General features: G+C 42.1%; 3 protein-coding genes and 1 long non-coding RNA gene across 10 annotated transcripts; 3 read left to right on the top strand and 1 right to left on the bottom strand.

The window, feature by feature from the left end:
* The first annotated feature begins 57,328 nt into the window (after window positions 1-57,328).
* Window positions 57,329-105,863, top strand: Ifrd1 (interferon-related developmental regulator 1). Of its 4 annotated transcripts, XM_087552423.1 has the most exons (13): window positions 57,329-57,460; window positions 57,584-57,648; window positions 91,807-91,911; window positions 92,045-92,129; window positions 92,934-93,058; window positions 95,016-95,173; window positions 96,033-96,083; window positions 96,176-96,354; window positions 96,873-96,981; window positions 101,839-101,973; window positions 104,525-104,653; window positions 105,017-105,112; window positions 105,543-105,863. In XM_087552423.1, the coding sequence occupies exons 3-13, from the start codon at window positions 91,863-91,865 to the stop codon at window positions 105,630-105,632; spliced, it is 1,206 nt and encodes a 401-aa protein (XP_087408549.1). In that variant the 5' UTR covers window positions 57,329-57,460; window positions 57,584-57,648; window positions 91,807-91,862; the 3' UTR covers window positions 105,633-105,863.
* A 7,814-nt stretch (window positions 105,864-113,677) lies between these two features.
* On the top strand, window positions 113,678-123,532 carry Lsmem1 (leucine-rich single-pass membrane protein 1). Its single transcript, NM_001398683.1, has 4 exons — window positions 113,678-113,979; window positions 117,307-117,438; window positions 119,016-119,144; window positions 122,741-123,532. Exons 2-4 carry the CDS (start codon window positions 117,312-117,314, stop codon window positions 122,869-122,871), a joined length of 387 nt encoding a protein of 128 aa, NP_001385612.1. The 5' UTR covers window positions 113,678-113,979; window positions 117,307-117,311; the 3' UTR covers window positions 122,872-123,532.
* A 19,779-nt stretch (window positions 123,533-143,311) lies between these two features.
* On the bottom strand, window positions 143,312-173,551 carry LOC148005213 (uncharacterized). 4 transcript variants are annotated; one of them, XR_015622384.1, is made up of 5 exons: window positions 173,470-173,551; window positions 171,086-171,215; window positions 163,329-163,443; window positions 162,066-162,122; window positions 143,312-144,171 (listed from the first exon to the last, which is right to left on the bottom strand). It is a non-coding gene; the product is annotated as an uncharacterized LOC148005213 (long non-coding RNA). The 4 variants fall into 4 exon arrangements; XR_015622386.1 differs by lacking the exon at window positions 163,329-163,443 and having other exon boundaries at window positions 143,351-144,171; XR_015622383.1 differs by lacking the exons at window positions 143,312-144,171; window positions 162,066-162,122; window positions 163,329-163,443 and adding exons at window positions 167,463-168,439; window positions 168,947-169,020.
* Window positions 173,552-173,629: 78 nt separating this feature from the next.
* Scin (scinderin) lies at window positions 173,630-274,780 on the top strand. Its single transcript, NM_198748.2, is given in 16 exon segments — window positions 173,630-173,892; window positions 179,695-179,849; window positions 182,672-182,833; window positions 220,309-220,458; window positions 240,938-241,030; window positions 250,272-250,404; window positions 250,886-250,974; window positions 251,868-252,083; window positions 254,615-254,736; window positions 255,170-255,260; window positions 261,534-261,704; window positions 265,588-265,765; window positions 265,997-266,118; window positions 271,459-271,536; window positions 273,442-273,502; window positions 274,025-274,780. Coding segments are annotated over 16 exon segments (2,148 nt in total). The 5' UTR covers window positions 173,630-173,693; the 3' UTR covers window positions 274,153-274,780.
* Window positions 274,781-288,358: the final 13,578 nt, after the last annotated feature.

Genomic DNA, 288,358 nt, shown 5'->3' with positions numbered 1-288,358 from the left:
CAACCACCACAGTCACGCAGGGCTGGCACCAGTGGAATGGAACAGAGAACCGGAAATACCAGCTCACAGCCTATAGACAGCACTTCCCGAGTATGCCATTCCTACAGCCGTCGTCGGTTTCATCTTTAGCTCTAGTTATAATCAACCAAGCTTTCTTTCCTCCCAATTCTATATACATTGTATATTGATCAGATTTATTTCAGGTTCATTTCTTTGCTTCATAAACCCAAGTTTGCCAAGAGTGTTGACTGGGTATTCAGAGAAATGCAATTTAAGGAGGTTTTAAGTGAGGAAAAACAGGCTCCAAATTGATTTGACATAAGGACCTCAGAACCTGTTCTACCTTGCAAGGATTTAAATAGAAATGAGGGCAGTCTAGGCCACATAGCCAAGACCTTGTCAAAGAAAGGAAGCTGGAGAGGGGAAGAAAAATGGAAAGGAGAAGTGAAAGGAAAGAAAAGAGACAAAAATAAAAGAGAGGGAAGAAGGGAGGGGAGGAACAAGGAGATAGGAATTTAAAGGATATACCCTAAACCCACCTTTGGAAATTAGCCACAGAAACTCGTGATCAGCAAATCTCTGGACAAAGCTTGCTTAGCCCAACTGTGGATGCCTCCAACTACTCTTAGTAACTTCATGCAGCAGCTTCAGAATGTGACAGCCCTGTCAGGGTTTGTCCTTGTGGATGCTAACCACATTTTTATGTCTGACTGCTTAGCCAGGGTGGTCTTATTTGTGCCAGCAGACCTGAGGTTAGGAACAGAATGCTGAGCTGAGAACACAAGCTAAGATACCAAGGCATACACTCTCTCTGCCCCTCAGCTACAACAGCTTCTAGAGTTTCTGAAAGGCTCATCAAAAGCCATGAAAAGTTTCTGGGTGCTTACTGGAAATACTACCAGAATGCTGTGCGGGCATTCTCTGAAAACAACCTTACTTGATGTCCCAGGTGGAAGCTGTTTACCTCTCTCTTCTGTGAAATAATAGCTACCATTTAAATATAGGAAGTGGTAATGGCCAGAATTGAGTGTAATTTTAATTCTTGAAGTGCTGGGCCCAGTTTATTTCTCTTGTGACGCCGTATCTTTGCCACATGGTTTTATTTAAAGGCCTACATCTGGAAAATAGTGTTTCCAGTCCTGTTTGTTTGTTTGTCTGTCTGTCTTTAGAATTTATTTCTAATTACAAGTATTTGTGTAGGTATGTGCCCTTGAGTGCAGGTACCTGTAGAGGCCAAAAGAGAACATTGCATCCTTGAAGCTAAGGTTGCTGTGGGCTGCCTCACCTGGGTGCTAGAAACTCAGCTCAGTTGCTCGGCGAGCTCTAAATGGCTCTGCTATCCTACTTTCTATCAAGAGGCAATTGTAAGTCAATCAACCTACAATGATGTGTGATCCATATAAGGACAGTCCAGTAGGGATGCCAGAGCCAATGGATGCTGTTAGAGTCACTCTTCTTGACTGCTTCTACCCTGTCCGAGGGGATTGGTCACTGCTTCCAGAGGTGTGAGAAGAAACTGACACTTTGAGGATAATGTTCTGTCCCACAGGGAATTTGGTCATGACTTGGGCCACTGTGGACACCTAGACACTTGTATGGGTCCCCTCACTATGTCCAGGTGAGTCCTGGGATGTTGTGCCTTGGGGTCAATAAATAGGCATCCGTTTTTGCTAGAAACAATTCAACTTCAGTGAACATTAACCCTGAATGCCTTTGAAACTGCTTGACAAACAAGGGACAGGGTCTATGCTCCAGTATCAAGTAGGGGTTTTATTTGGGTCTCTGGACTCCCTCTCAAGGGTCCTGCATGAATTACTGTGATCATGAAAAGCTTCAGGGAGAACTTTCCCTCGGGATGGAGACCCTCCAACTCCAAAGACCAGACGGAGACACCACAGGATGCAATCAGCAAGAGGATTTGGTTTATTGTCAGGATACACAGGCACAGGCACCTGCGGGCGCTTCAGTCACTCGGGGGACTGGCGCGCCCCACGGAACCAAGGATGGGCTTTTATAGGATTTTGGGGAGCAGAAGCAAGCATACAGAAGCAGATGCATGGTTACAGGGATATAATTGGTGGATTCTAATATGGCAAGGGTTTAGCCCGGGGGCAAGTTTCCTAGCTACCTTCCAGAAACATAACGGCTGACTCGGCCCCCCAAGGGTTCAGCCCGGGGGCAAGTTTCTTAGCTACCTTCTTGGAACATAAGGACTGACTCGGCCCCCCACCAGGGTGTGGGACCTCTCCTGGGGCTTTTTTTCATTGTCAGGTGCTCAACCGAAGTCGTCCTGTTGCCAGGCCTTCAACCAAACATATCTTGCTTGGCAGCCGCTGTGTACTCAGTGTTCTAACCTTTCCCTGAACCAGTCATCTTAAGTACAGCCTTGCAAAATGGCGTTACTGCTGCTAAGCTGGGGTCTTTCAATCAATGTACTAGAAAACAATAGAAAGGAGAAAGGGTTTATTTTCTTTTGCTGTTTAAGGATTCAGTTGATCCTTATAGCTATGATAGCTATAGGAATGTGAGGCAACAGGCTATGTTGTCTCCACAATCAGGAAACACAGAGAGATGAATGCTGATGCCACCACACTAGGGTGGGTCTTCCTATCACAATTAAGTTAATCAGTCTCTCACGGGCATGCTTAGAGGCTAGCCTAATCGAGGTAATCCTTCTCAGGTGTGCCTGGAGGCTTGTCTCCTTCTGGTTCCAGATACTGTTGAGTTGACAACTGATACTAACAACACAGTGCCCAAGAGTCTGTAAATGCAAACAGGGGGAAAATTTGTATCTTTATTTTCACAGACTAAAATTTAGCATTTCCTTCTTCTACCATGAATATAGTGATTTGACGATAGAATTAGCAGTGCCCTTGATGACAAGGACCATGGTGGATATATTCATATCACAGTCAGCTGTTCCAGGCCTCTCAAAATATCATTGCAGTTATTACCACTTCAAAATTCGCTACATACCACCAGACTTTGACGAATGCATTATAGAGTCTCGTGTGTATTACTGCAATTGCAGTGTTTTCTAAAGTTTTATGCCTGCACTTGTATTTACTTTTATTTTATTTTATCCTTTAAAATATTATTCTGCAAAGATATGATGGAGTCTTAGGGTTTTACTGCTGTGAAGAGACACCATGACCAAGGCAACTCTTATAAGGGCAAACTTTTCATTGGGGCTGGCTTACAGGTTCAGAGGCTCAGTCCATTATCATCAAGGTGGGAAGCACGGTAGCATCTTTGGGCCTGTGTACCAGAGGCTTTCTACAGAGATGCCTGGCCTGGCCAGGTGCGAGGGTTCAGGCAAAGGGGAGAGAACTCCAGCAGGGAGGGGAATTGTCTCTGCTGCCTTCGCTGCCTCACTTCCATCTCCACTGCCAGGGGTTCGAGGTAGCTTCTGGCAGAGTTTTCAGGAGAGCAAATCTCTTCCCCAAGCAGCAGTGTTACAGATTTTATGATAGAAACTGTCGGACAACAGAATAATTCTCACACCCCTTTATTCCTTCTGGATAGGATCCTTATACACGGTTTTGGGGTGAGTCAGGGTCTGACAGTAGGTACTTCCTATTGGCTTGGTCTGAGATCTTGGGAAGACCTTATCTACATGTAAAAGGGCTTGGGGTGCTGTTCCTACATGATTGATGGGCACAAACCCCTCTACAGTGGGCTCTGGGGGGCTGTAGCTATGTGACAGGGGCCTGGAGCCCAGGAATAGGCAAAACACCTACCGTCTTTTTCAGTGTTACCGCAGTTTCAAGCCTTAGCTCAACCAGGAACCAGGATACCTTTTACAGTCCACTGCCCCACAGTATCCAGGTAGACAGGGTGCTGGAGAGGGACATGAGAGTTCTACATCTTATTCTGAAGGCAAACAGGAAAAGCCTGGCTCCCACATGGCTAGGAGGAGTCTCAAAGCCCACCCCTACAATGATACACTTCTACTCCTAAAGGCTACACCTCATAATAGTGCCATTCCCTCAGCTAACCATATTCAAACCACTACAGATGGGTCCCATCCTTTCCTATTATTTATTTTTAGGTTTGTCTACAAGTCGAGGGTGTCATCATGCTGTCTCCATACACGTGCACTTTGTTCTCAGTCATCCTCCTGCCCACACGGCTTGAATCTTACTTGTTCTTGATAGGATGTGAGTGACAGGCTTGACCACAAGCTGATGATGTTATTGGTGGTGGTGGGAACTTTAGGAGATGGGGGCTCAAGGGAATTAGATCACCCAAATCAGACTCTGGAGGGGAGATTGGGATCCTAACCCATTTTCAGTCTCTCTTTGAATCCTGACCCCCAGGGGTGGGTAGTTTTACTTCATTATGTGTTCCTTGTAGTGATGGTCCACTTGTCTGTGTGCCCAAGGCAGCAGAGCCAGTCAGTCATGGAGCAAACTCTCTGAAATGTCAGTCTACTTTAGGTTGTTTCCAGTATTTTGTCAGAGTGATAGAAAAATGATTAGCTCGGGTGTCCATGATCCTCACCAGAAGACAAACAGCAAACAAAACGTCTTCCAAATGTCACATAACTTGGTCTAGAGGAAAGAGTTCATCTTTGTTCTAATGCTGGAAATCCTCTGACACACTAGCTAGAGTGACATAACTTTAAACCTTCCTCGACATAGTCCATCAGGCAGCCAAGCAATCAACTGGAATTGCTCTCAGATGAAACTCATTTACCATCTCTGGTCAGTTTCCAAGGAACTTACATAATGATGAATCATTTCCCTGATGCCACTTGGTTCAGGTAGGCCCTTGGAGGTTAGGACAGGTCTGGGTGAGATCTGACCTGAGATGCTTCGAGCTTAAACTGTGTGTTTGCAGCAAGTCCCTGGGGATCCAGAAAGAGAGAATCTGGCCCCCTGCAGAGGGATCTAAAACTCAAGAGACTTTTCTAGTCACAGCGTTGTGCAAATTTGTCCTGGCGTTCTTCGGGAAGCTGTCATGCATCAATTCGTCACAACCAAGGCTGCTGCAAGTTCAGCCTCAAACATTAGCAAAATTATTAAGATCATACATGCTCCCTAAATACCTGGTTTGCCTCCATACATTTTGCCCAGGGTACCCTGGTAAGGAAAGGAAGGAGCTGGCCCAGGAACTGGCTAAGTTTCTTGTAAATTCTGCTTCTTTTTTTTTTCTCTTAAAATATAGCTTTTTTATTGGATATTTTAAGTATTTACATTGGATATTTTAAGTATTCCCTTTTACTCCTGTCCCATCCTCTCTTCCCCTGCTTCTATGAAGATGCTCCTCCCACCTACACACTCCCACCTCAACACCCTGGCATTCCCCTACACTGGGGAAAGGAGCCTTCACAAGACCAAGGACTTCTCCTCCCATTGATGCCAGACAATGCCATCCTCTGCTACATATGCAGCTGGAGCCATGGGTCCCTCCATGTGTACTCTTTGGTTGGTGGTTTAGTCCCCGGAAGCTCTGGGGGGTCTGGTTGGTTGATATTGTTGTTCTTCTATGGGGTTGCAAATCCCTTCAGCTTCCTCAGTCCTTTCTCTAACTCCTCCATTGGGGTCCCTGTGCTCAGTCCAATGGTTACCTGCAAGCACAAGCAACCTCAACGGTAATCAGTAAGGCTCTGGCAGAGCCTCTCAGGAGAGGCATCCACATCGGGCTCCTGTCAGCAAGTACTTCTTAGCATCAGCAATAGTGTCTGGGTTTGGTGTCTGCATATTGGATGGATCCTCAAGTGAGGCAGTCTCTGGATGGCCTTTCCTCAGTCTCTGCTCCACTCTTTGTTCCTGTATTTCCTCCTGTGAGTATTTTGTTCCCCCTTCTAAGAAGGAATGAAACATCTACATTTTGGTCGTCCTTCTTCTTGAGCTTCATGTGGTCTGTGAATTGTATCTTTGGTATTCCGAGCTTTTGGGCTAATATCCACTTATCAGTGAGTGCATACCATGTGTGTTCTTTTGTGACTGGGTTACCTCACTCAGGGTGATATTTTCTAATTCCATCAATTTGCCTAAGAATTTCACGAAGTCATTGCTTTTAATAGCTGAGTAGTACTCCATTGTGCAAATGTACTACATTTTCTGTATCCATTCCTCTGTTGAAGGACATCTGGGTTGTTTCCAACTTCTGGCTATTGTAAATAAGGCTGCTATGAACATAGTGGAGCACGTGTCCTTGTTATATGTTGGAGCATCTTTGGGGTATATGCCCAAGAGTGGTATATCTGGGTCCTCAGGTAGTACTATGTCCAATAGTCTGAGGAAGTGCCACACTAATTTCCAGAGTGATTGTACCACCTTGCAACAATCCCACAACAATGGAGGAGTGTTCCTCTTTCTCCCCATCTTCACCAGCATCTGTTGTCACCTGAGGTCTTTTTTTTTTTTTTTATCTTAGCCATTCTGACTGGTGTGAGGTGGAATCTCAGAGTTGTTTTGATTTGCATTTCCCTGATCACTAAGGATGTTGAACATTTCTTTAGGTGCTTCTCAGCCATTCGGTATTCTTCAGTTGAGAATTCTTTATTTAGTTCTGCACCCCATTTTTTAATAGGATTATTTGGTTCTCTGGAGTCTAACTTCTTGTGTTCTTTATATATATATTAGATATTAGCCATCTGAAGGATGTAGGATTTGTAAAAATCTTTTCTCAATCTGTTGGTTGCCGTTTTGTCCTATTGATAATGTCCTTTGCCTTAAAGAAGCTTTGAATTTTATGAGGTGCCATCTGTTGACTCTTGATCTTAGAACAAAAGTCATTGATGTTCTCTTCAGGAAATTTTCCCCTGTAGCCACATGTTCAAGGCTCTTCCCCACTTTCTGTTCTATTAGCTTCAGTGTATCTGGTTTATGTGGAGGTCCTTGATCCACTTGGACTTGAGCTTTGTACAAGGAGATAAGAATAGGTCAGTTTGCATTCTTTTCCATGCTGACCTCCAGTTGAACCAGCACCATTTGTTGAAAATGCTGTCTTTTTCAATTGGATGGGTTTAGCTCCTTTGTCAAAGATCAAGTGACCATGGGTATGTGGATTCACTTCTTCATTTCTGGGTCTTCAATTCTAATCCATTGATCTACCTGCCTGTCTCTGTACCAATACCATACAGTTTGTATCACTATTATTCTGTATCATAGCTTGAGGTTAGAGATGGTGATTAAATCCTGTTTCTTTGCTTACTTCCACCATCTACACCTTCACTGTTGCCAGAGCAGTCTCAGACACTTCTACTTCTGAGAGGTCATCTTATAGGACAGTATGCTCAGTACTGTAATCACCTGGCCAGCTCAAGACAAAGATACCTAAGACATTCTTTAAACAACTATAAAATCCACAGCGGTGGACTGTTGAGAGATGGCTTAGTGGTTAAGAGCACTTGCTGCTCTTGGAGAAGACTCAGATCTAATTCCTACCTCCCAGCTGAGGGCTCACAATGCTCTGTAACTATCATTTTAGGGGTTCAACACTTACTTCTGGCCTCTGTGGAAATCAGGCATGCATGCATATTTTACACATATGTGCATGCAGGCATACATATATATATAAGAGTTTTTTTTAAATCCACAATGGACTATATTGATTGAAATATAATAAAAATCTTAATAGTTACACTCTATCTTGTGTGTGTGTGTGTGTGTGTGTGTGTGTGTGTGTGTGTGTGTGTGTGTGTGTAGATTTGGTTGTGTGAGGGACAGTAATGTAGTTTCTGCACATGTTTCTCAGAATGTTAGCACAGATGAATTGGAATTCACCTATAAGGACAAAGGGGAGACAACTTATAGGTGCCTGGTTCATCATTCTCTGACCCTTCATGGGGTCCAGTCTTGTGATAAACTTAAGCAGCAGTGCTGCATACATCCTATACATTCTCTCCAAGTGCATATCCTGCTGTGCATGTGTTTGCATGGAAGGCCAGAAGACTACCTCAAAAATTGTTCCTCAGGAACTATCTAAGATGGTTTACATATACTTGGCCCAGAGAGTGGCACTATTAGAAGGTGTGGCCTTGTTGGAGTAGGGGTGTCACTGTGGAGATGGGCTTGGAGACTCTCTTCCTAGCTGCCTGAGGATGTCCAGTCTGTTCCTGGCTTCCTTCGGATAAAGATGTAGAACTCTCAGCTCCTCCTGCACCATGTCTGCCTGGATGCTGCCATGCTCCTGCCTTTATGATAATGGATTGAACCTCTGAACCTGTAAGCCAGCCCCAATTAAATGTTGTCCTTTATAAAACTTGCATTGATCATGGTGTCTGTTCACAACAATAAAACCCTAACCAAGACACTGTCCCACTTGTTTTTGATACAGTGTCTCTCTGGCCTAGAGCAGGACTCTGTAGGTAGGCTAGGCTGACTGGCCAGCAAGCCCCGGGGAGTCTCTGGTCTCTGCCTGTCAAACTCGGAAATGTCAAGCACATGTTCTTGTAACTGGCATTCTTCTGGAGGTCAAACTCTGGTCCCCATGCTTGCCTCGTAGGCATGTTACCACCTGAGCTGTTTCCACTAATTCCAAGCACACATCTTTAAACAACTGCTAGTCACTGAGATCCAGTTAACCTGAAGTCCCCACTGTTCCACATGATATGCCTGTCCACACGAGGAGTGCCGTTTTCACAGCACTCACAACACATAAATGGTTTCATTATTATTTTAAAACTTGAGTAAGAAAATGAAGGTAAAATTTAGAAATTTCCCTTTTGATCCAAAATGTCTCACCCAAACAGTTCCTTCAGCATTGGTGTATTTATTCTTCCAGGTCCCAAAGGAACGAGGACTTTGAGCACTACCCTACTGTGACACTCATATTGATAACTGTGGCATGCTGGTGAGTCTGTGGCAGCCTGGAGTTCTGTGCCAGCTGGTGGCAGCTTGTCTTCCCTTCCTGTGGGCTGGACACTTGGAACCAAAATAGCTGAGTGGATTTTCTCCCTCTGCCATTTCCAAAGTGCACACCCTGCACAGAGCCACTTCAGCTCCAAGCCTTCAGCTATTTATCTAAAACTAAGTTGCTGTGGGGTTTCGGGCCGGGTAGAAGGCCCAACCCCATGAGTGGCATTAGCTGAGACTCAGTCATTTGTTACTTTGGTTTTTTTGCACTTGCATATATGAGGAACTCAAGCGCGGGAGTGGGGGCTAGCGGGTGGGGGAGGGGGGTGGTGCATCCAGGCAAAGTGATGAGGGGAGGGACTAGTATGAGCTTGGAATGGAAATGCGAAGGCTCAATCAATTTTATTGTCTGGCAAGGCAGTGAAGTTCTGTTAGAGCAGCATGATTTTAAGATAAATTCCTCTTTTAATTTTTGAAATGTTGACAGTTTCCTACCCATGAACAGTGTCTTAGGCTGCTACTTGCTCTCATTCATTGCTACCCACTCCCCTTCCCACTCCTGCTGACCCCTCCCCTTCCCACTCCTGCTGACCTCTCCCCTTCCTACTTCTGCTGACCCCTCCCCTTCCCACTCTGCTGAGTCCCTCACCTCCCCCTCTCCCTTCTTTCTATTTGTACCTGAAGCAAATGGTGTACAGGTAGCTGCAGGTACCCACAGCTGTGCTCATGACTGCAGTGGCGGTCCCAGGAGACAGTGTTTGCCTGCATTCCTCCCTAACCTCCAGCTCTTTCAATCTCCCCACACTCCACTCTTGTATAATGTTCACTGGGTCTTGGAGAGGTGAACACAGGCATTTATTAGATTAGCTGCTTTTAAAAACATAGATACTTCTATAACCCTTTTCACCTGAGCCATTTTTTTCTGGCCCATGGTATCTAGGTGTATGAAGTGGGTAAATGAACTTAGTTAGGGTTTTACTGATACGAACAGTGAACAGACACCATGACCAAGGCAACTCTTATAAGGATAACATTTAATTGGGGCTGGCTTACAGGTTCAGAGGTTCAGTCCATTATCATCAAGGTGGGAACATGGCAGCATCCAGGCAGACATGGTGCAGGAGGAGCTGAGAGTTCTACATCTTCCTCTGAAGGCTACTAGAAGCCTGGATTCCAGACAGCTAGGACAAGCCTATGCCCATAGTGACACACCTACTCCAACAAGACCACACCTCCTAATAGTGCCACTCCCTGGGGAAGCATATACAAACCATTACACAAACCAAACTAATAAGTCATAAAGAAGTAGTTATATATGTAATTTTGCCATCTATCAAAGATAAATTTGTATATCAATGATGTCAAGTTGACTACGTCTGGAATCAGCTAAACCGCAGGTGACTAGGTACACCTGTGAAGAAATTTTCTTAATTAAGTCATTCAAAGTGGGAAGACCTAACTGTAATCCAGATCCAGTATATCATGGCAGAAAGCAGAACTGCACACAGCTCTGAGGGCAAAAACAGTCATGTACAGTGTTGTTTTGTGATGTGAATATGGACCATTTCTGACCCCTCCCCTCCCTATTTCTTGAATATGACAGCAAATGAATGACCACATACTGTGTGGCTGAAATTACAGGCTTTCTTTAGTAAGATACCATATCCTGCCCGATAGAACTGGGGCAATTGCATGGTATCATGTACTAGTCTCTAAGGACTGGCAAACTCAAGTCTGAAGACACCGTCACTTCCCTATCTGCTTGTATAACAAAGATCTATTGGGACATAGCCACACTTATGCATGATGTATGAATACTCTTTGTTAGTTGCTTTTCTCGTTGTGAGAAGTGCAGGTGTTGCTAAAATCCCTTCCCGGGGGAGACATAAGCAATGTCTACCCCCTTTTTAGGGCCCCAATGACTCAGGTCCTCATGCTTAAGAAGCAAGCACTTTCCCAGTTGTGATAGTTCATATTGTCAACTTGCAATTACCTAAAATAACCAAGGAGACAAGCCCCTGGACATGTCTGTGAGGAATTCTCTTAATTGCTAATTGATATGGGAAAGCTCAGCCTACTATGAACAGCACCATCCCTAGGCAGATGGATCTGGATTGTTAAGAAAGGTAGCGGGGTTGGGGATTTAGCTCAGTGGTAGAGCGCTTGCCTAGGAAGCGCAAGGCCCTGGGTTCGGTCCCCAGCTCCGAAAAAAAAAGATCCAAAAAAAAAAAAAAAAAAAAAAAAAGAAAGGTAGCTGAGTAAGCCAGATGAGAAATCCCTATGTTGCCTTCTGTTTACAGTTCCTGTCTTGAGCTGCTGCCCTGGCTCCCTCTGTGGTGGACTGTAACCTATAAGGTAAATAACCCCTATTCTCCCCCAAGTTATTTTTGGTCATAGTTGTTTATCATGGCAACAGAGAGCAAAACACGAAGACCCACCTCAACCTCTAGACTAAATGAAGAGGAGAAATGAACTGGGCAGGAAGATCGTTGGTTGCTCACTGCTTTCTGACTACAGAAAGCAGTGACCAGCAGCCTTTGGTTTCTGCTGCCGTGATGTCCCCACCATGATGGAATTCCTCTCAAATAGTGACACAAATTAAACCCCTCCTTTCTCCAGCTGCTCTGGTTATGCATTTTTTGTCACAACACAAGAAAAGTACAGAAAATTGGAAGCAGGTAAAGGCAGGGCTGATGCTAACTAAGGCTTAGGAATGACTCACAAGAGAAGAGTTTGAAAACCCTAAGAATGCTATAACTAGGTCTTACTGGGTCCTTCTGGTGGGCATTTGGAAGACCAGAATAGAATGCCAGAGAGACAGGGCAGGTCCTTCTTGGGTGGTTTCAAGGAACAAGGACTCTATTAGAAATGGTGCTAAACAACCAGAGCTTCCAGGGACTAAGCCACTACCTAAAGACTGTACATGGACTGACCCTGGACTCTGACCTCATAGGTAGCAATGAATATCCTAGTAAGAGCACCAGTGGAAGGGGAAGCCCTGGGTCCTGCTAAGACTGAACCCCAAGTGAACGTGATTGTTGGGGGGAGGGCGACAATGGGGGGAGGGGAACACCCATAAAGAAGGGGAGGGGTACGGGTTAGGGGGATGTTGGCCCGGAAACCGGGAAAGGGAATAACACTCAAAATGTAAATAAGAAATACTTAAGTTAATAAAAAAAGTAATAAAAAAAAAGAAATGGTACTAAAGGACATTATTGCCACATTATGGCAAAGACTCTGCCTGCAGTCTGTCTACTCATGTACGGAGGACCTGTGTGGCTAAGTTGAAAAGTATTGGGTTGATTTGTTTGTCAGAGAAAATTTCAAGACAGCATAGCAGTCAGGTTCTGTTCTGGCTGCTGCCCAGGCAGTGCTAGTATTGCTATCTACAGAGGGTGGGGTAGATGCATTTTATGAAGGGAACAAGATCAAATATCTTTAAATTTCAATCAGAATGTTAGAAAAGAGGCTGCACTGTTAGAGTGGGGCTTCTTGCCCTACAAGACATAGAACAGTTGCCCCAGGATAAGACATAGCCAAACAAGCTCCAACTTGTGAAAATGCAAATATTTTGAAGGGGAGAATCTAAACCTCTCTTTTCTAGGAAAGTGTGTCCCCAAGGCCAGTACATAGCGGAGGCTTCGGCAATGGTGGTCCAAGCCTGATAGACTCCATCTTGAGCAGACACTAGGACTTGACGGTGTCATCCTCCTGTGATCTTGTTTTGCAGGTGTAAAGAAGTAAGATTAAGGAGGCCATGGACTCTCCCTCTGTGGTTTCCAGAGACCCCCTGGCATGCAGCAGTGTAAGAGTCTCTGCAGGGAAGGCCTGTGAGGGTGAAACCCAAGTTGCAATGGAGACCCCGGGATGTTGGAGATGCTATCCACCAAGACAAGGGGCAGTCATGAAGTAGAAGGTCCCTAGAAGAAAGGATATGAGTGATGCAGGTGGCAGAGTGGCAAAGTTGGTGCTCACTGTGGCCTTTGGAGTCCAGATCATTTCATTGTGAACTCCAGATGCCTAACAAGGAGCTGCAGGATTCATTGTTTTCTCTGCTTCCTTTCACCTTTGCTCTGGTCTGATCGTTCCTTGCTGTTACTCCATCCTCCTCCTTGAGAAGGAGAATGTTTAGCCCGAGTGCCTATGCTGCAGGTACACAACTTGTTCTTTCCTTGTACATAAAGCTCCCAGTTAAGCAACGGGGCTTTTGGGCTTTGGACTTTTCAACGGTGTTGGGACTGTTAAAGTCTAAGGGGAATTTTAGAGACGACTAAGTGCTTTGTGAGTTATGAGATGGCCATGAGCTTTGGGGAATGATGAAATGTTATAGCATTAAAGTGATATGTTTGCATTTCAAGATGACAGAGGGTAGATTTGTGACACATCATACTGATTGCAAGTTTGGCAGGGTTTATAATCACCAAGGAGACACATCCTCGGAACGTCTGAGAGGTGTTTGTTTTCTGGATTGGCTTGGTTCCAGTGGGAAAATGCACGTTAACCTGTAGACTGAATGAAAAGGATAAGTGAGCGTCCATCGCTCTCTCTGTCCTGAGCAGCAGCCTTTTCTATTCCTGAATGACAGCTTCCCCAACAGAGTGGACTGCATCCACTCAGTCTACAAACCAAAATTAACCCTCTCTTCCTTGAGCTGCTCTGATCAAGTCTGTTACTACAGCAACTCTTTCCACAATCCCCAAATTGTAGTGTGAACATGGTATGTAAATCTTAGGGTTTCTTTCCAATCTAACTGTTGCTTTGAGAAATCAACGGCAATTCTAGTTGTTTTTGCCTTGGCAGAACAATTTCTTCTGATTGAAACTAAGAAAAGAATCCTAAAATTTTAATTACTCAAGAAGTATTATCTAATATAAAATTACTATTGGTAGAACTCAATTATGTGGAAAAATTATTATAAGATGGTGATGTGATGTGAAGGCAAGAAAAGGTACTGTTTGGGATAAATGTAAAACTTCACAAATGGCATGTCTCTGTGGTATTCTCATCACTGTACATCAAGAAACCACCCCCTCCAACACAGTTCTGTCAGGTGTGATGGTCTACCAGTTTTCACATTTTTTAGTTTTCTATTTTGTTATTAGGAAACTCGATCAGTTGGGTGATGGTAGTGCCTCTTTTAATCCCAGCACCAGAGGGAGAGGTAGGTGGCCTCTGACTTGAGGCCAGCCTGGTCTACAGAGTGAGTGCCCAGACAGCCAGGGCTACACAGAGAAACCCTGTCTTGAAACACCACAAGAAAGAAAGAAAGAAAGAAAGAAAGAAAGAAAGAAAGAAAGAAAGAAAGAGAGAGAGAGAGAGAGAGAGGGAGGGAGGGAGGGAGGGAAGGAGGGAGGGAGGGAGAGAGAGAGAGAGGGAAGGAAGGAAGGAAGGAAGGAAGGAAAGAAGGAAGGAAGGAAAGAAGGAAGGAAGGAAGGAAACTTAGCAAAATAAGAGAAAAAAAGAGTTCACTGTCTTGATTTACAACTTTTAAATGTTTAGTCCTGGTGTGTGATTTTCGTTTTGTATTATTTGTATCAGTTTGGCCTCAGATTCTACAACTGTGTGATGGAGGCCTACTTCAGTGCCACAGGCATTTCTTTGTCGTGTATTACAGGACCATATTCGCATGACTGTCTTTAAACATATAGAAAAAGCCAGAAGATGACAAGTTAACTGCTACAGTAACTCTTTCCACTGCATTCTGATTCTTGTCTCAAAACTGTTCTCTACATAATCATGTTTATTAAATAATTTAACTATCATTATCGCCCTTGTTTTTTTTATAGAAATGTTAGCATTCTTAGTATACTGATCTTTTTTCATTAAGATATTATGGTAATTTTTTTCCACATTAGGACATGAGTGGATATACTATAAATAAATATTTTAACTAGCCCAGGTTAAGAAGACTACTTGGATTATTTTTATTCTGTTACTATCACAAAGTTGAGTTGGGGGTTAGAGAGATGACTTAGTGGTTAAGAGTATGAATGGTTCTTCCAGAGATCCCGAGTTCCCAGGATTCATATCAAGGGTCTCACAACAGTCTGTGGCTCCACCTCCAGATAATCCAATGCAGCCTGCCTCTAGGAGAGAGCAAGGAACTGATACAAGAATGCTCTTGCTCAAAGCATCGCCTTTCCACTCAGTCCAGGTACTAGCCCATGAAATGCTACCAGTCACAGTCAGGGTGGCCTTCCCACTCAATCAGCCTATTGAAAAACCTAGGAAAATCGCAGGCCAGTAAGGTATCTTTGTGGAAAGATGCTTGCCACCAATCCTGATGGCCTGAGTTCAATCTGTGGGGCTCACAAGGAGAGAAATCCCTTTTGCAAGTGCGTGCACGCGCGCACACACACTAAACAAACAAACAAATAAATCTAAGAAAAGTTCCTCATTGGCAGTCCCACAGAGCAGAGCAACCCAATCAAGACAATTTCTCATTGAGACTCCTTTCCCAGGCGACTCTACATTGTGCAAAATCAATAATCAAAACCAACCATTACAACGTGTTAACATCACAGGGTTTACCTTCCAATGCCATTTTGAGGCATTTCTTGACTTCAGAAAAAGATCATGCTCTACTGTCAATGAAGTCTTGCCCTAGACACCTGTAAGGGACTCAACCAGGTTTGCATCTTTTTCTTTTCATATTTTTTCCACCTCTGAAAACTACCATTTATAGTGTGCGCAAGCATACACAGGGACACTTAGCATAACATACACCCTTGCCCAAGGGCCCTGGTACACAGTACATGAGATTACTGCTACTGAGGGAACAATATTTTGGGGACACATTTATCAGGCCTTTATAGGTGTGTGTTTGTCACTTAAAAGACAATTCCCTCGGATAACATTCCAAGGGAAGGATTGCTAACATTTTGCCAACCCTGTTCATTTTATGTGTGTAAAAAGAGGGAAGGGTCTACAAATTCCAGGCACTAATGAAAATGAAGAGAAAGGTAGCAACAGTAGTAACTGGGTGTTAACGTTAGCATGAGCTGTAAGCCATATCTGGGAGGAAGGACATTTTTTTTTTTTTTTAACTTGAGTATTTCTTATATACATTTCGAGTGTTATTCCCTTTCCCGGTTTCCGGGCAAACATCCCCCTCCCCCCTCCCCTTCCTTATGGGTGTTCCCCTCCCAACCCTCCCCCCATTGCCGCCCTCCCCCCATAGACTAGTTCACTGGGGGTTCAGTCTTAGCAGGACCCAGAGCTTCCCCTTCCACTGGTGCTTTTACTAGGATATTCATTGCTACCTATGGGGTCAGAGTCCAGGGTCAGTCCATGTATAGTCTTTAGGTAGTGGCTTAGTCCCTGGAAGCTCTGGTTGCTTGGCATTGTTGTACTTTTGGGGTCTCGAGTCCCTTCAAGCTCTTCCAGTTCTTTCTCTGATTCCTTCAATAGGGGACCTATTCTCAGTTCAGTGGTTTGCTGCTGGCATTCGCCTCTGTATTTGCTGTATTCTGGCTGTGTCTCTCAGGAGCGATCTACATCCGGCTCCTGTCGGTCTGCACTTCTTTGCTTCATCCATCTTGTCTAATTGGGTGGCTGTATATGTATGGGCCACATGTGGGGCAGGCTCTGAATGGGTGTTCCTTCAGTCTCTGTTTTAATCTTTGCCTCTCCCTTCCCTGCCAAGGGTATTCTTTTTCCTCATTTAAAGAAGGAGTGAAGCATTCACATTTTGATCATCCGTCTTGAGTTTCGTTTGTTCTAGGGATCTAGGGTAATTCAAGCATTTGGGCTAATAGCCACTTATCAATGAGTGCATACCATGTATGTCTTTCTGTGATTGGGTTAGCTCACTCAGGATGATATTTTCCAGTTCCAACCATTTGCCTACGAATTTCATAAACTCGTTGTTTTTGATAGCTGAGTAATATTCCATTGTGTAGATGTACCACATTTTCTGTATCCATTCCTCTGTTGAAGGGCATCTGGGTTCTTTCCATTTTCTGGCTATTATAAATAAGGCTGCGATGAACATAGTGGAGCACGTGTCTCTTTTATATGTTGAGGCATCTTTTGGGTATATGCCCAAGAGAGGTATAGCTGGATCCTCAGGCAGTTCAATGTCCAATTTTCTGAGGAACCTCCAGACTGATTTCCAGAATGGTTTTACCAGTCTGCAATCCCACCAACAATGGAGGAGTGTTCCTCTTTCTCCACATCCTCGCCAGCATCTGCTGTCACCTGAGTTTTTGATCTTAGCCAATCGCACTGGTGTGAGGTGAAATCTCAGGGTTGTTTTGATTTGCATTTCCCTTATGACTAAAGATGTTGAACATTTCTTTAGGTGTTTCTCCGCCATTCGGCATTCCTCAGCTGTGAATTCTTTGTTTAGCTCTGAACCCCATTTTTTAATAGGGTTATTTGTTTCCCTGCGGTCTAACTTCTTGAGTTCTTTGTATATTTTGGATATAAGGCCTCTATCTGTTGTAGGATTGGTAAAGATCTTTTCCCAATCTGTTGGTTGCCGTTTTGTTCTAACCACAGTGTCCTTTGCCTTACAGAAGCTTTGCAGTTTTATGAGATCCCATTTGTCGATTCTTGATCTTAGAGCATAAGCCATTGGTGTTTTGTTCAGGAAATTTTTTCCAGTGCCCATGTGTTCCAGATGCTTCCCTAGTTTTTCTTCTATTAGTTTGAGTGTGTCTGGTTTGATGTGGAGGTCCTTGATCCACTTGGACTTAAGCTTTGTACAGGGTGATAAGCATGGATCGATCTGCATTCTTCTACATGTTGCCCTCCAGTTGAACCAGCACCATTTGCTGAAAATGCTATCTTTTTTCCATTGGATGGTTTTGGCTCCTTTGTCAAAAATCAAGTGACCATAGGTGTGTGGGTTCATTTCTGGGTCTTCAATTCTATTCCATTGGTCTATCTGTCTGTCTCTGTACCAATACCATGCAGTTTTTATCACTATTGCTCTGTAATACTGCTTGAGTTCAGGGATAGTGATTCCCCCTGAAGTCCTTTTATTGTTGAGGATTGCTTTAGCTATCCTGGGTTTTTTGTTATTCCAGATGAATTTGCAAATTGTTCTGTCTAACTCTTTGAAGAATTGGATTGGTATTTTGATGGGGATTGCATTGAATCTGTAGATTGCTTTTGGTAAAATGGCCATTTTTACTATATTAATCCTGCCAATCCATGAGCATGGGAGATCTTTCCATCTTCTGAGGTCTTCTTCAATTTCTTTCCTCAGTGTCTTGAAGTTCTTATTGTACAGATCTTTTACTTGCTTGGTTAAAGTCACACCGAGGTACTTTATATTATTTGGGTCTATTATGAAGGGTGTCGTTTCCCTAATTTCTTTCTCGGCTTGTTTCTCTTTTGTATAGAGGAAGGCAACTGATTTATTTGAGTTAATTTTATACCCAGCCACTTTGCTGAAGTTGTTTATCAGCTTTAGTAGTTCTCTGGTGGAACTTTTGGGATCACTTAAATATACTATCATGTCATCTGCAAATAGTGATATTTTGACCTCTTCTTTTCCGATCTGTATCCCTTTGATCTCCTTTTGTTGTCTGATTGCTCTGGCTAGAACTTCAAGAACTATATTGAATAAGTAGGGAGAGAGTGGGCAGCCTTGTCTAGTCCCTGATTTTAGTGGGATTGCTTCAAGTTTCTCTCCATTTAGTTTAATGTTAGCAACTGGTTTGCTGTATATGGCTTTTACTATGTTTAGGTATGGGCCTTGAATTCCTATTCTTTCTAGGACTTTTATCATGAAGGGGTGTTGAATTTTGTCAAATGCTTTCTCAGCATCTAATGAAATGATCATGTGGTTCTGTTCTTTCAGTTTGTTTATATAATGGATCACGTTGATGGTTTTCCGTATATTAAACCATCCCTGCATGCCTGGGATGAAGCCTACTTGATCATGATGGATGATTGTTTTGATGTGCTCTTGAATTCGGTTTGCCAGAATTTTATTGAGTATTTTTGCGTCGATATTCATAAGGGAAATTGGTCTGAAGTTCTCTTTCTTTGTTGTGTCTTTGTGTGGTTTAGGTATAAGAGTAATTGTGGCTTCGTAGAAGGAATTCGGTAGGGCTCCATCTGTTTCAATTTTGTGGAATAGTTTGGATAATATTGGTATGAGGTCTTCTATGAAGGTTTGATAGAATTCTGCACTAAACCCGTCTGGACCTGGGCTCTTTTTGGTTGGGAGACCTTTAATGACTGCTTCTATTTCCTTAGGAGTTATGGGGTTGTTTAACTGGTTTATCTGTTCCTGATTTAACTTCGATACCTGGTATCTGTCTAGGAAATTGTCCATTTCCTGAAGATTTTCAAATTTTGTTGAATATAGGTTTTTATAGTAAGATCTGATGATTTTTTGAATTTCCTCCGAATCTGTAGTTATGTCTCCCTTTTCATTTCTGATTTTGTTAATTTGGACACACTCTCTGTGTCCTCTCGTTAGTCTGGCTAAGGGTTTATCTATCTTGTTGATTTTCTCAAAGAACCAACTTTTGGTTCTGTTGATTCTTTCTATGGTCCTTTTTGTTTCTACTTGGTTGATTTCAGCTCTGAGTTTGATTATTTCCTGCCTTCTACTCCTCCTGGGTGTATTTGCTTCTTTTTGTTCTAGAGCTTTTAGGTGTGCTGTCAAGCTGCTGACATATGCTCTTTCCTGTTTCTTTCTGCAGGCACTCAGCGCTATGAGTTTTCCTCTTAGCACAGCTTTCATTGTGTCCCATAAGTTTGAGTATGTTGTATCTTCATTTTCATTAAATTCTAAAAAGTTTTTAATTTCTTTCTTTATTTCTTCCTTGACCAGGTTATCATTGAGTAGAGCATTGTTCAATTTCCACGTATATGTGGGCATTCTTCCCTTATTAATATTGAAGACCAGTTTTAGGCCGTGGTGGTCCGATAGCACGCATGGGATTATTTCTATCTTTCTGTACCTGTTGAGGCCCGTTTTTTGACCAATTATATGGTCAATTTTGGAGAAAGTACCATGAGGAGCTGAGAAGAAGGTATATCCTTTTGCTTTAGGATAGAATGTTCTATAAATATCCGTTAAGTCCATTTGGCTCATGACTTCTCTTAGTCTGTCTACATCACTGTTTAATTTCTGTTTCCATGATCTGTCCATTGATGAGAGTGGGGTGTTGAAATCTCCCACTATTATTGTGTGAGGTGCAATGTGTGTTTTGAGCTTTAGTAAGGTTTCTTTTACGTATGTAGGTGCCCTTGTATTTGGGGCATAGATATTTAGGATTGAGAGTTCATCATGGTTGATTTTTCCTTTGATGAATATGAAGTGTCCTTCCTTATCTTTTTTGATGACTTTTAGTTGGAAATTGATTTTATTTGATATTAGAATGGCTACTCCAGCTTGCTTCTTCTGACCATTTGCTTGGAAAGTTGTTTTCCAGCCTTTCACTCTGAGGTAGTGTCTGTCTTTGTCTCTGAGGTGTGTTTCCTGTAGGCAGCAGAATGCAGGGTCCTCGTTGCGTATCCAGTTTGTTAATCTATGTCTTTTTATTGGGGAGTTGAGGCCATTGATATTGAGAGATATTAAGGAATAGTGATTATTGCTTCCCGTTATATTCATATTTGGATGTGAGGTTATGTTTGTGTGCTTTCATTCTCTTTGTTTTGTTGCCAAGACGATTAGTTTCTTGCTTCTTCTAGGGTATAGCTTGCCTCCTTATGTTGGGCTTTACCATTTATTATCCTTTGTAGTGCTGGATTTGTAGAAAGATATTGTGTAAATTTGGTTTTGTCATGGAATATCTTGGTTTCTCCATCAATGTTAATTGAGAGTTTTGCTGGATACAGTAACCTGGGCTGGCATTTGTGTTCTCTTAGTGTCTGTATGACATCAGTCCAGGATCTTCTGGCCTTCATAGTTTCTGGCGAGAAGTCTGGTGTGATTCTGATAGGTCTCCCTTTATATGTTACTTGACCTTTTTCCCTTACTGCTTTTAATATTCTTTCTTTATTTTGTGCGTTTGGTGTTTTGACAATTATGTGACGGGAGGTGTTTCTTTTCTGGTCCAATCTATTTGGAGTTCTGTAGGCTTCTTGTATGTCTATGGGTATCTCTTTTTTTAGGTTAGGGAAGTTTTCTTCTATGATTTTGTTGAAGATATTTACTGGTCCTTTGAGCTGGGAGTCTTCACTCTCTTCTATACCTATTATCCTTAGGTTTGATCTTCTCATTGAGTCCTGGATTTCCTGTATGTTTTGGACCAGTAGCTTTTTCCGCTTTACATTATCTTTGACAGTTGAGTCAATGATTTCTATGGAATCTTCTGCTCCTGAGATTCTCTCTTCCATCTCTTGTATTCTGTTGGTGAAGCTTGTATCTACAGCTCCTTGTCTCTTCTTTTGGTTTTCTATATCCAGGGTTGTTTCCATGTGTTCTTTCTTGATTGCTTCTATTTCCATTTTTAATTCCTTCAACTGTTTGATTGTGTTTTCCTGGAATTCTTTCAGGGATTTTTGTGATTCCTCTCTGTAGGCTTTTACTTGTTTATTAATGTTTTCCTGTGCTTCCCTAAGTGTGTTCATGTCTTTCTTGAAGTCCTCCAGCATCATGATCAAATATGATTTTGAAACTAGATCTTGCTTTTCTGGTGTGTTTGGATATTCCATGTTTGTTTTGGTGGGAGAATTGGGCTCCGATGATGGCATGTAGTCTTGGTTTCTGTTGCTTGGGTTCCTGCGCTTGCCTCTCGCCATCAGATTATCTCTAGTGTTACTTTGTTCTGCTGTTTCTGACAGTGGCTAGACTGTCCTATAAGCCTGTGTGTCAGGAGTGCTGTAGACCTGTTTTCCTTTCTTTCAGTCAGTTATGGGGACAGAGTGTTCTGCTTTCGGGCGTGTAGTTTTTCCTCTCTACAGGTCTTCAGCTGTTCCTGTGGGCCTGTGTCTTGAGTTCACCAGGCAGCTTTCTTGCAGCAGAAAATTTGGTCTTACCTGTGGTCCCGAGGCTCAGGTTTGCTCGTGGGGTGCTGCCCAGGGGCTCTCTGCAGGGGCAGCAACCAGGAAGACCTGTGCCGCCCCTTCCGGGAGCTTCAGTGCACCAGGGTTCCAGATGGTCTTTGGCTTTTTCCTCTGGCGTCCGAGATGTGTGTGCAGGGAGCAGTCTCTTCTGGTTTCCCAGGCTTGTCCGCCTCTCTGAAGGTTTAGCTCTCCCTCCCACGGGATTTGGGTGCAGAGAACTGTTTATCCGGTCTGTTTCCTTCAGGGTCCGGCGGGGTCCTGCCGCTCCTGGGCCCTCCCCCACGGGAGCCCAGAGGCCTTATACAGTTTCCTCTTGGGCCAGGGATGTGGGCAGGGGTGAGCAGTGTTGGTGGTCTCTTCCGCTCTGCAGCCTCAGGAGTGCCCACCTGACCAGGCGGTTGGGTTTCTCTCTCACCGGGTCTGGGAGCAGAGAGCTGCTGCCAGGAAGGACATTTTAATATCCTTGAGTCCCAGAACTAGATTCCTAGAGTTTTGTCCTTCTGATTTTCTCTCTTTGGTGTTATTCTCTAGCTCCTTGACTTTTGACTTTCTGAGTATTTCTCTTTCATAGAAGTTGGTGTGCGTGTGTTGATTTTTGCCAATCGACAGTACATTGCTAACTTTATCAATGAAACTGGTTTATGTTCTAGTATTTGACTATTATCTATTAGTATAAATTCATTCGAACACATATTGCCATAATACTTTATAGAGCATTCTTAGACTGTGATGTACACTCATTTCCTAAATCGAGCTATGACTTCTTAAAATTACTGTAGATACTGTAGACTCAATTCAGTAGCACATTGCTGTAGAAAATGTAATCCAGATTATAATTAGACAGCAGATTGGGGCTAGAGGAATGGCTCAGTTGTTAAGAGAACTAATTGCTCTTCCAGGGGACCCATGCTCATATCCCAGCACCCACATGGCTGCTCACAACTGTCTATAGCTCCAGGGAACCCAACTGAACAGTGGGGGGTGAATGTTTCATGAAATATATAGCATAAAAATTTCACATGTAGATACTATTAACTATAATTAGACAGAATTAACTCTTTAAATCATTCGTATTGATTTAGTTTAAAAGAAAGCATGTTCTGAGGCTTTTGGCTTCTTGCCTAGGCATTTTGGAGTGGATGATAAAATGATGCCAAACCGGGAAGTACAATGTAAGCATATGTATATATGCACACATATTTAGGTCCTTTTGACGGACTCCCTCCCTATGCAAAGCAAATGTTCTACCTTATCAATTAAGAGTTGTAAGTGAAACTGCTCATTTGAGTAGAAATCATGAAGTACACGGAATGCCCTGAGGTTTAATAAGCAGGTTCTGAGATCTTGCTGGAGTGTTGTAGTTCAACTGTTACTACAAAGTTGTGATTATTTGATTAGCCTGCTACAGAAATCTTCCAAGATTTCGCCATGGATTGCTGTCTGTGCTTAACTGTTTCCTTCCTTCCTGGAAGAAGTAAAGTAGCAGGTGTTCTGGAGTGAGCCATCCTGGGCTCTCAGGAAACACCCTAGAGTGAATAACAACCATTTCCACTAGTCCAGAGTGAGTTTCCTAGCCTAACCGTGGAAAAGAAAGTATTCACTTGTTTTCTTACTTAATGATCTCAAAAACAACTCTTGTCTGTGTAGAAGTATAATGAATTGCTTGGATGGCTTAAGCCTTGGTATAAAAGTTGCTTTTGTCATTTCAATTCTGTCTTTACATGCAACCTCTTTCAAGTTCTCTTTTGCCTCTGACCCAGCCACAGATGCACTTGCAGTGCAAAGCGGCTGGGCGGGAAGAAGCCACTGGATGATTAAGGAAAGATCAGTGAAGAAGATAAAAGCTGCATCTTCCAGAGGTTTGTTGTTTTTGTTTGTTTGCTTGTTTGTTTTGCTTGTGTTTTTGTTTTAAGAAATAAATTTCCAGGCAAGAGATGATTAAGAAGGTAACTAAAACCATCCAATGAAAGAAAGATAGCATTTTCAACAAATGGTGCTGGTTCAACTGGAGGTCAGCATGTAGAAGAATGCAAATCGATCCATTCTTATCACCATGTACAAAGCTTAAGTTCAAGTGGATCAAGGACCTCCACCTTAAACCAGATACACTCAAACTAATAGAAGAAAAGTGAGGAAGAGTCTCGAACACATGGGCATTGGGGAAATTTTCCTGAACAAAACACCAATGGCTTATGCTCTAAGATCAAGAATCAACAAATGGGATCTCATAAAACTGCAAAGTTTCTATAAGGTAAAAGGCATTGTCATTAGGACAAAACGGCAACCAACAGATTGGGAAAAGATCTTTACCAATCCTACAACTGATAGAGGGCTAATATCCAAAATATACAAAGAACTCAAGAAGTTAGACTTCAAAGAGCCAAATCACCCTATTAAAAATGGGGTACAGAGCTAAACAAAACATTCTCAGCTGAGGATTATAGGATGGCCAAAAAGCACCTAAAGAAATGTTCAACATCCTTAGTCACCAGGGAAATGCAAATCAAAACAACTCTGAGATTCCACCTCACACCAGTCAGAATGGCTAAGATAAAAAACTCAGGTGACAGCAGAACCTGGTGAGGATGTGGAGAAAGAGGAACACTCCTCCATTGTTGGTGGGATTGCAAACTGGTACAACCACTCTGGAAATCAGTCTGGAGGTTCCTCAGAAAATTGGACATTCTACTACCTGAGGACTCAGCTATACCTCTCCTGGGCATATACCCAAAAGATGCTCCAACATACAACAAGGACACATGCTCCACTATGTTCATAGCAGCCTTATTTATAATAGTCAGAAGCTGGAAAGAACCCAGATGCCCTTCAACAGAGGAATGGATACAGAAAATGTGGTACATCTACACAATGGAATATTACTCAGCTATCAAAAACAATGACTTCATGAAATTCATAGGCAAATGGAATGAACTAGAAAATATCATCCTGAGTGAGGTAACCCAGTCACAGAAAAACACACTTGGTATGCACTCATTGATAAGTGGCTATTAGCCCAAAAGCTTGAACTACCCAAGATGCAATCCACAGACCACAGGAAGCTCAAGAAGAAGGATGACCAAAATGTGGATGCTCCTACTCCTTCTTAAAAGGGAGAAAAATATCTATAGGAGGGGATATGGAAGCAAAGTTTAGAGCAGCGACATGTGGCCCATATATATACAGCCACCAAAACTAGATAAGATTGATGAAGCTAGAAAATGCATGCTGAAAGGAACTGGGTATAGATCTCTCCTGAGAGACACATCTAGAGCATGTCCAATACAGAGGTCAATGCTAACAGCAAACCACTGAACTGAGAAAGGACCCCCTTGGGAGGAATTAGAGGAAGTATTGAAAGAGTTGAAGGTGCTTGCAACCCCATAAAAACAACAATGCCAACCAACCAAAGCTTCCAGGGACTAAACCACTCCGGAAAGACTATACATGGATTGACCCAGGGCTCCAACTGCATACATAGCAGAGAATAGCCTTGTTGGGGCACTAGTGGAAGGGAAAGTCCTTGGTCCTGCCAAGGTTGGACCCTCAGTCCAAGGGAATATGGGGGTGGGGCAGTAAGGGGGATGGATGGGGAAATATCCGTATGGGGGAGGGGAATGGGGGCTTATGGACAGAAAACCAGGAAAGGGAATAGCATTTGAAATGTAAGTAAAGAAATATATCTAATAATAAAAAAGAAGGTAAAATTCCTGTTGCTCAGCAAACATGAAGACCTGAGCTCAGATACTTATAACTAATATAAAAGCAAAACGCAGTAGATTGTTTCTGTAACTTCAGCACTGGCGGGGGAGGGTGGGAGGTATGTCAGGGAGTCAAAGGGATCCTGGAGACTTATTGGTCAACTCCAAGTTCATTGGAATCCTATCTCAAAAGTAAAATCAACCTTTGGCCTCCTGGGCACCAAAACAAACAAAAACATGTGCAGCTGCACATATATGCATACAGCACACACACACACACCATATACGTTAACAACAACAGAAAAAAGGTCTTTCTTCTGCCATCATTGTGACAGTCACCTGACTAAGCTTCTTACCAAGTCTTCTCTTAAGATTGTCAGAATCAAATGATTCCTGGTCAAGAAACAGAAGCAAAATTGTCCTATTATCCCCCAGTGGGTTCAGATGAAAATTAGTAACAAAATCAGGAACAACTCCAACAGAAGATGCTGAAGAAGAATCCAGCTGGGTCTTTAAGGATTTAGACCCAATGGTGTGACAGAGGGTTTATGCCAAATCATATTTGGTGGATTTTGGAGCATAGAGTAAAAAGACAAAAGTCAGGAAAGCAAGCAGAGTCTGACCTCCACACATGACTGCATTTATTAGCACACACAGCAAGAGGCAGCATTTCTCCCACGGGAATGGTGGAGGGAAAGCTAGGTGTGATATATAGTACAGGGAGGTTTGCTAATGAGAAAGTAGGAACTACAGTGGAGAGTGTATGCGGATTGCAGTGTTCTCCTCTTCCTAGAGCTATTGTACTTAACCAGCACAGACTATCTTGCTAAGACTGTTACTGGATTGTGGCTGACTGGTAATGGTTGAGCATGGTCAGTGATAATGTCACCACAATCCTGTTTGTACAACTCTATCAATGGTCATCCATTAGCCCTATGGGAAGGAGCTGAGTGGTTTTCACCTCTGGAGATTTGATCTTGTTTAAATTGGGGATCTGATTTGCTCTTATCTGTTACACAGGAGATAAATGTTTGACCCGTGACAAAATGTGTAAAACCTTTAAAATGAATAAACAATATGGGTTTGGCGAGATCATTCAGTGATTAAGAGCTCCTAGTGTTCTTGCAGGGACTCAAGTTTAGTTCCCAGCACCCACCTGAGGAGGATCAGAACCAGCTGTAACTTCAGCTTCAGGGGATCTGGTTCTCTCTCTTCTGTCCTCTATGGGCACTGTATTCACATGCACAAACCCATGGAATTTAAAAGTAATCTTTTTAAAATTGGAATAATATTCATTGTGAATTGTTTTAGTACATTAATGAACATCCAGAGGTTATTTGGAAAGTGTAAAAGGAGCAAAGAGCTCAAGCATTTAGTCATTAATAAAATAAATATGGGATGGAGAGTAGCTCAGAGATTAAGAGGACTGGCTACTTTTCCAGAGGTCCTGAGTTCAACTCCCAGCAACCATATGGTGTCTCACAATCAGCTATAATGGGATCTGATGCCCTCTTCTGCTGTGTCTGAAGACAGCTACGGAGTGCTCATACACATAAAATAAATAAAGAAATCTTTAAAACAACAACAATAACAATAGTAGTAGTACATTAAAAAATAATACTGTGGGGGTGTTATATTGTTGTTAGTGGCTAATCTTATGAAGATTTATAATGAAAAGGAGCACACTGGGAAAGAAAAAAATGCAAAATATACAATTTGAGGAGAAAAAAAGACTATCAGGAAGTGGAATAGAGTTAAATTCTTTATTCAAGGAGAGAAACAGACTAAAGAATGTCCTGATGTTAGACGGAATCAAGGAGTGGTGACCTCAGGTCCTACTCAGCTAAGCTCCCAGCTTGTGAAAAGGGATTAAGGAAAAACTTAGGGCCTCATGTAGTGAGGCACACTTTTATTCCTAACACTGAGGAGGCAAAGGGTGACAGATCTCTGAGTTCAAGGCCAATCTGGTCTACAAAGCAAGTTTCAGGACAGCCAGGCTTAGGCAGTGAAACTATCGAAACAGAAAGCTGGTGAAGATGTAATTGAATGAAGGGGCCATGTTCCAGCTCCAACAAGAAGCAGAACTTGGCAGCTTCAGCCATGTGATTCTGGCTTTAGAGTCAAGGATACAAGAAAGGGATTATGGAAGCTCCCTCCATGACTAATGAATGTCACTGAGGCCAGGCATGTCAGGGGTATCTCTTCATGGAGGCCTAGAGAAGCCATTATGTGAAGCTGTAAAGATGAAGCCTAGATTGCCTTGGAGAATCCAAAATGTTGGAGATGCCAGAGTCATGGGGTATCTTCTGAGAAGAGCTGCTAACAAGGAGTGAAGTCAACCCAAGAGAAAGGCATGTGTTGCTGTCAGCCAGGCTGAAAGGAGTTAGTGATTTGAAGAATGCTTTCACATCAGAAATGTAGATGCAGAGATTGGAGTTTGCCCAGCAGGTTTGCCCGGCAGGTTTTCAGTCTTACTTTTGTCCAGTATTTTTAACTGTGCTCTCTTTTGGAATTGTAATGTATATTCAGTGCCATTATATGTGTCATAGTTAGGGTTTTATTGCTGTGAACAGGCACCATGACCAAGGCAAGTCTTATAAGAACAACATTTAATTGGGACTGACTTGCAGGTTCAGAGGTTCCGTTCATCATCATCAAGGCCGGAACGTGGCAACGTCTGGGCAGGCACGGTGCAGGAGAAGCTGAAAGCTCTTCATCTGCATCTGAAGGCTGCTAGCAGAATACTGGCTTCTAGGCAGCTAGGATGAGGGTTTTATAACCTGTGCCCACAGTGACTTCAACAAGGCCACACCTCCCAACAGTGCCATTCCCTGGGCCAAGCATATACAAACCATCATAGTATGTTAGATTTATGTGATCTGCTTTATAATTTTTTTTATTTTTACATGGAATTACAGTTAAGAGATTGTGTGAATCTCAGAAGTGACTTTGGATTCTGGGCTTTTAAACAAGTTTGAGACTGTTAGAGACTATGGGAATTTTTTTTCTTTTTTTCGGAGCTGGGGACCGAACCCAGGGCCTTGCGCTTGCTAGGCAAGCGCTCTACCACTGAACTAAATCCCCAACCCGGGAATTTTTAAAGTTGGACAGAATGCATTTTTTTGCATTATAACTGTAAGTCTATGTGACGTGGTAGTTGGAATGGAAATGGTCCCTGGACTCATAGAGAGTGGCACTATTAGGAGGCATGACCTTGTTATGTGTCCAGCTGCCTGCCAATCCAGATGCAGAACTTACAGCTTCTTCTCTGGTACCATGTTTGCCTGCACACCGTCAAGATTCCTACCGTAATGAAATGGACTAAGACAATAATGGACTAAATCTCTGAAACTGTAAGCCAGTCCCAGAAAAATGCTTTCCTTTATGAGAGCTGCCATAAGTATGGTGTTTCTTCACAGGAATAGAAACCGTAAGTAAGTCACAAGTCTACTTAAAAAAGAAGAAGGAAGAGGAAGAGGAGGAGGAGAAGAAAGAGAAGAAGAAGAAGAAGAAGAAGAAGAAGAAGAAGAAGAAGAAGAAGAAGAAGAAGAAGAAGAAGAAGAAGAAGAAGAAGAACTAAAGACAAGAAGTGTTGGCAAGACCCTCCAGCATTAACAATGAGAATGTAAGATGGTACTGTCCTTCTGAGAAACATTTGAATGGCCCCTCACAAACTTAAACTTATAGTTTGCACACAACTTTCCATGTCTTTTCCTAGAACTATACCCAAGGGAACTAAGAATTTAAAGCACAAGTCCAAAGGGAAGCCTGCACTGGTAATATCATAAGCTCTCCATAAGAGCTACTGGAAAACTATTGTTACTTGCCTGTACTCTAGGACTCAGGAGGCAGTGACAGGAGGATTGCTTTAAGTTTGAGGTCTTCCTGATCTACATAGCAATGCTAGCATTGTTAAATTAAAACACTACCAAAAGGGAAAAAAATAAAATAAAAACAAAAGAACCATCCCAAAAGCCAAATGGAACCAACAGAACGCTTTTGACACTAGGAAAAGTAGAGTCATATAGTACATAATGAATCTTGAAATAAATAATGCTAGATGAAATAAGTTTGTCACAAAGGCCACATGTGGTTGGTTTCTTTCATCACCAATAAGGACAAGGCGAGAAGGACATCAAGAAAATTATCAGGACCGGAAATGTCCCAAATAGGCAGCTCATCAGAAACAGAAACTGTCTTAGTGGTTGCCAGGGGAGGGAGGGAGGGAAACTAGGGAGTGGTTGCTAGTAGGAACGGGATTTCTTTTTTGGAATGACAGAAATGTTCTGGATTTAGATGGTGGTTATAGTTGCAGGACTCTATGGCCATACCGATAGCTACTGAAGTAATTATATACTTAAATATCTCTACTCACAAAAATGAAAACACGGCCATGCACAGACATGCATGTGCCCGTTTATAGCAGTGCTGTTCATAATAGCTTCCAGGCAGTTACAAAATGTCCATCTAGGAATGAGGGGATTAACAGCTTATATACACTGTGAAATTCTGTTCAGCAATAAAAAGAAGTACACATATATATATTACAACATGAATGAAGTCCAAAGTATGAGAGCAGAGTTAAGAAGCTATATACTGTATGAATCCATTCACATAAGATGTCTAAAAATGACAACTTTATAGGGCTAGAAATACATCAGAAGTTGCCAGAGCACAGGATAGGAGTGGGGGAAACTATAAATGGGCACCAGTGAGCATTGTGGGTGAGAAAAGCATCTCCCAACTGGGTTTTGGCATGTCTTAGCCAGGGTTCTCTGGAGTCATAGAACTTACGGACTGTCTCTATATATTAAACGAAATCATTGGGATGACTCACACTCTGCAGTCCAACTAACTCAACAGTGGGCAGCTATGAAGGGGAAGTCCAAGAGTCTGGTAGATGCTCAGTCCCACAAGGCTGGGTGTTTCAGCTGGCCTTCCATAGAAGCTGAAATCCTGAAGAAGTGGGTTCCAACAGATGTGCTGGCAAGTAAGTGCAAGCAGGTGAAGAAGAAGAAACATGCCTTCTTCCATTGTCCTTCTGTAGGCTTCAGTCAGAAGGTATGGTCCAGATTAGACTTGGGTACTACCACGCCTGAGAAGGCATAAATTTTTTGCAACCTACTTTTAATAAAGGTTCAACTTCTCCTCTAGCCCAGTACCCAACAGAGGTGGTGGAAGAGAAGAGTTACTACAGTATGGGGGAAGTGGACCTGTTCAGCAATAGTTCTTTGGCGGCGAGCTTGATCTTCTTTGGCAGCAGTTCAATCCCGTAGCAAACACCAAATATGACTCAGCAGCTACAGACCATTCCTATCCATCAGCATGAACCAGCAGCTGTAGTTCAGTTTTGAAGAAACCTCAAAGCTCACCAACTGGCCTGAGGTGAGGACTCAGAAGCACCAAGCTGCTACGGAAACCTCACAAGTAGTTCTTGGGTGAGTTTCTTTCAAAGTCTGCATTTCCACATGTTGAGTTCAACAACACTATGTAAGGCAAACCAATAAACCTGTGCCATTAGTGAAGAATAGCTAGGCAGAGCAGACCAAGCCACTGCTCAGTGTTTGACTTCCTCTGTCTATGGGCTCATATTTATACTCCTTCATCATGGGTATTTTCATTTGTTTGCTATATCAAAACATCCTTTCACCTATGTCTGCCTTAACAAGACATCATTTGACATAATTAACTTTTCAAAGAAACTAGAAGTTTCTACTTCATGCCTGTACCTAAACTGTTCTTCACTTGAAACTTGCTCTGCCCTAGGCTGGTCTTGAACTCAGAGATCTCCTTGCTTCTATCTCCTGGGATTAAAGGCCGTACTATCTTGCCTGGGCCTAAGCTTTTCATGGGCACTATGCTTCAAAATCCAGATCAAAATTGTGTATCGTCCCATGTCAAGATCTGGATCACAGGAGTGCCCTCCATTTCTGGATTGTAGTTCCTTCCAGATATGGTCAAGTTGACAACAAGGAATAGCCATCACAGCGTGCAACCCAAAATTTCATCAGAAATTATTGAGAGTACATTTAAATATGTAAACTAGACCTAAAAAGTTTATCAGCATTCCTGGCTTATACATGGGTGCTTAAGACATTCTCAGAAATCCTTGCTGGAAGGAAGAGTTCTTTCCATATGCCACAAGGTCTAACAGTTACAAGATTATCTGAGTGATGGACAGAACCTCAGTGAATGAATTGATTTGAAGAAAACAGCCTTGCTGGGGTTTCTCAGTACTGGTAGGTTTCTGATCCAGTCAGATCCCTGCTTCCTAATGTCTGGTATTTGGTTCTTTTCTGTACATACCATGAAAGCTCTTGAAAGCCTTGGGGTATTAAAGAACAACACAAACAAAGGAATGATACATTTCCTGAGCCACAGAAATGGCTATGTCTTCCATTTCATAAGAAAGTTTCTCCAAATTAGACATGATTGTACAACACAGGCTTCCACTGAGTATCCTAATGTAAATAATGTGCTTCTGCAATGCCAGGAAAGAACAAGTCCCACTGCACACGCACATGCACGCTCATATGCATGCGCACACACAACCTCTTTGTATCTCTGAAGTTCATGTAACCACATAAAACATAGAGAACGATGGTCTGCTGCACTACCTGGGTGGGAAACTGTGGGGCAGCGGGCTGTGAAAAGTACCCTGACTCCTGGTCAAGATAGGTCGAATCCCTGGAAACCCTAACAGGGATGGCAGGTGAATTCCCAGTCTCCTAGATCAAGGCCTCACTAGCTGCAGCATTCCACAGACCCTGGTAGAGAGGTTTGAGACAGACCTGTCACATAAGGCAATGCCTCAAGCCCCTCCTCCACAGGTGAGGATGTGACCATAGGTTACATAGGCTCAAGACATCAATCACAGAGGACAACGTCCCAAACCCCTCCTCCATAGGTGAGGTTGTGACCATAGGTCATGTAGGCTCAAGACAGATCAGACTTAGAAACAAGATCACGCCCCCAAATATGTAGATGAGGTCTTCCCAAGCTCTCAGGCCAAACCAATAGGAAGTACCTATTGTCAGACACTGACCCATCCAAAAAAACTGTATTTAAGTGTCATGTTCAGAATGAAAGGTGTGCAGGAATTATCCCATCATCTGAGAGCTTCTGTCCTAAGAGCTGTACCACCACCGCTTGGGGAAGAGATCTGTTCTCCCGAAAAACACCCACCGGAAGCTCCCCTGCACCCCTAGCTAGTCTGTCTCCTACTGGCTCAGCCCACACACCTAGCCAGGTGAGAGATTTCTGTGGAGAGCCCCAGGCGCCAGAGCCCTACAGGAAACCTTATCTCACTACATGCCTGCTGCACAAACTTGAGCAAGGTTACCCCTCCCTGTGCATCAGTTTCCTCATCCGTAAAATATGGATGACATAGGACTCGGTCTGGTTAACTGCACAAATGTGAATATGAGTGTCTGAGATAGGACCAGGCACAATAAGTTCTTTGTATGTTTCACCACTAACATCTTGATTCCAACAGGTCCTCTTTATTTTATTGTATTTTTAGTTAGCATACAAGGTATTAGATACTAGTAGCGCTTTGAAAGAAAATGGCTCCTATGGGCTCATATACTTGCATGCTAAGTAGCCCCCAGTTGAACTGTTTGGAACAGTTGAAAAGATTAGAAGGTGTGACCTTGTTGAAAGTATGTCACTTCATGTAGGCTTTGAGTTTTCAAAAGCCCTTACCAGGTTCTCTCTCTCTCTCTCTCTCTCTCTCTCTCTCTCTCTCTCTCTCTCTCTCTCTCTCTCTCTGTCTCTCTCTTTCTCTCTCTCTCTCCCTCTCTCTCTCTCTCTGTCTCTCTCTCTTCCTCTCTCTCTCTCTTCCTCTCTCTCTCTCTTCCTCTCTCTCTCTCTCTCTGTGTGTGTGTGTGTGTGTGTGTGTGTGTGTGTGTGTGTGTGTGCGTGCATGTGTCTGTCTGTCTGTCTCTGTTGTTCTGGCTCTTGTGAAGATCCACAGTTTGTCTGCAGACTTCTCCAGTGGCATGTTCTTGGTTTTCATTTTATTAGTCCCAGAAGCAGCATTTGACAGTTGACTATTCATTCCCTCTTCTTCACTGAATAGTTAACTATTCTTTACTAGCATTTCACTGGGCTTCCAGGATGTTGAGTCCCCTTGGGCCTCCAGACTTTCCTTGTCCCATTCAGGTTAGTGTCATTTGCTTCTTGATTCTTCCCTTGTCACCAAACACCTCAGAGCTGTTCTCAGCTCGTCCCTGAGACCCCAGGCTCTCGGCAGCCACTCTTCCTACCTTATTTTTCTCACTTGCACATTTCCTTGGAGGTCTGATCCATTCTCAAGGCTGTAGTCACCACCTGCATACACCATGCCCAGCTCAACCTCTCACCTGAACTGCAGGCTAGAAGAGCTCACCGTCCATTGAACATAACCACTCCTATGATGATGCTACTTAGCTCACCCTTGAACTGTCTGTAACGTAATTAACTTATTCAATCCATTATTGAACTCATGTATTCGATGCTCAAACATGTTTTTGTATTTCCATTGTCCTTTCACTTCATCGCTCAGTTCTGTACTGTTCCTAAAACACACTACCTCAGACCCTTCACTAGCTCCTTTTCCTTTTCCTTCAGGAACACTAGTCTATCTCCACGTGGCCTGCTTCCTCATCTCCCTCAGAAGCTCACTCAAATAATCCATTTTCAGTCAGCTTCTCCTGAGTGCCTTTCAAAAGAGCAGCAAGCCTCCCCATCCTTGTCTATCCTCCGCAGCACATCCTACCTCTTCACACACTTTTATGTGTGTCTTATCCATCTCTACCCACTAGCTTCGAAGAGGCAGGTTTTTTTTTAAAATCCCTTTTATTGACTGTTTATTCCTTGACGCATGCCAGATAGTCTGTAAACATGGTTTGAGTGTACAGATCACAGAGTATTTGATATCAGTAAGATTCCTGGGTAATTTGTTCTCAATATCTAGCTGGTCTTTCTTCTCTCCAGCGCATGCAGCTGGACTCCCCGAGCTCTCCCTCAGTCCTCTCCTGTGGGCACTATCATTGGTTTCATCACAGTGAAGTCTAATGCACTTCTGCACATATCTGCTTCCCTCCGCCACTGAAGGCTTTGTGTTGGGTAATTTTTGTCAACTTGACAAAAGCTATTCATTGGAGAGGATGGAGCCTAAACTGAGATAATGCCTCCAGACACCCAGGCTGTTGGCAGGACTGTAGGACATTTTCTTAATTAGTGATTCATTCGGTGGGGGGAGACCATTTTAGGTGGTGCCATCTTTGGACTGGTGGTCCTGGGTTCTATAAGAAAGCAGACAGTGCTAGCCATGAGGAGCAAGGCAGTAAGCTGCATTCCTCCATGGCATCTATATCAGCTTCTGCCTCCAGATTCCTGCTCTGTTTGAGTTCCAGTGGTAAACAGCAATGCGGAAGTATAAGTCAAATAAACCCTTTCCTCCCCAACTTGCTATTGATCATGATGTATCATCACAGTAATAATAACCCCAAGACAGACTCCTTAGGGAAGAGACTGTCTCATCTCTTTCTAAACCTCACTATAAGGAACAGCTTCTAGAAATAGTTAGAAAGTATTGAAATGTCAGCTAGACCGACCTGCAGAGTGTGGGATGTCAGTGAGTGGTTTAATCTGTTGTGTTGTGTTGTGCTGTGTTGTGTTGTGTTGTGTGTGGCTAATGCCCTCAGCCTGCTCACCTCCCAGGACCAGAGGATGCCCACAGACGAGTGAACTGCAGGTGTTGTGCATCTCCACCTCTTCCCCTACAGATTTCTAGTAGCCACCTCAGCAGGGGAAGAGCTCTCAGTAGTTCCTCACCCTTCCTCTTGGCCTCCCCTTCTGCAGCTCCCTCAACCCAAGGCAGGTCCCCTCTTCACTTCTCCAAGCCTCTTGCCCTTTTTTTTTTTTTTGAAGGTCTCACCTTTTCCTTCCATTCTACTTTGAAAATCAAACAAAGTTATCATTTTAAAGAAATCATAGACTATTGGGAATGAACACACACACACACATACACACACACACACATACACACACACACACACACACACACTCTTTTCTTTCTTTCTCTCTTTCTCTCTTTCTTTCTTTCCTTCTTTCTTTCTTTCTTTCTCTCTTTCTTTCTTTCTGTTTTATTTTTTGGATAGGATTTCTTTGTGTAGGCCTAACTATTCCAGAACTAGCTCTGTAGACCAGATCGGCCTTGGATTTACAGAGATCTGCCTGCTTTGGCCTTGCAAGTGCTGGAATTAAAGGTGTGTGCCACCACTGCCCAGTGAGTGAAGCAGTGCTACTATCAACATTTCCAAACTTTCTTCTCACATTTCACTACATCACTACTGCCTGTGTTACTTCCTTAACACACACACACACACACACACACACACACACACAATTTAAATAAGTTTGCTTTTTCTATTAACAACAACAAAATACTATCAATGTAACCAAGAGGTTGCTGTGCAGTATTTTTATCTAAAATACATTAAAACTTAGGGGTTTGCAGAACTGGCAAAAAAGGAGAAGTGCTTGCCACACAAACAGGATAGCTTGAGTTTGATCCCCTGAATCCACAGTGGAAGAAGAAAACCAACTCCTGAAAGTTGTCCTCTACACCACCCAAATAAAGAAATAAACAAATAAAAATTTTTAAGTTAAAATTTAGGGACTGGAGAGATGGCTCCGCTTGTAACGTGCTTGCCATGAAGCACAAGGACCTGAACTGGGATCTCCAGTATCCGTGTGAAAAGCCAAGCTGGCAGCACCCAGTGCCCAGCAGATTCCTGAGAGACAGCAGGATTCCTGGGATTTGCCAACCGTGCAATATATCTGAATGAGTAATCTCCAGGCTCCGTGAGAAACCTTGTCTCAAAAAATACCATAGCATTTGAAAAAAAAAACACCTTGTTGAACCCTGGACTCGATTAGCACATGCGCACATGTGAATGTATGCATATACATGCGAATGTGTACCTGTTCGAATGTGGCTATGTGCCTGCACCCAAATGAACACACATAAAAATATTTACATTAACAGAATCCACCAAAATCTAATTTTCCCACCAAAAATCATTTCGCAGACTAGTTGGAACCTGTGAACTTGACCTGGTGTCTTCACTTGGCAGATTAGGAAGCTGAGACCAGGAGAGGCTGACGATCTCATTTCCCGTTGAGAGCCGAGCTTCTACACTGGCTCACAGGCCAAAGGGGACCTTCTGCCCAGCGCCCTCTACACAGCCTAAGACCAGCTTTCTAAACACTTGCTCCCACTCCTCCGAAGATTTCCTGGCAACACAGCAGGCTCAGTAAGTACTACATGGAGCTCTCGAGAGCTGTTCCTCCTCTTAGCTTCCTCTTCCTGCTGCTGCCAAGGCTCCCAGCACTGCTGATCTTCGGACTTCCACCTTCAGTTGTTGCAGAGTTTGCTTCATTCCCTAATGAGCTGAGCCATCAGAGGCAAGGTTGCTCTGTTGAAACCAAGTGGCAGTCCCTATACCACCTTGAAGCACTCTTAGTGTCTTTTATGCTCATGTTTGAGGTAATCTTGCTTACTGTGTCTCTCTCCTCTCTGTTTTTTGTTCTTTGTTTTTTTTTCTCTACCTGATTTGTAAACCTCTTTTTTAAAAGAATTACTTTTATTTTATATATTTTGCCACATATAACCACAGGCTGCTCTATCCCTTATCCAGTCAGAAGAGGGCGCGTGTGACTGCCGAGAACTATATTCACGGATGGTTGTAGCTGCTGTGTGGGTGCTAGGAACCAAACCCCGGTCCTCTGCAAGAGCAGTCCGTGCTCTCTTAACCGCTGAGCAATCTCTCCAGCTCCAATTTCTTTTTTAAGAAAAGGTATTTCAGTAAACTGGACCCTACACCGCCTGCCTTCCAGCCATGGCATGGGATGCCTCTGTAACTGACTGAATGAGGAAACAAACCAACCATGAGTTATCAGTGATTGGGGCAGCATAGGATTTGTGGTTTTTAAAGGGCCTTGTTAATATTTATGCTGCAATTAAAACAATGTAATGTAAATTTCCTTCCTGTTTCAGGTCTCAAAGGTAACAGTACTCCAGAATCAGATGAACAGCACTCCAGTTGTGCACATAAGACAATCTCGATCCACAACAGCTGTGGAAATCCAGCTGTGTTTATTATTGGTCATAGATTGCATATAACGGAGGCATAATTTGTTAATGAAACAGCCTGTCTGAAGGAGAAACAAGAGGGTAATAACCCCACCAATTATTCTTCCAGGCCACTGACTCTGCCACGTTCAGTTTTTAACTCCTGTATGTCTACTCTTAAGGCGGCAAAAGTGTAAATCTATAATGTTGATATTTTGGTACATTGTTTACAACTGGTAAGGTTAGAGTCTTGGGATCCTGTCTTGAGTGCTTTTAATTTATACAGGCTTGGAATGTCTGTCTCCTCGCACAGTTAATGCGTTAGACTATTCAAGGTCAAGTCTTAATCTTCCTCGGTTGTTTTCCTGGGTTCTGGGATGAGGTGGGGATTGATCCAGATATCTTCTTGTCACAGATACCTCAGGCGACTTGAATGTAGGTGGCCATAGACTACCTGGAGTACCCACACACAGTAAGATGGTTCAAGGATGAAAGGTACCTTTCTCTTGTTTGCATGCCTGAGACATGTGTTAGTGGATACTTAACACATGTTCATTGAATAATGACATTGGCTACTATGTGACTGTGAGTGTGAGTGGGTATGAATAGGTAATGTATGCAATCCCTTTGTATTGTTCTCTGCCACGACTCTGCAGTTTCCCATTTTTGCTGTTTTGGTATATGATGTGAGACCTTCCTTACTGTTATTTTAGCATTAATACATGGTTTATTAAACTTAATTTAAAGATAGCGTCTACTTACTTTGCAAAATCTAGTTACAAGAGTGATGTGCACTCACTCACACAATTTAAAAACTTGAGACCAAAGTCTCAAAGATGGAAGAAAGTGACCTTTAAGCCGTCCCCGAGAGACTCGCTGTCAACATTGGCATTTGATTCCATTCAGTCACATGTAGCAGCCTTGCATGTTTCAATTAATAGTATTACCTCTCATTGCTCAATCTTTGATAGTTTCCATAGGTTGTGAAGGGGGAATGGCATGTTTAAGGAGCAAAAGTACATATCAAACCAGCTTTCTAGTTGACATTTTATTTTTCTCATTAAGGCTCTTTGATAAGCAGCAAAACTAACTCACACTAACTGAGCAAAGGGAGGCTTTCCAGCCAGGAGCTAGGAGGCAATGCTCACAGGACTGGGAGGGTGCTGTATAAGATCAGAGACCTCCAGTAGCCAGTGGACACTGTAAGGAGGTCATCCAGAACCACTGCCTGCCCTCAGTGGCCCTCTCAGCTCAAGAATTCAAACTCTGGGAGACAGTGGTTACAATCTTCGTGTTCCCTAACTTGACTACACAGTCTCTGTGTTGCAGTTGATGCAGGTGGAGTGAAGCAGACCGTCCAGGAATCCCTCCTATGCTTCTCTCATTTTGTATAAGCCAATTGGTAAATGGGACACTTCCTAAGATTGGGTACAATAGAAGGGATCAGTCTGGCTAAGTCTGGAGACTAGTTAGACGAATGGTCTACTAAGAGATATGCTGAGTTTGAAATGTCACAGTGCTTCAAAATGTGTTTGATAGGCTTCTGGGTACCCAGGTCCTAGGGACACTCTCTGTCTCAGCCTACAGACTCTCTCTTCCCCCTTCCCTCCCCACCAGAGAGGAAGTATGGTGAGCATCCATTTCCCTGGTTTCCTCTCTACAGGGTTGATGAGGGCTGCTGAATCCCTCAGTCAGCTCAGAATATTTTTTTTCTCTGTGTGTCCCCCTTCCTCCCCTCTCTCCCTCTTAAATTCTGACTAGGCTCTTGTTCTAGAATTCTAACCAAACCCATGTAATTTCCCTATGCTCTGTCCACACACACATACCCCTAGTGGAATCCAAGTGTATCATCAGTTCCTACCAGGGTCCTGAAAAACCACTGCATTCAGAGCAGAAGGACTCAGGACCTACGGTTGCTGGGCCATCTGCTTACAGGTTTAGCATATACTAAAAGAGATGTCGAGTTTCTTCATGAGAATACCACAAGAAGAGGGGATTGAAACTGTTAGATAACTCACTTGCCTTCCACTGGAACAGAGATGGGCAAAAAGGATTCAGTGAAAGGAAACTCCAAGAAACCAGGCCTGGTAGCACATGACTTCAATCCCAGGCTTGGGAGGCAGAGACAGACAGATCTCTGAGTTCAAGGCTAGCCTGGTCTACAAAGTGAGTTCTAAAATAGAGATGACCACATAGAGAAAATCTATCTTGAGAAACCAAGAGAAAGAGAGAGGGAGAGGGAAAGGGAGAGGGGGAGGGGGAGGGGAGGGGGAGAGAGGGAAACCCTATTATTCCATTAGAAAGAAATTGTAGCACTTGAACTGCCCATCTAAGGACATTAGATCGTCAGTGAGATAGCCAACGCCTTACATGAAAACTGGTGAGTGAAGACAGGCCAGTGGCTTGTCTCATTGTATGCAAGTAACCTACCACAGCTGTATGATGTTATTAAAGTCGAATGAACATAGAGTCTTTGTTTATGATGAAACTTCAAAAGAATGGTGATCTAGAAGAGCAGTCTGCTCCATTGTTATGTGAATGAAGCTTGGGGACAATTCAGCTCTATCCCCCGTGGTATATGGAACCAACTGGGCTGTAGGTGGCTCGAGCACAGGAAGCTAGCTGTACTGAGCACACAGTCTTCATCTGAGGTGGTTACTTGTGCTCCAACCCTCTTATCTGCATCTGGTTCCACAGGACTCTTCTCTTGTCCAGAACTTAGATGTGGGACCAGAAAAAACACCTTTGTGTCTGGTGATTATATGCCCGTGTTAAATATCAAAAGTTGAAGTATGAAGAAAATTCAGGAAGATGGAAATCTTGTCACCTCTGCCAACGCATGTCTTTTTGTAACCTGTTTTCCTTTCCTATCCGTGCAAGTATTTTCTTTAAAAAAGATGCTGTATGTGTGTGTGTGTGTGTGTGTGTGTGTACACATGTACACATGTGTAGAGGACTGAAGAGCCCACTAGATCCCTTAGAGTTAGAGTCACAGGTCTTTCTGGGATACCTGGCATGTTTGTCAGACGTTTGATGCTGAAATCCGAACTCTGATCCTCATGATTTTACAGCAAGTGCTCTTAACTGCTGTGCCATCTCTCCAGCCCCCCTCAAGTATTTCCTTTCTAAAGGAAAGGAGTTTTTATGATTCATCGAAGGTCATGGGTTCCCTCTAACAGTCTTTGGGTCTTCTAATCCAAAGCACCAGCAAACAATACTAAATGATTCCAATAATCCAACCCCAGATTGACACAGTTTGGGAGATCTCCAAACCAAGTCAGGTAGGCCACAAATCTCACAGCCAGAAGCACCTGCAAAACCTAGGAAAGGGAAGCAGTGACAGGTAGGGCCGTGTATCTGAGCGAAGCCGGAAACAGGCCTCTTACAGCAGGTCCTGACTTTAGTGACTTTGAACCACCAGATCGTGTTTGATTCATGAGCGCACTTAATAACTTGCTTCAGCGCACGCACACCAACTGGCTACATATCAATTTCCAGATAGAACTAAACTATGGGCTGTTTCTCCCTCTGGGAGCTTGTCTGTGCTGTGGTGAGGGGGCCACACATTTCTGTGGGAGGTGAACTTTCCACAGCAGGCCCTCATCACCACGTCATCAAAGTGCTTTGTCATCGCAACAAATACGGTCAATTTTGTTTCCGGGCTAGTAGGAAAGGTAACCTTTCTCTCAGAGAATGTGGCTCATGAAGCAAGACTCAAACAACCAAAAGAAAATGTCTCCAGAATATGAAATAGAAAGCATTTTGAAGTCCAGCCAAGGGTCGGTTGGGAAAGGAGATGAATAGGATTTTCCTCATTGGAGATAGGTCCTGCGTATGCGGAACACTGCCATGAACAGGAGCAACTGCTACTCTTTCAGGGAAATTGCTCTTGAATTCTGGAGTCATCAACATCCTTTTCTGGATTCTCAGCAAAAGAAGGGAACATGGTGAAAGGGTTATAATAAAAATAGCACCTAGAACATAAGATGCTCAGTAAGAAACAAATGCGACTGTGAATGACAGACAATGTACTGCATTTTAAAGTGTCCTGCCCATGTTATTTAAGTCAGTATCTCCTCTGTCTCATAGCCCTGGCACAGATGTAATTATTTAGCCAGCAGGAGTTATATGTATTCTTCTGTTATAATTATTAGGTCCCAGAGAACCCTGGGTTATTAGTCGCAGAGGTGCTAGCTTAGCCAGATGGCCTAAGAGTTGCGCGCAGCTCTGCTGAGTGGGAGAGTGAGTGAGTCACCGTGTGAGTCTACCCATTTGTGTGGGTAGAAAATTGCTTAACTTGAACCTAACACGGGGAATTAAAGAGACCACTCTGGAAACTTGCAGAACCGAGAGTTCTCTATGACTGTAAAATGGTTCTAAGAGTTGGATTATGGAAGTGTTCATTCGGCTCTTAGTAAACTCTGTCCTCTGGATTGGACCACTCACTGGTGACGATGGTTGAATAATTCAGGGTGATACATTTTGAATGTAGGAGGCTGCAGGAAACAGCACACTTCTTGGATGCTTTTCCCTCTAGAAAGAATTCTGAGGGATGGTTATAATAGTAACTTTCTGTTTTATAAAAAAAGAAAATCTAATGAGATTTGGTAAGTTTTAAATAGTAAGTAAAAATCAACTTTTGTTTATAATGTTGGATGTTGACGAATATTGAAAATTTTGATAATCATTCTATAACATGGATGGCCTTTGAGAATATCATTCTCAGTAAAATAAGCCAGTCACAAAAAAGCCAAACAAATATGACACTATGGTATTGATTGCTTAAAGTACGCATCATGCACATGCCACGATACCTGTATAGCGATCAGAGGACAACTTTTGGCGGTGAGTAACTCCCCTCACTTCCTTCATGGTTCCAGAGAGTGAACTTGGGTCCTTGAACAACAGCCTTATCCGCTGATCCATCTCACCAACTACCTTCCATTTGTGTAATGGCTGTGAGGTGACTGAGAGGGTGAGTAGAGGTGTTGCCAGAGGTCCAGTGGCGCAGGGGAATGAACCCAGAGTTCCAGCTCTGGATCCTGAAAGAGTTCCTAGGAGCTTATTACATAGCAAGGCACACGGTTAACACCACTTCACCACATTCTTCAAAAGGTTCGAGACTGTAAGTCTTATGCTACCATAATACATTTTTATAATCATAGCTTTTTTCCATTTCATTTTAATAGAAATACATTAAAACAATCCCCAGCACTGAAAAGAAGAAAGAAAAATAAAGAATTTTTGTTTTCTTCTGATATGGAAAACATCAGGGGCTCCATGGCCTCTGGTCTTTCTCAGCAGTGTTCAGATGCTAGCACTTACAATCTGTCCTGCTTTGGAATAGATGCCTAGTCTCTCTAGGTGAAGAGTTCCCTATTTTTGGCAAGAGATGGGGAGATGCAAGTTCTTTTTTTTTTTAATTTTTTAAAATCTTAAAAAAAAACATTTATCATGTGTAAGTACATTGTTGCAATCTTCAGACACACCAGAAGAGGGCATCAGATCCCATTACAGATGGTCGTGAGCCACCATGTGGATGCTGGGAATTGAATTCAGGACCGTTTGGAAGAGCAGTCAGTGCTCTTAACCACTGAGCCATTGCTCCAGCCCGAGATGCAAGTTCTTATTTCAATAAATTTCCCTGGTAATAAGATGCAATTATGTATGTATATAACTAGTGCAGAGCATGTCATGTACCAGAATTAAACAGATCTTATTTTTGGGAGGATTATTGTTTGTTTTTTGAGACAGGGTTTCTCTGTGTAAGCCTTGCTATCCTGGAGCTCACTCTGTTGACCAGGCTGGCTTCAAACTTAGAGATTTACCTGCCTCTGTCTCCTGAGTGCTGGATTAAAGGTGTGAGCCACCACTACCCAGACCGTGATCCTTTCTTTATCCATATGAATTTAATCTCTTCTGGAGTTTATTATCCTTCTAAGCGTAGCTGGATGCCTTGCCAAATGTGCTCATTATGAATGTGTTCGTGGATTTCTTTAAATTTATCACGGATGCCAATGAAAAATAAACCAGTAGCAAGTCACCTTTGCCCCTTTGGGGTGGACAGTGTGCTTTGTGTTGAGGTTATACATCTCCCATACGGGTTTTGAAATGATTCTTCTAAAGGGCATGAATGAAGTTTATTCTTCATGCCTGCTCTTGAAATAAGTTACAGATGCTCTGAGAAAATAAGAACGAGAAGGTGGGAGGCGATGTTCTTAGATGAATGTGACATTTATGATATTACTTCACAGAGACATCACCAGAGTTTGGTGCTTGTGTTCTCACATTTTCAAATCTCGTGCCATGGGTCTTAGTGCTAATGCTTTGAAGATCATACCATCCACTGATGAAAACAAGAAAGTGTTTCTTGTTTGATCCTCCAAGCCCCCTGCATTGTTATTCTTGATATTATTTGCCTATGAAGGTCAAGAAGACACGAGACCAGAAGTCCTCATACCCCTTTGGAGTTGCAAGTTGACGTTATCATCAGGGTTACCTGAGAAAATTAACTTAAGGGATTAGAATCTGGGTTGGGGATGGTCAGTGACAGAGTGCTTGCCTGAAGCCCTGGGTTCAACCACCAGGGTCCAGGAGGAGTTGGCTCGGGATTTTAGATATCTTGAGTCTACGGTGGAACAGTATATCAGGGTAAGGGTGTGCCATCTTTGAGTTCTAATTTCATAACTGAGAAACCATTCATTTCCTGGCACTGGACATTTCTGGAGAGGGGGTGCTTCTCTAGGGGAAAGAGGTTTCCCCCCACTAAACCATCTGGAAATCATTTCCACTGAAAGATAACTCGAAATCCTTTAGAAACAAAGGAACCCCATGCAAAGTCCTCTAAAGCTCATAGGGTGGCAGGTGTGCCCCTGGATTCGTGCACCTACACTGCTACCAACAGGTCACAACTCTCAAAACAGACCTGGAAGCCTCTTGCAGACTCAGCGCCCTCCCCCACAACGTGTTCTTTCTCAGGGCTCCAAATCTTTCCCTATTTGCAAGTGTTGTGTTATTTTGGGGCCATGGCTGTTGAAGGTGCTGTCCCTAGAAAGAAAGTCAAGTATGACGTGACACAGCTGGGAAAGAAGTGATGGTTAATGAGGCAGACAATCCTACCCAAGGTGCTTCTGGAGAGAACCTGGATGATACGCAACACTCCACCATCTTACAATGATTAGGATGCCCAAGCTGTCATTTTAATCTTTCTAGCTTTGAAGTTTCAGGGAGAGCGTGATAGCACCCTGTTATAACCCTATGATTTTAATTTAAAAGCTTGTCTGTCTCACCCAAACTCCTACTCAAGGATCAGAATGTTCCCAGGCTAGAGATTGACTTTGTGATAGCCAGTAGACTTCTTTGCACAGGCTGTGTATCTTCAAAATGATGTAGCTGCTTATGAAATGAGCCACTTCAACTACATCATATCGGGTTTCCTTTGCTTGCCCTTTGGCCGTCCTTAACACATAACATGGCTTTCTAGTCTCTCTCTGCTATTACAGCTAATGCCACCTCTGCCTTTGCACCTGACTCAAGCCTGAGCTCCTGTTACCAGACCAGCAGCAGAGAGGGAAGTTGTGATGATTTATATGGATTGTCAGCTTGATACGCTGTAGAATCACCTTGGAAACAAATAGCTGCACCTAGCTAATTCCAGTAGAAAAAACCTGCTCTAAACATGGATGGCACCACTCTAAAGTGCGGGGTCCCAGACTGCATGAAAGGAAGAAAGTTTGCTGAGTTTCAGAGATCACCTCTCTCTGCTTCCCAAAATTGGGTGCAGTTTGATAATCTGCTTCCAGCTTCTGTCTCTGGGCTATCCCTGCAATGATAGATTGTTGTGTATCTTAAACTGTGAGCTAAAATAGGCCCTTCCTCCATTACGTTTCTGGTCAGATAGTTTGTCTCAGCCGTGAGGGAAAGGAGCATCCAGAAAACTGACTAACAAGAAGACCATTGCTCTGATCAACCATACAGAGCAATGACCATATGGTTATTAGAGCTTTGGATCTTGTGTGTGGGAGGACTATGGGAGAGTTTGGAAGAGGGGCTAGAAAAACCCTTGCACACTGTATGCCCAGCTAGCGGACCATTCCCATGGGAACCTGGAAGGTTAAAAAAAGCTGAAAGAAATGCATACAGTGGAGAACTGACACAACAAGGACTCCAGTTGTTTTTCTCACTTTCCCAGAAATGGAGAGAGGGCATCAGAATCTTTGGAATGCCAGTGGAGCTGGCAAAACGATGCTCTCTGCTTCAACCTCTATTAAGAAGAGAACTTCAAAAGAATCAACCTGCTTTGTGCTCTTTATTTGTCTTCTTCAGTCCCTTTTTGCACATAATCTCCTCTGTTCTGCTCTTTGAAACATTATAGTTTACAGACTAGGCAAGCATCCATAGTCACAGGTACTCCAGGGACATGTGTCAGCTGTCTCACTTGGTCATTTAGCATTGCCTTTGTGGCATCTTGCCATCTAGGGCATTGTGTTGTCTCTTAGTGAAGTCCTCTTTGACTGATCTGTTTGACAGTGTTTCTTCATTGAGTTATACTCCAGTGTACTCTCTTTGTGTGTGTGTGTGCATACATGTGTGCACTTGTGTGTCTCTAGACCGTAAGTTGACCTCAGGGGTCTTCCTGGATTACTCTCTACCATACTTGTTGACGCAGCATCTCTTGGTCAATCTGGAACTCACTAATTTGGCTAGACTTGGCTAGCCAGGAAATGCCAGGGCTCTTCCTGTCTTTTTCCCAGCCGTGGGATTACAGGTCACCTCCAGCTTTTTACCAGGGTGTTTGGGGATCCAAATGGAGATCTTTCCCAATGGAGCCACACACTCAGCCTCTAATGTTCTTGCACTTCTCTGTATGTATGCTAAACTCCAATAAAGAAGCTCACCTAAACCTCTTCAAATTAATCTTGCATGGACAGTACCACTTTAAGTTAAGACGAACCAGCTATAAGTTGCTTTACCATAGCTCATCAGTTGAGGAGCACACACAGAGGAGGGAGCTTCTTTTTCCACCCATAATGGAACACGGAGAACAGGAAGTGACTGGTTCTGCATGCGCTGGGGAGCTGAACTGGAACAGGCCCTTCTCAAGGGCTCCCAGCTGCACAGAAAGGACATTCATTGGCTGTGAGCCTTGAGATTTGACAGTGTGCCTCATTTATTTCTGTTTTTTAAATTTAGATTTGTTTAACAAGTTTCTAGGGTTAGAGCAGATATGGAATCTTCTGGAAATCAAGAGAAGAACACTAAATGATGGATACCACACTCTGATAGCCCGTGGAGAGCTTTTGCATTTCCTGAATCCTTAAATACTGTTTAGGGCGGTCACAGGTGCCTCACCCTAAACTAATGCTCATCCTCTCAGAATGTGTCTTAGCTCAATAGAAACAAAACTTCAAAAAGAAATTATTTCTAAGTTTCCTACTGGTCCCTTAGGAATGGATTTAGAAACCTGAAACCCCTGTCCCCATAAGTCTAGGTTACCTATGCTTCCTTGACTGAAAAACCTCTGCCTAACCTGGGGAAACTTTTTTTTTTTTTGGTCTTATTTTTTCTCTCGCCCTCTCGCCGTGTTTCCTGGGTATATATTTCTATACTGAGAAGACTGCGAAAGGCCATCTTCAGATGCCTCTCCTCACATCACATGAGGCATAACAGCTGTGTTCTGTGAAAGAAGCAATTTTTCCAAACAACTGCCCTTGCTCATCATTAAGATTTTCACAGGGAGGTGAAAACATCAACAACAAAAATCCCAAACCCCTCCCTTTATAGTTAAAAATGGGTTAACGGAATCTGCAGACCATCCATTTTGGCGTATGGTATTATTATGTAATCCAAAGGTAGGAAGGCACAGCCTAGTGATTTACGGAGGACATTATAAGAATTTCCTTACAGGCTCAAGCTTTTCTAATGAGTTACAAAATGAATTTTGATCATAGCGGCAAGCCTGTCTCCTAATCCTGAAGGCATTGTTTAAAAAGTTATTTTTTTAAAGCCCAGTTACTTCATGCACAATAGTTTTGACGTTTTATCGGCATGCAATTAAAGATCCTTTGTCTAAAGTTCTACTCTAAATTCTTGAGCAGAAAGAACCTCAGAAAGAACCGAGTTAGGTTTTTAAAGTGAATTCCTTTGACAACTGCGGCAGCCCACACAGGAGGAGCGAGCAGTGCTGTGCTGCCCTCTGTTGGGCTACTGCTGAAACGCATGCGTGCAGAGCCGGTTTAGGGACCTCTCCAGTGTCAGTCCTAGGAATAATCTGGTAGTCTGTTAAAACAGAGTTCTTTTTTCACAGAAGAGCAAGCCAAACGTAACAAGCTAAGCAATGAGGGGGAAATGTGGAGATTAAATTTGCGGAGACCCATTTGGTAGGTGCCATAGACTAAATAAATGTTTGCCCAAAACGTGCTTTTTAAATGAGAGATCATTTGGAAGACCAGACGGGCTGAAAATAAAGACTTCCCTTCGTTTCCCTAACAGCAGTGTGAGGATACCTGTGCAGCACCTGGTTTGGAGCCACGACTGAGCTAAGCCAGAAGAGAGAGTCTTGGTGAAGGTGCACAGCCTTCACCAAGTTCTAGCCTGTAAGATTTAATAACAAGTAAGTTCAAGTTTGTTGGGCCAAGACTTTTCTCCCACTTGTGCGTAAGAGCTATGCGAGAAGGAAGTTCCGTATGCCCACTCATGTTTTTCCGCTTATGCGTGGCTGCCTGCTCAACCCTTTCTGCTTTCTCGAGGCAGTCACTCTACAGTCAAGTGTTCTTTTTTTCAGAAATTATTTTATTTATTTACATTCCAGTCCTTCCCCTCCCCTACTTTCCCCCCTCCCACAGTTCCTCACCCCATTCCTCTTCCCCTTTGCCTCCAGGAGGGTGCACTTCCCCCCTCCCCGCCAGACCTCTCCCTTCCCTGGGCCTTCAAGTCTCTCAGAGGGTAAAGTGCATCTTCTCCCATTGAGGCCAGACCAGGATAGGGTCCAGTCTGTATATGCTTCTGGTTGGTGGCTCTGTCTCTGGGAGCTAACTCCTGGGGTCTGGGATCACTAAGGCTGCTGTGCTGGTCTTCCTACAGGGTCGCTCTCCCTTTCATCTTCCTCAATCCTTCCTCTAATTCAACCATAGAGGTTCCCAGAAGGTGAGGTCCAATGACCAGCCCAACTTGGGATCCATCTCAGGGCGGGAGCGGGGAGGCACCAACTCCTGACTCTAAAATGCTATGGGGTGCGTACAGATGAGAGCCTGGCATGGCTGTCCTCTGAGAGGCTCTGCCAGCAGCTGACTGAGACAGGAACAGATATTTAGTTAAGTGCTCTTAATTCTGCCAGGCACGACTGCTGGGCCACAGCCGGTTCTGGAACGGCCTGGTTCTAAATATCTTGCTCCTTCAAGTGGAAGTCTCTGTGACTGAACATTTACTTCATTTCAGCTGCTGCAGACAGTCTTAACATCTGGTAGCAGGTAACGGCCTCTCCTGAAGAAATATTAGAACTTGGTCATCCTGTCTTTTCTTGAGAAGCCCCAAGGAATAAGACTGTATACAAGCAATATGCATTCCAGGTTGAAGCGTGCACGAACTCATCCACATAAAAAATAAATAAAAGAAAATTCATTTCCTTGTGTTTTCAAATCAGAAGTTATTACTGGAAAGATCTATTAGACTCATATAGAAGTCCTTTCCTAAATTACCTGGTTTATTTTTTGTTTTGTTTCGTTTTATTTTGTTTTTGAGAAAAACTAGCATCCTATTTTTTATGAGCTCATGTGTTAACTGAGATGGGGAACGTTAATATGGGGACAACAGAAATGTAATTATTGAGGTTCTAAGTAGGAAGGAACCTTGGGGACCCCCTAGTGGCAAATTGTCATTTAACACTTGAAAGTGTGGACTGGAGGTGTAGCTCAGGGCTTCAGTACACGCCTAGCACACACAAGGCTCTAGGTACATGCCTAGCACAACAAACAAAACAAAAACTAAAAAACAAAATCAAACAGAGGCAGAAGACTTCATCCAGATCATGGTTATGGTAGAACCAGAACCCCAGGCCTCCTGCTCAGCTGATTTCCCACTCTGTTGCTACCTCAAGATTACTACACTAGTAACCCTCTTTCCAGTGTTCCAGGTACCACACCCATGTCCCCATGCATGCTATGCCATGCAAGGGCCCCACCACCCAAGCAGCTCGTTTTCAACCCTGGGAGGACATGTGCCACACTCCTACAGCCGGGCCTATAGTCTGTGGGCTTGAAGTCCCATCAGAACAGCAAGTACACTTCTGACGAACGTTAGACAGAGCAGAGACTTAGCCACTGACATCAGGGGTTCTCTGAGGTCTAATCCTATGCTTGTCCTCTGCCTACGAGAGGACCTTTCCTCTCTCCTTCCTACCTACCTTTGGTACATGTTTATTTACAACATCAGGTTCCTCGGTGAATGTTATTGCATGCTTCACATGCTTTATGGAAACTTATTTTTGAGATTTATATAATAAATCACTGACACAGAGGTTTATTAAGGTTTTAGGGAATTGTTTCTATAGGATCTTGAAATAAATGTGTTCCTCAAAATTATCAGCTTACATTATTTGAAATAGTCCCATATTTTTGCCGAGCATCTAAGGATCTATAATGAAATATATGCACCATTTAGAAAAGTTCTTTTTTTTAAGTAAAGATTATCTGCTGCAATGCCAATGGGGACTCATTTCTGATTTTGAAATATAGTTTCTAGATACATTTTTTTCCAGAGCACACGTTCATATTAGTTATATAACCTGTTTTTGCAGAGACACCTCCACAGCCCTGTTGCAAACATGGTCAAGGCCACAGTTCTTGGACTGGTAAATATTCTCTTGCCCTCTGCTGGAAAAACTGGAAGCTCTCCAAGGACATGCCGACTAGACATCCACGTGGACCTCAAATATATACTCTTTACCCTGATTGTTTCAGCAAATGCCACCTTGACAACGTACATACCAGAAATGGAAATCTCTCTGTAGTGTCCCGCTTCTTATCAAGACATCAATAAGTCAGGAGTTCTGTGTCATTAAGAAAGTTGTCACCCAGTGTGCTGGAGAGTGTTGTTCTGCACTAGTTATTAATTGACTTGCGTTGTGGTCTCTTTAGTCTCACTCACGTTCAGCACCATCAGCTGAATACAAATGAGACCACAGCCAGAAGAACTAGGGTCTCACAGCTCCCAGGGCTTCCGTGTGTGAGAAGATCCCCCTGAACTTGCTCTGCATTGCCAGGCTTCCCTAGCCCATTCACAGGGGTCAAGGCAGAGCACACCCACTTAGGTAAGGCCAGTAAGGCCACCCCTTTCTCTGTGGGGCAAGTTGGAGGACTGAGCTTTACACAGACCCGACTCATCCCTCAGGGCTGGTGGGGATCCCATGTCGGGGATGGAAGCTTGGCTCATAGATACCCTCTCCTCTTGAGTGATACCGGAAGTCTAGTGTCTGGAGGAAGTTCTGCAGCAACTGCTTCTCTTCGATTTCGATTTCTCCATTTAAAGCTCAAGTAAACTTTGCACAGTCGGCCCTCTGGGTCCAGAGGTTCTAGATCCTCAGATTGAGCCAAGTGTGGAAGGAAGGGTTTTGAGAACGACTACATGCATGCTGACATGTGCAGACGTTTTGCTTGTCGGAATACACTATTTACAATGCATTAGGAATTACAGATAAAGTACAGGTGGTTCAAATTAGATGAGAGAACATGTGCAGGTGGTCTATGAATTTTACCACTTGCCACCATTTTACACAAGGGAGTTGAGCATTCAAAAATGGTGATGTTCTCTGAGGTTCTGGAATCAATCCCTATGGATACTTAAGCATGATTATATTATTCTATCTCCTACTTATGCTAATGATACATGTTTTATCTATTTGCTTGCTTGCTTGCTTGCTTATTTATTTATTTATTTATTTATTTATTTATTTATTTATTTTAGTTCTTGCCCCTGGCGTCATTTTGTACTTTTTCCAGAGCTGGGGTCTGTTGGAGAGGTTTCAGGTTATGTGGTTGTAGTTCTGCTTGTATGTTCAGCAGATGCTCTGTTGGTTTACCGGTCTCTTTGTTCTGTCAATAGGACAGGAGAAGAGCGAGGGCAAGTCTGGGGGAGCCAGAGACAATGGATGAGGCAGTGTATTACCCAGTGACACTGAGGTAACGAGGTTTGTGGGACTAAGATTAAAGTAAGACGAGTCACCGTGATGGCGAGCTTTCCTCTGGATGCGTCCAGCTGCTTCCTGCTATAGTTCTGTTAAGTGAGTACAGAAAAAACATGCAAAACAGATACAGAGGAGTCTGATTCCACCGGTGACTCAGAGTAGCCTGTGTGACTGGACAAGGGGTTGCTGTGCATATAGATCTAATTATCACATAAGAGTATTCAGGAACTCTCAAAAGCAGGGTAGTGGACCAGAGATGTGAACTTGTTGTTCAGAGAAGAACAACATAATTTAAAAGGTGGCCCTAACTAAGCACGGTGTTGCACGTCTTTAATCCCAGCACCCTGGAAGCAGTAACAGGCATATGTCGGAGTTCAAGGCTAACCTGGTCTGTAGACCGGGTTCCAGGATAGCCAGGGCTACACAGAGAAACCCTCAGTCCATCCAAAAAAAAAATGACCCTCACATATGTGAAAAGCTATTCAACATTGATTATGTTTGTAGAAACATAAATTAAAAACAAGTATAAAGATTCTTTTTTTTTTTTTTTCGGAGCTGGGGACTGAACCCAGGGCCTTGCGCTTCCTAAGCAAGCGCTCTACCACTGAGCTAAATCCCCAACCCCAAGTATAAACATTCTTATAGGCAGAACTCAAACTGTTTGTCGATGCTCTGTGTTGGTAAGACTGTGGACAGTGTGCCACCATCACTGCTGGTGCCTGGGAGGACAACCAGGAACGCAGTAGTGAAACGTTGCATGGGCCTATTGACTCAGTACTTCTGCTGCTGCCCAGCTTTATAGCTCAGCGATCTGAGCTGGAAGGGTTCATCGTGTCTCCTGAGTGCTGGGATTTAAGGCATGTACCATTGTGCTTCGTTGCTTTTCTGTCGATGTGAGAAAACACCATGAGCCGTGCTATTTATAAAAGAAAAAGTGTTTATTTTGATTCATGGATCCAGAAAGAAAAGATTCCACTATGGCAAGAAAGCAGCAGGCACCACGGCAGGCATGAAGTAGAGAGCTGAGAGCTTACATCTTGAACTGTAAACATGAAGCAGACAGAGGGAACTGGACGTGGCATGAACCTTTAAACTAGCAAAGTCTACCTCCAGCAACACACTTCCTCCAAAAAGACCCTACCTCCAAAGCCTTTAGATGTTCAGGTGCCGGAGGCTGTTCTCATTCAAACCTCTAACACTAACACCATGCCTGGCGGAGAGCCCAGAGGATAAGCTCACCTAGTTATCCATCAGAAGAGCACATGTTAAGTAAGCTGTGTGGTACTCACAAATGAGATGGTGGGGCAGCTGTGAAAAAGAAGAAAGATATTCTCAGGACACCAAGATTCAGGGTAAGCGATTAGATGGATATTTGGACAGAGATGTATATAGACAGAGTTATGTATAGATACAGAGGTATGTATCCATATAGAGGTATGTAGAGACATATGTATAGAGGGCTAATTCTTTCCTATCAGAAAAGGGGAAGAAATAAGAATAATGTGAAAGACCCCAGCTTAGCAGCAGTAACGCCATTTTACAAGGCTGTACTTAAGATGACTGGTTCAGAGAAAGGTTAAAACACTGAGTACAAAACAGCTGCCAAGCAGGATGTGTTTGGTTGAAGGCCTGGCAACAGGACGACTGCAGTTGAGCACCTGACAATGAGAAAAGCCCCGGGAGAGGTCCCACACCCTGGTGGGGGGCCGAGTCAGCCTTATGTTCCAGAAAGGTAGCTAGGAAACTTGCCCCCAGGCTGAACCCTTGGGGGGGCCGAGTCAGTCGTTATGTTTCAGGAAGGTAGCTAGGAAACTTGCCCCCGGGCTAAACCCTTGCCATATTAGAATCCACCAATTATATCCCTGTAACCATGCATCTGCTTCTGTATGCTTGCTTCTGCTCCCCAAAATCCTATAAAAGCCCATCCTTGGTTCTGTGGGGCGTGCCAGTCCCCCGAGTGACTGAAGCGCCCGCAGGTGCCTGTGCCTGTGTATCCCGACAATAAACCAAATCCTCTTGCTGATTGCATCCTGTGGTGTCTCGGTCTGGTCTTTGGAGTTGGAGGGTCTCCATCCCGAGGGAAAGTTCTCCCTGAGAGCTTTTCAATGATTATCGAAATCCCTGGAAGAATAAATTTTAACTGTTTGCTTTTAAATTTTAAAATGTTTAAATTTAAATGAAAAAATAAAAATATTTTTAAAATAATGTAAAAAAAATTATTAAAAGTGATTTTCCAGAGGGGACAGAGAAAAAGAAGATGAAGAGACAGATCTGGAAGTGACATTTCTTAAGCTCTATCGATCAGTGTTGGTGCTCTGTAATTTTGGAGACTAATAATAAAGTGAACTGGAGACTAATAATAAAGTGAAGGCCAGCACTGACATTGGAGACATACATTATTTATAATAACACCGAACGGCAGTATTCGTATTAGCAGTGCCTCCAGCTGTTGGTCCTCTTCCCTGAGTTTCCACTGCAGTCAGCCATGGGAGGGTATGGAATCTGTGTGACTCACTTCAATTATACTTCCTGTTTCTCCTGTACCTTCTCTCACTAACCGGTCAGCTCCACACAGGGTGATTCTTTGTGTTGCTCATGGAGTTAACCATACAGCCTACACAGTGTCTGGTACATAGGTGCTCGAAAACGGCAGGCTGAGTGAACCAAACTCCCACAAGCCAACAATCTATCCTTTTATGTATTTATTTCAATGGCTAAAGCTGGCGTCAGATGGACACGACACAGCCTGATAGATTTTTATCTGAGCCCAGATGTTTTTAGTAGAACTACACCGGCATCCCTGCCCTTACTGACATTTATTCATGTCTGGACAACAGCCCTGGCCCCTGTTGATGTGGCTTGAGCTGCAGCTGGCTGTCCCCAGTGGCCTAGACATTACCCAGGCTCATGCTGTGTTGAAAGTGACCAAAAGGGCCAAAGATTTACTCTCCTCTCTTGTTGGTAGACTTCCAACCAGGCTGCTTTGGGGCGTTCCCTCCTTGCTTTCTAGTCAGATTCTGTATTTTGAATGCCTGGAGAAATAAATCTCTTTTCAAAAATGTATCTGTACACAGACAGAAAACTTTTTTTCTGTAGCTTTAAAGACAACCTGCGGAGATCTGAGTCACTAAAACCAGCATCCATTTTCCAAACCACTCTCTCAGCTCTTCATATCTCGGCATGAAACTTCTAGGAAAGCTGAACTCTGGGAATGAGACAGGGTGGGGTTTAGGTCTCACTTGGATGAGTGACAGAACTCACCTTCCAGGTACTCAGTTTATATATTGAGAATGTGCATTCTCTAAATCAAAAAAATTTACATTTATTTACTGTGGACACACTCATGTGTGGATGAATGCCTGTGTTGTTTTTGTGGTTGTATGTATGTGTGTGTGTATGTATGGAGTTCAGTGAACAATGTTTACAGGTCTGTTCTCTCCTTTCACCATGTGGGTGGCTCCCGGGGACCAAACTCAGGTCATCAGGAGTGAGAATCACCTTCACCTGCTGAGACGTTTTACTGGTCCAGAACACTTAGCTTTCTATGTTGGAAATACTAGTAACTGTGTATTCTATAGCCCTAATACATAGTACTAAATGGAGCTTTTAATTTTTTTAAAAAAGGCTATTTCTTTACTAATTAAAGAGAAATAAGACCAGTGGGAACGTGTGGACAATTACGACTCTTTTTTTTTTTTTTTTCATTTCATCCATTTAATGTATATGAGTAACTGTTACTGTCTCCAGACACACCAGAAGAGGGCATTGGATCCCATCCCAGATGGGTTGTGAGCCACCATGTGGTTGCTGGGAGTTGAACTCAGGACCTTCGGAAGAGTAGTCAGTGCTCTTAACCATTGAGCCATCTCCAGCCCCAATTACTACTCTTGAATAGTGAGGTTTTTGTGCTTTTTATGGTTGATGATTAAACTTTTTTGAATTTTTATATCTTTAAGATGGCTTTATAGTAGCTTTGTAATCAGAATTGTTAATAAAAATGGTTTGGGTTGGGGATTTAGCTCAGCGGTAGAGCGCTTGCCTAGCAAGCGCAAGGCCCTGGGTTCAGTCCCCAGCTCCGGAAAAAAAAAAAAAAAAAAAATAAAAATGGTTTATAACTTTTACAATTAAAAATCCCCAATTCTTCTTACACAATTCTGTCTGGATTCTCAATAACAACAACAAAAAAAATTAAACCAAGTCAAGGAAATAGTATCTGTTCATTTCATTGACAAGCAGAACTAAGGCACGGCAGCCTACAGACAAGATCTTAAAATGAGGAGCGAATCTTAGCACAAAGGTCAAAGTTCAAACTTAGAAGACCTGGTAGGCAAGCCTTTGAAAGTATGGGTCAGTAAAAGAAATCTCACTGTCAGAGAATGAGGTTCTCTGGAAACCATAGCTCCCCATTCTGTGCTGGGAAAGGGCTCCCTTCAAAGGAGTGGGACTGATAGGCTTAGAGTAGGAAAACACCCAGCAGCATGGTAGCACCCTCTGAGACCAGCCTGGAGAAGTGTGGCGCTGGGGGTTTCCTATCTCGTCTGCATCACCACTGGAGCGACTGGAAGCTCCCTCTGATTCAAAAGTCCAATCTCAGAGGAAAGGAAGTGGCTGAGGTGGTGGTTGCTGTTTTTCACAATCACTAAGCCCCTCCTGTGTTCTGTCATTTCACAGGCTTGCGGCCAAGGTTGCAAGAAAAGTGGTGACAGAAGGCATTTCTGACAGCTTGGTCTTGACACGCCAGACCTCTAACCACTCTGTATTTCACAAAGGAGGAAACAGGAAGGAGAGTTAAAAGAAAACAGGGGGCTGGGTGTGGTTAATCTAAGACCTGGAGAAGGCAGGCTTCTTTACAAATGCATCTCCTGCTACTTTGGATGCTAAAAAGTCATTTCATTGTCTTTTCTGATAGCATCAATCAGATCTACTGATGACATCTGAGTCTGCTAGAGAGCTGGGCAACGTGCAAACCAGAACGAGCTACTTCACAGTTGCAAGTGTATGGGGCAAGGACCAATTGACAAGTATAATTAGTTCTTATTATAGAGGCAGCCTGGAGCAGGTGAGAGGTGGCAAGATATCTTTAAACCCTGGTACCATCCAGAGGGACAGACAGGTGGTGGGATTGATAAGGGGTTCTGTCCTCTAGAGCAGGCTTCTCATTTTCCCGTAGCTCTGCTATCGTCCATTCCTACTTCCTACATGCAGGTCTTGGACTTGTCCCTTGTCAGTCACATTTAGCACTTCTGAGAAGTTGGCACGAGGGCCTCCTGTCCTGTGAAGATGGAAATTCCCAAGTGTCTGTAAGGGCACCTGCCTGTTAAGTTCAGCCTCAGAAACTGAGCTAAAAGGTTGTGTTCTGAGTAGGAAAACAACCAGTCTGGTGAGAGACTGGAGCGTAAACAGGGCTGAGACAAAGAGAAGGTCAGCTTAAGTGGGTCAAGAGACCAGAGTGGATGGAGTGGGGCTGGATAGCTCTCTGGGAGGCCTATCCTGGCCCCACCTTCTCCAGAGGCAGGGTGACTCAGCACTTCCTATTATTACGAAGGCCAAACCCAAAAGGCCCTATCAAGGCTGACTGCTGTAAAACTACACTGTTCTCCTGGCTCCTGGTACATTCTCTGTCTGTATTGTAAAAGGTTGTTCCAGAGGCAGTGTGTGCAGCTCATCTCAGCGTTTGATGGTACTTTATGACTTTTTTTTAAAAACTTGAACCAACATCTGGGATTGGCTAAGCTTTTGGCTAATGCTAGCTTCTTTTGTCAGTATTGTCCCCTAATAACTTCCATTTATGGGTGACCCCTAGGTGCCAATGTAACGTGAACAGCTTTACAAGGACATTTTGTGTACCTCTCAGAAGCTGACTAAAAGGTAAGAATTACCATGTCTGTTTGCAAATGAGAAATTGGAGGCTTGGTGATGTTATGTGACACTAGAAGAGGAAACCCCCATGAAAGGCCTGAATAAGTTAAGTGGGGTCTTTAGTAACAGCTGGTGGGACTGTCCCAAGCGGATTGGCAGGAAGCAGCCCTGACCTCCAGTTGTTCCCCCCCCCCCCCAGAGCTGAAGAACGAACCCAAGCGCTCTACCACTGAGCTAAATCCCCAACCCCCAGTTGGTTATTCTTAAGGGCAAACAAACAGACAGACAGGCACCTGCAGTTGTGCCCTATACACCTGCAACAAGCCAGCATTGTTTGCAGAAGCCAGCAATGGCAGTTGAATGGTCAGGCAATTAACCTTTAGCTCAGGGGCACATTGTGTAGGAATTTGGGGCTGGTCCAGAGACCAGTTTTACCCAAGATAGTTTTAGCACTTAGACTGTCTTTAGGGATACTTCTATGAGATCGCACGATAGTTCAGTGCCCACTACAGTTACAATGTTCAAGGACTAAGAGAACTGACTATAGGCGTATAATAGCTCTTCAAGATGAACATGTTTTGTTCGTTACCTCCATTTTCCAAGTATGGATTCTGTAGATTTATTATCTAGGTCTAGATTCTTCCAGTCACTTAAGACAAGACGGTGTTCACTGTGACTAGAGAGAGAAGCTTAGAGCACACTGTGTGCCCCCTCTCTTACTCTCTGAAATTAGACTTTCACAGTAACTGGGCTGCAGTGGCAGAGGCAGGGCACTGCCTTCCAAAAGTTAGCAGCTGTACACATTGCCGTCAGAGTGAAACTCACGAAGGGCAAAGGTTTGGAATTGCTTCTTTCCTTATCCTTAGCTGTCAGTGTGTAGAAAGTGACCTTTATGTACTGCATTGGGAATGTGTAAGTACAGAGGTGAGGGTGATTGAGGCAGAGTCTCCCTTGAAGACTGAGGCTCCTTCTTATATAATTGATGTCTTTCACTTTGCCAATAGGAATGGCTCATACATGATGACGTGGGCTGGGGCTGTAGTCAGGTCAAGGTGGAAAACCAGTGCTTGCGAAGCTCGTGGCTGGCTCAGTGGTTAAGAGCACTGACTGCTCTTCTGAAGGTCCTGAGTTCAATTCCCAGCAACCACATGGTGGCTCACAACCATCTGTGATGAGATCTGATGCCCTCTTCTGGTGTGTCTGAAGATAGCTACCGTGTAGTCATGTAAATGAAATAAATACATCTTAAAAAATAAACAAACAAGCAAAGCTTTACACTTCTCAGCCTGATTTCTTTCTCTTCAGTGTCTCTAAATTGCCTTTTTCCTTTCTTCAAAGTGTATAAGGAGATTTATCCTGGATTTAAGACTAATATTTGGAGGATGTAAAAGAATCTCTTTCTCGGTTGCTGGTGTTGCCAAACAAATTAGCTATTCTTTCCGGAAGAACAAAGGGGAGCAAAACATTCTGCAGTTCTAAACTTCATGCTTTCTACTCTAATCCTGTAGCTATCACTTTTTATCTTTTTAAATAAGATCCTTATCATGAAGCTATATACCAGCCCTAAATTACTATTAAACTTGATGATTACTTGATAAATTATTGTTAATTTTCATTGGTTTGTCCTCCAGTAACTTTCATGAAACCTGTTTTCTGATTCTAATTCTGCTTACTACTATCCCCCCCCCCCCCTTTTACATTAATTCTTCTCTGGTTGTTGAGAGGAAAAGTATTGGCTCAGGACCCCCAAGACCAAGTTCTCAGCACTAAGATTTATTTGCCCCAGTGAGACAAAGGCAGGAGACAGAGGATGTGTGAGAAAGAGAAGAGAACAGGGAAGAGAGAGAAGGGGTATTTGTCCCATGGGGACAAAAGACTGCCTCTGAATAGAGAGGGTACGAACGTGGCCCATAGGCAAATGGAGGTTTATAAAGGTAAAGGGGAAACCCTGTGGTAGGATGACGTGTTTAATTTTAATTGGGTGTGTTAATTAGGTGAGCAAAGGGGACTCTTGATTGCTGGACTTCAATACTTTGATAGCTGGACCTTGGTAATCAGCCTCAGGAGGAGGAAGTGGCCAAATGAGGGACTAGACCTTGGCAACCCGCTTTAGGAATGTAATCTAATGATTCCTAGCAAGGCAGAGGGAGTAGGGGAGAAGGACAAGGCTGGCAGGAGCCATGCTCACCACAGGAGCCAGTCAGAGTCCCTGCAGTTGTGCTTTCTTCCTTTTATGGCTAAAACTCTTCCAAGCTTTCCTTGGCTATGAGAAACACAAGTAGAGGCATCATCATTCTCTTGAGGAAGGTGTGTCTGGGAGTTTAGGTACCTCTGGCTTCCCTAAAGCTAGCTGCTTCTTCCTTCTTCCTGCTTTCACTGCTGTTTGAAGTCAGTGCTGAACACTGGTGGCAAGACGGCAGGCCTGGCAATGTGGAAGAGAGTGGGGGCGGCCACTGTTCAACTGGTGGGACCCCCTTCATCACACCAGCTCAGCAAGGGTCCTAAGGGCCTCCGTTCTAATAGCAATTTGTGTGCATTCCAGAAACTTAACTTGCAGATAAAACCAAAGACCACAATTCTTGTGAATCCTCTTACTTTTCTGCCAATCATTCTCAGCATCCTGCATTCATTTTCATTCATTCATTTACCTTCTTTTCTCCCATCTCCCTATATACTTGGGTACACCCCAGGACTAAATTCTCTGCTTTTTGTCCCCCTCTTTTGTTTTGTCACAGAGGATGGCTTATGTGTGACTGGCTCAGTCATTCATTCGTTTATTCATTCGAAGTGATCTGGTGAGGACCTACATTCTGCTAAGTTCTGGAGATATAAAAATGAATGAGACGTGGCTCTCAGGTGCAGGGAATCCTTGGGTGAAATGGGAGAAGGAAAAGCGACTATAGACAAGGACTTTTAATGTGGTACTGAGTGCCTCCGTGGAGGATTGTGTGTGTGGTTACAGAGGAAGACCTGGCTTGAGAGTAGAGAGGTTGATAGAGAAGGCATTCATGTCATGGGTCCAGGGTCATTCAGAGATTCAGAGCATTAATAAACACTGACAAAGGAGATGCTTTTATTAAGATATTGGTGCCAAGTCCTTATCTGGACTTGGGATTCCCAATGCCAGGCCCTTCCACCTCATTAGGGATTTATGAAGGCAAAGAATACAAAGTTACAAGCTTTTGTTTACAAAGCAGAAAACAGCGGTAAAAACAAACAAACAAACCCTTAACACTTAGAGGTCTAATTTTGCTTCACAGCTGTCATAAGCATAGATATTTTAAACTTTTAAATATAAAGTTACCCATCAGCATGACATTACCTAGCACACCTGAACAGGCTATTATGAAGGGAGCTGTGGAAGAGAGGGTTTTGGTGAAAGGATTAAAGTCAGGAACCAGAATCTTAAATGTGAGAACTTTCAAAGAATTAACAAAGGTTTCTGGGCAGTGTACAAAGGCTAAAACCAGGACCCGAGAACTACAGGTTTAAGGTACAAAGGCTCGAGATCATAGAGGCTTTTTGTTTGAGGGCCCTAAGGTTGTTTCTGGACAGGAAGTGTCTGTCATAGAGTCATACCCGCAGAGGGAGTATTCTGAGCCTTGGAATGAAGAACATGATTCAAAAAAAACGTGGGGAATGCAGCAGTTTGGAGGGTTTTAGAAATGGAGCAATTACAAGGCCGAGACAGTCAGATCTCAGGTTCCAACTGTAAGAATGAAGAAAGGGAATGAGTCTGAGAAACGCTTAGGAAATAAAAAGACCTGGTGGCTAGAGAGAACATACGATCAAGGCCCAGCACAGTTCTGAGGAAGAATGCACTGTGTTACAAAAGCAGAGTCACTCCTGGGGCTCTGGCCAGGGGCCAGCCTGTGAGGACAGCAGCCTTGGAGGTTTTGTTGTTACTGCTGTGTCACTAGTCTTGGTTGTCAAATCAACTGGCTTTGAAATCAAGGAGACACACCTCTAGCTGAGTCTAATCTCGCCTAGATCAACTGATTTACTGGATGAGGGAAGGCTCATGCTGAAAGTAGGCTGCACCACTGGTGAGCTGGGTGAGTGGACTGAAAGTTAATAAACAAGGACATGTACCAAGTGAACTGAGCGCCACCTACTCTGTGAGTCCTGAAGGCTGACGTAATGGATTGCTTTCTCATCCCCCCACCCCCATCCCCACCCCATTCTGGCTTCCTTCTTAACTCATGAGAAAAATCTTCCTTAGGTGGCTTTTGTCCAGCATGTTGTCACAGTAATGAGAAGAGTCAGGTGACTGACCCAAGAGGTGGTTTGCTGGGAGGGTTGAGACTTAATGCCGAGCCTCCTGCACCGGCCTTTTCAGAGGCTCTGAAGGAGATGCGGCCCTGAAAATTCTGTCTTCTAAAAATCTGTATTCTGTCTCTGAAAGAGGTCCCAACCCTGTTTCAGCTGATATTAGCTGCAGATACAAAACCTGAATCTACTTCAGCCAAATCCACTCCCGGCTTGTCCACTATTAGCATCCGATCATCTCCCCCAAACAGCTGCAATTGTGTCAGCCTGGAGCTCAACGCCTTTGTCCCCCTACCAGTGGCTTTTATCAACTTGACAGTCGAACCTTTGCCTCCTTTATCTGAAATTAATTTCCCAGCAGGTGCCTATTGCTTCAGAAAAATAACCTTGACCTGTTGCTTAAAGCCCTTTGAGACCTATCTGCAGTAGAGTGCTTTTGTGTGACTGTTTCGAACTCTCTTGATTGCTGGTCATTTTCCGTGGAACCTCCAGCCGTCAATCAGCAGTGACCGGTCTCACTGGTCTCTTACCTACAGAATCCATCTGACGCTAGCGAGCATCACCCTGAACCGTGGCATGTGACCACACTTCCGAATTCTGTTTATTGATGCCGAATCAAAGGCAACTTACATTTTATAATACAAACCTTTGGAAATTCATTATTCAGTAGTCCCAGTATCTGGAATATAGGCCACCGTCACCTGCAGTGACAGGGCTGGTCTGACCCATTCATTCGCTCATCGTTGTTAGCGACTTTATTACTGGATAAATTACTTCTGAGGGTACTTCTCTTATCTGAGCAGCTGCTCTGCCGTGTATGAAAAAACTAATTTCACTTTCTAAGCTTTTTCTCCTCATCGGGCCCCATCTGCTTTGATAGAGCCTCATTCAGACACAGTAAGACGGAACTCTTCGTATCAATTTATTATCTCAGGAATCTCAATAAACAAGACGCTCTCACTGTGTTCTTCTTTAGGGCTGAGGCAGGCCTAGCATCGTTCTGGGGAAGAACATCCCGTTCAGCCTTGTGTTACAGAAGCTGGAGCCCTCTTAAGCTGTTTGTTGATAGTCCTTCAGTTTTATACTGAGTGGGTTACTATGGTGGGGAAAGTTCTAGAGAAGTAAAATAAAGTTAGGATGTGTCTCCCTCAGAGGACACCTCTGAGTGCCCTGGGGCTCTTCTTCACACTTCCATGCCTATACCATGAGGTGGGTAGAGAGACCAGAGGTAAAGTGAGACTGTGACCCCAGCCAACCCCCAAGGGGATAACCATCACCATTCCTCATGAAAGAAGAAGTCATTGCCAACCAGATGTGGTGTCGAATGTCACCCGTATGACACCAGCAGTTGGCAACTGGAGGCAGGAGGATCAAGCATTCGGTGACATCCTCAACTGTGCAAACAGCTCAAGGCCAGCTTAAGCTACATGAGACCCAATCTCAGTCATACCCAAAAGGAAAGCAAAATGATTTTTGTCCTTAGCAGTGCTGAACAGTTGCAGCAGAGGGTGGCGCGCGCGCGCGTATGTGTGTGTGTGTGTGTGTGAATCCATTTCTTTTTTGAGAAAATAGTTTTCTCTAGCTTTAATCCCTTCTCTATGCCAGGTCTTTTGGTGTCTGTGTTGCTTTGGGATTGTAGGGCTGCTGTGTGTTAGTGGCTAGAGTAAGGGACAAAGAAAAGCCTAGCAGATCCTGGGGAAGGTGGAGAGGGGATGGTGCGGGTGCCTGCTAAGGCCCGAGCAGGCATGGCTCCATGCTACGGGGAGATGTGAAACACCTATTCAGTCCTTATTTTCAGAAGCATGCAGGAAGGAGAACAGTGGGATACCAAACTTCCTTGCAGTCACACATAGCATGAAGTCTGACCCTTGCTCCCTTAAGAGAACTACAGAGAGTAGAAAAATTATATACTGTTAACATCATCAATTATAAATCTAAATTACATTCTGGTCAGTCCAGAATCTGCACTAATGAGCCCCAGGCACAAACAAGGCCAAAGCATTCATGCTTAGCCACATTTCATCCTTTGTATGTGTGTGTGTGTGTGTGTGTGTGTGCCTGCCTGTTCTATTGGTGGTTAGCTAGGTGGAAGGGACAAAGGAGAAGGCACTTTACATAAAGGAAACTAGAAAGATTTCGAAGACCCACAAACCTTTTTGCAGGGGATTTTACCTCTTACCTCCCCTCCCACCAGAAACCCTAGCTGCTTACACAGCACGATGCCTGAATAAGGTTTCCCCAGCTTCTGATCTAGGCAAAGAGCTATGACAGTCAATGGCTGCTGAGGGGAAATCAGTTTCCTCCAGTGATGTACCCACAGGTAGGTTTCCCAACCTCAAGCAGTCAGCCATAAACACACGTGCATATTGGTCATAACAACTGGACTCAGTAGGTTGTACTCGCAGGTGCGTGCGTGCGTGCGTGCGTGCATGCGTGTCTAGGTCCAAAGGAAACTCCAGTTCCTCAAACTCCAAAGGGCAGTCCAGTGAGTTCATCCTGGACTATTTCTGGTTGGTTCTGAGGAAAGCCACCGTTAAACTAGATTTTCATTTAACCGAAGGAATCATTTCCCTATCTCTGGCAGAAAGGACATACAGCTACCTGTGGTGCCTATTGTTGTACCAGAGCTCCTGCTGACCTCCAGGCTCCCTCAGTATCACAAGTTCCTGTTGCACATTGGAAGTCCAGGCTGGCACCCTGCCCTTCTCCCCTCTCCCCTACCTTATGTTCCTTCTAGTTCACAGAATTTCCTTCCCAACACTACTCATTGTCCTTATGCCCACCACTGGATGTGCATGTGTGGTGTGTCTGTCTGTCTGTCTGTCTGTCTGTCTGTCTGTTTTGCTTGCTCCTCTCACTATGCCTTTCCTATTTTCTACCCCTTGCTGTTTTTCCCTCTCTTGTACATAGTCCTGGCTCTCTGATGGCCATATTCAGAGCATTTCTTTCTCTGTCTGCTCTGGACTCTTCCAGAGGCCTATGGATGTTATCTTTCTTATATCTCCAATATAAACCTTCCCCCTAATCATACCATGGAGTGGTAATGTCATCAGTTTATACGTGTGTGTGTGTGTGTGTGTGTGTGTGTGTGTGTATGAGTAACAACAATAATCACAGAAGAAGTCATAAATTTGACTCAGGGCAGTGGTGGGAACATGGGGAGGAGTTGGAAGGGAGGGTGTGGAAATAATATAAACACAATATACTCGTGTATGAAATTCTCTAAAAATTAAAGATTTTTCTAGCTTCTGGCTTTTATACAAGCCATCGCTCAGCTCTTCAGCTAATTGGTAAAGCTGTTCCTCGGCGGCCAGTGAGGGAGGAAGAACCATTCCTCAGAACCTGATCAACTCAGTGTTTGTCGTCATAGGTCTTTAAGGTGGGTGGAATTTTGTTAGCTTCATCTTTCCTTTCTCCCACCGTCTTTTCTCATCTTCGTTTTTCCTGCTCACCCGCTTCTTCCTTTCTGGTCTCCTCGATCCTAGACGTTTCCTGCTCGTTATTTTTCGAGCTGTGCTACTATTTTAAGTACCAGTGTCCTCTGGTCCCTCTTGTGGCCTGCAAGCTGTGTCCATCATTGGTGGCGTGGAGGACGTGAAGGGAGAGCTGAGCAAGCGTGAGACTCGGCTGAGCAGCAGCGACCGACTCTCCCGACTAGACATTATGAACGGAAAGCCTGGCATTCTTGTAGCTATTGTCCTATTATCTATTTTGAATTTGTTCTTGGCATATAAATGTAGGATGATGAGATTCAAGTTGTCAACTCTGCAAAGCAGCTCTAAGGCCTCCCTCTTTGATAATTGGGGTTCCAGTGCTACTCATGGGGCTATTATCCCGTCTGAGGTGGAGAGTAGGATACATATCCACTTAGCATGTTATACGTGAGATCACCTAGGACACAGGTTAGGGAAGAGGTGTGATCTTTCTTGTTAGGCTTCTGGCTGTGGTTTGTCCTCTCTGCCTTGGTTGCTTGTGTCATCCTTCCTTCCTTGTGTTGTAATGATGAGAGGAAGGTATCCAGGGCACGAGGCGACTCCCTCGCCCTGACCTCCATAATCTGTTTATTTCTACTTATTATATTTTTAGAACTGATACAGTAGACCAAAAGCATACACACCTATGAGGTATACTGGGATGTTTCCATACATGCGTGTTTTGTGAAATGTTCGAATCAGAGGAAACTGACCAGTTTCTTCATTAATATATGTCTGTACCATAATACATATATATATTTATGCATTTATAACCAAAGTAGATTGCTCACTCTGCCTCAGTGGGAGAACCAGAAAGATCACAGCTCTGAAAGCAATCTCTGAAACAGAGAACAGAAAGGGGCACTGTATATGCTACCTACTCATTGTGAGCTTTTGGGAAACTTGTTTATGTGGAAACTCCAGTCATCTGAGGCTGTAAACCTCAAAAAAACAGCATCGCCATGTTCCGTCACACAGATGCTTGTGCTCACAAGTATTTTATCTATTCTGGAATCTCCTCCATCCTAAGGACTCCATAAATACTTGCTAAACCAGCAAGTGACTCGTGCTGCCCATAATAGTAGTGTTGGAAGCACGAGCAGGGTTTAATACCAGGAGACATTAGTCATCAGGACAGCCACTAGCCAGGCCCTCTGTTGCCTTCTGTAATTATAGAAGAACAAATGTCACGAGGTTTTTAACATTCTACTTCTTTACATCCATTTGTTACAAAATCGGATTGTTGGAGAGTTTAGTGCTCTTTCAGAGGCACCAAGTTCAGTTCCTAGCACCCATACCGGGTAGCTGACAATGCGTGTAAACTCCATGGAATCCAATGCCGATGGTCTCCTGGGCCCCTGCACTCACGAGCACATACCTTCACGGAGACAAATGAATACCATAATTAAAAAGAGTTTTTTAAGCATTTGTGTTGTGGGCTAGGGAGATAGTTGTGTTTGCCATGTAAACGTGAAGACCTGAGTTCAGTGCTCAGTGGAGAGTGTGGTTGTGTGTGCTTGTAATCCCAGCACTGGGGAGGCAGAGATGGGCAGGTCCCTGGGGCTTCCTAGCCAGTCAGTCTAGCCTAATTGCCAAACCTCAGGTTTCAGTGAGAAACCCAGTCCCAATAATACAAGCTAGATGGTTCCTAATGTTATCAGACACTGACCTAAACTGCACACACACATGCACACACACACACACACACACACACACACACACACACACACACACACACACTTGTTGTGTACTAAGCATTATAACTCTAAATAGTTCTTTGTCTTTTTTTTTCTCTTTTAATTCTTGTAACAGTGCTATGTTTGTGTTTTTATTCATTCAACAATTATGCGGCAGGCTGTGCTAGATGCTAACATTACAACAGTGGACCAGACAGACAAGACGCCATCTTTCATGGCCTTCAGAAGCTGAGTCTTAGAGAAAGTATCTAAAGTTAAGATTTCAAACTGTATGTTCCTTACGTAAAAGAACAGTCGTTTATAAGGAGCCTGCATTTTGCCAAGCCTTTCTGTCATGGCTCATTTTAAACCCTTACACAAGTCCAGTGCATTCAGCACTATTACCACCAATTTATGAAGTAAATTAGACCACGAGGGGTTAAGTAACTCCGCCAAGATCCCAGAACTAGCTGGCAAAGCTAAGATCTGTATGCTGGTCAGCTTAGCTGCAGGCTCCATGTTGCTTCCTCTTGATTGCTGCTTCCTGGGATGGTAGCTAGGACACACTATTCACAGGCCTTTTGCCATAGGAACTTGACAGCCAGCAAGCAAGTAAAACCTAATAAAGTACTGAGTAGAATAGCCCAAGGCTGCCCAGAGAGAATAAACAATCTGTCTGGAGGTCAAGAGGAGATTTAATGTGAGAAGTCCTTGAAAACTGAGGCCAAGGGAAAGGGCTTTATTGAATAGATCTACAGGGTATTGCTTTCAAATAGAAAATGACCCGTTTTCCAGTGGAAACACAATAGGTGGAAATTAAGGTTATTTTACTCCTTAATCTTATTGTTGTTGCTATTGTTTTGTTCAACAAATACCTTCATTACATAAAATTTATTGAGTGGGACAATGGGTATCACACTGTGATGTATTTTAATTTCAGAGATGTTAAATTGTTTAAGCATATAGATCTGTAAGAGAATGTTTTGCTCTGTTCAAGTATTTTAGTTAATGAAAACACTAGTGAGTTAGATTATAGTCTTATGCTCATCGACTATAGTCTTATAGTTCAAGAAACTATAATATCATTGTAAATTATTCAAGTTAAAACTTATTTAAAGTATGATCTGGAATAAAATAACACTTAACTATACAATATTTTTATCTATGAAGTCAGTGACTTCATATACCATCTAAATTTCATCTGGGGGTTGTCTTGGTCAGTGTTATATTGCTGTGAAGAGATACTCTAACCACAGTAACTCTTATAAGAGAAAGTATTTAATTGGGGCTTACTTACAGTTTCCTGTGGGAGAATGGCAGTAGGCGGGCAGACATGGTCCTGGAGAATTAACTAAGAGATCTACATCCAGACCCACAGGCAGTAGGAAGAGAGACACACTGGGACTGACTTGGGGTTTTGAAACCTCAGAGCCCCATCCCTTCAGCAACACACTTCTTCAGACAAGTCTATTCCTCCTAACCCTCTCAAGTAGTGTCAACTCCCTGATGACCAAGCCTTCAAATACACAAGCCTATGTGGGCCATTCTCATTCAAACCACAGGGGTATTTTGGACCTAGCTTACATGCCCCTACTGTGTTACAGACGGCTGAAAAATAACCAAAATAACTTATGAAAAATCAAGACCTGACACTATCCATATAGCTAGAGATGGAAATGGTTACTCATAATTTGACCATGACATGAGTCTTTATTACTGGCATAATACATAGGGGTTGAGAATCCCAAAGTCCCAAATCCCAAACCCTTGGATTCTAGAACAATATACCTTGTGGATTGTTTAAGCAGTGTAATCTACACAAATTGTTCCAAATCTGAAAACCTGATATCTGAAATATTTCTGTCCCAAGCATTTTGGATGGTGGGTGGATGGATGGAGAGCCTGCAGCATACCATGGCAGTTTTTCCTTTTGAATATTCATCCTGTTTTACTTAACAACTTCTGATGAGTTACACATACCACCTCGACCTGGCTCCTTTGAGATGCTGTTTTGCTCATTACAAGATGCTCTTGCTAATCTGGGTTAATGGTGGACACACGAATACCTTATTGACAATAATTCACTTGGGACTTTAGTGAGTGGTAGCAGGAGAATTACTTTTCTACAAAGCTTCCTCAAAATCATATCTCACATGTAACCTCTAGCTGACCCACAGCACCCCTGAAAGCTTCAGAGTCCTTATAGAGACCATCATTATGAGACACTCCAGGGCTTATTCTTACAGAATGTGAAGTTCCCTCATTAAACCAGCCAGTGTTCCTCTGTACAACATGGGTCTGACAGTGTGGTTATCATCATTAGCCAGAGGCTGTCTGCAGTTTCACAGTTTATGTCATGAAACTGTCATGTTAAGCATCTTATTTCCTTCTGGCTGAATATCATCTTTTAGGAACAATGCTTTATTGGAAAGAGCGAACTGAGTTGGAATTTACCAGTCCAAAACGGAGGCAGAAGAAGTGTGTGTGTGTGTGTGTGTGTGTGTGTGTGTGTGTGTGTGTGTGTGTGTGTGTTTAAATTGAGAGTGTCTGATCAAAGAAGATGTTTTAGTGATCACCAAGGCACACGACAAAGTATTTTGCTTTACTATCCAAAGCAACAGGGAAGATTTGTATGTTGAGAATATTGACTGTTGATATTAAATGGATGGCAGAATGTTTTACCTTATGCAGTGATAATTGAAAAATAGTTATTAACATTTTGTTCATTGAGCAAATAGTTTTTGAATGCCTTGTCTGTGCTCATCCCTGGAGTGGATGGTTGGGGTAAAGCTGCATAAGGCAGAACACTGGTATGCTATGTTCCATTATAGACAACCAGTGCTTCATAGATGATGCAAAAGATAGCAAGGACGAAGAAGTATGTTCTAGCTACAAAGTAGCCATGGACATACTATTGTCTTCTGCATGGTAGTATAATACCAGCAAAGTGTTCTGTAGGCTTAGATTTTTCAGAACCTACTTTTAATAAGGGTTCTCAAATCTTTCAATCCCTGTTCTACCCACTGTCCAGAGGTAGGGAGGGGAGAAAGATGGTAAACAGGACAATCAGATGTGGACCTGTTTAGAAGCAGTTCTTTGGGGGTGACTCCAATCTCCATTGTCAGGATACCAGCAGTCCAGTTCAGTAGTGTCAGGATATCAAACACAAATCAGCAGTGGTGGCACAATGCAGCAGAAAGAGCCAGGCCTCTGCACAAGTCAGTGGGAACAACCGGGACACCAGGAGAAGTTCTCTGCCATGCCTTTCTCAACAAAGTGAAGATCAGCAAAGACTTGAGACCAATGAAGCCTTGCTAGGCTAGATTTGCAAGCGCCCCATCACTGTCCATTGAGTCCTATTTATACTTTCTCCAAACATTATGTGTCCTCTCATGGGTCTTGTGTAAATAAAACATCACCTGAGTCAGTATCACATGACATAACCAGAAACTTCCACTTCAGTGTTCCTTTTATATTATGCATTTCTAGACTTGATGATTGTCTTAGTGTTTTATAGCTATGAAGAGACACCATGGCCATGGCAACTCTTATAAAGGAAAGCATTTAGTTGGGGGCTTACTTAATAATTTCAGAGGTTTAGTCCTTTCTTAATCATGGCAGGAAGCATGGTGCTGGAAAGGTAGCTAGGAGTTCTATATCCAGGTCCAAAAGCAGCAGGAAGAGAGAGAAGCTGGGCTTGGCTTGGGCCCTTGTAAACCTCAGAGGCCCCCCACTTCCTCCTACAAGGTAACACTTACCCTGACAAGACAACACCTCTTTTTTTTTTCAAACAAATTGTTTTTCTTTTATTTAAAAAAAAAATCCTTTTGACATCAATAGATTTTCTTTTTAGAACAGTTTTGGTTTTTTTGTTTGTTTGTTTGATTGATTTTTTTTTCTTTTTTCTTTTTTTTTCTTTTTTTTTTTATTAACTTGAGTATTTCTTATATACATTTCGAGTGTTATTCCCTTTCCCGGTTTCCGGGCAAACATCCCCCTTCCTCCTCCCCTTCCTTATGGGTGTTCCCCTCCCCATCCTCCCCCCATTGCCGCCTTCCCCCCAACAGTCTAGTTCACTGGGGGTTCAGTCTTAGCAGGACCCAGGGCTTCCCCTTCCACTGGTACTCTTACTAGGATATTCATTGCTACCTATGAGGTCAGAGTCCAAGGTCAGTCCATGTATAGTCTTTAGGTAGTGGCTTAGTCCCTGGAAGCTCTGGTTGCTTGGCATTGTTGTTCATATGGGGTCTCGAGCCCCTTCAAGCTCTTCCAGTTCTTTCTCTGATTCCTTCAACGGGGGTCCTATTCTCAGTTCAGTGGTTTGCTGCTGGCATTCGCCTCTGTATTTGCTGTATTCTGGCTGTGTCTCTCAGGAGAGATCTACATCCGGCTCCTGTCGGCCTGCACTTCTTTGCTTCATCCATCTTGTCTAATTGGGTGGCTGTATATGTATGGGCCACATTCAGGGCAGGCTCTGAATGGGTGTTCCTTCAGTCTCTGTTTTAATCTTTGCCTCTCTATTCCCTGCCAAGGGTATTCTTGTTCCCCTTTTAAAGAAGGAGTGAAGCATTCACATTTTGATCATCCGTCTTGAGTTTCACTTGTTCTAGGTATCTAGGGTGATTCAAGCATTTGGGCTAATAGCCACTTATCAATGAGTGCATACCATGTGTGTCTTTCTGTGATTGGGTTAGCTCACTCAGGATGATATTTTCCAGTTCCAACCATTTGCCTATGAATTTCATAAAGTCATTGTTTTTGATAGCTGAGTAATATTCCATTGTGTAGATGTACCACATTTTCTGTATCCATTCCTCTGTTGAAGGGCATCTGGGTTCTTTCCAGCTTCTGGCTATTATAAATAAGGCTGCGATGAACATAGTGGAGCACGTGTCTTTGTTATATGTTGGGGCATCTTGTGGGTATATGCCCAAGAGAGGTATAGCTGGATCCTCAGGCAGTTCAATGTCCAATTTTCTGAGTAACCTCCAGACTGATTTCCAGAATGGTTGTATCAGTCTGCAACCCCACCAACAATGGAGGAGTGTTCCTCTTTCTCCACATCCTCGCCAGCATCTGCTGTCACCTGAGTTTTTGATCTTAGCCATTCTCACTGGTGTGAGGTGAAATCTCAGGGTTGTTTTGATTTGCATTTCCCTTATGACTAAAGATGTTGAACATTTCTTTAGGTGTTTCTCAGCCATTTGGCATTCCTCAGCTGTGAATTCTTTGTTTAGCTCTGAACCCCATTTTTTAATAGGGTTATTAAGCTAACACCTCTTAATCCCTCTCATGTAGTGCAACTCTCAATGATAAGATGACTAAACACTCAAATATATGAGTCTATGAAGGCCACTCTCAATCAACCACCACAGTGGCTACAAATAAAAGGGTCAAGAAAGACTTTAGGGGTTGGAGATTTAGCTCAGTGGTAGAGCGCTTGCCTAGGAAGCGCAAGGCCCTGGGTTCGGTCCCCAGCTCCGAAAAAAAGAACCAAAAAAAAAAAAAAAAAAAAGAAAGAAAGACTTTAAAGGAAAAGAAATTTGATTGGAGTCTGTTTTATAAAGTGTTATTTTGCTGGTTGGTTTTTGTCAATTTGACACAAAGTAGAGTCACTGAGAAGAGGGAACTTCAATTGAGGAATTACCTCCTTCTGATTTGCCTGTGGGCTTGTCTGTGAGGGTTTTTGGTTTTGTTTTTCATTTGTTTGTGTTTTGTTTGTTTGTGTTTTGTTTGTATGTTTTGCTTTGATTGATGGTTGGATTTAAAGGGTCCAGCCCAGTGAGGGCAGTGGCAACTCTGGACAGGTGGTCTTGGGTTGTATACAAAAGCAAACTGAGCAAGCCAGAGACCAGTGGTCAGTGTTCTTCCATGGTCTCTGCTTTAGTTCCTGCCTCCAGGTTCCTGTTGTAATTGAGTTCCTGGCTTGATTTCCCCTGATAGTCAACTGCAACCTGAAAGCCAAATAAATCTTTTCCTCCCCAAGTAACTTTTGGTCAGCGTTTCTCACAGCAACAGAGAAGCAAACCAGAACAAATGCTCACTAGGTTTGGAGAAGAGCCCTGGAAAGACCCTCCTTGCTCAAGGCAATGTGTGCTTCGGGAACTTCAAGTGATCTTGCATATCTGGAGTGTAGGAAAGCAGGAAGATGAGTAGGTACATAAAACCCAGAATTCAGTGCCTTTGTCAATCATGCTACTCTATAGGTGCCTTAGTCAGTGTTCTATTGCTGTAAAGAGACACCATGATCAGTCCACTCTTATAAAGAAAATATTTGTTGGGGCTGGCTTACAGTTTCAGAAATTTAGTCCATTATCATCATGGTAGGAAGAAGATGTGATGCTAGAAAAGGTAGATCTGAGTTCTAAATCCAGATCAGTAGGTGACCGATCTATCTATCTATCTATCTATCTATCTATCTATCTATCTATCTATCTATCTATCAAGAGCCTGGTTTGAACTTTTCAAACCTCAAAGCCCACCCCCCAGTGACACACTTCCTCCAACAAGGTCACAACTCCTAATAGTTTGACTCCATGACAACCAAACATTTAAATATATGAGCCAATGGTCCTATTCAAACCACCACAACATGGGTAAGAAGCCAGTGAAGGATTAGTAGCCAAGTAGTAACCCAAACATTTGATGAAAAAGTGTATATAAAAGTGTCTAGTACTTTTTAGCCCAGTATGGAAATGTTACAAAATAAGATTCAGGTACAATGAACCCAAAACCAAGTAAACAAAAATAAATTAGTAAAGTCATAAATTTTTCTATAATAATGAGAAAAAGGTGTTACATACTTGGAGGTGGGGAGATTCCTCAGTGGTTAGAGCTCCTGTAAGCATGAGAACGGAAGTTCAGACCCCAGGCAGGACCCACATAGGTGGGTGTGGCAGCCTGTCTATAATCCCAGTGCTGGAAAGGCAGGGAGAAGGGATCCCTAGAGTGAGCTGCCTGGCCAGACTAGCTATACTAGCAAGTTCTATATTCTACCTCAGTGAATAATGTAGAGCGTGACTGAGGGCAACTCCCAATGTCAACTTCAGGTCTTCAAACATGCATTTGCATATGCAACCACATGATAAGAACATCTATGCATACACATGCATACCACACATATAAAGATGAGGTCAAAAGGGAAAAAAAATACTCTGTAAGTATTCATCTTATGCCATGCATGCATTTATTAAATATTGGATGTTATCTTTCTTGTGGCTGTGGCAGAATACCCAGCCAGAGCCACTTAAGGAAGGAAGGGTTTATTTCAGCTCACAATTCCAGGATATAGCCCGTTTTGGTAGGGGATGTCATGGCAACAAGGGTTTGAGGCATCTGGTCAATGTGGTGTCTATAGTCAGGAAATGAAGATCAATAAATCCTCAGGCTCATCTCACTTTCTTCTATTTAGTCCAGGATCCCAGTTCATGGAATGAATCCCATGAATCCCATAGCACAGAATTAAGGTCTTTCTAGTTCAATTAATGTAATCAACTATTGTCTTTCAGGCATGCCAGAGGTATAGCATAGGCTAAGCTGGGCTTCATAATTTCAGCGGGAATGAAAGAGGAGGGTAGAATCTAGACATGGTTCAGCTGTAGAATAGTTTGGTGTTTAGGTGACTAGTGAACCCTTCAACTCTATTACTAGAGTAGGAGTAGGGGTGGTTATATTTTCCAGTGGTTGAATTTAGGGAATTGGAGTGATATAAGTAAATATTAGAACATGGGTTTTGGAATTTGGATTATCAAAAATAAAAATTGTATTATGTCATATCTGAAGAATTTCCAACTGTTGTTTGTATTTCACTAATGTGTCAAAATGCAACTATTGATTTCATCTTAAAATGAGGCAAAATGTAAAAATAAAATGAATAATACCACAAGAAAGAAAACAGTGAAGCTGGTGAAGTGTAAATACTACTTTATTTATAAAAGCAGACATGTAGGCAGGTATTTTAATTTACATGGTGTGAAATAGTATTGTAGAACTGTTTATACTTTTGGAGGTGGAAGAGGGTGGATTAAGGTAAAGACTTAGGACATAGGAGAACAAGAGTAAGAAGATATTGCCATGAGCATTTAAGGAAACCAGAAAAGTATAGAAGTTGCTGATTCACTGGAGTTACTTGATCAGCCTAAGGCTTCTTAACTGCGTTGTGAGAAGCAGAACCAGGAGACAAATGCAAATTGGTTTGGATAGATACGTAAATGGAAATAACTTCGGCTAGAAGATACTTCTGCATCCCCATAAAGAAGAATAAGCTATGAAAATAAGGAGAATAAAGAAACAGCCTTCAAAGAGGTAACAATCATGCCCTTGCTAGATAACTATGGTCGGGAGAGTGGCATTCACTTCATTTTCTCAGTGACTGAACTATAGAGAATATACCATTGCTTACCCACCATGGCAGTCTGATTTAGAAGGAAACATAGCCATTTGTGAATCGTGAGCAAAATTAGCCATCTGGTATGCCACTGATAGAAAACTAGATTTCTCCTATTGGAAGATGTTCCAGTTAAGAAAAGAATATATTGCCAATTAGCAACAACAAACAATAAGGAGGAGTCCTGCTTGGGATCAAGAAAAGGAAGAACAACTGTTAATGAGGAAGGCTAAGGATGGAGAGAAAGAAGAAGCGGGGAGGAAACAAGTCCCTTACAAACAGCCATGCATGATAACAGAGGGTGTGGAGGGAAGGAAACGCTCCAAATAGAGAGTTTTAACAGGGTGTCCTTGGACAGAAGTCTGTGGAGGCGGCATAAAGTGGGCAGTAGCCCTATGTTGGTACATTCTACGTACAAAACAGCAGATGACAGGAGTGAGGAATTCAAAGACATTTTCTTTCTTGAAACATATGGGGTTTTTAAGGGAGGTAAGAGAAGGGTTGAGTGATTATTTTTACTCCACTCATTGCTGTAGACATCGAGAATGCTAGACACTGCCAAATGTTATCATCATTTAAAGGAGATGGTTAGATATAACGATTGGTTAGGATGCTTTCAGCCCCAAGTCATAGACCTTAAATAACACTAAAAAATATTTGGTTAAATATTTGAAATATTTACTACTCGTGTGTCTAGGGGTGGTGGGTGGTACCAGTTAAGTGACTGCAAATCCTCTTCCAGGTTTTTTTGCTGTTGTCTTTTGGCATTATGTGTTAGGTTTGCTTGTCCTATGGTTGCAAGTGACAACACTCAGAGGAGGACATGACTATCTTTTTCTGGAGAAGGACAATTACTTTGCCTATACCTCTTTACTCTAATAAACCATTGGCTGGAACTGGTAGGAGGGATTAGTCATGGGATCAGTCATACCGCAACTCCTGGGAAGCACTTGACTCCCCCAGGGAATCTGGCTATCTGAACAACATTAGAATTCTGAGAATGAAAATGGAGATAATATGGATCTGGGGTGGGCAATCATCAGTATCTGCCCAGCCCACTGTGGGGCAGCACCATTCCCTAGGCATGTGGTCCTGGATTGTTTTAAGAAAGCTGAAGGCTAACTATGAATGAACCTGTGAATGACCCAGTGGGCAGTATTCTTCCATAGTTTCTGCTTCAAGTTCCTATTTGAGTTCTGCTTTGACTTATTCCAAAGAGGGGCTCTAATGTGTAAGCTGAAATAAAGTTTCCTCCCTTAAGTAGCTTTTGGTCAATGCTTTATCACAGCAACAGAAAACAAAACAAAACCCAATGAAAACTAAATGTTTCAGTGTGACAAGTACGATAGTTCTGTTTGTGTAAGTTTTCAGAATCTTTAGAATTCTTTTAACTGGATTCCTTCACAATAAATATTGTTAAAGTTCAAATTTGGCAGCTCACTCATTTCATTGCCAAACTGCCTCCAAGTTGCTGCCGAGCTGTTCCTACTTCCCATGGCCTTTCAGCTGAGAGTAAAAGACAGGCTTTGTTAGTCTTACCTGAGGGTCACCAGACAGTGTTCTGGGAAACAAGATCGAGAAAAACGGGAATGCTTAAAAAACACTGGCTTCTACTCTGGCTTTACAATAAAGACTGACATGACCTGACTTAAGCATGAAGAAAAAGCTTTAGCTTGAAGGTGTCATCTGACCCTCACAGCAAAGTTATATTGCCTCTGACAGCTTTGCCACCTGGAGGAGGAAAACACAGGTAGTTGGGCCTTCCTCTGGATTTGCCTTTCTACAGTCCTGTCTCATTCCTCTCCCTCTACAAACTTGCCTTTTTGTTCTTCCATGTCTGCAGTAGGCAGAAAACAGTTCCTCTTCTCATAAGAGAGAGATTCTAATTCTGAATCTGATTTTCAAACAAGAGAAAAACAGCTTCCATTAAAGACTTACAGTAGGAGTTGCCAAGCTGATAACTGATAGATAAGGCTTTTGAGTCTAGATCCATCTAGATTCCAAATCAGTAGCCACTAATGGGGTTTGTAGGAATGATGCTGGCTGACCTCCTTGATCAGGGGCCTTGGTAAATTCTCTTATCAACTCTTGGACAAAGGATCTAACGTTGTTTACCTAAGTCTAAAATTCTCCCATCAGAATAATTTCTTTCTTTAGTTTAAAGCACAGATTAGCCCATTAGCATAGAGTCCTCGGCAAATAACAAATAATTTGATTATCTCATTGTTTTATGACAATATAGTGACAACTGAGCAGGGATATTGACTCGTTTTTTCCACACAAGGAAATGGAGGCAGTCAGGGTTAGGGCGACCTGCTCAGAACACACTGGATCTCTGGTGTAGATGTAGGCCCTCTTTGGTTTTGTGGAAGCCTGTCAGGTGAGAAGCAAGAGAATAACTTCAAAGTGGGTTGAGAGGGAAGGCCAGCCATGGGTGCCTTGTGTTGTACCCTTTGTTGGGGGCTACATGGGTCCCTTCATCTCTTTGATCTTAAGTTCTAACACAATACTAAATCTTTGCTTTTATTTTATTTTCAAGACAGAGTTTCTCTGTTAGCTTTGACTGACTTCCAGGAATTCACTCTATAGACTAGGCTGGCTCTAACCTCTGAGATCTACTGGCCTCTGTCTCCTGAGTGCTGAGATTAAAGGCATGGGTCACCATTGCCTAGCTCCAGCTATGGTACTAGATTTTTTTTTTCCCCAAAGATTTATTTATTTTATGGATGGGAATATACTGTCCTCTCTTCAGACACACCAGAAGAGGGCATCAGATCCCATTACAGATGGTTGTGAGCCACCATGTGGTGAACTCAGGACCTCTGGAGGTGTAGTCAGTGCTATTAACCAATGAGCCATCTCTTCAGCCCTGGTACTAGATCTTAACCATGTTATGCGAACATTTGCTGGATGAGGAATTTCAAATAGATCAACTCTCAAGTCTTTTTCAATTTCAGTTTTCTCATGGCGTAGCCAGTGATTAGTGGTACCACATAGGTCATGCTGAGGAAGAGAGATGGCTGAAGGAAATAGGATGGAGAGGTCAGTAAAGACCAAGTTGGTTTTCATTACGTTTGGTAGGAAACATCAAAAGTTAGCTAAATAAAAAAGTCCAATGACATTCTTTAATTGCTAAAGAATAATTTCCATGTATGCTGTTACCATGGAAAAGCTTTTTCCAATATGAGGTCATGGGTATTGATTTGCTGTACAGTACTAATGGGACACAGTACTCTTCAAACACAGTCTCCCTGTTTATTGACAATACTGCAACTGTATGAGAGAAACATTCTTGTATTAGAGGAGACTTGAATGTTACTCTTATTTAAGTCTTTTGTAGGAAATTTTATTAGAGAAAATATGCAACTTCAAAACTAAAACCATACCCAAGCTCTCCTATGCTATATGACAGACAGGAGAGTTTGAACTAAATTGACATCATGTCCATTCTTAGGCAAACAGGAATCTCAAGTTCACTGTTCTTGGCAATAAGACAGAAATTGCAAACACATTAAGAAAACCATATAACCTAGATGATTACAGGTGGTAATTCACTTAAAAATTGTTTGAATAATATTCTTTGGTAATAAAGTTCTGCTATAATCTTAAGATATAATCTGAGTGCTCTAAATTTGCAGTGAAACATTAGTCACCAATAGGGACCGTAGAATGACACTGGAAGTCAAAGACCACTGAACAAAAGGCCCTATAAGGGAAGACTTTGCCCAAATGAACCTTTGCAGGAGGACTGCATACATAAGGCATGACTCTTAGAGACAGGCAATCAGGTTCCCCTGTGGCAAAGCTTGGCCAGGCAGATGAGCCAGGGAGTTAGGTGTAGCCTCATTACTTCCCAGTGGTATCTTGATTGAATGGCCTTGGTGAAGTTGGAAAACCCCTTTGAGCCCATTTTTTTCTTGTATAAGAGGGGTAAGACTAAATGTTCTTGAATTTGGTTGTTATAAGAGTCACATGAGATCTGTGAAAAACTTCTGGGTGTGTGCATATGTGTATGTGTGCACACACACGAAAACCAGAGGACAACTTCGGGGGTCATTCCTCAGGAGCCACACTTCTGTTTTGTTTTCTAAAACAGTCTTTTACTGGACTCAAACTAGGCCCAGGGATTCCCTTCTCTGCATCTCTCGGCATCTCTGCCTTGAGATTACAAGAGCACCACCACATTAGACTTTTTTCCCCTTAAAACATGGGTTCTGGGAAAGAAATTCGGGGCCATGTATTAGCATGGCCAACACTCCTCACTCTGAACCACCTTTTCAGGCCAACAGTGTAGACTTTTGGTGTAAATTAAGTTCCATTGCTCCATTGTTCCTTTGCTGTTGAGGAAACCATTCAGATACATAGTACATTCACTCAGGGATTAATCATAAGGAGCATGCGCACGCACTATGACCATTCCCCTTTCCTTGATGAACAGGTCAGCAGGGGATACATTCCTACCAATTACCAATCTTAAATTACTGCCATCTTTCTTTTTCAAATTCACACAAAGCTGCTGTATGTATCTGTAAAGACCTGGTGTGTGCTACAGAAATTATCAACTTGGCTTTAGACATATGGACCTTATCTATGATGGGGAGATAATAAATAATAAAAATTATAATGTATATAATTAATATTCTACAGCACACATGTGAGAAAACTGAAGCTATTTAATCAGTTAAGTTGGGATGGGAGCAAAGTCTATGACTTAACAGATGAAGGAGAGATTGTGTGTGATATTCTAGACAAAGAAGTCTAGAATATTACTTCCCTAGCTATGAAGTCAGATTAACTGACTATGTACTAAGTTCCATAGACTGTCTCAATACTGAATAAAATGGGCTCTCTTAAGCTGAATGCCATAAGCCCAGTGCCAGAGAAGCAGAGTTACAGATATAGTGACTCTGGGTTACTTTACAAATTCTAGACCTTCCTGGGCTGCCAAGCAAGACCCTGTGTTAAAGAACAACATTTTATCTTGTCTGTAATTCCAACATTAGTAAGCGAAGGAAGAAAACTGAACTGAGAGGCACTTTGGAAGAATCAGTTATATGGAGTTCTGCGGGGTGGGGGTGCAGGGTACAGCTGCTACTTTAGGAGGGAGAGTGGGAAGATTTCTTCTGGGAAGTGTCATTTCAGCTGAGATCTCAATGCAACTGTGGGAAGCTGGGGATGATCATAGCAGGCAGACAGGAGCTGTTGCAAAAGGCTTAAGCAAAGAATCAAGTTTGGGGCTTAAGTTGGTAAAGTGACTGATAGGGGGCTGGAGTGGTAGGAAGTTATATGCCAAGCTGGTGTGAGGCCCAAATCATCAGCCCGGTGAACCTGGAGACCTCTTACACGTTCCAAACGGCAGAAGGAAAGGAGCTGGATTAGGTGCAGAGAAGGACATTGGGAGTTAGAAGCAGGAACTAGATCCTGGGGCAGGAGAGATGGCTCTGTGTTTAAGAGCACTTACTTGTTCTTGCAGAGGACCAGACCAGTTTCCAGCAAACACTCCTGGCAGCTCATAACTGCTAGTAATTTCAGTTCCAGTGAATCTGACAACCTCTTCTGGCCTCTTCTGGCACCCACACACATATAACATACACCACACACATACACATAAAGAAAAACTAAAACTAAAATCTTTTTTAAAGACCTAGATCCCACCAAACACTATAGGATGGAGGGCCAAGAAAATATTTCTACCTAATAGTATGCAAAGAATCCCAAGGAGCTATAATTAAACCCATTCAAAGAAAACCTCTCATGTTTATGTCTTCCAGGAATATATATGTGCTACATTTTGTAAAGTGCCCAACTGAGACCCCATGAAAGGTGACAATTCTTTTCAAGTATGTGCAACTCTGACTAATAGAACCCCCTCCCTTTTTTTTGCAACGTTTGAGTAGTTTTACCACTGTGGCATTATCTATCAGATGAAATGTTTTATGAAAGCACATATCACCATGACTAAGAGATAAGAGCAGTGAATAATGACCAGATGGCAAAAGATCTTAAACAGCAGGACACGGAGAACTTTGCCTTCCTCCTATCTTACTTACACCCTCAAATCTGTCTGAATATAGGACAGGCATTTGTCTTCTAAACTCCTGCCGTTAGATTTTGCCAATAAAAATGTAGATAGAAGTCGCTGGGATGGATGTTCTTTTCTAGATAAAAAGTTAAAGTAAGCCTGGGGCTCTGGGAGAACTGGGCCTCTTCCTAAGCCAGCAGGATGTAAATACAAATCTATGTTCAGCTTGAGGTGCCAAGACTGTGGTGTCCAGTGTTGGACAAGTATTATAATGTTGGTCATCTCATAGACACTGCTCTGCTGCTGGAGATGAACTCTGACCCCAAGGCCTATCTGTGAGGTTTTAATATCATGAAGCCCAAGGCAATTAAAGTTGGAAGTGGTCAGAAAAGTCATAATTTTTGTTCTAGCTCCTCTACTGAAATATTTCATATAATATGTGTGTGTGTGTGTGTGTGTGTGTGTGTGTGTGTGTGTGTGTGTGTGTGTATAGTGTGTGAATTGTAGAAAGAGTTCAATGGGAAGAATGCAGTTTCAGAGAAGAAATTCTGTCAAAACAACTCAAAAAAAGCAGCAGGGGAAATCAGCAGAAGCTGCCCCCTGCTGGCTGGGTATTAGTCCTTGAGCAGTTGGTGGTCCTAAGTGATTCCCAGAGGATTGTGGGAAACTGATGACTGCTGCTGGCTCATTAAGGTTCACTAAATCAAAGTTCAGCTGGACAGCGTGGAACTCAAGGTTAACACTTCTGCTATCTCTAAAAGGCTCACGCACAAGCATGTTGATTTCTAGAGTGTAAGTTGTGATCATAAATTATGAGGGCTTTTTGTTTTTTGTTTTTTTAGAAAAAGTAAAGGTTGGAAATGTATTATAGATTGGCAACTCATGGGCACAGCATTTGATAACATACAAAAAGCCCTGGGGTCAGTCCCAGAGCTGGACTAGGAGGGAGGCAGGCCCACAAAGGCTGGCTCAGAGCATGCTCCGTTCTCTTGTTCTTGCTGGGGATTAGTATTTGTTGACTCCATGGCTGGAGCCTCGAAATATCTTTAAACATGATACGAATAATATGCTGAGTTAAACACCACAGATGGAACATAGATTATCTTTCTGATACTTGGTATTGATCTAGACCTAATCTGTAGACATAAAATGATGTTACAATAAGGTGGTTTTCATCCAAGGTTTATCTCACATTTCACTTATATTGACACTTAAATTCCTCATGTGTAAAGACAGAATTTTTCTTTCTTCCCTCACTCAGAAAAGTCATTTTGTAAACATGTGATGTATTACGGTTAATAGGTACAGCACTTTGTGTGCCACAAGGAATACGCTGATGACGCAAACAGGGATTTTGATTTGAGGAAGTGAACAACTTTGTGACATGATAGATAGAAGTATTCACTGCCAGGAGTCTCCTGGCCTGGAGAGGGTAGTGGTAGGGGCACAGAGTAGGACTCTGCTGTGGTTTTAAAGTCTGAAGGTCTCTGGATGTTCTAGCTCTCTAATTATACTGAAAGGCTGATAACTTCTTTTTTTTTCGGAGCTGGGGACCGAACCCAGGGCCTTGCGCTTGCTAGGCAATCGCTCTACCACTGAGCTAAATCCCCAACCCCAAGGCTGATAACTTCTAAAAAGTCCTAAAAACTTTCTTGCTCTTTTTGAGGGTAAAACCCTGCTGATTTTTGGTGATTGACACTTGTAGCCTAATCACGAGTGGGGGCAGGGAGGGGGATTAAGTAATGTGACCTTTATTCTGTCTCAGGAGGAACTGAGATACTCACTCTAACTTTCAGCCTGCTAGTCGGAAGCCGCAGGAAGAAAAGGGGACATTTTGAGAAGTGATTATAGCGTTTATTACTAAGTTGTGAAAAGTTTCCTATGAAAGCTATCTAAGGGGGAAAGCAGAAAGATCCTAAGTGAGGAAAGGGAAAAATTCTTCTCTAAGTGGGAAAAGGGAAAAAAATTTCTTCTAAGTGGGCAAAGGGAAAAATGTCTTCTAAGTGGGGAAAGGGAAAAATTTTCTTCTCTCATGTCTTTGTCCTCAGTACTTATACATCTTTCAGAATACATGATCACATGTTAAAAAGTTCATCAGAAATTCACATAGAAAATCATTAATTGAAACAGAAGTTTACAACAGAGAATGTTTGCATGCATATCCATTAGGAGTAATTATCCGGCTAAACATCCATCACCTGTCACAGCTCTACAGATTCATTGTAAGTAGAAAACTATAACTAAGTTACTAGTGAAGTTTTGTATAGATAAACCCAGCCAATAGTTCATCTTCTGTCCTAGCACCTATAATTAATGTTAGTTCCCTTTTTATGGCCTTTGGTTAATTTTTTACAACCTCTTGGAATATGCTTTGAGTAGGAGAAAGTCTGGTTACCATCTAAGATTAACTGGTGGCACAGAGACTGGGAGACTGACAGAGTTCTCATTACAGTTTTGACTATCAGAAAAGGATCTAATAGTAGTCCCATTATAAAAGAGCTTAATAATCACTGATATAATTTTAGGAATTCTTATAGGATCATCATCAAGATTTAAGAAGTCATCTATTTGTCTGTAGGGCATCACTACAAGACAGTACATCTTCGCAGATCTGCAGAGATCTACTCAAAAGAGTGGCGATACCTAGTGACTGTTATATATGTTTAATAACAACAAGAAAAGCATATTAATAGCAGGAATCATTCCTGAAATAAATTCTCCTGAGCCTTGCCTATTGGAGCAATTCTGTTTCAGTTTATACTATAATCCAAAGCAGACCATCTCAGGGAGATCACCTGCTAGTTATTAGCTTGTCCTATTATGGCTCCTGACAATTCACAAATGAATATAAAACAAGCAGCGTGTGATATGGTAGGCTCTAAACACGCCTGTCTAAGAAAAGCCTCTGTGTATACATGAATGGATTAAAAAAGAACATACTCCTCTCAAACACCAGTAAGGTACTTTTTTAAAGTCTGGAAGCTATTACCCCTGAGTGATGGGGCTCACAGAGTAGCAAGTTATTGTTCTGTATATCAACCTATCTTGATAACTATGGGCTTGAGGTTACAAGGTATATCAGAATGTATAGCTGTTTGCTCTGCCTCACCTACCCTGAGAACTCTCACTTCATGTGAGCCACGGCCTTTGGATTTCAGGTGTGCCTGTACAGACACAGGGACTCAATGGGGGCCTGTGTCCATGTCTGTTTGGTATCCATGCTCTGCGTAGTTTACTTCTTTAGGAGAACACTGAGTACAGCGAACTTTTAACGTGGCTCTTCAAATGGAATCTTTGAATAACCCATACACGATGTATCTGTAGGGACAGTGAGTGGCAGCAGAGCATTACAAAGTTAAAGACTTGTGAGGAGGAAGCTTCCTGAAGGTGATAGCGTTCTAACTGGTCTTGAAAGATGGATATGATTCTTAAGATGAAGTTGGGGGGGTGGGGAGGTTAGGGCATTCATTTTAAGAACAGGAAGCAAGATGAAGTGAGAGTAAGAAAAAGAGCTCTGTACTGGAAACGAAGACCAGTTTAGTTCAGGAGAAGAACAAGATCCGTGGAAAGCAATAAATAAGACACAGTGAGGTTAAGAGGACTGGCAGCTCTGTGAGGTTTCAGAACAACGATTAACACAGGTGGATTAGTCAAACAAGACACTTGAGTAAATAATCAGCCTTCCTGGGCATAAACCAGTGACGTGGGGGGCCTGGCATGAACTGAGGCTATGTGTGGCTAGAGATCAAGATACAGCCTTCAGTGTCATTTTAAAACCAACTGCTGTGGGGGAGGGGGGCACTAAAACGAACTGTGAATAAATTACAGAATATGGGGGAAGATAATAAGACATTGGATATTCAAAGTATGGCAGTAAAAAAAACAAAGAGAGAAAAAGTTAAGTTGGGTTAAGGTACAAGAGGGAGATTAAGATGGAGAAAGACGTACTACAGTCACTGGAAATAGAATGAAGCCGATGTGAGAGGTACAGTCACTTGCAGGAGTCAGTGAGTTTGTTCTGTCATATGGACAATATAGGAACCTACTAGCAGCAGGTGTTGCCGCAGGGAAAATAGATCAACGGGAGCACCTTAAGAAAATAAACCCTGTTATAATTACCGATATAAAAAAAAAACTCGCGTATGTTTTACCAGCTGCTAACTTCTCATAAACTCTAGTCCCAAACTGACCTCCTAAATGGCAGGTGGAATCAAGGCCACATTTTTGTAACAAAATCTGAGACTGAATTACCAGTCTCGTTATTTGAGATTTTAGTCTAGAATACGCGATTCATGAACAATACAATTGAAGTAGCTGAAAGCACACCTTTTTTGGAGTGTGGGGAGCCCATGTCCCTGAACCCACGGGAGGGTATGGTTGTGCTTGGACAGAGGCCTCATGTTAGCAGGGGAAAGGTTATTATACTTTATCTCACAAGCTGACGTTCATCACTCTGCATAACTGCCGCATGGCTCATCGCTGTGACTACTCGGGTGAATTCCAGGGCGGACGCCTCTTCGGGACGAGGTCACGACGCAATCGGACTGGGAGGAGCCTGGAGAAGGCCGCGCCCTCCTGCCTACTACATCTCCCAAAGCTCCACGCGGCCCTAAGGCATAGCAGCCCAGGCGCGGAGAGCAGACTGAAGCTCTGGGAATGGGAGTCCGAATGCAGGCACCGCCCCAGTGGACGCCGGTGGGGAGATCTGCAGCGATTGGTCAGCGAACGATGGAGGCCCGCCCACGCATGGTGACGACAAGCCGCCGTCTGGCTACTTAAGGCGTCGTGGTCTGGCCACCCCGCCTTCGCTCCCGCGCTAGAGAGAAACATGTATCGTTTCCGCTCGCAGCTCTTCACGGGGATTTCTGCTGCTGCTGCCGCCGCCTCTCACCCGCGCCGCTCCTCGCCTCTCTTGTTAGCCGGAGACTCGCCTCTCAGCCGCCCGCCGCACAGACGCACGAGTAGACAGTGCAGCTCCATCGGCTGATCCTTGCTGAGCTCCAAGTGTAGGCGGCACCGGGCGGCCCACGATGCCGAAGAACAAGAAGCGGAACGCTCCCCACCGCGGTGGCGGGGGTGGCGGCGGCTCCGGGGCAGCGACGTCGGCGGCCACGACAGGTGAGGGGCGTCCCCAAGCCCGGGAGCCGGCTGGCCAGCGGAACGGGAGACTCCGGCTTGGGGCGCAGCGGGACTTGTAGTTCTGTCTTCGCTTCGGACTCCCAAGTCTGCATAGCGCGTGGTGCAGCTGAACTGCAGTTCCCATCATGCCCTGGGACTCGCGCTCGCGCTTCTTGGGCTGGCACGCGGGAGCGGTGCTGGAGCACCGGCCCTGGGGGCGGGGAGAAGTGGGACCTTGGGCTGGAGAGAGAGTCAGCATAAGAGTGACCAGAACTTGGCGTTCTTCCTAGACGCCGCTTTCAGCTGTTCGGTCCTTTATCGAACTAGAGATGGGGCGGAGCGCCGGTGGCTTGCCGCTGTTGCACTCTTGCATGTGGCTTTCGCTCCAGCATGGAGTTCTCGGGAGTGTCAAACGTCCAGAGAGCTAGGACCGGCTTTTGTGTCACGAGGCCTGAGCTTTGCGTGATGGGGCCAGGGTGACGCAGAGGCACGAGTGGCTTCCATCCCGCTGCTTTCCTGAGCGTCCCGCGGGTCCTCTAAGGCGGCTTGGAGGCGTCGGAAGCCGAGGCCACCGCCCCACCCTTAGCGTGGCTCCCACTCCTAACCCGGTACCTGCAGAAATCTGGAGCCCTCACAACCCTTGTGCCGCCAGCTTAGGCGACCGCGTTCTCCTTTGTGCTACATTCTATAGGTTCCATGCAGTGGTAGAGGTAGTGAGAAGCTGAGGTTGCAATTGGCTGAAAGTTAGGGATAAGTTTTTTTTTCCCCCTTCTATGCTAAAGCGAAGATTTTTCTGGATGGTTAATTGTTGAACTGAATGTACGATTCTCATCTTAACATGGTTAAGAAAAAAAGTGATTGCAGCCGAAGTTACCTTCTACAAGACTGCACACCAGACATAAGTCGTGTAGTATTAAAATGAGTAGTCATCTCATTAAATGTTTTGTTAAGATTATAGAGTTGAATATTGGAATGCCCCCAAACGTTTCACACCAAGATAATAGCCATTAGGTATTTGTTGACATAGCTGCTACTCTTTGATCATTCGAATGATATGCCTCTGTTCATTAGAAAAGTAAATGACCAGTTTTCATTTTAAATATTGGAGACTGGCAATGCAAAAGTTTTCCTACAGGGTCCGAAGAGCTGAAAGCTTTTGATCATGCATTAGATGATAACTGACTGGGAATAGACTATTACAAATACGGATTTCTCTTTTTTTCTTTAGATATTTTTTTCTGTCTCCTGAATGGGTGGTGAAGTTCATTGTGAAGTTCTAAAATACTGTTCGTGTAACCTAGTTGTGGTTGAATCAAGGCTACTGCTGCTTCTGTTTAAGCTTTCCCTCCTGAATAAATACAGCAGTTCTTTCATAAAGTCTTACTGGTTGTATTAAAGTTTACCTTTAAGAAAATGAAATGGAAATAATAGAGAACCACTGACAATTTGGAGACATGTTAACTGTGGTCTCTGCTTCTTTTCCATTGTTTCCTGGCAAGTGTTATTTCCTTAGGACACATTTTGCCTCAAGGTGTATTTGACCTGCCATCAGACTTCACTGCTGTCTTTTAAATTCTTTTTTCATAGAAAAGATACATTTAAACACTGCATTTTAGCATATGTAATATAAGCACTGAAACATTTAAGCATCTGTACAAAGAAGTAATTGATTTGATTGTTAAAACTCCAAGTTTTGACATGGTTGCCATAAGTTACCTCTTGCAAGTGGAACTGGATGAGAATGCTTTTCTGTAATTTTTTTTACTTTAGACACATTGTGTATGTTTTACTTCTTAAAGTCAGAGAAAGGAAATTAGGAACAATTTAGAAACTATTTTTTCTATTGAAGTTTGGGTGACAGGGAGAATACATTTAAGAGAATCTACAACCTTTAGTTGCTTAGGGCCTTGGGTTTTTATGTATATTCTTTATGAGTAAATGGGGGGTTGTAGGAATCCAAGAAAATTGACCTCGTATGCATGGATTTACACAGCACTGTTCTGATTGAGGAGTGGAGTTTTATGTTTCGTGTTTCTTTTTTTGTTTTTCTCATTTTGTTTATTATGACAGTCTCAGTCTGTAACCTGCTCTGGAATTTACTGTAGCCTCTGCTGGTCTCAAAGACAGTGTCTTGTCTTAGTCTTCTGATTGCTGGAATAGCAGTTGTAAAGTCACAGATTTAGCATGAAAGACAGGGTTTTTAAGAAATAAAGTTTGTATATTAAGCCTTTGAGAAACAAGGACTTCACATATGTATGCCTGCTCATTATTGACACATGATTGCCAGGTAAGCTTGACCTAGATGTCAGACATTCTTACAGGATGAATTTCCTTAAAAATGCATCTTCTTATTTGTGCGTGAGTGTGAGCACACTAAGAAGTGGATGTGAAGTCAGAGGACACATTTTCTGTGTGGGTCCCAGGAACTGAGGCAGACAGGCTTGGCAGCAGCCACCTCTCCCACTGAGGCGTCTTGGACGTCCTTTGCCTTTTCAAACCCCTTCCTGGAATCATGAAGAAACCAAACCAGCTAGTTAAGAGACAGAAACTTAAAGTTGTGTACAAATAATCTTAAAAACAAGCCACATATAAACAATTTTAAAATTACATTGGCTTGTATGTAAATATGGTAAGATTCTTCAGAATATACTCAGCTGTTAGCATAATTTGTCATGAGGAAAGATCCAGAAATAGGCTGGTGTTTATTTTTTCTCACACTGTGATTAAGAAATGTTGGCACTGGTGCTTCACTTATTCTCTGTTCTTATTACTTTGATCCAAGTTACTTTGGCATCAGGCAGCGAATTTCAAGGTCACTTTTTTTTTTTAAGATTTATTTATTTATTTAATGTATGTGAGTGCACTGTTGCTGCCTTCAAACACACCAGAAGAGGGGATCCGATCCCATTACAGATGGTTGTGAACCACCATATGGTTGCTGGGAATTGAACTCAGGACCTCTGTTAGAGCAGTCAGTGCTCTTTAAACGCTGAGCCATCTCTCCAGCCCTCAAGGTCACTTGTTAATTTAAAATTCTGCTAGCTTTTCTGCATTTTTTTTCAAATACCATTTAAAAGAAAATTAGCCCAACTCTAACAGGCTTAATTTTAGAGGACTTAAAAAGTAAAATTAACACCCATTAATCCTAGGATTTGAGAGGCTGGGGTGGCAGGAAGGTTGGCAGGAGTTGAAGGTTAATCTGGGTTATTTAGTGAGACTGGCTTGCAGAGCCTGACTCGCTAAAACTGAAATAAGTGAATAAAAGGAAATACTGACACTTTTAAAGAAAAATGCAGGGATTTAAATTTTTTGAGGAATTTGATTTTTATCCATAACTAAGGTTAAATATTAATCATGATTATGTGTATATAGAACTGTTAATAATTACACGTTGTAATATTTCTGAAGAAATTGCAGTTCTAAAAATATGTATTCAAATATAATACTCATTAATCTGTATTTGCTTATAATTTTTCATCATGAAATTAATAACTAAGTACACTCATGGGCTTTTGATACTTTCCCTTTTCCTCCAGTCTTTGGTGGGAATTGGCTGGCAAAGATTGTATAAGTTTATACACTGTTACAACCGTATATTATATACATAGTGAGTTGATTGTATAATCATGCTACTTAGTGACATCTTTATGTGCCAGTAGAACACTCCTAAACTTGTAGTATAGGACACATTATTTTCTGTACTCCTGTATGATGTGTGTTTTGATTTGCTTAGTATTGAAATATATTTCTGTATAATTGCACATATATTGTGCATAAAAGTTAGTAGTTGAAACCTTAGTATAAAGGAAAAGGTAAGGTAAATTGGAGAGTAAATGAAATTAACCTCTGTTGTGTAGTTCATGTTCATTTTTCTGTTCTCTGTCTAGGTGGTAATCCTAGCATCTCTCCTGCAGAGTGTACTGTATAATATTAAAATGTACTAGTTATTATAAGGACTTGATTTTTGATGTAGTCTTTGATTTTACTAATACAGGGAAATTAGGCTGTGCAGGTCACTTTATGGTCAGAATTTGAGACTCATTTTAGCCCAGGATTCAAAGTAATCCATTACTTCATAATCTTTAAAATTAATGTGTAATCCTAAATTATGAATTTATTTTTTATTGAAGTTAAAAATATGCTAATTACTTTTGGTAATAGGATTGGTATTTTTAAACTCTAGGATATAGCTGGAATATTTATTTTATTTTATTTGCTCTTTGAGACAGGGTCTCACTGTGTAAACCTGACTGGCCTGGAATCACCCCTATGTAGCTAGCCTCAAACTCAAGAGACCTTTGCCTCTTTTTGTCTTTCAAGTACTAGGATTAAAGGTTTACACAACCACAGCCTGAGTTCCTTTTCTTTTTTTAAGGTAATTTATTTAACTGGCAGATGGCTTAGTGGGTAAACAGCTTTTGCAGATAGGAGATTCTTGTATAGTCAGGATGGTATATACATCTGTAATCCCAGTGTTTCTATAGAGAGTTTGAGATAGGGGAATTCTCAGAAACTTGCAGTTTAAATATCAAAACAAGAGACAGTTGTCTCAAACATGGTGGAAGTCAAGGATAGACCCCCAACTCACATAACATGTCGCACATATGCAGACATAGGTGCATTGTTGCTCATCCTGGTAAGCCTGGTACTCGGGAGGTTGACCTGTGGGGATTGCAGGGAATTTAAGACCAACCTTGTCTTCATAATGAGTTCCACGACAGCCCAGCTGCATAGTGAGACCCTGACTTAAAAGGGGGTAGGGGAGCAGTTTAGTTTGAACAGGCTTTCATAACATATCAGACACAAAACTTTTGCTTTTCTTTTGTTACCTTAAAAATCGCCCCCTTTGAACTTGGTACTTGCCTTTTAAATAAGCCACCTGAACAAGAGTTAATGCTTACTAATGCTAGTCATTCTCATTGTTAGATGATTGGTACATTTCTGAAGTTGCTTCATAATGTAAATAGCTGACCTTCTGAAGTACAGACTTGATGAATCAACTTAATTTAGGAATGTTGCATATATTCTTTTGCAATATAATTTTCTCTTTACAGAAAGTTTGACTTTATTATGAGATCACTCTTAAGTAAGATTTATAATTTCCAAGTTAAGAATTTGCGTATACATATATACATAGCACAGAATGAGAGAGAGAGAGAGAGAGAGAGAGAGAGAGAGAGAGAGAGAGAGAGAATATATTCATTTCTTTCCTGTTCCTAATAGGTGGCCCGCATCGGACTGTTCAACCTTTCAGTGATGAAGACGCATCCATTGAAACAATGAGCCACTGCAGTGGCTATAGCGATCCTTCCAGTTTCGCGGAGGACGGTAGGAGTTTTAAATGTATACTTGTGACTTGCCGTACAAAGATGACGTGGGAGTTCTCGTATGTGAGCTGTAGTGTTCTGTTTTCCCAATCTTTTTTCTTGCTTCTGTTACAGTGTTGGTTTCTATTCTGTAGGACCAGAAGTTCTTGATGAGGAAGGAACTCAGGAAGACTTAGAGTACAAGTTGAAGGGATTAATTGACCTAACCCTTGATAAGAGGTATGAGGTGGTAAACACTTGCCATTCTGGGTGATTCTAATCAGCTACTGTATTATATAATTTGTATACTTCTCTGATAAAGCAGTATGTTTTTCTGAAGCTTGATTTGTTTACTTTGGATGATGTAATGTTGCTTTGGCCAATTAATGTGGATAATAACATGTTATTAGAATTTAAATTGGTTTGTATTACGCATTGTTATAGCATAGTAGCATATATTAACTTTTGTAGTTGAAATTGATTTATAGTATTAAAAGTTGATCTTCAGCTTAAAAGGGCAAACTGCTTTCAGTTGTTTGTCCACTAAATTTGTTATGGGCATGAAAACTGTCAAAATTAAGCTTCTATTCATGGTATATCTAGAATTGGACAGATGGAAATAAGATTCTCAGAAGATGTGGCATGAATATTAGATTTGTGGTTTATGTCTCTGGTCCCAGATGCTTGAGAGAAGGCTGACAGGTGAGAGGATCACTTGAGCTCAGGAATTGGAGCCTGACTGGACAGAATAATAAGTGCTGGTTTAAAGGGGTAGGGTGGATTGAAACTGAATTTACTTAATATGTACTACATAGCATTGAAAGTTCAAAATACTACACAGTCATTTATCGTTATGGCTACCAGTAAAGAGAAGTGCTGTGACAGAAAGCTCTTTAAGAAGCTTCTCATTTTTAGGTGATAGATTGTAGGTGCGTTATTGAAAGATACTTGGAGTTTGAAGACATTGGAGATCTAATGTCTTCAGAAGTCATTAGTTTGTAGCACTCTCCTGACTACTTCTTCCTTTTTAATTTTTTTCAATAGTGCGAAGACAAGACAGGCAGCTCTTGAAGGTGTTAAAAATGCGCTGTCTTCAAAAGTGCTGTATGAGTTTGTTCTCGAGAGAAGAATGACTTTAACTGATAGCATTGAGCGCTGTCTGAAAAAAGGTAATGCCATAGTTCTTGATAGACCTGTGCAGAACCAACAAGGAATTGGCTTTTCTTGCAGTAACTTTTACTAATAAACAAATCTTAAGTGGCTACATTGCCGTTCTTTGTTCTCTCAAAGTTTATTGCCATTCTCAGGTTACATAAGGAAGAGGTGAAAGCATCATATCGCAACTTAAAGTATGGTTTTTAGAAGACATTTCTTTTTTAAACATGGGAGAGCATTACAAGAATCCAGCCCATTTTCCCGTTGCATGTAAAACAACAGTTATACACTAAAATAACACTATATTTAGGATATCCCTGGCATATTTGAGTTCTATAACTGTGTGGTAGAAATTGTGGAATTTGTGTTGTAAAAGATGACATTTCTAAGAATAAAGAGAAAAGGCTCCAGATATAAAGTGTTTCTTTACAAACCTGAGGACTTGAGTCAGTCGTCAGAATCCTCATAAACCAAAGCAAGCTCGAGGGCAGCAAGAGACCTTACCTCAGACAAACAGGTTGGGGCCTGGGGAGATGGCTATACTGACTGCTGAGACGGTCTAATGACCAGATTTGTTCCTGGCACCCACTTAAACACTAGCTGCAGTGACTCAGATCTCCACGTTGAGTATTGCTGTGGAGGAAGACAGTTTGGAGGTTTGTGAGAGCAGTTCAGTAACAGGAATGAGGCACCATGCCTCAGAGTATGGTTTAAAGTGAGAGCCAACTTCCCAGATTGACCTGCACGTGTGTTCCGGTGCTGCCCCCTCCTTCCCATAGTAACAGTAGCTGAGGTACACTAAGTGGGATGGCTCCTTAGGAACATGTGACGCTGTCTTCTGGTCTTTCCTCATGATGTAAATGCACACACAAAAGATAGAAGAGTGACATTAAAGGTTAGAACTGATGTTTCTCACCATTGCAGTTTTAGAAACTGCTAAAATTAAGATATGCATCTATAGTTTCCTTATTTTGCCAAATAAGTATATTATTAAAATTACTTTCTATCATCACTTTAACTCAATAGCTATAGGATCAAAGATGTAGGAAGCACATGTTTGCTTAAATTCAATAAACTTTTTGTCCTTTTTGTCTCATTTTGCCTTGGGGTAAAAGTTGGTTTATGAATGTAGCTCCCACTCTCCCATGGAACAAGAGCAGGGTGAGGAAAAGTCTGGTGGCTCTAATCCTGTGTCACTGCTACAGTATGGCAGAGCCAATTGTGTTGGGGCTAAAGTGTATGAATTACATTGATACTCCCTTAGTGGGAACTAGACAACATGGTTTTAAAAATTCTCATTTTAGTATTTTATAATTTTTAGGTAATAACAAATTCAGGCCAGCTGTGGTGGTACACAGTTCTAATTCTAGCAGAGAGACAGGAGGGTCTCTGAGGTTTGCATAGCAAGCTATAGCCCAACAGAGCTACATGGTGAGATCACCCTGTCTCAAAAAATAGTTTTTATGTCAGTATTTGCTCAAACTCTCTAGTGTGTATGCGTCTTTGAAAAATGTTCGACATTTATCTTTAGGTAGAAAGAATCTTTTACTTAGATCCTTATTTTATTAAAATAATCAGAAGGCGGGGACTCTGCTCATCGCCCTAGGTCAGACATGCTTAGTGCTACTGTAGCCACACAGTTAGTGTGAGACTTAAGGAATTAGAAGGCAGAGATTGCATGAACCACATGCCTTTGCAGTCACTAAAATGATCCCTCAAGATGGATGCCTGTCTCTGCTTACAGATGAGGAATCTGTTTGCAACGTTGGAGTAATTAAACTAGTATGAGTTGATCTATGATTTGACTGAGATTTATCTGTTTGTAGCATTTGAGCATTTTAAGCCTGAAGCACAATATGGGTCTTAGAAATATATATGCTACCTTATAATAAAACTTGTGGAAAATTACTCACTTGATAGAAATCTGCTAAAAATAAAATCTGCCATGCTTGCTTCTCTGCTCCTTTCCAGGAAAGAGTGATGAGCAGCGCGCAGCTGCAGCGCTCGCGTCCGTTCTTTGTATTCAGTTGGGCCCTGGATTGGAAAGTGAAGAGATTTTAAAGACTCTTGGACCAATCCTAAAAAAAATAATTTGTGATGGAACAGCTAGTATCCAGGCTAGGCAGACTGTAAGTATAAGTTTAAAACTTACAGATCTATCCAGACACAGCACTCAGCTATAAGTAGTAGGATCTGACAGTCCCTTACTCTCCTTTGTCTTACAACCGTGAACAGTTTATGACAAATCTCTTTTGTGCTCCAAAGTCTTCCATTTGAATACTTTCTTTACTTTTGGGATTTAAGGACCATGCATATACCAGATAATGGGTTATGAAGATAATTGTGGAATATGTGTGACTGAAGCTTAAACAATAGTTTCAATACTGATGTTCGTTGGGTTAAATCCTCATGAAAAGCTGCATTTGGATAAATTTAAGACTTTGTGCGAAATGTAAGACTTTGTGCAAAGTCTACCCTGTAATGTGTACCTCATGTGTCTTAGGGTTTGAGCATGCTCTCAGATCTGTAATTGTATGGTACTTAAGGGAGTTTGAGAGTCACTTGAACTTTGCTAGATTTCTGCTTTGTGCTTCATAGAAGCTGGTCTGTGCGTAATATCGTAAACTCTCTAGTGTGTATGCGTCTTTGAAAAAGATCGACATTTATCTTTAGGTAGAAAGAATCTTTTGCTTAGATCCTTATTTTGTTAAAATAATCAGAAGGGGGGGGTACTTCTTTACTAATTAGGAGTTAGTAAAGAAGGAAGACCGAAGAGGAATAGTCACTTTCTTAAAGTTGTCTTGTATAGTTGATAGCAGAGCTTGGACTAAAAGCTCCTTGTCAGGACGTTGCTCTCCTCACTGTCAATCTTCTTAGACTATGTGTGGGAATTAGTGCAGGGAAGTAGTTGAGAAGGATTTCACATTGAAATTTAAAAGCAGATGTATAATAAAATAATGCCATTCATGTCTTCCTTTTATTTTGCAGTGTGCAACTTGCTTTGGTGTTTGCTGTTTTATTGCCACAGATGACATCACTGTAAGCAGAATAATTTTTAATTCCAGTTACTAGTGCTCTTATGTTTAGTTGAAGGTAGTTGTCCTGGTCTTAACTTCATTTTTCTCTTTAAGGAGCTGTATTCAACTCTGGAGTGCTTGGAAAGTATCTTCACCAAGTCCTACCTTAAAGAGAAAGACACGAACGTTCCTTGCAGCACTCCTAATACAGTGCTTCACATCAGCTCGCTTCTCGCGTGGACGCTACTGCTGACCATATGCCCAATCAGTGAAGTGAAGAAAAAGCTGGAGCTGTACGTGCTTTTCTTTCCCATATCTGTAGTTATTTTATGCATATGGGTGTCTGCATGTATATCTGCACCATATGAGTGCATTCTCCCTGGAGGCCAGAAGAGGGCTTTGGATTCCCTAGTACTGGAGATGGTTGAGTATCACCATGAAGGTGCATGGAATTGTACCTGGGTCCTCTGGAAGAGCAGCCAGTGCTGTTATCTTTCTTCAACCCTAGTTTCATTTTTATTTTATGTGTATGTGTGTGTGCTTGCATGTGTGTATGTGTACCACCTGAGTGCTGGTACCCACAGAGGCCGGCAGAGGCTATCAGCTCCCCTAGGACTGAAGTTAAAAGCAGTTGTGAGTTGCCTGATGTGTGTTGGCACCCAGATTTGAGTCTTCTGCAAGAACAGAAGCAAGTGCTATTAAGCCACTGAGTCAATTTTCTAAAGCCCCTTTAGTTTCATTTTTTTTATTGAACAGAAACCATTTAGTTAACATAACTGGTTGTACTCATAAAGTAATGACTATTTTCTAGGCATTTCCATAAACTTCCAAGCCTCCTTTCTTGTGATGATGTAAACATGAGAATTGCTGCTGGCGAATCTTTGGCACTTCTGTTTGAATTGGCCAGAGGAATGGAGAGTGTGAGTATCTAATTGGCAGGAGGAGACACACGAGGACCTTTGTATTGTCACTGTCAAAATTAGGATTTGGATAATAAATACATTTATAGGCTGGTCACCTGAGAGTTTGTGATTGATTTTGAGAGTATAATCTGGTGTAGGGTTGGTAGAACCATACTTGCTGTCTGTAGAGCTGCAGTAAGGGAGTGTTGTTTACTCACAAATACTTGACTTCAGGCATGTGCTGTTTCTTAATGTAAGGCAAATGGGTGAAATACCAGTCAGCATAGATTTGGGGTGAAATGAGGTTCTGTCATAATTCAGCATGGCTTTTGATAGTGTTCTGGATTCTGTTTACCTACCCACTGTCTACACGCAGGTGTTAATTGCTGTGGCTGGGCCTGTTAGGGTATTTAAATGTGAAATATCTGACCAGCTGTCCTAGTTGGTTGATACTGGTATTGCTGGTTTTGAACTGGAAGTCCTATGTTCTAGGAGCCCTTTTATCTTGTTGTACTGGATATTTGGTTACCCTGTTCATAATTTTTATTGCCTTTATAAAGGTGAATTTGTTCCTAGATACTAATTCATGTAATGTGCTGGCATTTCAAATTGAGAAACAGACTGGCGGGATGGCTCAAAGAGCACTTGTTCTTTCAGGGGATCTGAGTTTCATTCCCAGTACCTATCTATATACTACTGTCACTCCAGTCTTAGGGGATCCTTGTCTTCTGGTCCATGGACACCAGGCACACATATGGTACACAGACACACAAAGAGGCAACTACTCATACACATAAAATAAAAGTAAAGGAAAAAGTTTTTAAATAAAACAAAACTGCAGAACAGCTTTTAGTGTCTGTCACTGCTTATTGTCATAGCAACAAATGGGAAAAAAATCATAAGGAGACAAGTATGTGAGAAATTATTAACTAAATAGATGTTATTTCCAACCTTGGGTTACTTAATAGGTGCTTTTAAAAGTGATCATTTTTGAGGTTATAATATAATTACAACACTTACCTCTTTTTTCCACCCAATCCTCTCATACACCCCTTCTTGTTCCTCAATTTCATGGCCTTGAGCCAATCCTAATGACACATAACCTTAATCCTAGCACTAGGGAGGGAGAGGCACGTAGGTCTATAGATGAGTTTAAGGCTTCATCTATGGAATAAGTTTCTGAATTCACTGTTATTGAGTGTATACCTGTATATTTATATTACATACATACTCTTAATTCAGTCTATATGGTACTTACGTTTCAGAGCAGACTGTTGGGCATTGGATGGGAAGGGCCATTTCTCCTGTTTCTGGCTGCCTCAGTTGCCTCTAGTTCTTTGTCTAAGTGTGAGGCCTCTTGGGCTTTCCATCCACTTTGACTTTTAACCTAAGGAGAAAGGCTGTATTTGCAGGATCAAACTGTGGTTAGTCTTAGGTTTTAAAACAGCAAGTGTCTTAACAGCATTAACAGTTGTAGACTGTCTACCATTTTTAGGCCTTTATGTTTTCATTTAAGTTGAATCTCAGTGTTTAGGCTTTTAATACTCAGCCCGTGTGAAGCCCCCTCACCTTCATTAGGAAGGTAGCAGCTAAGAGTGAAAGTAAACTAAAGCTGTGAGCAGCTAAGGATTCTGTTTATGTGAGAAATAATTGGATTCAAATTTCACAATCAATTCATTTTACTAAGTTAATTGATGACTCTTAACTAGGCACAGAAACTAGATGTCCCAGGTTTAATCTAGCATTCCTCTGCTGACTAGAAATGGCAGTTTCCTTTAACTCTTTTTGGAGTACATCTTAAAAGTTAAGTAATGCAGTTTTAGATTAAATTACATTTTAAGTTTTATACCTAAATGCCTTTTGCTCTCTGACTTTATAGGTATAGCTTTGTGGTAGAACACTTGCTGAGTGACCAAGGTCCTAATACTGCAAAAAAGTTAAAACAGGTTGATTAATTACATAGGCAGATTTAAAATAATTCTTATAGCAAATAAGTATTTAATATTCAGAGGTTTTTGCTAACATAGTTGTTCTGTGGTACTATTAACCTGGATATTACACAATGTGGTGAATTTTTCTTGAACCTTGGAGGTAGGTTCTAAATGAAGAACTGACTTCAGTTAGATTTCAGTGAATTAGCTGGTTAGATATTGGCGAGTATTTAAAATTGTAGGAATTATTACTCCTTTGATGGCTGTACTAGCTAGCTGTACTTGCTGTATATTCGTATGGGAAGCAATGGACTCTGGAGCCATGCTGCCTGGGCACACTTTCCTGCCACCCTTGCTAGTTGATCTTGGATAGATCTGTTTCTGTGTCCTCATCTTTAAAGTGGAAAAATGATGGTGACTGTCGAGTAAGCTTCTTACTTACTGGCTTCCTCCCAGCAACATGTATAAAAGAGCAGAGGCTGTGTGATGTTCTGGTTCTAAACATCAGCTTTTGTAGTGTTTCCCAGTTTGGTTCTCCCTGTTCCTTTTCACCTCACCACACAGAGGAGTGCTACAATATATGAGGAGATATAAGTCAGCAACTAAAAGCTCTTCAGGGCCAAGTCTGATACTTAGGCCATCTCAAAAGAGCAGCTTGGCATTCTTTCTTGCCTTTGTAGATAGGAAACTGTCCAGTTTTTGACAAACATGAAGTAAGAAAGTCTTTGTGCTGAAGTAGAGGATAAAACCATTTTAGAGATCGTATGTTTAGCTTTTGTGAATTGGGGAGGGATCAAATTCTATTTCAATGTAAGCTTCCCAGATGATTTTCTAGACAGGTGTTTGCCATTAAACTACACTGGGCTATAATATAGCCAACTGTGTAGACCCAGTTTGCTTAATTTCTACAGTGCTGATGTCATTTTCATACAGAAGTACTGCTTTGAGTAGTTAATCTTAGGTGATGTCAAGCCTATACTCATCGAGCAGTTTTTTGGTTATGAGCCTAGCCTTTAACAGCTGAGCCATCTCTCCAGCCCCCAGAAGTTTTTTATAATTTTATTTTGCCCTAATTCTATCCCATTTAAATTATGTTAGACTGAACACGCTGTTTAAGAGTAGAATGGTTCTATATACTGTTAGTACTGTAATCTTTATAAGTCTGTGAGATGGTGAGTGGTATTAACTGCTTTTGTTTTACATAAGAGGAAGCTACCCACAATACTTCCTAATATAATTATGCACAGAATTGTACAGATAAGAGTGAAATCCCTCGATGTAACCCTGCCTCTCCTCAGTATAATTTGCCACAGTTTTTGTTAGATTTTGTTTTGTTAAGTGGGAATTCTACAAATTTCTCTAAGTTTAGAGTATTGGTACATAATAATTCCTGCTTCAGAATTTATTGGGCAGTATTCATTTGTTAGAACCATTGGGTAGACATTGTATTTTTATCTCAGACATTAGGGTACAGATAGAACATTTGACAATTCTGATAAGGACTTTTGTCCTGTTGTGCAGTTATGAATGACTTATTTATATCTCCAAAGCCCATTTTTTGTTCGTCCAAGAGTGTAGTTTATTATATCCAAAGCTATAAAAAGTAGGCTTTTGATACTGTTTATTGGATACTGTTGATTGTATTTCATTTTTTCCTTTTTTTTTTTTTTATGCTCGTTTACTTTATGGAAATTGTCCTGTTAGGCAATTGTATTTCCTAGGTTCATAGTGCGTTGAGCTTAGTGACTGACCAGCTATCCTTAGCTTGAGGTTTTGTCATTGCATAGACTGTATTGGAGTTTCTTGGCCTTGGCACTGCTTCTGTTCGGTGCCTGATATGGCTTCTTAGTACTGTAGGTATTTAGCTATATCCCTTGCTAGAATCTGCACACTGGATGACAGTACCACTTTTCCTAATGTGACAACCAAAAATATCCAGACAAAGCTAGCGGGCCTTGGGAGACACAGTCTTCCACAATTGAGAATCACTGGCAGTGGTTTGCAGTTCTTGGATCCAATTAAGAGAATGTATTGGATCTCTGAAATTTTGGCTTGTCTTTACAGATTTGAAAACTTCTTCATATATTCTTTAAAAAGTAAGAGAACAAGAAAAAAAAGTAAGAGAACAAATTGGTAAAATTCGGGTAGAAAATTAGCAGTCCTTAAACTATTTGCTTCTTAGAAGTAAATTGGTATCACCTTAGGATACAATCAAATTTATTGGTATTTAAATATAAAGGTACTATAACTTTGGTCTAATTTAATAGTTTTATTAATATAATATGTAAGCTATCTAACTGGTAGGTATGGCATATAAGAGAGGCTTAGGTTGAATTGGAACATATTGGAAAATATTTGTCAGAAGAGTTATAATTAGAAATAATCAGAATTCAAATCAAGTTGATACATTAAAAGATTAAAAGCAAGAATAAATATGACATTGATTTCAAATTTGTATTACCCCCTGCCCCAGAAGTGATTGCAGTAGCTAGCTTCTTGTCCTAAATTTAATTACTGACCCATGTTTCTTGCTGTGTCCTACTACTTATTAGAGACAATGGCCATAAGTAGAAATCACATCCTCTAAAAAAGCACTGCTGATTAACTTGTACCTTTGACATAAAAGTGGTTTGTGTGTTAGAGAGCACTGTCTGCGAGGGATCGGGTAGATGCTGCTGGCACCTCCATCTCGAGGAACTTTGGAAACCCAGGTCATGTGCACAGCCCAGCATGTGCTTCTCTGGGGCAGCTGGTTATACTCAGGAGAGTGTTGTGTTGTTGTATTTTGTAGTTGAATTTTGACATAACACCTACCTGTCTATCTGTGCACAAATCTCCACAAACAGCAAAATTGTGTTGCTTGATACAACTGGTATGTGTTTCATCAATTCTAGCAGATGTAATAAATGAATAATAACTGAAATAAAATCGTTTCCTTGGTCAGGACTTTTTTTATGAAGATATGGATTCTTTGACCCAGATGCTCCGGGCTCTGGCTACAGATGGAAATAAACACCGTGCCAAAGTGGACAAGAGAAAGCAGCGCTCTGTCTTCAGAGACGTCCTGAGGGCTGTGGAGGTAGGCCTCTACAGTGCCAGCACAGCTAGCCCCTCACTGAAATGGGTGTCTCCAGCAAACACCTGCATCATTTATTGCTTGATTTTTTTTTTTTTTTTCACTCTACCCCAAAGCTGTTTCCTTGTTTAAATACCAGAGCAGGGTCTTTATAGGTAAGAGCGGCTCCCTTGTGAAGCTGCATCAGAGAAGCTAAGCTAGGCTGGGCCTGGTGAGTGCTTGCACAGAGACTTTCTTGAAGTCATGCCTTTACCACCCACAACAGTATAGGGAAGAATTCCTGGAAAGCAAAAGCACTTGTAGGGTAATGAGGACTGAAGGAAGGCACTGTTCGGTTGGAGAGTTTGTCCTTAGCACATCTGATACTCTGAATTTTATACCACACTGGAGATAAGAAATAAAGAGGTCTGTGGCATTTTACCTTAGGTGTTACATCAGAATTCTGTGAATGAGACTGAGTTACTGTATGCTTCTTAAAGCTTCAGTGTGATGTTGCCCTTAAGCTTCTGTGATCTGTGGGAAGATAGGGCACTAAAAGTCCAAAATAACAAAACTTAGGATCTTACAAAGGCCACGTGGCAGTCAGTTGATTCAGAGCCTCTTCGGTTAGTCTGCTTAAGTGAGATGAGCTATAGGATTAGTGAGGGCAGTTTCTTGAAGAAGTTCAAGACCTAACTGTTTTTGGTTAGTTGTTAAGATTTTGTTTTTCTTGAGGTAAAACTGTGGGGCTGTTGTTTTTAAAACAGATGTATTCAAGAGTCAGTCAGCTTGATGTGTATATGAGAATTTAAGCTAGATCATGAAGCATTGGGAGAAAAACCAGGTCAGTGGGTTGGAAGGTGGGGGGCTGGGGTGGGGTTGTGAATAAGAGATGTGTCCCCAATATCTGTTAACAGGCATGGCTCTGGTTCTGAGGAGGGCAGAATTGGCAGCTAGAGTTGTGTAAACAGCTAGTAGTTTTGTTCTGTGTTTTTTGTGTTAGCTGCTAGTGAAAGTATGGGGGAGGGAATCATGAAAAAAAGATAGTTTGAAAATATAAATGAGGGCTTAGTGAGTAAAAGCATCTGTTATACAAGTTTGAGCACCTGCATTTGAATCTTTAAAGCCTGTGGTTAGCAGATACCTATAGTCCCAGTGCTGCTACAGTGAGATGGGACACGGAGACAGGAGAGTCTGGAGGCTCATGGGCCAGCCAGCCTGTTGTACACAGTGGCATGCAACAAACAGAAATTCTGATCTCATCTGATCTTACACAAGGTGGAAGGTGAGGTGAGGACTGACATTGGAGGTTGCCCTCTGGCCTCCATGTGCACACCAGCAAGTGTGTGCACACATACAAAGAGAGGAAGTGGGGAAGAGGGGGAAGGGTAAGGGAAAGATTCTTGAGTTAGGAAGCAGAAGGACTTAGTTATCTTTAGGAAGGAGGATAAGGGTTTAGAAGAAGGAGTTTACAGAACATGATTGGGAAGTAAGCTCTGAGGTCTAAATGTTCCTTGAAACTACAAAGGTTGGAAGAATGTAGAATATTTTTTGACTTCTAGAATGTCACTTCATAGACATGCTCTCTTAAACCTGTAATAACTGACTGGTCGGTGACTTCAAATTTGTAGACCACAAACTAAGTTCAAAGAGGTTACTCACTTGCTAAGTGATAAATTATGTAAGTCTAGATAAAATTCACATTCCTTCTACCTCATTCTACTCAGATGTGCTGAGAGAAGTGACTGAGTAGACTGTGGAATGGGCATGTCCCTTCAGGTTTCTTATTTATGATCCCTGTGGCAGTCAGCTCTATGTCCACTGGTGATACCCATTTCTCTTAGGCTACAGCTCCCTTGTTTTCCTTGAGAAATGGTATAATGGTGCTGTGGAAGAATCATTCTGCCTCTGAAACATCTCTCTTCTTTCTTTTTAATCTTATTTAATTTTTTTTTTAAACACTCCAGATTTTATTCCCCTCTTGGTCCTCCCTCTGTTTCACATCCCATACCTCCTCCTGCCGAGTATTTATTTTCTTCCCTTCTCTTGTTACATCTTACCCAGGTTGCAGTTACATTTTGTCCTCTTGCCTCAGCCTTCCTGGCTTTATAGTATAGGTATGCGTTGCTTCACCTGGCTTCATTTTCTTAATAAACCTGGCTGAGGTTTCTTGGAACTCCTGGTTGCTTTTCCGTGTCCCCTTAACCTGTTAGGTCCCTGGGGGTTCACTCAGTTCACTCCTTGTCGTGTGCCATTTCTGTTTGGCAGCCTCCCCTTCCCCATCCTACACCAGTAGAAGCACTTGACCTTTTCTTCACATTTCCTTCCTTTTGAAGGTTTAAGATCGTCAAAACTGGGTTTGTTACCAATTTATCAGTTGCGTAGTTTCTATAGTTCTATGGGGTTCCTGCCCTCTTGCACGGAGGCAGTAGTTTTAGCCTGACTACATCTTTGATAAAGAAGTATCAATTTCAAATACTGTTTTTTTTTTATATCAGTATTTTCTTAGAATAGAAATTGTGTTTGGGCCATTTTAGGGCGTGTGATTGTTAATTTTGGCTCCTCTGTTGAATAGGAACGGGATTTTCCAACAGAAACTGTTAAATTCGGTCCTGAGCGCATGTATATTGATAGCTGGGTCAAAAAGCACACCTATGACACGTTTAAAGAGGCTCTTGGATCAGGGATGCAGTACCACTTGCAGGTGAGTGGCATCCTTGCTTTAAGTGGGTGGGGTGGAATTAGAGGGCTAGACTGGCTTTTGAAGTTAGCCTGATAGCCAGAATGCATCCAGGCATTAGAAAGCAGTAAGCATCTGCTGGAGTATTACTTGTGCTCTGTGAAAGTTTACATAGTCCTAGAATCTAAGGCGTTAGAGAATACTCTGTGTTCATGCTGACAAAACAGAAAGCTCATTTTATTTTCAGAAAGCCTATCACTTCTGTAGTCATAGTCAGATCATCACTGTCTGGATTGAGAGAGACATGTGATTCACTTCTGTAGTCAGATCACTGTGTAGTGAGTTAGATATGTGATGCAGGCTTTACCTCTTCTCTGGTCATTTCAGACAAATGAATTCCTTCGCAATGTATTTGAGCTGGGACCCCCTGTGATGCTCGATGCTGCAACACTTAAAACCATGAAGATTCCTCGTTTTGAAAGGGTAGGTTTTGTTTTTGTTTTTTAAAACAAAATGCACAGCTTCTATGGTTTCTCTTCAGGTTTTTAGTCCTAAATACTTTGAGGAGAAATGGAGCCAAAGCTGTGGTTCTGCCTGGTGATGGGATGTTTGCATGATTCTGTTGTGCTGGGCAATAACTTAGTGGAGTGCCAGGCTCATTCATTTTCAAGAGTCTATAGCATGAAGTAGTGATTGCCACCATTTCCTTTTTAAGATAACAAATTTGAAGTGTGGTTTGGTTTTTATTGAGGTAAGATGTATCCAAATTTTCATGCACTTTATTATAGGATGATGTGTACCTATTAACCTCTCTAGTTCCTTTGTGGTTTTTATATTTTCCCCCTAATTTGTTTTTCTGTTTATAAGAATATCTTGTCTTATTGATCCATATATATTTTCTTTTTTATTTCAGCATTTATATAACTCTGCAGCTTTCAAAGCTCGAACAAAAGCCCGAAGCAAATGCCGAGATAAGAGAGCAGATGTTGGAGAATTCTTCTAGATGTCTGACTTTGATGTCTGTTTTCTAATTTCTTCCTTTATTATTATTTTTGCTACTTCTAATGTATATAAGCTTTTAGAGACTTTTTTTATCTTGGTCAACTTAGATAATTTTTGATGTAGGGATGGGTTATATTTTAATTTAATGTACAGTGTTACAAATTAATGAGTTCTTTATTCTGTAAAAATAACTGATAACCACAAATAAAAGTGTTTGTGATGCTTGGTCATATTCTATGTAGTGAGCAAATGGTATTTCACAATAAGGTTTACTTGTTTACACTAATCAGAAGTATTGACAGATTATGATACACACATGGCGCTTGTAGTTTTGGGGAATGGGTTCAGTGGAAGGTTGATGTTTTGATTTTTATCAGTCAGTTCATCAAAGGCATTATTCCATGCTGCGGTCGAGCCCTGTGTTCAGTCAGGTGTTGGGAATTGATGCTAATTAGCTATGCCAGAAAGGCTGCCAAGCTTCACCCTCACGAGCCAAGAGTAGGACGTGCTATGTGCTTTTTCACCTTTAATTTTGGCAGTGCATAAAACAACCATTAATCTCCACATATCTTCAATGAGTGCAGTTCAGGGTACATGAACTCTTGTTTTCATGATGCAGACGGTGGGGCTAGGAAACATGACACTTGGGTTGTTTTTTTCCCCCAAGTTACTGTTTAGTATTCCCAACAAACTGGAATGTTTGGCTAGGGGGACGTCTGTTTGCCTTGTTTGTGGCTTTCAGTTCCAGCCCTCAGATAGAGCACATTGGGGAACACACTGCAGCCTACAGTTGGCTTTGTTACCTTCGTTTCATGTAGGCTAACACTGGAAACATTGCCCTTGTATTTTCAGTTTTGAGTATGTATTTGTTAAATGTGTCCACCTACGAGTGCTAACTTCTCAGGAACCCTCTATCTTTCTCTGGAAATGGATCCTGTTTCAACCTCTCCATAACTGAGTGGCCAGGTTGATATGTGGTTTCTGAGTATCAAAATCAATACTTGCACTTTCCAGAAAAGCATTTTACCCCTAGCTTTGTGTATATGTTTTAATGAGTTTTTATCACAGTTTACCTCAAGGCTTCTAAAGCCCTCTTTTCTCTTCCATCAGTCCCTTTTTTGGGTGTTTCCTGCCTACCATTCACATTTCTGTTTATACACTGATAGCAATTTCTTGGTTTACTATTTTTAAGGCATTGTTTAACTTAGCAGGTGAAGAGATCACACGTCAGTTTATTTGGGGGAAACGTTTGCTGTAAAGTGGTATTTACTTGGACTTTTATACACATACACTAGATGCTTGCCACCAATTCTTCCCTAACTAAAGAAATTTCTAAAATTTGGTTCTTTATGTATCAGTTCAGTATAAATTAGTTTCACCCAAGTGTACAACTGTTTTTCTTGAAACGTTGAGGTTATCCTTTGGATTTATTTTCAAATCCAAGTTCACACCTCTTGTCTTAGGTGACATACCTGTAGTTCCATAGGAATGAATACAGAAAGGGTCAGTTGTTTTAAGGTCTTAACTGAAAGATTGATTTTTCTTTTTAAAGGCTTGTTTGTTTATGTGAGTACACGATAGCTGTCTTCAGACACACCAGAAGAGGGCATCAGATCCCATTACAGATGGTTGTGAGCCTCCATGTGGTTGCTAGGAATTGAACTCAGGACCTCTGGAAGTGTAGTCAGTGCTCTTAATCACTGAGCCTTCTCTCCAGCCCAAAAGTTTGGTTTGCAAATTTCTGTGTAGAACATTGTCTTAGGGTTCTCTAGAGTCATAGAACTTTTGGGTAGTCTCTAAATAGTAAGAGAATTGGTTGATGACTTACAGTCTGTAGACCAACTCCCCAACAGTGATCAGTAGCTGTGAATGGAAGTCCAAGGATCTAGTGGTTGCTCAGTCCCACAAGGCAAACAGGCAGGCAAAAGGAGAAACTTCCTTCTTCCAGTGTCCTTATGTAAATCTCCAGCAGAAGGTGTGTCCCAGATTAAAGTTGTGTGCCACAGTGCCTGGGTCTGGGACTTGCTTTGTCCCAGGTGATCAGAGATCGCCTTGCCTTAATCTCCTGGGATTCATAGCCAATTTGCCTCAAGATCCAGGTTAGAAACTTGTATCTCCCAGCCTCAAGCTCAGGATCAAAGGTGAGCCTTCCAATTCTGGATTGTAGTTCATTCCAGATAGAGTCAAGTTGACAGCCCAGGAATAGCCACTACAATCCACCCCTTGTCAACTTGACACTAATATCTCATGTCCACATGAAACGATAACAAGGTCATGAATACACCTAACATGAAATAACTTCCTCGTACAATCACAAGTGCATTTGTAAATTTACAATGGCACAATGTCCCTTGGGAACACTCTTTTAGTATCAAAGCTTAAATACCAGTTGATATTAAATTGGGAGAAAGACAAACATGCTCTTAACAAAACAGAAGAAGCATTCATATTTATAATCCTCATTTCTGCAACTGGTTATGTGACTTAGCTGGTATTTATAACTACCTTCCTCTACTACCCAGTCTGTACTTCCTCTGCCTTCTGCAAGCCCCTCAGCAGGTCTTGGCTCTTTTCCTGGAGGAGTGGCCCATACCTTCATTCCTGATGAGTCTGTGTTGTGTCCTTTGCCGTCCTGCTTGCATTAGGCTGTTGTAGTTTCCCACTGACTTTAATCACAGGACATGGTAGTACCAAGAGACGCCCTAAGGAATCTCCTGCACTCTGGACAATCCTTCTTACCTCCATTGTGGAGAGGCAATCCAACTTCCCCATGGTAATCTGGATCTATCACCCCCTCCTAACACTGCTTTCTTAGCCTGTTGGTTTAAGGGCATTAGAAGTCTAAAATGATCAGGGGAAGTCTGAGCTTGCAGTTCAATGGAATGTTTGTTTCGGCTCCTAGTAGGAACACTCCCCTGTCTGGAATCAAAACTTCTAGGCCAGCAGAACCTAGAGTTGTAGGGACAGGGAGCAAAAATTTTCCTAGAGGGTCACTAGGAGTGATAGTGAGTGGAACTATTTCCTTTTCCACCCCTTGATTCCTGGACCCATGAATTCTGGCTGTGGGAGAAACTGGACCATATATCAGACACTGGTTCAAAGCATATACTGCCTTCTGAAGAACTTTTCCCCAGCCCTCCATGCTGCTCCCACCTAATTGGCGCCGTAAATGCGTCTTCAAAAGGCCATTCTATCTTTCTATCAGACCACCTGCTTTGGGATGATGGGGAACATGGTAAAACCAGTGGATTCCATGATCATGGGCCCACTGTCACACTTCTCTAGCTGTGAAATGAGTTCCTAGGTCAGAAGCAATACTGTGTGGAATACCATGACGATAGATAAGGCATTATTCTGTTAAGTCCATGGATGGTAGTTTTGGCCAAAGTATTACGTGCAGGAAAGGCAAATCCATAACCAGAATAAGTATCTACTCCAGTAAGAACAAAACGTTCTTTCCACAGAGGAAGTGGTTCAATGTAGTCAACCTGCCACCAGGTTGCTGGCTGGTCACCTCGAGGAATGGTGCCAAATCTGGGACTCAGTGTTGGTCTCTGCTGTTGGCAGATCTGGCATTCAGCAGCAGCTGTAGTCAGGTCAACCTTGGTGATTGGAAGTCCCTGTTGTTGACCCCAAGCATAACCTCCATCTCGGCCACCATGGCCACTTTATTCATGTGTCCATTGAGCAATGACAGGGATAGCTGGGGAAAGAGGCTGACTGTCCACAAAATGGGACATTTTATCCACTTGATTATAGAACTCCTTCCTCCTCAGCTGAAGTCACCTTTTGATGAAGATTTACACGGGACACAAATATCTTCACATCCTTTGCCCATTTGGAGAGATTTATCCACATCTTTCTCAGATGTCTTTCTTACCAATTTTCCAACCATGATCTTTCCAAGTCCCTGACCATCCAGCCAATCCATTGGCTACAGCCTATGAGTCAGTGAACAATTGTACGTCTGGCCATTTCTTCGTCCAAACAAACTGTAATACCGTGTGTACTGCCTTAAGTTCTGCCCACTGTGAAGATTTTCCTTCACCTGTGTCTTTCAGGGTTGTCCCAGAAAGGGGTTGTAAAGCTGCAGCTGTCCACTTCTGGTAGTGCTGGCGTAAGGTGCAGAGCCGTCAGTAAACCAGGTCCTACTCTTCTGTTCTTCAGTCAGCCGATCATAGGGAACACCCCATGAGGTTATAGGCGCATGCTTGGCAGCAGATGGCATTATAACAGGAGTAGTGACCATAGGCATTTGAGCAACTTCTTCATGTAACTTACTTGTGCCTTCAGGACCTGCTTAGGCCTGATCATGTATCAGTTCCATTTGATAATAGACTGCTGCTGTGCATGCCCTACTTTAACTGGAGGACCACAATGTTTCTTGGGGTCTCCTGGGATTAGTGTCAATTTAGAAACAGTATCCAATAGACCCCAGAAAGTCTGATTATTTCCCTTTCCAGTGTACAGTTACCCTTGTAAAAGGCCGTAGGTCCCTCTGGGGGGGAACTGGAGAAAGGCTAACAGCAAAACTTTTAGATGTCTTAATCAAGATCCTTCCTCCGGGGAACCTGGCCACCCCTTCATTCAAGAAGTTCTGGGTCTGCAAACTGGCTCAAGTCTGGAAACTGATTCACTGGCTGAGATTGCCTTTTGCCATGATCCAATGTAGCCTTTCTTTCATTGGTTTGAGAATTTTTCTGCTTACACAGATCAAACAAATAAGCAGTAGACTTTTATCAATTTCATGCCTGGAGACACCATGACTGATTAGCCAGTACCAAAGGTCCAAACAAGTCATGCCATTATAAATTTCACCTTTCCTGTGCTGGCCATTACGGGCTATGTCATAAACATTTTGTCTACGATGTCCATTATAATAACCTCGATCACCTTGTCTCTGGTGATTCAATGCTGCCACCTAGCCCTTGTTACCTCAGGGCCCAATTAAACCCATTGCATTTAATTCATCCAGTTGAGCAGCAGCATCTCCAACCCTAAGGTCTGGCACAAGGAAAAGGGCAAGAACAGATCCATTCAAGTGTGCTGATGCTCCTCTCACCAGTTTGCATCTTATAGAATTCGTGAAGGGTATATATCTTCTGGGCCTTCCCACTGTGGAGGACTAGGTTTTACACAATGTATCCACTCTAGCATTGCAATTTCCCTGAGCCTTAAAATCCCTTGGTCAACACTAAGCCAAGGGATAAGGCATCTCCATCTCCTTTTCAGTGGACCATTGTTTGACAAATGCTTCAGTTTGATTTAGTCCATACTTAACTCTTTTTTTAAAAAAAGATTTATTTATTTTATTTATATGAGTACACTGTAGCTGTTTTCAGACACACCAGAAGAGGGCATCGGATCGCATTACAGATGGTTGTGAGCCACCATGTGGTTGCTGGGTATTGAACTCAGGACCTCTGGAAGGGCAGTCAGTGTTCCTAACCACTGAACCATCTCTCCAGCCCCTATACTTAACTCTTATGTCCTAGCTCTGAGCCTAATTCTGCATCATTAGTGGGTTGCAGAATTAGTGCCTGCAAATCCAGGCACCTCAGTTTCCCATCACATTTATTGAACTCTGGTATTTATTCCTATTTTCATCTTGTGGCATATTCCTATGCTTTTTTTTTTTTTTTTAAACTAGGGTTTGAGGGATGAGAAATAAGAGCACTTAACCCATGCTTGAGTCTACAAAGATGGGAACCTTAAGAAACCATTGAGTAGGGCTGGAGAGATGGCTCAGCGGTTAAGAGCACTGACTGCTCTTTCAGAGGTCATGAGTTCAATTCCCAGCAACCACATGGTGGCTCACAACCATCTGTAATGAGATCTGGTGCCCTCTTCTGGCCTGCAGTCACATATGCAGGCAGAATGCTGTACATAAAATAAATAAATAAATCTTAAAAAAAAAAAAAAAAGAAAGAAACCATTGAGTAACTTCTGCTGGTAAAGATTGCTGAGAACCTGGTGTTTAAGAATTGAGTTGAAGGTAGTGAAGGGCTCTGTGGTTGGCCAGCCAGCCAACCACTGATTCTCAGCCAGATTGCTGTGGCACAAGAATTAATTTTGAAGCAGTCAACAACAGGTGACTCAACTCTGTGAAGGCATTTATTGGCTTTCCTGGGAATTGACTGAATAACATGAGGGACATTTGAAAGGAAGTGCAAAGACCCACGATAGACAATTTCTGTTTCTACTGATTCAAAATTTAAAGCACCTTCAGATACTGAGAGAGCTGTCATATCTTACTCAAGTCATTGTCTAGGAGTTCAACTAAAGCCAGGCCCCTTCAGACAGGTGTGATGGGATAGATGTGTGGAGTTGTTTCATCTCTGCCACTTTATCCTCTGGCCTTGGAGTACTTAGGCTGTTTCCCAGTTCTGGAGGACTAGTACTTGAAGATTATAAAGTTGGGAAGGAGAAAACAGTGATCAAAACTGAAGCAAGAGCCTTATTTATAATAGCCGGAAGCTGGAAAGAACCCAGATGCCCTTCAACAGAGGAATGGATACAGAAAATGTGGCACATCTACACAATGGAATATTACTCAGCTATCAAAAACAATGACTTTATGAAATTCATAGGCAAATGGATGGAACTGAAAAATATCCTGAGTGAGGTAACCCAATCACAGAAAAACACACATGGTATGCACTCATTGATAAGTGGCTATTAGTCCAAATGCTTGAATTACCCTAGATGCACAGAACACATGAAACTCAAGAAGGATGACCAAAATGCAAATGCTTCACTCCTTCTTTAAAAGGGGAACAAGAATACCCTTGGCAGGGAATAGGGAGGCAAAGTTTAGAACAGAGGCAGAAGGAACACCCATTCAGAGCCTGCCCCACATGTGGCCCATACATATGCAGCCACCAAACTAGATAAGATGGATGAAGCAAAGAAGTGCAGGCTGACAGGAACCAGATGTAGATCTCTCCTGAGAGACACAGCCAGAATACAGCAAATACAGAGGCGAATGCCAGCAGCAAACCACTGAACTGAGAACAGGACCCCCGTTGAAGGAATCAGAGAAAGGGCTGAAAGAGCTTGAAAGGCCTTGAGACCCCATATGAACAACAATGCTAACCGACCAGAGCTTCCAGGGACTAAGCCACTACCTAAAGACTATACATGGACTGACCCTGGACTCTGACCTCATGGGTAGCAATGAATATCCTAGTAAGATCACCAGTGGAAGGGGAAGCCCTGGGTCCTGCTAAGACTGAACCCCCAGTGAACGTGATTGTTGGGGGGAGGATGGTAATGGGGGGTGGATTGGGAGGGGAAGCCCATATAGAAGGGGAGGGGGAGGGGTTGGGGGATGTTGGCCCAGAAACCGGGAAGAGGAATAACAATCGAAATGTAAATAAGAAATACTCAAGTTAATAAAGATAAAAAAAAAAAAAGAAGAGATAATTTTGGAAAGAATGCTGAAGTGTGCAATCTTTGCACTCACAAACACTTTTTGTAGCTAATTGAAGGCCCAGGAGTCCCCGGGCCTGCTGCTATAGTTTACGTCTCTAAAGTCTCCCTAAAGAAAGGTGTAGAAGGCTTTCTTGGTCACCAGCCTAGAACCAGTGGAAGATGGTAGACCGTTAGGTGTGAGGCTTGTTTGAAGACAAGTCATCGACCTTTTCTTTCCATCGCTTCTTGGCTTCATGAGACCAAGCCTCCTCTTTCAGCTGTAGCCACTACCATGTTTTCTATTGCTTCAAGCCTAGGCCAGAGGTCTAAAATGGTGGGCTAGTATAAACCTTTACTCTCTATAAAGCTGACCTGTTTTGGATACTTTGATACAGGAATGGAAATGGAACACACCAGCCATTCTGCTAGTTGTATTATCACAACTATCCTCGCTGTTTACTGAGATCTTTGCTTGGTCTGGAGTCCCTGCACACCAGCTGTCCCCGTGGTAGCTCCTGCCTCCTGCGGGGTATTTATACCCAGGAGCACACCCCTGCAGAAGTGCTAGGAATGTGTTGTCAGCTGATACAGCCACGTCCACTGAATAAGGACTTCTAGCTTAATAAGAACCACAACAGTTACCAACCGAAATCAAGGCTTGCTGGTTTGTTGTTTTAAAGCCAAGTTTCAGCGATGCATATCTAAAACTCTTAGACATTATAGGGGAAGCCAGTGCAGGGAATCTTGCAGCTCTTGACTAAATTTACACTAAATATAGACTACCAATTATGTGCTGGGTTTATGGGCCTCAGGGGAGCACTCGTGAGCAGCAGGGAGATCAAGAACACACTACAGAATTGGTAGAAAGTTTTGCTGTTGTTGTTCCTGAATAGTTGTCGTTTCCGGATAACTGAGCAGTCCAGGATCACGTCTTCGTAAGTAATTCGCATGCTATTCCTTACTGAGGCAGAATGTTGATTCTTGAGTCATCGGGACTTTCATTGCCTGTGTTCGGTGCTTTTCAACTGCTGACTGCAAAGATGTAGACTTGATTTTAAAAATTACCTCCCCACTGAAGCATGAACTTAGGAATGCTGCTCATAAATGGCCATGACTCACTCAGGGAGGTGTCTCATTAAGCTTTGAATTCAGCCTTCACTGGTAAACAAGTTTGAGTTGGTAACATACAGTATGGTGTGGGTTATTCTGGGGGTGGGGGCGGTGTGGAACGAGTTTTTTCAGGGACAATTTGTTGAAGTGTAGAAAAATCAAGCAATTATTAAATGATAAACGCTCAGCTGTTAGCAGTGATCGGGAGCACGGGGAAATGAAGCTACTTACGTGTCTCAGTTCCAGGATCAGAAATGGTTCCATCCAAAGGATGCTGCCTTGGCCGTTTGGGAACAGGCTGATCTACACAGTGGAGTTGGGCAGGAAGGCCGAGCTAGGCGGACACGGAATGGCTAGTGACACTCTTCACGGGCCTTGGTGGTTGTTCCCGGATGGCCTCATTTCAGCTGCCAAAGATAGCAACCGCTGGTGTCAACAGCAGTGGGTTCTGGTTTTCAAGACGTGTCCTTGTGTCCATTTCCTGGCAGAGTCCCTGGCAAGCCACCTGCAGGTTCTCGGGGGCCATGGGGGCCCCTGTTTTTTTCTCTCTACTAGTTTGTCTTTCATTTTAACATGTTGCAATATTGAAAAGGTTTATTGAAAAAACATCCACGGTGTGAGCTCACTGTAAACATGTTTTTCAGAGCACTCCATTGTTTACTTGTTTTATCTTAGATTTAGGAAAAATCTTGAACAAATTTTACTACGGATTTTATTCTAATTACGTGGGTGGGAGGGGCATGTTCACGCTACAACGCTTGTGTGGAGGTCAGAGGAAAAGTTGCAGGAGTCGGTTCTCATTGAACAGAAAGTGAAGGAGATTAAGTTCAGTCTTCCAGGCTTAGTGCCATGTCTCCGTCCCTTAGATTTCCTGGCATCACCTTCTTAGTCTGCGGCAAGAAAAGTTTATTAACTGGACTACTACTTTGAAAGCAGGACTTTTTTCAATTTTTTTTCTTTTTTTTCTTTTTTTTATTAACTTGAGTATTTCTTATATACATTTCGAGTGTTATTCCCTTTCCCGGTTTCCGGGCAAACATCCCCCTCCCCCCTCCCCTTCCTTATGGGTGTTCCCCTCCCAACCCTCCCCCCATTGCCGCCCCCCCCCCCACAGTCTAGTTCACTGGGGGTTCAGTCTTAGCAGGACCCAGGGCTTCCCCTTCCACTGGTGCTCTTACTAGGATATTCATTGCTACCTATGAGGTCAGGAAAGCAGGACTTTTTAGCAATGACTTTTGTAGCTAGTTTTCTACTTTGTAACTAGTTCTCTCCTTTCCTCTCCTCTCCCGGCTCCTCCTCTCCCCTCCTCTTCCCTTCCCTCCTCTCCCCTCCCCTCCCTTCCTCTCCCCTCCCCTCCCTTCTCTGCAACACTAGTGACATTCCTGAGGGGGAAACGGATATTAAGTCAGATTCAGAAATGAACTGTCTCAGTTACCACGCCCAAAATAGAAGCTGTGTTTGCAACAGTGATCCTACCACGTGACACATACAGCTTTCTTTCCCTGGTCACCCCCGTACAAAACAACAATAGTGTTTGGGATAATGAAGTACAAGGGGGTGATGAAACAGAAAGCACTTCTGGAAGAGTGCTTTAGAGCCCAGTGTCTAGGTGTCCGACAGCACTTTGAGAGCGTGGCTTATCTTCCAAGGGGTGTGGTTTGCTCGCTAAGACCCTTTCCCTCACAGCTGCTGCTGGTGTTGTTTTTAAACTGTATCATGTCAAGTCATTCTCTTCGGACTGCTCCATGCAGCATATTTGAAATTCAATAATTTCAATATTTAAAGTGTTTTATAGTAATAACTCCATCCATGCGTTCTTTCCAATTAAAATTTCAGGATAATGAAAACACACAGTTTGGATTTATGAAGAAAAAAAAAACCCAGTGCATGATTTTCTGATCTTACAGTGTTTCTCAGCTAGGAATCTATGAATATGTTTAACACAAGTGCCACTAAATTTGTGGGTGCTACTTAGAAACCCTCCACCCCTCCACCCCTCCGCCGAGCATGCGCAGTAGGCGCTCTCAGAGGCTTGAGGAGGAGGTCGGATTCCTTGGAACTGGAGTTAAAGGTGGTTGTGAGCGCCTGACGTGAGTGCTAGAAACCAACCAAATTCAAGGCCTCTAATAGAGCATCAGGCTTTCCTAATGGCTGAGCCATGTCTCTAGCCGTGAGGCTTTTGGTTGATAGTATAGTTTAAGGAGTTCAGGAAGGATGTGATGCTTTCCCCCAGATTTTCTATGGTTAGATTAGTAGTCTTCTCCATTTGGTTTCTTCGAACTCTATGGTTGGGTCTTAAGAGAAATCTCTTCAGAGAATGGTTATCAGGAACAAATCTGTGGCCACCTATATAGACAGGCCCATTTACTGCTGCCTCCTCTTTCTGAGGATTATTTCAATTAAGTATCCTTGTGTCTAAGTGTGTGCATGTGAGTGCGGGTGCCTAAAAAGGCCAGAAGAAGGAGTTGGAGCCCCCAGAGCTGGAGTTACAGATGGTTATAAGCCACCAGACACAGGTGCCCCTACCTTGTCTTTCTAAAATTTTAGCCTTTTAGACACCAGACTTCATATCACCACTGACTCACCTTATGAAGAGAAAAAGAACTTCCTTAGTCATTAAATATATGTCTTGGAAGCCTTTTTACATCTTTCAATGATCCAGAATTTCTTAGTATGTTAGAGTGTGTGTGTGTGTGTGTGTGTGTGTGTGTGTGGTGTGTCTGTGTGAAATTAGGAAATTAGAAGGACTCATAGTTAAATATTTGTCTGTTTTACGGTCATTTTGTTGACTAGCTTGTGTTTTTGTACAGAGGACTTGAAGCATATTAAACTAGCAACCATGGGGAGAAAACATTTTGAGAGGCAATTATGAAACAAAATACAGACCCAGAGGAAAGAAGATAGAAGTGGACAAGCGGAGGAGGAGAGAAGAGGGTTACAGGGTATGAGTGGCTGTGTCCTAACCACACACTTGATTCAGGCAAGCAGAGGCAAAGGAATAGCCAGCATTGTCCAACACAGCGTGTCTCTCCTCTAGCCCAGCATTTGTGGATGGGCTATGGTAACTCATGAGCCTATCCAGCTTCTTCCCGTTCTGGCTTACGCAGCTCCCAGCCCAGCCTCTTCTTCCTAATGTTGGTGCTTTCTTCCAGGCACAATGACTCATTCCTCTCAGGATGCTGGATCTCATGACGTCCATGAAGAAGGAAAACTCTATGTCGTGGATTCCATAAACGACTTAAACAAACTCAATCTCTGTCCGACGGAATCACAGCATCTATTCTGTATGTGTGAACCTGGAAGCATGGCTTTGGGACTTTCTAAAAACATCAAGGGCGCACTGGAAATGTTGTTTCTCATTTAGCAGTTTTGATTTTGGGCCCCCAATCTGTCAAAGCATCACTGACTTTCTCAGCAAGGGCTGAACTCATCACAATTCCTGTGAGAAGCTAGGCATAGTGGTTCGTCCTATTCTTGGAGCACGAGGCAGGAGGATCGTAAGTGTAAGGCCAGCCTGGGCTAGCGTAGGTAGTTCCTGGTAGCCTGCCTGTATAGGAAGACCCTGCTCCATGTCCTGTTTTTCCCCTTTAAAACTTTTGAGGAAGAAGCTATGGTGTTTTCTTACTGGGTACAGGTATTGCTCAGTCCCTCTCGGCTGTTGGGCCTCTGTGTGAGCACGGTTAGTTAGGTTTATATAATCTCTGCATCCCAGGGGTGTTGTTTTTATCAGAGATTACTGAGGAAAATGCTCAACACATTCATCGATTTATTTTCAAAATCATTAAAATTCTGTTGTGCAAAAAGTCAACTCCCTTCTCTACTTATCAATTACAAATTGTCCAATTAAGTACTGGAAGAGACACGAGAGCAAACCTAAAACCTCCAAAATACACAGTGTGTCTGGCTCTCTAAGCGCTAGAAACCAGGCCTTTTGGGCCCTCTGGACCCCATCTTTTCTAGCTTAACTGACGACTATTCAAACACAGGCACGGATGGGCTATTTGCCACTTCCTTCATGAACACTCTACACTTACCGTCCGGTTCTATAGCTGCTATTTCCATTCTTGTCTCTTCAGGGTTCTTCCTTTTGTCATTGTTCAGATCCTGGCCTGTTTTTAGTATGGGGGTGTGTGGTGTCAGCTGTGGTGTGGCGTGGGTTAGGAAACAGCAGCTGTTGACAGGCCGGAACATGGGATGCACTTGGTTAGATAATCACGCAGCATAACCTGTGGGGACAATTCAGGGAGGAGCAGAATATGTGTATTGGCGCTTGCTATACCCCAGGGGTTTCCGCCTCTTATTCAAGGCTACCTGTGTGTTTTTAGGCACCTGAGGATTACAAAGCACCTGGTGAGAGACAATTCCCGGCCCAAAGCATTGAGAAGAGCCTGACTTCTAGAGCAGATCTATCTTGGAAATAGCTTCAAGAAACCAAATACCCCAGGGGCTCTTTTGTCAATGGATATAGACCTAAGAGGTTATTCTGATAATAAAAGCAGCTTCCTGGGATACACCACACAGCTTTTGCTCGTCCACTCAGGGAAGGCATCACACCTAGCTCTGTTTACGTTACCTAGGAGATGGCCAGTACAGCCTCATCCATTTTCTATTCCTCCTCCAAAGAATAATTCGTGCCCTTCTACTCCACAGCAAACAGTTTTCAAATAATCTTCCCAACAGGTTCAAGGTCATAGCTCAAGCCTACTCATTTTTTGAATCCCAACAGAGAAGGTAAACAGCCCCAAAATTGCCCATCCAAAGACATTCCTAATGCAGACGTCACTTTCAGGGAAAATGGAAATGGGTGTGTTCATCACATCTCTGTGAGATGCTGAGATTGTGTCACTTTGTTTCCCATCAGCTTTAGAGGAGAAAATCCCAAACACTGGCACAACTCCCAGAAATGGAAGGCAGGGTATGTTTTTTGTGGGGCTGCTCCTGGTGTTGATGGTCAGCCTGGCTCTGGTCTTCTTCTCCATCTTCCTAATAAGTAAGTACTTAATAAGTCTGTCTCTAATTGTGTGTGCATCCTTTATAGCTGTCGCTTCTGGAGTTAGCGCAGTCTAGCCATCAGAATTTCCAGAAGAAGCCAGTGGGAGACCCAGTGTCTTAAGGGCAGTTCATTGCTCCTGGACTGGGTCCTTGGCTACAAGTCCAGGGCATGCTCCCGCAGTACCAGGTTACATTTATGTTAAATATTTATGTAAGCTTTTAATTTGTCACCCGGAGCCTCTGCTACCAAATTATATGCAATGTGTCCTACTTAATTTTAGTTTTCTTTATTCAACACATAAATATCTTCATCACATTTAGATATATAACACACAGTTTCCTGAGGTTTTAACACCCCCTCATCTTTCCTCATTTGCATATCTCCCAGAGGTCTGTTTGGAGTAGCAAGGGCTCACACTAATGGCTAGTGCAAACTGGGGTTTTGAGGGTGGGTTACTTCTGCCCTGTTTGATGCCAGCTAGCTTTGGCCCTGTCTACTCTTGGCCTGGGCAATACATGTCACCCTTAATTGATGACACAGAGGTTTTCCCATACCTGCTCCTCAGACTAGAGACCCCTAAGCTGATCATGTCACTGTTCTGTCTGGATATCAGAAGAGGAACTATCTACCTGAAGTGTGATGTGTGTGTGTTTGTATTCTTCTCCATCAGAGCTACCACAGTTCTCTCTTAGATGACTATTTTTTTTTACTATTATCAGTAATTATTGCTATATTCTTTCATACTACAGAATGCTACCCGGAGCCGGGGATAGGGAGGGTGTTATCTTTGACACCATTTTGAGTCTTCCGTCTTGTCGTTTCTTCTGACTTTTCATGCTTTTGGCATCTGACAAGTTTTCTCTTTTTGAAGCAGGATCTTAATACACAGGTCAGGCTAGCCTTGGCTAGCCTTGACTTTGAGATCCTCTTGTCCCAGCCTCCTGAGTTCTGGGAGTATAGGCATGTGTCACCACTCCCGTCTTGCCTTCAGCAGTTCTAAATAAGAAATGTAACCGCACGTCTTCCCAGTGTTTCTTACTTAAGTTCATTTAGGAGTAGAGGAGGTGGTGGTGTTGACGATAATATGACCCCTTTGGGTGTTTGAGGTGAGCTTGTGAGAAGGGATAGTGTATGACCTTACCCGTGAGACATGAAAGAAAATGTCTATTCATCTTGGCCAGACAAATCAAAAGAAATGACTATATTCAAACCCAGCTTGGTGAACCAAGGGATTTATTGGGATTGTTTATATGCATTAAAGGTATATGAGTAACTTTTCTGTTGCTGTGATAAAAACACACAGCAAAGGGCAACTTAAAGAGAGGAGAGTTTGCCCATGATGCTGGGGAGGCATGGCGGCAAGCAACACGCGTGGTGGCAGGAGCAGGAAGCTGAGAGACAAGTCTTTCACCACAGACATCAGCACCTATCCCCAGCAATGCAACTCCTCTGATGAGGCTCCATCCTCTCAGCCTTTCCAAACGATGCCGCCAATGTGAGCCAAGCACAAGTGCCTCAAAGGCAGTTTGCATCACCAGGATGCAGACTTTAACTTTTACAGATGGGAGGGCACAACGTGAGTGCTGGGAATGGAACTCTGGTCATCTGAAAGAGCAGCGAGTGTATCTCTCAAGCCCTGTCTTCTCCTCCTCCTCTTCCTCCTCCTCTTCCCCCTCCTCCTCTTCCCCCTCCTCCTCTCCCCCTCCTCCTCTCCCCCTCCTCCTCCTCGTTCTCCTCAAGGGTTTCTCTGTGTAGCTGTGGCTGTCCTGGAACTCCATCTGTAGACCAGACTGGCCTTGAACTCGCAGAGATCCACCTGCTTCTGCCTCCTGAGTGCTGGGATGAAAGCTGTGCACTGCTGCCCGGTATTTTCTTCTTCTTCTCTTTCTTCTTTACATCTCTTCAGTGATGTTCTATGTGCCTTGGAGGGGGTAAAAAGGCATTTTGCTCACAGCTCCCCGGGAGAAGCCACAGAACAAAGAATGACGTTTGATAGCTTCTTTTCCTCCAAGATTCTGTCCCATTCCGCTTAGAGGCAGTAGGTGAATTATCTTTGCAGCAAATGCCAACTTGTAGCTAGCCGTCAACGTGGGAGGGTCAGCCACCTACCTAACCCACAGTTGGGAAAGAGATCTAGGTTCTGATTCTGAAATGTTGACATGTTAGCGGAGAATAAATGAATGACCTGCCTGTTACCCTGCCAGGCCTAACTTCAGGTAATGACCCAGTGAAACTAGCACGATAGTTTAGATTGCCTATGGATAACTGAGCAATCTGAGGTAGCCCTCTCTTCTGTAGGATACAGGGAAAGATAAGAGAAATGACAATAGCAAGTGTCACATGTGAGGTGTGTAGTCCTAGGCTGTCTGCCAGAAACCTTCCAAAAACTGTGTAGTATAGGATCTAAAAAGTTTTTTTAAATATAGTGCCGAGGTGTGAACCTGGGGCTTTGTGCATATTAGGTGACTTTCATACCACAAAGATGGATTGCTAGTGTCCCTTTTACCTTTTATTTTGAGACATACTCACTCAATCGCCTTAAACTCACTGAGTAACCCAGTTAGGCAGATAAGGTTGTGATCCTCCTGCCTCAGCCTTCTGAGTTGCTGGGATTGCAGGATGACATTACCTTGCCTGGGTAGGCTCTAGCGTTATCTTGAGTTGACTATTGATGAAAATGGAGCCTCATGTGCTCAAGCTGACGCAGCTAATAAGAACCCTTCAGGACTCAGGGGCTCTGGCGTACAGCACAAGGCAGAACACGAATGACACTGTTTTTCAAAAGGCTTACTGCTTTATGTGTATGAATGCCTTGAATGCATAAGTGTGTTCTATTGAGGACAGGATCATATTGAGTAAGAACAGGAAAAAATGAGGCGAGGAAATAAGAGTGTCTTCATGCCGATTGGGGTGGCACATACTTGTAATTCCAAAGTTTGGCAGACAGAGACAGAGAGCATGAGTTCAAGACCAACCTGAGATACACAACGAGACCCTGCATCAAAAAAAAAAAAAAAGTATATTTTTATCATACAAGCACCCTAGGCCAGATGTATTAATTTCATTATTGTGTGTGTGTGTGTGTGTGTGTGTGTGTGTGTGTGTGTGCGTGTTTATATGTGTGTGTGTGTACGTGTGTGGTGTGTGGTGTGTGTGTGTGTGTGTGGTGTGTGTGTGTGTGGTGTGTGTGTGTGGTGTGTGTGTGTATGTGTGTGTGTGTTCATATGTATGGAGGCACAGATTGATGCTGGAATCAACAGAATATCATTTTCTGGATAACAAGCGAAAGGTATTTCTAAGAAAGGGCCTGGAAATAAGACAATGTGACAATCACTCCTAACGAACTAATCAGACACACTGACAGCCCCTGGCACACCCTTCTCAGCCAGAGTCGTCTGGCATTGCCAGGAGTGGTCTAGCCCGGCACTAGCAGGTCTTAAGCATAGTTCACTAGCTAGGCAACTCTTCCGTTCCTTTCTGGGCTTCTCGGATTCCTGGGGGATTTGCCAAGGGTGCTTCTCAGTACTCAGTTGAGTATCCGTACAGGGCGCCCTCTGCTGGCTCTACTGTAACAGTGTTTTCCTTTTTTTAAGTTCAAACAGGAAATAAGATGGAGGACGTGTCAAGAAGACTGACAGTTGAGGGAAAGGACATAGATGATCTTAAGAAAATCAACAACATGATCGTAAAGCGGCTCAACCAACTGGACTCTGAACAGAACTGAAAGGATTTTCCCCCAAGAGTGGTCATGGATACCAGAGCTCACTTGCTGGAAGTACACCAGGACTGGGAAAATGCAGTTCTTCAGGCAGTGGATACGATCTATTATACCTCCTTGTTCAAGGATGGAAATAACGCTCAGGGAACGAGTTTAAAGATGGCAGCTGAAATGGGGGAACTTGATTCAGCCTTATTGACTGCTAGCTGGCTGCTTCAGTTTTCAGTGGCGTTAGAGTGGTGGGCGGCTAGCGTGAGAAGAGAACTTAGCTCTTTACATGCAACTACTTTTTGAAAATAAACTTGGTTTAGAAGATTTCGAATATTCTAGTGAGGTCTATGATGCCTCACGTACCTGTACAGATTCCTGCACACGCCTAAAGAATGCACTGAACTGTCTGTGCTGAGGTGAACCAGGTGCTACTCTTTTCAGTAGCGTACATGCTTCTTTTCGGGTGACACTTTGATGACAGCTTCCGAGCCCTGTTAGGTGATCGCTGGAGAAAACATGGCTAGCATGAAGTATGGGTAGTGATACTGAGGAATAAGAGATATATACTACTACTAGTTCCTTCCTTGACTTTAGAGACCCTACTATACTCATATGGAAAGAAGGAAGTATGTCTATTTATATCGTCTACAAGCTCGGCTAGCTTCATCATGAAAAAAAAATCCCTAGGAATCCTGCTTATGGCTTTGGAAGAAACTGGTTAGGTTTGTGTGATCTTTGCTAAACTAGAGTAGAAAATTGTGTATTTGGAAGCAAGAATAAGGTATTCTATATATGTCAAGAGTGAGGCAAAATAAATGAGTTTAAAAGCATGAGTTTTTATTTAGTTAAAATACACCATTTATGCATCAGTTGAAGAATTATTTAATTTTTTGGGTCATTTTAGTTTATTCAAAACATTTGAATTCCCTTGAAAATGAAGCCGATGCAAAACCACATTTTGAATAATAATAGATGAAATAAACAGGAAGAATCTTACTTCCATTCTTTATTACTAGTTTTACACTAAAATATTTATATTGCATATTTTTCTTAAAATTGATCAATATACAGAACATTAAAAATATAAAATTTGTGTTTACTGGATCATATTGATCTGTTACAGCAAATCCTTGCCATAAGGACTTATTGGAAAATTGTTTTAAAAACTAGGTGGTCTGACACCACAGTTCCAAGAAAACATTCATTTCTTACTCTACTACATTTTTGTCTTTCTACTTGCATCGCGCATATTTTTATGCTCAGTAATAAATGATCTTTATTCAAAAGCATTGTGAATTTTACAATGTGAAGCAATTGAAAATAATTATTTTAAAGAGGGTTCTGGGGATCAAACTCAGGTCTTCATGCTTGCAAGACATGCATTTTGCTGACTGAGCCCTCTCTGTAGCCCCTGAAAATCATTTTATCCTTCTTTTCCATCCTGCTTATGTTGTACATACAGATGGAGGCATGGTGACCACTCTGGCACTCAGTCTGAAAAAGACCACAGCTTGTAGTATGGTATCCACAAATCAAAGACTTCTACTGAGATAGTAAAAGTTTGGTGGGGCCAAAGAGGAGGCTCAGCAGGAAAAGGTGCTTGCTAGACCTCATGACCTATATCCAATCACCAGAACCCAAATATCCAGGAAAGAGAGAGGGGGGAGGGAGGGAGAAAGGAAGGGAAAGAGGGAGAGGAAGAGGGAGAGAGAGAGACAGAGAGAGAGAGAGAGAGGGAGAGAGAGAGAGAGAGGGAAAGGTGTCATAGGCTCATCTGTGCATACACAGACAGACAGACAGACAGACACACACACACACACACACACACACATATATATACTATAATTTTTAAAAATGTATTGCTGGCTACATGGCAGCAGCAAGACAGAGCAGGTAAGACATTGGCTGTCAATCTAACTTCCTGATTCATGTCCTGGTTATCACTGCTGATTGTGACTTTGAGAAAATAAATAGCAAAATGGATGCTTATAAAATGTATTTTATAGTATTACTCTGAGGCTTAAGAGAAGTGACAAATGTGAAGGAATGAAAAGTGTTTGATACAAGAACAATTTGTTAAATGTACTCAAAGTACTTAGTCAGTATTGCTAAAGTATTATTGTTAAAAGTCTTAGACATGGCACTATGGAAATAAACTGATATATTTAAACATAAGTCTATTGGTAGAGACCCAGTTATTTTTGAGTGCTATTTAAGATCATAGTATCATATCACCAGACAAAGGATGCGAGTAACTATTTCAAGAGGCAACTGGTATAAGTGGGAGGGTGTGTTGCTTTCCTAACTGATTAGTCTGGACAACATTAGAATCTATTATTGCCTTCCTGAGATGGAATTAAGACCTGTCTCCACTGGACTCATAAATGACTTGATCATAAGGCATGGTAGGGAGAGGAGGCCAGGTGTGATGGGAGGAGGGAGCCAGGTGTGATGGGAGGAGGGAGCCAGGTGTGATGGGAGGAGGGAGCCAGGTGTGATGGGAGGAGGGAGCCAGGTGTGATGGGAGGAGGGAGCCAGGTGTGATGGGAGGAGGGAGCCAGGTGTGATGGGAGGAGGGAGTCAGAATATTAAAGACGGTTGCAGAAAAGAAATAGGAGGGACTGGTGACACCTGTCTTGATAGGAAAAGAAAGATTGTAATATTCTTTCAATGCATTCTGTGTCTATAAGATGCTGAGATTTCTTTCTGTTAGTGGACTTTCTCTGTGTCCTCCTTGTAATAATGTCCTCTTTCGGCTCTGCTAGGAGGATGGCACAGATGTTCTGACCAGGTCCTCAGAGATGAACTTTCTCTTTGGCAATGAGGACCCTGGTAGGACCCTCTTTCAGACCTGGCCATGGTGACTCCCTGCAATAGGCCTAACCCACCCAGCCTCTGAGGTACACTCAAAGATCTCTGGTGTGTGTGTGTGTGTGTGTGTGTGTGTGTGTGTGTGTAAGTGTCTGCCTCCACCTTTCAGTGCTGAAATTACAGATGAATGCCACCATGCCCGACCCTTTCTATGGGTGCTGTCTTCTATGAACTCATATCTGCATACATTTCCAGTAAATGTTTTACCCACCTAGACATTTTCCTAGCTCCTAGGACTCTCCTCAAATATTTTTGGAGTCCAGATAACCTCAGATATTTTAACAGAATTACAGTAATATTTAACAGTAATTACAGAAGTTACAAAGGAGTTTTCTTTTTCTGTGAATGTGTATGTGCAAGTTCAACTATGTGGAGGTAGATACGTATGTATATGCAGGTATACATGCACATGCATGCATGTAGAAGTCAGAGGATAAATTAGGTGTTATCTTGAGGAGTATCATACAACTCCATTGAGACAGGGTCTGTCGCTGGTCTAGAGGTTGCCATGTAGGCTTGTCAGATGGGCCACTGAATCCTAGGGATTTTTCTACCTTGTCTCCCCAGCCCTGAAATTACAAGCACATGCTAGCACTCTCTTGCAGTTTTTACACGGATTCTGGGAATTGAAACAAGGTTTTCAAGCTTGTAAGGCTAATTCCATAATCTCACAAAAAGAGGTTCTTTTGGTTCTTTTGTTTTTAAACAATAGTTTTATTGATTTTGGGAGATTTCACATCATGAACCCTGAGCACACTCACTTTCTAGTCCTCCCAGGTCTGTTTTCCTGTCCTTGTGACAACCCTCTGCCAAAAAGGAGGAGGAGGAGGACGAGGAGGAGGAGGAAGAGGAGGAAGAGAGAGAGAGGGGTGGGGGAGAGAGAGAGGGGTGGGGGAGAGAGAGAGGATAGAGAGAGAGGAAGGAAAAAGCAAGGGAAAAGGAAGGATAGAAGAAAACAAATAAACAAAACAAGTCCAATTCGTGTTGCCCATATACTCACTGGAGCATGGCGGCTAGCCCCTTAGAGAACACTGTGTCTTTCACCACCCGAATTCCTGCTAGAAGCTGTCAATTGTGGAGAGCTACAGTTCAGCATCCTTATCACCAGTTTTTCTAAAAACAAAAAATAAAAATAAAAAAAAATCATTGTTTCCCTCATTAAGTTGAACCCACAACTTTATCTGACCCTCACAGTTGTGCTTTGAAACTGGAAATTATTGTTTTGTCCTTCTTTGACGTTCTCTTCTGGGCATCTCCAGGGTATGGCACTTTGGTTGACACTGTGTGTTTGTTTAAATGATTTAGTTAGGAAGTGTTTCCTCAGGCTGCACTCATTGCCTCTGCAAGTTGTCCTCACTGAGAGCAGAGGGACACCAGGTGGCAGCTCATCACCTCAGAATGTCAGTCAGAGAGGAGGCAAGAGGTCAGATCAGCACCACCTATTTTGTTGCAAATGGCAATAGTTTCACTTTTCCTAACTGATGAATAACATTCGAATTTACATACACACATATATGTTTGTGTACATGTATATTATATATGCATATATGTGTAGATTATATGTGCATGTATATGTATGCATTGCATATACATATATATTCATTTCTCACACCTTTTAATCTGTTCATCCATTGATGACCACCCGGTTTGATTTTATAATTTAGCTAATGCAAATAACTTTATAGTAAGCCCAGGCATGTAGGTGTCTCTTTTCTATGATAATTTCTGACAGTGATTTAAGGAACATACACAGTTTTTGTTTTTTTTTCCTAAGTTTTAAAATTAAAACTAATTTAAAAATGTTATTTATTATAATTGTGTGTGTGTGTGTGTGTTTATGTGTGTCTGTGTGTATGTGTATGTGTGTATGTATGTGTGTGTATGTGTGTATGTGTGTATGTATGTGTGTGTATGTGTGTATATGTGTGTGTGTGTGGGGGAGGGGGGTATATGATGTGTGGAGGTACATGGGTGTTCCAGTGTGTGTGTGAAGGTCAGAGGACAACTTTTTTAAAGTTTTTTTTTTTTTTTTTCGGAGCTGGGGACCGAACCCAGGGCCTTGCGCTTGCTAGGCAAGCGCTTTACCACTGAGCTAAATCCCCAACCCCGAGGACAACTTTTGATAGTTAGCTCTCTCCTTCCACTGTGGGTTCCTGGGATCAAAGTCGGACCATCTGGCTGTGTAGCAAGTGCTTTTGCTCTCTGAGTCGTCTTGCTTGTTCATGAATGTAATTTCAAGAGCTTGTCTGTTGATTCTAGGTTTATCACAGATAGCCTTTATGGTGTTGAGATGGATTCCTTCCATTTCTACTCCATTCAGGGATTTTACCTCAATTGAAGGGTTGTTGGATTTCCCCCGTATACTTAAGAATGATTACATTTTTAATATGCAGAAAATCATTTGTCCACATGTAGGAAATCTGTAAGTTTTTCCCCCTTCCTTTGCAGGGAATGAACACAACGAGGACCTCCTGAGTCTTGGAAGTGTATCATTTCTAACATGGGATATAGTTACTTTGTGGCACTATGCTTATTTCAAGCTGAGGGTGGTGTTGAATAGATGTAATCCCAGCATTTGGGAGGTAAAGCTAGGAGGATTATGGATTCAAGGCCAACCTGAGCTAAGCAAAGTGTAACAGGTCAGCAAGCAAAAGCTAAAAGCAAGCAAGCAAAGGACGTTTCTGGGTCCTATTCTGTATATATGTAAGACTTTAATATATCTTTGATACAATCCAGAATGATACAGAAAGAACATCTTTTTTAAAAGATTTACTTATTTATTTTATGTATATGAGTACACTACTTCTCTCTTCAGACACACCAGAAGAGGGCATCAGATCCCCTTGCAGATGGTTTGTGAGCCACAAAGTGGTTGCTGGGAATTGAACTCAGGACCTCTGGAAGGGCAGTGAGTGCTCTTAACTGCTGAGCCATCTCTCCAGCCCGAGAAAGATCTTATAAAAGATTATCAAGATCAGGTTGGTCTAAGGGGCTTTACCTTGATTATGTTAATTGATCTGAGAAGACTCAGGCAGGATGTGGGTGACATCGTCCCTTGGCTTTGGGTTCTGAACTGTTTATGATTAGAGGTCATCGAGCTGAGCATTGAACTCACACACACTCATCCTGTCTTTGCTCTTGCCTGAGGATGTAACTAGCTGCTTCAGGGGCCTTTTAGACTTCTCGACGGTGATGGACTTGCAAGGCATTTTATCACAGCAACAGAAATGTAATTAGATAAGTACTAAGGAAGCAGGGTGGTTGGTCCATGGGTCATGTGAGGAAGAAATGCCCTCAAATTGTCCTGTGAACTCCTGCTTTTCCTCTGCTCTAGGTGAAGATGTGATTGTTTACTTCTCTGTGCTCTGGCCGTAATGAGGCCCTACCCTCCTCAGAACAGAAGCAATGAAAGGCTTTAAACTCCAGATAGTGAGCGAAATAAACCTTGCCTCTTAAAAGTCAGCTTGGGCATTTCATTGTAGTATCCTGAAATTGTCAACCTCATTTAATATTTGGAAAATACTTAATCAATTTACCCTACAAAATATAATTTTAAAAGTTGGTATTATTAACGTATCTTCAAAATAGTTTTTCTACACTGATGACTTTAGCTTATTGAATATTAACAGAATCTCAAAGATACTCAATTCCTGTTTTTGGTTGGGTGGGGGAACAGGGTCTCTCTACATAGCATTGGTTTGAACTTGGAACTCACTCTGTAAATCCAACTGGCCTTGAACTCACAGAAGTCTTCTTCTTGCCATTGTCTCTCAGCGCTGGTGTTAAAACAAGTGTGGCCAATGCCTCACCCGAAGAGCCTCTGTTGTGATGTTATCATGAAACAACATTAAATTCCAGCCCAGGACAAGGAAATTAACCCTGCATAAGATCCTTATTGCCAACCATCGTGGTTTACTTCCTATATCTGTTCTAGTTAGTCGTTTTTGCTCTTTCCAAAAAGACTTCAAATCCATTGGCATTTTACAGTAAGGTATTGATAGTTATTAAATCCTAGAAATACCCTAGCCATTTTCTGGCTACTAGCTAACTACTCTGCAAAACAAAACAAAACAAAACAAAAAACAAAAAACAAAAAACCCAAAAAACAAACATCATCAACAACAACAACAACGACAACACAGCTGCTGCTACATCATCATCATCACCATCATCATCATCACCACCATCATCATCACCATCATCATCACCACCACCCTTTATAACTTATATCTTGAGTCTGGAGAAATGGCTCAGCAGTTGGAGTGACTCCTGTTCTTCAGAAAATTCAAGTTCTTTGGAAGACATAAACACATAATTAAAAATATAAACGTAAATATTCTGCATCTTAGAAAAAGACTTTTAATTACGTGTATGTGTATCTCTGTGTGGGTGTGTGGACGTGAGCGGCAGTGCCTCTCGGGACCAGAGGAGGTCATTGGATCCCATAATGTTGCATTCACAGGCAGATGTGAGCCTTCTGACAAGGGTCTTCCAAAGGGACAAAATGGCGCTTAACTGCTGAGTCATCGTCCAGACTCTCGTTCACAGGATCCAGTAACCGGCCATGTGTTTGCTGTGATATATAGACAGCCAGGAACATGGTGGAATGCTTATGACAAACTCTCTCTCTCTCTCTCTCTCTCTCTCTCTCTCTCTCTCTCTCTCTCTCTCTGTGTGAGTGTGTGAGTGTGTGTGTGTATGTGTGTGTGTGAGTGTGTGAGAGAGTGTGTGTGTGTGTGTGTGTGTGTGTGTTGGTAATGTCAGGTCCTCCTTTCCTTACCTGGAATGTTTACACTTGTCCTTCACTGTCTTTTCAAATGAAACTTTGGACATCACTTCTCTTTTCCTAATGAATTCACTGACTGGTCTCGCTTCCCTGAGCCCTGTTATAACAGCTCTCTTATCACAGAGGTATTGGTTTTCATTTTTGCGTCTAACTCCCCAGTTAACTTTGAGTTCCTGAAGGACATGGAATGCCAGTCAATTCTCTTTGAATTCCTATTCCCTTGCACTCAGAACTTGCTGTGACAAAGGTCCTCAGTAAATCCTTGCAGCAATACTTCTCTTCCTTTGAACACATGTCCTCTGCCATTTCTCAAGTTCTTCTCCCCTTGGTAACCAGGTTCTTCTAACCTGGAGAGCAGATTGTGAGTTCACTACTTCTACAGAGACAGACTTCACCCGTCCCCGGGGCTGTGGCAGATTATTCCGTGTGAAGATCCCTCTACGTACCGAGTACAATCATACATCAAGATGTGAAGATCCCTCTACATACTGCATCATGAATAACTCTTTGTAGTATTCCTCACAAGCTCTCAACTCTCAACAGGTGAAAAGCATCCTTTAATCTGACAGCCTAAATGGAAGCTAACCCATGGGAAATAAAGCCCACTGAGCCTTCAGCTGTTTAGAAAACCATTGAGGAGCGTTAAAATAGAGAATGGCGACTTTCCAAAAATAGTTTCCCTGCTCAGCCTCAGCAGCCACTCCAGAAAACTATCTCCTAAGTCTGCAACTCTGATTCCACATCTGGATTCACAGTGAAGTTAATGTTTGTGGATATTGGAGAATATATCTGAGCAGTGAGTACTATGACCTAGAACCATGATGTTGGCAGTTATGAAAGAGTATTTGATTCTCAACAGACAAGGGAAGATACACACTTTCACTTATCGCTTAGTAAGGATGGTTACTGCGTTATAAATCCATGTGTATAATACTTCACTGAACAACATATGTAGTTCGGACTCAGCAGTGAATGACAGGAGCAAGAATGGAATCTCTGTTGTTTCTGATGGGTTTAATCATGTCGTAAATGAGTTAGGTCTGGGAGGATCTTTCTTAAGTCTGAAAAACATATTTTAGGCATGATTAGAAATTAAGACATCATTTACCACGAATGTGTAATATAATAGTAATAAAGTAAATTCATGAATGAATGGGTGGATGAATGTCTAAGTAGGATATCTCCTTATTTTAATATATTTCTTTCTGATGATTAATAATTTAATGTATAGGCAGGTATTGGTTTTATAATTGAAAAAAGTATCAGAAAAATGCAGAAGCAAAAATGAGATCAAATACAATTCTATCATAATATGAATCTGATCTGTATGGGTATTTATAATTTCAGTGCATAAATATGACTCTTCCTATGTAAAGAGAAAAACAAGAGGGCAGATAAAGCATAAATGTGGAAAAATTTCTTCTATACACACATATATAGTATTTATATATTATATATAGTATTTATATATATTATATATAGTATATATACATTATATATAGTATTTATACATTATATATAGTTTATATACATTATATATGGTTTATATACATTATATATAGTTTATATACATTATATATAGTATTTATATATTATAGATACAGTAATATATATGTGTGTGTGTATATATATATGCATATTAGAGAGAGAGTGTGTGCTAGTAAAAGCATGATTCCCAGAGTCAGATTATTTCTGTTTTCATTCTCTCTAATTGCTGTGCATAAACTACTAAGCATCTTTCCTTATTTATGAATTCTAAATATTGATGGAGGTAAAGTATTTACAACTGGGTCTGGTTTACTTAAGTATTCAATGAATGTCAGCATTATGACACTGATTATACCTGTTAGTGTAAATGTTGAGAAACCACAAGCAATAATTGTCTTGTTTAGGCCATCAGATATGCTACTCTTAGAGATGGGGGTCAACAAAACATGCTTTCTCATTTGCGAGTGGTTACCAGTTTGACATAGCTTCTGGGGCTTAACTAAATATTTCCCAAATCCTAGTTGGGATTCTAAGATTTATGAAGTAAAGTTCAAGGAACGAAGTATATTTTTATCTTAATGAAATTAGTTTTTGTAGTTGAGTGAATTGGAAGCCTAGGGTTATAACTGTGTAGCCACCAGATGTCAGTATTGTTACAGGTTAATTTTCCATGTGGCCTTACTTCCTGTGTGTATCGGGCTGCCTTTAGAGTGCTCAGTGTTCCCTGTATTCTGTGGGAGGATGTCCTGGTTCTTATGATCTTTCTACCTTCTCCATTAGGACTGGGCTCCTCAACTCTGCATTTCGATTAGTTATGGTTTTCTCTAACGGTCGCCATCTGTTGCAAAGAGAAATTTCCTTGACAAGGGATGACGACTACACTTGTCTGTGGGTATAAGGGCACATGTTTAAAGTGCAGTCAGGGATTATGCTGATTAAGTGGTGGTTGAAGGTTCTCCTCCAAGACTCATAACTTCATTAGTCCTGACTAGTTGACTAGGTTCTTAGTACCAGGCATGACTCCTCTCATGGAGTAGGTTGCGAGTCCGATTAGAGATCTGTTGGTTATTGCCATGGCACACGTACCACTACTGCACCCATAGAGCTCTCATGCCACGTTAGTCATTGTTGTGGTTCATAGGCAAAAAGACAATTTTTGAGAGGTACTCTTTTGGATTAAATTTAAGACATGACTCTTGAGTAGAGGTGAGTTGTCATAAAGTTATGAGTATCACAGAAAAGAAACTGTCTGCATCACATTTTAACAGTACTTTTTATGAAGGCATATGGCTAAAAAGATAGTATCTTCAATTTGTCTTTGAGAAGGGGTCCGGCCTCGAATTTGATATATAATAGAGGTTAGCTTTGAAGTCTTAATTCTCCCTGCTCCATTTTACAAATATTGGAATCACAAGCATGCATCACCATACTTGGTTTAAGGTCTTACTATGTAGCCCTTGCCATCTGGAAGTTGCTATGTAAACCAGGCTGGCTTCAAACTTACATATATCCACCTACCTCTGTTTCTCAAGTGTTTGGACTGAAGATTTAAACAACCACATCTGGCCAAAATGGTAAATTTTTAAAATGATTTTTTAGTGTAACCACACCAATTCATTTACTTTGCTACTTATATTTATGTTAGACCTAAAAAGTTACATTTATGTGTGTGTGTGGGGGGGTATATGATGTGTGGAGGTACATGGGTGTTCCAGTCAGTATGTGTGTGGAGGTCAGAGGACAACTTTTGATAGTCAGTTCTCTCCTTCCACAGTGGATTCTGGGGTTGAACTCAGGTCACTAGGTGTGCTTGGGAAATGCTATAACTAGTCTGATCTCTCTCTGTTTCTGTTGTTCTATCATTTTAAGACAGGGTCTCCAGTGTCCTATCCAGTTACTAAATTCTCTATGTAGCAAAGGATGACTTTAAACTTCTTTAAATATATTTTATTTATTATTCCTAGATGTATGTGCATGTCCATGTGTAAGTGGATAGATACATGTATGTCTATGTGTGAAGGCCAGAGGTTAGCTTCAGGTGACCTTCCTCAGGAACAAGTCATTTTACTTTTGAGATAGGCTCTCTGACTTTCCTTGGTACTCAGTAGTAGGGTAGGTTGGCCAGTGACAGGCATCCACCTGTTTCTGCTTTCTCAAGGCTGGGGTTATATAGGCATATGCAGTTACATCCAGCATTTTCACATGATGCTCTAGAAATTAAACTCGGGCTCTTATGTTTTCCTATCAAGCTGAGTCATTTCTCTCGAACAATTCATTTGTTTTTGAGACAGGGTCTCATTATGTAGTTCTGGCTGACTTGAATTTAGAATCCTGTATCAGCGTTGGAATTAAAATTGTGGGGGTACCATTATGTGGATTTTTAAAAATGTGTATGAGCGTTTGCTTGCATATGTGTGAGCATGTGTGGAATCCCAGAGGCCAGAAGATAACACTATTCCTACTGGAACTGGAGTTATTCACAGCGGTGAGCTGCCTATGTGGGTTGAACCCACATCATCTGCAAGAGCACCAAGTGCTCTTAACTACTGAGCTCTCTCTGGCTTCACAGCTTTTAAATCTACACAGTGACTTTGGCTTCTCTGCAGGTTTGGGAATGTTTCCAGTATTGTTGCTCATAGCACATTGGAACAAGACTCTTGTTTTTTTTTTCTTAACTAATTGTGAGAATTATCTTTAAGAAAAAAAATCACATAGAGACTCCTGCCTTTTTCTTGAAATGTGAACAACCACTATCTAGATTTTCTTTTTTTTTCTTTTTACTGTCTCACTTATTATGAATATCATTGATTCAGTAGATTGAAGGGTGAATGTTGTGAGGAATATTTCCCAAATCTCCTCCTCTCCTACTGGGAGCCCATGGGCACTCAGTTTAGTGAATCTAAATAATACATTCAAAGAAGAAGTTCTGACAAGAAGTCCTCCTCCTCCTCCTCCTCCTTTTCTCTCTTTCTATCTCTCTCCCTCTTTCACTCCCTCCCCCATCTCTCCCTCTCCTCCCCCACCACTTGAGAAAACATGCTTTTATGAGGGTTTAAATAAGACTGTTGTGTAGTTTCCGAGGCCGAGGTGAACACGATGTTACTTGGTACACGGCTGAACATCCAAAGCACACAGTTGCCATCACTTGAGATAGGATCTCCTATACAGCCAGGCTAGCCTAGAAAGGATTATATAACTTAGAATTGCTATCGCCCCATCCCAGCTTCCTGAGTATAGGATTAGAGGGTGTGTGTGGCCATGCCTGGCTCTAAGCGAAGATTCCTAGTCAACAATTTAGAAAAAAAATAAATAAAAAGGAATTCCCATTAAAACTAATGCATATTTGCTTTTGCTGACTTCCTCTGTAGCACCTTCCATCAGACACACAGCAGGCAGCAAGGAATGTGTGCAGTGCATTTATGGATTGTGTGGAAAAAGTTTATGAAGACACACCCGAGTAGGTGAGCCAAGAACTCAGGAAATGTTGATGAATGCCTGTATCAACTCTTTAGGATTACTATTTAATTACACTTTCAACTGAAGTATATTCTAGTCTAGAAAAACTAATATCACAGGAATATCAGGTGGAGTATTTACTTGGTGCTCACAGCATTTTAAGTGGAGTTTGAAAGACTCAATAATTATTATTTCCCCAGGTTTTAATGGCTTTTGGAAACTATCAGTAGACTGTCACTATTTTAGATTTTGTAAAAATATTAGGAGCCACCCATGTTTCTCCTCTCAAAGCTTATGACTGGAGAACATTTTTGTCAGGTTTGCCTTTGAGTATCCTTGCTGGAGTATTTGTCTGGGAGCTGGGGCTGTCTGTCCACAGCAGGTCAGAAGAGCCCGAGGTTCTCAGTGGTGTCCAGCCAACAGTTGCTAAAACTACTGCTAGACACTCTTCCCTAGGATACCCACAGAGGTTGAGGTTCAATTTGTACCCGCTGGCTTTCCTGACTCACTTGCCAATACTTTGACTTTGTTTTGAGAGCCACCTCTATTTTCAGCAGCATTTAGATTCAGTGTCTGCTTCCGGGAAACCTAAATCAGACATCCAGGAAGCAGAGGAGTGGTGTTGGAAGGCAGGAAGCCCGGACGGGAGTCTCACTTTGAATGTGCTCCTCCTGGGCATGTTAACACACACAGACTGTCTCTCAGGCCTTTACCTATGAAATGGCGGTCCTGTCTTCTAACCTTAGAGGAGACACTGGAATCTGAGTCACCTCATGCCTTCTCAGTTCTCACATGACTCTTTACTTGAAGCGCATGACACTGCCTATGACTAGGGAATCTATGGCAGATTCACACAGGGTATAAGTTGACCTGGAATTGTGTGGTATTGAGTTCTTTACTTACAAATTTGAATCTATTTCCCGGGTTTTCTATCATTATAAAATACGACATGTATGGACACAGGACTGATACCACTTTGGTTCAGTTGTTTATGATTATCAATGATAGTTAAGTCATTCATGTCGCTTAAGTAGGGCTGTACTGAGAAGTGAACTCCTGTATGATATTTTGATTGTTGTTTTTACATGGGTGGTATCTATGTCTGCTACATACCTGGCTCTATGATATCTGCTTATTACTTCTAGGACTGAGGCAGTATAAAAAGACTGGGGAAAGTATAAGGACAAGGAAAGGGAGAGACCTCTGTACAGGGATTCAGTGACATTTCCTGCTGGTGGAGAGTCAGGAAGAGCCCCACAGTTGGTGCAGTGACCGATCAGATAGTGTTATTTTTCCTAGCAGCATTTCAAGCAAGGCCACCCAAAAGTTGTCGACAAGGTAAGTATGCATGTTTGGAGCAAAAATGAATATGGTCTTGAGAGATTTTTTCCCCTCTTGACAAATAAAACAGGTATAGAAAATGTTTATATTTATTCTTGCTCAAGGTAACTAGGGCTGTTGATGAAAAAACAACAAAAAGTGACAAAAAAAATCCCAATACTTTCTCAATATTTACAAAACTGATATAATATCAAACTTCATTTCCTTAGAATACACCAGTAACCAAAAAAAAAAAAAAATCCAAGACCAAGATTGTATATGTATGTATGAGGATGTGAATATATAATGGCGGCAATTATCGTGCTTCACCTTCTGGACTTTAATGCCCAGCCAGTCTGTTTTTATAGAAGGCAACTGGAACTTGAGGAAGGATGTTTATCTTAGTGGGTGTTCTACTGCTGTGAAGGGACACCATGACTACTAAAACTCTTATAAAGGAAAACATTTAACTGGGGCTTGGTGATGGTTTCAGAGGTTTAATCCACTGTTATCATGGCAGGAAGCATGGTGGCTTGCAACTAGACATGGTACTGGTAAGTAGCTGAGAGGTCTGTATCCGGATCTTCTGGTAGCAGCAGGGTGTGGAGAGAGGGGGGGAAGGGAGAGGGAGGGAGAGGGAGGGAGAGGGAGAGATGGAGAGAGGGAGAGAGGGAGAAGGAGAGAGAGACTTGTAGCTTGGCATGGTCTTTGATACAAAACAAAAACAATTTAAAAAAAGACCAAGAACTCCTCCCAGGACCCATTATATATGTTTGTGAGATGCCATGTGGTTGCTGGGAATTGAACTCAGGACCTCTGGAAGGCCAGCCAGTGTTCTTAACTGCTGGACCATGTCTCCACCCTGCTTTAGATCTATTTAATAAACTTTGTTTCATTCTCATCTCTCCTGGAATTCTCTACGGCAGAGTCCGTGATCCAGCTTTAGTGGCATAGGTCCCTGGCAGCAGTGCTGGGTTATGTCTCCCTGCTACTGAGAAGGTCACAATGAATGGAACAAACCAGGAAGCAGCTATTAGATATGTGAAGGCTGAGAATGCCATCAGATAACTTCTGAAACCATCAGCAGAGGTTTTCCTGCTTAACTGTAACCTCCTTACCTCAAGTCCCCAACAGTGTATTTGGAAATTGCCTTGATCTATGATCCTTTTTTTCTTCTATGACTGTAAAAGTTCACAGAACAGCTTCTACATTGGAACATGTCATTCATGCCTGTGTCCAGAGTCCTGATCAGAGTGGGTTTTGCACTTTGTGCATTGTAGCAATCATGTGTCCAGAGTGTGTCTACAGCCTTCCTCAACTGCTTAACAATAGACCTAGAAAACCAGCAGCAAAATAAAACAAACAAATGAACAAAAGCCCTAAGTGCAAGGAATGCACCTAAAACAACAATAGGAAGTCCAGTAGGAAGTCAATCATGGAGACATGTGCCCACGATCTCATTTCCTTGGGAGGCTGAAGATAGTGAGTTAGCCTAGCCTGGCCTGCACATCGAGAATGCCTTTAAAACAGCACACAAATACCTAGAACAGCAACATATGCAGTTATCATTGTATCCAGCATGACATACTCTGTGGTAAGTGTATACCATTATGTGAGCTACTCTTCCTACCACCAGCACCACAATAGGCTTGTTCACATCTGCATCAGTCTAGACCCACAGATAAGGCAGAAAAACACTGAGGACAACAGTGACACTAGAGAAGAGTTCTCCTTGGGACCACTATCAAGATGTCATATGATACACAACTGTATAGTGATAAGGCATAGTATTCTCAGCTGTAGGATATAGGAAATAATTCAATTGGATTTCTCTGAAAAGTCTGTTCATAAAACATTTGGGACAGGGCGTGAGGCCCTTAGTTTTTTGAATGAACACTTAAAATGATGCATTTTAAATTTGTAAGTAAAATTATATATTAGGTCTAGGACTGGTGAAGAAAGGATAATAGTTTGTGCTAATACGCATTCAGAAATGTTAATCTATGAGTCCGTAGTGTGAGGGGAGCTTAGAATAGCAGCCATCGGCAGCTGTTTCCAAGAGGGTCACCTGAACCTAGAAAGAGTGGGTGGTCAGAAACCTGGGAGGTGAGAGACTCTCAAAACTCAAAGGGAGGGACCTTAGATGAAATGCCCTACAGTGGGGAGAGGGAACTTGTAGAGCCCACCTTCTGCAAAAAGACAAGGCATCATGTGAGGGATGGGGTTGCCATTCCACAGTCAAAACTCTGACCCATAATTGTTCCTGTTTGAAAGAACTGAAGGGATGGACATGGAGAAGAGCCTGAGGAAAAGGAGGTCTAGCAACAGGCCCAAAGTGGGATCCAGCTCAAGGGGAGGTCCCCATTACTGAGGCTATGGAGCACTCACAAAAAGGGACCTAGCATGACTGTCCTCTGAAAGACCCAACAAGCAACTGAAAGAGTCAGATGCAGATATGTGCACCCAACCAATGGACAGAAGCTGCTGACCCCTGTGGTTGAATTAGAGAAAAGCTGGAAGAAACTGAGGAGGAGGGCGACCCTGTAGGAGGATCAACAGTCTCAACTTAACCTGGACCCCTGAGATCTCTCAGACACTGGTTCACAACCAGGCAGCATACACCAGCTGAGATGCGGCCTCCAACACATATACAGCAGAGGACTCCTGGGTCTGGGTTCAGTCAGAGAAGATGCACCTAACCCTCAAGAGACTGGAGGCCCAGGGAGTTTAGAGGTCTGGTGGGGAGGGTGGGGTGGGGGCTTCCTCATGGCGGGTGGTGGGGAAGGAGGTATGGGATGTGGAACAGTCGGAGGATATACTGGGAAGGAGGGAATAAAATCTGGAGTGTAAAAAAACAAAAGAAGTGGGTTGTGTGCCAGAATTCACTTGTATTTGTGAGTGGTAGGTATAGAGTCAGCCGTGAAGGAAGTAGGTGCACGATCTACCAGAATAAAAGGGATTTCGGAGAGTTTAGGTAAATGACACAAGATATCAAAATATGTTCACCTTTATCAGGGAAACTCAATCAGGCACACAAAGGCTGCAGTACACTCTGTCCCACAGAGCTGAAATGGAAAAGATAAATGCTATGAAGGACCGGGTATTGTGTGGCATGGACTAGAAATCTGTATACTGCTTGAAGGTTCCAAGAATTATAATTTGGAAAATTATTTGACAAAATTCTCTAATGTTAAATGTGTATATATATAATCTATGTTGCAAGATTTCATTGTAGTTATGTTCAGCTAATATACACAAAGAAGATATGCACACACATATACACACTGAAATATATGTGTAGGAACATCCATGATAAAATTGTGTTAACCTTTAAAGCAGAGACAAGTCCAGGGTCAAAGGGCAACAGAGTGGATAAAGTGGCATTAGTTATGTAATGGATTATAACATAATATGGAAAATAAACAATTGTTGTTCTAAGATCACATAGATGACATCCACAAACACACTAATGGAATTGAAAAAGAGTCTGCGAGGCTTGCTTGTAATTCTGAGTTTGAGGCCAGCCAGGTCTACACAGCAAGCTCCAACCCAGCCAGAGCGACATAATGAGACCCCATCTCAAACAAAAGAAAGAAACACATTGTCTCATACACGTAAGATTCTATTCCCATGCAGGAAGTCATTTGTCTATATGTGGAAAGTCAGGAAGCTGGCTCCCTTCATTTGAAGGGAATGAGCACAGGGAAGATCTCCTAGATTTTGGAAAGATATTATTTCTGATTGGGGATATAGTTACTTTGTGGCTCTATATTTATTTCAGGCTGGGTGTGTGGTGCACAGGTGTAATTCCAGCACCCGGGAAGCAGAGCCATGCAAAGTACTGGAGGTCAGCTTGGCTCACATTGTAAGGACCAGTCAAAACCAAAACCAAATGAACCAAATGCCTATCTGGATACCATTCTGTATATATGTAAGCCCTTCATAAGTCTTTGAATCAGAAGTTCTGCTGTAATTGCCTTAAATTTGAAGACTAAGCAAGGTCTCATGCATTTTAAAGCTCTTTGGAGTTTACATTCAGTTCAAAGGTCTATGCTCTCCTAAGCAGAAACCTGTTCTGTAGTTCAGGGGTAAAAAACGGAAAGTTGTCCTTCTCTTTCTGCAGTGTCTTCCCATCACATGCCCTTGCTTCTTGTTTGGAACTTATCTACAAGCTGTTGGTAACTGAGAGAGGGAGGGAGGGAGGGAGGGAGATAGAGATAGAGATAGAGAGAGAGAGAGAGAGAGAGAGAGAGAGAGAGAGAGAGAGAGAAACATCTAAGATAGAAAGATAGAGGTACTGATGTGATTGGCCCCTGGCATCTCCATGTTGCTGGTGCCTAAACAGTGGCTTCAGGAGGATATTTTCATTTTTCTTCCTAGATAATCTTTAAAGTCATCTGAGGAAGGGAATTTACCCCGAGTCCCTGCTTGAGCCTCTGCCTCCAGAATTCACCCTGAGTCCAGTCTTGGCTGACTGCTTCTTATTGGTATCTTCAGAGGCCCTGGGAGTACCCTTTAGATTGGAACACCCATGAGACTACTGGAGCCCAGCTGCTCATCAATTTCCTATGTCTATGGGGTACTCCATGCAGGCCAGCAATGAAACGTCGCAAATGCTCCCACCCTTTGCTTTTCCTTTGTTGACAGTGAACCACTTATTTTTAATCTCTAAGTAAGCCGTCAGCATCTTCTCTGTTGACCAAACGACAGGCCAAAGACCTCCTGAGAGCATTTACAAGACCACCTCTCCACAGGAAGGTCTACACCACCGGAAGGGGGCATCAGAATGGCTCTGTATTTCCTGTAGTGCAACGAGCATGTATCCAGAATATGGCTGCTGCCTGCTTCCTCTACAGACTGTCACAGTCTTCACAAATATTTTACTGACACTCATTATGTTGGCTTTCTAGGGATCAGAGTGGTTGGTCTTCCATAGGACTTTCCTTCAGGGATAGTAATGCCTATGAAAAAAGGAACCCAAACGTTTTTCAGAATTTCAATAGTTAATTTAGATGGGACAGAAGACTTGAGTAGACACTCTGGCCAAATCTCCTTGAGAAAGCCCTATAGGTTTGTGCCTTCTGGTATGCTTCTCTATGAATCATAAGCACTTATCTCTTAGTTTGAACTTTGGGGCTTATCTTGGTTGATTTTGTGCCAAATCAACACAGGCTAGATTCATTTGAGAAAAGGCAGCCAACCGCAGTTGAAGAAATGTCTTCCTCAGATTGGTCTGTGAAATGCCTGTGGGGCATTTTTCTTGATTAATGATTCATGTGGGAGGGCCCAGCCCATTGTGGGCGGTGTACCCCATGGCAGGCAGTCATGGGGTATATAATATAAGAAAACAAAATGAGCGGTCCAGGAGAGACAAGCCAGCAAGGAGCATTCCTCCAGGGCCTCTGCTTCTTTTCTGTCTCCACAGCCCTGTTGGAATTCCTGCCTTGATTTGCCTTCATGATGGACAACAACTGTAAGCTGAAATAAACCCTTTTCTCCCAGGATGCTTTGGTCACCATGATTAGCACAGCAATAGAACCCCTAACACAGGGTTAAAAACTCTTTTGAAGATTCAGAAAATATTCCATGTCTACATCTTCTTACACTTATGTGCCTCAGCTAAGTGGGATTCTTTTTCTTCTTCTTTTTTTTTTTTTAAGTCTTCTTGCCTCTAAGAAACCTCATGGTAACACTACTGTGCCCACCCAGCTCACCCTGGTGTGGACAGAGAAGGGAGTGTCTAAGTGTGTGAACCAGGACTCTTTGATGCTAGCGTTGTTTAAGGGACTTTTGCTCACTGACCACCTCACAGTCACATTTGTATGACTTCCCTTAATTTCCTTAGACCACACGATGAGTAAGGAGTTATAACTACCAGCATTTTTATTATAATTTACAGACTAGGAAACCAAAGCCTTCGTTAGGAACTGAATGTTAAAAATGTTTAAGATGACAACACTCCAGAACACGCACGTTGTTCCGTAGTACTCAGTTACATGTATATTGACCACAGCAAAAAGTTACATCTGATAAATATTCTATAAGGCCGATCGACTGACTAGAACCTTGTGATTGTGGTAAGGTGGAGTACTGAAGATTCATAGCCAAAATTATGCTGGGCTGTCTTTAACCTCTCAATGGCTATTTATTGCCCATCTTTGTGTCTGACTTGACGACCTTCTTACTATCAAATGAAACTTCTGAAATACATTAACTTAGTAGACCTTAGTAAGCTTCCACCAGCCCCAAAGCTAATGATGCCATCGGAAACCATCTGGAACCCACAACTGAGTTTTCCTGTTTTGTTGTAACATGACCACCTGAAGCCCACCTCTGTGTATTTGGCCAAGACCTTGATCTATATAGTGGGTTTTTTTTTGTTGTTGTTGTTTTTGCTTGTTTGTTTTTTTTTTTTTGTATTTGGTTTTTTTGTTTTGTTTTGTTTTGTTTTGTTTTGGGTCCTGTGACTATAAAAGTTCATGTAACCTTGTGTCAACCTGAATGCATATTTCTTTCTTTCTTTTTTTTTTTTTTAGGTTTCATTTTGGAGATTGTACTCTTTTTTTTTTTTTTAATCTTTATTAACTTGAGTATTTCTTATTTACATTTCGATTGTTATTTCCCTTCCCGGTTTCCGGGCCAACATCCCCCTAATCCCTCCCCCTCCCCCTCTATATGGGCTTCCCCTCCCCATCCTCCCCCCACTACCACCCTCCCCCCAACAATCACGTTCACTAGGTGTTCAGTCTTGGCAGGACCAAGCTGAATCCGTATTTCTAAGGCCATGATCATGTTTGAAATAGAAGAAACTCTCGCTTCTCTTTAAGACGAGATCTGTGTTTTACATTAAGAACATAAAACTCAAGCTTGACTAACTCAGCGAAGTTCTCCTCTCATATCACAGCTGTGGCCGCGCTCAGCCTTTTCCTTCCCACGCCTTTCTGAGTTTGGTTCCAGATAGCTGTGTAGTAGGAGATGGAGTGGATAACATTTAGCAGTCAGACTTGCGATCCTACTCATGAGTGACCTGAGAGCAAAGCCTCAGCCTTTGCCTAAGCTGGCGCTGTCGTCTGTTCTCATCCTTCTTTGCTGCTTTTCCAGAAAGTTGATGGAGAAAAACAGCACACGATGTCCTGAAATCCCCCCAGAGGATGCCGAGGAACTGTGGCACCAGCCTGGATTCCAGAGAAGTCTGCACTCTCCCAGAGACACAAGAAACTCCAAAAATGACACATGTTTTCAGGCAGAGTTGTGAAACTTGAAACTCCCTTGTTGCAACATAGATGTGATTATTGTCACGGGGTTTTAATTTCATTCGTGAGGTTTGGATATTTTTATGCAACTGCAGAAGTTTTACTTTCTCTTGCTGCTCCAAGTTCAGGGGATGCTCTAGGCTGAGATCACCAAAGAAGAGGCAGACAAGGGGGAAAAAAAGCTTATTAATTTTGACTACTCGGGCTCTCTATGGCGGATACTGTAATTAAATGTCCAAGTCGTTTAGAGAAAAAGACGTCTATATATTACACGGTCTCTTAAAAGATGACTACACTACTGTGTACAGAGGCATAATTATTGGGTATACCTGAAAGGATTTTATTTAAAAGGAAGAAGACAGTGCGGCGACCGGAGCTGAAGCAGCTCAGAATCAAATGAGTACCTTCCTAGTGGGTATTACCCAGTGAGAAAGGGTAGGAAGGTTTTATTTATGGCACAGGCAAATAATTGTTCCTGGAAACATGTTAGTTTGAGAATTGGAGGGTAATGACAGGTAGTTTATAATAGTGTTATTTCTAAGAGGGGGGCAAGAGAGACACACAAAGTTATGTAGGGACTGGAACAAGCTTCTCTTGTATTATTGGCATGTGAAATCAATAGGGGAAGCTTTTGTTTTTATGTTTTCCTAATACATTAGTCCAAGCCTCTCCAATACATTAAAAAGTAGAAGACACCCAAGAATAAGACATTAAATGTTTACCCTGAAGATAATCAGGCTTGAACAGCCTACAGTTTCAAGGTGCTGGAAAGTTCTTCTTTAACATTGGAACTATTTTCTAAAAAGCTATTTATAAACACTCGTGACAAGAAAACCAATGATTGGCCAGTGCTGTTTTGTTTCTGATCGAGACTTGATAATCATTTCACAGAGGAGAAAAGGAAAGGTCAAACAAACTGGGTCATCTTTTTTTTTTTTTTTCTGAGCTGGGGACCGAACCCAGGGCCTTGCGCTTCCTAGGTAAGCGCTCTACCACTGAGCTAAATCCCCAGCCCCCAAACTGGGTCATCTTAACTTCTTCTAGGTTCATTCACTATGAAAATTAGCCAAAATATGGTCAAACTGGTCTTAATATCTCTGTGTGCATAAGCAGCATTCTCTGGAAAGATGACGACGTTTATTCTACCATTTAACAGTGGATTGATTCTCTGCACCATTCAGGTTCTAGAGTTTTAGCAGACAATCGTGGAAAGGATTATATTCTTTAGAAAAACAAATACAGAAATGAGCAAATAGTGGTTTCAGTAATTCCTATGGTGAACTCACTCCAGAAATGTGAGTGGAGAGGGTTGGAACGCCCCAGGACTTCGTCCTTCTCATTCTTTGTTATCTACACGCATGCCCTACGCAATCCCACCCATCCTATCTGCTGTTGGCTATTCTCTTATGATCTCCTATGTATATACTTCATCCTGGCATTTCTTCTAAACTACACTTTTGGATTTTGGGCTGCCTCTGACAACCTATTTGGCACTTGTCTTAGTCAGGGTTTCTATTCCTGTACAAACATCATGACCAAGAAGCAAGTTGGGGAGGAAAGGGTTTACACTTACACTTTTCACATCGCTGTTCATCACCAAAGGAAATCAGGACTGGAACTCAAGCAAGTCAGGAAGCAGGAGCTGATGTAGAGCCATGGACTTGCTTGCCCTGGCTTGCTCAGCTGCTCTCATAGAATCCAAGACTACAGCCCAGGGATGGCACCACCCACAATGGGCTGGGTCTTCCCCTCACTTGATCACTAGTTGCAAAAATGCCTTACAGCTGGGTCTCATGGAGGCATTTCCACAACTGAGGCTCCTTTCTTTGATAACTTCAGCGTGTGTCAAGTAGACCCGTAAAACCAGCCAGTACAGCACCTCTCTACAAAACCCAATAACCCTTAGCTCCCTAAAGTCAAAACTCACCTCTCATCTCCCTCTCTGTCCTCTCCTGGGCTTTGCATATAGTAATTGCCTTCTTCCATGAGCTCAGGCAAAACCCCAAAATAATGCGGAGCCAACCATGTCTCTTATTTCCCACCCTATAAGCTGTTGCCTCACAAGCTTAAGCACTTTTCAAAGCCTCTAGTAAATATACTGGTCTAAATTCCACTGTCTTTTGTCTGACTTTTTGAAGTGGCCTCCCGTCTGGAGGTCCCCTGGAGTCCTAGGCCTAGTTCAGTCTAGTGTCAAAATCAAATAACAGTGGTTATTTGATTCGTTTGAAATGCAGATCCCATCATGTTATTCCTTTCCTGAAAATCCTTCAGCCTCTACGTCACAAAACGTCTTTCAGTAGTCCTTGATGCTTTGGGCCTGGATATTACTCTGTGCTTGTATCAACTTCCTCTGACCACCACGTCTTCTTTCTAACAGAGGTACTTCATGAATTCAGGGAGTTTTGTCATGCGTTCTCTATAGAGTCCCAGTGACAAATAAAGCAATAAAAGACAGTAAAAAAAAATGTGCTTCATCGACTGACTCCACTTGAAAGGCTGTGTGCCACATGCAGAGCAAAAGTGTCTGTGAAGAGTGAAGTTAACTAGCTTCTCGTTTGTGAGCACTTCAGCATTGTGACGTTCCTCCTCCTCTTCCTGTTTCTCCTCCTCCTTCTCTCTCCATTTGCTTACAGCTTGAGCTCCTTTTCTTTTTCCAAGAGCAGGTAGTTGAATTTTATATCTCCTGAATTGACTTCTTTGGTCTCCAAATGAATACCCATGTAGGGTAAGATGGAGAGAGAGAGACAACATTAAGATCCTACTAGATAAGAAATGCAGCTTTTGGGGAAAATATTGACAGAAGTGCCTTTCAAAAAGGTACACAATGGCATTGATTTAATCTGGACTTGCTAAAGCTATTCATAACGAAGAAATTGAAGCAATGAGGAAAATGACCTAAGTTCACATGTCCTAAGGACGACCTGGGCTTGCACGCACTGTCAAAGAACTGAGTTTTCCACAAACATTCCAGTCTGAAGCTTATAGTGCCCTTTGTGACAGGTCTGAGAGAAAGTTAAAAACCTCGAGCATGTCTTTTGACAAAGACTACCTTAACAGTGATGTGTGCCATTGTCAAGGTTATGTGGGAATTATTAAGCTTTTTTTTTTTTTTTAGAGAGAGAAAAGAGACCTAGGATTTACAAGGCTGGTATCAGTCTGCTAAATGCTAGAACTCAAAAGAAATAGTTTCTAACCAGATGAGGACAACTCTTAGTGCCTTTGGGACAATTTTCAGGATCTTTCAAGTGCACAGCTGTGGGTTGCATTTTTGACTCTGTCGCATAAAAAATATGGGAAATTCAAAATAATTATTGTGCCAAACATACAACATATCCATTGCTATTTGCTATCATTAAATATGAGCATTATCATCCCAGAGTAAGAATATGTAATTCTTAGTGAGTGCCTTCTGTAAACATTGTATTTGTTTATTATGTACAATGTAACTTACAACACACATATATTCATGCATATTTTTATACACACATATGATGAAACTATATATCATAATCATCTGTACATACATATACCCATCATCTTATAGAAGGGTGTGTGAAGGAAGTTATTAATTTTCAATGGCCACAGAGCTGTATAAGCAGACTGATTGGAGATGAAATCTGGTAGAACTAATTTTATTGCAATGTCCAGTTTCTGAACCACTCACTCTACTCAGGGCCTTCAGAGCAGACAGAGGTAAGAAACAGGCTTCAGAGGGTCTTTCCATCCCTAGTTTTGCTTTGCCGAAATCTATCTCCTTAAGTAGGTACTGGACAGACATGTCCCTTTGTCTACAGATTGTGATGTAGAGAAAGAAAAGTCTATTACTTTTAAGTTGAAGAATTCTTTTCTTTGAAAACAATAAAAAATTAATTGCTGTTTCTTAATGTCTACAAAGCATTGTCCTTCATGGTTGAAAAATATTAAAGTATAGAGGGCTCATATCCAATATATACAAAGAACTCAAGAAGTTGGACTCCAGAGAGCCAAATAATCCTATTAAAAATGGGGTACAGAACTAAACAAAGAATTCTCAATGGAAGCACCTAAAGAAATGTTTGACATCCTTAGTCATCAGGGAAATGCAGATCAAAACAACCTTGAGATTCCACTTCACCAGTCAGAATGGTTAAGATCAAAAACTCAGGGGACAGCAGATGTTGTCGAGGATGTGGAGAAATAGAAACACTCCTCCATTGCTGGTGGGATTGCAAACTGGTACAACCACTCTGGAAATCAGTCTGGAGGTTCTTCAGAAAATTGGACATTGAACTACCTGAGGACCCAGGTATACCTCTCCTGGGCATATACCCAAAAGATGCCTCAACATATAACAAAGACACGTGCTCCACTATGTTCATAGCAGCCTTATTTATAATAGTCAGAAGCTGGAAAGGACCCAGATGCCCTTCAAGAGAGGAATGGATACAGAAAATGTGGTACATTTACACAATGGAGCACTACTTGGCTATTAAAAATAATGACTTCATGAAATTCATAGGCAAGTGGATGTAATTAGAAAATATTCTGAGTGAGGTAACTCAGTCACAAAAGACCACAAGTGGTATGTACTCGCTGATAAGTAGATATTAGGCAAAAAACTTGGAATACCCATGATACAACTCAGACCATATCAAGCTCAAGAAGGAGGACCAAAGCGTGGATGCTTTAATCCTACTTAGAAGGGGAATAAAATATTCATGGGAGGTAGAGGGAGGGAGGGACTTGGGAGGGAAAGAGGAGGGGGAGAGAGAAAAGGGCAAGATCAGGTGTGGGGGGAGACAGAGATGATATACAGAGGGTCAGGAAATTGAACAGAGGTGTCTAGCAGTGAGGGATGGGGAACTGGGGGTAGCCACCAGACAGTCCTAGATGCCAGGAAAGCAAGAGGCTCCCAGGACCCAACAGGGATGATGTTAGCTGAAATACCCAACAAAGGGGAGGGAGAACCTTTAGAGACTATAGAGGTTAGGCATGGCCCTTGGTTGAGGGATGGGGCCACCCACCCTTCTCGAAAATTTTAACCCAGAATTGCTCCTGTCTAAAGGAAATACAGGGACAAAGAGTGGAGCAGAAACCGAAGGAAAGTCCATCCAGAGACTGCCCGAACTGGGGACCCATTCCATATGCAGTCACCAAACCAAGACACTGTTGCTGATGGTAAAAAGGGCTTGCTGACAGGAACCTGATATAGCTGTCTTCTGAGAGGCTCTGCCAGAGCCTGACCAAAATGGATAAGAATGCTTGCAGCCACCCTTTGGACTTAGTACGGGAACTGCAGTGAAGGACTTAGGGGAAGGACTGAAGGAGCTGAAGGGGATTGCAACTCCATAGGAAGAACAACAATATCAATACCAACTAACTGGACCCCACCCCCCATAGCTCCCAGTGTAGTTCAACCAAACCAAACCAAACCAAACCAAACCAAACCAAACCAAACCACCAATAAAATAATACATGTGGAGGGACCCATGGCTCCAGCTGCATAAGGATGGGCCTTATCTGGCATCAGTGAGAGGGGAGGCCCTTAGTCCTGTGGAGGCTCGATGCCCCAGCATAGGGGAATGCTAGGACTGTGAGGTGGGAGTGGGTGGGAGGGTGGGGGAGCACCCTCATACAAGCAGGGGGAGGAGAATGGGGTAGGGGGTTTTTGGAGGGGAAACTGGGAAGGAGAATAACATTTGAAATGTAAGTAAATAAAATAACCAATAAAAACAAAAACAAAACAAAACAAAACATTTGAATATAGAATTAAAATATTCAGGCTTCAGAATTAAATGATGAGACTCTATTGTGAAGACAACACACACTTTGGTATTAGAACACAAACAAACCATAATAGAATTGAGCTCCCAGCTTTCTCTCTGTGCTGGGTAGCTTTCACAGTGCTGGAAGTTTCTGTGTAGGCAGCTGGAGGAGAAAAAGCAGCAGCAGTCCTCCCAAGCTGGTGATCTTGCGTGTTAAATTAAAATGTGTGAGGCAAGATACGCCTTTTGATACAAGGGTGGCACAAATTTTATGGGAGAAAAACCAACTGATTTCTGAATGGATCCACAGGAGAATACAATGCTGGTCCAAGATAAGATAATTAGCTTCTGGACCTGCAGCATTCCAACCTCTCCACATCCCTGCAGTTCAGTTCAATCAGCCTTTGTAGACGTAGGTCTTTCCAGGAATTCTCACTCGCAAAATGTTGGTTCAGACTCAGGATCATAGACTTCTACAAATACATCCAGCTACATCACCCTAAATGCACCATCCCATGGGAATTGCAGTTTAATGAATTTTGGAACTACATAATGTTCAAATTTACCCTATTAATATATAGTCAAGATCTTTAAACATTCTAGAATGCATAGGGCCAAGAGCCCTATCTGCCATTCACTCAGCATAATAATTCTTATCACTTGGGCAATTCTATTTTACCTGCTCTTTCAAAATTTATCTTGAAATGTGTGAGAATAAGTCATTTTACTCACAAATATTTTCACTCTCTCTCTAAATGAGAATGGAGAGTTTGTATCATTTTCACCTGTTATTCTTGATCAATGTGCATATACCAATATTTCAGTACTATTATTTAACCCAGTATTGAAGTCACAATAAGAAATATCAGTGCAGGGGGGAAAGCTCATTAGTCCTCAGCCTTACACAAAGAACTACAGGCAAACTAGGGAACTCTGAGAGGAGAAATAGTCCTCCCCTGGGACGAGCACACCAATTGGCTATTCAATACCTAGTGGTCAATCTTACAGCATATATACAAGTAACATTATATGGACGGATCAGGTTGTATTCATATTAAACTATAAAGAACAACACATAAAGAAAAAGAGACTGAGGATTTGAGACAGGGATGTACACAGGAGGAGTTGAAGAGAAGAAAAGCGATGTGGTATTATAATCTCAAAGGGGAAAAAATATGAAAAAAAAAAGCCAGAAAATCATCAGTGCAAGAGGACAGCAGTTGAGGCCACTGGCTGCAGCAGAGAGGAGGGACGTTGCTCTGTTTGCTTGCTTCTATTCGAAACACCCAGGAAGCCATATTCTCTGCGCCATGCACTTATCTCAGTAGGCAAGTCTGCTCCCTGACTTGCTAGCGTTATCTGTGGACAGATAAAACGCCCCCAAATGCACGCTATATAAAGCTTGCTATTCTTAACACTCATTCGAATGTTTTCATGGCGATCGTTTGTTAGGCTATAAAAACTCTAGGTCATAAACACCAGTATTTCTCTACACAGTCTTACACCGGATGGTAATAAAATAGTCAATGAGTAACTCGGGTCTCACAGTCCATGTGAAACACTTCCTGAGCTATAGATTACTTTTTTTTTTTCTTTTGTCACTGAAGCTGAAAGTAGGCAGAGGAAGCAATAGGACCTAAACCAGTATTTTTTTTTTTATTAACTTGAGTATTTCTTATATACATTTCAAGTGTTATTACCTTTCCCGGTATCCGGGCAAATATCCCCCTCCCCCCTCCCCTTCCTTATGGGTGTTCCCCTCATGACCCTCCCCCCATTGCCGCCCTCCCCCCACCAGTCTAGTTCACTGGGGATTCAGTCTTAGCAGGACCCAGGGCTTCTCCTTCCACTGGTGCTCTTACTAGGATATTCATTGCTACCTATGAGGTCAGAGTCCAGGGTCAGTCCATGTATAGTCTTTAGGTAGTGGCTTAGTCCCTGGAAGCTCTGGTTGCTTGACATTGTTGTACTTTTGGGGTCTCGAGCCCCTTCAAGCTCTTCCAGTTCTTTCTCTGATTCCTTCAACGGGGGACCTATTCTCAGTTCAGTGGTTTGCTGCTGGCATTCGCCTCTGTATTTGCTGTATTCTGGCTGTGTCTCTCAGGAGCGATCTACATCCGGCTCCTGTCGGTCTGCACTTCTTTGCTTCATCCATCTTGTCTAATTGGGTGGCTGTATATGTATGGGCCACATGTGGGGCAGGCTCTGAATGGGTGTTCCTTCAGTCTCTGTTTTAATCTTTGCCTCTCTATTCCCTGCCAAGGGTATTCTTGTTCCCCTTTTAAAGAAGGAGTGAAGCATTCACATTTTGATCATCCGTCTTGAGTTTCATTTGTTCTAGGCATCTAGGGTAATTCAAGCATTTGGGCTAATAGCCACTTATCAATGAGTGCATACCATGTATGTCTTTCTGTGATTGGGTTAGCTCACTCAGGATGATGTTTTCCAGTTCCAACCATTTGCCTACGAATTTCATAAACTCATTGTTTTTGATAGCTGAGTAATATTCCATTGTGTAGATGTACCACATTTTCTGTATCCATTCCTCTGTTGAAGCGCATCTGGGTTCTTTCCAGCTTCTGGCTATTATAAATAAGGCTGCAATGAACATAGTGGAGCACGTGTCTCTTTTATATGTTGAGGCATCTTTTGGGTATATGCCCAAGAGAGGTATAGCTGGATCCTCAGGCAGTTCAATGTCCAATTTTCTGAGGATCCTCCAGACTGATTTCCAGAATGGTTGTACCAGTTTGCAATCCCACCAACAATGGAGGAGTGTTCCTCTTTCTCCACATCCTCGCCAGCATCTGTTGTCCCCTGAGTTTTTGATCATAGCCATTCTCACTGGTGTGAGGTGAAAACTCAGGGTTGTTTTGATTTGCATTTCCCTTATGACTAAAGATGTTGAACATTTCTTTAGGTGTTTCTCAGCCATTCGGCATTCCTCAGCTGTGAATTCTTTGTTTAGCTCTGAACCCCATTTTTTTTATTTCTTTTTTTTTTTTTATTAACTTGAGTATTTCTTACATACATTTCAAGTGTTATTCCCTTTCCCGGTTTCCGGGCAAACATCCCCCTCCCCCCTCCCCTTCCTGATGGGTGTTCCCCTCCCGACCCTCCCCCCATTGCCGCCCTCCCCCCATAGTCTAGTTCACTGGGGGTTCAGTCTTAGCAGGATCCAGGGCTTCCCCTTCCACTGGTGCTCTTACTAGGATATTCATTGCTACCTATGAGGTCAGAGTCCAGGGTCAGTCCATGTATAGTATTTAGGTAGTGGCTTAGTCCCTGGAAGCTCTGGTTGCTTGGCATTGTTGTACTTTTGGGGTCTCGAGCCCCTTCAAGCTCTTCCAGTTCTTTCTCTGATTCCTTCAACGGGGGACCTATTCTCAGTTCAGTGGTTTGCTGCTGGCATTCGCCTCTGTATTTGCTGTATTCTGGCTGTGTCTCTCAGGAGCGATCTACATCCGGCTCCTGTCGGTCTGCACTTCTTTGCTTCATCCATCTTGTCTAATTGGGTGGCTGTATATGTATGGGCCACATGTGGGGCAGGCTCTGAATGGGTGTTCCTTCAGTCTCTGTTTTAATCTTTGCCTCTCTATTCCCTGCCAAGGGTATTCTTTTTCCTCATTTAAAGAAGGAGTGAAGCATTCACATTTTGATCATCCGTCTTGAGTTTCATTTGTTCTAGGCATCTAGGGTAATTCAAGCATTTGGGCTAATAGCCACTTATCAATGAGTGCATACCATGTATGTCTTTCTGTGATTGGGTTAGCTCACTCAGGATGATATTTTCCAGTTCCAACCATTTGCCTACGAATTTCATAAACTCGTTGTTTTTGATAGCTGAGTAATATTCCATTGTGTAGATGTACCACATTTTCTGTATCCATTCCTCTGTTGAAGGGCATCTGGGTTCTTTCCATTTTCTGGCTATTATAAATAAGGCTGCGATGAACATAGTGGAGCACGTGTCTCTTTTATATGTTGAGGCATCTTTTGGGTATATGCCCAAGAGAGGTATAGCTGGATCCTCAGGCAGTTCAATGTCCAATTTTCTGAGGATCCTCCAGACTGATTTCCAGAATGGTTTTACCAGTCTGCAATCCCACCAACAATGGAGGAGTGTTCCTCTTTCTCCACATCCTCGCCAGCATCTGTTGTCCCCTGAGTTTTTGATCATAGCCATTCTCACTGGTGTGAGGTGAAAACTCAGGGTTGTTTTGATTTGCATTTCCCTTATGACTAAAGATGTTGAACATTTCTTTAGTTGTTTCTCAGCCATTCGGCATTCCTCAGCTGTGAATTCTTTGTTTAGCTCTGAACCCAATTTTTTAATAGGGTTATTTGTTACCCTGCGGTCTAACTTCTTGAGTTCTTTGTATATTTTGGATATAAGGCCTCTATCTGTTGTAGGATTGGTAAAGATCTTTTCCCAATCTGTTGGTTGCCGTTTTGTCCTAACCACAGTGTCCTTTGCCTTACAGAAGCTTTGCAGTTTTATGAGATCCCATTTGTCGATTCTTGATCTTAGAGCATAAGCCATTGGTGTTTTGTTCAGGAAATTTTTTCCAGTGCCCATGTGTTCCAGATGCTTTCCTAGTTTTTCTTCTATTAGTTTGAGTGTGTCTGGTTTGATGTGGAGGTCCTTGATCCACTTGGACTTAAGCTTTGTACAGGGTGATAACCATGGATCGATCTGCATTCTTCTACATGTTGCCCTCCAGTTGAACCAGCACCATTTGCTGAAAATGCTATCTTTTTTCCATTGGATGGTTTTGGCTCCTTTGTCAAAAATCAAGTGACCATAGGTGTGTGCGTTCATTTCTGGGTCTTCAATTCTATTCCATTGGTCTATCTGTCTGTCTCTGTACCAATACCATGCAGTTTTTATCACTATTGCTCTGTAATACTGCTTGAATTCAGGGATAGTGATTCCCCCTGAAGTCCTTTTATTGTTGAGGATAGCTTTAGCTATCCTGGGTTTTTTGTTATTCCAGATGAATTTGCAAATTGTTCTGTCTAACTCTTTGAAGAATTGGATTGGTATTTTGATGGGGATTGCATTGAATCTGTAGATTGCTTTTGGTAAAATGGCCATTTTTACTATATTAATCCTGCCAATCCATGAGCATGGGAGATCTATCCATCTTCTGAGGTCTTCTTCAATTTCTTTCCTCAGTGTCTTGAAGTTCTTATTGTACAGATCTTTTACTTGCTTGGTTAAAGTCACACCGAGGTACTTTATATTATTTGGGTCTATTATGAAGGGTGTCGTTTCCCTAATTTCTTTCTCGGCTTGTTTCTCTTTTGTATAGAGGAAGGCAACTGATTTATTTGAGTTAATTTTATACCCAGCCACTTTGCTGAAGTTGTTTATCAGCTTTAGTAGTTCTCTGGTGGAACTTTTGGGATCACTTAAATATACTATCATGTCATCTGCAAATAGTGATATTTTGACCTCTTCTTTTCCGATCTGTATCCCCTTGATCTCCTTTTGTTGTCTGATTGCTCTGGCTAGAACTTCAAGAACTATATTGAATAAGTAGGGAGAGAGTGGGCAGCCTTGTCTATTCCCTGATTTTAGTGGGATTGCTTCAAGTTTCTCTCCATTTAGTTTAATGTTAGCAACTGGTTTGCTGTATATGGCTTTTACTATGTTTAGGTATGGGCCTTGAATTCCTATTCTTTCCAGGACTTTTATCATGAAGGGGTGTTGAATTTTGTCAAATGCTTTCTCAGCATCTAATGAAATGATCATGTGGTTCTGTTCTTTCAGTTTGTTTATATAATGGATCACGTTGATGGTTTTCCGTATATTAAACCATCCCTGCATGCCTGGGATGAAGCCTACTTGATCATGGTGGATGATTGTTTTGATGTGCTCTTGAATTCGGTGTGCCAGAATTTTATTGAGTATTTTTGTGTCGATATTCATAAGGGAAATTGGTCTGAAGTTCTCTTTCTTTGTTGTGTCTTTGTGTGGTTTAGGTATAAGAGTAATTGTGGCTTCGTAGAAGGAATTTGGTAGGGCTCCATCTGTTTCAATTTTGTGGAATAGTTTGGATAATATTGGTATGAGGTCTTCTATGAAGGTTTGATAGAATTCTGCACTAAACCCGTCTGGACCTGGGCTCTTTTTGGTTGGGAGACCTTTAATGACTGCTTCTATTTCCTTAGGAGTTATGGGGTTGTTTAACTGGTTTATCTGTTCCTGATTTAACTTCGATACCTGGTATCTGTCTAGGAAATTGTCCATTTCCTGAAGATTTTCAAGTTTTGTTGAATATAGGTTTTTATAGTAAGATCTGATGATTTTTTGAATTTCCTCTGAATCTGTAGTTATGTCTCCCTTTTCATTTCTGATTTTGTTAATTTGGACGCACTCTCTGTGTCCTCTCGTTAGTCTGGCTAAGGGTTTATCTATCTTGTTGATTTTCTCAAAGAACCAACTTTTGGTTCTGTTGATTCTTTCTATGGTCCTTTTTGTTTCTACTTGGTTGATTTCAGCTCTGAGTTTGATTATTTCCTGCCTTCTACTCCTCCTGGGTGTATTTGCTTCTTTTTGTTCTAGAGCTTTTAGGTGTGCTGTCAAGCTGCTGACATATGCTCTTTCCTGTTTCTTTCTGCAGGCACTCAGCGCTATGAGTTTTCCTCTTAGCACAGCTTTCATTGTGTCCCATAAGTTTGGGTATGTTGTATCTTCATTTTCATTAAATTCTAAAAAGTTTTTAATTTCTTTCTTTATTTCTTCCTTGACCAGGTTATCATTGAGTAGAGCATTGTTCAATTTCCACGTATATGTGGGCATTCTTCCCTTATTGTTATTGAAGACCAGTTTTAGGCCGTGGTGGTCCGATAGCACGCATGGGATTATTTCTATCTTTCTGTACCTGTTGAGGCCCGTTTTTTGACCAATTATATGGTCAATTTTGGAGAAAGTACCATGAGGAGCTGAGAAGAAGGTATATCCTTTTGCTTTAGGATAGAATGTTCTATAAATATCTGTTAAGTCCATTTGGCTCATGACTTCTCTTAGTCTGTCGACATCACTGTTTAATTTCTGTTTCCATGATCTGTCCATTGATGAGAGTGGGGTGTTGAAATCTCCCACTATTATTGTGTGAGGTGCAATGTGTGTTTTGAGCTTTAGTAAGGTTTCTTTTACGTATGTAGGTGCCCTTGTATTTGGGGCATAGATATTTAGGATTGAGAGTTCATCTTGGGGATTTTTCCTTTGATGAATATGAAGTGTCCTTCCTTATCTTTTTTGATGACTTTTAGTTGGAAATTGATTTTATTTGATATTAGAATGGCTACTCCAGCTTGCTTCTTCTGACCATTTGCTTGGAAAGTTGTTTTCCAGCCTTTCACTCTGAGGTAGTGTCTGTCTTTGTCTCTGAGGTGTGTTTCCTGTAGGCAGCAGAATGCAGGGTCCTCGTTGCGTATCCAGTTTGTTAATCTATGTCTTTTTATTGGGGAGTTGAGGCCATTGATATTGAGAGATATTAAGGAATAGTGATTATTGCTTCCCGTTATATTCATATTTGGATGTGAGGTTATGTTTGTGTGCTTTCATTCTCTTTGTTTTGTTGCCGAGACGATTAGTTTCTTGCTTCTTCTAGGGTATAGCTTGCCTTCTTATGTTGGGCTTTACCATTTATTATCCTTTGTAGTGCTGGATTTGTAGAAAGATATTGTGTAAATTTGGTTTTGTCATGGAATATCTTGGTTTCTCCATCAATGTTAATTGAGAGTTTTGCTGGATACAGTAACCTGGGCTGGCATTTGTGTTCCCTTAGGGTCTGTATGACATCAGTCCAGGATCTTCTGGCCTTCATAGTTTCTGGCGAGAAGTCTGGTGTGATTCTGATAGGTCTCCCTTTATATGTTACTTGACCTTTTTCCCTTACTGCTTTTAATATTCTTTCTTTATTTTGTGCGTTTGGTGTTTTGACAATTATGTGACGGGAGGTGTTTCTTTTCTGGTCCAATCTATTTGGAGTTCTGTAGGCTTCTTGTATGTCTATGGGTATCTCTTTTTTTAGGTTAGGGAAGTTTTCTTCTATGATTTTGTTGAAGATATTTACTGGTCCTTTGAGCTGGGAGTCTTCACTCTCTTCTATACCTATTATCCTTAGGTTTGATCTTCTCATTGAGTCCTGGATTTCCTGTATGTTTTGGACCAGTAGCTTTTTCCGCTTTACATTATCCTTGACAGTTGAGTCAATGATCTCTAGGGAATCTTCTGCTCCTGAGATTCTCTCTTCCATCTCTTGTATTCTGTTGGTGAAGCTTGTATCTACAGCTCCTTGTCTCTTCTTTTGGTTTTCTATATCCAGGGCTATTTCCCTGTGTTCTTTCTTGATTGCTTCTATTTCCATTTTTAATTCCTTCAACTGTTTGATTGTGTTTTCCTGGAATTCTTTCAGGGATTTTTGTGTCTCCTCTCTATGGGCTTCTACTTGTTTATTTATGTTTTCCTGGAATTCTTTCAGGGATTTTTGTGTCTCCTCTCTATGGGCTTCTACTTGTTTATTTATGTTTTCCTGGAATTCTTTCAGGGATTTTTGCGATTCTTTCAGGCATTTTTGCGATTCCTCTCTGTAGGCTTCTACTTGTTCTCTAAGGGAGTTCTTCACTCTTTCTTGAAGTCCTCCAGCATCATGATCAAAAATGATTTTGAAACTAGATCTTGCTTTTCTGGTGTGTTTGGATATTCCATGTTTGTTTTGATGGGAGAATTGGGCTCCGATGGTGCCATGTAGTCTTGGTTTCTGTTGCTTGGGTTCCTGTGCTTGCCTCTCGCCATCAGATTATCTCTAGTGTTACTTTGTTCTGCTATTTCTGACAGTGGCTAGACTGTCCTATAAGCCTGTGTGTCAGGAGTGCTGTAGACCTGTTTTTCTCTCTTTCAGTCAGTTATGGGGACAGAGTGTTCTGCTTTCCGGCCTGTAGTTTTTCCTCTCTACAGGTCTTCAGCTGTTCCTGTGGGCCTGTGTCTTGAGTTCACCAGGCAGCTTTCTTGCAGCAGAAAAGTTGGTGTTACCTGTGGTCCCGAGGCTCAAGTTCGCTCGTGGGGTGCTGCCCACGGGCTCTCTGCAGCGGCAGCAACCAGGAAGACCTGTGCCGCCGTTTCCGGGAGCTTCAGTGCACCAGGGTTCCAGATGGTCTTTGGCTTTTTCCTCTGGCGTCTGAGATGTGTGTGCAGAGAGCAGTCTCTTCTGGTTTCCCAGGCTTGTCTGCCTCTCTGAAGGTTCAGCTCTCCCTCCCATGGGATTTGGGTGCAGAGAACTATTTATCCGGTCTGTTTCCTTCAGGTTCTGGTGGTGTCTCAGGCACAGGGGTCCTGCCGCTCCTGGGCCCTCCCCCATGGGAGCCCAGAGGCCTTATACAGTTTCCTCTTGGGCCAGGGATGTGGGCAGGGGTGAGCAGTGTTGGTGGTCTCTTCTGCTCTGCAGCTTCAGGAGTGCCCACCTGACCAGGCAGTTGGGTCTCTCTCTCACAGGGTCTGGGGGTAGAGAGCTGCTGCGGGCCAGGATCCGAGGGTGTGGGACTTCCGGTAAACACAGAACGTGCCCGGTCCTAGAGGAATTCTGCTTCTGTGTGTCCCAAGCTCACCAGGCAGCTTTCTTGCAGCACAAAAGTTGGTCTTACCTGTGGTCCCGGGGCTCAAGTTCGCTCGTGGGGTGCTGCCCACGGGCTCTCTGCAGCGGCAGCAACCAGGAAGACCTGTGCCGCCGTTTCCGGGAGCTTCAGTGCACCAGGGTTCCAGATGGTCTTTGGCTTTTTCCTCTGGAGTCCGAGATGTGTGTGCAGAGAGCAGTCTCTTCTGGTTTCCCAGGCTTGTCTGCCTCTCTGAAGGTTCAGCTCTCTCTCCCACGGGATTTGGGCGCAGAGAACTGTTTATCCAGTCTGTTTCCTTCAGGTTCTGGTGGTGTCTCAGGCACAGGGGTCCTGCCGCTCCTGGGCCCTCCCCCACGGGAGCCCAGAGGCCTTATACAGTTTCCTCTTGGGCCAGGGATGTGGGCAGGGGTGAGCAGTGTTGGTGGTCTCTTCTGCTCTGCAGCCTCAGGAGTGCCCACCTGACCAGGCGGTTGGGTCTCTCTCTCACAGGGTCTGGGGGCTGAACCCCATTTTTTAATAGGGTTATTTGTTTCCCTGCGGTCTAACTTCTTGAGTTCTTTGTATATTTTGGATATAAGGCCTCTATCTGTTGTAGGATTGGTAAAGATCTTTTCCCAATCTGTTGGTTGCCGTTTTGTCCTAACCACAGTGTCCTTTGCCTTACAGAAGCTTTGCAGTTTTATGAGATCCCATTTCTAAACCAGTATTCTTGACTTCAGTAACGCTCCTAAGTCCTCCAGCTTTCTCTAAATCCCTAACTAGCTTTTTTTTTTTTATTAATTGTGGCAGCTGTGAAATTTGCACACAGGTATACAAACATATAAAAGTCTGCCACTTAGATACAGAAAAAAAGTAAAAGCCTTTTTTTTTCTTTTGAAATAGGGCTTTATTATGTAACTTCAGTTATTCTGGAACTTTCTATCCTTCTGCCATGGCCTTGTCAGGGCAGGGATCACAGGTGTGCGCCATCCCACCTGTCATGCTTTACAATCTCTCCTCCTGTCTTTACTCTGTGCTGTACTATGAGTTTGGATATGAGGTGCGCGGGACTGAATTGATGCTGTTCTTTGGCTTGTGGCTTTTTGGTGTTATTTGTTTTTCCTCCTGGGGATTTAACCTAAACCCTCGTGTATCCTAGTCCAGTTCCCTCCCAGACATCTTCTTGCTTTTTATTTCGAGGCAGGCTCCCTCTAAATTGCCCAGGCAGTCCTTGAACTCACTCTGTAGCCTAAACTGGCTTTGAACTTTTGATCTTCCTTCCTCTGTGTCATAAGCCCTTGCGTCCAAGGTCTGAGTCAGCAGCCTTCTGGCTCGGCGTGAGTCACGTTTACTACTGACCTGGCTTCTTCCTGCTCTCACGTTTTATTGCCTGGCTACTTTGTTTGTTCCTCCATTTTCATTCTCCTTCTTGTCCTTACCAAGCACCCACTCACATTCAGTTACTGTATGCTCTTCCGCATTGCATTTCAATTATTTGGTTTTACTAATATAAGCAATGCTTTCTTCATTTCATAAATTCATGGCTCAATTTTATTTGACATTACAAGCTTGAAACTTGTCTATGCTACCTCCCTTCCATGTTGTTCTTGCCTCTGACTCTGTCCATCTTTCTTCTCACAAGCATCTACCTCCCACAATGTAATTACACATTTCCTTACTCTCCTTGGTTGCATTCAGCTTCTTTGTTTGTCTGTCTTTGGTGGACAAATTCTCACACACCTAGAGTTAGAGTCAAACTTACTATGTAAGTGAAGATCACCTTGATCCTAATGCCCCCACCTCCCAAATGCCAGGAATAGATCTGTACCCCACTCCACAGTTATGAAGGGCTGGAGATTGAACCCAGGGTTTTACACATGCTAGGCAAACATTCTATCAACTGAGCTACACCTCGCCTCTGCTTTCAATTTCTTTCTACCACAAATCTGATATAGCAAGTATTGTTGTCCATGTCTCGTGATGTATCTACAAGGAGCATCTGGGAAATACTCCTACACAATCAGAACTTGAGAGCACAAGTATTAATTAAAGTACTAGAATATGCCTGCAATTTTCAGTAAATATCACTGCTTCCCAAAGGGTTCCATCATGCCAGATCTAAATCCCTCCTTTTCCCACCTTCTGACTGGACTCTGATGTTCAAGAACTGGAGTCTTTCTAATTGTAAACAATCTGGTAGGTATGAGATAGAATGGTGTCTCAGATGCAGGGCACTCACAGCAGTTGTACTGTTGGGGTCTAGGCTTAAGCATCCTGCTTCGATTCAGGTCCTAAGTCTACAGCTAGTGTTTGTGGGGCTCTGTTCCTGTTCTGTAGTCTGTAAGATAGACAAATGCATGATCAGAGTTGTGGAAAGGATCAGAGCTGTGTTTGAAAGGGTTTAGAGTGGTCCTGCTGATATCAAGCCCACAGATATTGTCTCTCACATCCTTTCTTCCATTAACCACTGCTTGTTTTTGTTTGTTTTGAGACAGGGTCTCATTATGTAACCCAGGCTAACCTGGAACTCTCTATGTAGCCTGTGCTTGCCTCAAACTCACAGAGATCCACCCGCTTCTACCTCCCGAGTGCAGAGATTAAAGGCATGTATAATTAATTATTAAAAACCTGAAATATGATTTCCAGCTCTATACTAATATGTGAACAAATACTGAGATAATACCGTACCTCAGAGGGTAGATGATCACAATGATAAAACTTGATGTTCAATTCATTCTTAGTTTTCTGTGGGAAAATATAGGGGCATTGATGAGTTTTGTGAAATAAAACAAAAAATCTAAAACAAACAAACCAGTGATAATGTGCCAGAGGAAAGGGAAACATAGTCAACTGTTGATATTGAAAGATACAAAGTAAGAATTTTGTGTATGAAAAATTACTGTGCTTCGGCTCGGTATCTATACATGGATTATTAACCAAGTCATACTAAGGAACGTGATTATCACTTTGGACAAAGATTAAATTGCTATATTACACGATAGCACAGATATATTCCGAATGGGGCAAAAGTCCAAAGAGGAAAAAGAGCGACCATTTCTATGGCAGAGCAGATGGAGACCTATTAAACATGTGATCAGGAACGCTTTCTAGAGGAAGCATAGGAGGAAAGTAAAAGGTTCATGTGGAGTGCACATAGATGGAAAATCAGTCCTTATCATACATAACTACAATGAGAATGCTTAGTTTAGAAGACACACATGTAAACAGCATGATATTAAGCTTCTGGCAAAATTAGCCTGTGTAACACAACTGTAGAATGATGCTCACTTTCCCTAGTAACCAGATATTCAACTTCTAAAACTTGAGGTAGGTGTTTTATGCATCAGGCTGAAAAAGATTTTTTTCAAATGAAAGTTTCTTAAAATTTAGTTATCAAGTATGGAAAAATGGGCACTGTCATAGTGATGAGTGTAATTTGAGAAGATCTTAAAGCTTTCGCCATGCTCATGCCTAGTACTCTACTGCTCAGGAGACGGAGGCCGGAGGTTGAGTTGTTCAAGGGCTTTCCTGGCCTCATAGTGAGTGTGAGGTCAACACAGTGAGTCTCAGGACTGCAAGAAATCTTGTCTCAAAAAACCCAAGGGAGCCCCCTAACTTTTTTAAATGTAGAGCTAGCATGTTTTTAATTAGTACTGCTGAGGCAGGAGGATTAGGAGTTTAGGGTCAGCTACAGAGCAGGACCCTGACTCAAGAAACAAAACCAAACTATTAAAGTCATTTGGCTGAATAATTCTATTTTTAGACGTCTACTTTATAGAAATACTATTGTGCATATGCCCAAACCAGCATGCATAGAAATTTGTTTCTTGAGATATTATTAAGGGAGATACATTTTGGGGCAACTACAAGTACAGGAGTAAGGAAATAGCATATTAGTATTATGAAATACAAAATCATTATTTTCAGAGAAGCAAATGTTTACATACACACCTGAAAGGATCTTCATAATTAAATAACACCCATGTCTTTTGTGTATAATGAAAGCCTCCTGCCTCAGCCTCTCCGGGACTGATTAAAAACGTGCACTTCATTTTGATACAAATTCCTGTGGGTAGATGAGATATTCATGTTTGTTAATGTGTACTAAACAAACATTTTGAGAGCTATATTTGTTGGCAAGATCAATTTCAAGGACTTAATCTGTACATTCATTTAATTCCTGTAACAATTCAATTGCATGGTTCAGTCTAGAACTCAAAACCTCACGTTTCCGAGCCATGTTCTGGTCACCACACAGCTGGAATTGACAAAGCAGGGAGCTGGGAGAGCTGCTGCCAGAGCCTGTGCTCCAACCACAACAGTCAAGGGTGGCTGTGTGAGCAGAGAGACAGGTGGACAGACAGGTAGTACTATGTGGGCATGTCTGAATCATCTCAAAACGCTTAAAAATGTATCAATTTATTGAAAAATACATCCATTTTTAGTGATGTAGTCTCTTAGACATAGAAGTCAGTTGATCGAAGATAGGCACTTACTTCTTACATATCTGCTGAAGTAAAAGAGAGCAAGCAAGATGTAAGTGTGAGCACCATAGTTAAACAATTATGTAAGGTTTGTAAAAAGTAATTTTTGGTTAAAAATAAAGTACAGTCCTCTTTGACTATGAAATGACACAGAACCATTTCTGTATATTGTCAGGCTTTCCAAAAAAGGAAAGATGAGGTTTTAAAAAAATCTTATATTGTTTTCAGCCCCACTCACATCCCAAAAGGTCCAGGTGTTGCAAGCTACAAAACTCATTATCAGTCAACACATATAGGGTCATCTCAAGGCCTCAATTAAAAAAAATGTGATCAATGTTTATCCTAGGTTTTGTGACCAAGTATTATCATGATTTTACATGTATTTTGTAATTTCAAATTTGACTCCAGTGAACATGTATGTGTGTGTTACTTTCTTGTTGTGACAAAGTACCTGATAGAGACCCGTCAGAAAGAAAGGAAAGTGTAGAATCGAGAGATGGATCAGCAGTTAAGAGCGCTGGCTGCTCTTCCGGGGGGGGGGGGGGTCTGCATTCAATTCTCAGCACCTGCATGGCAGCTCACAACTGTCTATAACTCCAATTCCAGGGGATCCGGCACGTTCACATACACAAACGTGCAGGCAAAATACCATAAAATGAAAATAGATTATTGAAGAAGAAGAAGAAGAAGAAGAAGAAGAAGAAGAAGAAGAAGAAGAAGAAGAAGAAGAAGAAAGAAGAAGAGAGGAGTGTGTTATTTTGGCCCCAGATCATCATGGGAAAAGGCACAGTGGCAGGAGCTTGAGGCAAATGCTCACATTGCATTTGCAATCAGGAAGCACAGAGGGATGAACACTGGTGCTCAGCCTACTTTCTCCATTTTATTCAGTCCAGGACCTCAGTCTGTGGAATAATGCCACCCCTCTTTAGGGTAGGTCTTTACACCTTAATTAATGAAATCTAGCACTTCATAGACATGTCCAGGAGTTCCTCTCCAAAGCTATTCTATATCCTATCAATTTGACAATATTAACCGCCAGTGTAGTAGTTAAAAACACACAATGAGAATTGCACAGAAAGTCAAGGAAAAAATTCTTACTCATCTATAGAAAACTGTCACAGTATCCCGTTGACCCAGAGCTCCTTTGGCAAAGTATACTGTCCTCTGCCATGAGTGTGGGGTGTCTAGGAAGGGTTGTCGAATGTGTTTCCTAAAATATGTACTACAGACCTGATGGACTCCTGGAAGCCTTGTGATCTCAAGGAAGTCTCAAAAATACCAAAATAAGAGGATGTAAAGAGTGACTGGATTACGAGTCGTATTGCTCAATGTAGAGACACCCGAAGGGATGCAGACGTCTGCGAAGGGGAAAAGAGGAAACTTTCTAAAGGAAGTGATCTCTGGCTAGCAGAAGTAAACCTCAAACAACTTTGAAAACCAACCTTTGCTTTCATTTAGGTGAATCAAATCATCATATTTTGTAAGTACTTTGATAAGAAAACAATTGGTCATGTTTGACCTCCATCCTTTTCCACAGTCACACACACCTGGGGCTTAAATGTTGCGGACACACTCCTTGAAAAGCTGAATCGGTTTCCCATGAGCTGGTTAAGGCAGACTACAACCAGACATCGCATGTTATCTGTGATCAGTGGTAAGGAGGTGCAGCTGGAAAACCATACACAGAGAACAGGATGCTGCCACAGTGTCAAACAGCGTAAGCCCAGCTTTCTGATACTTTCCAATTCTCTTATCTCCAGTTACAAAAACTTAAAGGATAAAGGTGACTATTTAAAATCATCAATCTCCATGAAGATGAAGCTGGTTCTCAAACTTTATGATCATCACCAGCTTATTCTGATATATAAACCTCTCAAGTCACCACGATGCCACCTCTCAGGGGCTAGGGGTTGACTGAATGGTAGTAACAAGACACTTGACAAACTGTAGTGCAATAAACAATTGTAATCTTCCGTGCTGTGCTGCTTTTAAAAACATCACCAATGCAAAAAGGTGGAGCCGAACAGAAATAAATATGCATGGTGCTGCTAATGAGTCAAAAAGGAATGACACGACCGTGGACCTTCAGCACCAGTAAAACTTTCACGTTAGTGCTGAGCCAGGAACTATATCTCTATAGTACTAGCCTTATATTAGTGTTAAAGTATCCTGTGCGTTATTGAAGTTTGTTTTTTTGTTTGTTTGTTTGTTTTTGTTTTTGTTTGTTTTTGTTTTTGTTTTTTTTGTTTTTTTTGCTTTTGGAAGGGCCTTTTAATATTGGAGTCTACTATAAAATTGGTGATTATTGTATGCCATTATGGGAGGCCAAGTTTTTCTTTTTTAAATTAGATATTTTATTTATTTACATTTCAAATGTTATCCCCTTTCCAGATTTCCCCTCTGCAACATCCCTATCCTATCTCCCCCTACCCGGCTTCTATGAGGGTGCTTCCCCACCACCCACCCACTCCCGCCTCACGGCCCTAGCATTCCTCTACCTTGATTCCTGGGGCATCGAGCCTTCACAGGACCAAGGGCCTTCCGTCCCATTGATGCCAGATAAGACCCCTTCAGCTCCTTCAGTCCTTCCCATAACTCCTCCATTGGGGGGTCTCTGTGATAATCTGTTGGTTGGCATCTACATCTGTGTTGGTCAGGATCTGGCAGAGCCTCTCAGGGGACCGCTGTATTAGGCTCCTATCAGCAAGCACTTCTTGGAGACCAAAGAGTGGATGCTTCAGTTCTGCTTAGAAGCGGGGACAAATTATCAAGGGAAGTAGAGGGTGGGAGGGAGTTGGGAGGACGAGAGGAGGGGAAGGGGAAAAGAGGGGCAGAATCGGGTATGGGAGGAGACGGAGGAGATGTACAGAGGGTCAGGAAACTGAACAGAGGTGTCTAGCAATGGGGGATGGGGACCTGGGGGTAGCAACCAGAAGGTTCCAGATGCCAGGAAAGCAAGAGCCTCCCAGGACCCCATGGGGATGACATTAGCTGAAATACCCCACAAAGGGGAGGGAGAACCTGTAGAGACCATATCCAGAGGTTAAACATGGCTCCTGGTTGAGGGAGCCCACCCTCCAATTTTTATTGAAGCTTTAAAATAAAGCCTTCTAGAGCCAGAGTGATGGCTCAGCAGGCAAAGGTGCTTGCCACCTGATCATACAAGCTTGGCGGCGTGTGCTTGATCCTTGAACTCGAGTTCCAAGGTAAAAGGAGAAAAGAGACTCCTCAAATTGTCTCCTGACCTCCCCGTGCCTCATGAGTACCTTAGTACTCATGTCTGGCTCCGATAGCAACGACAATAACGACGATATAATAATACTCCCCCAAACCTTATAATTGGTCTCCTTGGGCAGGGTGAATTACCTACCCCCACCTTCCCCCGCCCCCCAGAGTACGTTCCCACTTGAATCTCCAAGTGTTGCAAAGCGCCTTTGCTAATCATTAACCCTGTTTATTGACTGTGTGCTTGGGGTTTGACATGAATAATCTTTTAATCTTCGCAACCCTCAAGTCTTCTGACTCCAGGTTTGATGTTTATGGTACAATGGTATGGTGTAAATGGTACAGTAAATAAAACACAAATCGCTATAGTTCAATAGAAGGGCCAAGAAAATAAATGTATTTTAATTGCATTCATTTTAGAATTTATAATAAAAAGAGAGTCATAACTAACACATGTGAAGCACCCCCTCCTGGTGAACTTCCTGTCATTTACACGGGTTTTGTTTTTATCAACTGTGGCTGTTATGCAGTGAATACAAATATGGTGACTGTCCCCACACATCACGTGTCACAAGCAGCCTTACAAGTGTGCTATAAACATGTTCAGACTGTTAACAAAAAGGAAAGCGTGTGGGAACACCTTATTTTATTTTCAAGTGATAATTCCCAACATTTGGTAAAAAAATCCATATACTTTGTATTTTGTAACCGAAAGCAGCTATTAGTGTGTTTTGGTGATACAGTAGGGGATCAGAACATTTTTGGAAGAAGAATAAATACATAAAGAGACACTAATGAGTATACTTGCAGCAGTCGATTTGGCTATTTTGAGAGTAGATACAATGAAATAAATATTGAAGTTTTATTATATGATTAAGACTGGAATTATTAAATCTTTCAGGTCTTTCTTTTTGTGTGTACATTTCTGTCTGTGTGGGTGTATGCCACCTGTGCGCGGGTGCTGGCCATCAGAAGACGGTAACCTGTCCCTGGGAGCTGGGGTTCCAAGTGGTGAACAAACCAGTGCAAGTCCTGGGAATTGAACTTGGGTCCTTTGGACAAGAAGAAAACCTTTGCATAGACTAGCTGGTCTTTTTTTTTTTTTTTTTTTTTTTTCTGGTGCTGCTGTCTTGAAAGAGAATATACTTTGCATATGCAGGTGAATGCTTACAATTTTTGTATAAAGGAAACTAACAACATTAAATATTTTATTGTTTTAAAAAGGTATGGGGCAGGCGTTGTGAGACTCATCCCAATACCAGCACTAGGGAGGGAGAGACAGCCAGATCTCTGAGTTTGAGGCCAGCCAGGTCTAAGTAAGTTTCATAACAGCCAAGGCTTTATAAGATGACCCTGTTTCAAAAAACCAAAAGAAGAAATATAAGAAAAGAAAAGCAAAAAAGCAAAACACAAAAAAATCAACCAAACAACAACAAAACCAAAAATCAAACCAAAACAAAAAACCAAATCATTTGAATCACATTTTGAGGAATGACAGTCACTTGAAACTAAATGTTCAAAACTGTTGTTATTATTTTGTTTTATGTTTGTGGGTGTTTTGTGGGCATGTGTGCCTGTGGACCATATTTGTGCCTGGTGTCTGTAGAGGCCAGAAGGGCAATTGGATTTCCTGGTACTAGAGTTACAGATGGCTGTTAAGTTGCTATGCAGGGGCTAGGAATTGAATACAGATCTTTTGGAAGAGTAGTCAGTGCTCTTAGTCACTGAGCCCCAAGCTCAGTTGTTTTCCTAACTTAACAAATCACAAAGACTCATTGTATTATTTGACATAGTGATTGTTTCAAGGATTAGGTAATGTGGTATTTCCCCACTTAGATATCAGCTCTCTAGAGCACCAACCTTGAATTTGTCACAAGTCTCCAAATCCCAAGTCTTTAACTTTAATAAATGACTCGTTTCCATTGTCTATTTCCCTGCAGGATGACAGAATTTATAGATTGATATAATAATACAAAATGAACAATTCAACCATACTTATTCAACATGTGTTACGGTAATGCTAGGGAATACTGAGATGTAAGTCTCCAGGTTGGCCTATTGCTTCATGAGAGAAAGCTTGGTTCAGAGTGTTGTGGCTGCTGGAAGGTGAGACCATGGAAATGGGAACACAGGGTGGGTGATGACTCACTGGGTCCAGGGAGGTAATGATAGCAAAGGTGGGAACCTCTCATTATCACAACATATATATCATATCAAGAGAAAAATTTTGGATACACACACACACACACACACACACACACACACACAGAGAGAGAGAGAGAGAGAGAGAGAGAGAGAGAGAGAAACAGAGAGAGAGAGAAACAGAGAGACAGACACAGAGAGACAAAGAGACAGAGAAACAAAAAAAAAGAGACAGAGAAACAAACAGACAGATAGGAGACAACAGGGACAGAAATGGAGAGACAGAGAGAAAACAGAGCAGAGAAAAGGAAGAAGAAGAAAGAAGAGGAGGAGAAGAGAAGAGACGAGAAGAGAAGAGACGAGAAGGGGAGGGAAGGGAAGGGAAGGGAAGGGAAGGGAAGGGAAGGGAAGGGAAGGGAAGGGAAGGGAAGGGAAGGGAAGGGAAGGGAGCAAGGCGATGTAAAGGCCTACAAGGAAATAGGATTTGGAGGCCTTTATTATTTGGGCAATGGGTAGTCCTTATCCAAGCTGGATTTGAGGAATTCTCATAAAACTAGACCAGGAGAAGAGAATTAATAATCAGTCTCAATTGATTTCACAGCTGCATGCTGTATGCCAGAAACTGTTCCAGGTTTGCTCTTGACAACTGTGGTGGTTAGAATGAGAATGGCCCCCATAGCTTCATATGTTTGAGTATGTGGTCCTTAGTTGCTGGAACTACTGGGAAAGGATTAGGAGGCGTGGCCTTATGGGAGGAGTTGCATTCTCAGAGGCAGGCTTTGAGGTTTCAAAAAGCCACACCCTTCCCAGGTTCTCTTTGGCTTAGATTGGCTGTGGATGAGAAGTGAGCTCTCAGTTACTGCCTCAGAGCAGTGCCTGCCTGCTTGTCACCATGTTCCCTAGCATGGTGGTCATGGGTTCTAATCCTCTAGAATCATCAACCTCAAATTAAATGCTTTTTTTTTATTAAGTTGCCTTGACATAGTATCTTATCACAATAGAAAAGTAACTAAGACAACAATTAATTTCTACCAGTATTCTCATGCTTCAGATGAGAGACCTGGACTGAACCATGCTGAGGAATGCCCGAGCTGTCAGTGCAATCACAAAGGAGGAAGAAGCTACCCGGTATGGAAGCCACAGTGAAGAGATGGGTTCTCCTCTGCAGCATGTCTCTATCAACAGGAATCAGCAGAAGTGGAATTCAGGCATCTGGCCATGAATTTGATAAAGGAATTTTCATTAAAATTGAACTTGAACTGAATGAAAAGCTCTGATTCTTAAATTATCTGAAGTCCAGAATGCTAGGTCTTTCTGAGCAGTAGTTCTCAACCTTCCTAATGCTGTGACCCATGACCCTTTAGTACAGTTCCTCATGTTGTAGTGACCCCCAACCATAAAATTATTTTCATTCATACTGCATAGCTGTAATTCTGTTATTAATTATGATGTGAATATCTATGTTTTCCAATGATCTTAGGCAATCCTGGGAAAGGGTCTTTTAACACCCAAAGGAGTTGTGACCCACAGGTGGAGAACTGCTGATCTAGAAGAACAAGAGGAAGTCTACAAGTGTGCAAGAAAAGCCCCTGTGAGCATTTTTCTTTGGAAAAGACATGGGTGTTTTATTTGTGTCAGCTCACTAAATCCAAACAAGTTATTTTATGCATGCCTAGTTCCTGTAACTGTAGTTACAGTTGGCTGTGAGCCACCATGTGGGTGCTGCAAACCAAACCCAAGTCTTCCAGAAAATCAGCAAGGGCTTTTCCTCACTCAGCTATCTCTCTAACCCCCTAAATAGCAATCTTATAAGATGAAGACACATCTAGTCTCATTTTATGAGGACTTGAAACTTACCATAGTTGCATGAGGTGAGGAAGAAGGCAGGAATTGAATCCGTTGGAGAAGGTGACATCATCATCATCTTTAGCAAAAACATTTAATCCCAGTTGCCTCTGTCAGGGTCCCTTCCTACTGTGACAAATGCCTGAGGAACCAATTTAAACAGAACACCATTTTATTGTGTTTCACGACTCAGGCATTCAGTCCTTATCCACTGGGCCTTGCTGTGCCTTCCAGCAGGCACAACCCCACGATGGGGAGCATGTGGTAGAGCCAAGCTGCTTACCTCTTAGCATTTGGGAAGCATACGGAAGGGAATGGGGCAAGTGGGTCTTTCCAGGTAATGCCCCAATTGACTGACTTCATCCAGGCATAGCCCATCTCTTGATTCCTACCGCTTCCCAATAGTGTGGCCACATTCTTAATTTGTCAATGGATCGGTGCTTTGACTAGATAGGAGCCCTTATGATCCAGTTACTTTCAATGATAGGATTCCCTGAGTAAGGACCAAGTCTTTCATTCATGAACATTTCAGGGACATTTTGCCTTGAGGCTGTAACACCAACTATGTTACTACCAATTACATTTCTAAGACTTTTTTTTTCACAGTTATAATGGTATTCATAGTAAAGTTTATTTAAAAGACTCACAATATTTATTTGCAAAATATAAACACCATAAAGGCCTATGAACTTGAGCAGAGTAAATACAGTCATTTATTAGGTAGAATACTATGTAGTCTATAAACAAGGCAGCTCTGTGACTCTCTCTCTCTCTCTCTCTCTCTCTCTCTCTCTCTCTCTCACTCTGTGTGTGTGTGTGTGTGTGTGAGTGTGTGTGTGTGCTGTTGCCAGGTAAAATGTTATCAGGAGACGTACTTCCCTGGAGTACTTCCTGGAGGCTTTACGAATCTCCCCTGATCTTAAGATATGCATACGCATACAATAAGGGCTGGGCTATGGCTCAGTTAGCAGAGCTTGCATGAAGTCCTGGGTTTGATCCCAAGAACCAGATAAACCTGGGCTGTGGCAGTGCATACTTTTAACTCATTATCTGAGAATGGGAGAGGCAGACGTTCTGACTTGTCCTTAGCTAAATGTTGAGTCCAAGGTGAGTGTGGGCTACATGTGGTACATGGGAAGCCGTCAAACAAAAACTTGATAGCAAACAACAACAAAAATCCCCATGAGCTATGCATATGTAATACAGATTCTGGACAGTGTTTACAAGTACCCATACTACATTATGCATATTCTTGTTGATTAATAATTGCTCTAGAAAAATAACAAACTGGCAACCTTTAGGGGAAGGGAGTGGGGTGGTTGTGGGAAATGCAACTGAATTTCTATTGTAATTTTGTCTTGTTTTGGTTTTGGTCATCTTGAGGAAGGATCTCACAATGTAGCCCTGGCTGGCCTAGAGCTCTCAAAGAACATCCTTCCTCATCCTGGGTTACAGGTCAGCCCACTGCACGATTGAATAGATTTTATGCTACTTAATTTTTTAACACTTCATATATTGCTTATTTTAAAAAGGTCATTAAAGAGAGCATCTAAGTGCGCCCTTACTATTAACGGACTTCCAGCGAGCTCTGCAGTTCGAGGAACAAGTGAAACAATCGAGTGCATTAAAAACAATCAACTCTCATCAATCAATCATCTTTTGTGCAGTTCCCAATTTGCATTTTCAATAATAGAATGCAAGGTAATGAACGCAAGTCATTCTTTAGTGAGCAAAACAAGGAAGTGTCAGTGAGCCAATGAGAAGCCAGCGCCTTGAAATCAGGTAATTAAATCGCAGGTCAGGCTTAAAAATCACTGTCATGGACAGCGCAGCACAGAGCATCCCGGGAGGGCGGCTGATGTGTTTTGTAGCGATTTTCTTGGCTAAGCAAGGCAGGTGGCACGTTACCACAGTTGCGGGACGCCAAGGGATTTGCGGATCTCTGACGCTGGCAGCCAGATAGTTTGTCAGATTTTTATCTTTTCTAGAAAACCTGACGTACCGCTGTACACGGAGTTTCCAAACCCATCCAAAGAGAAACCTGTGGCCACCAGGAATGGGGAGTCTGTCCAGCATGAATCTGGAGTCGACTATGCGCGCGACTTTTAAAGGACCGCGCGATACATCTCTCCGCGCTTGCGAAAGTGACAACAGCCAGTTATTCCGACTCCTTGCGGTACCGCATGTGTTGTGGTCTTCATAGCCAGACCTGTTTTGCGAGTGGATGATTCTAGTTCTAGTTCCTAACGCTCTCTCTCCTCACCCTGGCATCACAGGGTGAACACCAGAAGGGAAGGAACTGGGGCAGCAGGGACCAGTGTGCACTGGCCCGGTTGATGCCAGCAGAATCCATCTGTTGCCAGGTAAAATATTTCTTATAATATTTATTTACTTACTTATTTGTTTTTCGGAGGGAGGCATTTCCTAGAGTTTTGGTCAGCCGGGTCCAAACTGGTATGCAGGTTCCTGGGGTCGGGCGTGGCTTTTGGCTTCCCTCCCTGCCCCGCCTTCGCTTCGGGCGAGCAGCATAAAAGCTGGGAGAGCAGGTTTGCTGTCAACCGGCTCTTCCTTGGGCTCAGGGCGCGGATCAAGTATTCGGCTCTGCCAGCAACAAGGCACCATGGCTCAGGAGCTGCAGCACCCCGAGTTCGCGCGCGCAGGAAAACAGGCGGGGCTGCAAGTGTGGAGGGTCGAGAAGCTGGAACTGGTACCGGTGCCCCAGGGTGCCTATGGTGACTTTTACGTCGGAGACGCCTACCTGGTGTTGCACACCACCAAGTCGAGCAGGGGCTTCTCCTACCGCCTGCACTTCTGGCTGGGTAAGCAGTGAGCAGTACAGGACAGCGGTGGACCCAGGCTCTGTCCGCGGTCCCGTCACCTGGGCGGGCTAGGTGACACTCAGCCAGCACCCTCTCCTAGTCCTAGGTCAGCTCCTGGTGAGCCGCAAACTCCGGAGATGTGAGTCATCCAGGACTCGCCGGTCTTGCTTGACCAAACCATATCTTGGGTCATACTCATTCCTCCGAGTTTTCTACTTTAGCTCCAAACCCCGGTGTATTCCTGGGGATTGCCTGCCTGCCAGAACCCGGATAACCCCCCCAACCCCCTGCAAATTCAGTCCTGGTTTTTCAGGCAGGGTGGAGATGAAATCAAACGTGTTTGTGAATATCTGCTGCAGCCGGAGAGAAAATTCCACTCCCAGCTCCAAACTTTTATTCATCTGTATTTGTTGCCTTGGGGCTCGGGCTTAGATTTCCCCGCTACCTGTGATTACTTGCCTATGCCGCCCAAACCAAGGTTATCCCGGCACAACAAGTGCTTGTGTGTTTGGGAAAAGATACAGATATCTTTTTTGTTTTGTTTTGTTTTGAAGTTGCCCTGTCTGGCTGGTGTATTTCTTTAGATAGTTTGCTTTGCTTCAAATTATTCATTTATTATTAATCTATTTTAACAAGGACCCAGTGTGGACTAGGACAGCTTCTTCAGCAGTCGTAATTACTTTGAGCTGCTTTGGTGCCAGGCTCTCAGGAGGACACTGGCCGTGTGTTCTACTTTCTCCACCTTCTACTTTTACCCGTAAACATCCTGAATGTTGAACCTTTCTCTGTGAGGTCTTGTGCCACTAGGCACGCCCCGTCTGACAACCTCTGAGGTAGCCTCTTTTCCAGCTAGCTTCCCTCCTTCTACCAGTCTTCCTTTCAGTGTATTTATTCTTGAACTCAGGAGGGAAAACACTCAAAACCACAAACTTTGAATGCCATTTAATTTCTAACATGTGAAAAGTTTAAGAAATAAGTAAAAACATTTAGAAGTGATTTCCCAAGCCTTGGCAGACACCGGGAGCAGGCATCTGAGACAGGGAACACATAGGGAAAAGGTAGTGTCTTTAATTACAGCGCCGGGTGCTTGCTTGCCGTGGTTGAGTGCCCATTGCTGTTTCCCCCCGCCTTGTAATGCCACTCCAGTCATAATACAAACGACATATTAATATATGCTCTATTCATAGAATAGCGACCCTAGGTAGAACAGCATTCCCACTCTGAATATGGCATCTAGAATGGATGAGTGTCTGAATTGTCAGTTGGGTGAGTTTAAATGGGTGAGAAGTCAGCTTGGTGTTAACAGCAGCTATATTTGGCTTCATAGAAGACTTCTCAAAGAAGACTAATTGTTTAATTCAGTACATTTCTCTTTATCCAATCAGGCTCCTTAAGCATGGTGTTTTGCCCAGTTTAGAGACAGGGGTTATGGTCAGGATGGCCCAGAACTCTCTAGAATTTAAGTGTAGCCCAAATTTGCCTCTCTTTCTTTCTCCTCCTGCTTCTAGATCCTGAGTGCCTGGCTTTCTTATACTTAATTTTCTATTTAATGTTAAACAACCTCACAATTATAATAGGATATACTCTGGGCAGAAACAGCCTGTGATCTTAAAAATCTGGGAAAAAAGGTCTCTAAAGTTAATAGTTTATCAATTGCAATCTAATTCATCTATAACCTTTCAAAACGCCCAGGAGTAAGAAAGTCACTTAAGATAGATTGTTTATGAAAATTTCCAGAGAATTTATCACCCCAGAGAAGCACTAAGCAAAAAACAAAACAAAACAAAACAAAAACAAAAACAAAAAAAAAAACAAATGGTAGAATATGATTGGTGACACGTAAGATTCATAGGCTCGGTGCTACAATGACAAGTAGCTATGATGGACATAGGGGATAGTGTGGGGAAGGTTCCGGTGCCAAGACATAACCAGCAGCAGAAGAGGAGCCCGAGTTTCCCAGCAGCCTTTGCTACTTCAGTTCTTCAGGCAACGGAAATTCTGTCTGAAAGGGTTTATTCTGAGATCCGAGTAGGGAAGAGTTCATGAGGATTAGTTAGAGAGAATGAGTGAAGATCTAGGAGGAAACCCCGAAAGTGCAGGGATGAAGTTAAAGAGAGGCTGCCTGAGAGAGGCACAAGGAGTACAGATGAGGGGATAGAAGCAACCGGATAATGCAGGCGAAAAGGGAGGGAGCAGGACTAAGATGAAGGGACCTGCAGGCAGTCTTCCTTTTAGTCCACTCAGCATTTCCATGACACTAGGGCATATCTCAGATAACTATGTCATATCCTAAGCAGGGAAAGTAAGATGTCTTTGATATAACTTTGAATGTTTTGTATTCCTTCTGAGCAAATGTTTCAGCTTTGTACCTAGCAGTTAAGCTGCATCTGCCTTTTGCCTCTGGTTCCTCACAGCATGCAGTCTGCGGGCAGGACTTAGTTTAAAGGTGCTATTGCACCTCCAACCCACATTACAAACACCTTTCCTCAGCCTTGCTCTTTGTCAGCTTTAGATGTTACTTCAATCTACTTTAAAACAACATTCATTTATGTCATAATGTGTGTGTGTACGTGCGTGTGTGCGTTCGTGTGTGTGTGTGTATATGTGTGTGTGTGTGTGTGTGTGTGTAGCTTTACACAGGGCACTGGGACACCAAAGGACTAGATTATAACACAAAATGTACAATATAAGGCTAGTGAGAATACCGAGGAACTGATCACTGGGCCTACAAGATGACTCGATGTATAAAGGAGCTTTCGGTCAAGGCTGATTCTGACTCCTCAAGTTCTATCTCTGGGTCTTACATGGTGGAAGGAGAGAAGAAACTCCTGAACGTTGTTCTGTAATCTCTACATGAACAAGCTTTTGTCTACACTAAGTAAATAAATGTAGAAAACATTTTAAAGAAAGCAACACGAGGGCCTTTTGGGCACCGGAGGTCTTTAGTATCTGGATTCTGAAGGCAGACGTGTGAATTAACACACGTGGTAAAAGTGCACAGAACTAACTTCACATAGGCACATCAACAGGCACTAGCGACATTGAGAATGAACAAATAAGGTGGACTGTGTCTCCGTGGGGATGCCAGTTGTGTGTCCTTGCAAAAGTCTGTGCTCACTTGTACTTCAGTGTATTATGCCACACTCAGGTCCTACAGAAGTGCGGCCAGGTTCTGTGTGTTTTCAGGAGATGCTACTCACTCTGGTGAGGAGGCTCATTCTCTTCTCTTCTTAATGTGGAGATGCGATTCTAAAATCAGAAATGAGAGCTGGATAAGTCTAAAGACTTATTTGCGAGACCCCTCTTTAAATATGGGTCTTGTGTATAAAACCACCCGTCTCCTAGTTTGAGGAGTCTCACATCATCCATGCAAGTGTAACACCACACCAGAATATAAAGCAGCACAGCGCAGCCCAGCGGAACAGGACTCAGAAGAACTAGTTTAGGAAGGCAAGCGTGGACTTCACAAACACAGTTCATGTGGGAAATCAAATGAAGTCAGAGGCAGAATTCATACAGAAACATTTTTGAGTACTAGAATTTCGTGATGATTCAGTAGACTTTCACTCGGCTTAACACATTAAAAAGGTTTCTATTGGCTTCATTAAGTCCTTTCGACTTTTGCAGGCAAGGGCTTTGGCTTACTTATTCTGCTATACTCTGGCTCGGTTCATACATACACATCAGCAGATGAGCGCATAATCTAATTAACTTATTTCCATCTCATTCATTAACTTCCTGACTAGCATTCTCAAAAGAGTCATGTTTTAACTTGTCAGATAACAGTGTTTCTGCCAAATACACCATCTTTAATATCTTTGATACCAACGCTGACTTAAGAGTCCCTCTTAAAGCATCTTTGCATGAACTTGACATCAAGATCGTGCTATTACGAGAGTTGAGAAAATAGGCAAGGAAGGATGATACCAACATCTTCCAGATTGCAGAGTTGGATGTCCAAATACATTTGGCCATAGAAAGTTTACAGAACTATTACAGTATCAAGTGCTGTTCTGGGTACTGAAGTTTTGTCTGAGAAGATCTTTGCTATGTAGGTGAACAGGGGAGGGGAATTGTAAAGGAATTTGACTCTTTCCCTAGTCTAGGTAACTGGCTTCCTTTCCTCAATTTTGATAAATTTCAATTGGCATTATTCAGGGAAATACTGCTTCTAAACTCATGGCTCATTAGGGAAAAGTTACATATTGGGATCATCTAAGAATTTGCTACAATAAGAATTGTAATAAATTCACAGGGTGCTGGAGAGATGGCTCAGGGTTTGGGAGTGCTTACTGTTCTTGCAGAGGACATGAATTCTGTTCCCAGCACCCACATTGGGTGGCTCACATTGCCTGGAGCTTCAACTCAGAGGGTCCAATGCCTTCTTCTGGCTCCCAGGACACACAGACAAGCACATGAGTAATTTAAAAAGTCTTTTAAGAAACACATGTGTTGTCCTTCCTAAGAACTTGCCCTTTAGAATTCTGTAAACTTGTTTTGAAAGCCTTTTATAACCCGAGGAATTACTCAGCCTCTCCCAGAGTGTCCATGACCTCCACAGTACTACAGTATAAAACAGGTCTGTTTCCTGGGGCTAAAAATGTCATTCCTGTGAAATACTAGCACCGTGTGACCTATGGCAAGAGTAGTATACATGTGTTGGGATTTGCATTATTAGCAATTATGATTTTTTTTTTGTTCAGCTCAGATGTAGTGAGGGTTTTGAGGGCTTATGGTTGTAATTTTTTTTTTTAAATGAACCGTGACTCGTCCTCAAGCCTGCCTTGGTTCTGAACATCACATACTCCCATAGACATTGATGCTCAGGTACTTGACTTCCTTGACCTGGGCAGATTTTATTTCATAGCTGTGAGCATTCCTTATATACTGCCTTAAATTCTGTCAGATAAATAGCATTTAAATGTCAGCACCTTAGTTCCTTTACTGACTTGTTATCATGATTATTTAATATAAGTGGAAGGGGATAGTGAGGTGGGGAAACAGCATGAAAGGCAGGGCACAGGTGAAGTTTTATTCCTTTTTTTAATCTTAAACATGATGCAGATATTTAATTGTGACCCACAAAGTTCGTATTCCTCGCTGGCACAGGGTAAGCCTGCAGCGTGCGGATAAGGCACTTCCAAAACGTTTTCCTGGCAGGGTCTTATTAACTACACGAGACGAGTGTTGGCTTCAGCCTTGCTAGCGGATATTGATCTTTCCACAAGCAGAGCCGCATGGCGGTGTTTCTTCTAACATTTTTAAAAGAGATCAGACAAGGCAGGAACATGAAAAGCTTTTGGTTCTGAGATGAACAACGTGGTTGCTTTTGATGAGGGACCTTTCAGCTGAGACTCCTGTCCTGAAACATCACTGAAAAATAAAACAAGCTTCTCCACGCTAAAATGTCCATGGACATTGTCGTGTTTGACTGGCAGAGGGAGAATTAGCCTCTGCTAGGGATGAACTCCATAACTGGTTACTCAGTACAAAGCGGTCAGCCATGAAACCATAGACACGCAAACAACGAAAATGGATGTACTAGGCTGTATTGATATGTTTGTACATCCCATATGTATGCATATGTGCATATATACACATGCAAATTCTTTTAACATACATGCATGTATATATGCATATATACAGATTTATCAATTTGAGAAGGGAAGTGGTATGATTATATTTTAATTAAAATGTATAAATGAATGAATAAAAAGAAGAGAGAGCTTCTGGTGTCCTTCGCATCAGTTCCTCTGCCCCGTTGTTCTTCCCCAAGTAGCTGAGGGTCTGTGTTGGTTTCAGGAAAGGAGTGTTCCCAGGATGAGAGCACGGCAGCGGCCATCTTCACGGTCCAGATGGACGACTATTTGGGCGGCAAGCCGGTGCAGAGCAGAGAGCTTCAAGGCTATGAGTCGACTGATTTTGTGGGCTATTTCAAAGGCGGTCTGAAGTACAAGGTAAGCACTTCTCATTGACACTTTCCGTTGTGACGTTTTCAACCGGTTTCTCTTCCTGATCATCCACACTTCATGTCTTCATGGATTACAGCTTCATGGACAGCATGGGGTTTTGTTTGTTTGTTGTTTTTTGCTTGTTTGTTTGTCTTAGAATGGGTTTGGTGTGTGTGAGTTGCGTGTCTGTGTGTCTGTGTGTCTGTGTGTGTGTGTGTGTGTTGTGTGTGATTATCCTCATATTTGTTAGACATGCAAGGTACTCAGTGAATGAAACTCAGTTTCAGAATGTCTGGTATAATGTGAATTATTATGGTATAATTTATTTACAATGGCCATTTTTTTCCTCGACAGCATCTCTTATAGCCTAAGACTCACTATGTAGCTGAAGATGACCTTAAACTCCTGATACTCTCCCTCTATCTCCCAAGAGCTGGTATTATAGGTGCGTGCAGCCATTCCTGGTTCAAGCTGTACTTGAGATGGAGCTCAGAGACTTCCAAATGGTGAACTAGCACTCTACCAACTGAGATACAGTCTCAGCTCCCTTACAATAAAGAAGTTGACGTGTTACTAGTTAGACAGCCTCTAAAGGCAATGCCCGGTAAAGGCTAGACCTTGTCCAAGGCAATGCATAGTAAAGGCTAGACCGTGTCCCTCACCCTACTTCTCCCAGTGAGCTTTAGAGTTGGATCATCCTTTCCTTGCCTCCCTGTCCACATATTCAGTTAAAACATGGCGGGAGGAATGCACTCCCTAGACAGATACCCCAGAGGCAAGCCTTTTCTAGGAAGACATGTGTCCCAGGTACCCTGTACAGCTGCTACCTCACTTCGGCTGTGTCCCTAAGACATAAGAGCTAAATAGGATTTCTGATCATATGTTAATTTGCCCTTTAAAATGGCAGATTTAAGTCAGGCTTGGGGGAGGCAAACAATAGTCCTAATATTTAGGAGGTTGAGGCAGCAGGGTCAGGGTTCAAGACCATAGTGTGAACTATATAGTCACGTTCTATATGAAAGATGTCAGCTTTATATCTCTTTTTATCTGATTATATAATTGGCTGAATATTTGCAGTATCATGAGATCAGAGCAAAAGAACCACGAGGTGTCATCTATCTCTTGAAATCATTGTTTCACATTAGGATGTAAACTACTTCAAATATGGGACTGCTACCTCTCGTTTTACTGAATTCCTGTGAGTACCTCTGGTTTGTGTCAAAAGATCCTGAAGTTTCTTTCACACCAATGAAGTCAAGCTTCAAGAACTTTAAGCTTATATTGTTCAAAACAAGTGAGGTAAAGTCACCTTGTTAGTAGCCATTTCATGCATAGATGACTGGCTTGCCTCAGGGAAGTGCATAAGCTTTTTAAAACCCCTGGTTTTCGGGAAAGTACACTGCAGTTTACACAGTTTCCCTGTACAGGTATTGCATGGGGATTAAGCATTACAGTTAACAATAAAATTCTAGTATACCACATACTCAGGATGAACTTGTGTGTTAACAGGATCTTGGGAACCAAATTCTTGGATACATATGTAATAGTGGACATAAGAAAAAGTAACTTTGCAGTTGTTGGGTAATTATCTTATAACTATCTACATTTATGCTGCCACAAATCAGCAGTTTTCAAAAAGGGGGTGTTCGCAAATGGAGGTCCTGTAGATCATCAAGACCAGCTGACTCCCTAATCAGCAGCGCAATGCTGGTGTGAATGGTTCCAGGAGCAACGGCTTGCTAGGACCAGTGGATCAGAGATACCTAGTCACCAAGAACACCCTAGAGGACCGTGTGATGCCCTTTCACCTGCTTTTACTTTCAAGTTTATAGATTATGCTAATCATGGCATACACATGATCTCATTTAGTCTACACCCTCAGTTGGTGCATTTGCCATGGTTACCAGATGAATAAAGCAAGACTGAGTCTGTGCCACTTTCAGCCGGTCTCTCATAGAAGTGACTGTGTGGCCTCTTAACCCAGGGCCGAAGCTGGTAGTCACCGTTCTCTGCTTCTCTTGACATAAATAAGTGATTCATGTCAGGGCAAAGATATAACGAAGGAGCACCTGGGAAGCAGTTTATTTCGAGAGTCTGTCATCAATAAGTCTGTCAAAATCATCTTATTGCTGATTAGGAGAATAGATACAGTTCCTAATTTAATTAGGAAAAGAGGAAATGTACAAGATGGTTGCAGTACTACGAGAAGATTCAGTCAGTTTCAGTCATTTTTTTTTTCTTCAGAGACCTCGTTCTGTGCTTTTTGTTTTGTTGTGCCTGGGGATGTAGAATAAAGAATCTGTATAATGCTCAACTTAAGGTAAAGATACTTAGTATTTAGCCCTTTTTTTAATACTCTTCATAGGAAGAGCCCATCTTTCCCCCATTTCCTTCTCTGCTCTGTGACAGTGGAATGTTGGGGTCCTCTTTCTTTGAGTGACAATGGAGAGATCTGAACCACCAAAGTTGAGGTTCCTCATCTCCAATTTCTCCAGCCTCCTGTTGCTTTCTTGGTGACCACATGAGTCATCTGGGAAACATATGGGCGGACAATCAATATTGACTTTTCCTCACTGAGGGGAGCATTCCTCACTGAGGGGCCTTGGGAAATACTTTCAATTTTATATTAAATTTTTATGATTGGGGGAGGAAGGGTTGTCAACTCACCTGTAGATTTCACCAGTAATTCTCATTCCTCGGTTCACTTTCCACCTGTGCCGAGGTGGTGTATTTATCCTGTGCATTCTTGCCTTGCAGCTTGTGCCTTGTGTCTGGGTAGCAGACTCACCTGTCTCGGTTTTGTGTTGTGTTTTGCTCCCCATGGCCAGGCCGGAGGTGTGGCTTCTGGACTAAACCATGTCCTCACCAATGACCTGACGGCGAAAAGGCTTCTGCATGTGAAGGGTCGGAGAGTGGTCAGGGCCACAGAAGTTCCCCTCAGCTGGCAGAGCTTCAACAAGGGCGACTGCTTCATCATTGACCTTGGCACCGTAAGTTTCATGGGCACAGGGAGATCTGTGGAACTTGCTGCACAAATAAGATGCTCACACAAGTGTGCTTCTGCACCCTTGGCAGTTAGTTAAATGACACACAAAGTGGGACCACTTCAAAGATTCTTTGTTCTTTGATAGGTTTAGAATAGAAGAGTGATTTAGTTCTTCCTACCATAGAACAGAAATTGAACAATTTTCAGTGTGTTTCCTCATGACTCTGGACAGAGTTTCCGCTGGGTATTCTTGTCTTTGATTGTGTGTGAGAAAATGGGGTATGGGGGCAGGGAAGTGATTCTCTAGGCAACCAAAGTCTCTAGAATTTGAGCTGGATATTCAAGTTTAAAGAGCAAGAAGAAAATATTTTAAACACATAAGCATACATAAATGTGTGTGTGCGTGCGTGCGTATGTGTGTGTGTGTGTGTGCATGTGCACACACCTTAATGCTTCTTGTATTTCAATGATCTTAGGGTTATTAGATAAAAATCCAGAAATACAAATATTATGTATCATCTAAATGGCATGTGGCATATTGTATCTCACATTTTCTCCCAAGAAATAGGCCCCTCTGATATCAGGCACATTTCTTAATCATTATCATTATGACAAAGAATTGTAAGGCCTATGTTAGAGCCTTATAGGTAGGGTTGATATTGTGTCTTCAACATCACAGGAGAGGGCACTCCCTGCTATTGAAGACCCATGTGCATGGTATAAAAGGACAGGCAACGTAGCTCTTGATTATATTTTCTTCTCCCCTCTTTCTCATGACCCTCACTCTTACCATGTGATTCACAGTCATGTTCTGATAGTTCTTACACTGAGTCCATTGCTTCAGATAGCATGTGGTTTGAGTTTCCTAGACCCCACTCAAGGTAGCAGAGCCAGCAAATGGTGAAACCAGAGTTAGACTCCAGGTTTATGTGACTCTCCTCTCAGCATTTTGTTTAGCCGTGTTATCTGAGCTGTATTTTGAGATAAAACATCAGAGAGATGTCAAAAGGGTTTATTCTTCATGCACAGAGAAGGGAGCAGTAGGTTTCAATAGTGGAGCTAGGTGGTCAGTTCCATTTGAATAATATTAATTTGGCAACAACCAAGGTATGGAATGTGTTAAGGTTATAGATTAGAGAATGGTCTGGAAACATAAGTGCCATCAGTTCCTCTAAGTTAAGGTGTGTCTATAGCTTCAATACTGTTAGCCTATATTTTGATTGTTTTGGTTCATATCTGCTAGGATGTGCAACCGAAATTCAAACAATACCAATGCTCAAAATGTAGTTCTCAGTCCTGCTCTAGACATCTGTACAGGGGACTAGGCAGTCTCTTATTCTGAGACTCATGGTCAATTTCATGAGAAATCCCTTCCAACTTCAAAACCCAATCCACTATGCTAACCAGGTTTAAGACCTGGCCTCCATATCTAGGCACAAACCAGCTATTAGACCACTCTACCATTAATCTAGAACAAAGATAAAGACATCCTTATTGGAAGTAAAGCCCAGAGGCATCATTAAGCCACACAGTTCTAAAGATCAACTGTAATTGTCCCGCAGGACCTGTGCACAATTAAGTATTTGTCTCAGCTTTAATTTTAACCATAGTTTCCTTTTTAGAAGCATGACAAAATAAAGTATAATAAGATAGAACAAAACTCATCATATTGAAGTTGGGCAGGGCAAACCAGCAGAAGGAAAAGAGGCCAAGAGATAGTTCAAGAATTAGAGGGCACTCATTCAGAAGTCCCATAAACATGCGAAACTGAAAGCTATAATGTATATGCAGAGGACCTGGTGCAGACCCGTGGAGTTTCTGTGAGCTTATATAAGCACCGCTCAGCTGATTTGAAGGGCCTTGTTCTCCTGGTAGCCTGCATCCACACTGGCTCCTACAGTCTGTATATACCTTCTTCTGAAGGTTTTCCTGAGATCTGAGAAGGATTTAATGGAGACATCACATTTAGAGTTGGGTGTTCCAAGATCTGCCTCGCTGCCTGCCTGTCTCTCTCTCCCTTTCTTCCCCCCCTCCCTTTCTCCCTCTCTCCCCTCCCACCCTCTAATGCCTGGCTATGGGTCTCTGTATTTGTTCCCATCTACTGCAGGAGGAAGTTTCTCTGATGATGACTGAAGAAGCTGCTGATCTATGAGTACAACACAATACCATTAGGAGTCATTTTATCACTACTTTTTTTTTTTTTAGATCAGCAGTCTTTGGGTTTACCTTAGGTCTCTGGTCTATCTAGTCTCTTGACCTTGGTCATCCAAGCAGTGGCAGGGATGGTTTCCATCTTGGGGGTGGGCCTTAAGTCAAATCAGATATTGGTTGGTTCCTTTCACAAGCTTTGTGTCACCACTGCTCTAGTACATTTTGTAGGTGGGACAGCATTGTAGACCAAAGGGTTTGTGGCTGAGTTAGTTTTTACCTTTCTCCTTTGGTAGCTGCAGAGTATCTTCCTGTACCTAGACACTAGAACATAGAGGTGAAGGTTCTATGTAGGAACCATCTCCATGAGTTATTTAGGAGTTATCTTCAGCAATGGGGACTTGCTGTCAGTTTATGGATAGCTACCTATTCTCTTGACAATAACCTGGGTTGTTTGGGGATTTTCATGGGACCCCTATGGCCAACAACTCTATTGGATGTAACTCGGTCCTAGTACAGGAAGCTTCATTTGGGGACAAGGGATGGCCAGCTGGGACTCCATCTTCCTCATTATTTGGAGACTTCATTAGTATCAACTTCATATATTTAAGGGAGTTCCTGCTGCACTAGGTTTTCATATCACCCTTCTTATGCCCCTCAAGTCTAGCTATTTCTCCCTGCATTTCCTCTCCATCTCCCCTTTCCCTCCCCATCCAACTTCCCTATTCTTGCCTCCCCTTCCCCAGTCCACCCATAAAATATCTATTCAATTTCCCTCTCCTAGGAAGATACCTGTGTCCTCCTAGTCCTTTCCTCTATTCCTAATATTTCTGGGTCTATGGATTGTAGCTTGGTTATGATTTACTTAATGGCTAATATCCATATAGGCAAAACATACCATATTTATCCTTTTGTGTCTGGGTTACCTCACTCAGGATGATTTTTCTTTCTAGTTCCATCCATTTTCCTGCAAATTTCATGATGCCATTTAAAAAAAAAACAGCTGAGTAATAATCCATTGTGTAAATGTACCACATTGGATTTATCTGTTCTTCAATTGAGGGACATATAGGGTGTGTCTGGCTATTGTGAATAGAGCAGCAGTGAACATGGTTGAGCAAGTGTCCTTGTTGTAGGATAGCATGCTTTGGGTATATGCCCAAGAGTGGAATAGCTGGGTCTTGAGGTAGTTCAATGTCCATTTTTCTAAGGAACTGCAACACTGATTTCCATATGGGTTATACATGTTTGCAATCCTACCAGCAAAGGATGAGTGTTCTTCTTACTCCATATCCTTTCCAGCATGAGCTATCACTTACATTGTTGATCTTAGCCATTCTGACATATGTAAGTAGTTTTGTTTTGCATTTCTCTAATGGCTCAGGATGCTGACCATTTCTTTGTTTCTGTGCTATTTGAATTTCCTCTATTGAGAAGTCTTTGTTCAGATTTGTGCTTCACTTTTAAATTGGATTATTTAGGGTTTTTTTTGATATATAGTTTCTTGGTTTTTTTTATATATATATTTTGGAGATTAATTCTCTATCAGATGTAGAGTTGGTAATTACATTTTTTTCTTAGACGGTCACTTTGGATGGCAGTATCCTTTGCTTTAATAAGATTTTTAGTCTAATGAGTCTCGTATTTTTAATTATTAATCTTAATGCCTATGCTAGTGGTGTCCTGTTTAGAAAGTTTTCTCCTATACCAATGAGTTGAAGACTCTTTCTCCCACTTTCTCATTCATCAGATTTAATGTGTCTGGTTTTATCTTGAGGTCTTTGATCCACTTGGTCTTGAGTTTTGTGCAGGATGTTAAGAATGGATTTTATTTGTATCTTCTATGTGAAGACGATCAGTTAGACCAGCACCATTTTTTGAAGATGCTTTCTTTTTTCCAGTGTGTATTTCTGGCTGCTTTGTCAAAAATCAGTCACTAATAGGTGTGCAGGTTTATGTGATGCCTGCAGAAGTTCTTTTATTATTCAGGTTTGTTTTAACTATCCTGGCTTTTGTTGTTCTTGTTGGCAGGGGGTTTCGTGTGTGTGTGTGTGTGTGTGTGTGTGTGTGTGTGTGTGTGTTTATGTGTGCGTGTGTGTGTGTGTATGTGTGTGTGTGTGTGTGTGTGTGTGCGTGTGTTCCCATATGAAGTTGAAAATTGTCCTTTCAAAATTTGTAAAGAACTTTGGAACTTTTATGGGGATTGAGCTGAATCTGTATATTGCTTTGAGTAGGATGACCATACCTTTATTATCACCAAAAATAAAGAAATATTTATTAGGAGTAAAAACCAAGAGGTATCATTATGCCACGCAGTTCTAAAAACCACCTACAATCGTCCCTCAAATCTGTTTAGTGTTGTTTTAACAACACTTAGCTTTTTAACACATATTTTAAAGCCCTTTACATGTGTTTTGCATATGAAAATTTAAAGACATAGAAGACCTCAGCTCTAGTTTGAGTTATGATGATCTCAGGTTCTTATCTGTGAAGGTAGGGCTTTGATTGAGGGATCTCTGGGGACCTTAAACAAGAGGCACCTGCCAGAGCTGTGATTCCTCGTGCTCACAAATGTTTGCTTCATGAGTTTGATGTGTGATGCAATTGCACAGATGCCGTGATCTATTTAATGATCATGAATGGCTTCCAATTCAGCTTTTTGATTTTCTACTCTTTGACCTTGGGCAAATAATTAACCTCTTGGAATCTTAGTTTTCTCTTATTGTCACATCCCAAGGGTTTCTGGTCCCTTTCTAGCTTAGCGGACAGGGGTTTATTCCTACCTGACAGACTTACAACTGAGAAATAGCAGTCAACATTTTAGTTCTCTGAAGGAACAGAAGTCCTCAAAAGGGTATGCAAAGTAAATGATGACCTCAGAGGAGACCTGGGACTTCTATCTCTATACCATGGTCTTGTCATTTGCCAAAGCTAATCTGTGTTGTGTGGGATAGCATGAGGTCGAATGGCTTGAGATATTTCAGAATTTACTGAGTTCAGAACTGATAATGCAAATCTATCTGGCTGGGGTTCCCTGAAAATTGGTTTTCTGACATTATTATTTTATGGAACAAACATTGAGTTCTACAATCTGCTAGGTAGTAACATGTTGTAGACAGGTTGAGGTCCCAGGGACAGGTATTTCTTCTCATAGGCAATGCCAGTCATTGGGGATATGACACATAAAAACCTCAAAGGATTAGGGTATACATAACTCAAAGATATATTTCTGTTTAGCAATAAATTATCTTTATTTTGGAGATACACTTTTGCTTTTAATTGTGTGTTTATATGTGAGTATGTGCTCAGGTGTTGAGGAGATCAGAAGGTGTTGAGTCGCCTAGAACTAGAGTTACAGTTGACGGTGGGCCAGCCAATGTGGGTGTTGGGAACTGAACTCTGTAAGAGAGTATACACTATTAACTACCGAGCCATTTCTCCAGCTCTCGAATTATCCTTATTTTATGTAGTTAATTACCTTCAGCAAAGCTCAAGTTTTCCTGCTCCAGGGCCTCATAGATGGGGTGTGGAGGCAGTGTGCTTAGCTACCTTTCATAGCACGGACGTTTCCTACACACCGAAGGAATACTCAGGTAGGAATTCTCCCCAGTAAATGCTCAGATCTGTGTCTGAGCTACTAACCTTTATCCCACTGATGTTGCTAAGTGTTTCCAATTGTGATAAGATTTTGTGCTTATCTTGATAACTTTATAGCGGGGCATGGCACAGTGAACAAAGAAGGACACTGGACAAAACTTTTCTGAACCATGTATTTCACTATATCATAGAATGTTTCAGTGGTAGCTTTGGGCTAATTAAGCAGACTATCTGCTTAGAGGGCACAGACACGAAGCCATTGCAGCTTAGGTTTACTTTATCACCCATGTACGACAAACACAAGTTAAATGCTCAAAGCTGTCACTGAACCAAAGCCAGCAGGACCAAACTTAGCTTAAATATGCAGTCCAAGTCCTGTTTTTAATAGTGTTTGAGAAACGCAGCTGTTGCGATAAACGGAATTACTAACATGAATTCTATGTGCTTTAGAAACACTTGCTCTTTTACAGGGTCTTAAGCTGTGGGGACATTCCCTAGGCTTATCACGTGAACTGCTGGGCATGAGACTTGAGACTGTAAGGTAATAAGTTTAATCAGTCAAGAAAATCGTGAATATCTTAGAGAATGATTTATTATATTTGTGGTATCTTGGTATGCCATTAGAAAATAAAATGGGATGTGGCCGGATCTTAAGCAGATCCAATACGTGAGAAGTAGAGGCAAGAGGGTCAAACAACCACCCCAGCAAAGCACCAGTAACTACGGAATGCGAGCGTGCTGTGAGGGGCTGTGTTCTCAAGGTTCTCAAGGGATATGAGGTTAACTTTCACAAATACCCCTGAGCCAGCCACAGGTGGAGAATGAAGCCTCACCAGAGGAGAATTCCTGAGCTGGGTTACTAACTTTGCCCTCCTGCTTCTTCTGTTTCCTGTTAACTCACTGGATCAGCTACAGAGCTTTGCCCTACTCTGCTGACTGTGGCCCTACCCTCCCCCAATGTCCAGCCACCTTGCTTTAAAGAGCAGTCTCTATTTCCATATTCACCAGTCACTGTGGACAGTACCCGATTTATATTCCCGTCATGTCTTGCAGAGGACTTCTGTGGCCTCATTGGTGCTGCTGCCTTTGAACTCCCACCATCACCTATCCCTCTATCTTTGGGCTGTATTGGGCGCTGTGCATTCTCTTGCCTTCAGCTCCACTCCTCACCTGGCTTGCTCTTCTTCCTTTCAGGTTACCCATTCTCATCTCTCCTTGCACGATCTGTGTGCCCACCTACCACGAGCATTTTAAAAAGCGATGCCATCACTTTTAATTGTTTTCTTCTTCTCACACATTTGTTTGGATCTCGCTCGCTCCCATGATAATTTAACTGTCATGCACTGGCGAGTCCCCATTTTACAGTCTAGTCCTGAGCTCCGGGCATGTTCGGCTTGCCTAGATATTTCAATTTCAACGTATATTTATCATGAGACCCTTAAACTAAATAAGTTCAAAAACATCTAAATAAATAAATCAATTAATTAAATAAGAGAAGGCCATTGACTTCACGCTCATCTCAAATCATTTCTCCTCCTATTAGTCCTTAACTTATCACAGAGCCACTGCTCACTTGGGCTGCCTAACTCCAAAGCCAGGAACCATGCTGATACCTTCTCCCAGGTACCCCTTACAGCTAATCACTCTCCAGGTCTATTCTAGCATTGCCATTCTTTTATCACTATTGCTACTGTGTGTGTACAAGACGCTGTGTGTGACACGCCCCCTCCAGATGTCTTCCAGAATATTTCCAGATGGCCTAGAATATCTTCCTCTTCAGTGACACCTTTCTCCAGCAAACATCCACCAGCACATTCACATCCCAGATGTCGCCTTCTTCACAGGGTGCTCTCTGACCTTCTTTTCTGCTTCCCTGTCCCACCTGTGGTGTAAGGTCTCTGCTTGCCCATCTCTTGTCACCGCACAGAACTTGCCTCACAAGGCATTTTTCACAATTCCTCTCCATTCACTCTCCGGATTCACTGAATGGATTTGTTCCTAGCATAAATCCTGGGACTTAGAGCCGTTCAGGAGATACTGCTACAAATGCTAGCCATGCAGCAGAAAGCATGCAGGCTTGGGGGAGCTTGTGTTCAGAGATAAGAGTTTCATCTCCAGCTACAACTCAGTCTGACTTTCCATGGGAGGATCCAAAATCTAAATCACACACACACACACACACACACACACACACACACACACACACATACACACAGACACACGCACACATCACATACACAGAGAGAGAGAGAGAGACAGACAGACAGACAGACAGACACACACACACACACACACACACACACATACACACACACACACACACACGATATTGCAGCCTGGGATAGGGGTGAGGTTGGGCATGGAAGAACGAGTCTGACTAACCCTAACACACACACACACACACTCTCTCTCTCTCTCTCTCTCTCTCTCTCTCTCTCTCTCTCTCTTCATATATGTCTGTCTCTTTATTTTTCAGTCATGGACTATTTCGGTAGTTTAGGCTGACCTGGAATTCATCTGTGTAGCTTAGGTTTAATTTAAGCTCACAATTCTCCTGCCTCAGCCTCCCGAGTGCTAGGGAAAAGCTACCATGTGATTTTCTACTATTTTTTGGGGAAAAAAAAAAAAGAAAATCTTTGCGACATGATCTTACTGTAGCACACGCTGGACTCATTATGTAGCCAAGGCTGACCTTCTACTTCTGATCCTCTTGCCTTCACCTTCCAATACAGGGATTATGGTTGGGTACCACTGTGCCCAGCTCTGTGCTTTGCCTTCTTAAAACTTTTGCTGTGGGATGTCCTTGGGTTCGACTTGGTTCCCCGTACTCACCTCAGCCATAAGACTTTCCCTGCCTCTTTCAGCTACTGTTTCACTCGTCACAGGGTTGCTGCTTGTTTTTTTCCATGCCCTCCCCCAATAGAGGGCTGAGCTCCTTTGCCCACATTCCCCCGTGGCCTGATTGTCTGGACCATGTCCTGCAGTCATTTCTGCTGTGATATTTGGGCTCAAGGATGACTATGTGAGTGATGAATTTAGTCATATTTGTGTACCATTGACAAAAGTACCTCAGATAGTTAACTTGAGAAGAGTAAAGGCCTGTTTGGGCTTGTGGTTCCTGGTTGCTCGATCCCATTGCTTTGGGGCCTGTATGAGAGATACCACAGTGAGAATGTCTTGGGGGGGGATAATTTACCTCTTACATCTGAAAAGCAGAGTGGAAGAAGAGAGGGGCTGGGATCTCAATATCTGCTTTAAGGACATGCTACTCTCTCACCTCTAGACTCCTAGGTAGGTCCCATCTCTTTTTTTTTTTTTTTTTTTTTTTGTTTTTGTTTTTGTTTTTTTTTTATTAACTTGAGTATTTCTTATATACATTTCGAGTGTTATTCCCTTTCCCGGTTTCCGGGCAAACATCCCCCTCCCCCCTCCCCTTCCTTATGGGTGTTCCCCTCCCAACCCTCCCCCCATTGCCGCCCTCCCCCCATAGACTAGTTCACTGTGGGTTCAGTCTTAGCAGGACCCAGGGCTTCCCCTTCCACTGGTGCTCTTACTAGGATATTCATTGCTACCTATGGGGTCAGAGTCCAGGGTCAGTCCATGTATAGTCTTTAGGTAGTGGCTTAGTCCCTGGAAGCTCTGGTTGCTTGGCATTGTTGTACTTTTGGGGTCTCGAGCCCCTTCAAGCTCTTCCAGTTCTTTCTCTGATTCCTTCAATAGGGGACCTATTCTCAGTTCAGTGGTTTGCTGCTGGCATTCGCCTCTATATTTGCTGTAATCTGGCTGTGTCTCTCAGGAGCGATCTACATCCGGCTCCTGTCGGTCTGCACTTCTTTGCTTCATCCATCTTGTCTAATTGGGTGGCTGTATATGTATGGGCCACATGTGGGGCAGGCTCTGAATGGGTGTTCCTTCAGTCTCTGTTTTAATCTTTGCCTCTCCCTTCCCTGCCAAGGGTATTCTTTTTCCTCATTTAAAGAAGGAGTGAAGCATTCACATTTTGATCATCCGTCTTGAGTTTCGTTTGTTCTAGGGATCTAGGGTAATTCAAGCATTTGGGCTAATAGCCACTTATCAATGAGTGCATACCATGTATGTCTTTCTGTGATTGGGTTAGCTCACTCAGGATGATATTTTCCAGTTCCAACCATTTGCCTACGAATTTCATAAACTCGTTGTTTTTGATAGCTGAGTAATATTCCATTGTGTAGATGTACCACATTTTCTGTATCCATTCCTCTGTTGAAGGGCATCTGGGTTCTTTCCAGCTTCTGGCTATTATAAATAAGGCTGCGATGAACATAGTGGAGCACGTGTCTCTTTTATATGTTGAGGCATCTTTTGGGTATATGCCCAAGAGAGGTATAGCTGGATCATCAGGCAGTTCAATGTCCAATTTTCTGAGGAACCTCCAGACTGATTTCCAGAATGGTTTTACCAGTCTGCAATCCCACCAACAATGGAGGAGTGTTCCTCTTTCTCCACATCCTCGCCAGCATCTGCTGTCACCTGAGTTTTTGATCTTAGCCAATCGCACTGGTGTGAGGTGAAATCTCAGGGTTGTTTTGATTTGCATTTCCCTTATGACTAAAGATGTTGAACATTTCTTTAGGTGTTTCTCAGCCATTCGGCATTCCTCAGCTGTGAATTCTTTGTTTAGCTCTGAACCCCATTTTTTAATAGGGTAATTTGTTTCCCTGCGGTCTAACTTCTTGAGTTCTTTGTATATTTTGGAAATAAGGCCTCTATCTGTTGTAGGATTGGTAAAGATCTTTTCCCAATCTGTTGGTTGCCGTTTTGTCCTAACCACAGTGTCCTTTGCCTTACAGAAGCTTTGCAGTTTTATGAGATCCCATTTGTCGATTCTTGATCTTAGAGCATAAGCGATTGGTGTTTTGTTCAGGAAATTTTTTCCAGTGCCCATGTGTTCCAGATGCTTCCCTAGTTTTTCTTCTATTAGTTTGAGTGTGTCTGGTTTGATGTGGAGGTCCTTGATCCACTTGGACTTAAGCTTTGTACAGGGTGATAAGGATGGATCGATCTGCATTCTTCTACATGTTGCCCTCCAGTTGAACCAGCACCATTTGCTGAAAATACTATCTTTTTTCCATTGGATGGTTTTGGCTCCTTTGTCAAAAATCAAGTGACCATAGGTGTGTGGGTTCATTTCTGGGTCTTCAATTCTATTCCATTGGTCTATCTGTCTGTCTCTGTACCAATACCATGCAGTTTTTATCACTATTGCTCTGTAATACTGCTTGAGTTCAGGGATAGGTCCCATCTCTTAAAGGCCCAACACTTTCCAATCACATCCTGGGCTGTGGTGCTTCTCCAAACCATGCTGATGCCAAATGCACTGAGGGCAAGTGTCCTGAGTCACTGCTTCCAGTCCAGTTTCTTGCTTCTCTTACTTCTCTATGCTACATCATCTATCTATCTATCTATCTATCTATCTATCTATCTATCTATCTATCTATCTATTATATTCTTGCCTAAGAATTAGGAACTGTGGTTCCTAGGACCTAAGAGGAAGACTATGCTTCTTGGCATACAAACCATCTTTCTAACCATTGTCCTCTTCTATGAAGAAGGACTCCTTCAGTCGAGGCTGTGGCTTGGTGGGAGAGTACTTGCCTCTCACAACTGATGCCCTACACTCAACTTTTGTTCACAAAAAGGAGTTTTTTTTTTCTGGTAAAATCACATATTTAAAAAAATTAAAACTGTGAGTTTTCAGAATTTTATCTTTGCTCTAAATAAAAAAAAATCTTAGTTTAAGAATAAAGTAGATGGGACAAACAAGTATTCTTTGTTCTGAAAAGATTTGTCCTTTCTCCACAGTAATGCACAATACTAGTGTCATAAGAGGAAAGCCTTGTGGTAAGAAGGAAAGATAAGAAGAAACATTAACTCAATCTAAATCCTTACACAATACCCTACAGTAAAAAGCAGGGACCAATGGCATTGCATATGCTCATCGTGAGTGTTGCAAGGGTGAAGAGCAGGTAGGTAACTTTTGACCTCTAGCTATGAGGTGCTCAGTGTGGCCGGGTGGAAGGTGACGACGATGGACAAGGTACAGTCTCACTAGAGTTGATAGACCGGTAGGGGCCCTAAAAAGACAACACTGCTGATGTTAGAATTTCTAATCTAAAGCTTACTTCTGCCTTTCTGTTGAAACGTTTTGGGAAAACATTGTTTTAAAATTCTGAGCTTATCACTAGACCCCAAAGGATATTGAATTTAAAGCTTGGAGTAACACTTTGGTGTTGATACATTTTTTTAAGTTCCTTCTCCCTGGGTTGTTTTTTCTAAGATACTACGAGTGATGACAACCACTTCAGGATAGGAACTAATAGTGGTGGACAGTTCAGGGTCATACGCATGAAGACTGGGCAAGTCATTTGAATGGCTGAGTCACCATGTGTACAGCTACTGGCTTTTGATAAAGTGTGACTATAAACCTTTTTGATTTGTCAAACACTTTGTTAGTGTAGGTAAACACAGTCTCACCTACTCTCTCTGATGTGGGGACAAGAAACTGGTATCAGTGGGTGACATCACCGTCAGCAGACAAGCCAGAATTGTCCAAGTTCTTTCTCCTTTCTTTGAGCCTCTAGCGGAGTGGTTCTCAACCTTCACAGTGCTGTGAACCTTTAATCCAGTCCCTCATGTTGTGGTGACTCCCAACCATAAAATTATTTTGGTTGCTACTTCACAGCAGTAATTTTGCTACTGTTATGAATTGTAATGTAAATATATCTGTCCATGGTCTTATGGGACCCCTGTGAAAGAGTCATCTAACACTCCCCCGACAGGGGTCGTGATCCACAGGTTGAGAACCACTGCTCTTCGGTACTACCTACCTAGTGGCACAGTCCGTAAGTCCTGCAGATTTAATCCTTCTAAATATCCTCTGTTCCCGCTGCTTCTGGCGCTCTGCCGGAGTTAAGATGTCGTTGCTTCTGGTCATCAAGTGTTCAGCAGTCTAGCAGGACAGCCACTCATCTTCTATCCTTCATTTAAGAAGTGCAGGCTGGTGAGAGGGAACAGCCTTTAAGGGCATGTGCTGCTGAGCCCAGCGACCAGAGTCTGTTGTGATGTAGTTCTGCCAACTTTGCCCTGTCATGAGTCAACATGACGTGAGCTGCTTTGTGCCCCCTCTCAATTAACTTCCAAAATCACCACTGAGTACTGGTTTATTTTTGCTTTTATTTCCTGTCCCCAAGTGATGTTTGCCTGCCCTTTGATGTTTTACGTATTAACTTTGACCACATAGTTGAAACCGCTGCTTTTGTAGATGAGTAATAAGCACATCCCCTCCTCAAATGTACTCGTTTCTAAAATCGTCGTTTGCTTGCTTCTATTTCTGGTTATTCATGGGTCAGACTAACTGCTAATAGCAGGCTGTCATTCTGTTCTTATTTCTTCCTTTCCCAATTGTGTAGAGTAATTCTGTTTTCCTTTGACAGTTTGGATGGTAAATGTTACCGATGGCTTTGTGAACTTCTACTGAAGGGTGTGTGTCTCAGTTAGGGTTTTATTTCTGTGAAGAGATACCATGACCACAGTCACTCTTATGAAGGAAAACATTTAATTGGGGCTGGCTTACAGTTCAGAGGTGTAGTCGATTATCAGCATGGCAGCAAGCATCACACAGGCAGGCATGGTGCTGGAGAGGTAGCTGAGGGTTCTCCATCTAGATCGGCAGGTAGCAGGAGGAGACTGAGTCACAGTGGCATGGCTTGAGCTTCTAAGAACTCGAGGCCTTCTCCCAGTGACACACTTCATCTAATAGGGCCACACTTACTCCAACAAGGTCATACCTCCTAATAATACCACTCCCTATAGAGCCTATGAGGACTGTTTTCTTTCAAACTCACACTATGCATGGGCAATATGTACACCAACAGCCAAAGAGGTAAGCAAACTTCATTCCAAACTGTGTGGATGTGTCCAGATTTACAGAGGTTTTTTTCTTTTTTTAATATTCTGTGCCCAAAGAAGTACCACATCTAATATTTGATAAATGCCTTAATAGCTTAGAAAGTAAGACAGTTGCCTCTGAAACCATGTTTAATTTTCAGTGCCTTAGACACTCAGACTAATGGAAGGTTTTCAGCTAAATACTATGGTAGCATTATAAACAAAGTAACTTAGATTATAACATTTTTTTCTATAATGGTGCAAATTAACCTATCATGTCAATCCAGACTTCTCTTGTTTTTTTTATTATAATTCTACACAGAATTTCTTTTTAAAGCAAATCTGAAAAACAGACCGAGTTGAGTTATAGGAGAGTTTATTGAAGCATGGTGCCAATCGAATACAAAGTATCCTTGTGTGGAAAGGCTAAGCAGTCCTAACCATCTACCTCTGAATAGAATGAGTGTTGGGCAGGGTAGTTTATTAATAGCACCGTCTACACTGTTTCCACAGAGCTGAGCTCTACTAAAATGAAAACACCCTAGACACAGTGGCATAAAGTGAAGTTTAAGGACTGTAAGTGGAAGGGATTGCTACAATTTTGTTTATATTTTTATTTTATTTTATTTTTTTTTATTAACTTGAGTATTTCTTATATACATTTCAAGTGTTATTCCCTTTCCCGGTTTCCGGGCAAACATCCCCCTCCCCCCTCCCCTTCCTTATAGGTGTTCCCCTCCCAACCCTCCCCCCATTGCCGCCCTCCCCCCATAGTCTAGTTCACTGGGGGTTCAGTCTTAGCAGGACCCAGGGCTTCCCCTTCCACTGGTGCTCTTACTAGGATATTCATTGCTACCTATGGGGTCAGAGTCCAGGGTCAGTCCATGTATAGTCTTTAGGTAGTGGCTTAGTCCCTGGAAGCTCTGGTTGCTTGACATTGTTGTACTTTTGGGGTCTCGAGCCCCTTCAAGCTCTTACAGTTCTTTCTCTGATTCCTTCAATGGGGGACCTATTCTCAGTTCAGTGGTTTGCTGCTGGCATTCGCCTCTGTATTTGCTGTATTCTGGCTGTGTCTCTCAGGAGCGATCTACATCCGGCTCCTGTCGGTCTGCACTTCTTTGCTTCATCCATCTTGTCTAATTGGGTGGCTGTATATGTATGGGCCACATGTGGGGCAGGCTCTGAATGGGTGTTCCTTCAGTCTCTGTTTTAATCTTTGCCTCTCCCTTCCCTGCCAAGGGTATTCTTTTTCCTCATTTAAAGAAGGAGTGAAGCATTCACAATTTGATCATCCGTCTTGAGTTTCATTTGTTCTAGGGATCTAGGGTAATTCAAGCCTTTGGGCTAATAGCCACTTATCAATGAGTGCATACCATGTATGTCTTTCTGTGAGTGGGTTAGCTCACTCAGGATGATATTTTCCAGTTCCAACCATTTGCCTACGAATTTCATAAAGTGGTTGTTTTTGATAGCTGAGTAATATTCCATTGTGTAGATGTACCACATTTTCTGTATCCATTCCTCTGTTGAAGGGCATCTGGGTTCTTTCCAGTTTCTGGCTATTATAAATAAGGCTGCGATGAACATAGTGGAGCACGTGTCTCTTTTATATGTTGAGGCATCTTTTGGGTATATGCCCAAGAGAGGTATAGCTGGATCCTCAGGCAGTTCAATGTCCAATTTTCTGAGGAACCTCCAGACTGATTTCCAGAATGGTTTTACCAGTCTGCAATCCCACCAACAATGGAGGAGTGTTCCTCTTTCTCCACATCCTCGCCAGCATCTGCTGTCACCTGAGTTTTTGATCTTAGCCATTCTCACTGGTGTGAGGTGAAATCTCAGGGTTGTTTTGATTTGCATTTCCCTTATGACTAAAGATGTTGAACATTTCTTTAGGTGTTTCTCAGCCATTCGGCATTCCTCAGCTGTGAATTCTTTGTTTAGCTCTGAACCCCATTTTTTAATAGGGTTATTTGTCTCCCTGCGGTCTAACTTCTTGAGTTCTTTGTATATTTTGGATATAAGGCCTCTATCTGTTGTAGGATTGGTAAAGATCTTTTCCCAATCTGTTGGTTGCCGTTTTGTCCTAACCACAGTGTCCTTTGCCTTACAGAAGCTTTGCAGTTTTATGAGATCCCATTTGTCGATTCTTGATCTTAGAGCATAAGCCATTGGTGTTTTGTTCAGGAAATTTTTTCCAGTGCCCATGTGTTCCAGATGCTTCCCTAGTTTTTCTTCTATTAGTTTGAGTGTGTCTGGTTTGATGTGGAGGTCCTTGATCCACTTGGACTTAAGCTTTGTACAGGGTGACAAGGATGGATCGATCTGCATTCTTCTACATGTTGCCCTCCAGTTGAACCAGCACCATTTGCTGAAAAGGCTATCTTTTTTCCATTGGATGGTTTTGGCTCCTTTGTCAAAAATCAAGTGACCATAGGTGTGTGGGTTCATTTCTGGGTCTTCAATTCTATTCCATTGGTCTATCTGTCTGTCTCTGTACCAATACCATGCAGTTTTTATCACTATTGCTCTGTAATACTGCTTGAGTTCAGGGATAGTGATTCCCCCTGAAGTCCTTTTATTGTTGAGGATAGCTTTAGCTATCCTGGGTTTTTTGTTATTCCAGATGAATTTGCAAATTGTTCTGTCTAACTCTTTGAAGAATTGGATTGGTATTTTGATGGGGTTTGCATTGAATCTGTAGATCGCTTTTGGTAAAATGGCCATTTTTACTATATTAATCCTGCCAATCCATGAGCATGGGAGATCTTTCCATCTTCTGAGGTCTTCTTCAATTTCCTTCTTCAGTGTCTTGAAGTTCTTATTGTACAGATCTTTTACTTGCTTGGTTAAAGTCACACCGAGGTACTTTATATTATTTGGGTCTATTATGAAGGGTGTCGTTTCCCTAATTTCTTTCTCCGCTTGTTTCTCTTTTGTGTAGAAGAAGGCTACTGATTTATTTGAGTTAATTTTATACCCAGCCACTTTGCTGAAGTTGTTTATCAGCTTTAGTAGTTCTCTGGTGGAACTTTTGGGATCACTTAAATATACTATCATATCATCTGCAAACAGTGATATTTTGACTTCTTCTTTTCCGATCTGTATCCCCTTGACCTCCTTTTGTTGTCTGATTGCTCTGGCTAGAACTTCAAGAACTGTATTGAATAAGTAGGGAGAGAGTGGGCAGCCTTGTCTAGTCCCTGATTTTAGTGGGATTGCTTCGAGTTTCTCTCCATTTAGTTTAATGTTAGCAACTGGTTTGGGGTATATGGCTTTTACTATGTTCAGGTATGGGCCTTGATTTCCTATTCTTTCCAGGACTTTTACCATGAAGGGGTGTTGAATTTTGTCAAATGCTTTCTCAGCGTCTAATGAAATGATCATGTGGTTTTGTTCTTTCAGTTTGTTTATATAATGGATCACGTTGATGGTTTTCCGTATATTAAACCATCCCTGCATGCCTGGGATGAAGCCTACTTGGTCATGGTGGATGATTGTTTTGATGTGCTCTTGGATTCGGTTAGCCAGAATTTTGTTGAGTATTTTTGCGTCGATATTCATAAGGGAAATTGGTCTGAAGTTCTCTTTCTTTGTTGTGTCTTTGTGTGGTTTAGGTATAAGAGTAATTGTGGCTTCGTAGAAGGTATTCGGTAGTGATCCATCTGTTTCAATTTTGTGGAATAGTTTGGATAATATTGGTATGAGGTCTTCTCTGAAGGTTTGGTAGAATTCTGCACTAAACCCGTCTGGACCTGGGCTCTTTTTGGTTGGGAGACCTTTAATGACTGCTTCTATTTCCTTAGGAGTTATGGGATTGTTTAACTGGTTTATCTGTTCCTGATTTAACTTCGGTACCTGGTATCTGTCTAGGAAATTGTCCATTTCCTGAAGATTTTCAAGTTTTGTTGAATATAGGTTTTTATAGTAAGATCTGATGATTTTTTGAATTTTTTCTGAATCTGTTGTTATGTCTCCCTTTTCATTTCTGATTTTGTTAATTTGGACGCACTCTCTGTGTCCTCTCGTTAGTCTGGCTAAGGGTTTATCTATCTTGTTGATTTTCTCAAAGAACCAACTTTTGGTTCTGTTGATTCTTTCTATGGTCCTTTTTGTTTCTACTTGGTTGATTTCAGCTCTGAGTTTGATTATTTCCTGCCTTCTACTCCTCCTGGGTGTATTTGCTTCTTTTTGTTCTAGAGCTTTTAGGTGTGCTGTCAAGCTGCTGACATATGCTCTTTCCTGTTTCTTTCTGCAGGCACTCAGCGCTATGAGTTTTCCTCTTAGCACAGCTTTCATTGTGTCCCATAAGTTTGGGTATGTTGTACCTTCATTTTCATTAAATTCTAAAGTTTTTAATTTCTTTCTTTATTTCTTCCTTGACCAGGTTATCATTGAGTAGAGCATTGTTCAATTTCCAAGTATATGTAGGCATTCTTCCTTGATTGTTATTGAAGACCAGTTTTAGGCCGTGGTAGTCCGATAGCACACATGGGATTATTTCGATCTTTCTGTACCTGTTGAGGCCCGTTTTTTGACCAATTATATGGTCAATTTTGGAGAAAGTACCATGAGGAGCTGAGAAGAAGGTATATCCTTTTGCTTTAGGATAGAATGTTCTATAAATATCCGTTAAGTCCATTTGGCTCATGACTTCTCTTAGTCTGTCTACATCTCTGTTCAATTTCTGTTTCCATGATCTGTCCATTGATGAGAGTGGGGTGTTGAAATCTCCCACTATTATTGTGTGAGGTGCAATGTGTGTTTTGAGCTTTAGTAAGGTTTCTTTTACATATGTAGGTGCCCTTGTATTTGGGGCATAGATATTTAGGATTGAGAGTTCATCTTGATGGATTTTTCCTTTGATGAATATGAAGTGTCCTTCCTTATCTTTTTTGATGACTTTTAATTGAAAATTGATTTTATTTGATATTAGAATGGCTACTCCAGCTTGCTTCTTCTGACCATTTGCTTGGAAAGTTGTTTTCCAGCCTTTCACTCTGAGGTAGTGTCTGTCTTTGTCTCTGAGGTGTGTTTCCTGTAGGCAGCAGAATGCAGGTTCCTCGTTGCGTATCCAGTTTGTTAATCTATTTCTTTTTATTGGGGAGTTGAGGCCATTGATGTTGAGAGATATTAAGGAATAGTGATTATTGCTTCCCGTTATATTCATATTTGGATGTGAGGTTATGTTTGTGTGCTTTCATTCTCTTTGTTTTGTTGCCAAGACGATTAGTTTCTTGCTTCTTCTAGGTTATAGCTTGCCTCCTTATGTTGGGCTTTACCATTTATTATCCTTTGTAGTGCTGGATTTGTAGAAAGATATTGTGTAAATTTGGTTTTGTCATGGAATATCTTGGTTTCTCCATCTATGTTAATTGAGAGTTTTGCAGGATACAGTAACCTGGGCTGGCATTTGTGTTCTCTTAGGGTCTGTATGACATCAGTCCAGGATCTTCTGGCCTTCATAGTTTCTGGCGAGAAGTCTGGTGTGATTCTGATAGGTCTGCCTTTATATGTTACTTGACCTTTTTCCCTTACTGCTTTTAATATTCTTTCTTTATTTTGTGCGTTTGGTGTTTTGACAATTATGTGACGGGAGGTGTTTCTTTTCTGGTCCAATCTATTTTGAGTTCTGTAGGCTTCTTGTATGCCTATGGGTATCTCTTTTTTTAGATTAGGGAAGTTTTCTTCTATGATTTTGTTGAAGATATTTACTGGTCCTTTGAGCTGGGAGTCTTCACTCTCTTCTATACCTATTATCCTTAGGTTTGATCTTCTCATTGAGTCCTGGATTTCCTGTATGTTTTGGACCAGTAGCTTTTTCCGCTTTACATTATCTTTGACAGTTGAGTCAATGATTTCTAGGGAATCTTCTGCTCCTGAGATTCTCTCTTCCATCTCTTGTATTCTGTTGGTGAAGCTTGTATCTACAGCTCCTTGTCTCTTCTTTTGGTTTTCTATATCCAGGGTTGTTTCCATGTGTTCTTTCTTGACTGCTTCTATTTCCATTTTTAATTCCTCCAACTGTTTGATTGTGTTTTCCTGGAATTCTTTCAGGGATTTTTGCGATTCCTCTCTGTAGGCTTCTACTTGTTTATTAATATTTTCCTGTGTTTCCCTAAGAGAGTTCTTCACGCCTTTCTTGAAATCCTCCAGCATCATGATCAAATATGATTTTGAAAGTAGATCTTGCTTTTCTGGTGTGTTTGGATATTCCATGTTTGTTTTGATGGGAGAATTGGGCTCCGATGATGCCAAGTAGTCTTGGTTTCTGTTGCTTGGGTTCCTGTGCTTGCCTCTCGCCATCAGATTATCTCTAGTGTTACTTTGTTCTGCTATTTCTGACAGTGGCTAGACTGTCCTATAAGCCTGTGTGTCAGGAGTGCTGTAGACCTGTTTTCCTCTCTTTCAGTCAGTTATGGGGACAGAGTGTTCTGCTTTCGGGCGTGTAGTTTTTCCTCTCTACAGGTCTTCAGCTGTTCCTGTGGGCCTGTGTCTTGAGTTCACCAGGCAGCTTTCTTGCAGCAGAAAATTTGGTCTTACCTGTGGTCCCGAGGCTCAAGTTTGCTCGTGGGGTGCTGCCCATGGGCTCTCTGCGGCGGCAGCAACCAGGAATACCTGTGCCGCCGTTTCCGGGAGCTTCAGTGCACCAGGGTTCCAGATGGTCTTTGGCTTTTTCCTCTGGCGTCTGAGATGTGTGTGCAGAGAGCAGTCTCTTCTGGTTTCCCAGGCTTGTCTGCCTCTCTGAAGGTTCAGCTCTCCCTCCCATGGGATTTGGGTGCAGAGAACTATTTATCCGGTCTGTTTCCTTCAGGTTCTGGTGGTGTCTCAGGCACAGGGGTCCTGCCGCTCCTGGGCCCTCCCCCATGGGAGCCCAGAGGCCTTATACAGTTTCCTCTTGGGCCAGGGATGTGGGCAGGGGTGAGCAGTGTTGGTGGTCTCTTCTGCTCTGCAGCTTCAGGAGTGCCCACCTGACCAGGCAGTTGGGTCTCTCTCTCACAGGGTCTGGGGGTAGAGAGCTGCTGCGGGCCAGGATCCGAGGGTGTGGGACTTCCGGTAAACACAGAACGTGCCCGGTCCTAGAGGAATTCTGCTTCTGTGTGTCCCAAGCTCACCAGGCAGCTTTCTTGCAGCAGAAAAGTTGGTCTTACCTGTGGTCCCGGGGCTCAAGTTCGCTCGTGGGGTGCTGCCCACGGGCTCTCTGCAGCGGCAGCAACCAGGAAGACCTGTGCCGCCGTTTCCGGGAGCTTCAGTGCACCAGGGTTCCAGATGGTCTTTGGCTTTTTCCTCTGGAGTCCGAGATGTGTGTGCAGAGAGCAGTCTCTTCTGGTTTCCCAGGCTTGTCTGCCTCTCTGAAGGTTCAGCTCTCTCTCCCACGGGATTTGGGCGCAGAGAACTGTTTATCCAGTCTGTTTCCTTCAGGTTCTGGTGGTGTCTCAGGCACAGGGGTCCTGCCGCTCCTGGGCCCTCCCCCACGGGAGCCCAGAGGCCTTATACAGTTTCCTCTTGGGCCAGGGATGTGGGCAGGGGTGAGCAGTGTTGGTGGTCTCTTCTGCTCTGCAGCCTCAGGAGTGCCCACCTGACCAGGCGGTTGGGTCTCTCTCTCACAGGGTCTGGGGGCTGAACCCCATTTTTTAATAGGGTTATTTGTTTCCCTGCGGTCTAACTTCTTGAGTTCTTTGTATATTTTGGATATAAGGCCTCTATCTGTTGTAGGATTGGTAAAGATCTTTTCCCAATTTGTTGGTTGCCGTTTTGTCCTAACCACAGTGTCCTTTGCCTTACAGAAGCTTTGCAGTTTTATGAGATCCCATTTGTCGATTCTTGATCTTAGAGCATAAGCCATTGGTGTTTTGTTCAGGAAATTTTTTCCAGTGCCCATGTGTTCCAGATGCTTTCCTAGTTTTTCTTCTATTAGTTTGAGTGTGTCTGGTTTGATGTGGAGGTCCTTGATCCACTTGGACTTAAGCTTTGTACAGGGTGATAACCATGGATCGATCTGCATTCTTCTACATGTTGCCCTCCAGTTGAACCAGCACCATTTGCTGAAAATGCTATCTTTTTTCCATTGGATGGTTTTGGCTCCTTTGTCAAAAATCAAGTGACCATAGGTGTGTGCGTTCATTTCTGGGTCTTCAATTCTATTCCATTGGTCTATCTGTCTGTCTCTGTACCAATACCATGCAGTTTTTATCACTATTGCTCTGTAATACTGCTTGAATTCAGGGATAGTGATTCCCCCTGAAGTCCTTTTATTGTTGAGGATAGCTTTAGCTATCCTGGGTTTTTTGTTATTCCAGATGAATTTGCAAATTGTTCTGTCTAACTCTTTGAAGAATTGGATTGGTATTTTGATGGGGATTGCATTGAATCTGTAGATTGCTTTTGGTAAAATGGCCATTTTTACTATATTAATCCTGCCAATCCATGAGCATGGGAGATCTATCCATCTTCTGAGGTCTTCTTCAATTTCTTTCCTCAGTGTCTTGAAGTTCTTATTGTACAGATCTTTTACTTGCTTGGTTAAAGTCACACCGAGGTACTTTATATTATTTGGGTCTATTATGAAGGGTGTCGTTTCCCTAATTTCTTTCTCGGCTTGTTTCTCTTTTGTATAGAGGAAGGCAACTGATTTATTTGAGTTAATTTTATACCCAGCCACTTTGCTGAAGTTGTTTATCAGCTTTAGTAGTTCTCTGGTGGAACTTTTGGGATCACTTAAATATACTATCATGTCATCTGCAAATAGTGATATTTTGACCTCTTCTTTTCCGATCTGTATCCCCTTGATCTCCTTTTGTTGTCTGATTGCTCTGGCTAGAACTTCAAGAACTATATTGAATAAGTAGGGAGAGAGTGGGCAGCCTTGTCTATTCCCTGATTTTAGTGGGATTGCTTCAAGTTTCTCTCCATTTAGTTTAATGTTAGCAACTGGTTTGCTGTATATGGCTTTTACTATGTTTAGGTATGGGCCTTGAATTCCTATTCTTTCCAGGACTTTTATCATGAAGGGGTGTTGAATTTTGTCAAATGCTTTCTCAGCATCTAATGAAATGATCATGTGGTTCTGTTCTTTCAGTTTGTTTATATAATGGATCACGTTGATGGTTTTCCGTATATTAAACCATCCCTGCATGCCTGGGATGAAGCCTACTTGATCATGGTGGATGATTGTTTTGATGTGCTCTTGAATTCGGTGTGCCAGAATTTTATTGAGTATTTTTGTGTCGATATTCATAAGGGAAATTGGTCTGAAGTTCTCTTTCTTTGTTGTGTCTTTGTGTGGTTTAGGTATAAGAGTAATTGTGGCTTCGTAGAAGGAATTTGGTAGGGCTCCATCTGTTTCAATTTTGTGGAATAGTTTGGATAATATTGGTATGAGGTCTTCTATGAAGGTTTGATAGAATTCTGCACTAAACCCGTCTGGACCTGGGCTCTTTTTGGTTGGGAGACCTTTAATGACTGCTTCTATTTCCTTAGGAGTTATGGGGTTGTTTAACTGGTTTATCTGTTCCTGATTTAACTTCGATACCTGGTATCTGTCTAGGAAATTGTCCATTTCCTGAAGATTTTCAAGTTTTGTTGAATATAGGTTTTTATAGTAAGATCTGATGATTTTTTGAATTTCCTCTGAATCTGTAGTTATGTCTCCCTTTTCATTTCTGATTTTGTTAATTTGGACGCACTCTCTGTGTCCTCTCGTTAGTCTGGCTAAGGGTTTATCTATCTTGTTGATTTTCTCAAAGAACCAACTTTTGGTTCTGTTGATTCTTTCTATGGTCCTTTTTGTTTCTACTTGGTTGATTTCAGCTCTGAGTTTGATTATTTCCTGCCTTCTACTCCTCCTGGGTGTATTTGCTTCTTTTTGTTCTAGAGCTTTTAGGTGTGCTGTCAAGCTGCTGACATATGCTCTTTCCTGTTTCTTTCTGCAGGCACTCAGCGCTATGAGTTTTCCTCTTAGCACAGCTTTCATTGTGTCCCATAAGTTTGGGTATGTTGTATCTTCATTTTCATTAAATTCTAAAAAGTTTTTAATTTCTTTCTTTATTTCTTCCTTGACCAGGTTATCATTGAGTAGAGCATTGTTCAATTTCCACGTATATGTGGGCATTCTTCCCTTATTGTTATTGAAGACCAGTTTTAGGCCGTGGTGGTCCGATAGCACGCATGGGATTATTTCTATCTTTCTGTACCTGTTGAGGCCCGTTTTTTGACCAATTATATGGTCAATTTTGGAGAAAGTACCATGAGGAGCTGAGAAGAAGGTATATCCTTTTGCTTTAGGATAGAATGTTCTATAAATATCTGTTAAGTCCATTTGGCTCATGACTTCTCTTAGTCTGTCGACATCACTGTTTAATTTCTGTTTCCATGATCTGTCCATTGATGAGAGTGGGGTGTTGAAATCTCCCACTATTATTGTGTGAGGTGCAATGTGTGTTTTGAGCTTTAGTAAGGTTTCTTTTACGTATGTAGGTGCCCTTGTATTTGGGGCATAGATATTTAGGATTGAGAGTTCATCTTGGGGATTTTTCCTTTGATGAATATGAAGTGTCCTTCCTTATCTTTTTTGATGACTTTTAGTTGGAAATTGATTTTATTTGATATTAGAATGGCTACTCCAGCTTGCTTCTTCTGACCATTTGCTTGGAAAGTTGTTTTCCAGCCTTTCACTCTGAGGTAGTGTCTGTCTTTGTCTCTGAGGTGTGTTTCCTGTAGGCAGCAGAATGCAGGGTCCTCGTTGCGTATCCAGTTTGTTAATCTATGTCTTTTTATTGGGGAGTTGAGGCCATTGATATTGAGAGATATTAAGGAATAGTGATTATTGCTTCCCGTTATATTCATATTTGGATGTGAGGTTATGTTTGTGTGCTTTCATTCTCTTTGTTTTGTTGCCGAGACGATTAGTTTCTTGCTTCTTCTAGGGTATAGCTTGCCTTCTTATGTTGGGCTTTACCATTTATTATCCTTTGTAGTGCTGGATTTGTAGAAAGATATTGTGTAAATTTGGTTTTGTCATGGAATATCTTGGTTTCTCCATCAATGTTAATTGAGAGTTTTGCTGGATACAGTAACCTGGGCTGGCATTTGTGTTCCCTTAGGGTCTGTATGACATCAGTCCAGGATCTTCTGGCCTTCATAGTTTCTGGCGAGAAGTCTGGTGTGATTCTGATAGGTCTCCCTTTATATGTTACTTGACCTTTTTCCCTTACTGCTTTTAATATTCTTTCTTTATTTTGTGCGTTTGGTGTTTTGACAATTATGTGACGGGAGGTGTTTCTTTTCTGGTCCAATCTATTTGGAGTTCTGTAGGCTTCTTGTATGTCTATGGGTATCTCTTTTTTTAGGTTAGGGAAGTTTTCTTCTATGATTTTGTTGAAGATATTTACTGGTCCTTTGAGCTGGGAGTCTTCACTCTCTTCTATACCTATTATCCTTAGGTTTGATCTTCTCATTGAGTCCTGGATTTCCTGTATGTTTTGGACCAGTAGCTTTTTCCGCTTTACATTATCCTTGACAGTTGAGTCAATGATCTCTAGGGAATCTTCTGCTCCTGAGATTCTCTCTTCCATCTCTTGTATTCTGTTGGTGAAGCTTGTATCTACAGCTCCTTGTCTCTTCTTTTGGTTTTCTATATCCAGGGCTATTTCCCTGTGTTCTTTCTTGATTGCTTCTATTTCCATTTTTAATTCCTTCAACTGTTTGATTGTGTTTTCCTGGAATTCTTTCAGGGATTTTTGTGTCTCCTCTCTATGGGCTTCTACTTGTTTATTTATGTTTTCCTGGAATTCTTTCAGGGATTTTTGTGTCTCCTCTCTATGGGCTTCTACTTGTTTATTTATGTTTTCCTGGAATTCTTTCAGGGATTTTTGCGATTCTTTCAGGCATTTTTGCGATTCCTCTCTGTAGGCTTCTACTTGTTCTCTAAGGGAGTTCTTCACTCTTTCTTGAAGTCCTCCAGCATCATGATCAAAAATGATTTTGAAACTAGATCTTGCTTTTCTGGTGTGTTTGGATATTCCATGTTTGTTTTGATGGGAGAATTGGGCTCCGATGGTGCCATGTAGTCTTGGTTTCTGTTGCTTGGGTTCCTGTGCTTGCCTCTCGCCATCAGATTATCTCTAGTGTTACTTTGTTCTGCTATTTCTGACAGTGGCTAGACTGTCCTATAAGCCTGTGTGTCAGGAGTGCTGTAGACCTGTTTTTCTCTCTTTCAGTCAGTTATGGGGACAGAGTGTTCTGCTTTCCGGCCTGTAGTTTTTCCTCTCTACAGGTCTTCAGCTGTTCCTGTGGGCCTGTGTCTTGAGTTCACCAGGCAGCTTTCTTGCAGCAGAAAAGTTGGTGTTACCTGTGGTCCCGAGGCTCAAGTTCGCTCGTGGGGTGCTGCCCACGGGCTCTCTGCAGCGGCAGCAACCAGGAAGACCTGTGCCGCCGTTTCCGGGAGCTTCAGTGCACCAGGGTTCCAGATGGCCTTTGGTGTTTTCCTCTGGCGTCTGAGATGTATGTACAGAGAGCAGTCTCTTCTGGTTTCCCAGGCTTGTCTGCCTCTCTGAAGGTTTAGCTCTCCCTCCCACGGGATTTGGGTGCAGAGAACTGTTTATCAGGTCTCTTTCCTTCAGGTTCCGGCGGTGTCTCAGGCATGGGTCCTGCCGCTCCTGGGCCCTCCCCCACGGGAGCCCAGAGGCCTTATACAGTTTCCTCTTGGGCCAGGGATGTGGGCAGGGGTGAGCAGTGTTGGTGGTCTCTTCTGCTCTGCAGCCTCAGGAGTGCCCACCTGACCAGACCGTCGGGTCTCTCTCTCACAGGGTCTGGGAGCAGAGAGCTGTTTATATTTTTAAAGCAAGCTTTTACACATTACTGCCAGAAGTCAGTCAGCTATTTGCATACCAAATTAATTACATTAAACAGGTTAAACCTTAATTAAGGTGACTCTTCAAACTCTTCTGACGTTTGCCTTTTTACCGTTGAAAATCAAGTTTGGAAAGAAAATACATCACGTGTCTCCAAATAGCATATGGAGAAAAGAATACATATATATCTCATTATATATATCTCCTTTGTATAAATGACCTCTCATCTATTTCAGAGAGTTATATAAAATCAGAATTGTATCACCATCTCTAATGCCTTATGGAGACTATAAAAGCCTAAATGTATCTAAGTTGTCTGATAGATAATGTTAATTTCACAAACATTATTTCTAATAAAAATTTAATTCCAAAATATTAACTATATTTTTGGATGGATGAAACCTTTAATGTGCTTATGAATTCACAAATAAAATCATTTATCAGTTGTATAAAATACTCCTCACTCTTGCTTAAAGATAGAGACCAGTTTCTGTGTTCCAATTAGAAAAAGGAGGTAAGAATTACTTGTGTTTAAAACAGTAAACATTTTAAGTGAGATATTCCTTTGACCTTCAAAATGACTAAACAACTAAAATAAAAAACAACAGCTTTATCTTCGCAAGTTCTTACTAGACTTGGTTTTCAATGGCAAAAAGTCAAATGTTAGAAGAGTTTTAAGAGTCACCTTAATTAAAGTTTAGTCTGTTTAATATAATTAATTTGATATGCAATATAAACATAAGTTAGATGATTATATAACCGGAGAAAATCTGTTATGAAAGTCACTAATTACTCTGAGGAACCTAGAGAGTTAATTCTGATCCACTTTCTCTATTTACTGTAATATAAAATATCAACACTCAAGTTTACCTTCTTGCATCTACCATGAAAGGAATTGTTTGGTTAGGTCCCCAGCTCCGAAAAAAAGAACCAAAGAACCAAAAAAAAAAAAAAAAAGAAAGGAATTGTTTGCAAACTGTCATCAACTAGAGTAGGGAAAGGACTCTGACCCCGGGCTGCGCTTGCCAGAATGGTGAACTGGGCTTCATGTACGTATTGTGTGCCTAAGGTGATTGGCAATGGCTTTAATGCCAGTGAGTGCTGGAACCTCCGAGAAAATTTTCAATATGCAGTTCCTCAGAAACTCTCTCAGGGGGGTTGAGGATTTAGCTCAGTGGTAGAGCGCTTGCCTAGCAAGCGCAAGGCCCTGGGTTCGGTCCCCAGCTCCAAAAGAAAAAAAAAAAAGAAAAAGAAACTCTGTCAGGGTAGGGCTTTCTGTGAAGGCAGTCTTGTGTCAGGCAAATAATTAAACGTGCTTCTAATATCAGGAATTTCTGTGTTTTTAATGCTACAGAATGGTTTGAACATGAAGTGTGATAGCAACAGAAACTTCTGTCTCTATATACCTCTGTATTTTTTTAAAATGCCCTTTCTGCTCCATGGACCTGAAGTCTCGATGACTAATAGTCATCAGAAACCATGTGTTTTCATGCATTGTAATTGCTGACCTTGGTGTGGAATTCAAGGAGCTCTGCATGTATGCCTCGAATCCAATGTGTGGATTCAGAAATAGGGCTAGGAAGGAAATAAAAGGAATATATTCTGTAATAAACAGGAAATAGATGAGCCTTGATGATACTGAGGAATGAAATCATATCTGGATAAAATGAAATACAAGGCTTTTAGTATTTATTATCAAAATTTGAGCTACTAATAGATATGCTTTGTTCTTTTTTTTTTTTTTTTTTTTTTATTAACTTGAGTATTTCTTATATACATTTCGAGTGTTATTCCCTTTCCCGGTTTCCGGGCAAACATCCCCCTCCCCCCTCCCCTTCCTTATGGGTGTTCCCCTCCCAACCCTCCCCCCATTGCCGCCCTCCCCCCATAGACTAGTTCACTGTGGGTTCAGTCGTAGCAGGACCCAGGGCTTCCCCTTCCACTGGTGCTCTTACTAGGATATTCATTGCTACCTATGGGATCAGAGTCCAGGGTCAGTCCATGTATAGTCTTTAGGTAGTGGCTTAGTCCCTGGAAGCTCTGGTTGCTTGACATTGTTGTACTTTTGGGGTCTCGAGCCCCTTCAAGCTCTTCCAGTTCTTTCTCTGATTCCTAAAATAGGGGACCTATTCTCAGTTCAGTGGTTTGCTGCTGGCATTCGCCTCTATATTTGCTGTATTCTGGCTGTGTCTCTCAGGAGCGATCTACATCCGGCTCCTGTCGGTCTGCACTTCTTTGCTTCATCCATCTTGTCTAATTGGGTGGCTGTATATGTATGGGCCACATGTGGGGCAGGCTCTGAATGGGTGTTCCTTCAGTCTCTGTTTTAATCTTTGCCTCTCCCTTCCCTGCCAAGGGTATTCTTTTTCCTCATTTAAAGAAGGAGTGAAGCATTCACAATTTGATCATCCGTCTTGAGTTTCGTTTGTTCTAGGGATCTAGGGTAATTCAAGCATTTGGGCTAATAGCCACTTATCAATGAGTGCATACCATGTATGTCTTTCTGTGAGTGGGTTAGCTCACTCAGGATGATATTTTCCAGTTCCAACCATTTGCCTACGAATTTCATAAACTCGTTGTTTTTGATAGCTGAGTAATATTCCATTGTGTAGATGTACCACATTTTCTGTATCCATTCCTCTGTTGAAGGGCATCTGGGTTCTTTCCAGTTTCTGGCTATTATAAATAAGGCTGCGATGAACATAGTGGAGCACGTGTCTCTTTTATATGTTGAGGCATCTTTTGGGTATATGCCCAAGAGAGGTATAGCTGGATCCTCAGGCAGTTCAATGTCCAATTTTCTGAGGAACCTCCAGACTGATTTCCAGAATGGTTTTACCAGTCTGCAATCCCACCAACAATGGAGGAGTGTTCCTCTTTCTCCACATCCTCGCCAGCATCTGCTGTCACCTGAGTTTTTGATCTTAGCCAATCGCACTGGTGTGAGGTGAAATCTCAGGGTTGTTTTGATTTGCATTTCCCTTATGACTAAAGATGTTGAACATTTCTTTAGGTGTTTCTCAGCCATTCGGCATTCCTCAGCTGTGAATTCTTTGTTTAGCTCTGAACCCCATTTTTTAATAGGGTTATTTGTTTCCCTGCGGTCTAACTTCTTGAGTTCTTTGTATATTTTGGAAATAAGGCCTCTATCTGTTGTAGGATTGGTAAAGATCTTTTCCCAATCTGTTGGTTGCCGTTTTGTCCTAACCACAGTGTCCTTTGCCTTACAGAAGCTTTGCAGTTTTATGAGATCCCATTTGTCGATTCTTGATCTTAGAGCATAAGCGATTGGTGTTTTGTTCAGGAAATTTTTTCCAGTGCCCATGTGTTCCAGATGCTTCCCTAGTTTTTCTTCTATTAGTTTGAGTGTGTCTGGTTTGATGTGGAGGTCCTTGATCCACTTGGACTTAAGCTTTGTACAGGGTGATAAGGATGGATCGATCTGCATTCTTCTACATGTTGCCCTCCAGTTGAACCAGCACCATTTGCTGAAAATACTATCTTTTTTCCATTGGATGGTTTTGGCTCCTTTGTCAAAAATCAAGTGACCATAGGTGTGTGCGTTCATTTCTGGGTCTTCAATTCTATTCCATTGGTCTATCTGTCTGTCTCTGTACCAATACCATGCAGTTTTTATCACTATTGCTCTGTAATACTGCTTGAGTTCAGGGATAGTGATTCCCCCTGAAGTCCTTTTATTGTTGAGGATAGCTTTAGCTATCCTGGGTTTTTTGTTATTCCAGATGAATTTGCAAATTGTTCTGTCTAACTCTTTGAAGAATTGGATTGGTATTTTGATGGGGATTGCATTGAATCTGTAGATTGCTTTTGGTAAAATGGCCATTTTTACCATATTAATCCTGCCAATCCATGAGCATGGGAGATCTTTCCATCTTCTGAGGTCTTCTTCAATTTCTTTCCTCAGTGTCTTGAAGTTCTTATTGTACAGATCTTTTACTTGCTTGGTTAAAGTCACACCGAGGTACTTTATATTATTTGGGTCTATTATGAAGGGTGTCGTTTCCCTAATTTCTTTCTCGGCTTGTTTCTCTTTTGTATAGAGGAAGGCAACTGATTTATTTGAGTTAATTTTATACCCAGCCACTTTGCTGAAGTTGTTTATCAGCTTTAGTAGTTCTCTGGTGGAACTTTTGGGATCACTTAAATATACTATCATGTCATCTGCAAATAGTGATATTTTGACCTCTTCTTTTCCGATCTGTATCCCTTTGATCTCCTTTTGTTGTCTGATTGCTCTGGCTAGAACTTCAAGAACTATATTGAATAAGTAGGGAGAGAGTGGGCAGCCTTGTCTAGTCCCTGATTTTAGTGGGATTGCTTCGAGTTTCTCTCCATTTAGTTTAATGTTAGCAACTGGTTTGCTGTATATGGCTTTTACTATGTTTAGGTATGGGCCTTGAATTCCTATTCTTTCCAGGACTTTTATCATGAAGGGGTGTTGAATTTTGTCAAATGCTTTCTCAGCATCTAATGAAATGATCATGTGGTTCTGTTCTTTCAGTTTGTTTATATAATGGATCACGTTGATGGTTTTCCGTATATTAAACCATCCCTGCATGCCTGGGATGAAGCCTACTTGATCATGGTGGATGATTGTTTTGATGTGCTCTTGAATTCGGTTTGCCAGAATTTTATTGAGTATTTTTGCGTCGATATTCATAAGGGAAATTGGTCTGAAGTTCTCTTTCTTTGTTGTGTCTTTGTGTGGTTTAGGTATAAGAGTAATTGTGGCTTCATAGAAGGAATTCGGTAGGGCTCCATCTGTTTCAATTTTGTGGAATAGTTTGGATAATATTGGTATGAGGTCTTCTATGAAGGTCTGATAGAATTCTGCACTAAACCCGTCTGGACCTGGGCTCTTTTTGGTTGGGAGACCTTTAATGACTGCTTCTATTTCCTTAGGAGTTATGGGATTGTTTAACTGGTTTATCTGTTCCTGATTTAACTTCGATACCTGGTATCTGTCTAGGAAATTGTCCATTTCCTGAAGATTTTCAAGTTTTGTTGAATATAGGTTTTTATAGTAAGATCTGATGATTTTTTGAATTTCCTCTGAATCTGTTGTTATGTCTCCCTTTTCATTTCTGATTTTGTTAATTTGGACACACTCTCTGTGTCCTCTCGTTAGTCTGGCTAAGGGTTTATCTATCTTGTGATTTTCTCAAAGAACCAACTTTTGGTTCTGTTGATTCTTTCTATGGTCCTTTTTGTTTCTAGTTGGTTGATTTCAGCTCTGAGTTTGATTATTTCCTGCCTTCTACTCCTCCTGGGTGTATTTGCTTCTTTTTGTTCTAGAGCTTTTAGGTGTGCTGTCAAGCTGCTGACATATGCTCTTTCCTGTTTCTTTCTGCAGGCACTCAGCGCTATGAGTTTTCCTCTTAGCACAGCTTTCATTGTGTCCCATAAGTTTGAGTATGTTGTATCTTCATTTTCATTAAATTCTAAAAAGTTTTTAATTTCTTTCTTTATTTCTTCCTTGACCAGGTTATCATTGAGTAGAGCATTGTTCAATTTCCACGTATATGTGGGCATTCTTCCCTTATTGTTATTGAAGACCAGTTTTAGGCCGTGGTGGTCCGATAGCACGCATGGGATTATTTCTATCTTTCTGTACCTGTTGAGGCCCGTTTTTTGACCAATTATATGGTCAATTTTGGAGAAAGTACCATGAGGAGCTGAGAAGAAGGTATATCCTTTTGCTTTAGGATAGAATGTTCTATAAATATCCGTTAAGTCCATTTGGCTCATGACTTCTCTTAGTCTGTCTACATCACTGTTTAATTTCTGTTTCCATGATCTGTCCATTGATGAGAGTGGGGTGTTGAAATCTCCCACTATTATTGTGTGAGGTGCAATGTGTGTTTTGAGCTTTAGTAAGGTTTCTTTTACATATGTAGGTGCCCTTGTATTTGGGGCATAGATATTTAGGATTGAGAGTTCATCTTGGTTGATTTTTCCTTTGATGAATATGAAGTGTCCTTCCTTATCTTTTTTGATGACTTTTAGTTGGAAATTGATTTTATTTGATATTAGAATGGCTACTCCAGCTTGCTTCTTCTGACCATTTGCTTGGAAAGTTGTTTTCCAGCCTTTCACTCTGAGGTAGTGTCTGTCTTTGTCTCTGAGGTGTGTTTCCTGTAGGCAGCAGAATGCAGGGTCCTCGTTGCGTATCCAGTTTGTTAATCTATGTCTTTTTATTGGGGAGTTGAGGGCATTGATATTGAGAGATATTAAGGAATAGTGATTATTGCTTCCCGTTATATTCATATTTGATGTGAGGTTATGTTTGTGTGCTTTCATTCTCTTTGTTTTGTTGCCAAGACTATTAGTTTCTTGCTTCTTCTAGGGTATAGCTTGCCTCCTTATGTTGGGCTTTACCATTTATTATCCTTTGTAGTGCTGGATTTGTAGAAAGATATTGTGTAAATTTGGTTTTGTCATGGAATATCTTGGTTTCTCCATCAATGTTAATTGAGAGTTTTGCTGGATACAGTAATCTGGGCTGGCATTTGTGTTCTCTTAGGGTCTGTATAACATCAGTCCAGGATCTTCTGGCCTTCATAGTTTCTGGCGAGAAGTCTGGTGTGATTCTGATAGGTCTCCCTTTATATGTTACTTGACCTTTTTCCCTTACTGCTTTTAATATTCTTTCTTTATTTTGTGCGTTTGGTGTTTTGACAATTATGTGACAGGAGGTGTTTCTTTTCTGGTCCAATCTATTTGGAGTTCTGTAGGCTTCCTGTATGTCTATGGGTATCTCTTTTTTTAGGTTAGGGAAGTTTTCTTCTATGATTTTGTTGAAGATATTTACTGGTCCTTTGAGCTGGGAGTCTTCACTCTCTTCTATACCTATTATCCTTAGGTTTGATCTTCTCATTGAGTCCTGGATTTCCTGTATGTTTTGGACCAGTAGCTTTTTCCGCTTTACATTATCTTTGACAGTTGAGTCAATGATTTCTATGGAATCTTCTGCTCCTGAGATTCTCTCTTCCATCTCTTGTATTCTGTTGGTGAAGCTTGTATCTACAGCTCCTTGTCTCTTCTTTTGGTTTTCTATATCCAGGGTTGTTTCCATGTGTTCTTTCTTGATTGCTTCTATTTCCATTTTTAATTCCTTCAACTGTTTGATTGTGTTTTCCTGGAATTCTTTCAGGGATTTTTGCGATTCCTCTCTGTAGGCTTTTACTTGTTTATTAATGTTTTCCTGTGCTTCCCTAAGTGTGTTCAGGTCTTTCCTGAAGTCCTCCAGCATCATGATCAAATATGATTTTGAAACTAGATCTTGCTTTTCTGGTGTGTTTGGATATTCCATGTTTGTTTTGGTGGGAGAATTGGGCTCCGATGATGGCATGTAGTCTTGGTTTCTGTTGCTTGGGTTCCTGCGCTTGCCTCTCGCCATCAGATTATCTCTAGTGTTACTTTGTTCTGCTATTTCTGACAGTGGCTAGACTGTCCTATAAGCCTGTGTGTCAGGAGTGCTGTAGACCTGTTTTCCTCTCTTTCAGTCAGTTATGGGGACAGAGTGTTCTGCTTTCGGGCGTGTAGTTTTTCCTCTCTACAGGTCTTCAGCTGTTCCTGTGGGCCTGTGTCTTGAGTTCACCAGGCAGCTTTCTTGCAGCAGAAAATTTGGTCTTACCTGTGGTCCCGAGGCTCAGGTTTGCTCGTGGGGTGCTGTCCAGGGGCTCTCTGCAGCGGCAGCAACCAGGAAGACCTGTGCCGCCCCTTCCGGGAGCTTCAGTGCACCAGGGTTCCAGATGGTCTTTGGCTTTTTCCTCTGGCGTCTGAGATGTGTGTGCAGGGAGCAGTCTCTTCTGGTTTCCCAGGCCTGTCTGCCTCTCTGAAGGTTTAGCTCTCCCTCCCACGGGATTTGGGTGCAGAGAACTGTTTATCCGGTCTGTTTCCTTCAGGGTCCGGCGGTGTCTTTGGCAGGGGTCCTGCCGCTCCTGGGCCCTCCCCCACGGGAGCCCAGAGGCCTTATACAGTTCCCTCTTGGGCCAGGGATGTGGGCAGGGGTGAGCAGTGTTGGTGGTCTCTTCCGCTCTGCAGCCTCAGGAGTGCCCACCTGACCAGGCGGTTGGGTCTCTCTCTCACCGGGTCTGGGAGCAGAGAGCTGCTGCGGGCCGGGATCCGCGGGTGTGGGACTTCCGGTAAACACAGAACGTGCCCGGTTCTAGAGAAATTCTGCTTCCGTGTGTCCCAAGCTCACCAGGCAGCTTTCTTGCAGCAGAAAATTTGGTCTTACCTGTGGTCCCGAGGCTCAAGTTCGCTCGTGGGGTGCTGCCCAGGGGCTCTCTGCAGCGGCAGCAACCAGGGATATGCTTTGTTCTTAAAGAGGACTACAGATTAAGTCAGGTGGGAACATGAGAAAGAGGAGGGTTTGAAGGACAGTTGCAAGCCCACATTGTTCCAAGCTGTGCCCTGTTACACCCAAGAAAGTTTGTCCCATTTTAGTGCACTGTCTTTGAGTGACAAAATGACTCTGAAATGAAGATATCTTACAGTACGAGTGTGCCTTCATATTGTTTTTAATATCTTTTACATGTAATATATTATACACAGCATATTAGATATTATATGGTTGAATACATTTAAAACCTATAAACACACTGTAATACCAAGGAGTGGCTGTCCCAGCCCCTCCTGCTCACGCTTCCCCTCTCTCACATTTAGCTGCCATGCTGCCTAGTCTCCAGAGTTCACCAGGTGAGACTCACGGAAGCTGAACAAACAGCCAGGGTGCAGATGTTAGGGCAGCTGTCTCTCTGTGTAGAATCTCCTAATAGCTTTGTCCTATTTAATTCCCTCTCTCCAGAATCGCCTGCACATAGAGCTCTACAGAAACGAGTGGGACAGTGGTGGGTTTCTCTCTAGCTACTCATAACTCCATACTTAAGGTTGTGCCTCCTTAAATGTCTTTCTTGGTAGCCAATGGATATTTTTGGGTCTACTTAACTGTGTTGCTCTGTGACTTTGTTTTATTCTTCATAGTTTGCCTGAATGGCTTCCACACCATATTAGAATGCGCACCTCGGTTTTCACCTCTGAGCATCCTGTATGCCTGTTGTGTAGCAATCCCTCTGTTGATGCTCCTTTTCTCTCTCACAGCTCACGTTCTAGCTTCTCTGTAGTACAGAACCATGGGACCTCCTGATAGTAGGAGCATGTTAACGATTTGGTCTGCTGCTAGACTACCCACAAAGGAAGTTCCTGTAGGTCTGTCTCTATCACCCAGATAGTGTGTGATAATTCACTGGGTGCCTGGGAAACAACTAACTTCTTTCACTTGTTAAACCACATTCTTTTTGATAAAATATCTTCTTCTTAGAGAGCAAGGGCTTATGGGAGGATTTGGAGGAAGGAAAGGGAAGGAGAAACTGAAGTAGTTATATTATAATCACAAAAATAATTTTCAAACGTCTTTATTTTAGAGTTGCAGCTGTGTATATCATGATCACTGTTGTCAAACTTCAATATGTAATGTTTCAACACAAATGACACATACAATAATCTCTGTGTTATTGCTTATTCTTTTACTCTTCTCTGTTAAGAGTAATTTTAGTAGTTCAGCATCCATTTCTTTCCATGCATCTTAATTTAAACAGCTTTTCCTGTTATAGAGTATTTAATAACTTTGTTATGCCTTATTAAGATCACATAGTAACTACAGTTCTTGTGCATGTAGGTTTTTCTTCTTTTTGTGAATAATTATCAAAATGAACCATTACCGAGTCAAAGGTCATAAACTCTTTTTATGGCTCTTAATAAGAATTGCTGAGTTATTTTACTTATCTTAGTTTCTTAGATTTAGTTATTTAATAGTACATATACATGCATTATGAGCATGTGTATTAAGGTCCCATAATATATGCATATTTTTGACTCAACTGTGTTGTTCTATATAAATTGTATTGGCTAATTTAAGAAAATGAGCAAATGAATAAATTATTTCATGAAAGTGTTACATCAAATTTATGACCATCAAAATTTAATACTTTAACAGATTTTGACTACGTTTCTGAAATAAGGTACTCACAATTTTAATCTAAGTAATCTATGTAAATTTACTTTTATAAACTATAGTTAATAATTAATATACACATAAAGTGATAGTAATGTTTTTCATTTAAATGCTTTCTTTATAATGCTATCAAATCAATAAGATGCAGATAAGTATATAAATATTTACATATCTTAATAGTAGCTGACTCTAATTTTCTTTTTAAAAGGTACAATCTTTGTATTTATTCTTTGAGAGTTTCATACATAACACAAGGCACTTTGGTCATTCTCATTGTCCTCCCCCAGCTCCTCCTGGACCACTCCTATGGTCCCCTCCCAACTTCATATTTTTATTTTATTATCCACTGAATCTAATTAGTGCTGCCCTTATCCACATGGGTGTGGGGCCACCCACTGGGCACACCCCTAAAGAAAACTGACTTTCTGTCCTCGCAGCTACCAACTGTCAGCGATTCCTCAGCTAGGTGTGGGGCTGTGCACCCCTCTGAGTCCAGGCTGGAGTTTTGACTGTGTTATCTTGTTCAGACCTGTGTAAATGGCCACAGCTGCTGTGAGGCCCTGAGTTTACTAGTCCCACATGTCCAGCAGACATTGTTTCACTCCAGTCCTCTCTGACTTATGACTCTTAAGATCTTTCCACCCCCTTCTTCCTTGATGTTCTCTGAGCAGTGGCAAAGGGTGTGTGATATCAGTGTTTGATTCAAGGTTGAGCATTCTGAAGACACTTATTCTTTGTACGTTGATAGTTGTGCATTTCTACTAACTACCATCCTCTTTATTTATTATCTATTTTATATTATTATCAAGCCTCTATATCTTTATGAAACTATCTTGATCAACCACCAGAAGGTTCATACTAAGGCTGAAAGTCCTCTGTGTATATTTCAGGTCAAAAAATTTTCCTGCTTTCTTTTAGGAAATTTACCAGTGGTGTGGTTCCTCCTGCAACAAATATGAGCGTCTGAAAGCAAGTCAGGTGGCCACTGGCATCCGGGACAATGAGAGGAAGGGAAGATCTCAACTCATTGTGGTGGAAGAAGGAAGTGAACCACCAGAGCTCATGAAGGTACTGTGATTCATCTGATGACAAGTCTGAGCCACGCACAAGTGTGTGTGTGTGTGTGTGTGTGTGTGTGTGTGTGTGTGTGTATGAGAGGGAGAGGCACTAAAACACACACACACACACACAGAGAAAGAGAGAGAGAGAGAGAGAGAGAGAGAGAGAGAGAAAGAGAGAAAGAGAGGGGCTGAGGAAGGGAGTAGGATCATACATAGTATCAAATGGGCAGCTTGGGCTATAATTAGTTTTTGAAAAGCACCAAGGTTATATAAGTCATGGTGCCATGGGAATTCACTCATGTTTCCTTTCTCTCAAGATCTGTTGATTGTACTCATCTTTCTTTTTCCTTTTTTCAATGTTGGTGCCTTGAGTGTAATAGGAAAGTAAGTCATCTACCACTGTTCATTGTCATATATTTCGAAGTATCTAATAGTTTAATCATCTAGATTTAATTCCTTTTTAATTGTGCCGATTTTCTTTAATGTAAAATGTAAAACTACTTCATTGAAGAATGAAAAGCCTGGGGCTGGACAAATAGCTCACCAGTTAAGAGCACTGGTTGCTGTTCTAGAGGTCTCAGATTCTATTCCTAACACACAAGGTTGGGAATGGCAGTTCACAACCATCTGTTACTCTAGGTCCAGTGGATCTAGATACATATGGTGCACAGATATACAGACAGGCAAAACATTGACACACACAAAGATAATAAAATAAAAATTAGTTTTTAATTTTTTATTTATTATTTGAGTGTGGAGACACAGGAGGACAACTTTATTTTTTAAATATATGTGAGTACACTGTAGCTGTCGTTAAACACACTGGAAGAGGGCATTGGATCCTATTACAGATGGTTGTGAGCCATCATGTGGTTGATAGAAATTGAACTCAGGACCTCTGGAAGAGCTATTAGGGCTCTTAACCACTAAGTCATCTCTCCAGCCCCCCGCCTCCCGAATAAGTTTAAAAAGGGATGGAAACTCATATACCAAAGTGTTAAATATCTCAATTTTTTAATATATTTTAACCAAGCTAAAAATCTTGTCTTATAAATAAGATATTTATGATTTTATTGTAGTTTCTAAATGAATATGGCAGTTAAATATCCATAGCTCTGCAGAACCAACCCTTTATATGCTGTCTAGTTTTTAATGTCAACATGACACAAGCAAGAATCTTTTGGGGAAAAGGAACTTCAGTTGAGAAAATGCTCCCATCAGTGTAGACTATGGGCAAGTCTGTGATGCATACTCTTAATGGGTGATTGATGTGGGTGGGCCCCAGAGGGAGTGGTGCCACCCCTGGATAGGTGGTCCTGGATGTGTAAAAAAGCAGGCCATGGGGGGCAAGCTCACAAGCAGTGCTTCGGTTCTTGCCTCCAGGTTCCTGCCTTGACTTTCTGCCCTGACTTCCTTTCATGATGGATTGTGATTAGAACATGTGGGCTGAAAGAAACCTTTTCCTCCCCAAGTTGCTTTTAAACATGGTGTTTTATCAAAACAATAGAAACCCCAACTGAGACACTGTACTTTACTATCATAGCAATCTCACATTGACTTGTGTCACAGTAGCACGGCTGCACACGCTCACACTTAGGGTCCTTGATTACTGTGCTTGTTTCAGAAAACTGAAAAAGAAAATTTGAACTGTCAATGGATTGCTTTGTACTGTTGAAATATGAAAATGCTAATGGAAGGCAAATAAAACCTAAAAATATAAATCGAACTTTGAATTCTAGAAAGTAGAAAAGAGTTCCAACTCCCAAGATGCTGTTTGCATTTCAGAGACTTCTTGTTTGGGTTTTTTAATTCTCAAAAATACATGTACTGTGTCTCCACTCAGTATGTCCAGTACCCCACCTACATCCTCAGAGCTCTCACCGGCACAGTGACTGAGGTGAACCTCAGTGAGGTGAACCTTCCTTAAGTAAAAGGAAGCAGACAGTGGGTTTTCTGCAATGGCTGTTTGCAGCAGGGTTTGTTTGATGTACTGACTATACGCCAATGGGAAACTAGTTTAACTCTTAGAGTTTTTAGGGTTGGTATCTGTGACAAACAAATCCAAGGCCTCAGCTTGGTTGGAAAATCTACAACTTTATTTTCTTGCACTTGTGAATGTGTCATTTCCTTGAATTGTGAATGCAGCAAGCCAGAGTAGTGTGACTATTCCTGTGATTATTCAGACCACAATTCAGTTACTGTGGATAACCTCAAAATAGCAGTTAGCTTCATCACAATTCGGTGGTTATTTTTGATATCTGCCATTTGGTAATGTTGTTTAATGAGTTGATGAAGAAAATGGTGTTTTCTTGTTGTTTTGTTTTCTTCTTTTGAGACAAAGTGTCTCTACCTAGCCCTGGCTGCCCTGCTATTCACCATGTAGACTAGGACGGCCTCTAACTCACAGAGATCTCTGCCTCTCAAGTGCTAGGATTAAGGGTGTGCTCCACTTTACTTGGTAGAAGCTCATATATTAACTGGCTTCTTAGAAATATATTTAGGACCCGGGAATAGCATAGTAAAATGAATCCCCACACTTGGGAGGTGAAGGAACGAGATCAAGAACTCAAGGGTGTTCTTGGCCACACTGCAAGTTCAAGTCCTCTCTGGGCTTCATGAGACTCTGTTTTAAAACAGAACAAAATGACAAGTAGGTAGATGATAGATTGATTGATAGTTCTATTCCACTATAATTGTCTTTCATTGTAATTTTTTGTTTTATTTTAGTTTATGCATTAAAATCAATTTTCCTGGAGGGAACCAAAGTTCTCTATAATATACAACCCAGAAATGGTCCATAGTTTCACCAGTCTCCTTGTGTAAGTCAATGGAATGCCATTTCTTCTTCTGAGACTCTAATCCAGTAGTGGTCTTGTGAGAGAGGGTCTGAAAATCTAAACATCTGTCAAAATACCCTTTAGATTTCACCCTCATTCATGTGTGCAGAGGATGTGTCTTAGGGTTTCTATTCCTGGACAAACATCATGACCAAGAAGTAAGTTGGGGAGGAAAGGGTTTATTCAGCTTACACTTCCACATTGCTGTTCATCACCAAAGGAAGTCAGGACTGGAACTCAAGCAGGTCAGGAAGCAGGAGCTGATGCAGAGGTCATGGAGGGATGTTACTTACTGGCTTGTTTCCCCTGTCTTGCTCAGCTTGCTTTCTTAGAGAATCCAAGACCACTAGCCCAAGGATGGCACCACCCACAGTGGACTAGGCCCTTGCCCCATTGATCACTAATTAAGAAAATGCCTCATAGTTGGATCTCATGGAGGCATTTCCTTGAGTGAGGCTCCTTTCTCTGTGATAACTCCAGATTGTGTCAAGTTGACACACAAAACCAGGATGATTTAAGTTACTTAACCCTGGAAACTTTAAATGTCTACATGAGAAAGTTACTAAAGTCTCAAAATCAAGACTTTTCCAATTCTGAATGATCCAATGCCCATGACTGTCCATGACTTCGTACTTAATGCTTGGGACTTGGGTATGTGTGGAACACAGCCATTATTTCTTACAATTTCAATATGCCTTCTCTCAGACCAAAGCTCTTTGTAGAGCAAAATTACGGAGCAGGCAAGACATGGTAAAGGCACAAGACTGTCTGGGGACACAGGATGTGTGGTTGTTCTATTTTTTGCTGTGTTATTAGCACATCTAACATCCTATATGCCTAACTGTGAGAGCAATCCTATGTGGGGAAGCTACTCACATTTGACTCTGTGCTTCCCTCCCTCCCACTGAGTATTTATCATGAAAGGCTGCACGTAAATTATGTAAAGATTCTTCTTGGTCTTTCTTCTTTTCATATTTAAAATATCCACTGAACATGAAGGGAGATTAAATATGTCACTAGCCCTAAGGCCCCTAAGCTTATTCCTTGTCTGTATTCTTCTTTAAACATCAGGAAGGAAGCTGAAAGATGCCCCAAGGAAAAAGATAATTTCTCTATCTGATTATGTATTTTTTTAAAGGCAACATCTGGTAGGATGAAAGACTAGGGTGGGGCAAGTTGTTTTCTAATTCAGAAAGATTATTTTTAAATATATTGTAATGAACTTGACCATAGAATCATTATAAACACTCCTGGCAAATACTACTACTGTAAAAAACAAACAGAACAGGAGACGCAGGTAGCTGCTGAGGGACTAAGCTGGCTCCTCTCTTGTTTTTATAAAAATAACTGGAAGACTCTTTGCAAAGTTATATGTTCAAATGTTGTTTTGGGTTCTCTATAAGGAAAGAAAATTGGAAGGAAAATCATATTGTGTCTCACAGTGTTTATTGAGCATTTGGGTTTTGTGTTTGTCACTGTTCTACTGCTGTGAAGAGACATCATGACCAAGGCAACTTATAAAAGGAAGCATTTAACTGGGGGCCTGCTTACAGTTTTGGGGTGGGGAGTCCATGATCATCATAGTGGAAAGCATGGTGGTGGCAGGCAGGCAGGCAGGCAGGCAGACATGGTACTGGGAAGTAGCTGAGAGATTACATCTGATCTTCAAGTTGGAGGCAGAGAGAGGAGGACACTGGGCCTGGCTTGGGCTTTTGAAACCTCAAAGCCCACCCCCCAGTGATACGCCTCCTGATCTTTCCTAAAAATTTCATCCACTGGCAACTAAATGCTCAAATATATGAGCCTACGGGGGCCATTCTCATTCAAGCCACCAACAGTTTGTTCCCAATAAAGACTGAAGTCTCAGCTAATTTTACTGTTTAGCAGAGGAGCAAAGTATGAGAAAAGGGAAGGGTGAAGACTGGTGGTAAGGACCCACACTTCCCAGAGCAGGGTGCCATGTCTGTTGGCAGTCTTATGAATTTTGTATTTCAGGCTCTTTGATGGTCACGAATATTTAGATTAACCTTAAAGCCTCTCCAATCTAATGAATTGGGGTGCTATTGTTTTTATTAGTTACAAATAATAATGATAAAATAATTTATCTGGTCTCTTTGTAAGCTGATTAGATATTTAGTATCTATAGGTGTGGGAATCTGGTAAGTAAAGACCGGAGTTGGATAGTTTAGATGGTTTTAAAATCAACTTTCCCAACTTTCCTATCTAAGCAAAGAGCAAAATTTTAGTGGTATTTCCCCAAAGTATACTGTCAAATTAAATCTGTGTCTTATGCAGGCCACTTCACATTCCTTGAGATCAGGCACTGCTGTCATATGTGTGTCTAATGAACTGCTTATTAATGTTGCCATAGTATGAAGCACATGTATCAGATTTCTGTTCTCTAAAGGTTGAGATGACAGTGTGGGCGAATGTATGAACAAAGCCATGTTTTTTGATGGAAATACACTGTAAGAGCAACTACATTTATATAGGCATAGCTGGCATTTCGATGACAATCCTTCACACATTTGGCTAGTCTTTGTTTTGGTAGATGGTCACAGAAAGTAACTTAGATAATCACAGTGAGTGAAACAACAGTCCACATTCCCCACAAGCACCGTGCGTCCCAGATGAGATCCTGAGTGCTGGGATGTATGCAGCTGCTGTCTAAAGCTGTCTGTTCCTTTGATAACAAGGCATAGCTACCCTCTGTAAGGATTTCCTTCCTAGATCAGGTCAGCTTCCTATGAATTGTTCAGCAGCCATAAAAGTCTGACCCACCTCTCCCTGTAAGCTGCAGCATTGCTGGCCCCTGGCCTTGGCCAATTGGCCTGGCTTTTGCTCCAGTATCGCTCCTTCAAGATCTGTTAGCACAGTGCCCACCACTCTGACTTAAGCTGAAGGCTCCTAGAACCCCACAGAACTGCACAGCTCTAGAGTTTCTGCTTGTGTTTCTCTATCATTCGGTTCAAGTCTTTTCCTTCGCCCAATAAAACAGTAAAGGTCTATGCACGTTTCTGCTGTTTCTGAAGGTCTCCCGCAGAGTCAGTTTATAGAAATCAGGATGACTTCGAACTCGATGATTTCAGTTCTGGGACAGTTGGATATATCATCCATCCATACTGCACACTTCAGGATGTGAGCTACTAGGACAGATCAGACTGGAATAAGGAGATGTAGGATTTGGTCAAACCTGACATAGGTGCTGGAACCAAACTCCAGTTCTCTGCACGAGCAATAAATGCTCCTAACCACTAGCCCATCCGTCCAGCCCCAGGATTTGTGTTTTAATCTTTTAACGAAGATATAACTTTTTATTTGACTCAAATTGAGTTTCTTAAACGTCCTCTATAGCGATGGAGCATTATTTCCTAGGGAATGCTTTTGATTAGATTACCATTCTCCACTTTTCTTTGTAGAGTCAGAATGAAATCAACCAAAGAAGTATAATAATAAAACCAAGGGGCTGGTGTGAAATCTTTTGCAATCATTTTGCAACAATGTATACAGTTTTTAAACTCTAAAGCTTCATGGGTAAATATTATTAATAGGAATAAAAACCACCCTGCTTCTTTTCATCAGAGAACAAACATGGGTGTTTTGGGTATCATAAGTGTAAGAGAGACCTAAGATTGTTCTGTGTTTATAATACCCATGTGAGAAAAATCACAAGAGGAAGGAGGAGAGGTTGAGTGGAAGGGAGGAGGCAATAAAAATACATTGTATATGAAAAGGATTAAAAAAAACCCCACACTCCTTAAACCGTTTTCTGTAGCTATCTTGTTTATTTCATTGTTAGTTAAAACCGCGCTTAGTGGGAGTAGAAACGTGAGTTGCCTGAGAAGTTTATTTGGTCAATAGGCACAACTATGTTTGTCTTTGTGTGCTTTTCCAATAGTGCTGTGCTCTGCGTTGATTTTTCCTCTGCTCTCTGGGACCTTTGTGTTTAAGTCCTTGAGAAACTGAAAAGTAGCTGAAATATTTTGAAATCTTCCATTTCTATGGCATGGCACCTGGTACATGGGAGATGGCCGCCAGAGTTTATTATCTGATTGAAATGATGTTATTATGAGAGTTGGGTGAGAGAGGACTGTCTCATTTACAGTTTACTGTTCAAACTAATTTAGTTAAAGGAGTCAAATATTTGCCACTCTGTCTGGATTGCTTCTGAGGTTGCATTACCTGTACAGAATAGATGGAGTGTCAGAGGTACCAGAAAGCAGGAGCCTTTCCCCTTCTCCTCACTGTTGCATTGTGAGGAGATATTCTCTTCCATTTCCCTTTAAGCAATGGTATTCTGAATAGTTGATAGCCAAGCGAGTGCACTGGCAAACATTACATTGTAGTTGGTGTAGCCATTTATGGTTACTTTATGGCTAAGTACTGTTCAGAGCAACTTTAACTTAATTGTTTTATTTTTGCCAACATCTAGGATTGAGTCCAGGGCCTCAACCATGTTAGGCCAGTGATCTCCCACCGCATTATACCCCTTTCCTCTTTTTTTCCCCTTGATTTTGCCACTGGGCCTCATTGAGTTGCCCAGGGTATCACTCTGTAGCCCAGTCAAGCTTTCAACATTCAATCCTCCTGCTTTAAAGCTTCAGAGTATCTGGGATTACAGGCCTGCACCACCAGGCTTGGCTCAGCCACTTAATGCAGTGAATTTATTATTTGAATGTCTGCTATTTATTTAACTCCCATATGCATCTTGCTCCTTATCAAATTCTTCTGAGGGGAGGAATTAAAATATTCTGAACCCAGGATAAGTGGTATCGAGGTGATAGCTTAGTCAACCATATGCTGTAATAAAGTGACAATATCTTAGATAATTGTTGTGTCATAGAAGTTCTACATGGAGACTTGTGACCTTGCTGATAAGACACCACCTTTATAGGGTCAGCATGGCTTGATACCATGTGGCAAGCACTTCAGAATGAGTAAACTTTTCTCTTTATTGTGCCATGGAAGTGAGAGACTAGCAGTAGAACCTGTCAATGGGATGATACAATTCCAAGACAGGTAGACTTAGTGAGCAGCTTAGGGGACAGTGAAACATGGCCTCTGGAGGATACATTTGAACCAGTAAGCTAATAGCTAATAATAACTAATGTAAATATTAGCCTAGATAAACTACTATAAATACTAAACTAGAATGGTGGGCTTCAGCTCTGCCAGCGCTGTGTTCCTTATGTTATCGTAATATTGATGCAATCAATATTATAAAGAACCAATAGGAAGCCAATTTCTCCTTAGTCTCTTGTGCTAAACATTAACCCACTCTAGATACCAATGGCCAATATTTAATTTAATTGTTTATGCTCCTTCGCATTGGCTTTATAAATGATATAATTTAGAAGTCTAGAACGATGAACAGTAACAATAAGTTTATATTTAGCTTCCTGTTACATCTGTGCTAAGAATTTTTGAGCCTGGATATTAAAAAAGCTTCATGATCCACCAACCTGTATCCCTGTGGCATTTATTTTACGATTAGCGTTTGTTTAATGCCATGAAGAAATCTGCTTCTGTAGCATAAAGATATCCCTGAAGTGGGAGATGACTGAACTATGGAATTAACACTTCGCCCAGAGCCAAGGGCAACCAATGTGTCATAACTGGATAATGTCAATAGTATCTGTATAGATACACCTATCTATTGCAGACATGATCACATGGGTTTCTAATCATTACAAATCTGGAGTTAACGTTGTTTGAAAACCTATATCTATATAAACATATTCATAAAAATGAAAATTTAAATGACCTTCTAAGGAAATCATTGTTCATGTAAATAGAGTATTATGCCATTTATAAAGGGAGGGGACACCATTCTCCAAAGTTGGTGAAAATAAAAAAGAGGTTAGTTACTGAGGGAAGAGGCTCAGAGATGGTATAGACCAGAAACAGCTTTGGGGACAGGCCACAGCTTTGAAGACCAGATGCTTTTTGTAAAAAAAAAAAAAAAAATGTGTAGCTAGGTGGTGGTGGCACACACCTTTAAGCAGGAGCAGTAGATCTCTGTGGGTTTGATGTTAGCCTGGTCTACAGAGTGAGCTCCAGGATAGCCAGGGCTACACAGAGAAACCCCATCTCAAACATCACCACCACCACCACCACCACCACCACCACCACCACCACCACCACCACCAAAATCTGAGGCTCAGAACCCTCACAGTCTCTTTAAATATATCTGAATGCAAAAATAAGCTGTAGCAGATTTTTAGAAGGGCCATTGTACTTGGCATTTACTCTGGAGTGATGGTCATTGAGCCTTGAAGAAATCCATTGTAAATATTCGGTGATTGTTTTCTGAGGGTATGGGGTTGCTTTTCTTTGGGAACTCCAGAACCTTAGCATGACTCCAGTCATTAAGATATTGCTGGCAAACCTAGAATTCTTAAAATGGCTGCGATCACTTAGATAATGGTTCCTAGGTCAGAAGAGACTAGGGTACACTGTCATTGACTTGCTAAAAGGCCTTTTGTGCAACAATAATGAAGTGCTCTTGCGAGGCAGTTTAGAGTTCAGCTCATCAGAGACTGTGCTGCCCTGCTGCTAGGACGCCTTCCGTCCATCCGTGTAACTCAGAACACCGACAACAAGTGGATGTGTGCTCATTCGTTTCTTCCATTTGCTCAGACGTGAAGTAACTGCCTGACCACGTTAATATCTTTTTCTACAGACTCATCTAGTGGTCTCTACCCACATAGGAACTTATCAAGGACCAGGGAAACCCACATACATCCCTGCATTGAAAGCGAACTGAACATAGACCAAAAGCTGACTTGTTAGGGGTTATAGCCCCCGCTGTCTTCTATGGTATTGGTACACTTCAGACAACCCTAGAGTAAATCTTGCCTAACTCATATCTCTTGCCTTGCTGAAATAAAGTCCTGTGTGGAAGACTGTTGGAGGAGGTAAGATTTAAACAATGGGAGGAGAAGAGAATGTATTTTATAACCAAGTTCTAGTGGCATTTATACACACTGCAAATGCAGAGATAACTCAAACGGAAGAAGTGACTGTTCTGTTCCTTCTTCAGGGTATTGCCAACCACTGCCAGGCTGATCATGCAGGGTCTCTGCTGTACTTAGACAGGGATAAACAGATCTATCTTCACTCCGTAGTCTAAAGTATAAGATTTGACCAGGACCACACACACACACACGCACACACACACACACACACACACACACACACACACACACACACACACACACGTATGTGTACGTTGGGATGTAGCTAAGTTGATAAAGTGCTTTCCTAGCATTCTCAAAGCCCTGAGTTTGATTCCCTGACAGCACATAAACTGACCATAGTGGGGCACACTTGTAATCCCAGCACTTAGGAGGTAGAAGGAGAAGAATCAGAAGTTCAAGGCTCATTTTCTGCCATAGAGTAAATTTGAGACCAGCATGGTACATATGAAAGAGACCTTGTCTCTAATTAATTTAAAAATCAACAAGATATACTGTCTTGACATACAGTCTTTTTGGCAAAACCATTAGATTAAGATATAAAAACAAAACAATAAGAAATGTAAGTTCCCAAGGAGAGTTAGAAGTTCATTATAAAGCCACCACTTGAACACTGATCTCGGTCAGAAAGGGATAGTTTATTGGACATTCGCCCAGGACTGATTGATCATGGCTGCATGATGATTGGGAGCTGGCTACACTCAAAACCAGGGTCCTCTAGATCTTTTCAGTCTTGAGATCCACAAACATCCACGTCAAGTTATTTCATCAATCAGGATTTAGGGATAGGGGATTGATTTCCCTAGGAACATGCCTTTGTTGTACACTTACCTTGTCCTCATTGGTTGGAGTATTCAAGTATGGCGGGGAACTTGCCTTGCCTAACATTATGTCTTAACTTGCCAACCAAGATGTCATGCCCTACATCATGTCATTTTTTTGCCAAGCAGGATGTCGGTTCCCAGGGAAGTCTTGGGCACTTAAACTTTATTTGATTCTTCCTCAAAATGGAAGTCTTATTCCAAATAGCTTCTTATATTGATGCAAGTGTCTGTGTTATGTTGGGGTCCATCCCAGGGATAGCTTATAAAGTCAGGAAACCATAAAAGCTTATACACAGGTGCAGGAAGTGCTTGCTGCTTGGCGGTTGGTTCAGGTCCAAGCTTACTGTGAAAAAACTGTACAAAGCCCTTCTAACTGACCTCTGTTGTGATTGGTTTCCAAGAGCACCAAAGCACAGAACATGGCCGAATCTGCCATCAACTAGAGCATGAGAAAGTTCCCTAGTAATAGCACATGAGAAATTTTCCTTATGACATTAGGAACAGCAGATAATGATAGGTTAGCCAAGTAACAGTTAACGAGGCCTTAACACTTTACCTAGACCTTTGTGTTTGTATGGCTTTTCAAGATGTATGGCATCGTTTACAAACATTTAACTTAAGTACATTGAAATGAAATAATTCAGTCAGTCACAGAAGGACACTCCATGGGATCAGTAGCAACAGATAGCTGGTGACCCCTGTGTTCAGCCACACCACTGGGGGGCATTTCATCACAGTAGTGAGTGCCAGTGGATAGCCCTGTGCTAGATCACCTCATGGGCACCTCACTGACCCCAGCCTTTTATCCACACATGTCCCATGCTTTATGCACTCTAAAACTCCTCTACTCACAACCCAGTACAGCAAATCCCCCTGTATCTGATAAGACAATAGAGGAGTACATGTATTTAAGAAGCTGGAAAGCTCGTAGCAGAGAGCAAGTGTTGGGTTCTCGTGTCTAGGGAGTGGCAGCTGCTATGGGAGGTCACAGCCCTTCCTCAGAAGTCCCAGTGTTTGTTTCTATCAGCATCTTCCCTATTATCAAATATTTGTCTTACCCAAGGCACAAAATGCTCTGCAGCCAGTAAATACAGCAGGCAATGTGCTTACATTTCATTATGGGTTTCTACGCTCTGTGTGCTTGATCTTCATTTAGGGAAAGGAACATGGATGCAAAAATTACCGAGGATTAAAGTGTTCCCCCCATGAAATCTTGGAGCTTTCTCTGCTCCAAGGATAGCCATGCATATTAAAGTGACAAAGACATGAGTGGGCTGCTTCATTTTCGATGCATGGGACCTTTAGTGGTGGTCATGGTTCTGGTAATGACAACCAGGAAGTTCTGAGGCAGGAGACTGTACATCTGAAGCCGAGATGGTTTATTGAATCCACTGTTTAATGTCAAAATCTGACTTATTTACAACTGAGCTCTTGTTGAAGAGAGAAGAGCAGCAGAAAGGTTGGTTAATTTTGATAGAGGACAAAAACCAAACCAAAACAAACAAAAGAACCCCTCTAGTTACATAGATTTTCAACCTTTTGAATTCAGGAAGGAACCTCAGGTTGTAGATTGTTTCCAGTAATTTCACTGACATGGCTGAGAAGAGTGCAAGCCATTCCCACTTCCTGCTCAAATCTTCCCTTTTAGGGCCTACGTGATTCTTCCTGGAGACATGAGGCTCCTCATTGGCACATCTACATCTTTGGGTTGTCGCTTCTCTGATACAATGTTTTAGGAGAGTTAGGAATCCGTTAAGAACACTTCCTGTGCTTTGATGACTTGAGCGGCCTATGATGAATCTGGGAGACGTCAATGAACAGGAAATGATAATTACTCTAGGTGAAGTAAGGACATAGATATTCTGTTCCAGAAGGAAGAAAAAAATACAAAACAAAGCAAGAAGCCTTTTGTGTGTGTGTGTGTGTGTGTGTGTGTGTGTGTGTGTGTAGTATAATTTTTTACTCTTTTATTTGATAAGGAAATAAATATACTTACTACTAAGATTCTATGAAATATATCTAAAATTTGTAGAAAAAATTTACACCAATATATCTGAGGAAAATAAATATTTTTCTATAAATGTTATTATTTTATGAGTTCATATTGTCGATAATGCTCTGTAGCTTAAATTTTTACTTGATATACGAATATTTTCCTTCCCATAAATACTGTTATAAATTTAGGATTTGTATAGTTTTCCATCATTTGACTATAGTCACTTTAATTTAATCAATCTCTTACATACTAGGCATTCAATAGTTTGCCCTTTTTATTATCAAACATTGTCATGAAAATTCAGGTTATTTTTCTGTACAGTTATCTCTCTCTTTTTGAGACAGGATTTGTCTGTGTGGCCTTGGCTCTGTTGGAACTTGCTCTGTTGATCAGACTGGCCTCAAACTCACAGAGATCTGCCTGCTTCTGTCTCCAAGCACTGGCATTAAGGGTGTGCACTATCATCTCCAGGCTTAAGTTTTTTTTCAGAATGAACTGCCACAATAAAACTATCAACTTAAGTAATTGGTATGTTTTCTGTTATACGTGGCTAAACCACTTTCTTCCTTTTTTTTTTAAAATTTATTTATTTATTACATATAAGTAGACCGTCCGTAGCTGTCTTCAGACACACCAGAAGAGGGCATTAGACCTCATTACAGATGGTTGTGAGCCACCATGTGGTTGCTGGGATTTGAACTCAGGACCTCTGGAAGAGCAGTCAGTGCTCTTAACCACTGAGCCATCTTTCCAGCCCACCACTGAGCCATCTCTCCAGCCCTAAACCACTTTCTAGAATTTTCCTTCACATCAGACATGTGGTTGTTGCTCACATTTCCTTCACATCACAGATTATTGTTGTTTGCTATTTAGAATTTTTATTTATTTTTACTTTGGGGCATGTTCTCCCGTATCCCTGACTATCCCCAAACTCAAGAATGGCCTTGAACTTATGATCCTCTTGTCTCTACATCCTGAGTGCTGGGATTACAGGTGTGTGCCTTCATGTAGGATCCAACTTGGGGTTTCATGCATCCTGGGCAAGCACTCTACCAGCGGAGCTCCATTCCTGCCCACAACTTCTTCTCTTAAGGTCTGCTCACCTGTACACTTTGATGTGATGAAAGAATTTCTCTGTTTCAGAACATAATGGCCACAGCATAGGCAGTCCTAAGAAGAAGAAAAAAAAGAGACAGGTATTGGGGAAAGATGGAAACAAGTTCTGCAGGGCGGGGAGTTGCCCACTCCAACCCCCATGAATAAAGAGTATGCTGCAGTCTCACCACCACCCTGGGCTAATCCCAACAGGAGAACCAAAAGCACTTCCTGTGCACTCTGTGGAGAGATGAAACTTTGGGAGTATCTGCAAAGCAACTGTGGCCCTTTAGTTAAGATTATACAGTCTGAAGCCAGAGTTCAAACTGCTTTGTCACTTGAAACGGTGGAACCTTGAACACGGTATTCCTCAGACTTTGCATTTTCTCATTTTTTAAAATAGGCAGTTGTAAAATGGGATAAATAACAGGGCTAGCTCCTAGGGTTGTTGTGACAGGAAGTGACTTAATAGAGTGCTTAGAGAGGTGTCTGGTGCATCTGTTAAATCAGACTTTAGAGTTACCTTCATTGCACATAATGGCACTCAGAAGTACTGGCTGAGACACATAGTGACTAGTAAGGGGAAAAAACATACACAGACCCTGTGTAGTACAGGTGGATTAGACAAGTTGAGTGCTGGTGTTTAAGAGTAATTTTCAAAGAAGTAAAATCAAATGAATGAAGTCTTACAGCGATATTCAGTGGCTGCCTCAGTTACTTTCTATGGCTGTGACAAAACATCATAATAAAGGCAACTTATAAAAAGGAGCTTTTAACTCGGGGCCCATGGTTCTAGAATCGTGGTTCCCAACCTTTCTCGTGTTCGGATGCTTTAATACAGTTCCTCATGTTGTGGCAACCTCAACCACAAAATCATGTCATTGCTACGTCATAACTATAATTTTTCTACTACTATGAATTGTAATGTAAATATTTGATATGCAGCCCCTATACGGGTTCCAAGCCACAGGTTGAGAACCTCTGTGTTTAGAAGCTTAGAGGATAAGACCATTATGACAGGGAGTAGAGCAACAGGCAGGCAGGCATGGTGCTGGAGCAGTAGTTGAAATGCTGAGAAAACAGCCATGAGAAAGAGAGAAGGCCAACTGGAATGGCATGGCTTTTGAAACCTGACCGGCTACTTGCTATGACACACCTCCCTTAAACAAAGCCACACCTCCTCCAACAAAGCCACACCCCCAACAAAGCCACACCTCCTCCAACAAAGCCACACCCCCTCCAACAAAGCCACACCCCCAACAAAGCCACACCTCCTAATCTTTCCCAAACAGTTTGACCAACTTCTGACCAAGTATTCCAAATATACATACATTCTCATTCAGACCACCACAGACTGAGGGCAAAGGCTGTGTTTAACTAATTTCTTAGAGAAGCAAAACCATTATAAGAAAGAAACCTTCAAAGGACAGGCGTGTGCATGTGTGGAAGTGAACTTCTGAATCGGTACAATGCTGACGCTTGTACAGCGTAGAGGTGATTTTTATTTCTACCAGACAAAATCCTGTGCTTCTCTGTGAAGAGCCACTTGAGGCCATCTATTTCCTACAGCACTAGATCAGAAATCAAAGGAAAGATGCAGACACTTGGAGCATCAGATTGCATGAGGTGTCCCTGAACATTATCTGTGAAATAATTCTTATTGTCTCATTCAAAAACTTGAAAAGCGTTCCCTGATTTAGGGAAGCATGTAACCAATTATTTCGAGTTAACTAAGAGGCATTAAGAGAACATGAGGGGGAATCTTAACCTCAGTACTTACCGGTTAGCTTTATGAAACTGTGCCAGCTTTTGAGTAACAGCCCTTTTCTGTGGGATTAGGATAACAGTGTCTGGTTCACAGATCTAATGAGGATGAAATGACTTGACTTAAGTTCTTGATGTGACTCACAGCCACTCAACGAACAGGGACTATTATAAACTTAATTATAACTAACTGAGCCAGGTAAGGAGTCATCATTCAGTTTTCGCTTGTGCCACACCCATTACCCTAAGTAGAAGCTACATCCAGCAAGAGAAAAAGCCCGGGGGAAGGAAGGGGAAGGACTCCCACAGGGGACACAGAGGATGTCATTCTGATTAGAGAAAGGAGCTAGGGAGAGAGCACTGGAAAACAGCACCAGGCTGGTAATGCACAGCATCTGCAAGCGTTCTGAGATCCCCACTGAGGAGGGTTGGCTGGACAGAGTAAGTACCCGAGTCTGAGTGGGCTGAAGCGCAGATCCAGAGGCTAAGTCTGAACCTGGTGACTGTTGGCAGTTGACAGCCCGTATTTGTCAAGTCACCCAGATGCTGGTTGAATACCCGGAAGTTTAAAAGTAATTGGTACAGAATAAGTAAAAATCCTGTTGTTTTTAATTTTGTATCATTTTTGAGGTATGGTTGACAGTGTTTTTTTTTTAATACATATTGAAAGTAGACAAAGTGATCTTTAGTTTTGGTATCCATGTATATTTGTGAAATAACTGTCACAATCAAACTGATTAGAGTAGAATATCACTGTTCTCTTTCTCGTGTGTCTGTGTGTGTCTGTATGTGTACATGTGTGCATATGCATACAAAATTAGGATCCACTCTCTTGGAAGAATGTAAGTATGCAGCCCTTTGACTAGTGACTGAACTGTTCACTAGGTTTCTAGCACTTTTTCATCTTGTCACTGAAATTTACACCCCAAGGCCAAAGTCTTATTTCTGCCATGCCCTGCTCTCAGGAATCCATGATCTACTCCTGCTTCTGTGAGTTCAAATACTCCAGGCTCCACATATGAGTGAGGGCATACCACATCTTTCCTCCTATGTCTGACTTATTTCACATAGCAGAATGTCCTCCAGGTTCAAAAATGTTTCAAATGGCAGGATTTCCCTGGCCAAGTTATATTCTTAAAACATAGGGACAGTATAACATAAGGATCAGCAGGTAATGTGCTAGGTAGTTTATGACTACAAAAATGAGGTGAGGTGGAAGGCAGGAGGGAGTTGTCAACATAACTGGGACCAGTGTCAGGAGGAATGGGGCCTTCACGAGAGTCCACATGAAGGACCCATTACCATGACCATAAGAGGGAGCACTTAGTGACTCAGTGGAGAGCAGGCTTTAAAGTTCAAGAAGAGGATGTTGGAGATATCCTGATACAAGCAGGGGAATGGGAATGGCCAGTCAGGAATTTGATAGACGAAGATATTTCAAACAGGTGCTTACAGGAGCAGAAAGACAAGCAAGCTCTAAGCTTGAGTGACAGGTCTGAGTTGGAACAACAAAAGTTTTGTGGCAGTCAGAAGATACCATTCCACACATAGACGCCTCATGGACCGGAGGCCAACCATACAGAACTGAAAATGAAGACTTTTACACTTATGTTCAATCTTGCCTGGAACAATAGAAAAGGTGCAGTCTGTTTCAAAGATCAAAATGTATAGGATAGTTGACAAAGTGATGTAATTTAATTATTTTGCTCTTTCTAGGCAGGGTATATAATCCTTTTTTTTTTTCTTTTCTTTTTTTTTTCCCGGAGCTGGGGACTGAACCCAGGGCCTTGTGCTTGCTAGGCAAGCGCTATACCACTGAGCTAAATCCCCAACCCCAGGGTGTATAATCCTTAAGGGACAGTCAAGGTGTTTGGAAACTCACTTACACTCCCCAGTAAGGTGCTTGGTAAATGCTTTGTTGTTGAACTGAGGTTTAGGACGATCCCTAGAGAGATGTGAGCATATGCCACCTCTACCCTGGAGTTTTCAGCCTCTAGCCTGTTTTCAGCAAATTGCAATGGTTCAATTCCCAATTGTGCTAGCATCCTTCGGGAGGCTGATTAAGACACCTGGCTAATATGGGAATTGCTGTCCAGAAATTAAAAGTTAACGTAACTCCAGTTCCTAGTCTCAGCTGGCCCTATGGGAGACTTGCCATAGGGTATATCATAACTAGTTATACCCTTAACTAGTAATAGTTATACCCTATAACTAGTAATAGTTATACCCATACTAGTTATACTCTTAACCAGAAATATTCCCAACTGTATGTTGGTTGGGGTAGAATTACAAAGGCTTCAGGAGGAGACTGAGTGATTCTTCCCTGCCCCATTTGCTTTTATCAAATTAAATGTGCCTTTTTTATTGGATAGTTTATGTATTTACATTTCAAATGTTATCCCCTTTCCCACTTCTTCCCTCTCCCATCACTTCTCTCCCTGTTTCTATGCTCCCCCTCCCACCCACCCACTCCTACCTCAACACCCTAGTATTCCCCTATATTGGGGCATTAAGCCTTCTCAGGACCAAGTGCCTCTCTTCCCATTGATGCCCAACAAGACCCATCCTCTGCTACATATGCAGTTGAAGCCATGGTCTCCCCAATGTGTAATTTTTGGATGGTGGTTTAGTCCCTGGGAGCTTGGGGTGTCTTGTTGGTTGATAGTGGTTTTCTTCCTATGGTGTTGCAAACCCCTTCAGCTCCTTCAGTCCTTCCTCTAACTCCTCCATTGGGGTCCCCGTGCTCAGTCTGATAGCTGCAAACAGAGAGTTTTTGGTTTTGAGTATTTTAATTTGGGATATTTAACTTTTAGCAAAAAGCAAAAGCAAAACAAAACAACACAACAAGAAAACCTTCATTGCAACCTTTTAGATTTTATAATAATTAAAATGTTTTGTTGCTTACTGTGTAAATAAAAGTGTCAAGTTCCCAGAGCCTTAGTCCCCAGGTGAATTTCCAAACTTGAGATTGTACGGAAGGTCACAAAAGGCTTGTGTATACTTAAATTATTTGACATTCAGTAATGGATATTTTCACGCAACAACAGTGTCATAGTTACTTTTTTTTTGCTGCAACAAAAACCTCCATGACCAAGGAAGCTTATAAGAGGGTGCATTTAATTGATCTTATGGCTTCAGAAGATTAGACTGTGATGTGGAATAAAGGCATGGTGAGAGGAACAGCCGAGAGCTCACATCTTGTCATTAACCATTTGTTGAATCTATATGAACATCTTCTGTCCCTTTCTGAATTTAAATTGATATTATGACAATCACATTATTTAGAGGGAGTTTATATTTTATGTCTGTCCTATGATATTTATGTCAATTAAGTCAATGAATCAAACTTCTTTAAAAAAAAAAACTTGATTTATTTACATTCCAGCCATTGTCTCCCCTCCCAGTCCCCCGTCCCACAGTTCCTCATCCCATTCCTCCAATCCCTTGCCTCCAAGAGGGTGCTCCCCCCCTCACCAGGCCTCTCCCTTCCCTGAGGCCTCAAATCTCTTGGGGATTAGGTGCATCTTCTCTCACTGAGAATTAGGTGAATCAAACTTATATTTTGTGACTTTAGTATAAACAAATGCAGAGCAGATTCAAATGAATATTTTCCCAAATAACATAACTGAACTTTTGGGTTGCATCACACATGCAGAGCATTGATAAATATATTTATCTACTCAGCGGATAAATTATGTGTGGAGCATCAACTCTGTCGCTGGTTATTCCAAAACTGGAAGCACATAATGAAACAAAGTTTAATTGTGGTCCATGATACAAACTGTGTATTGTGGGAACTGGACTGAGGATGGGGGATGAGAAGCAACAAAGTCATGTGACAAATCCAGGGAAATCTGACTCAGGGTGCCAGCATCAGGGCACAAATCTGAGTTTATTGCGCAGCACATAAACTGATCTACTGTGAGCCAATCCCAAGCCCCTAAATCCTCTTCCAGTCGTATCTCGACACACTGTCACCATGCCCCAACGAAAGCCATGCTTGATGAGGTTCCTTAGAAGGAGGGGGCATTGTCACCTGTTAGGACTTCCCTGAAGATGAGGCAAGCAGCTGCCGTCCTGGCCTAAGGTCTCACGGGTACCGGGAGCCATCTTAGATCTAAGGACTTGTAGGGCAGATCGGGACTCTTCGAGGAGTCGCAAGAGCCTGTGTTGCCTCCCTTTCTATCCCATTTTTTTTCCTTCACAAGGTTGACCTCCACATCCCTCAAGGTATTTGTGCTTTAGGTATGGTGTGCATACCTGCATGCTAGGTATGCGCCCTGACAAAACCCTCTTAAGAAAGAGATGTTTAGTTTTAGCTCACACTTTGAGTTCCATTCAGTCATGGCAGAAGCCTGAGGTGGCTGCCCATTGTTAGGGAGTGTGGAGTGATGACTACTGACACTCAGCTACCCTTCTTTTTATATCCTTTCGGGACTCCAGTCTAGGAACTGGGGCTGCTCACATCTATGGTAGATCTTCCTACCTCGACCTAACCAATATAATGCCTCATGGGTGTGCCCAGGACTTATCACCTAGGAGGTTCTAGATTCTATCAAGTTGATGGTTAAGATTAATTAACCATCATCATATTTTATCTCGAGACAATAATTTAATTTGAGGAACCAGTTAGTAGAAACTGGAGTATTTTTTATAAGCAAAAGGCCTCAGAAGAAATCTGGTCTGCTATGGAATTGAGCTGAAGAACTCATTTTACTTAATCCCTGTTAGCCTAAAAATAAACGGAGGCCCCTCAGTTTTCACATGGGCTTTCTTGGAAGTGCATGCCAGCAACAGGCACAGGATTTGTTTACTTCATGCCAGCGGCGCTTTGACCCACGGGAAAAGGCCTGTGTTACAGAAATTGATGAGAAATTCATGACTGTGTTATTTTAATTACATAGGTTTTATAATTGACATCTTTATAAATGTCAGATGGTTCATTGTTTTTAAAATTCTGCACAACTTTTTTTCCCTGTTCACCTTTCCCCAGGTTTTAGGGAGAAAGCCTGAACTTCCAGATGGGGACAATGATGATGATGTCATAGCAGACATAAGTAACAGGAAGATGGCGAAACTCTACATGGTGAGTTGCTGGGGTGAAATTCTGCGTTTGGTCCTGGAGAGACTGTCTCTACTGTAGTAGGGAGCTCTCCTTGCCCTTAGAGAGAAATGTGCAGGTGATTTTTCACATATGTGTATTAAAATGATCACCCCTGTGGCTTTTGATCTTGTCACTAATGGTAACAAAGTTACTGTTGTAACTTACAGAGTGTATAGTTACCTGTTAGTTTGTTATATTTTGATATAGTACACCTGATAAGAATGTTTCCTTTGTAGACTAAAACACTTTGTGAGCTTTTTCTTATAAATTCTTGGTAAGATTGCAAAATATTCATCTTCTTTAGAATATCCTTTTAGTACACAAAGGGCTTTCTTTGTTCCAGGAAGGTTAACTCTCCGATCAGTCAGCTTGAAGGAAACAGGGTGGAACCAGCCTGGGGTCAGGACTGGTTGACCTAGTGCCCAGTGGCTTCTGTGGTGAATGACTGGGCACATTCTTCTGAGGCTCTGCTTTCTGAAAGGGAGGGAAGGAAGTGGGGAAAGACACGGAGAAAGTGGTTTTAGTAGGGGATTATTCAAGTTTCTTCCAATGACAGAATTTTGAATCTACTCTTGTAAAAGCAACAAAAGTCACACAGCACAGCAGAGGAGACTGAAGACAAGAGTCTCCAAGTGCTTCTCTCTTACAACTTCCTAAGGAAGTGATTTGGAGCAGATAGTATCTCCCTGCACAACTTAGTGACTTTCTTCTTTTCAACAGGAAGACACTGTATTTGGTGGCTTTTAAGGACCTTCTTCCTCTTCCTCCTCTTTTCCTCTCCTTTTCTTCTTTTGAACAGGGTCTCTCTATGGTCTATGTAGTCCTGGATATCCTGTCACTAGCTATGTAGACTGGACTGACTTTGAACTTACAAAGACTACTTCCTGAATGCCAGGTTTAAAGGCATGTACCACCACACCTGGTTGCCTTTCAGGAACCAAGTTCATTGTCCTGAATGAAGATGGATTATTAATTTGCGTAACATGACTTCCTTTTTATAATGAGGAAGTGGCTTCTTTTCTTCTTAGGTGATAAAGGAAAATATGATTATTACATCTGCTAAATATTGATTTTTTTTTTATTAACTTGAGTATTTCTTATATACATTTCAAGTGTTATTCCCTTTCCCAGTTTCCGGACAAACATCACCCTCCCCCCTCCCCTTCCTTATGGGTGTTCCCCTCCCAAACCTCCCCCCATTGCCACCCTCCCCGCATAGTCTAGTTCACTGGGGGTTCAGTCTTAGCAGGACCCAGGGCTTCCCCTTCCACTGGTGCTCTTACTAGGATATTCATTGCTACCTATGGGGACAGAGTCCAGGGTCAGTCCATGTATAGTCTTTAGGTAGTGGCTTAGTCCCTGGAAGCTCTGGTTGCTTGACATTGTTGTACTTTTGGGGTCTCGAGCACCTTCAAGCTCTTCCAGTTCTTTCTCTGATTCCTTCAACGGGGGACCTATTCTCAGTTCAGTGGTTTGCTGCTGGCATTCGCCTCTGTATTTGCTGTATTCTGGCTGTGTCTCTCAGGAGCGATCTACATCCGGCTCCTGTCGGTCTGCACTTCTTTGCTTCATCCATCTTGTCTAATTGGGTGGCTGTATATGTATGGGCCACCTGTGGGGCAGGCTCTGAATGGGTGTTCCTTCAGTCTCTGTTTTAATCTTTGTCTCTCCCTTCCCTGCCAAGGGTATTCTTTTTCCTCATTTAAAGAAGGAGTGAAGCATTCACATTTTGATCATCCGTCTTGAGTTTCCTTTGTTCTAGGGATCTAGGGTAATTCAAGCATTTGGGCTAATAGCCACTTATCAATGAGTGCATACCATGTATGTCTTTCTGTGAGTGGGTTAGCTCACTCAGGATGATATTTTCCAGTTCCAACCATTTGCCTACGAATTTCATAAACTCGTTGTTTTTGATAGCTGAGTAATATTCCATTGTGTAGATGTACCATATTTTCTGTATCCATTCCTCTGTTGAAGGGCATCTGGGTTCTTTCCAGTTTCTGGCTATTATAAATAAGGCTGCGATGAACATAGTGGAGCACGTGTCTCTTTTATATGTTGAGGCATCTTTTGGGTATATGCCCAAGACAGGTATGGCTGGATCCTCAGGCAGTTCAATGTCCAATTTTCTGAGGAACCTCCAGACTGATTTCCAGAATGGTTTTACCAGTCTGCAATCCCACCAACAATGGAGGAGTGTTCCTCTTTCTCCACATCCTCGCCAGCATCTGCTGTCACCTGAGTTTTTGATCTTAGCCATTCTCACTGGTGTGAGGTGAAATCTCAGGGTTGTTTTGATTTGCATTTCCCTTATGACTAAAGATGTTGAACATTTCTTTAGGTGTTTCTCAGCCATTCGGCATTCCTCAGCTGTGAATTCTTTGTTTAGCTCTGAACCCCATTTTTTAATAGGGTTATTTGTTTCCCTGCGGTCTAACTTCTTGAGTTCTTTGTATATTTTGGATATAAGGCCTCTATCTGTTATAGGATTGGTAAAGATCTTTTCCCAATCTGTTGGTTGCCGTTTTGTCCTAACCACAGTGTCCTTTGCCTTACAGAAGCTTTGCAGTTTTATGAGATCCCATTTGTCGATTCTTGATCTTAGAGCATAAGCCATTGGTGTTTTGTTCAGGAAATTTTTTCCAGTGCCCATGTGTTCCAGATGCTTCCCTAGTTTTTCTTCTATTAGTTTGAGTGTGTCTGGTTTGATGTGGAGGTCCTTGATCCACTTGGACTTAAGCTTTGTACAGGGTGATAAGCATGGATCGATCTGCATTCTTCTACATGTTGCCCTCCAGTTGAACCAGCACCATTTGCTGAAAATGCTATCTTTTTTCCATTGGATGGTTTTGGCTCCTTTGTCAAAAATCAAGTGACCATAGGTGTGTGGGTTCATTTCTGGGTCTTCAATTCTATTCCATTGGTCTATCTGTCTGTCTCTGTACCAATACCATGCAGTTTTTATCACTATTGCTCTGTAATACTGCTTGAGTTCAGGGATAGTGATTCCCCCTGAAGTCCTCTTATTGTTGAGGATAGCTTTAGCTATCCTGGGTTTTTTGTTATTCCAGATGAATTTGCAAATTGTTCTGTCTAACTCTTTGAAGAATTGGATTGGTATTTTGATGGGGATTGCATTGAATCTGTAGATTGCTTTTGGTAAAATGGCCATTTTTACTATATTAATCCTGCCAATCCATGAGCATGGGAGATCTTTCCATCTTCTGAGGTCTTCTTCAATTTCTTTCCTCAGTGTCTTGAAGTTCTTATTGTACAGATCTTTTACTTGCTTGGTTAAAGTCACACCGAGGTACTTTATATTATTTGGGTCTATTATGAAGGGTGTCGTTTCCCTAATTTCTTTCTCGGCTTGTTTCTCTTTTGTATAGAGGAAGGCAACTGATTTATTTGAGTTAATTTTATACCCAGCCACTTTGCTGAAGTTGTTTATCAGCTTTAGTAGTTCTCTGGTGGAACTTTTGGGATCACTTAAATATACTATCATGTCGTCTGCAAATAGTGATATTTTGACCTCTTCTTTTCCGAAATGTATCCCCTTGATCTCCTTTTGTTGTCTGATTGCTCTGGCTAGAACTTCAAGAACTATATTGAATAAGTAGGGAGAGAGTGGGCAGCCTTGTCTAGTCCCTGATTTTAGTGGGATTGCTTCAAGTTTCTCTCCATTTAGTTTAATGTTAGCAACTGGTTTGCTGTATATGGCTTTTACTATGTTTAGGTATGGGCCTTGAATACCTATTCTTTCCAGGACTTTTATCATGAAGGGGTGTTGAATTTTGTCAAATGCTTTCTCAGCATCTAATGAAATGATCATGTGGTTCTGTTCTTTCAGTTTGTTTATATGATGGATCACGTTGATGGTTTTCCTTATATTAAACCATCCCTGCATGCCTGGGATGAAGCCTACTTGAACATGGTGGATGATTGTTTTGATGTGCTCTTGAATTCGGTTTGCCAGAATTTTATTGAGTATTTTTGCGTCGATATTCATAAGGGAAATTGGTCTGAAGTTCTCTTTCTTTGTTGGGTCTTTGTGTGGTTTAGGTATAAGAGTAATTGTGGCTTCATAGAAGGAATTCGGTAGGGCTCCATCTGTTTCAATTTTGTGGAATAGTTTGGATAATATTGGTATAAGGTCTTCTATGAAGGTTTGATAGAATTCTGCACTAAACCCGTCTGGACCTGGGCTCTTTTTGGTTGGGAGACCTTTAATGACTGCTTCTATTTCCTTAGGAGTTATGGGGTTGTTTAACTGGTTTATCTGTTCCTGATTTAACTTCGATACCTGGTATCTGTCTAGGAAATTGTCCATTTCCTGAAGATTTTCAAGTTTTGTTGAATATAGGTTTTTATAGTAAGATCTGATGATTTTTTGAATTTCCTCTGAATCTGTAGTTATGTCTCCCTTTTCATTTCTGATTTTGTTTATTTGGACGCACTCTCTGTGTCCTCTCGTTAGTCTGGCTAAGGGTTTATCTATCTTGTTGATTTTCTCAAAGAACCAACTTTTGGTTCTGTTGATTCTTTCTATGGTCCTTTTTGTTTCTACTTGGTTGATTTCAGCTCTGAGTTTGATTATTTCCTGCCTTCTACTCCTCCTGGGTGTATTTGCTTCTTTTTGTTCTAGAGCTTTTAGGTGTGCTGTCAAGCTGCTGACATATGCTCTTTCCTGTTTCTTTCTGCAGGCACTCAGCGCTATGAGTTTTCCTCTTAGCACAGCTTTCATTGTGTCCCATAAGTTTGGGTATGTTGTACCTTCATTTTCATTAAATTCTAAAAAGTTTTTAATTTCTTTCTTTATTTCTTCCTTGACCAGGTTATCATTGAGTAGAACATTGTTCAATTTCCACGTATATGTGGGCATTCTTCCCTTATTGTTATTGAAGACCAGTTTTAGGCCGTGGTGGTCCGATAGCACGCATGGGATTATTTCTATCTTTCTGTACCTGTTGAGGCCCGTTTTTTGACCAATTATATGGTCAATTTTGGAGAAAGTACCATGAGGAGCTGAGAAGAAGGTATATCCTTTTGCTTTAGGATAGAATGTTCTATAAATATCCGTTAAGTCCATTTGGCTCATGACTTCTCTTAGTCTGTCTACATCTCTGTTTAATTTCTGTTTCCATGATCTGTCCATTGATGAGAGTGGGGTGTTGAAATCTCCCACTATTATTGTGTGAGGTGCAATGTGTGTTTTGAGCTTTAGTAAGGTTTCTTTTACATATGTAGGTGCCCTTGTATTTGGGGCATAGATATTTAGGATTGAGAGTTCATCTTGGTGGATTTTTCCTTTGATGAATATGAAGTGTCCTTCCTTATCTTTTTTGATGACTTTTAGTTGAAAATTGATTTTATTTGATATTAGAATGGCTACTCCAGCTTGCTTCTTCTGACCATTTGCTTGGAAAATTGTTTTCCAGCCTTTCACTCTGAGGTAATGTCTGTCTTTGTCTCTGAGGTGTGTTTCCTGTAGGCAGCAGAATGCAGGGTCCTCGTTGCGTATCCAGTTTGTTAATCTATGTCTTTTTATTGGGGAGTTGAGGCCATTGATATTGAGAGATATTAAGGAATAGTGATTATTGCTTCCCATTATATTCATATTTGGAAGTGAGGTTATTTTTGTGTGCTTTCATTCTCTTTGTTTTGTTGCCAAGATGATTAGTTTCTTGCTTCTAGGGTATAGCTTGCCTCCTTTTTTTTTTTTTTTTTTTTTTTTTTCTTTTTCTTTTTTTTTTTTTTTTCGGAGCTGGGGACCGAACCCAGGGCCTTGCGCTTGCTAGGCAAGTGCTCTACCACTGAGCTAAATCCCCAACCCCATAGCTTGCCTCTTTATGTTGGGCTTTACCCTTTATTATCCTTTGTAGTGCTGGACTTGTAGAAAGATATTGTGTAAATTTGGTTTTGTCATGGAATATCTTGGTTTCTCCATCTATGTTAATTGAGAGTTTTGCAGGATACAGTAACCTGGGCTGGCATTTGTGTTCTCTTAGGGTCTGTATGACATCTGTCCAGGATCTTCTGGCCTTCATAGTTTCTGGCGAAAAGTCTGGTGTGATTCTGATAGGTCTGCCTTTATATGTTACTTGACCTTTTTCCCTTACTGCTTTTAATATTCTTTCTTTATTTTGTGCGTTTGGTGTTTTGACAATTATGTGACGGGAGGTGTTTCTTTTCTGGTCCAATCTATTTGGAGTTCTGTAGGCTTCTTGTATGCCTATGGGTATCTCTTTTTTTAGGTTAGGGAAGTTTTCTTCTATGATTTTGTTGAAGATATTTACTGGTCCTTTGAGCTGGGAGTCTTCACTCTCTTCTATACCTATTATCCTTAGGTTTGATCTTCTCATTGAGTCCTGGATTTCCTGTATGTTTTGGACCAGTAGCTTTTTCCGCTTTACATTATCTTTGACGGTTGAGTCAATGATTTCTATGGAATCTTCTGCTCCCGAGATTCTCTCTTCCATCTCTTGAATTCTGTTGGTGAAGCTTGTATCTACAGCTCCTTGTCTTTTCTTTTGATTTTCTATGTCCAGGGTTGTTTCCATGTGTTCTTTCTTGATTGCTTCTATTTCCATTTTTAATTCCTTCAACTGTTTGATTGTGTTTTCCTGGAATTCTTTCAGGGATTTTTGCGATTCCTCTCTGTAGGCTTCTACTTGTTCTCTAAGGGAGTTCTTTATGTCTTTCTTGAAGTCCTCCAGCATCATGATCAAATATGATTTTGAAACTAGGTCTTGCTTTTCTGGTGTGTTTGGATATTCCGTGTTTGCTTTGGTGGGAGAATTGGGCTCCGATGATGCCATGTAGTCTTGGTTTCTGTTGCTTGGGTTCCTGTGCTTGCCTCTCGCCATCAGATTATCTCTAGTGTTACTTTGTTCTGCTATTTCTGACAGTGGCTAGACTGTCCTATAACCTATGTGTCAGGAGTGCTGTAGACCTGTTTTCCTGTTTTCTTTCAGCCAGTTATGGGGACAGAGTGTTCTGCTTTCGGGCGTGTAGTTTTTCCTCTCTACAGGTCTTCAGCTGTTCCTGTGGGCCTGTGTCTTGAGTTCACCAGGCAGGTTTCTTGCAGGGGAAAAATTGGTCCTACCTGTGGTTCCAAGGCTCAAGTTTGCTGGTGGGGTACTGCCTAAGTCCTCTCCGCTGTGGCAGCAACCGGGAAAATCTGTGCCGCTCCTTCCGGGAGCCTCTGTGCACCAGGGTTTCAGATGACGTTTGGTGTTTTCCTCTGGCGCCTGGATGTGCACAGAGTGCAGTCTCTTCTGGTTTCCCAGGCGTGTCCGCCTCTCTGAAGTTTCAGCTCTCCCTCCCACGGGATTTGGGTGCAGAGAACTGTTCATCCGGTCTGTTTCCTTCAGGTTCCGGCAGTGTCTCAGGCGCAGGGGTCCTGCCGCTCCCGGGCCCTCCCCTACGGGAACCCAGAGGCCTTATACAGTTGCCTCTTGGGCCGGGATGTGGGCAGGGGTGGGCAGTGTTGGTGGTCTCCTCCGCTCTGCAGCCTCAGGAGTGCCCACCTGATCAGGCGGTGAGGTCTCTCTCCCACGGGGTTTGGGAGCAGAGAGCTGCTGCGGTCCGGGATCCGCCGGTGTGGGACTTCCGGTAAACACAGGAAGTGCCCGGCCTTAGAGGAATTTTGCCTCTGTGTGTCCTGAGTTCACCAGGCAGGTTTCTTGCAGGGGAAAAGTTGGTCCTACCTGCAGTTCCAAGGCTCAAGTTTGCTCGTGGGGTACTGCCTAAGTCCTCTCCGCTGTGGCAGCAACCGGGAAAATCTGTGCCGCTCCTTCCGGGAGCCTCCGTGCACCAGGGTTCCAGATGGCGTTTGGTGTTTTCCTCTGGAGCCTGGATGTGCACAGAGTGCAGTCTCTTCTGGTTTCCCAGGCGTGTTCGCCTCTCCGAAGGTTCAGCTCTCCCTCCCACGGGATTTGGGTGCAGAGAACTGTTTATCCGGTCTGTTTCCTTCAGGTTCCGGCAGTGTCTCAGGCGCAGGGGTCCTGCCGCTCCCGGGCCCTCCCCTACGGGAACCCAGAGGCCTTATACAGTTGCCTCTTGGGCCAGGGATGTGGGCAGGGGTGGGCAGTGTTGGTGGTCTCCTCCGCTCTGCAGCCTCAGGAGTGCCCACCTGATCAGGCGGTGGGGTCTCTCTAAATATTGATATTTTTAACATGATCCATACAAAGATTGTTAACAAGTTTGTGCATCATTACTCTTTTTGCAATCTAACAAATGTTATTTATTCCCCACCATTGATCAAAAACTTTTCCCTCTTGGACAGCATTATGTCTGAAAGAAATAGTTCAACATAGTAAAACATTAACCTTATACTATAGCTCCCTCTATCGGAAATGTGGTATAATGTACAAATTGGGGCCAAATAAGCCTGGGAAGCCAAATCTCTGTGGGCACTTTCTGAACATACAGCGTGCAAACTCCCCTTGTTGAGGCAAAACTTGGTTACTGATTGAACTTGGGTCTGGAGTCTTCATATTTAACAAGTAAGCAGCTGATCCCCTGGAAACCCACAAGCTGACCTTTGAAAACCAGGCATTGAGATGGTGCATAAATATCACCTTCAACTTGTACGACCACCTTCAAAATTGCCTTTATACATGGCATTATCTCTACTGCGACAGAAAACAACTGACCTTGATAGTTTTCTCAACATATAGCTAAATTTCTGGACTTAGATTGAAAAGTATCTATAGTCATCAACTACACTGTACAGATGCTTTCTCCAGGGTAGTGGCTACCATTTGATAAGGATCCAGTGACTAAAGTTAAATAAATTTACACTCAGCCTTCTGTGTGCATATAATGAGTATATTAGAGTGTCACCTGCTTGAAAATTTTGCTCTAAATTTTAAAATAAATGACCATGGAACGAAGAACTCACAGAACTTAGTGAACACAAGCATCGTGGTAGCCCTTACACAGTACAATTATAACCACGGTTTTCTGATGCCTTAGAGACAGTGTCAAAGTTTAACTTTCCATTAGAAGTTTTTCTGCCTTTAAATATCTTTCTACAAAATATTTGAGGTACAATTGGGTCCAGGGATGCTTTGTCTCTGTCTTGAATCGTCTCTGCTACACTCTCAAAGCATGCAGTATATTCTCATGACATCTGCAGAGTGTGTAACTACCACTGGAACACAATTTTCGAATGATTCTCCACAAAATGAAATCATGTAGTCCAAGTGTTTTCTGTTAGGTTTCAGATGCCAGTGGGTCCATGAAAGTGACTCTGGTGGCTGAAGAAAACCCGTTCTCCATGGGCATGTTGCTTCCTGAAGAATGCTTCATTTTGGACCATGGTGCTGCAAAACAAATCTTTGTGTGGAAAGGTGAGAGATGCCATTTCTATGGTTGCTGTATTTCAGATTTGATGCTTTTCTCCTAGGGGTTAAAAGAAATCATCCTTATTTTTAAAAAAAGCATCTCTCTTGAGAATCAGTCTGTAAATCTCTCACCTAAGACGCAGCTGGTGGTCACATGTTTGGAACCATGCAGCAAGGGTTAGGGAGCTAAGAAAAGCATTTGCGTATCAGAAATATAAATTGTTAGACACACAGTCAATTACTGTGATAGTAAATGCATTTAACGTGCCAGGGAATTCTGCTGTCCTCCCATTGCTCTATTCAAATTAAATTATTTTGGTATGTACGTTTTTCTTGATCATGTAGTCTGTTCACATCGGGGTCTAACCATCTGGGCACTGCTTAGATTCTGAGACTAGATGAGGTTTAGGCATGCTCAGGGCGGCGTGGTCACATACAATACAGTACATCCCCTTCTGTAATTATATATACCTTTATCTTTCTTTAGGTAAAAATGCTAACCCGCAGGAAAGGAAGACTGCCATGAAGACAGCTGAGGAGTTTCTACACAAAATGAATTATTCTGCCAATACTCAAGTATGTGTGAAACGAAGCCACTAGAAGAACCATTAAAACTTGAGAGAGTCGGGAAGTCTCCACAAAGCTCATGAAAAGTTTGCTTCAAAGCAGTGTGTGTGTGTGTGTGTGTGTGTGTGTGTGTGTGTGTGTGTAGTCATTCTCCTGTTGAACATGTACCATCTTGTGTCATGTGTAGTCTTTTTGTGAGCTAAGTTTTGCAGAAAGTGGAGGTCAGACTATAGGGCTACACAGAGCTGTGGATGTCCTTGGTAGAATGCTTGCCTAGAATGCACGAAGCACTGGACTCCATCTCAAGGACTGCATAAAACTGGGTGTGGTGGTGCACACGTGTAATCCTAGTAGTTGGTATGTGCATTTAATTCAAGGCCATTCTCAGCAACCTAGAGAGTTTGAAGCCAGCCTGCATTGCATGAAACCCTGTCTCAAAAAATTAATAACTTCCATAAAGACCACCAGCCATTCTTTATACTATTATAAAGACCCAAGTATCAGCCTTATAATGTTTGGTTTCCTCCAGATCAAGCTACTCTTTTTTTCCCCATGATTGTGTGTGTGTGTGTGTGTGTGTGTGTGTGTGTGTGTGTGTGTATCCTGTCACAAATAAAACAGTGGGATCATTTCTTCCTGGTCTCTTGTGAACCTAACATAAAGAAACATTTATTCAGTGGTAACATATGAAACCTTTTCCTCATCTTTATCATTCAGCATCAATGGATTCAGCTGTGAGAAAAACCTAGGTTGAATTGCTGTAGTTGCGGACTTACAGAGTTACAAGTGTAGTCATAGAAACGAGGACAGTATTTCTATTACTTCATTCGTCCTCCGACTGTAGCTGTTCTTCTTGGCCTCTTACTTTCCCACTGATAATTTTTTTGTGTTTTAAATTGCAGATTCAGGTACTTCCAGAAGGCGGCGAGACACCAATTTTCAAACAGTTCTTTAAGGATTGGAAGGATAAAGACCAGAGTGACGGCTTTGGGAAGGTGTACATCACAGAGAAAGTGGCTCAAATAAAGCAGATTCCATTTGATGCATCAAAACTGCACAGTTCTCCGCAGATGGCAGCCCAGCACAACATGGTGGATGATGGCTCTGGAGGGGTGGAGGTACTTTTAGGTCTCTCTTTCTGTCTATGCTTTCGTCAGGCCTCTCTGTGGTATCTGGGAGGGGGGAATAGCGCCTTGGCAAACTTTAAAGGTGAGTTTTACTTAGTAAGGAAAGAGGCCTAAAACTATATATACTGAGTTATGGGAGTTACAGCCAAGAGCTGCTAGTCCATTTGTACATGTGTGTGTTGATTCTCTTTAGGGTAGTGGTGGGCACAGCAGCTTTTTCTGTCAGAAAGACTGTGTGTGGAGTTGTGTAGAGTTGTACTCAGAACACGCCAACTACCACCCACTCCCTAACACATGTCTGAAGCATTCGTGAAGCAAAATGAAATAAGAGCAGATGTTTCCTAAGCACTTATTATTTATTTATTTATTATTCCAGTAATCAAAATTGCTAAAACTCCCCTAGTTGTCTTAAACTCAAATCTCTTCAGGTCCAGTTCACTCTCCAGTCATCTGATTTAGTGAGGACTGGTTAATAGCTTCTCTCCTCTAAAATATCTTCATGGCTCTCCAGCCTTCCTGAAGCTTCTCTCCTGCTAGAACCTTCAGGATTTGATCCTTGGTCTCCTCTTGACATCTGAAGTATCCCCACTCCTCCATGCACTATTGTCAAACAGTTTCCATCCCTAGTGACTCAGTCCAGTAACAGGAAAAATGAGGTTTTCTTTTACCCTGCACTAGATGCCGCCACCGTAGTGCCCCATGACATCTATTGGATATTTTCATCTCAGTCAGCAAAGCATCTCTCCCGCTTAGCTCCATCCCATATCACACTGCTGATGGCTACTCTCTGAGCCTGGCAACAATCTCTCTACCCATCTAGTTCCCAAAGCAGTTTGCCACCATGCCAGATGTACACATCCCAATTCCGTGGCAGGCCCAGTATCCGGCCACCACACACTCTCTTGAACTCAATGAAATCGCCACATGAAAGAACACACAACACAATAACCTCTGATCCAATTAAGAATATGTAATTTGCTCATCTAGACATACAAAGCCCTGTATACACCCATCCCTTAAGAACATTCATAATAACCTATAAATGTGCAGAGGGGAGTCTTAGCATTCGCCTCCATGTTCTCTCAGCTGCTCCTTCTCCCTGGCTCCAGTCTCCTCCTCCTCTCTCAAACTTTTCTCCCCCCTATCCTTCCTTCTCATCCAATGACAGGCCTCTTTCTTGTACTTGCCTTCACCTGCGTAATGGCATCATCCTAGATAGGTACACCTTCTTCTGAGGATCTGTCCCTCACACCAAAAATGGCCTTCTCAGTGATATAGGTAATGATTTGTGTACGGCACAATTGTTATCCAAATGTAGCACATCATTGTTACTAGATGTATCACAATCTGTTATTTAATCATGGGCTTCTCCTAGATCTTTCCTCAGTTCCTTGTGGACAAGAGTTAACTCCTTTCTGTCTACATCCCTAGGTCTTACCACAATGCTTGAGCCAAGAATACCTGATAAGTTTAGGAGACAGTTTTTCCTCTTTTCAGAGAACAGAAGTGTGATGCTAAGCTTCTTAGGCGTTGGCATGTGGGAACAAGAGCTTCAGCATTCAGATGCTACCATGGGGGAAGGATCAACCTCCTGGTCTGTGTCCCTCTCCTGCTTGGGTATCCTCGCTGCAGCCTAGCACAAGCAGCTTTGTAGAATGTACTCTGAGCAGACCGAGCTCCTCATCACCAGCTGTGCCTGCGGTGCAGGCTTAGGCTCTGGCCACAGCTTCTCTGAGAAGGCATCCTGTGGCACACTGGCACTGCTAATGCCTGGTGTCTGTGTTTAGGATCTCGAGGTTGGTGAGGCTCTGATGCTAAGCCCTCTGCTCTCTAGAAGGTATGGTGAAAGGATGCTTCTCCTTAGACGCCCTGTACTGTTCTCTGGATTGGGCATTCCATATTCCAAAGCCATATACTGACCTGCTTTTCCCCAGCACCCACATGGGAGGAACTGCCATTTACACAGGTACAATGCAGTGCCTGGTGGCCTCTAGCTCACTGGCCACTTCACAAATGATGAAAAAGTTTTACTATAGATTTGAAGCATATTTCTGACCTGAATTGTTGTAGTCTTATTGTAGTAGTACCATATTATTTTCATTAATTCACACACATGCATGCACGCACACACATCAATAGTATCAAAATTACTGGGCAAGTTGGCACATGCTCATCTTCTTAGCACTTAGCAGACTAAGGCAGACGGATCATGAGTTCAAGATCAGCCTGGAATACATAGGGAAATCCTGTCTCAAAACAGAACAACAACAAAATTTAAGAACAAAATCATCAAACAAAGTTCTCAGAACTGATGAAGTATTGTGGAGGAAACAAAAGAGAGAGAAGATTTTAAAAATTAAGAAATTTGTTAGCCTTCTTGCTTTTGCACGATTTAAAAACTGTTTAGAAAAATAACTAAAATTTTGCTTGATAATGAATTTAAAATGGAAACGACCTATACTTTATGAATAGTATTTTAGGTCAGTGAACTTTTAACAGTGTCTGTCTATGCTGTCTCTCAGATCTGGCGTGTGGAGAACAGTGGTAGGGTCCAGATTGACCCAAGCTCTTATGGTGAGTTCTATGGCGGTGACTGCTACATCATCCTCTACACTTATCCCAGAGGACAGATCATCTACACGTGGTGAGTCTTTCCATGGGCCATGCACATACAAATGACTGTACACTGTGCAGCATGAGGTAGAACCATCCTTTGGTTATCTGTACAACGTGCAGATAGTACTCAGATTCTACGCACTGTGGGAATGAATTTCCCAAAATAGCAGGCATCAGACAGACATGGATTACTTAGGAAAGTCGCATAAGGAGCCAAGGTCCAGTTTCTTTAAAATGGAGATGAAAATGTCCTGTCCATTGTACACATTTCTAGAAATACACAGGGTGACCGATCCAGGATCAGTACTTACAAAACAACAGTAGCTTTGACTGCTCTGGTTATGTTGAACTATTGGCTTCCTTTTGATATTTTATAGTTTCAAGTCTCCTTTTGAAATGGCTGCATGGGATGCTATTAAAACTTAACTAGAAGCCAGTGTAATTTGCTTGCATTCCTCTAGGCAAGGGGCAGATGCTACCAGAGACGAGCTGACGATGTCTGCGTTTCTGACTGTTCAGTTGGATCGGTCTCTCGGAGGGCAGGCTGTGCAGGTTGGTATACTTACCTTCCCAACTCATGCAATTCCCCATTTTCCTAGCCCTCTTCCTGATGAAAGCGCACTTCCCACATTCAGAAGGGATCTTGGGATTTTTTGTGTTGATTTCTTTTTATTTTGAAATTCAAATATTTCATCAGACACTGGTCATCTCAGATTCTGGAGAAGAGGAAGCCACTGAAAATAGAATAAAAGCATGGGCAACCCAATAATTTAAGAGACCAAGAAGATACCCTTGGCAGGGAAGGGAGAGGCAAAGATTAAAACAGAGACTGAAGGAACACCCATTCAGAGCCTGCCCCACAGGTGGCCCATACATATACAGCCACCCAATTAGACAAGATGGATGAAGCAAAGAAGTGCAGACCGACAGGAGCTGGATGTAGATCGCTCCTGAGAGACACAGCCAGAATACAGCAAATACAGAGGCGAATGCCAGCAGCAAACCACTGAACTGAGAATAGGTCCCCCGTTGAAGGAATCAGAGAAAGAACTGGAAGAGCTTGAAGGTGCTCGAGACCCCAAAAGTACAACAATGTCAAGGAACCAGAGCTTCCAGGGACTAAGCCACTACCTAAAGACTATACATGGACTGACCCTGGACTCTGACCCCATAGGTAGCAATGAATATCCTAGTAAGAGCACCAGTGGAAGGGGAAGCCCTGGGTCCTGCTAAGACTGAACCCCCAGTGAACTAGACTATGCGGGGAGGGTGGCAATGGGGGGAGGTTTGGGAGGGGAACACCCACAAGGAAGGGGAGGGGGGAGGGTGATGTCTGTCCGGAAACCGGGAAAGGGAATAACACTTGAAATGTATATAAGAAATACTCAAGATAATAATAATAAAAAAAAAAGAGACCAAGAAGACACATATTCATTTACAGTTTTAAAATTATTCTTCACACAGGAGTTTGGTTTTCATAAAGATGAATTTTAAACTGAAGACTTGGGTGAAACCAGTGAGATTATTTATCAACAAGTTTCCAGGAGGATGTTTGCATGTTTCCCACTGTGTGATAAACATAGTGATTCAAATAGTTCACATTTCACTCCTACAGTCAGCAATGGCGTACAGTAACATTGTATGTTTTATTTACATTGCAATTCGGCATGTTTGAGAACCAATCTTATTAAACATTGCATGAAATTTCCATGTTTAAAACTTTGATTTTAGGAGTGATAAATTTTATAATTCTACCCTTCAAATGGAGGTTAAAAATTTATAAAAACAGATATAAATTATGCTAATAGTCATGTCACAATTCTTTCAAGGTGTTTTGCAGAATTAAAAGTAGATTTTTGTTACAAAAGATGGAGAAAGGGAGGTAGTGTTTAAAAGTTCAAGTTTAGTGCATTTATTTGGAATGACTATGAAACTGATACACATGTGATATTAGGATTCAAGATGAATTTTATTTTGTAAATTAATTTATTCATATGATATTTTATGTAGATGTTCACTTTTTCTTATGCCTCAGTCAAGTTTTGAAAGTCCATGAAAAAAAAATTCCTTACCTGCCTTCTTGCAGAAGGGGAAATAATAATATAAAAGTATATGAATTAAATAGAAAGTATAAGGGAAGAGGTATACTAATAAAGTGTAATAGAAGAGAAGATGCATTATTTTGATCAGGTGTGGTTTATAACATTGCCAAAATATTGTTTTTAAGTGAGTATATTGCATTTAAGTGAATATTGCAAATTAAGTAGTCATTCATCAACAACAACGAAAATAGACCAAGAAGAAAGCAAAGAGTCTCTTTTCTTCAGAGTCCACTGTATGCCACAGTTATTAGACATCTCCAGCTGTGAACAGTTATAATAGACAGACTTATGTGTTGATATAAGCACATCCTAACCCTGAGACCCTGTGAAAATGTTACGGTACAAAGGAGAATTAAGGTTGCTCATTGGCTGGCCTTACGTGAGGGAGATGACCAGGGATTACCAGATAAAACAAAACACTCAACAGTGTCCTTAGGAGCCAACGAGGGAGAAGGGCAGAGTGAGAATGATGCAGTGTGATGAAGACTCCATGGACCACTGCTGGCGTTAGGGAAGAAAGGGACCCAAAATAGAATACAGGCAACCTCGAGGAGCTGAAAAGGGCAAGGGAAAGAACACATCCTAGAGTCCCTGCATATCTTAGTTACTGTTCTAATGCTGGAAGAGACACCATGACCAAGGTGACTTATAAAAGGAAGCATTTAACTAGAAGTTTGCTTACAGGTTCCAAGGGTGACACCATGGCTGTCATGATGGAAGCATGGTAGCAGGCAGGCAGGCAGGCAGGCAGGCAGGCAGGCAGCAGGCAGGCAGGCAGGCAGGCAGGCAGGCAGGCAGGCAGCAGGCAGGCAGGCAGGCAGCAGGCAGGCAGGCAGGCAGGCAGGCAGGCAGCAGGCAGGCAGGCAGCAGGCAGGCAGCAGGCAGCAGGCAGGCAGGCAGGCAGGCAGGCAGCAGGCAGGCAGGCAGGCAGGCAGCAGGCAGGCAGGCAGGCAGGCAGCAGGCAGGCAGGCAGGCAGGCAGGCAGGCAGCAGGCAGGCAGGCAGGCAGGCAGGCAGGCAGGCAGGCAGGCAGGCAGGCAGGCAGGCAGCAGGCAGGCAGGCAGGCAGGCAGGCAGGCAGCAGGCAGGCAGGCAGGCAGGCAGCAGGCAGGCAGGCAGGCAGGCAGGCAGGCAGGCAGCAGGCAGGCAGGCAGGCAGGCAGCAGGCAGGCAGGCAGGCAGGCAGCAGGCAGGCAGGCAGGCAGGCAGCAGGCAGGCAGGCAGGCAGGCAGCAGGCAGGCAGGCAGGCAGGCAGGCAGCAGGCAGGCAGGCAGGCAGCAGGCAGGCAGCAGGCAGGCAGCAGGCAGCAGGCAGGCAGGCAGGCAGGCAGGCAGGCAGGCAGGCAGGCAGGCAGGCAGGCAGGCAGCAGGCAGGCAGGCAGGCAGGCAGCAGGCAGGCAGGCAGGCAGGCAGCAGGCAGGCAGGCAGGCAGGCAGCAGGCAGGCAGGCAGGCAGGCAGGCAGCAGGCAGGCAGGCAGGCAGCAGGCAGGCAGGCAGCAGGCAGGCAGGCAGGCAGCAGGCAGGCAGGCAGCAGGCAGCAGGCAGCAGGCAGCAGGCAGCAGGCAGGCAGGCAGGCAGGCAGGCAGGCAGGCAGCAGGCAGGCAGCAGGCAGGCAGCAGGCAGGCAGGCAGCAGGCAGGCAGGCAGCAGGCAGGCAGGCAGCAGGCAGGCAGGCAGGCAGCAGGCAGGCAGGCAGGCAGGTAGCAGGCAGGCAGGCAGGCAGCAGGCAGGCAGGCAGCAGGCAGCAGGCAGGCAGGCAGGCAGCAGGCAGGCAGGCAGCAGGCAGGCAGCAGGCAGGCAGGCAGGCAGGCAGGTAGCAGGCAGGCAGGCCGGCAGCAGGCAGGCAGGCAGCAGGCAGGCAGGCAGGCAGCAGGCAGGCAGGCAGGCAGGCAGGCATGGCGCTGGAGCACGAGCTAAGAGTTTACACCCAAATCCACTGGGAGTAGGCAGAGAGTGAGACTGGACCTGGCATGAACTTTTGAAAGCTCAAAGACTCCCTCCAACAAACCTTCTCTAACAATGCCACAACTCCTAGTTCTTTTCAAACAGTTCCACTAACAGGAGACCAAGCATTTAAAGATATAAGCCTCTGGGGGCCACTCTCATTCAAATCATCACACTGCACTAGCCGGCTTTAGTCCAGTGAGTAAACTCTTGTATATTTTAACCCAGTGACTAAATTAGGGTAATAATTCACTTCGAATTTATGGCCTTTTGAAGTATAAGATGATGAATTTATATATGATAATTACTACAAAAGCAACAAGAAATTACAACAGTACAAAGTAAGCACAACTGGACAAATTTCAGTTAGCTACAACAGTAGATAATCGTTAAACATAGGTAAAAACATAGAACAATATTTTGTGCATTCTCGGTCATAGAAATCCCTAAGTTCTGGTTCACACAGGCAAGCTGAAATCAACCTTGACAGATACGTAGATCCATATTTTCCCTCTTAGGGATCAGAATCTTGCTTGAAACAAAGACCATTGGCCAAAAGTGATGGAAATATCAGGCAGGAGAAAAGAGGCAAAAGTGGGCAGGGAGGGGATACAATGAAGGAAAGAAGGAAAGAGGAGCACAGGGGAAGAGAAAAGAGATGCAAAGGGAGAGAAGTGGGGCAAGGGAGGGGAGAAGTGGATCCTGCACTTGGTATTTCTAAAAATTAAAATTAAAAAAAACCTTGAGAATGACTGAACCCTGAGTCAAAAATCACACACATATATACACTCACATGCACACACACACACACACATACATAAATACACACATGTGCTAATACACATGTGCACACACGCATACACACATGTACACACTCACATTCACACACATGCACACACACGTGCACACACATGCAAACACATGTACATACCACACACATGTACACACACATTCATACACATGTATACATGTATACACACGTATACACATGCATGAACTCACACACATGTACACACACATTCACATGCATATACATATACACACATTCACATGCATATACATATACACACATTCACATGCATATACATATACACACACATGAATATATACACATTTACACTCACACACACCTGCACAAACATGTACACGCACTCACCCCCCACATACACTTATTCACACATGTACACACACACTCACACATACATACACTTATATACACATGCACACATATATGCACACACACTCACATGCACACATGCCCACACACTTATAGAACACACACACACACACACACACACACACACATTTTGTTTTATGAGATGGGTCAGCAACTACTCTCTGACAAGGTGCAGACAGTGTGAGTACTAGGTCAACATGTCTCTGCTGTGTCTAAGGGGCCGTTTCCAGTGAGTTTCAGTGTCAACATTCTTTCTTCAAGTCTGTTTTTCCTCCTTTGCTGGGAAGTCTGCCACATTTCATGACTGTTATTAATAACTACAAGAAATGTATGGTCTTTGCCTATTTAATTCCTTCCCCTCTATCTGTAGCATGTCTGCCTACTCTTAATATCTGTAGAGTGGCACTTGCTTGTTCCTTGGCCTTACACTTAGCTAGAGATCTCTGTCTCTCTTTTCTATTTCCTCTCTCTTTATAACTACATCGGTTGCCTTACCACCTAGCTGTATTCTCCGGCTGGTTTGGGGGATGACATTTGTTTCCTTGTACTAAGAAAAAACCCATCTTCTAGACAGCTCCATTAGCCTGCTTATCAGAGTTCTGACTCAGCATCATGAAGTATAAAGTGTTCTCTTCACAAGGATGTGTCATTTTGGCTACCTCATGTCTGAAGTCAAGTGAGCTCAGTTCCTACATGGCATAAAAATGTTTTGTTTTCAAACATTTATAAGTGTGAGGTTTGATTTTCAAGTGTAATAATTAAGCAGAAAGGTGACTCAGATACTTTAGGACACACGCTTAGTGATGGGGAGACTGAACTTGGTTTCGTTCCCTCTTGGTATAAATGAATAGATACATAGAGCAAGCTGGCCCCACACGTAAAGGGACACATCAACCATGTATATAAACAGACTCGATCAATAAAATGGTTGGGTTCTTTAGGTGCACGCAGCTAGCTCCATTCCTAATCAAAGGTTTCATTGGTTGGAATACAATATTTATTAGCTAAGAAGAGATAGCACTTATGCCGTGTAGTTCAGCTTAAAGCTGTTCCTCACAAACGATTCAAAATCTTTGAGAGCCACACACTGTGTTTGGAAATTTTACAATATGGTAGATGATGCACAAGTAATGAATTTCTAGGAATTGATGAAACACTAGTTCCTTATTCAATCGCTAGATGGCAGTGGTTCACAATAATTATTTTTAAATAGCTGAAGTTCCGCATTGCTTTTGGTGAAGTAACTCGGAAGTACTTAAACTATTAAGCAATTCAGTCTACCCATTGTCCACCCTAATCTCTTCTAGAGTAAAGTACCGACCTTAATGAGTGTCCCTTCACCTCACGTCGGCAATTCCTCTTTTTTGAGGGCTATGTAGAATATTGTTCAGTGCTCCCTCCTACACTTTCCAAACTGCAGGACCACGACAGCAGATACTTAGTAGCTGCTCACCCATTTGGATGTGTAATTGTTCAACCATGTCTATGAAGTCAGTTATTCTCAGTGGTCCCCAAGTCCCTATCATTGAGAATGCCTCTGAATTCCCATTTGCCTGGCCTTTGGAAGCTCTTGTTCATACTTCTGTCTCCCTGCCCTGTGTATCCAGGTTCGTGTGTCTCAAGGCAAAGAGCCTGCTCACCTGCTGAGTTTGTTCAAAGACAAACCACTCATTATTTATAAGAACGGGACATCTAAGAAAGGAGGGCAGGCACCGGCTCCCCCTACACGCCTCTTTCAAGTCCGGAGGAACCTGGCATCTATCACTAGAATCGTGGAGGTAAAGCTGTGCATTCTGTGAATATGCTCTGGGTATGTACTTCCCAATACGCCTGGCCGTCGTCAGTGTTAGCCTCTATCCACTGGCAAGTGACTGCCCTTTGCTTCAACAACGTAAAGCACAGAAGAAGAGACATTGCAAGAGGGGGCAGCTCAGGTTTTCAACTGCACTGAGCCCAAACACGTGAGTTTTGAGAATGTCATTGCCAGTGACACTGGCAAGAGGCAGGAAGCAGCTACAGTCCTACCATTAAAGGTCTGGGCTAGAAAGACTGTGCGGTGTGATCCGATGATCATGAAACCTGGGGAGATCTGAGAAGGGGGGCCTCTGTATGAGAACATCTGCCCACACTGGAGTAATTGGTCCCACCTCTAGTTCTAGTCACCATTGAAATCCAGGCCTCTCCTACCACTCCATCGGGCCATGTTTCTCTGGAGCTGCTTCCAAACCCTTTTAGTTTTTAGGAACCACTCAACCCAGATCTGAAAATTCAACCAGTCTCGCCTCTGTCTGCTAGCAATCTCTCTGGGTCTCCTTCTGCTTCATCTCTGCCTGTCCTTCGAAGACTGACTCTGCCACGCCTCTTGGTGGAGATTGTAATTCCTAACAGTCTACTTTTGCTGGGACCCCTGGATGGGGCAGTTCTTGCTCACCCAGGCCCCTCTGACTTCCTTTTTATTTGGTTCGTCCCTGCCTCTTCCTTACCAATGCAGCCCCTCCACCCACAGCCCTCTTCTGCTGTCATCTGCCCTGTCATTGTGAAGGCCGCAGCCATGGTCTCTGTCACTTCTATTCTGCCCTGTTCCTTTCAACAACCTCCTCCTTCTCTCAGAGAGAACATAAATATAATTACACACACACACACACACACATCATGCCTGCAATTTCACAGCTACAACTGTACATAGATATTATCGTCTCCTCTGGCTTATGAAGTAGTTTAAAAAATCAACTGACTCATGTTTTTTAAAAAAATAATTCATATATTAGTAAGTTATACAAAAGTGATGAGGTGTTGCATCAATTAATATCAATGGCACCCATAAATTATGTATTTAATAGTAATTTGATAAATTGGTTAATAAATACTTATTACGTAGAATAAAAAGGTATGGTTCTTATCTAAAGCCAAATTGCTCCAGCCCTCAGTCTACCCCTCTGCCCACGATGTCCTCTCTGCTTTTGCTTGGACTTCTTTGGTTTCAGATCCCGTTGTATGGACTCACAGTTCTTCCTATACTTACTATTTGTTCTGACTGCAGGCTGTAATCTCCTTTTTCCTCATATACTTGACACATTTATCTTCTATTCTGGATCATTTACCAAGAGAGGTGAAACCAGGAGATGTGCTTGAAAACAAATTCTGTAGAAACTATCTCTTGCCTTCTCCAGGGATTTCTTGTTTCCATTCCTCTGACAGCACACATTCCTGAGTGCCTAAATGGGTGGGGTAAATGGGAACAGTGCTTGCAAAGGCTCCTTCTCTCATCCTGGTTTTCTTAACTAGACAGGCATTTGCCATGGTCAACTCGTACTGTTTACTGAGCACATTTTTCCAATGAGGGAGATGTCACCCACATTCCTAGAGAGGTTTGATTGGGCTTTACTCTGCTTGCCCTGTAAGCACCGAAGTGTTTTTGGGCTAAGGTGTGATCATATCAGTTAAAGTCAGCCTTCATATTGATCTTGCCTACAACACTCTAGGCACAGATACTCATGTGTTCAATCATAACTATTTGTTTGTAAATCCATTAAGTTGACAGTGGAGTTCTTGTCTGTGGACACTCATTTAATTTTATGTGGTAGAGTCAGTCACAATGCTCCGCTGTTGAATTCCTGACCTCTTCCATAGCTGACGTTTCTTTAGGGGGTGCCATCGTTGAATTCAGTGCATCACCCTGTTTCCTTGCAGCACCCTGAATCGGCTTTTCTCTCTTTACTTTCTCTGATACTTGGGTTATGATGCGTCTATGTGGCCCTCTGTCTTGTTTCCTGGAAAGCTGGTCTTTCCTAAACAAACATTGCTCCTTTTCCAGGCTCACCCTAATCTGGGCACTGGCCTCTTGTCACCTCACCTCATATATCTGATGCTTCTTCTGCAATAAAAAAGATACAGATCAGAAAACAGGAGTCCTGAAATCAGACCTGGTTACTGGCATTCTTTACCAGTCCAAGGAGACTTTCCTTGGACTTGGCCTAGGAGGCCTCATTTCTGGTGAAAGAAGACAATTATAGCTTCCCCGAATATTACCAGTCTCCAGAATTCCAACAGCCACTTCTTTTCCCTCTAATTTTTCTCTCTAGAGTCAGGCCCTTACAAACTGGCAAGATCCATTTCTCCTGCAGCAGATGCCTTGGTCTGGGCAGTTCAGTGACATGGGCTAAGTGCATCATTTGGAACAATGTATCATGCCAGTCTTTTTTAAACATGTTTTCTCCCTGTCCTCTCATGTTGGCCACACTCCTGTTTTCCTCACGCTCTTGGTTGCACTGCCTTGGTCTGGCATACTGGTTGTTCCTGGTCTCCATGGCAGTCATGTTACAGTCAGCTCTACAATTACTCAGAAAATCAATTACTGCTACGTGACTGTGTGTTCAAACCAATTCTCACAGATGTAGGCATGATGTCACCAAACCACAGAATCCTAGACCAAGCCCATCCTAGGATGCTCATGATCATGACCAGGCCAGAGACGTCAGAGGTCCTATCCATGCCTGATGTCACCACAGGCCACGCTCATACCTCAGTGTCTAACCCATTTGGGCTCTTTCCTCTGTAGACACAGGAACCCAAATTGCACTTGGTAGACCGCAGATAGTGTATCCAGCTTCTGGTTACAAGGAAAATGTGTGCCAGAGCTGCTTCTCATCCTCTACACAGATCTATCATTTAAGCTGGCATTTATCTGAGTTAGAAAACACTGCTAGTGAGCCCGAAGTCATCTCTTTGCCCTCTCTGTTTTGTGGATTTCAGGGCTCCCTCTAATTAATACCACAAACATTCTCTTTAGTGGGGAGAAAAAGGTACCATCTTTATGTTTGCTATTTGATGTTGTACCCTTTGTGCAGGCACCAGATGTGGGAAGTCTTGTCTCTCTGTAATATCTCTGAATATTATTTTAATCACTTTGTCATTAGTTGGGTTGCTTTGGTGTTTTCATTTTTGTGAGTGTGTGTCCATGTGAGAATCTACTATGTTGGTCTGCCATGTTTGCCTGCCAAGTTTGGAAATCACAAGAGGATGATGGATCTTCTGGAGCTCCATGGAGTTAGAGCAGTTTACCTTGCCTGATGCAGGTGCTGGTGACCCAGCTCAAGTCCTCCAGAAGAGCAGTGTGTACTCTTAACCACTGAGCTGTCACCATAGCCTTGTTGCCTTGTTTTTGAGGTAGTCTTCTGTATAACTTAGGCTAGACCTTTTATTTTCCCTTTGCTTCAGCTCCTGAGTGGTGGGATTACAGGAGTGAACTACCTCCTGTTTTCTGGCCAAAATCCTCAATTCTTGACTGCCAGCTTGGCTATTTTAGTTAATTAATTTTGAGACCGTCTCTATGTAGTCTTCGCTGCCCTGCAACTTCTATGTAGACCAGGCTGGCCTTAAATTCACAGAGATCTGGCTTCTTCTGCCTCTTGAGTGCTGGGATTAAAAGTTTGGGAAAGCACACTCTGCCAGACTGATGACATTTTAAAGCTGTGTTTTATTGTCTGCGGGCAGCTGAACGTCATGTGTCATGGACCAAGACGTGCTTACTCAAGTGTTTCAGGCATCTATTTCACCTGGGCCTTGAATTAATCTCCTGGGGTCAGGCAGAAGGCTCTGGATGGCTCCCCACACCCTCAGTAGCAAATTTGAATCATTGCATTGTTTCCCCTCATGCCCTAGGTTGATGTGGATACAAATTCATTGAATTCTAATGACACTTTTGTCCTGAAACTGCCACGAAACAATGGCTTCATCTGGATAGGAAAAGGGGCTAGCCAGGAGGAGGAGAAAGGAGCAGAGTATGTGGCTGATGTCCTCAAATGCAAAACCACAAGAATTCAAGAAGGCAAGGAACCAGGTGTGTGCTATAGGTCCAAGGTCACCACTTTCATACTCTTAATTGACTTTATTCAATAAAAAATCATTTTTCTTATCACTAGAGTTGTGTATGGATGCTTCTTTTAATTGCAAGCGTTGACGGCATCTGGTATAATTTACTTAGGATGAGATAATCCTGCCATTAGTGTGAGATCCTATAAAGTATATGACTATAGGATTTGTACTGACTAACTCACTGTGCATTCCATAGATGAATTCTGGAACTCTCTTGGAGGAAGAGGAGACTACCAGACTTCACCATTGCTGGAAACACAGGCTGAAGATCATCCTCCTCGGCTTTATGGCTGCTCTAACAAAACTGGAAGATTCATTGTAAGTGTCCTAAACAGACGGAGCTCACTGTTAGGGGAGGTATTCTGTCGTGGCTCTGAGAACTTTGAAATATGGGGCAGCTGTGAGTCCCGTGTTTGGTTCCTCTGTACACTGTGGGTGATAATCTTTACTCTGTACAGGTAGTTTAAGGCCCAATGATGTGACAGATACAGAAATATCTAGAAAACTCTAAAGTAGTATATAAATTAAAATGCCCTTTAAAATATCTACTTCACATCTGTATCAGCATTTAGTGTTTCCTTGTGAAATTCGGGTGGCTAGCTCTGCTCATTTATTTATTAGATACTTTCTCGGGAGAGCAGAGCCATCATTTCTCATCTAAGTGTAGACAGAAGAATACGGATTCTTCCCAGGTTGACAGACAAACAGACAAACAAGTATGGGATTATTAAGGTCGTTGAACAAGATCACAGAGAACTTTGTGCTTCCCTGAAAATTCCATGACATCAAGAGTAATGTTATATTTTCTAGTCCTTTATAGTTCAGGCAATTAAAAGTAAACTTAGGAGGCTGTGCATATCTATTGCATGACACCATTCCTTGGAAGCTGTGAGTAACGGTCTACTTGCCCCAGAGAGGGAACCAGATGCAGACCAAGGATGGGAACTGCTAAAGTCCAGCTTGGTGAGCCAATGAGCTTTATTAGTGTCACTTACAGAAGTAGGGATGACTCAAAGGCGGCTGCACCATCAAAAGCCACCTCCTACATGGGCGACGTCTCATGAAAACTGGAAACCTGGAAGTCACTACACAGCCTGCAGGTGGCATAGAGGGTTGGAGGATGCCTCTTCAAGCATCTTGTCTTGGTCTGAGAGTGTCTCTCAGAAGCCCTTACTAGTCACATAGGCCTTGGGAGGGAGGGGGCCTAACATATCTAGTTAGTTTCAGGACTTCCTGAAGCTTTCCGGTTGCCTCCTTCATGGATTTAATGCCGGAGGGATTGTTTCATCTCCCTTTACAACATCCTGAGTCATAATGAGCGTCCCATAAAGAGAAGGAATGTTTCATCCGGGGGATAGTGCTGCACACGGAGTCTCAGTTTAAACTGTTGTAACCCAAATATGGTAGACTGGAGTATTTAAACAGTAAGCATAGCGTTCTTATATCCTGGAACCCTGGCGGTCTAAGCACCAGCGTATCTGCTGTCTGGAGAGGGCTCTTCTAGCATCTTCACATAGCCCGGAGAGCCAGATCTGTCTCTTCTTAGGCCACTGCTGGGCCTTATCCTTGTGACCTCAACCAAACCTAATTGTGAGCATCAGCCCCCACCTCCTGATTCTGAACACAAACATACAGTCCATAACAGTGCATGATTTTCTGTTGGGTTCCAAAATTTCATCCTGAGTCATTTACCTCCACTTAATCAGAAAAGTTTACCATCTCTGACGTTCTAGAATTATGTGTGAACTCGAGAGATTCTTCTCATCCTAGTGAATAAAAACTTAACTTCCATTACACAAAACGTCAGAAGTGCTCAGCAGATTCAGTACTGGAAATGAAGTCCTAAAGGAGCTGCCCGTTTATAAAAACATACTTGGAGCTTACAAATGATTTGACCTGAAATCTTAAGATGTAATGATGGGTAGTGATAAATATTAATTTTGGGGGCCACAGTTTCCCATCTATTTTAGAAAAATTTTGAACTTGCTCTGTTTTATGTTTACTATATGAAATCTATTTTATTAATAGTATTACATCATATCCAAACAGCTTCTCTTTTTGTTCACACATGCTTAAATAATCTATTTGCTAATATTGCTATAAATTAGATTCTTGATTTTATTTTGTAATTTCCAAACATAAGTACTATATTGTTTCTGTCTATACTGTCCCCCATCCAATGCCATTCATGTTCTCCCTGCATGCTCTTAAATTCATGACCATTTTTCGGTACATGCACACTCACATACACTCCATATTTAATTAATTTAAGTGTTGTACATTTAGTTGTATGCACATGTATTATAGGTTGACTGCTTGGGATGGGATACGAAGGGGCTCATCCTTGGAGAAAACCAATTTTCCATCTCTTAGAGACAGGTTTCCTGTCTCTCTTCATATAGGGATGAGGCCCTCTGAAATGTCCTCATCCGTGTTGGTATGTTGAATGGTATTGTCCTTATTCAGGTCTCATTCGAGAAACCACACTGTTGAGATTTTATGGGTTCAGCTGAAAGACACTAGAAGTTGGGGTTGAAATAGTTTTCCAATGCAAGGGTATCTTGGCAATTAGAGGTCAAGGAATACTGCAAAGCCACACCATGCAACAAACCTCACACAAGAGATTTATTGGGGGCAAACACATAATGACAGCCCCTGAGTCATGGGGCTGGGGGGTTTAAGTCCTTAGTTTGGGAGTAGGCGTGGGGCAGGGTGATTTTCTCCTAGCCTGTAGTACCCTATAGAGTACCAGAGGGGTCCTGGTCATCTGACTTCTTATGATCTTTCTGTCTTCTCTTTTGTGCTGTTCTCTGAGCCTTAAGTTTTTAGAGGTTACACTGTAGAGCCATTGTGGTTGGGTATCCCCACAGTCTTAGGAAGATATAATTTCATAAAACAGGTACTCTGGCTTCATCCCCAGTTGGATTTTAAAACCCTCTGTTAGTCTCTATTAGTTTTTGATTTTTTTTTTTTTTTGCTTGTTCATGGTCATGTTACGCATTATCAGAAATACACATTTTTTTCTGTATTTACTCTCTCTCTCTCTTATATGGCATTTGGAAACTTTTTTGCTCCTTTCACAGCTTAAGAAAAAGAATTATTACCAATATGTGTTTGATGTTACCATAACCATCAGGAAATAGATTTAAACATATACACTAGTGCACGGCAGCAGAGCCCACTGTTGAAAACATAGCTTTTAGAAACAACCTTCCTATGTGACAGCATCTACTGGATGATGTTACATGCTTGCTAGGCAACCTTAGGCAGTTTCTAGGCTCTCGCTGTGCACATGCTCCCATTGTTTTAAATGTGGGAAAGGTCAGTATTTACTTCATATGGTTGTTGTGTTAATGATTTGTGTAAAAAAATTAAAACATAGCAGAGAAATGATATTTAAAGTTTTGTCTTTTAAATGACCAGAGGATTGGTAAATATTCTGAAAGATGGCGGTACAGGATTGGGGAGAGGTCTCAGTGGTTAAAAGCACACACTTGTAGAGGACCCAAGTTCAGTTCCCAGCACTCCTGGAGGTGAGCTCACAACCACTTGTAACTCCAGTGCAAAGAATCCAAGACACTCTCTTTTGGCTTTCTAGGACCTTGTGTATCAAGTTAAGTACACACACACACACACACACACACACACACACACACACACACACACACACCCGACACATCTATACATGTTTAAAGATAGTCTTTGCTGGTTACCAGCCCAGCATCCATTCTCTGAGAAAGGCAGCAATGAGGTATGGAGTCAGCGATTGTAGCTAAAACTTTATCTCTAGCAATTCTGTTTATAACTATATTCTGAGGCCAAACATTGCTGCCTTTTGGTAATTAATTCCAATAATTAATAATAGCAGCATCATGGGATTAAAAGAAATAAAAAGGCTTAATTACACATACACATTCCAGTCCGGCCTGACCACCTATCTCATAAAACCATGCATGTTCATTCATACTTACATACTTACACATATACCTACATGCATATACATACATGTAGACCAACACACACACACACACACACACACACACACACACACACACACACACACATATATATTCAGGCAGAACCTCCCAAGCCAAACACATGCAGCTCCCCAAACTACCACTTCATTTCTTCTCTCTGGCCTTTTTATACCTTCTCAGACAAAAGTTTCTTGGAAAATTGCCAGATGGATAAAATGTTACACAAAAGGAGAGTTACAGACAGAAGGATGTTGATAGTGAGTTCAAAGCAGTGTTTCATTCTGTAAGTTTTCTATACATTCAAAGCAGCAGTTCCCCACAGCCTTGCTTTACCATAATGCACACCTGTGGCTTCATCCTTGGGTCTGACCTAGAATGAAAGGTCTTTCTTGATCACGAACTGTCCCAAGCCTATTTCTCTTCTCAGTGTAACTGTGAAGGCTCATCATCCTCCCTATTATGCAGCCTTTACTTACTATTCTACAAGGAGGGGGCACATTCTATTCTTGACTCTTATCGTGTCTTTCTAAAACAACAAAAACCATCTTCTTAAACTTTTTCTTGTAAGTATTTGAATTAACTTAGGAATTCTGTATGTCATTAATTCATCTAAACAGCATTAATTCATGAAAGATCATCTTCATGTTGATCTGCAGGGAATTTGTCCAATAAGATGGGCTGGCTGACGTCTAGGAATCATTAGGTTATGTAATAGTGACAGGAATGGCATACCAGCAGCAAGAAGCAATCCTGGGATATATAGCTCTAAAGAGCCTGCATTCTTAGAGCTCACCCATTGCAAGCCATGCAAAATGGTGGGCTTTCTCCAGACAACTCACTTGCTTGCCTTTAGCATTTCTTTTATTGCTTCTGACAAATCTTTAAAACAAAATGACAATATAAAGCAATTTAGTCCTCTCTGAGCTTCTGCCAAGTTTCCCGTGACAGAGTCAGGAACACAGGAAACCCCTGATAAGTCACATTTGCTAATATGAACTGGCAGAAGCCAAGGTCTATGCCATCCCTGTGACTGCTTAGAGGGAAGATCCAAGAAATTGGGAACCAAAATCTAAACTGTCAAACCTCCCTAAGAATCAGGAAGAATTGCAGAAATCTAAAATTGAGCTTCAGGTTAATATGGTCTACTTGTATTGGTAATGCAGTAATTCAATTACCATCTAATGGCAGAAAACAAAATTTATTCCACTATAAATAAAAACAATGAAAACTTGCATGTATAATATTATGCTGACTTATTAGATTTGCTGATTAGAATAACCAGATCAACTTACTCTTAACTAAAATAGTCTTGACTTATAAAAGAAAGGTAACTCCATACCCACACCATTCTATCAAATGTCTTGACACTAGGCAGGCAAGAAAATCGTGAAGTTTTTGTCATAGGAAACTACAAGTACCAAGAAGCTGTGTTCACACTGACTGTACATGTCTGTCCTAAATGTGTTCAGATTCTGTTTATATATTAAATACTATCCTAGCTGGACTGTACCATCATTTTGTAACACTCAAATACATAGATAAATCTGTTTACCCTAAACTAAGAAAAAATGACGAACCAAGGTGTTCATTGCCATCCAAATTACTAGACAGTGCTTGTCTCCAGTGCGTCACAAACTCCCTTGCTGTATTGCTCGGTCATAAAGTTCTTCAAACGTTTCAGATTGAAGAAGTTCCGGGAGAGTTCACCCAGGATGACTTGGCCGAAGATGATGTCATGCTACTTGATGCGTGGGAACAGGTACAGCCGTTGGGAACGGACAGTACTTGCTTTGGGAAATGGCCATTCAAATAACAAATAGGTCTAGGCTGTGCTTGGCTGTACTCAAGAGAAATTGCACAGAGTTTAGCAAGTTGATTTCTTACTGTGAAAATCATTCTATGGCTTTCATATTTTATAGCTTTAGGCAGAAACCTCAACTTTTTATTTATTTATTAACTATACTCATTAACTTACTTGTGCATACATTATAGTAATAAATGCATGAATATGTGCAGTGTGGTGGGAAAGACCAAAATATTGAGAATTTCAACGGAATTTCCAAGGAACCCATCTCTGAAACTAAACAGCAAAATACGTTACTGTTTATAGATCTTAATTTAGGAGAAAATCAGTGGTTACTTGATAGGTGAAATATGTATATGTATGTGTACATATATACACATAAATACATGGTGGTCTTTTAAAATCCTTATGTAAATTAACAACCATGAAAAGGACAAACATGTCAAGAATCAAATTATATAGAACAATATGTAAAACACTGGATTAGGCCTACTTTTAGACTCAGCCACAAACTTATTTTCAAATTGCACCCCCCTTTCTTTCCTTCCTTCCTTCCTTCTTTCCTTCCTTCCTTCCTTCCTTCCTTCCTCCCTCCCTCCCTCCCTCCCTCCCTCCCTCCCTCCTCCCTCCCTCCTCCTCCTCCTCCTCCTTCTTCTTTTTAAGATTTTGGGCTGGAGACTTGGCTCAGTGGTTAAAGGCCCTTGTTGTTTTAAAAGACCAGGGTTTGATTCCCACCACGCACATGGAGGCTCACCACCTCCTTAGGCACCAAGCATGCCAAGTGATACAGAAATACACACAAAGGGAGAACACTCATACATAATTATGTAATAAAAATAAACATAAAAACAAAAATATCTTTTAAAAAGTATATATTTTTTGTGCGTGAGTGTTTGGCCTGCAGAGGTCATAACAGGTCATTGGATCGTCTGGAACTGAATTAATGAATGAATGAATGAATGAGTAAATGTGGGTGTGGAAATCAAACTCAGATCCTCTGTATGAACAGCTGCTTTTAACCCCTGAGCGTTTAGATCGGTTTCTGGCAGCTAAGGCACTCAGTGGCCAATACCCTGGCCTTGGGTCTGTAACGGGCATACTTGAATTGGGGAGTCAACTCTAACCCTCCCAGTATGTCATTTCATCTCTTAATAAGCTATATCTTTTATCCAAGATACTATGCTGTCATGGTGTCTTCTGTGCTCCAGCACACTGTGTGTCTGTTAGAACACAATGGAAACTTAATTTGACCGAAGTTGCACTGCTAAGTGACCGTAGGGTGACTGTAGGTGTAGAGTAATTCAGGAGAGTGCCTCAGCACTACAGGCTCACATATGTATTCTATAAAGATTATATGCATAACACTTTAAATGCAATGTTAAACTCTTGACATTTAAATACTGGACATTCTAGTACTTTACCAAGGTACTGTAGGGCACTGTACTATAAGAAAGCATTAGATAGAAGCCAGGGGTTCGAGAAGACATCCACAGACAAGCCCTGCACCTACATGCAGTCCTTTATAGGTCTACTACAGCGTGGGATGGAGATGACTGCCATGCAGGCTTAGAAGATGGATGTAAAAGCAGTCAAGAAGCTGTTGATCTCAAGAGAAAGCAAGCAGGCTCACTTTGTAACAAGAATACCCCCTTGCAAACATGTTCAGGTGTAAACTGTAGTTAGAGAGGCTGTGTGTAAAAACAAAGGTCTCCTGGGAGAGGGAGCCTTGAGAAAGCCACAGGGTTTCCACCGGCTTCAGCTTTACCCACTTCCTCTGTGTGGGTGTGTGTGAAGGTGGCTGTGTGGGCAGGGCGCCAGGCAGTACTCATATTCAGCGCTTGCTCTCATGGCGTTTTCCAGATCTTCATTTGGATTGGCAAAGATGCCAATGAAGTTGAGAAAAAGGAATCAGTGAAGTCTGGTAAGTTGCGCTGGGACGACTGTAGCAGCAGCACCTCAGGAACAGTGTCCCGGCCAGCCTGGCTATCCTTAGCCTGTCTTCCAAAAACACACACCAAGTTTTAGATGTCCAGTTATCCATCAGAACTTGAATAATGCTATCTTTTAAAGCAAAAGAGTTTCATGATACAAGAAAATTGTTCTGTTGCCTAATTTAAAATATGTCTGTCAAAATCACAATATCCTTATTTTTGAAAATGGTCATTGTGTCCTTTTTTAGCACCTATTTCTATTTACTGAAGTGTCATAACAATTGTGAGGATAGTTTCATAAAGTTTGGAATTCTTTCAGGCAACAACGACACTTTTTAATGGTATTTTGCATGGCAGATGAGAGAAAAACCTGGAGACTGTTCCTACTTGGCTACTTGGGGCAAAAGAATTTTATTTTTTACTTGTATGAAAGAATTTTTCACTGTATATTTCAGGCTAACTGAAACTAGCTGAACTGTTGTCTTTTCTTTTTTTCTTTTTTCTTTTTTTAGCCAAAATGTACCTTGAGACAGACCCTTCTGGAAGAGACAAGAGGACACCAATTGTCATCATAAAACAAGGCCATGAGCCCCCCACATTCACAGGCTGGTTTCTGGGCTGGGACTCTAGCAAGTGGTAAACTGAGTTTCAAAAAACCAGCAACTATTCTGGCTGCCTCAGGACAGCTGCCCCTCTTTGTTGTTGGGGATTTGTTTATTTTTGTTATTGGCTTTTGAAGATAAATGCCTTCTGCCAAATGGATACATATAAATGACTAACATGCTCCTCTTCTTCTCTTTATCCTCTTTTTAAAGGAATTGTTATATGCTATATTGAAATAACTTAAAGCAAACTCTTGTTTTGGATCAACTTTGCAATCTAGGGGGATTTCTGAGGAAGGAATTTTATAATTCAGCAACTGCTAGCCAGACTTGTCTTTATACACCAGAGAAGAAAGCCGCAGTGCTTCTAAACATTTCCCCTCTGGTTATTCTGTGTGCAGTAAGGTTTACTTTATGTATGGCTCTAACAGTGCCTTGCTGTTTCCCATCTCAGGTCCATGTGACTTGGACGCTATTCACCTCCAAGTGTCCTTATATAAGATGAACTTCTTTAGCTTTTTTAGAAAACTAAAATCACAGGCCCTTCGTGATAAAAGACATTTTATTTCTATAAGTTTAACTTTATACATTTGATATCACATGCTCAATATCATAAAGAATATGCATTGAATGTTTTTCATCATTAAAACACATCTTTTTGGAAAATGTTTTGTATCGTGACATTTTAGTGAAAATTTTTTTTTCCTTTTTTTTTTTTTTTATTAACTTGAGTATTTCTTATATACATTTCGAGTGTTATTCCCTTTCCCGGTTTCCGGGCAAACATCCCCCTCCCCCCTCCCCTTCCTTATGGGTGTTCCCCTCCCAACCCTCCCCCCATTGCCGCCCTCCCCCCACAGACTAGTTCACTGTGGGTTCAGTCTTAGCAGGACCCAGGGCTTCCCCTTCCACTGGTGCTCTTACTAGGATATTCATTGCTACCTATGGGGTCAGAGTCCAGGGTCAGTCCATGTATAGTCTTTAGGTAGTGGCTTAGTCCCGGGAAGCTCTGGTTGCTTGGCATTGTTGTACTTTTGGGGTCTCGAGCCCCTTCAAGCTCTTCCAGTTCTTTCTCTGATTCCTTCAATAGGGGACCTATTCTCAGTTCAGTGGTTTGCTGCTGGCATTCGCCTCTATATTTGCTGTATTCTGGCTGTGTCTCTCAGGAGCGATCTACATCCGGCTCCTGTCGGTCTGCACTTCTTTGCTTCATCCATCTTGTCTAATTGGGTGGCTGTATATGTATGGGCCACATGTGGGGCAGGCTCTGAATGGGTGTTCCTTCAGTCTCTGTTTTAATCTTTGCCTCTCCCTTCCCTGCCAAGGGTATTCTTTTTCCTCATTTAAAGAAGGAGTGAAGCATTCACATTTTGATCATCCGTCTTGAGTTTCGTTTGTTCTAGGGATCTAGGGTAATTCAAGCATTTGGGCTAATAGCCACTTATCAATGAGTGCATACCATGTATGTCTTTCTGTGATTGGGTTAGCTCACTCAGGATGATATTTTCCAGTTCCAACCATTTGCCTACGAATTTCATAAACTCGTTGTTTTTGATAGCTGAGTAATATTCCATTGTGTAGATGTACCACATTTTCTGTATCCATTCCTCTGTTGAAGGGCATCTGGGTTCTTTCCAGCTTCTGGCTATTATAAATAAGGCTGCGATGAACATAGTGGAGCACGTGTCTCTTTTATATGTTGAGGCATCTTTTGGGTATATGCCCAAGAGAGGTATAGCGGGATCATCAGGCAGTTCAATGTCCAATTTTCTGAGGAACCTCCAGACAGATTTCCAGAATGGTTTTACCAGTCTGCAATCCCACCAACAATGGAGGAGTGTTCCTCTTTCTCCACATCCTCGCCAGCATCTGCTGTCACCTGAGTTTTTGATCTTAGCCAATCGCACTGGTGTGAGGTGAAATCTCAGGGTTGTTTTGATTTGCATTTCCCTTATGACTAAAGATGTTGAACATTTCTTTAGGTGTTTCTCAGCCATTCGGCATTCCTCAGCTGTGAATTCTTTGTTTAGCTCTGAACCCCATTTTTTAATAGGGTTATTTGTTTCCCTGCGGTCTAACTTCTTGAGTTCTTTGTATATTTTGGAAATAAGGCCTCTATCTGTTGTAGGATTGGTAAAGATCTTTTCCCAATCTGTTGGTTGCCGTTTTGTCCTAACCACAGTGTCCTTTGCCTTACAGAAGCTTTGCAGTTTTATGAGATCCCATTTGTCGATTCTTGATCTTAGAGCATAAGCCATTGGTGTTTTGTTCAGGAAATTTTTTCCAGTGCCCATGTGTTCCAGATGCTTCCCTAGTTTTTCTTCTATTAGTTTGAGTGTGTCTGGTTTGATGTGGAGGTCCTTGATCCACTTGGACTTAAGCTTTGTACAGGGTGATAAGGATGGATCGATCTGCATTCTTCTACATGTTGCCCTCCAGTTGAACCAGCACCATTTGCTGAAAATACTATCTTTTTTCCATTGGATGGTTTTGGCTCCTTTGTCAAAAATCAAGTGACCATAGGTGTGTGGGTTCATTTCTGGGTCTTCAATTCTATTCCATTGGTCTATCTGTCTGTCTCTGTACCAATACCATGCAGTTTTTATCACTATTGCTCTGTAATACTGCTTGAGTTCAGGGATAGTGATTCCCCCTGAAGTCCTTTTATTGTTGAGGATAGCTTTAGCTATCCTGGGTTTTTTGTTATTCCAGATGAATTTGCAAATTGTTCTGTCTAACTCTTTGAAGAATTGGATTGGTATTTTGATGGGGATTGCATTGAATCTGTAGATTGCTTTTGGTAAGATGGCCATTTTTACCATATTAATCCTGCCAATCCATGAGCATGGGAGATCTTTCCATCTTCTGAGGTCTTCTTCAATTTCTTTCCTCAGTGTCTTGAAGTTCTTATTGTACAGATCTTTTACTTGCTTGGTTAAAGTCACACCGAGGTACTTTATATTATTTGGGTCTATTATGAAGGGTGTCGTTTCCCTAATTTCTTTCTCGGCTTGTTTCTCTTTTGTATAGAGGAAGGCAACTGATTTATTTGAGTTAATTTTATACCCAGCCACTTGGCTGAAGTTGTTTATCAGCTTTAGTAGTTCTCTGGTGGAACTTTTGGGATCACTTAAATATACTATCATGTCATCTGCAAATAGTGATATTTTGACCTCTTCTTTTCCGATCTGTATCCCTTTGATCTCCTTTTGTTGTCTGATTGCTCTGGCTAGAACTTCAAGAACTATATTGAATAAGTAGGGAGAGAGTGGGCAGCCTTGTCTAGTCCCTGATTTTAGTGGGATTGCTTCAAGTTTCTCTCCATTTAGTTTAATGTTAGCAACTGGTTTGCTGTATATGTCTTTTACTATGTTTAGGTATGGGCCTTGAATTCCTATTCTTTCCAGGACTTTTATCATGAAGGGGTGTTGAAATTTGTCAAATGCTTTCTCAGCATCTAATGAAATGATCATGTGGTTCTGTTCTTTCAGTTTGTTTATATAATGTATCACGTTGATGGTTTTCCGTATATTAAACCATCCCTGCATGCCTGGGATGAAGCCTACTTGATCATGGTGGATGATTGTTTTGATGTGCTCTTTGATTCGGTTTGCCAGAATTTTATTGAGTATTTTTGCGTCGATATTCATAAGGGAAATTGGTCTGAAGTTCTCTTTCTTTGTTGTGTCTTTGTGTGGTTTAGGTATAAGAGTAATTGTGGCTTCATAGAAGGAATTCGGTAGGGCTCCATCTGTTTCAATTTTGTGGAATAGTTTGGATAATATTGGTATGAGGTCTTCTATGAAGGTTTGATAGAATTCTGCACTAAACCCGTCTGGACCTGGGCTCTTTTTGGTTGGGAGACCTTTAATGACTGCTTCTATTTCCTTAGGAGTTATGGGGTTGTTTAACTGGTTTATCTGTTCCTGATTTAACTTCGATACCTGGTATCTGTCTAGGAAATTGTCCATTTCCTGAAGATTTTCAAATTTTGTTGAATATAGGTTTTTATAGTAAGATCTGATGATTTTTTGAATTTCCTCCGAATCTGTAGTTATGTCTCCCTTTTCATTTCTGATTTTGTTAATTTGGACACACTCTCTGTGTCCTCTCGTTAGTCTGGCTAAGGGTTTATCTATCTTGTTGATTTTCTCAAAGAACCAACTTTTGGTTCTGTTGATTCTTTCTATGGTCCTTTTTGTTTCTACTTGGTTGATTTCAGCTCTGAGTTTGATTATTTCCTGCCTTCTACTCCTCCTGGGTGTATTTGCTTCTTTTTGTTCTAGAGCTTTTAGGTGTGCTGTCAAGCTGCTGACATATGCTCTTTCCTGTTTCTTTCTGCAGGCACTCAGCGCTATGAGTTTTCCTCTTAGCACAGCTTTCATTGTGTCCCATAAGTTTGAGTATGTTGTATCTTCATTTTCATTAAATTCTAAAAAGTTTTTAATTTCTTTCTTTATTTCTTCCTTGACCAGGTTATCATTGAGTAGAGCATTGTTCAATTTCCACGTATATGTGGGCATTCTTCCCTTATTGTTATTGAAGACCAGTTTTAGGTCGTGGTGGTCCGATAGCACGCATGGGATTATTTCTATCTTTCTGTACCTGTTGAGGCCCGTTTTTTGACCAATTATATGGTCAATTTTGGAGAAAGTACCATGAGGAGCTGAGAAGAAGGTATATCCTTTTGCTTTAGGATAGAATGTTCTATAAATATCCGTTAAGTCCATTTGGCTCATGACTTCTCTTAGTCTGTCTACATCACTGTTTAATTTCTGTTTCCATGATCTGTCCATTGATGAGAGTGGGGTGTTGAAATCTCCCACTATTATTGTGTGAGGTGCAATGTGTGTTTTGAGCTTTAGTAAGGTTTCTTTTACATATGTAGGTGCCCTTGTATTTGGGGCATAGATATTTAGGATTGAGAGTTCATCTTGGTTGATTTTTCCTTTGATGAATATGAAGTGTCCTTCCTTATCTTTTTTGATGACTTTTAGTTGGAAATTGATTTTATTTGATATTAGAATGGCTACTCCAGCTTGCTTCTTCTGACCATTTGCTTGGAAAGTTGTTTTCCAGCCTTTCACTCTGAGGTAGTGTCTGTCTTTGTCTCTGAGGTGTGTTTCCTGTAGGCAGCAGAATGCAGGGTCCTCGTTGCGTATCCAGTTTGTTAATCTATGTCTTTTTATTGGGGAGTTGAGGCCATTGATATTGAGAGATATTAAGGAATAGTGATTATTGCTTCCCGTTATATTCATATTTGATGTGAGGTTATGTTTGTGTGCTTTCATTCTCTTTGTTTTGTTGCCAAGACGATTAGTTTCTTGCTTCTTCTAGGGTATAGCTTGCCTCCTTCTGTTGGGCTTTACCATTTATTATCCTTTGTAGTGCTGGATTTGTAGAAAGATATTGTGTAAATTTGGTTTTGTCATGGAATATCTTGGTTTCTCCATCAATGTTAATTGAGAGTTTTGCTGGATACAGTAATCTGGGCTGGCATTTGTGTTCTCTTAGGGTCTGTATGACATCAGTCCAGGATCTTCTGGCCTTCATAGTTTCTGGCGAGAAGTCTGGTGTGATTCTGATAGGTCTCCCTTTATATGTTACTTGACCTTTTTCCCTTACTGCTTTTAATATTCTTTCTTTATTTTGTGCGTTTGGTGTTTTGACAATTATGTGACGGGAGGTGTTTCTTTTCTGGTCCAATCTATTTGGAGTTCTGTAGGCTTCCTGTATGTCTATGGGTATCTCTTTTTTTAGGTTAGGGAAGTTTTCTTCTATGATTTTGTTGAAGATATTTACTGGTCCTTTGAGCTGGGAGTCTTCACTCTCTTCTATACCTATTATCCTTAGGTTTGATCTTCTCATTGAGTCCTGGATTTCCTGTATGTTTTGGACCAGTAGCTTTTTCCGCTTTACATTATCCTTGACAGTTGAGTCAATGATCTCTAGGGAATCTTCTGCTCCTGAGATTCTCTCTTCCATCTCTTGTATTCTGTTGGTGAAGCTTGTATCTACAGCTCCTTGTCTCTTCTTTTGGTTTTCTATATCCAGGGCTATTTCCCTGTGTTCTTTCTTGATTGCTTCTATTTCCATTTTTAATTCCTTCAACTGTTTGATTGTGTTTTCCTGGAATTCTTTCAGGGATTTTTGTGTCTCCTCTCTATGGGCTTCTACTTGTTTATTTATGTTTTCCTGGAATTCTTTCAGGGATTTTTGTGTCTCCTCTCTATGGGCTTCTACTTGTTTATTTATGTTTTCCTGGAATTCTTTCAGGGATTTTTGCGATTCTTTCAGGCATTTTTGCGATTCCTCTCTGTAGGCTTCTACTTGTTCTCTAAGGGAGTTCTTCACTCTTTCTTGAAGTCCTCCAGCATCATGATCAAAAATGATTTTGAAACTAGATCTTGCTTTTCTGGTGTGTTTGGATATTCCATGTTTGTTTTGATGGGAGAATTGGGCTCCGATGGTGCCATGTAGTCTTGGTTTCTGTTGCTTGGGTTCCTGCGCTTGCCTCTCGCCATCAGATTATCTCTAGTGTTACTTTGTTCTGCTATTTCTGACAGTGGCTAGACTGTCCTATAAGCCTGTGTGTCAGGAGTGCTGTAGACCTGTTTTCCTCTCTTTCAGTCAGTTATGGGGACAGAGTGTTCTGCTTTCGGGCGTGTAGTTTTTCCTCTCTACAGGTCTTCAGCTGTTCCTGTGGGCCTGTGTCTTGAGTTCACCAGGCAGCTTTCTTGCAGCAGAAAATTTGGTCTTACCTGTGGTCCCGAGGCTCAGGTTTGCTCGTGGGGTGCTGTCCAGGGGCTCTCTGCAGCGGCAGCAACCAGGAAGACCTGTGCCGCCCCTTCCGGGAGCTTCAGTGCACCAGGGTTCCAGATGGTCTTTGGCTTTTTCCTCTGGCGTCCGAGATGTGTGTGCAGGGAGCAGTCTCTTCTGGTTTCCCAGGCCTGTCTGCCTCTCTGAAGGTTTAGCTCTCCCTCCCATGGGATTTGGGTGCAGAGAACTGGTTATCCGGTCTGTTTCCTTCAGGGTCCGGCGGTGTCTTCGGAAGGGGTCCTGCCGCTCCTGGGCCCTCCCCCACGGGAGCCCAGAGGCCTTATACAGTTTCCTCTTGGGCCAGGGATGTGGGCAGGGGTGAGCAGTGTTGGTGGTCTCTTCCGCTCTGCAGCCTCAGGAGTGCCCACCTGACCAGGCGGTTGGGTCTCTCTCTCACCGGGTCTGGGAGCAGAGAGCTGCTGCGGGCCGGGATCCGCGGGTGTCTTTTAGTGAAATTTGATGGGTTAATGTCTACTTTATAGTTTGATAGTTTTATGTATAAGTAAATGTGAATTTATATATTTTTTTATTAACTTGAGTATTTCTTACATACATTTCGAGTATTATTCCCTTTCCTGGTTTCCGGGCAAACATCCCCCTCCCCCTTCCCCTTCCTTATGGGTGTTCCCCTCCCAAACCTCCCCCCATTGCCGTCCTACCCCCACCAGTCTAGTTCACTGGGGGTTCAGTCTTAGCAGGACCCATGGCTTCCCCTTACACTGGTGCTCTTACTAGGATATTCATTGCTACCTATGAGGTCAGAGTCCAGGGTCAGTCCATGTATAGTCTTTAGGTAGTGGCTTAGTCCCTGGAAGCTCTGGTTACTTGGCATTGTTGTACATATGGGGTCTCGAGCCCCTTCAAGCTCTTCCAGTCCTTTCTCTGATTCCTTCAACGGGGGTCCTATTCTCAGTTCAGTGGTTTGCTGCTGGCATTCGCCTCTGTATTGCTGTATTCTGGCTGTGTCTCTCAGGAGCGATCTACATCCGGCTCCTGTCGGTCTGCACTTCTTGCTTCATCCATCTTGTCTAATTGGGTGGCTGTATATGTATGGGCCACATGTGGGGCAGGCTCTGAATGGGTGTTCCTTCATTCTCTGTTTTAATCTTTGCCTCTCTCTTCCCTGCCAAGGGTATTCTTGTTCCCCTTTTAAAGAAGGAGTGAAGCATTCACATTTTGATCATCCGTCTTGAGTTTCATTTGTTCTAGGCATCTAGGGTAATTCAAGCATTTGGGCTAATAGCCACTTATCAATGAGTGCATGCCATGTATGTCTTTCTGTGATTGGGTTAGCTCACTCAGGATGATATTTTCCAGTTCCAACCATTTGCCTACGAATTTCATAAAGTGGTTGTTTTTGATAGCTGAGTAATATTCCATTGTGTAGATGTACCACATTTTCTGTATCCATTCCTCTGTTGAAGGGCATCTGGGTTCTTTCCAGCTTCTGGCTATTATAAATAAGGCTGCGATGAACATAGTGGAGCACGTGTCTTTGTTATATGTTGGGGCATCTTGTGGGTATATGCCCAAGAGAGGTATAGCTGGATCCTCAGGCAGTTCAATGTCCAATTTTCTGAGGAACCTCCAGACTGATTTCCAGAATGGTTGTACCAGTCTGCAATCCCACCAACAATGGAGGAGTGTTCCTCTTTCTCTACATCCTCGCCAGCATCTGCTGTCACCTGAGTTTTTGATCTTAGCCATTCTCACTGGTGTGAGGTGAAATCTCAGGGTTGTTTTGATTTGCATTTCCCTTATGACTAAAGATGTTGAACATTTCTTTAGTTGTTTCTCAGCCATTCGGCATTCCTCAGCTGTGAATTCTTTGTTTAGCTCTGAACCCCATTTTTTAATAGGGTTATTTGTCTCCCTGCAGTCTAACTTCTTGAGTTCTTTGTATATTTTGGATATAAGGCCTCTATCTGTTGTAGGATTGGTAAAGATCGTTTCCCAATCTGTTGGTTTCCGTTTTGTCCTAACGACAGTGTCCTTTGCCTTACAGTAGCTTTGCAGTTTTATGAGATCCCATTTGTCGATTCTTGATCTTAGAGCATAAGCCATTGGTGTTTTGTTCAGGAAATTTTTTCCAGTGCCCATGTGTCCCAGATGCTTCCCTAGTTTTTCTTCTATTAGTTTGAGTGTGTCTGGTTTGATGTGGAGGTCCTTGATCCACTTGGACTTAAGCTTTGTATAGGGTGATAAGCATGGATCGATCTGCATTCTTCTACATGTTGACCTCCTGTTGAACCAGCACCATTTGCTGAAAATGCTATCAGTTTTCCATTTGATGGTTTTGGCTCCTTTGTCAAAAATCAATGACCAAAGGTGTGTGGGTTCATTTCTGGGTCTTCAGTTCTATTCCATTGGTCTATCTGTCTGTCTCTGTACCAATACCATGCAGTTTTTATCACTATTGCTCTGTAATACTGCTTGAGTTCAGGGATAGTGATTCCCCCTGAAGTCATTTTATTGTTGAGGATAGCTTTAGCTATCCTGGGTTTTTTGTTATTCCAGATGAATTTGCAAATTGTTCTGTCTAACTCTTTGAAGAATTGGATTGGTATTTTGATGGGGATTGCATTGAATCTGTAGATCGCTTTTGGTAAAATGGCCATTTTTACTATATTAATCCTGCCAATCCATGAGCATGGGAGATCTTTCCATCTTCGGAGGTCTTCTTCAACTTCTTTCTTCAGTGTGTTGAAGTTCTTATTGTACAGATCTTTTACTTGCTTGGTTAAAGTCACACCGAGGTACTTTATATTATTTGGGTCTATTATGAAGGGTGTCATTTCCCTAATTTCTTTCTCGGCTTGTTTCTCTTTTGTGTAGAGGAAGGCTACTGATTTATTTGAGTTAATTTTATACCCAGCCACTTTGGTGAAGTTGTTTATCAGCTTTAGTAGTTCTCTGGTGGAACTTTTGGGATCACTTAAATATACTATCATATCATCTGCAAATAGTGATATTTTGACTCCTTGTTTTCCGATCTGTATCCCCTTGACCTCCTTTGTTGTCTGATTGCTCTGGCTAGAACTTCAAGAACTATATTGAATAAGTAGGGAGAGAGTGGGCAGCCTTGTCTAGTCCCTGATTTTAGTGGGATTGCTTCAAGTTTCTCTCCATTTAGTTTAATGTTAGCAACTGGTTTGCTGTATATGGCTTTTACTATGTTTAGGTATGGGCCCTGAATTCCTATTCTTTCCAGGACTTTTATCATAAAGGGGTGTTGAATTTTGTCAAATGCTTTCTCAGCATCTAATGAAATGATCATGTGGTTTTGTTCTTTCAGTTTGTTTATATAATGGATCACATTGATGGTTTTCTGTATATTAAACCATCCCTGCATGCCTGGGATGAAGCCTACGATCATGGTGGATGATTGTTTTGATGTGCTCTTGGATTCGGTTTGCCAGAATTTTATTGAGTATTTTTGCGTCGATATTCATAAGGGAAATTGGTCTGAAGTTCTCTTTCTTTGTTGTGTCTTTGTGTGGTTTAGGTATAAGAGTAATTGTGGCTTCATGGAAGGAATTCGGGAATGATCCATCTGTTTCAATTTTGTGGAATAGTTTGGATAATATTGGTATGAGGTCTTCTATGAAGGTCTGATAGAATTCTGCACTAAACCCATCTGGACCTGGGCTCTTTTTGGTTGGGAGACCTTTAATGACTGCTTTTATTTCCTTAGGAGTTATGGGGTTGTTTAACTGGTTTATCTGTTCCTGATTTAATTTTGGTACCTGGTATCTGTCTAGGAAATTGTCCATTTCCTGAAGATTTTCAAGTTTTGTTGAATATAGGCTTTTATAGTAAGATCTGATGATTTTTTGAATTTCCTCTGAATCTGTAGTTATGTCTCCCTTTTCATTTCTGATTTTGTTAATTTGGACACACTCTCTGTGTCCTCTCGTTAGTCTGGCTAAGGGTTTATCTATCTTGTTGATTTTCTCAAAGAACCAACTTTTGGTTCTGTTGATTCTTTCTATGGTCCTTTTTGTTTCTACTTGGTTGATTTCAGCTCTGAGTTTGATTATTTCCTGCCTTCTACTCCTCCTGGGTGTATTTGCTTCTTTTTGTTGTAGAGTTTTTAGGTGTGCTGTCAAGCTGCTGACATATGCTCTTTCCTGTTTCTTTCTGCAGGCACTCAGTGCTATGAGTTTTCCTCTTAGCACAGCTTTCATTGTGTCCCATAAGTTTGGGTATGTTGTACCTTCATTTTCATTAAATTCTAAAAAGTTTTTAATTTCTTTCTTTATTTCTTCCTTGACCAGGTTATCATTGAGTAGAACATTGTTCAATTTCCACGTGTATGTGGGCATTCTTCCCTTATTGTTATTGAGGACCAGTTTTAGGCTGTGGTGGTCTGATAGCACGCATGGGATTATTTCTATCTTTCTGTACCTGTTGAGGCCCGTTTTTTGACCAATTATATGGTAAATTTTGGAGAAAGTACCATGAGGAGCTGAGAAGAAGGTATATCCTTTTGCTTTAGGATAGAATGTTCTATAAATATCCGTTAAGTCCATTTGGCTCATGTCTTCTCTTAGTCTGTCTACGTCTCTGTTTAATTTCTGTTTCCATGATCTGTCCATTGATGAGAGTGGGGTGTTGAAATCTCCCACTATTATTGTGTGAGGTGCAATGTGTGTTTTGAGCTTTAGTAAGGTTTCTTTTACGTATGTAAGTGCCCTTGTATTTGGGGCATAGATATTTAGGATTGAGAGTTCATCTTGGTGGATTTTTCCTTTGATGAATATGAAGTGTCCTTCCTTATCTTTTTTGATGACTTTTAATTGAAAATTGATTTTATTTGATATTAGAATGGCTACTCCAGCTTGCTTCTTCCGACCATTTGCTTGGAAAGTTGTTTTCCAGCCTTTCACTCTGAGGTAGTGTCTGTCTTTGTCTCTGAGGTGTGTTTCCTGTAGGCAGCAGAATGCAGGGTCCTCATTGCATATCCAGTTTGTTAATCTATGTCTTTTTATTGGGGAGTTGAGGCCATTGATGTTGAGAGATATTAAGGAATAGTGATCATTGCTTCCTGTTATATTCATATTTGGATGTGAGGTTATGTTTGTGTGCTTTTCTTCTCTTTGTTTTGTTGCCAAGATGATTAGTTTCTTGCTTCTTCTAGGGTAGAGCTTGCCTCCTTATGTTGGGCTTTACCATTTATTATCCTTTGTAGTGCTTGATTTGTAGAAAGATATTGTGTAAATTTGGTTTTGTCATGGAATATCTTGGTTTCTCCATCTATGTTAATTGAGTGTTTTGCAGGATACAGTAACCTGGGCTGGCATTTGTGTTCTCTTAGGGTCTGTATGACATCAGTCCAGGATCTTCTGGCCTTCATAGTTTCTGGCGAAAAGTCTGGTGTGATTCTGATAGGTCTGCCTTTATATGTTACTTGACCTTTTTCCCTTACTGCTTTTAATATTCTTTCTTTATTTTGTGCGTTTGGTGTTTTGACAATTATGTGACAGGAGGTGTTTCTTTTCTGGTCCAATCCATTTGGAGTTTTGTAGGCTTCTTGTATGCCTATGGGTATCTCTTTTTTTAGGTTAGGGAAGTTTTCTTCTATGATTTTGTTGAAGATATTTACTGGTCCTTTGAGCTGGGAGTCTTCTCTCTCTTCTATACCTATTATCCTTAGGTTTGATCTTCTCATTGAGTCCTGGATTTCCTGTATATTTTGGACCAGTAGCTTTTTCCGCTTTACATTATCTTTGACAGTTGAGTCAATGATTTCTATGGAATCTTCTGCTCCTGAGATTCTCTCTTCCATGTCTTGTATTCTGTTGGTGAAGCTTGTATCTACAGCTCCTTGTCTCTTCTTTTGGTTTTCTATATCCAGGGTTGTTTCCATGTGTTCTTTCTTGATTGCTTCTATTTCCATTTTTAATTCCTTCAACTGTTTGATTTTTGTTTTCCTGGAATTCTTTCAGGGATTTTTGTGTCTCCTCTCTATGGGCTTCTACTTGTTTATGTTTTCCTGGAATTCTTTCAGGCATTTTTGCGATTCCTCTCTGTAGGCTTCTACTTATTCTCTAAGGGAGTTCTTCACGTCTTTCTTGAAGTCCTCCAGCATCATGATCAAATATGATTTTGAAACTAGATCTTGCTTTTCTGGTGTGTTTGGATATTCCATGTTTGTTTTGGTGGGAGAATTGGGCTCCGATGATGCCATGTAGTCTTGGTTTCTGTTGCTTGGGTTCCTGTGCTTGCCTCTCGCCATCAGATTATCTCTAGTGTTACTTTGTTCTGCTATTTCTGACAGTGGCTAGACTGTCCTATAAGCCTGTGTGTCAGGAGTGCTGTAGACCTGTTTTCCTCTTTTCTTTCAGCCAGTTATGGGGACAGAGTGTTCTGCTTTCGGGCGTGTTGTTTTTCCTCTCTACAGGTCTTCAGCTGTTCCTGTGGGCCTGTGTCTTGAGTTCACCAGGCAGGTCACTTGCAGCAGAAAAGTTGGTCTTACCTGTGGTCCCGAGGCTCAAGTTCGCTCTCGGGGTGCTGCCCACGAGCTCTCTGCGGCCGCAGCAACCAGGAAGATCTGTGCCGCCGCTTCTGGGAGCTTCAGTGCACCAGGGTTCCAGATGGCTTTTGGTGTTTTCCTCTGGCGTCCGAGATGTGTGTGCAGAGTGCAGTCTCTTCTGGTTTCCCAGGCGTGTCTGCCTCTCTGAAGGTTTAGCTCTCCCTCCCAAGGGATTTGGGTGCAGAGAACTGTTTATCCGGTCTGTTTCCTTCAGGTTCCGGTGGTGTCTCGGGCGCAGGGGTCTTGCCGCTCCTGGGCCCTCCCCCACGGGAACCCAGAGGCCTTATACAGTTTCCTCTTGGGCCAGAGATGTGGGCAGGGGTGGGCAGTGTTGGTGGTCTCTTCCGCTCTGCACCCTCAGGAGTGCCCACCTGACCAGGCGGTGAGGTCTCTCTCCCACGGTGTCTGGGAGCGGAGAGCTGCTGCGGACCGTGATCCTCGGGTGTGGGACTCCCGGTAAACACACGACGTGCCCAGTCCTAGAGGAATTCTGCCTCTGTGTGTCCCGAGTTCACCAGGCAGGTTTCTTGCAGCAGAAAAGTTGGTCTTACCTGTGGTTCCGAGGCTCAAGTTTGCTCGAGGGGTGCTGCCCACGAGCTCTCTGCAGTGGCAGCAACCTGGAAGATCTGCGCCGCCGTTTCCCGAATTTATATTTCTTAAACATTATTTAGTAGTCAAATGACTTTTCTATGGTTAGATTATTATAACATATTTTAAATATCACTGAGTGTATAAAAAACACAGGTTCTAGAAGCCAGAATCTCGGGAACAATCTAGAACTCCAGTAGCATACAGTAACTCCAATAACATAACGGACAGACTTTGACAGAGAAGTGTTGGGTGTAGCTTTAATAGGGTAGTTTGAGTAGGTCTAACTGGTTGGATGATAT

Source organism: Rattus norvegicus, chromosome 6, assembly GCF_021556685.1.
Source record: "Rattus norvegicus strain SHRSP/BbbUtx chromosome 6, alternate assembly SHRSP_T2T, whole genome shotgun sequence".
Lineage (NCBI taxonomy): Eukaryota > Metazoa > Chordata > Mammalia > Rodentia > Muridae > Rattus > Rattus norvegicus.
The sequence above is the reverse complement of the archived record's forward strand: the minus strand, read 5'-3'. Positions and strand labels throughout refer to the sequence as shown.

What these genes read in the sequence shown, in the direction of transcription:
- Lsmem1 (NM_001398683.1), top strand. Translation starts at nt 117,312, where the DNA reads ATGACTCATTCCTCTCAGGATGCTGGATCTCATGACGTCCATGAAGAA. An exon ending in GGAATCACAGCATCTATTCT is followed by an intron (nt 117,439 to 119,015) that starts GTATGTGTGAAC and finishes GTTTCCCATCAG; the next exon opens with CTTTAGAGGAGAAAATCCCA. An exon ending in CTTCTCCATCTTCCTAATAA is followed by an intron (nt 119,145 to 122,740) that starts GTAAGTACTTAA and finishes CCTTTTTTTAAG; the next exon opens with TTCAAACAGGAAATAAGATG.
- Ifrd1 (XM_087552423.1), top strand. Translation starts at nt 91,863, where the DNA reads ATGAGCCACTGCAGTGGCTATAGCGATCCTTCCAGTTTCGCGGAGGAC. An exon ending in GTATCCAGGCTAGGCAGACT is followed by an intron (nt 95,174 to 96,032) that starts GTAAGTATAAGT and finishes TTTATTTTGCAG; the next exon opens with TGTGCAACTTGCTTTGGTGT. An exon ending in GTGAAGAAAAAGCTGGAGCT is followed by an intron (nt 96,355 to 96,872) that starts GTACGTGCTTTT and finishes ACTATTTTCTAG; the next exon opens with GCATTTCCATAAACTTCCAA.